General features: G+C 46.1%; 8 protein-coding genes and 3 long non-coding RNA genes across 21 annotated transcripts; 6 read left to right on the top strand and 5 right to left on the bottom strand.

Annotated features, from left to right (window-relative positions):
- Positions 1–992: 992 nt before the first annotated feature.
- On the top strand, positions 993–22,471 carry LOC307208645 (uncharacterized protein). The gene is made up of 6 exons (XM_079963470.1): positions 993–1,190; positions 1,444–2,918; positions 15,103–16,131; positions 16,371–21,089; positions 21,186–21,410; positions 21,638–22,471. Exons 2-4 carry the CDS (start codon positions 2,663–2,665, stop codon positions 16,394–16,396), a joined length of 1,311 nt encoding a protein of 436 aa, XP_079819596.1. The 5' UTR covers positions 993–1,190; positions 1,444–2,662; the 3' UTR covers positions 16,397–21,089; positions 21,186–21,410; positions 21,638–22,471.
- A 3,706-nt stretch (positions 22,472–26,177) lies between these two features.
- LOC307208526 (uncharacterized protein) lies at positions 26,178–41,857 on the top strand. 3 transcript variants are annotated; one of them, XM_079963186.1, is made up of 3 exons: positions 26,178–26,561; positions 31,228–31,378; positions 38,897–41,857. In XM_079963186.1, the coding sequence occupies exons 2-3, from the start codon at positions 31,279–31,281 to the stop codon at positions 40,579–40,581; spliced, it is 1,785 nt and encodes a 594-aa protein (XP_079819312.1). In that variant the 5' UTR covers positions 26,178–26,561; positions 31,228–31,278; the 3' UTR covers positions 40,582–41,857. The 3 variants fall into 3 exon arrangements, with proteins under 3 accessions (XP_079819312.1, XP_079819310.1, XP_079819311.1); XM_079963184.1 differs by having other exon boundaries at positions 31,192–31,378; XM_079963185.1 differs by lacking the exon at positions 26,178–26,561 and adding an exon at positions 27,775–28,090 and having other exon boundaries at positions 31,192–31,378.
- A 14,982-nt stretch (positions 41,858–56,839) lies between these two features.
- On the top strand, positions 56,840–93,624 carry LOC307209170. Of its 2 annotated transcripts, none has more exons than XR_013835374.1 (3): positions 56,840–57,261; positions 58,449–58,635; positions 93,360–93,624. It is a non-coding gene; the product is annotated as an uncharacterized lncRNA (long non-coding RNA). The 2 variants fall into 2 exon arrangements; XR_013835375.1 differs by lacking the exon at positions 93,360–93,624 and adding an exon at positions 75,674–75,939.
- Positions 84,487–92,968, top strand: LOC307209215. Its single transcript, XR_013835432.1, has 3 exons — positions 84,487–85,876; positions 86,168–90,385; positions 92,337–92,968. It is a non-coding gene; the product is annotated as an uncharacterized lncRNA (long non-coding RNA).
- A 1,588-nt stretch (positions 93,625–95,212) lies between the features above and the next one.
- LOC307208633 (uncharacterized protein) lies at positions 95,213–106,776 on the bottom strand. Its single transcript, XM_079963454.1, has 4 exons — positions 106,630–106,776; positions 104,549–105,260; positions 99,705–99,801; positions 95,213–98,202 (listed from the first exon to the last, which is right to left on the bottom strand). The coding sequence occupies exons 2-4, from the start codon at positions 105,236–105,238 to the stop codon at positions 96,974–96,976; spliced, it is 2,016 nt and encodes a 671-aa protein (XP_079819580.1). The 5' UTR covers positions 105,239–105,260; positions 106,630–106,776; the 3' UTR covers positions 95,213–96,973.
- A 5,866-nt stretch (positions 106,777–112,642) lies between these two features.
- On the top strand, positions 112,643–152,360 carry NOTCH4 (notch receptor 4). Its single transcript, XM_079957787.1, has 26 exons — positions 112,643–112,927; positions 114,816–114,891; positions 117,661–117,929; positions 119,493–119,831; positions 120,582–120,704; positions 123,611–123,766; positions 125,037–125,222; positions 126,602–126,709; positions 127,585–127,698; positions 128,870–129,071; positions 131,012–131,157; positions 131,294–131,446; positions 131,973–132,121; positions 133,069–133,153; positions 135,586–135,819; positions 138,212–138,324; positions 139,505–139,923; positions 141,704–142,033; positions 142,870–143,033; positions 144,507–144,729; positions 146,278–146,368; positions 147,013–147,142; positions 147,802–148,043; positions 149,057–149,204; positions 150,418–150,515; positions 150,734–152,360. The coding sequence occupies exons 1-26, from the start codon at positions 112,885–112,887 to the stop codon at positions 151,100–151,102; spliced, it is 4,710 nt and encodes a 1,569-aa protein (XP_079813913.1). The 5' UTR covers positions 112,643–112,884; the 3' UTR covers positions 151,103–152,360.
- A 169-nt stretch (positions 152,361–152,529) lies between these two features.
- On the bottom strand, positions 152,530–159,896 carry LOC307209024 (vesicle-trafficking protein SEC22b-B-like). Its single transcript, XM_079964110.1, has 5 exons — positions 159,737–159,896; positions 156,266–156,375; positions 155,188–155,348; positions 154,221–154,367; positions 152,530–153,932 (listed from the first exon to the last, which is right to left on the bottom strand). The coding sequence occupies exons 1-5, from the start codon at positions 159,809–159,811 to the stop codon at positions 153,775–153,777; spliced, it is 651 nt and encodes a 216-aa protein (XP_079820236.1). The 5' UTR covers positions 159,812–159,896; the 3' UTR covers positions 152,530–153,774.
- Positions 159,897–164,728: 4,832 nt separating this feature from the next.
- Positions 164,729–182,702, bottom strand: GPSM3 (G protein signaling modulator 3). Its single transcript, XM_079964122.1, has 5 exons — positions 182,506–182,702; positions 173,870–174,021; positions 172,275–172,428; positions 167,840–168,015; positions 164,729–166,373 (listed from the first exon to the last, which is right to left on the bottom strand). Exons 2-5 carry the CDS (start codon positions 173,939–173,941, stop codon positions 166,152–166,154), a joined length of 624 nt encoding a protein of 207 aa, XP_079820248.1. The 5' UTR covers positions 173,942–174,021; positions 182,506–182,702; the 3' UTR covers positions 164,729–166,151.
- On the top strand, positions 172,343–211,160 carry EGFL8 (EGF like domain multiple 8). 4 transcript variants are annotated; one of them, XM_079964002.1, is made up of 10 exons: positions 172,343–172,454; positions 188,298–188,393; positions 190,478–190,616; positions 198,182–198,301; positions 200,251–200,363; positions 200,638–200,733; positions 201,802–201,966; positions 204,893–204,969; positions 206,998–207,139; positions 208,550–211,160. In XM_079964002.1, exons 3-10 carry the CDS (start codon positions 190,516–190,518, stop codon positions 208,597–208,599), a joined length of 864 nt encoding a protein of 287 aa, XP_079820128.1. In that variant the 5' UTR covers positions 172,343–172,454; positions 188,298–188,393; positions 190,478–190,515; the 3' UTR covers positions 208,600–211,160. The 4 variants fall into 4 exon arrangements, with proteins under 4 accessions (XP_079820128.1, XP_079820126.1, XP_079820127.1 ...); XM_079964000.1 differs by lacking the exon at positions 208,550–211,160 and having other exon boundaries at positions 206,998–207,383; XM_079964001.1 differs by lacking the exons at positions 172,343–172,454; positions 208,550–211,160 and adding an exon at positions 187,450–187,952 and having other exon boundaries at positions 206,998–207,383.
- On the bottom strand, positions 209,149–266,944 carry LOC307209298. Its single transcript, XR_013835525.1, has 2 exons — positions 266,596–266,944; positions 209,149–210,385 (listed from the first exon to the last, which is right to left on the bottom strand). It is a non-coding gene; the product is annotated as an uncharacterized lncRNA (long non-coding RNA).
- Positions 213,277–284,729, bottom strand: AGPAT1 (1-acylglycerol-3-phosphate O-acyltransferase 1). 5 transcript variants are annotated; one of them, XM_079964032.1, is made up of 7 exons: positions 284,652–284,729; positions 227,263–227,452; positions 222,749–222,882; positions 220,611–220,786; positions 218,768–218,863; positions 215,289–215,361; positions 213,277–214,377 (listed from the first exon to the last, which is right to left on the bottom strand). In XM_079964032.1, the coding sequence occupies exons 2-7, from the start codon at positions 227,445–227,447 to the stop codon at positions 214,235–214,237; spliced, it is 807 nt and encodes a 268-aa protein (XP_079820158.1). In that variant the 5' UTR covers positions 227,448–227,452; positions 284,652–284,729; the 3' UTR covers positions 213,277–214,234. The 5 variants fall into 5 exon arrangements, with proteins under 5 accessions (XP_079820158.1, XP_079820156.1, XP_079820157.1 ...); XM_079964030.1 differs by lacking the exon at positions 284,652–284,729 and adding an exon at positions 279,119–279,136; XM_079964031.1 differs by lacking the exon at positions 284,652–284,729 and adding an exon at positions 279,011–279,034.
- Between the last annotated feature and the right edge of the window lie 363 nt (positions 284,730–285,092).

Genomic DNA, 285,092 nt, shown 5'->3' with positions numbered 1-285,092 from the left:
TGTACCAACCAAGCACGTACATAGATATGTGGACCAGATGTCTGGAGCAGCACAGGAAGACCGTCCTGAAACCATTTTGACTCCCAAACTGACCAAATGTTTTCCCTGCAAGGAGGGAGGGGGTGAAGGAACCTTCCCGTTCTCTCAGAAATTGGGTAATCACCGTCTCAAAAATGGCCAGACTACCAGGAAAGGCAGTCAGATAAGGCCATTATCTGATAACCTGGCACACAGGAAAAACAACAACATTCAAATTTCTGTTGTAGATCGCCTTTCCTGTGATGTACGTATGATGTTTGTGGGGGGTGGTCTTGGGGTACACCTCTTCTGTGATGTATGTATGATGTATGGAGGGGTGGTCTTGAGCTCCAGGGCAGGAAATTTAAATGATCTGTATAAGGGCAGGCACACCTTTGTTCTGGGTCCTCCTCCTTTCTCCTGCCTGTGAGGGGAGCACCCTGTTGCAACAGTTCAATAAAGATCGGTCTTACTAGCTGCTTTGCTTCTCAATATTCTCTGGTTGGCCTCTGTTATTTTCTCCCACTGATGGAGAACCTGCAAAGGACTCTATAAAGGCTCTTGCGTCCCCCATAAGGGAATAAGGGCAGATTTTGTTTACAACAGGTATCTCCTTATCTTCTTGCACTTTGTGCTTTCGAATTGCTAGGTTGGCAGGAGCAGAGACAGAGCAACGGGAGCTCACCCCATTGCAGGGATTCAAACTGCCATCCTTCTGATTGGCAAGCGCTAGGCTCTGAGGTTTAACCCACAGCGCCACCAGCCTCCCTTATTGAGGACAATACGTTCTTGCAAAAGCGGGGGTCCAAAGCCGGCACAGTCCAGCTGGAGCGAAGAATGAGCTTATATTCCCCATGCACACGTTCCCTCCCTCGTCTCCCCTTTGCTTGGGTGCTACAAGGATTTGCTTCCCCCAATTATCAAATAACAGACAAGAGGCTGAGCGTGGGGAGAAACTTCTTCCTCCCCAGAGTTGCCTCCACTTCCGGCTTCACCAGCAGAGATAATATTGGAGCTTGGAAAGGAGGGAGGTGAGGAGGCGGGAAGGGGGGCTGCATCCTGCGGAGGCGGAGGAGGGGCTTCTTCCTAATTAAGGCTCCTAATTAAGCGCCCTCACTCCCTGCCTCCCGCGCGGGGGCTCCCATTCCCGCCCCCGCTGCCCGGGATTTCGGGTGAGTGCAAAGCCAATGGCGGGGAAGGAGGGAAGGGGCTTTGCGAGGGGGTCCAGGATGAGAAGCCCCCGGATGGGGGGGAGGGAAGGGAGCTCTTTTCTTAAAGGGGTCCTGGAGGGGGGGGGAGAAGCTTCCTCCTGCAGGGATCTGGTGCAAAGGGAGTTGCAGGGAAGGAGAGGGGAGAGGGGTGGGCATTGCTGGCCGGGATCGCCTTAATAGTATTAATTTAAATTTAATATCTATACTCCAGCAGAAGACCCCTCGGAGGGGGACCTTATCTTTAGGCAACAGGCGAAAGCCTTTCTCTTCTCCCAGGCGTTTGGCTCATTAAACAATCTATGGACTTCACAACTAAATTGGGGGGGTGTTGTTTTTATTTTTTACTCTGCTATGCATCTCTGTGTTTTTTCTCTTGTAAGCTGCCCTGCGATCTTTGGAGGAAGGGCAGTATAGAAATGTGAAGAATAGCTGTAAAAATAGGAAGCCCTGTTGTGTTCAAGGGGGGGGGGTTGGGACAAAGTCATTGATCAGCATGCATAACAGGATGGGCTTAGGAGGGAATAATACTAATAAGAATAAGAGTAAAATAAAAATAAATAATTCATTGCTTGCCCCCTGCCCATCTGACTGTTGCCTCAGCCACTGGGCGATTTCCATCAAAAACACCAAAAAATGTAAAACATCGAAAACTTTCCTGTACAGGGCTGCCATCATAAGACTACTGTTTTGTAGAAATGGCCCGCAAATATAAAGAAATGCCCTCTTTAAGGAATTGTGTGGTGTAAACGTATATATTGTCCTCTAGGTCCAAACACATAGTAAGAGCAAGCAGTGCTCCAAAGTGCTTCTCTTGTGAACTTGCCATCTAAGTTGTTTACTCCTGACCAAAGCTCCTGTTTCCCAAAAGGACGGGGGGGGGGTGGTCTCCTCACCACTTTTACCCCCCCCCCCACTCCCACCGCATGGAAGGCAGAGGACGTGTTCATTCACAATCCCAGTAAACCATGTGTGTATCTGAAGTGAACCAGCTACAACTCCTTCCCCTCTCACTGGGCTGCTGCAAGAAAAGGCAGCTGAGGAGGAAAGGGTTGGGTTTGAAGGCTCTTCCTGCCTCTCTCCCCTGAAGAACTCTTGTTTGCAAAGGGTGTTTGCAGGCCAGGAGGGCAGAGGAGGAGGCAGCGAGGGCAGAGGGAGCAGTGGGCGGATCCACTGCCTCTCCTAGGGGGTCCAGATGCAAGCAAGGGGCTTCCTTCTTCTCCATGCAAGGGCCACCCATGTATTCAGAGCAGTCCTTTGCAGATTAACTCTTAAGTTCCAAGGAATCTACTATCAGGCCACTAATGTGCATACCATGCCAGCCTTAGGAAGGGAGGTGGGACAGGCAGGTGAAAAGAATTGCCAAAGGTGTTTGAAAATGGGTGGGGGCTCTTGGGAAGGGGGTGCCCAATTGGGGCTTCTCCAGGGGCAGCAGAATGTCTTGGGCAGGAGAATCCCTGCAGGGGCTCTCAGACTCCCTTGGCTTCTTCTTCCCTCCCTCCCAGGAAGCTGCAACTTACTCTGGATTCTGCGCTCCTCAGGAAGCTGAACCTGCAAACCTAGCTGAGACTGAACCTGCAACCCTGGCCAGGATGGAAGGAGGAAGATGGACGGTTGACCTGGTCAGGCTGTCTCCCGCATCCCTCCACAGAACCTCTGAGCATTCCCTCCCAGGACCCTTGGAGAAATCTGGTGAGTTCCAGGGGAGAGGAGATGGGGACAGGGCTAGATGGATGGTGGAGGGAGAAAGAGGAAAAGATGGAGAGGAGACAAATGGAAGGAAGTTCCTGACAGGAAGAAGGAAGGGGTGAGGCCTTCTCCAAAGCAGCTCTTTGTTTCTTGAATCCCTTTCATAAAGTAGTGGGGGCAGATTTTCTCCCTCCAGGATTTTAAATCTTAGGAGTTACAGTGGTACCTCGGTTCTCAAATTTAATCGGTTCTGGAAGTCTTCCAAAACCAAAGCGTTCCAAAACCAAGGCGTGCTGTCCTGTAGAAAGTAATGCAAAATGGATTAATCCATTCCAGACTTTTAAAAACAACCCCTAAAACAGCAATTCAACATGAATTGTACTATCTAACAAGACCATTGATCTATAAAAAGAAAGCAATAATAAATGTTCTGTACCATAAAATAAATAAGACTGTAAATGATAAAAATTAAAATTATATATTTTTTCATACCTGCATTGTTGATAGTCATTGTTTGAATGGGGAGCTTTTATCCCTTTCCACAGTCAATCAATCAATCAATCATAAAACAAAAAACTAAGCCTCAGTAAAAAATGAAAAAGCCACACAAACAAAAATGCAAAAAATAGGAAAAAACTAAAGCAGCAAATGTCACCTCAGAACACTGCAATCAGAAACAGCTTGAATATTGATGGGGGGGGGCTTAAATTAGCTGTCCAAGGGAACGAATGGGATGAAAAAAACCTTGATTACGATGGAGACGACTTAAATTAGCTGCTCAAGGGTAAAACGGAATGAAAAAAAGCCTCAATTAGGATGGGGGACACTTAAATTTGCTGCGCAACAGTAAAAATGGAGCTCAGGAGCACGTTCGGTTTCGGCAGCAAACTTCAAAAACAGGAACACCTATTTCTGGGTTTGCAAATGATGAATCAACAGAAGCATAGTCAATCTATGGACTTCCCCTTTTTTTGAAATATTTTTATTGTTTTTTACAAATACAAGTTTACATCAAAAACATTTGATATAATGTTTTTATAGCATTTTAAATAACAGGTCCCGAGGTTTTTGCAAACCAGAGGATCGCTTCTGCGCACGCAAACGGCGCAATAGAGTGCTTCTACGCGTGCGAGTGGCGAAACCCGGAAAAATACCAGAGGGTTACGTAACATGAGGTACCACTGTATAGATACATTCTCCACAGTTCTCATTTATCTAAAGTGTCCATAAACTTATTTACAAGTGATTGCTAAAGTCCAGCTAACATTTTGATTTGCGTGCAGTAATCTCATAGGTAAATTATAAAATTTCCCCATTCTTTTTTAAAGTCCTTGTTTTCTTGATTCCTGAGTTTCATGGCTAACTTTGCCATTTTGGCAGAGTCCAGCAGTTTAGCTCGCCATTCTTCCCTAGTTGGGATTATTGCATCTTCCCATCTTTGAGATAATAACATCTGTGCAGCTGTTGTCGCATACATAGTCTTTCCTGGTCTTTTGGGATCTCAGTACCTGTAATTCCAAATAAATAAACTTCTAGTTTCTTAACAAAATTTATTTTAAACATTTTTTTCCAATTCATTATATACCATTTCCCAAAATGATACTGTTATTTTACATAACCACCACATATAGCAAAAGGTACCCACTTCTTCTTTGAAGTGACCTGTTCATCCTTTGTATGCCAATCTAGGAGCAAGTTATACATTTTAGACAGATTTTTTTTATGTTACTTCCTAAGAGTTCTTTTTGAAATTGTGATGTCTCATAACTAAAACCATTTTTATTTTAATTTTTTTTTTAAAAAAATTATTGTTAAAATAGGTCATCATTAATCCACATATATTACAGATATACAAGCATACAAACATACATTTCATACAATCCTTAAAAGTGTTCAAACATACGGTACTTACACTCAATCCCACAAATAATTCCTTTTCCCATCACCATCCACCACCCCTCACCCCACCTTTGTGTTAGACTTCCAATCTACTCAATTGCAATTTCTTTCCACTTCTATTACTTTCTTTCACACATCTTTAGCCTAATTTCATAGAATCATAGAATAGAATCATACAGTTGGAAGAGACCACAAGGGCCATCGAGTCCAACCCCCTGCCAAGCAGGAAACACCATCAGAGCACTCCTGACATATGGTTGTCAAGCCTCTGCTTAAAGACCTCCAAAGAAGGAGACTCCACCACACTCCTTGGCAGCAAATTCCACTGTCGGACAGCTCTTACTGTCAGGAAGTTCTTCCTAATGTTTAGGTGGAATCTTCTTTCTTGTAGTTTGGATCCATTGCTCCGTGTCCGCTTCTCTGGAGCAGCAGAAAACAACCTTTCTCCCTCCTCTATATGACATCCTTTTATATATTTGAACATGGCTATCATATCACCCCTTAACCTCCTCTTCTCCAGGCTAAACATGCCCAGCTCCCTTAGCCGTTCCTCATAAGGCATCGTTTCCAGGCCTTTGACCATTTTGTCCTTCTTGAATTGTGGTGCCCAGAACTGGACACAGTACTCCAGGTGAGGTCTGACCAGAGCAGAATACAGTGGCACTATTACTTCCCCTGATCTAGATGCTATAATCCTATTGATGCAGCCCAGAACTGCATTGGCTTTTTTAGCTGCCATGTCACACTGTTGGCTCACTCTTCTCCAGGATGAAGAGGAACCATTGATGAGCACCCTTTGGGTTCGGTCAGTCAGCCAGTTACAAATCCACTGAGTGGTAGCATAGTCAAGACCGCATTTTACCAGCTTCTTTACAAGAATATCATGGGGCACCTTGTCGAATGCCTTGCTGAAATCAAAATAGGCTACATCCACTGCGTTCCCTTCATCTACCAGGCTTGTAATTCTGTCAAAAAACGAGATCAGGTTAGTCTGACATGACTTATTTTTCAGAAATCCATGCTGACTATTGGTGATCACAGCATTCCTTTCTAGGTGCTCACAGACTGTTTGCTTAATGATCTGCTCCAGAATCTTCCCTGGTATTGATGTCAGACTGACTGGGCGATAATTATTTGGGTCCTCTCTTTTCCCCTTTTTGAAAATAGGGACAACATTTGCCCTCCTCCAGTCTGCTGGGACTTCGCCTGTTCTCCAGGAATTCTGGAAGATGACTGCCAGTGGTTCTGAGATCACATCTGCCAGTTCTTTTAATACTCTTGGATGCAGTTCATCTGGCCCTGGAGACTTGAATACATCTAAACTAGCCAAGTATTCTTGTACTATCTCCTTAGTTATTCTGGGCTGTGTTTCCTCTGCTGAATCATTTGCTCCAAATTCTTCAGGTCGGGCATTGTTTTCTTTATCGGAGAAGACTGAGGCAAAGAAGGCATTGAGGAGTTCAGCCCTTTCTGTGTCCCCTGTTTGCATTTCACCATCTTCTCCTCTGAGTGACCCCACTGTTTCTTTGTTCTCCCTTTTGCTACGGACATACCCATAAAAGCCTTTTTTGTTGCTTTTAACCTCTCTAGCAAGCCTGAGTTCATTGTGTGCTTTAGCTTTTCTGACTTTGTGTCTACACGTGCTGGCTATTCGTTTGAATTCCTCTTTGGTGGTTTCCCCCCTTTTCCATTTTTTGTACACATCCTTTTTTAATCTTAACTCAGTTAAAAGTTCTTTAGATAGCCACCCTGGCTTCTTTAGGCACCTTCCATGTTTCCGTCTCATTGGTATTGCCTGAAGTTGTGCTTTTACTATCTCCCTCTTAACAAACTCCCAGCCATCATGAACTCCCTTTCCTTTTAGTATTACTGTCCATGGGATCTCACCCAGCACTTCCCTAAGTTTTATGAAGTCGGCTTTCTTAAAGTCAAGAAATTGAGTCCTAGGCTGCTCCTTTCCGCTGTATAGTAAACTTCAGAAGAGCATGATCACTCGCGCCTAATGATCCTTCCACTTCTACCCCACTAACCAGGTCATCAACATTGGTTAGGACCAGATCTAAAATGGCTGTTCCTCTTGTTGCTTCTCCCACTTTCTGGACAATGAAGTTGTCTGCAAGGCCAGTGAGGAATCTGTTTGACCTTATGCTCTTGGCTGAGTTTGACATCCAACAAATATCCGGGTAATTGAAGTTCCCCATTACTACTATCTCCCTTCCTTTTGCATGCTTGGCCATCTGTTCCAGGAAGGCATCGTCTATGTCCTCCGTTTGGCTTGGGGATCTATAGTAAACTCCCACAATGAGGTCTCTGTTATTCTTCTCTCCCTTAATTTTGACCCAAATGCTCTCACTTTGGCTTTGAGGTTCTAAATCTTGGATTTCTTCACAGGTATACACATCCCTGACATATAACGCCACTCCTCCTCCTTTCTTGTCTGGTCTGTTTCTCTGAAATAGATTGTATCCCTCCATTATTACATTCCAATCGTAGGACTTCTCCCACCAGGTTTCAGTGATGCCTATTATGTCAATATTTAGCTTGCTGTACCAAGAGCTCAAGCTCATCTTGTTTATTTCCCATGCTTTGCGCATTAGTGTACAGACATTGAAGTCCATTAATCATTCCCCCGTGTCTCTTATTTAAGGATTTTTTTCCTCCCACCACTAGGTCTGCGTGCTGTTTGGTATATGACATTTGGATGATCATCTACATCAATTGATAGACTCCCACCTTCAGGAGCACTGTCTCCCTCCCCCACATTAGTCAGTTTAAAGCCCTCCTGATGAGGTTTCTGAGATTTTTGGCAAAAACATTCCTCCCAACCGTTGTGAGGTGCAGCCCATCGCTTGCCAGAAGTCCATCTTCGAGAAACTGCAGTCCGTGATCTAAGAATCCAAACCGTTCCTGTTTACACCATTTGCGAAGCCAGCTGTTCACTTCCACAATTTTTCCCTCTCTCCCTGGGCCACGTCGTTCAACTGGGAGGACAGATGAGATGACAATTTGTGCATTTAATTGCTTCAATTTCCTGCCCAGAGCCTCGTAGTCTCTTTTGATCTTCTGGAGGCTATTGCTTGCAGTGTCATTGGTTCCCACATGAACCAAGAGGAAGGGGTATTTGTCAGTGGGTTTTATGATTCCTTGCAGTCGTTCAGTTACATCTTGGATCTTAGCCCCACAGATCACTGCTTCTGTTCCCCTCAGTAGGGAATCCCCTATCACCACTACACGCCTCCTCTTAGGTTTGCTCGGGGTTCTTCCGTGAGCTGTCCATTCCAAGGTCGCCTGCACATTCCCTGAGGACTGACTTTGCTGCTCGTCTTCATATACCTGATCGACTGTAATGAGGGAGAGATCCTCAAATGGAGTCTGTTCTTCGTCTTCCATGCTAGGGGAGAGGACTTCAAAGCGATTGTGTATTTCTAAACAATCAGAGCGAACCCTGGGCCTCCTCCTTCTTTGAGTCACGTTTCTCCATATATCTGGCACCTGTGTTGGTGAACTAGCCTCCTTCTCAGGGGTGTTCCCTGTCTCCTCCTTGGTGGAGACGGTGTTCTCTGTTGCTTCCAAGAAGAGCTCCAGCTCTCTAATTCTTTGGAGCGTAGCTACACGTTCCTCCAGTTGCTGGACTTTGTCTTCTAAGAGGGCAATCAACATACAATTGCTGCAGGTAAAGCTGCCTGCAACCTTTGGCAAGATGGCAAACATTGCGCAGGAACTTCTTTTTCTATTACACATTGTTATCCATCTTATTTAGTATTTCAGTGTTTGAAACTGAACTTGTTTATTCCAATAGGAGTTCTGATTTTTCGATATGGTTTTGCAAGTATCTTTTAAACACCTTCCAGTCCCTATCTATCTACTCTTTTGAGATCCTTCCAATTTCTCCCATTGTTTTGGATATATTGTAGGACTCCAATAATTTGGCAAGCCACTCTATTTTTGTCAGTACAATACCACTTTTCCAGTTTTTCGCACTCAATAGCCTTGCGGCTACTGTTGCGTATAAATATAAGGTCTTGTCTTCTTCCTTTAGGCTTCCTGGTACTATTCCCAATAGAAAATCTTCTGGTGTTTTCCTAAATGAATATCTAAACATTTTTTTTCATTTCATTATATATTATTTCCCAAAATTGTTTGATGTTTAAACAATTCCACTATATATGTATCATAGTACCTTTTCCAGTGTTGCATCGCCAACAGACATCGCTACAATTTTTATTCGTTTTTGTTATTCTTTCAGGTGTTAAATACCATCTATGTTGTACTTTGAGGTAATTTTCTTTCAGTATATAACACATCGGGAATTTCATATCTTCTTTCCACAATTTTTCCCATTGTTCAAACATAATATTTTCCCCAATATCTTGCGCCCATTTAATCATTGATGCTTTAACCAATTCATCCTTTGTTTCCCACTCTAAGATCAGATTATACAATTTAGATATATTATTTGATTTTTCTTGTATTAAATATTTATCGAATTTTGATATTTCTTTTTCAAATCCTATGTCTTTCGCTAATCTATACTTAATTTGAATATATTGGAACCAATCACTAATATGAGCTTTAATTTCTGTATAATCCTTTAATTCCAATTCTCCGTTTTCTTCCTTTAATACAGTTTTATAGGTAACCCAATTTTATTTCATATTTAATTTTTTCACTGCGACAATTTCTGCTGGCGATGCCCACCAGGGAGTTTTCGGTTCTAGGAGTCTTTTATATTTCTCCCATATCTTATATATAGATTTTCTGACTATATGCCCTAGGAAGCCTTTATGTACTTTGACTTTTTTATCTATTAGGCCATCCAAATCTCGTCTCTACTCTGTCTAAATCCAATACATCCGAGTCATCTAATTTGATCCATTCTTTTAGCCAGGTCTGACCCACCGCATCATGATATAACTCCATGTCTGGGGACCAAATCCTCCTCTCTCCTTCTTATCTATCATTATTTTGTGTTTTATTCTTGGCTTTTTCCCTGACCATACGAATTTAGCCAAATCTCTTTTCCAGTTATTAAAACATTTATCTCCTCCTAGTGTTGAGATACTTTGAAATAAAAACATCATCCTTGGTAATATGTTCATCTTTATTAGCGATATTTTCCCTAGTAAGGAAAGATTTAATTTCCCCCATACTTGCAAGTCATTTTTTATTTCATTCCATGTTTTCCTATAGTTCTCATTACTTAAGTCTATAGTGTTTGTTGTTAAATTTATTCCAAGATACCTTATTTTCTTTTTAATTTCCAATCCTGTAATTTATTGTAATTTCACTTTATCTTTTTCTTCCATATTTTTCACTAGTATTTTGCTTTTCCCATAGTTTAATTTGTATCCTGCTAATCTGCCATATTCGTTTATGCATTCCAATATTCTAGGTGTACATTGTAGGGGATTTTCTGTTGTGATCATAACATCATCTGCAAAGGATCTTAACTTGTATCTTTTTTCACCAACTGCTATTCCGCTTATTTGGTTGTCCTGCCTTATTTTCTTTAATAGAACCTCTAATACTATTGTAAATAACATTGGGGATACGGGGCATCCTCGTCTTGTACCTTTAAAGATGTTGATTTCTTCTCCAAACTCTCCATTAATAATAATTTTTGCTTTCTGTTGGTCATATATTGCATTTATACCTTTTTGGAATTTTTCACCTAGACACAATTCTTTTAATAGTTTTTTCATGTCTATCTTAAAGATATTGTTTAGTTGATGGTACTGTAACCAGTCAGTTACAGCTTCCCTTATCTCTTCAAAATCTTTTTATTTCAGTTGGTTTTCAACTTCAGTTAAGAGTTCTCTATAAGTCGGCCGGGACGCAGGTGGCGCTGTGGGTTAAAGCCTCAGCGCCTAGGGCTTGCCGATCGAAAGGTCGGCGGTTCGAATCCCTGCGGCGGGGTGCGCTCCCGCTGCTCGGTCCCAGCGCCTGCCAAGCTAGCAGTTCGAAAGCACCTCCGGGTGCATGTAGATAAATAGGGACCGCTTACCAGCGGGAAGGTAAACGGCGTTTCCGTGTGCGGCTCTGGCTCGCCAGAGCAGCGATGTCACGCTGGCCACGTGACCCGGAAGTGTCTCCGGACAGCGCTGGCCCCTGGCCTCTTAAGTGAGATGGGCGCACAACCCCAGAGTCTGTCAAGACTGGCCCGTACGGGCAGGGGTACCTTTACCTTTACCTTTATAAGTCGGCCAATTACTTCTCTTTTTTTTTTTATAAATATTTATTGAGATTTTTTTTTTAAATACAAAATGCAAAAATGATAAACAATGTAACATGTATCATAACACATTTTTCAAAACTTCTTTGGACTCCCTCACGTCTCCCACTCCCACTTACATATTTGTGACCTTTTTCCAGCAATTTATCATCTTGTTTACATTCTTAAATCTCGTTCAATTAATTTAATCTAATAATTCTCCAAAAATTTTATATTTTCCTCAATCTCACTTATTGTCAAATTCAAATCTAATTCAATGGTAGGCAGTTATTTATGATCTAGCATCCTTCTTAGCCTTCTACCAAATTACAATACTTTTGTAAATAAATCTTGAATTTCTTCCAGTCTTCTTCAACCCTCTCTTCTCCCAGGTCTCGAATTCTACCAGTCATCTCGGCCAGTTGCATATAGTCCATCAGCTGCATCTGCCACTCTTCCAGTGTGGGTAGATCTTGAGTTTTCCAGCTCTTAGCGATAAGTATCCTAGCTGCCGTTGTTGCATACATAAAAAATGTTCGGTCCTTCTTTAACACCTTCTGGCCGACAATGCCCAGAAGGAAGGCCTCTGGTTTCTTAGTGAAGGTATACTTAAATACCTTTTTCAACTCATTATATATCATTTCCCAGAAGGCCTTCACTCTAGGGCAAGTCCACCAGAGGTGAAAGAATGTTCCTTCATGTTCTTTACATTTCCAACATTTATTATCAGACAAATGGTATATTTTGGCAAGTTTGACTGGGGTCATGTACCATCTATATATCATTTTCATTACATTTTCCTTCAAAGCATTACATGCAGTGAAGTTCAGCCCTGTGGTCCACAACCTTTCCCAGTCCTCAAACAAAATATTATGCCCAATATCCTGAGCCCACTTTATCATAACCGATTTAACCATTTCGTCTTGTGTATTCCATTTCAACAGCAAGTTATACATTCTTGATAGTACCTTATTTTTTGGTTCTAACAATTCTGTTTCCAACTTCGATTTCTCCACCTGGAACCCTACCTTTTTGTCATTTTTAAAAACTTCTTTAATCTGAGCGTAATGTAACCAGTCTCGCACTTTATCCTTCATTTTCTCCAAACTCTGCAATTTCCAATTGTCTCCATCTTTTTCTAATATTTCCCAATATTTTGGCCATTTGGCCTCCATATTGGGTCTTTTTCGGGCCTTAGCTTCCAGAGGTGAAAGCCACCTCGGAGTTTTGTTTTCCAATAAGTCTTTGTATTTTGTCCAGACATTAAAAACTGCTTTCCTGACAATATGGTTCTTAAAGACCTTATTGATCTTAACCTTATCGTACCATAGGTATGCATGCCAACCAAAAGCATTGTTAAAACCTTCCAAATCCAATACGTCAGTGTCTTCGAGAAGTAGCCAGTCTTTTAGCCAGCAAAAAGCTGCGGCTTCATAGTACAACTTTAAGTCCGGCAGGGCAAAGCCCCCTCTTTCTTTCGCATCAGTTAGTATCTTAAACTTAATTCTGGGCTTTTTGCCCTGCCAGACAAATTTAGATATATCTCTCTGCCACTTCCAGAAGCACTCTGTCTTGTCCACAATCTGCAATGTTTGAAACAAAAACAACATCTTTGGCAATACATTCATCTTAACAGCAGCAATTCGGCCTAACAAAGAAAGCTTCAATTTTGTCCAACTATCCAAGTCTCTCTTAATTTCAGACCAACATTTTTCATAGTTATCCTTAAATAGACTCAGATTCTTTGCTGTTATGTTTACCCCTAGGTACTTTACTTTTTTAACCACAGTTAGTTCTGTTTCTCTCTGAAACCGTTCCAACTCTGTATCTGTCAGATTTTTCCCCAACACCTTAGTTTTCTGTTTATTTAGTTTAAATCCCGCCACCCGACCAAAATCTTGAATCAGTTGTAGTACTCTTTTTGTACTAGATTCTGGCTCCTGCAGGGTCAGAACTAGGTCATCTGCAAAAGCTTTAAGTTTATATTGTTTCGCTCCGACCTGAATCCCTTGCACCAACCGGTCCCCAATTACTTCTCATATTCAATTTTTTTCAGAGATATTGCTTCCAAGGGGGAAAGCCACCAGTGTGTTTTTTACTCAAACAAATTTTTATACTTCTCCCATACCCTAAAAATTGATTTTCTTACTGTATGATTCTAAGAAGCTCTATGCACCTAGGTCTTTGCCTACCATAAATATCCATGCTATCCATAATTCATGTCCTTCCAGGTCTAAAATACAGTATTTGTGTTTTCCAATGTAATCCATTCCTGGTTGTAGCAGATACAGGATGCTTAATAATAAAGTTTCAAATCCAGCAGGGCAAAACCTCCTCTCTCTCTTACATCTGTTAATAATTTATTTTTTATCCTTGGTTTCTTCCCTTTCCAGATAAACCTAGATATATCTCCTTGCCATTTTTCAAAGCATCCTGTGTTGCCTATTGCCGGGACTGATTGGAATAAAAATAACATTTTTGGCAATACATTCATTTTTATTACTGATATTCTTCCCCAAAATGATAAATCCATTCTTCCCCATATCTCTAAAGCTCTTTTTATTTCTTTCCACTCATTCTTGTAATTGTCTTTAAAAATATTAATATTCTTAGCTGTCAAACAAATCTGTCAGAATTTGACTTTGTTATGTATAACTAACTCTGTTTTCTGTTGTAATTCCTTTTGCCCTTGCTCCATTGTGCTTTTTACCAAAAACGTAGTCTTATTCTTGTTTAGTTTAAAGCTTCCGGCCTGCCCGAAGTCCTGTATCTTTTTTTACTACCTTTGGTGGAGTATTTATGGGATCCTTTACTGTAATTACAAGGTGAACTGTAGAAGCTTTTAATTTATATGCTTTATTTTCTATTGTTATTCCTGTAATTAATTTCTCCACTTTTTCTCTCTCACCAGGGCCTCTAATACCAAAATAAATAATAATGGTGATAGGGGATATCCTTGTCTTGTCCCCTTCGTTATTTTACACTTTTCTGTTATAACCTTATTAACAATCAGCATAGACTGTTGGTAAAAGTAAATTCCTCTCCCAAATGCTTCCCCAAAATTCCCCAAATGCATCAATTCCTCTCCCAAATGCTTCCCCAAAATTCATTTTTTCTTTTATCTTTTTCATAAAAGCCCATGAAACATTATCAAAAGCCTTTTCAGCATCAATAAACATTAAGACCTGCTTTTTTCTCATTTCTTACTTCCAAATATTCAATAATATCAATTATATTCCTTCATCTGACGTCCTGGTAGAAAGCAGGCCTGCTTGTCATGAATTTTTTCTGCTAAAACACCTTTCATTCTATTGCCCAAGATATGAGCAATACTCTAAATGGACTTCTATGGACTTCCATCCTACAGGAGTGATGGCCAACAACTTGGATAGCTTGAAAAAGAGGATTAGACTGAAAGCAGAGGAAGGCAGGGGGTTCTTGTACTCAAATCCTGCTTGCTAGTTTCCGGCAGGCATTTAGTTGACAACTGTGAGAACAGGATGCTGGACTACGTGGGCCTTTGCCCAAATGAGCAGGCTCCTCTTATATTCTAATACAGGCATCCCCAAACTTGGCCTTCAAGATGTTTTTGGGACTACAACTCCCATCATCCGTAGCTAACAGGATCAGTGGTCAGGGATGATGGGAATTGTAGTCCCAAAACATCTGGAGGGCCAAGTTTGGGGGTGCCTGTTCTAATATATTGCAATATTTTAACAGTTACATGTGGCATAGTAACAAAAAGTTTTACTTCTTAGTCATAGGAGAGAGTGCTACTTGAGCCTGTGATCATTTCCTCCCTGGAAAAAGAGAAATACAGGGATGTGTCTAAGAAGCCAATTCCACCTTCGATTATAAAACAATGCAGTTTATTAAGTGTGAATAAAGTTATTAAGTGTGAATCATGTGTTTTTCTTGCCATTATCTCATCTGCATTCCTAAAAGTTTGGAACATAGAGAGGACAGTGGAGAAAGGAGGCGGTGTTAAAATAAGAGATTGAAATGTGTTCAGTTCCTTTCTTGTCTTTCCTGAAAGTCTTAACAGGATTCTCTTCCTCCTCCCCCACTCCCAAACAGGTGAGGAAGACGATGGCCAGAATTCTATGGAGCCATCTGTGAATTCATTGGGAAGAACAAAGAAACAGTTTAAATGCATGGAATGTGGGGTGTTCTTTAGTCACAGTGGAAGACTGAGGACACATCAACGAATTCACACAGGGGAGAAACCATTTGAATGTATTGAATGTGGAAAGTGCTTCAGTCAAAATGGAAAACTTAGAAGACATCAACGAACTCACACAGGGGAGAAACCATTTGAATGTATTGAATGTGGAAAGAGCTTCAATGATAGTGGAAACCTTAGACAACATCAACAAACTCACACGGGGGAGAAACCATTTAAATGTATTGAATGTGGAAAGTGCTTCAGTCAAAATGGAAAACTTAGAAGACATCAACGAACTCACACGGGGGAGAAACCATTTAAATGTATTGAATGTGGAAAGAGCTTCAGTCGAAATGGAACACTTAGAATACACCAACAAACTCACATAGGGGAGAAACCATTTGAATGTATTGAATGTGGAAAGAGCTTCAGTCGAAATGGAACACTTAGAAGACATCAACTAACTCACACAGGGGAGAAACCATTTGAATGTATTGAATGTGGAAAGAGCTTCAATGATAGTGGAAACCTTAGACAACATCAACAAACTCACACGGGGGAGAAAGCATTTAAATGTATTGAATGTGGAAAGTGCTTCAGTCGATACGGACACCTTAGAAGACACCAACGAACTCACATGGGGGAGAAACCATTTGAATGTATTGAATGTGGAAAGAGCTTCAGTGAAAATGGAACACTTAGAATACACCAACAAACTCACATAGGAGAAACACCATTTGAATGTATTGAATGTGGAAAGAGCTTCAGTCGAAATGGAACACTTAGAATACACCAACGAACTCACACGGGGGAGAAACCATTTAAATGTATGGAATGTGGAAAGAGCTTCAGTCACAATGGAACACTTAGAAGACACCAACGAACTCACACGGGGGAGAAACCATTTAAATGTACTGAATGTGGAAAGAGCTTCAGTGGAAGTGGAGACCTTAGAAAACATCAACCAACTCACACGGGGGAGAAACCATTTAAATGTATTGAATGTGGAAAGAGCTTCAGTCGAAATGGAACACTTAGAATACACCAACAAACTCACATGGGGGAGAAACCATTTTAATGTATTGAATGTGGAAAAAGCTTCAGTCAAAATGGACACCTTAGGAAACATCAACGAACTCACACGGGAGAAACCATTTAAATGTACTGAATATGGAAAGAGCTTCCATCCATATAAACACCTTATAAGACACCAACTAACACATGGGGAAGAAACCATTTTAATGTATGGCATGTGGAAGGAGCTGCAGCAAAAGTAGAGCACTTAGAATACACCAACTAACTCATACAGGGGAGAAACCATTGGAACGTATTGAATGTGGGAAGAGCTTCAACAGGAAGGATAAACTTACATTACATTGGTGAACTCCCACAGGGGAGAAGCTTAAGTCAATATGGAACCTTAGGAAACATCCGCTGACTCACATGGGGAAAACCAGATTTATGAAACGTGGAAATTGCTTCAGAGGGAGTGAAGACCTTACTATCCATAAGAAAATTCACACAGGCAGGAAACCATATAAATGTATGGAGTTTTCCACTCAGGTTTTACCAGATTTCCTGGGAAGTGAAGATTACTGTCAAGTCTTTGGATGTACAGAAAGGAATTTGGCAGTGTTTGTTTTCAATAATTATAATAATAATAGCAACAGCAACAATAATAACAATAATATAATTTATGCCACACCGATCTGGCTGGCTTTCCCCTGCGGCACAGCCACTCTGGGTGGCTTCCAACAAAATATTGAAATACAATAGTCCAGATATTAAAAGCTTCCCTAAACAGGGCAGCCTTCAGATGTCTTTTAAAGTCTGGTGGCTGTTTTTTCCTTTGACATCTGGTGGGAGGGTATTCCACAGGGAGGACACCACTACCGAGAAGGCCTTCTGCCTGGTTCCCTGTAACTTCACTTCTCACAGTGAGGCAACCGCCAGAAGGCTCTTGGTGCTGGACCTCCATGTCCAGGCAGAACGATGGGGGTGGAGACTCTACTTCAGGTATACTGGATCGAGGCCGTTTAGCACTTTAAAGGTCAGCACCAACGCTTTGATTTGTGCTCAGAAATGCAATGGGAGCCTATGTTGGTTTTTCAATACCAGTGTTATGTGGTCTTGGCGGCTGCACCCCGTCACTAGTCTAGCTGCTGCATTCTGGATTAGTTGCAGTTTCCGGACCACTTACAAAGGTAGCCCCATGTAGAGCGCATTGCAGTAGTCCAAACAGGAGATATATGGAGCATACACTACTCTGGCAAGACAGTCTGAGGGCAGATAGGGTCTTAGCCTGCGTACCAGATTGAGCTGGTAAACAGCTGCCCTGGACACAGAATTGACCTGTGCTTCCATTGACAGCTGCAAATCCAACATGACCGCCAGGCTGTGCACCTGGTCCTTTGGGGGCACAGTTACCCCATTCAGGACCAGGGAGTTCTCCACACCTGCCTGCCTCCTGTCTCCCAAAAACAGGACATCTACCTTGTCAGCATTCAACTTTAATATGTTAGCTGCCATCCATCCTCCAACCGCCTCCAGACACTCACACAGGACCTTCATCATCTTCACTGGTTCTGATTTGAAAGAGAAGTAGAGCTGGGTATCCGCATACCGATGAACATCCAGCCCAAACCCCCTGATCTCTCCCAGCGGCTTCATGTAGAAATCTGAAAAGCATGGGGAGAGGACGGAACCCTGAGGCACCCCACAAGTGAGAGCTCATGGGTCTGAACACTCAACCCCCAACACCACTTTCTGAACACGGCCCAGTGTATTACAGTTCCTCCAGTTCCCAGCCCCTCTAGTTGGTCCAGAAGGATGTTATGGCCAATGGTGTCAAAAGCCTCTGAAAGATCCAGCAGATCTAGGAAACAGCTCTCACTTTTGTCCCTAGCCCGCCGGAAATTATCGTGTCCAGGTCAGTTTCAGTCCCATGATGAGGCCTGAATCCCAACTGGAAGGGATCCAAATGGTCCACATCTTCCAGGCGTCCCTGGAGTTGTTCAACAACCACCCACTCATTCACCTTGCCAAAGAATGGAAGATTTGAGACTGGGCGATAGTTGGCCGTATTGGCTGGGTCTAAAGATATTTTTTTAAGAAGCAGTTTAATACAGTGGTGCCTCGGGTTACGCTTCAGGTTACAGACTTCGCTAACCCAGAAATATTACCTTGGGTTAAGAACTTTGCTTCAGGATGAGAACAGAAATCGTACAGCGGCAGCAGGAGGCCCGATTAGCTAAAGTGGTGCTTCAGGTGAAGAACAGTTTCAAGTTAAGAACAGATCTCCAGAATAAATTAAGTTCTTAACCTGAGGTACCACTGTAACTGCCTCTTTCAGTGTGTCTGGGAAGGCTCCCTCACAGAGAGAAGCATTTACCACCGCATGGAGCCCATCGCCCAGCCCTTCCCGGCTAGATTTTATGAGTCAGGATGGGCAAGGATCAAGGAGACAGGTGGTTGGTTTCACTCATCCAAGCAGCCTGTCCACATCCTCGGACATAACAACTTTACTAGATGGGACTCTAGCACTCACCAGCCCCCGCCCTGCTCCCATGGGGGAGTCTTACCTCTGTGAATCTGAGCGACTTTATCTGCAAAAAACTGCAAAATCATTTCAGGAGATCATGTGGCCTGTACCGGGTGCCATTGGAGAGATGGTTCCATTAAATTGCAAACCACCTGAAAGAGTCTCCTGCTGCTGTTTTCTGCAGATGCAATAGAGGGGGTGAAGAAGGTTTTCTTCACCTTCGCTATCGCCATTTGGTAGGCTCAACGTTGAGCTCTAACCCGTGTCCGGTCAGATTCAGAATGAGGTTTCTGCCACTGGCGCTCTAGCCGTCTCGTTGCCCTCAGATCCTTGGAAAACCATGGGGCTGTCCGGTCTCCATGCAATCGGAGTGGCCTTTTTGGAGCCAGATACTCAATAGCCCTGGTTAACTCCACATTCCAGCGGGCCACCAGGGAATCAGCTGAAAGGCCATCAACATGGGATAAAACATCACCTGCCACTCTCTGGAAACCATTTGGATCCATTAAATGGCGGTGGCGGAGCATCCAAATTGAACCCACCTCCCTGCAGAGGGGAAGGGTTGTGGAGAAGTCCAGTTGCACCAGGAAGTGATCTGAACATGGCACTTATTTAGTTTCGCTTTTACTTAGTGTCAGATCACCAGCATCCATAGAGCAGAAAAAACAGGTCTAAGGCATTTCTGCGACTATAAGTTGGGCCAAACTTATTTAGGGACAGCCCATGGAGGCCATGCTTTCCACAAAGTCCCAATCAGCCCCTTGTAAGGTTGTGTCGGCGTGAATGTTAAAATCTCCCAGGGCAACCAAATTAGGTCTCTCCAGGAGAACATCTGCCACGACCTGAAGTAGCTTGGGCAGGGAATCCTTGGTGCAGCGGGGAGGTCGGTACACCAAAAGGAATCCTGTACTGCCCCTATTGTCCAACTTCAAGAACATGCACTCAGAGAACTGGGTCTTCCCAATAGGACGCCTGGTGCAAATTAATGACTTCCTACAAATCACTGCAAATCACACCCCCTCCCTGCCCACATGACTTGTGTTGCTGTGCATAAGAGAAACCAGGTGGACAAGCAGCGGCAAGGACTGGTCCACCTGCTTCATCCCACCAAGTCTCTGTTACACATGCCAGGTCAAGTTCTCCATCCACGATCAAGTCTTATGAATCATTGACCTGGCATTGCACAGCAGCATCTTCGGGTCATGTGGGTCTCCCTTGCTGATTTCAGTATCCTTCCAAGTGACACCAGACCCGGAGGCAGGGATAGTCCTCAAACTGAAATGGGGGGCCATGCTATTTGGTGACCCTTTTTTTTCTTTTTTTCTTCATTTATACTTCTACATCACACAAACAAGCATTGAATAAAACGAACAAACAATAGAAAAGAGAAGAAAATGCCAAAACAAAATTACAAGGATCTAAACATAATATGCAATCAAAAATACAAAACATTATATTCTCCCCCAATAAGGAAAAAGAACGAAAAACACCAAAAAAGAAGAAAAAGAAAGGGGGGAAATGACTTCCAACTACTGTAACTCCATGTGGCTCTTTATTCTTCATATCACTGGTTGTCTGTAATGATTGATTTTTTGGAGAATGATTCTAATTAACTGTGAGATTTTTATTCTAAACTAATCAAGTAAGAATCTGGAAATCTGACAATTTAAGAACTCTTTCCTCTTTTGTTTGTGTTATGTTACTTTTCCAATTTTTAGCAATTACTATCCTGGCCGCCATTACTGCATACAAAAATATTCTTTTGGTTTCTTTTGGGATGTCTGTTGTTAATAGCCCCAAAAAAAATTTCTGTTTTTTTGGGAAAAGTATGTCTTAACATTTTATTTAATTCTTCATTAAGGGTATCCCAAAATTATTTAATTTTAGGGCACGTCCACCACATATGGAATAAATTCTCTTCTTTAAGTTTGCACCTCCAACACTTTCCACTGGTGTTTTGGTACATTTTAGCCAATTTTGAGGGTTTAAGATACCATCTGTACATCTTTTTTAAAAAAAAAAAAATTATTGTATAACATGCTGTAAATCTTATGCCTCTTTTGCATGTTTTCCCATTTTTCTAAATCAATTGTATGACCAAAATCTTGTGCCCATTTGACCATGACAGCTTTAACCCCTTTGTCTTTTCAGTGCCAATTTAATAATAGTTTATACATTTTGGATAAATACAATTTGGATAAATTTTTATCATCATTTATAATCAATTATTTGTCTATTTCAAATAATTTTGTATCAAATCCATTTACTTTCTTGTCTTCCTCAAAAATTGCATTTAATTGATGGTATTGAAACCAGCCTATTCCTGTATGTCTTATTGTTTCATTTTTTCCCCCATTTGTAATCTATTATTTACTTCCTCTAAAGCATTCGCTCCATAAGACACACAGAAATTTCCCCTTACTTTTTAGGAGAAAAAAAGTGTGTCCTATGGAGCAAATAATACGGTACTTCCTCTAAAAGATCTTTATACGTCAACCAATTTGAATCCATATTTTTTCTTTTTACAGCATCTGCCTCCATTGGTGACAATTACCATGGGGTTCTTGGTTCTAATAATTTTTTGTTCCTTTCCCAAACTTCATATATTATTCATTATTAGGCTTTCCTAATAATGTGATTTAGGAATCCCTTGTGGATTTTTGCTTTATTATAACCCAGGTAGCCGTACCACCCCACTATATTATCCCAGCCCTCAATATCCAATATTTATATATATTTATTTATATTTATTATAATTTATTTATTTATAATATATTTATTTATGACAACCACCATGGGGTTTTTGGTTCTAATAATTTTTTGTTCCTTTCCCAGACTTCATATAAGGCTTTCCTAATAATGGGATTTAGGAATCCCTTGTTGATTTTTGTTTTATTATAACCCAGGTAGCCATGCCACCCCACTATATTATCCCAGCCCTCAATATCCAATAAATTAGTATTCTTCAAGATCATCCATTCCTTGAGCCAGACCAGGCAGGCAGCTTCGTAGTAGATCCTAAAATCTGGCATTCCAAACCCTCCTCTGTTTTTGGTTTCTGTTAATAATTTAAATTTAATTCTTGGTTTTTTGCCCTGCCAAATGTATTTTCCCAAATACCTGTGCCATTCCTTAAAACAATTTAAGCCATTAAGAACCGGAATTGATTGAAAAAGGAACAGCATTTTTGGTAAAACTACCATCTTGATTGTAGAAATTCTTCCCCACAACGTGAGTTTTATTTTACTCCAGATTTCTAAGTCTTTCCTAATTTTGGTCCATACCTTAATATAATTGTCTTTCTATAAATTAATGTTTTTCATGGTTATCCAAATTCCTAAATACTTTGCCCTGTTAGTAATTTTAAGTCCTGTTTCTATTTCTAACTTTACTTTTTCTTGTATATCTAATGTTTTTCCCAGGAGTTTTGTTTTTTCTTTATTAATTTTGTATCGTGATAATTGTCCCAACACCTTTCTTTTTTTTTTTAATAATAATTTTTATTGATTCTTACAACAAATATCCATCACCATCACTAAAAATTCCTTTATCTCATCCTAGTCTTTCAATTTTAACTTTCCTTCTTGTTTTGTTAGTAATTCTCTGTATGTTGGCCCTATTCCTTTCATTGTTGACATGTTAAGTGATAGTGCTTCAATGGGTGATAGCCACCATGGAGTTTGGGGTTCCAATAATTCTTTGTATTTTCTCCATACCTTTATTAAAAACTTATTATAATATTGTCGAGTCCTTTGTGTACTTTCCCCCCCCCATACCACAAATATGCATGCCAACCAAATATGCTGTCATGTCCTTCCAGTTCTATTGCCTCTTCTTTCTCCAATTTAATCCAATCCCGAATCCGATTAAGACATGCTGCTTCATAGTAAATTTTGAGATCTGGAAGGGGAAAGCCTCCCCTTTCTTTTAAGTCTGTAAGTATTTTGTTTTTTATACTTGGTCTTGTTTTTTCCAAGATTACTACAGTGGTACCTCGGGTTAAGTATTTAATTTGTTACAGAGGTCTGATCTTAACCTGAAGCAACCCCTTTAGCTAATGGGGGCTCTTCTTGCTGCCGTGCCGCCGGAGCACGATTTCTGTTCTCATCCCGAAGCAAAGTTCTTAACCCGAGGTACTATTTCTGGGTTAGAGGAGTCTGTAACCTGAAGCATATGTAACCTGAAGCGTATGTAACCCGAGGTACCACTATATAGTACTCTCTAGAGCTGCTGTTCTCAACCTGTGGGTCCCCAGATGTTGCTGAACTACAACTCCCATCACCCCTAGGTGATCAGGGAGTTGTAGTCCAACAACCTCTGGGGACCCACAGGTTGAGAACCGCTGCTCTAGAGGGTTTTCTGTTGGAATTATTAGATTGTCTGCGAAGGCTCTGACCTTATAGGCCCTTTGTCCAACTTTAATTCCTTCTATTCTAGGGTCTTCTCTTACTGCTTTCAAATACACTTCCGGAAGTGTGGTAAAGAGGAGAGGAGAAAGAGGGCAGCCTTGTTCCCTTAGAGATATTAAAAGCTTCTGATATTTCACCATTTATAATTAGTCTGATCTTTTGGGAATTATAAATCACTTTTATACCACTACATATTTTCTCACCGAAACTCATCATTTCCAAAGTTTTTTGCATGAATGTCCCTGAAACATGATCCAATGCTTTCTCCGCATCCACCAAGATCAGGGCTGCCCTTTTATCTGGTCTAATTTCTAGGTATTCTGTTGTATCTACTACCAATCTTATGGTGCTGTAAATTTGTCTTCCGCGTAGGAAACATAACTGATCTTGCCAGGATCTTTTTCAATTTATTGGATAATTTTTTTGCAAATAATTTATAATCTGAATTTAGAAGTGAGATTGGTCTATAATTTTTAATTTACTCTAAATTGGATCCATATTTCAGTATCGTTGTAATTAGAGCCTCTTGCCATTATTCTGGCACTTGTCCTTCTTCTAAAATTTTGTTCATTATTTTTTCTAACACCAGTAATATTGTCTTTTCCAATATTTTGTAATTCATTATAGAAATACCATCTGTACCAGGAACTTTTATTCCAGTTCAGTCTTTGGTTACTGACATTTCTATCCCACAACCCTATCCACCTAGCAGACTGCCTCTCTCCCCTGGCCCTACAAGCCCATTAGTAACATTTTCTGCAGAGACACTGGGGATTGTTCCATGACAGTTGTCACTTGCTGACAATGCAGAAGGAGGCCACCTTGGTGCACCCAGAAGATACCAGATGTTGGTTGTAGTTACGTCTATACAAAGTGCATAGCCTTTGCCCCTCCATAAAGAAAGAAATGGGGGGGGGGGAGACAAGAGCTGGAATAGCTGACCAGAAGGAAAGGTAACCTGGGAACTTCATGTTGATCGACCACCCCAGCTCCCTGAGCCCAAGAAAAGACCAGTCCAGGGAGGCAGGTGAGCATTACAGCTACACCCCACATTATGCTCTCCAGCAGCTATTCCTTCAGACAGGCCTATTTTCATTCAGTTCTTAGTGTGTCCATGGTTGTGTGCGTTTTACGTTTCCTTTCCCCCCTTCCTTGCAGTTCTGACAAAATCCAAACCTCCACGCCAATGCTTTCAGCTCCAGAAGAGGTGCTCCCCTTGGTGTCAAGGGAGGGGTGGTCCAAGTTAGCATCTGGAGCCCTGCCATTCCTTCTGGCGCTGGGCCCTTCCCCTCCTCTCTCTGCCATCCCAGGGCCACTCTTGACTCCCCAGCAGGAGACTGGATCTGTATGTGATGGTGAGATGTCCTGGCTGGTTGAAGGACCTCTTCCTGTTTCCTGGAGCTCTATCCTGCCTTCTCATGCAAGGTGGAGTCATGGAGCAGGTGAAGACTGAGCACACCTAAGGGTGACAGGGGGGGGGTGTATTCTGCTTAACCTTTCTCCCTCTGCTCCTTCTCTGGATCAAAATCCCCAGCTAATCTGTCTAGCTGCTCCTCCTGCTGCCTGTCACTGTTCCTGTGTCTCTGGAGTGTTTCTTTGAGGAGAATACAGGACACTGCAAAAGACATTGTGTGTAATGAGTGTGCAATAAGGTAGACAGAGGCTGAGCCCTCCCTGTAATGTAAACAGGGAGACTTCTGTCCAGGAGATTTCTGTATAAAAAATTCTTTGCTGAGGTGAAAGTAGGGACTAAGTGTTATGTATTGACGTTCTCACCCTGGCCACCAGGGGTATTGTGTATATAGTTTTCACTCAGGTCCACGTCAGTTAATTTAGGCAGGAAACCCTGGGTTGTTGTTGTTACAGTGTTGACAGCCAGCTGCCTATAAAAGCAGGCCGGCTGAGCTGTTTGCTGTTCAGTTCAGTTCCAGCTTGTCCACCCACAATTTAATACTAAGTGAGGTTGGATGGAACCATGTTTGCATGAACATGAAAAGGCAAAATATGCTCTCCATTTAAATATTTATTAAAATAATTTATTCAGTTACCCAGAAGAGTTATTAGGCTTTTTGCCATAAGCTACTTCATACATTGTAAGAAGTGGGTCCTGAGACCCTTGATCCCCTTTCTTAAAACACCATCTGAACAAAATTGTTGAAGCAGTAAAGAGTTTATTGAGGACAATAGGTAAAGGTAAAGGGACCCCTGACTATTAGGTCCAGTTGTGCACGACTGTGGGGTTGCGGCACTCATCTCGCTTTACTGGCCAAGGGAGCCGGCGTACAGCTTCTGGGCCATGTGGCCAGCATGACTAAGCCGCTTCTGGGGAACCAGAGCAGCACACGGAAACGCCATTTACCTTCCCGCTGGAGCGGTATGTAATAAAAAATGTTAAGGTCTTATATATATAATAAATCTTCATAAATGTACCAACCAAGCACATACATAGATATGTGGACCACGTGTTTGGAGCAGCACAGGAAAAGCAACAACATTCAAATTTCTGTTGTAGACCGCCTTTTCTGTGATGTAGGTATGATGATTGTGGGGATGGGCTTGGGTGACCCCCATTCTGTGATGTATGTATGATGTATGGAGGGGTGGTCTTGAGCTCCAGGGAAAAGAATTTAAAAGGTCTATATAAGGGCAGGCACACCTTTGTTCTGGGTCCTCCTCCTTTCTCCTGCATGTGAGGGGAGCACCCTGTTGCAACAGTTCAATAAAGATCAGGCTTACTAGCTGCTTTGCTTCTCAATATTCTCTGGTTGGCCTGTTATTTTCTCCTACTGATGGAGAACCTGCAAAGGCTCTTGTGTCCCCCATAAGGGAATAAGAGCAGATTTTGTTTACAACAGGTACCTATTTATCTACTTGCAGTTTGATGTGCTTTCGAACTGCTAGGTTGGCAGGAGCAGAGACAGAGCAACGGGAGCGCACCCCGCCGCAGGGATTCAAACTGCCAACCTTCTGATCGGCAAGCCCAAGAGGCTCTGTGGTTTAACCCACAGCATCAGCCGTGTCCCTTATCTTGCAAAAGCGGGAGTCCAAAGCAGGCACAGTCCATCTGGGGCAAAGTATGATCTTATATTCCCCATGCACACGTTCCCTCCCTCGCCTTCCCATTGGTTGGGTGCTACGAGGTTTTCCTTCCCCCATTATCAAATAACAGACAAGAGGCTGAGCGTGGAAACAAACTTCTCCTTCCTCCTCAGAGTTGCCTCCACTTCCGGCTTCACCAGCAGAGATAATATTGGAGCTTGCAAAGGAGGGAGGGAGGGAGGGGAGGAGGCGGGAAGGGGGGCTGCATCCTGCGGGGGCGGAGGAGGGGCTTCTTCCTAATCAAGCCTCCTAATTAAGCGCCCTCACTCCCTGCCTCCCGCGCGGGGGCTCCCATTCCCGCCCCCGCTGCCCGGGATTTCGGGTGAGTGCAAAGCCAATGGCGGGGAAGGAGGGAAGGGGCTTTGCGAGGGGGTCCAGGATGAGAAGCCCCCGGATGGGGAGGAGGGAAGGGAGCTCTTTTCTTAAAGGGGGCCTTGAAGTGGGGGGGGGGGAGAAGCTTCTTCCTGCAGGGATTTGGTGCAAAGGGAGTTGCAGGGAAGGAGAGGGGTGGGCATTGCTGGCCAGGATCGCCTTAATAGTATAAATTAAATTTAATATTTATACCCCAGCAGAAGAACCCTCGGAGGAGGGGCAACAGGCGAAAGCCTTTCTCTTCTCCCAGGCGTTTGGCTCATTAAGCAATCTATGGACTGCACACCTGCATGGGGGGCGGGAGGGTTGTCGTTTTTATTTGTTGCTCTGCTATGCATCTCTGTGTTTTTCTCTTGTAAGCTACCCTGTGATCTATAAATAAAATTTATTATTATTATTATTATTATTATTATTATTATTTGGAGGAAGGGCAGTATAGAAATGTGAAGAATAGCTGTAAAAATAGGAAGCCCTCTTGCGGTCAAGGGAGAGGTTGGGACAGAGTCTCTGATCAGCATGCATAACAGGATGGGCTTAGGAGGGAATAATACTACTAATAATAAGAATAAATAATTCATTACTTGCACCCTGCCCATCTGACTGTTGCCTCAGCTCAGCCACTCTGGGCGGCTTCCAACAAAAAAAACCAAAAAATTTAAAACATTAAAAACTTTCCTATATAGGGCTTCCAGCAGAATACTTCCATTTTGTAGAAATGGCCTTTAAAGAAATGCCCTCTTTAAGGATCCACGTGGTGTAAACGTGTATATTGTCCTCTAGGTCCAAACACATAGTAAGACCAAGCAGTGCTCCAAAGTGCTTCTCTTGTGAACTTGCCATCTAAGTTGTTCACTCCTGACCAAAACTCCTGTTTCCCAAAAGGACTGGAGGGGGGGTCTCTCTTCTTTTTTTAAAAAAACAATATTTATTAAAGTTTTAAAGGTTACAGAAAGAAAAAGTAAAAACACCATATTAAACAAAAACAATACAACACATCACAATAAGGCGGGGGGGGAAGGATATGAAAAAGAAAAAAAAGAACAGAAAAATAAAATCCATTGAAAAAAACAAAAAAAGATACAGCGAATCTTCCCATAACTTATCTTTCATTAGCTTATTTCCTTGACCTCCTCACACCTCCCTTTTTTGTATTCTAGTTCGATTATCTGTTTCAGCAAATCCTTTCCATCTTTTCAAATTTTTGTCCTGTAATTTATCTTAATATAATGTAACTTTACTTTCCCTCCTTTCACCAATTAACAGTCAGTTTTTTCCTAATCCTTTATAACATTTCTGCTAAAATCACATATCATCATTCCAACATCCTTCTAACATTCATTAATTTTACAATGTTTCTGTAAATAGTCTTTAAATTTTTTCCAATCTTCTTCCACCGACTCTTCTCCCTGGTCTCTGATTCTGCCAGTCATTTCCGCCATTTCCATGTAGTCCATCACCTTCATCTGCCATTCTTCCCGGGTGGGTAGATCTTGTGTCTTCCAGTACTTTGCAATAAGTATTCTTGCTGCTGTTGTAGCATACATAAAGAAAGTTCTATCCTTCTTTGGCACCAATTGGCCGACCATGCCCAGGAGAAAGTCCTCTGGTTTCTTCAGAAAGGTATATTTAAATACCTTTTTCATTTCATTATAGATCATCTCCCAGAAAGTCTTAATCCTTGGGCATGTCCACCAAAGGTGAAAGAATGTACCTTCAATCTCTTTGCATTTCCAACATTTATTATCGGGCAAATGGTAGATTTTTGCAAGCTTGACTGGGGTTAGGTACCACCTGTAAATCATTTTCATTATATTCTCTCTTAAGGCATTGCATGCCGTGAACTTCATACCTGTGGTCCATAACTGTTCCCAGTCAGCCATCATAATATTATGTCCAACATCTTGTGCCCATTTAATCATAGCAGATTTCACCGTTTCATCCTGAGTATTCCATTTCAACAGCAAGTTATACATTCTTGACAAGTTCTTAATGTTAGGATCTAGCAGCTCTGTTTCCAATTTTGATTTTTCCACCTGGAAGCCAATTTTTTTGTCCAAGTTATATTCCTCCATCATCTGGTAATAATGAAGCCAATCTCGCACTCTATTTTTTAATTTTTCAAAACTGCAGTTTTAATCTGTCTCCCTCTTGTTCCAAAATTTCCCAATATTTCGGCCATTTGGCCTCCATATTGAACTTTTTCTGAGCCTTCGCTTCCATTGGTGACAACCACCTTGGGGTTTTATTTTCAAGCAAGTCCTTATATCTTATCCAAACATTGAACAGTGCTTTTCTGACAATATGGTTTTTTAACGCTTTATGTGCTTTGACCTTGTCGTACCACAGATATGCATGCCACCCAAATACATTGTTAAAACCTTCTAAATCCAGCACGTCAGTGTTTTCAAGAAGCATCCATTCTCTCAGCCAGCAAAAAGCGGCTGATTCATAATAAAGTTTTAAGTCTGGCAGGGCAAATCCACCTCTTTCTTTAGCATCAGTTAGTATCTTAAATTTTATTCGAGGCTTCTTGCCCTGCCAGACAAATCTAGAGATATCTCTCTGCCACTTCTTGAAACACTCCATTTTATCCAAAATTTGCAATGTTTGAAACAAAAACAGCATCCTTGGCAATACATTCATTTTTATTACAGCAATTCGGCCTAACAATGATAGCTTCAGGTTTGACCATATTTCTAAATCCTTTTTCACTTCCATCCAACATTTTTCATAGTTATCCTTAAATAAATTCACATTCTTAGCGGTCATGTTAACCCCTAGGTATTTCACTTTCTTAGCCAGTGTTAATCCTGTCTCCTTCTGAAACCTCTCTGTCTCAGTCACTGTTAGATTTTTCTCTAAAACCTTAGTTTTCATCTTATTCAACTTAAATCCCACTACTTGTCCAAATTCTTGGATCAGTTCCAGTACTCTTTTAGTACTAGATTCTGGCTCCTGTAATGTCAATACCAAATCATCGGCAAATGCTTTCAATTTGTACTGTTTAGCTCCGACTTGTATACCTTTAACCATTTGGTCCCTTCTAATCATGTTTAAAAGAACCTCCAGGACCGATATAAAAAGCAATTGAGAGATTGGGCAACCTTGTCGTGTTCCTTTCTCTATCTTAAATTCTTCTGTCACTACATTATTCACAATTAATTTAGCCTTTTGTTCTGAGTAAATTGCACCTATACCATTGCCAAAACCTTGACCAACCCCCATCCCCTGTAAATTCTTCTTCATAAAACTCCAAGAAATATTGTCAAAGGCTTTCTCTGCGTCCACAAATATCAAGACTGCTTTAGTATTAATATTCACTTGTAATTTTTCTAGAATATTAATTATGTTCCTCGTATTGTCAGACAAGTGTATGCCCGGGAGAAAGCCAGCTTGATCTTTATGAATTTCTTCTACTAGTACCTTTTTTAATCTTTTAGCCAAAATGTCTGCAAAAATTTTATAATCCACATTAAGCAAAGATATGGGGCGGTAGTTCTTAAGCTGTGTCTTCTCAGACTCTGTTTTCGGTAAAAGTGTAATATAAGCTTCCTTCCACGACTCTGGTGCCCTTTTCCCTTCCAATATTTTATTACAAACTTCCTTTAATGGCTGTACTAACCATTCTTTCAGGGATCTATAATATCTTGAAGTCAAACCATCCGGTCCTGGAGATTTGCCTAATTGCATATTCTGGATGGCCCCTTCTACCTCCTGCTCCATTATTTTGCACTTCAACATTGGCTTATTTTCTTGAGAGATTTTTTGTAGTCCATTTGTTTTCAAAAATCGGTCAATGTCCATTTCTTTCTGCGTCTCCTGTGTATATAGTTGTTTAAAGTACCTCTGGAAACACTTTCTGATCTCCACTGGATTCTGTATATTTTTTCCTTCCACTTCCAAGTTTGTAATGGTATTAAGTTTTTGTCTTTTTTTCATTTGCCAAGCCAGCAATTTTCCGCATTTATTTGCCGATGCGGAAATGTGGAGGGGGGGGGTCTCTCAACCACTTTTAAACCCCCCCCACTCCCACCGCATGGAAGGCAGAGGACGTGTTCATTCACATCCCAGTAAACCATGAAGTGAACCAGGCACTGCAGCTCCTTCCCCTCTCACTGGGCTGCAGAGGAGGAAAGGGATGGGTTTGAAGGCTCTTCCTGCCTCTCTCCCCTGAGCAACAAGAGCAAAGGGTGTTTGCAGGGCAGGAGGGCAGAGGAGGAGGAAGCCAGGGCAGAGGGAGCAGATCCCCCGCCTCTCCCAGGGGGTCCAGATGCAAGCAAGGGGCTTCCTCCTTCTCCATGCAAGGGCCACCCATGTATTCAGAGCAGTCCTTTAAAGATTAACTCTTAAGTTCCAAGGGATCTACTCTTAGGCCACAAATGTGCGTACCATGCCAGCCTTAGGAAGGGAGGTGGCACAGGCAGGTGAAAGAAATTGCCAAAGGTGTTTGAAAATGGGTTGGGGCTCTTGCGAAGGGGGTGCCCAGTTGGGGCTTCTCCAGGGGCAGCAGAATGTCTTGGGCAGGAGAATCCCTGCAGGGGCTCTCAGACAGCCTTGGCTTCTTCTTCCCTCCCTCCCAGGAAGCTGCAACTTGCTCTGGCTTCTGCGCTCCTCAGGAAGCTGAACCTGCAAACCTAGCTGAGACTGAACCTGCAACCCTGGACAGGATGGAAGGAGGAAGATGGACTGTTGACCTGGTCAGGCTGTCTCCCGCATCCCTCCCCACAACCTCTGAGCATTCCCTCCCAGGACCCTTGGAGAAATCTGGTGAGTTCCAGGAGAGAGGAGATGGGGACAGGGATAGATGGATGGTGGAGGGAGAAAGAGGAAAGGATGGCGAGCAAACAAATGGAAGGAAGTTCCTGACAGGAAGAAGGAAGGGGTGACGCCTTCTCCGAAGCATCTCTTTGTTTCTTGAATCCCTTTCATAAAGTACAGTGGTACCTTGGGTGTTATGTAGTGAAGTTTTACCCTGGGCCAGCAGGGGGGATACTGTAGATAGTTTTCACTCAGGTCCACATCAGTTATTTTAGGCGGGAAACTCTGGGTTGTTTTTGCTACAATGTTGACAGCCGGCTGCCTATAAAAGCAGGCCGGCTGAGCTGTTTGCTATTCAGTTCTGTCCAGCTTGCAAGTAAAGAGCTGCTCTGGAGAAATCGCTGTGTCGTCTGCTATGTTCGCCCACAACTTAACATTGGGTTACATACGCTTCAGGTTACAGACTCCGCTAACCCAAAAATAGTACCTCTGGTTAAGAACTTTGCTTCAGGATGAGAACACAAAACACGTGGCAACAGCGGGAGGCCCCATTAGCTAAAGTGGTGCTTCAGGTTAAGAACAGTTTCAGGTTAAGAACGGACCTCCGGAACGAATTGAGTATGTAACCAGAGGTACCACTGTAGTGGGGGCAGATTTTCTTCCTCCAGGATTTTAAATCTTAGGAGTTACAGTGGTACCTTGGTTCTCAAACATAATCGGTTCCAGAAGTCTTCCAAAACTAAAGCGTTCCAGAACCAAGGAGCATAAAATGAAAGCAATAAACAATGTTCTGTACCATAAAATAAATAAGACAGTATTTTAGATGATAGAAATTAAAATTAAAACAAAAAAACAAGCCACAGTCAAGAATGAAAAAGGCACACAAACAAAAACGCAAAAAATAGGAAAAAACTAAAGCACCAAATGTCACCTCAGAACAATGCAACCAGAAACAGCTTTAATATTGATGGGGGGGGAGGAGCATAAATTAGCTGTGCAAGGGAACAAATGGGATGAAAAAGCCTTGATTACGATGGAGACGACTTAAATTAGCTGCTCAAGGGTAAAACAGAGTGAAAAAAAGCCTCAATTAGGATGGGGGGCACTTAAATTTGCTGCGCAACAGTAAAAATGGAAGCTCAGGAGCACATTCGATTTCCGGGGCAAACTTCAAAAACAGGAACACCTATTTTGGGGTTTGCAAATGATGAATCAACAGAAGCATAAGTCAATCTATGGACTTCCCTTTTTTTGAAATATTTTTATTGGTTTATACAAATTCAAGTTTATATTAAAGACATTTATATAAAGCCAGTGTGGTGTAGTGGTTAAGAGCGGTAGATTCATAATCTAGGGAACCGGGTTCGCTTCCCTGCTCCTCCACATGCAGCTGCTGGGTGACCTTGGGCCAGTCACACTTCTTTGAAGTCTCTCTGCCCCACTCACCTCACAGAGTGTTTGTTGTGGGGGAGGAAGGGAAAGGAGAATGTTAGCCGCTTTGAGACTCCTGAAGGGGAGTGATAAAGCGGGATATCAAATCCAAACTGTTGTTGTTGTTGTTGTTGTTGTTGTTGTTGTTGTTGTTGTTCTTCTTCTTCTTCTTCTTCTTCTTCTTCTTCTTCTTCTTCTTGAGATTCTCTGAATCACATGACTTCACTCCATTCCTTTCATTTACCGTATTTTTCGCTCCATAAGGCACACCGGACCTTAAGACGCACCTAGTTTTCAGAGGGGGAAAACAGGGGGAAAATATTCTGAATCAAATGTACTAAACTATTTAATAAACTACTGGTATATCAGAGTGAGACTACGAGGTACAGGAGCTGTGTGTTTGTTTAGTGTGCAGGCTCAAGGAGCCAGTGGATCAGCTGAGATGCGGCGGATTTGCGTAATTTTCCCCTCTCCCTCAGCCTCTGCCCTCCAGTCCCCAGCAGCCTATCCTTTTTTACCTCCAGATTTTCACTGTGCTTGTGGCTCAGAGCTCGAGTTTGGGGTGTTTTTTGATGCTGGTTGCTTAAATTTTATCCTTCCTGATCCAACCCCTCCTGTGTCCTGCCGTCCCTCTGCAGCCTCATTGCTCCGTTTAGGGAGCGGGCGAACCTTCTGCTGGCTACGCACCACTTTTAAAAGTGCCTTCTGGCTTTGAAGCACCTGCCTCCCTTTGCCATTTTACTTAAGGTATTTGCCCTGTGCCTGGGTTTTTTTTCCATTTAACAGTTTGCAGCCTCATCCTTTCGTTGCTTGTTTTGAGGCAGGATAGATTTGAGCAATTGGATTGGATTGATCTTTATTACGGCCATTGGCCCGTTACACGACAGTTTTCCATACCAACATATTATACTTAAACCTCCAAATTTAAAATCGCCTAAACTTACAAAAGACAAACAGGAACCGAAGCAAAACAAAAACAAGGACGACCATCATACATTACAATAAATTTGTAACCTATACATCGCCCTCTGCTCATAAATTAATCAAGGATATCAATGGTGATATCGCCTAAAACATAGATCATGGTTTAAAACAATGGTGATATCACCTAAAACATAGATCATGGTTTAAAGGGGTTAACCGAGCCACACAGGAGACCGTTTCTCTTCTTTAGGGATAGGACGCTGATCAAGAATCTGGCAACCATGAGTGATCTTAGGGGGTCATCGTCAATTAGTAGATATCTCAGTTTGGCTTCAATCGTATCATCGGCAATTCCCTTAAGATATTGAGCAAGAAACTTGCTCCTGGCAGGCAAGTGAAAAGCACAGTCAAAAATTATGTGATGTAATGATTCCGGTGCCCCACAATTACAATCACATAAGAGCGATATCTGTCCATTGGAGAATCTATTTCTCAGCACGTTTGATGGGAAGGTGTTGAATCTTGCCTTTACAAAGGCATATCTATGAGCAGAGGAAGTTAAGGAATTCAAATAGTTTGGGAGCCTTAAGAGGGGTAATAAACCAAGATTTAGAGGTGAGCAGGTACCATTGCCCAAGACCATTTTCTGCTGCAAGTCCATCTCCTCTAGTTTACAGGTTACTGTTCTTTTAGCTGGGACTATGTCCTGCTCTAGGGACGCAGGTGGCGCTGTGGGTTAAAGCCTCAGCGCCTAGGACTTGCCGATCGAAAGGTCGGCGGTTCGAATCCCTGCGGCGGAGTGCGCTCCCGCTGCTCGGTCCCAGCGCCTGCCAACCTAGCAGTTCGAAAGCACCTCCGGGTGCAAGTAGATAAATAGGGACCGCTTACCAGCGGGAAGGTAAACGGCGTTTCCGTGTGCGGCTCTGGCTCGCCAGAGCAGCGATGTCACGCTGGCCACGTGACCCGGAAGTGTCTCCGGACAGCGCTGGCCCCTGGCCTCTTAAGTGAGATGGGCGCACAACCCCAGAGTCTGTCAAGACTGGCCCGTACGGGCAGGGGTACCTTTACCTTTACCTTTACCTATGTCCTGCTCTAGTAATTTGGATGGGGAGATTCCCATTGCCATGATTTTCAGCTGTAAATTTTTTACCCATGGGCTCTGGAAATCATCTCTCCACATACATTGTATCAAGTACAAGTTTGGGAGATTGTGCCATAGAGATAACCAGTGACAAAGTATGTGCTTCCACAGAGCATTTTCCAGGGATACAATATTAAGTTCCATGCGTAACGCTGTATTACTTACACAGTTGGGCAGTTTCAATATCCCTCTTAAAAACTGATTTTGAATGACCTCCAGGTGAGATAGGTTGACAAAAGTCCCCCAAATAGAGATGGCATAAGCAATTGTCGGGATCACCTTGGCCTTGAAGACTTTCAGCGCCAATGGGATATGAAGGGCCCCATCGGTGAAGAAGAATCGCAAGATCGCCAAGGAGATAGCTTTGGCTCTATTTGTAACATAGGCTACATGGGCCTTCCATCTGAGGTTATGTTGTAACCAAACTCCCAAATATTGGAATCTGTAGACTTGTTCAATGACTCTCCCATCAATTCTCCAATTATGGAGTTTCCGGCTCTTTGAGAAAATCAGGATCTTAGATTTTCCATAATTAATTGTAAGGGAATTTGCGTTACAGTATGATCCAAAAAATTTTAAGGCCCTCCTGAGACCTACTCTAGAAAAAGAAAGAATGACTGCGTCATCCGCATATAGTAACAAGGGGCAGCGATAAAGTGCTAGGCGGGGTGCATGAATCCTTTCTTGGGCCTCTATTTAGGGGAGTCCTCATGTCGCTTATGAACAAATTGAACAGGAGTGGAGCCAATATACAACCCTGTCGGACACCTCTGTTAATGGGAATTGAATTGAGCAAGTGATCAAGACTTGGATTGCAGGGCATTTGCCATTAGCTGTGTAAAAGCGCTCCTCCTTGCAGCCTTCTACGTTGTTTGTACACGTGGCTACTGGTATCAGGTTCAGTTTGAGTAATAAGCAGCCCCTGGCAGCAGTAGAATGGAGCATAAAAAAGGAGTAGGGGCACTGGGACCCAGACAATGCTCAAATCTCTCCTGCCTCAAAACAAGCTGCAGAAGGAAAAAACCCGCTCCCGCTCCCCTGCCCCTCATCCCATGCCCTCCCCAGCCTTTTTTAAAACTTCCTGGTTTTCACTGCGCTCATTGGCAAGGTGGTGTCTCTACTTTTTCATTATATACCATTTCCCAAAATGATACTGTTATCTTACATGACCACCACATATAGCAAAAGGTATCCACTTCTTCTTTACACTTCCAGCAGATATTTGAACTTTCTCTATACGTTTTAGATAACTTACTAGGAGTCAAATACCACCAGTACATCATTTTCATGTAGTTTTCTTTCAATGTACAGCAAGCTGTGAATTTCAGATCTGTTTTCCAAAGCCTCTCCCAATCTGCCATTTGTATGTTATGTCCTAAGTCCCTTTCCCATTTCGTCATAACTGATTTGACCTGTTCATTCTTTGTTACCATTCTAGGAGCAAGTTACACATTTTAGACAGAACTTTTTATGTTACTTCCTAAGAGTTCTTTTTGAAATATTGATGTCTCATAACTAAAACCATTCTTTTTGTCTATCTTAAAGATATCGTTTAGCTGATGGTACTGTAAGCAGTCAGTTACAGCTTCCTTTTATCTCTTCAAAATCTTTTAATTTCAGTTGGTTTTCAAGTTCAGTTAACAGCTCTGTATAAGTTGGCCAATTACTTCTCATATTCAATTTTTTTTCAGAGATATTGCTTCCAAGGGAGAAAGCCACCAGGGTGTTTTTTTACTCAAACAAATTTTTATACTTCTCCCATACCCTACAAATTGGTTTTCTTACTATATGATTCTGAAAAGCTCTAAACACCTTGGCCTTTCCCTACCATAAATATGCATGCTATCCATTATTTGTGTCCTTCCAGATCTAAAATACAGTATCTGTGTTTTCCAGTGTAATCCATTCCCGATTCTAGCAGATACAGGACGCTTCATAATAAAGTTTCAAACCCAGCAGGGAAAAACCTTCTCTCTCTCTTAATAATTTATTTTTTATACTTGGTTTCGCCCCTTGTCAGATAAACCTAGATGTATCTTCTTGCCATTTTTCAAAGCATCCTGCGTTGCCTATTGCCTGGACTGATTGGAATAAAAATAACATTTTTGGCAATACATTCATTCTTCCCCATATCTCTAAACCTCTTTTTATTTCTTTCCACTAATTCTTGTAATTGTCTTTTAAAATATTAATATTCTTAGCTGTCAAACAAATCTCTCAGTATTTGACTTTGTTATGTATAACTAACTCTGTTTCTGTTGAAATTCCTTTTGGTCTTGCTCCATTGTGTTTTTTACCAAAAACCTAGTATTATTCTTGTTTAGTTTAAAGCCTCCGGCCGGACCGAAGTCCTGTACCTTTTCTACCACCTTCAGTGGAGTATTTATGGGATCCTTCACTGTAATTGCAAGGTGAACTGTAAAAGCTTTTAATTTATATACTTTATTTTCTACTATTATTCCTGTAGTTAATTTCTCCACTTTTTCTCTCTCGCCAGGGCCTCTAATACCAAAATAAATAATAATGGTGATAGGGGATATCCTTGTCTTGTCCCCTTCATTATTTTACACTTTTCTGTTATAACCTTATTAACAATCAGCATAGACTGTTGGTAAAAATAAATTGCATCAATTCCTCTCCCAAATGCCTCCCCAAAATTCATTTTTTCTTTTATCTTTTTCATAAAAGTCCATGAAACATTATCAAAAGCCTTTTCAGCATCTATAAACATTAAGGCCGCTTTTTTCTCATTTCTTACTTTCAAATATTCAATAATATCAGTTATATTCCTTATATTCTCCTTCATCTGACGTCCTGGTAGAAAGCAGGCCTGATAGTGATGATTTTTTTCTGCTAAAACACCTTTCATTCTATTGTCCAAAATATGATCAATACTCTAAATGGAGTATTTTTCTCGCCTTTTAGTTCAAGAATTATTGAGTTGTGGTCCGAAAGTGTTTTTGGTTGTATTTCTGCTTTTTTAATCTATGGACTTCCATCCTACAGGAGACGGTGATGGCCAACAACTTGGATAGTTTGAAAAAGAGGATTAGACTGATGTCTGTGCGCTGCCCTTGTGGTCCTAGGCAATAATGCTTCTTAATACTAGTTCCTGGAAAGCACAGGAAGGCAGAGGGCTCTTGTACTCAAATCCTGCTTGCTGGTTTCCCATAGGCATCTAGCTGGCCACTGTGAGAACAGGATGCTGGACTAGGTGGGCCTTTGCCCAATCGAGCAGACTCTTCTTATGTTCTAATACAGGCATCCCCAAACTTGGCCCTCCAGATGTTTTGGGACTACAACTCCCAGTGTCCCTAGCTAACAGGACCAGTGGTCAGGGATGATGGGAATTGTAGTCCCAAAACATCTGGAGGGCCAAGTTTGGGGATTCAAATATATTGCAATATTTTTATAGTTACATGTGGCATAGTAACACTAAAGTTTTACTTCTTAGATGTGATGGGATGATGAACTGCTTGTGCGTAAATGATTAGTCCCTCAGAGTTTGCTCAACTTAGCAACGCTCTGTCTTTAGCGGAGCCCCTTAAGCATGGCTCCCTCAGGCGCTGGCAGATTCCCTGAGCCATTCTTTCGTCTCTCTCTCTTTCTGTTCTCCCACACTCCCCCTGCTGGTGCCTTCTTTCGCTGCTGAGTCTCTCCTGACTTCTGAGAGCCCCTCCACCTCCTGCTTCTCCGATGGCAGTTCCCTGACATTAGACATAGGAGAGACTGCTACTCGATTCAGTGATCATTTCCTCTCTGGGAAAAGAGAAATACAGAGATGTGTCGTAAGAAACCAATTCCACCATCGATTATAAAATAATGCAGTTTATTAAGTGTGAATGGAGTGATCATGTGTTGCTGCCATTATCTCATCTGCATTCCTAAAACTTTGGAACATAGAGAGGACAATAGAGAAATGGGACAGTGTTAAAATAGGAGACGGTGCATATTTGGATTGACGTGTGTTCAGTTTCTTTATTGTAAGTCTTAACAGGATTCTCTTCCCCTTCCTCCCCACTCCCAAACAGGTGAGGAAGATGATGGCCAGAATTCTATGGAGCCATCTGTGAATTCATTGGGAAGAACAAAGAAACAGTTTAAATGCATGGAATGTGGGATGTGCTTTAGTCATAGTGGAAGACTGAGGACACATCAAAGAATTCACATAGAGGAGAAACCATTTAAATGTACTGACTATCGAAAGAGCTTCAAGGAAAATGGAACTCTTAGAAAACATCAAGGAACTCACACAGGGGGAAAACCATTTGAATGTACTGAATGTGGAAAGTGCTTCAGTCGAAATGGAACACTTAGAACACATCAACAAACTCACACAAGGGATAAACCATTTGAATGTGTAGAATGTGGAAAGAGCTTCAGTAGAAGTGGACACCTTAGAATACATCAACAAACTCACACAGAGGAGAAACCATTTAAATGTATTGAATGTGGAAAGTGCTTCAGTCAAAATGGAAATCTTAGAATACACCAACAAACTCACACAGGGGAAAAACCATTTGAATGTACTGAATGTGGAAAGTGCTTTGGTCGATATGGAACACTTAGAATACACCAACGAACTCATACGGGGGAGAAACCATTTGCATGTATTGAATGTGGAAAGAGCTTCAGTCAATATGGAACACTTAGAATACACCAACGAACTCACACAGGGGAGAAACCATTTAAATGTATTGAATGTGGAAAGGGCTTCAGTGAAAGTGGAGCACTTAGAAGACATCTACAATCTCACATAGAGGAGAAACCATTTAAATGTATTGCATGTGGAAAGGGCTTCAGTAAAAGTGAAGACCTTAGAATACACCAAGGAACTCACATGGGGGAGAAACCATTTAAATGTATTGAATGTGGAAAGAGCTTCTGTAGAAGTGGAACACTTAGAAGACATCAACGAACTCACACAGAGGAGAAACAATTTAAATGTATTGAATGTGGAAAGAGCTTCAGTAGAAGTGAACACCTTAGAAGACATCAACTAACTCACACGGGGGAGAAACCATTTAAATGTATTGAATGTGGAAACAGCTTCAGTCAAAGTGGAGCACTTACAATACATCAACGAACTCACACACAGGAGAAACCATTTAAATGTATTGAATGTGGAAAGAGCTTCAGTAGAAGTGGACACCTTAGAATACACCAACGAACTCACACGGGGGAGAAACCATTTGCATGTATTGAATGTGGAAACAGCTTCAGTCAAAATAGATACCTTAGAACGCATCAACGAACTCACACAGGGGAGAAACCATTTGCATGTATTGAATGTGGAAAAAGCTTCAGTTTTAGTGGACACCTTAGAAGACACCAACGAACTCACACGGGGGAGAAACCATTTGCATGTATTGAATGTGGAAACAGCTTCAGTCAATATGGATACCTTAGAATACATCAGCGAACTCACACAGGGGAGAAACCATTTAAATGTATTGAATGTGGAAAGAGCTTCAGTAGAAGTGGACACCTTAGAATACACCAACGAACTCACACGGGGGAGAAACCATTTGAATGTATTAAATGTGGAAAGAGCTTCAGTCAAAATGTAATACTTAGAAGACATCTACAAACTCACATGGGGGAGAAACCATTTAAATGTATTGAATGTGGAAAGAGCTTCAGTAAAAGTGGACACCTTAGAATACACCAGCGAACTCACACGGGGGAGAAACCAATTAAATGTATTGAAAGGTGAAAAAGCTTCAACAGGAATTATAAACTTACATTACATTGGCGAACTCCCACAGGGGAGAAGCTTTAGTCAATATGGAACCTTAGGAAACATCCACTATTTACATGGGGAGGTCTTAATACAGTGGAACCTCGGGTTAAGTACTTAATTCATTCTGGAGGTCTATTCTTAACCTGAAACTGTTCTTAACCTGAAGCACCACTTTAGCTATTCGGGCCTCCTGCTGCTTTCACGCTGCCACCACACGATTTCCATTCTCATCTTGAAGCAAAGTTCTTAACCCGAGGTACTATTTCTGGGTTAGTTAGCACAGTCTGTAAACTGAAGCTTATGTAACCTGAAGCGTATGTAACCTGAGGTACCACTGTATAGTACTTTCTACAGCAGCCTTTCTCAACCTGCGGGCCCCCAGATGTTGCTGAACTACAACTCCCATCGCCCCTAGCTAGCAAGGCCAGAGCTCAGGGATGATGGGAGTTGTAGTGCAACAACATCTGAGGACCCACAGGTTGAGAATCGCTCCTCTAGAGGGTTTTCTGTTGGAATTATTAGATTGTCTGCGAAGGCTCTGACCTTACAGGCCTTTTGTCCAACTTTAATTCCTTCTATTCTAGGGTCTTCTCTTACTGCTTTCAAAAACACTTCCAGAAGTGTGATAAAGAGGAGAGGAGAAAGAGGGCAGCCCTGTCTTGTTCCCTTAAGAGATATTAAAAGCTTCTGATGTTTCACCATTTATAATTAGTCTGACCTTTTGGGAAATATAAATCGCTTTTATACCACTACATATTTTCTCACCCAAACTCATCATTTCCAAAGTTTTTTGCATGAAAGCCTCTGAAGCATTATCCAATGCTTTCTCCGCATCCACCAAGATCAGGGCTGCCTTTTTATCTGGTCTCATTTCTAGGTATTCTATTGTATCTACTACCTACCTTACGTTGCTGTAAATTTGTCTTCTCCATAGTAAGCCAGACTTTATTAATCTTTATTAATCTTTCTTTATGAATCTTGCTAGGATCTTTTTCAATTTACTGGCTAAAATGTTTGCAAATAATTTATAATCTGAATTTAGAAGTGAGATTGGTCTATAATTTTTAATTTACCCTAAATTGGAACCACATTTCAGTATCAATGTAATTAGGGCCTCTTGCCATTATTCTGGCACATGTCCTCCTTATAAAATTTTGTTCATTATTTTTTCTAATACCGGTAATATTGTCTCTTCCAAATTTTTGTAATTCATTATAGAAATACCATGTGTACCAGGGACTTTACCATTCTTAGAAGTCACAATTCCTTCTTTTATTTCATTAATATCAATAGGGGCATTTAAGTATTTCTATTCTTTCTCTTATTTTTGGCAATCTATTGTTTATAAAAAAAATTCCTATTTTTTCGTCAAGTTCTTCCAGCTCATTTCCATTTCTGTTGTTGTTTTGCAGCAGATTTAGTTAATGTGAAAGCACAAAACAACCACAAAGAATCTTGAGGCAGGTTACACATTTATTCCAGTTCAGTCTTTGGTTACTGACATTTCTATCCCACAACCCTATCCTCCTAGCAGACTGCCTCTGTCCCCTGGCCCTACAAGCCCATCAGTAACATTTTCTGCAGAACAAAAAAAATCCTTCCAGTAGCACCTTAAAGACCAACTAAGTGGTCTTAGTTGGTCTTTAAGGTGCTACTGGAAGGATTTTGTTTTGTTTTGACTATGGCAGACCAACACGGCTACCTATCTGTAACATTTTCTGCAGAGACACTGGGGATTGTTCCATGACAGTTGTCACTTGCTGACAATGCAGAAGGAGGCCACCTTGGTGCACCCAGAAGATACCAGGTGTTGGTTGTAGTTACATCTATACAAAGTGCATAGCCTTTGCCCCTCCATAAAGAAAGAAATGGCGGGGAGACAAGAGCTGGAATAGCTGACCAGAAGGAAAGGTAACCTGGGAACTTCATGTTTATAGACCACCCCAGCTCCCTGACTCCAAGAAAAGACCAGTCCAGGGAGGCAGGTGAGCATTACAGCTACACCCCACATTATGCTCTCCAGCAGCTATTCCTTCAGACAGGCCTATTTTCATTCAGTCTCCAGTGTGTCCATGGGTGGGTGTGTTTTACGTTTCCTTTCCCCCCTTCCTTGCAGTCCTGACAAAAATCAAACCTCCATGCCAGTGCTTTCAGCCCCAGAAGAGGAGGTCCTCTTGGTGTCAAGGTAGGGGGGGTCCAAGGGAGCATCTGGAGCCCTGCCATTCCTTCTGTCCCTGGCCCCTTCCCTTCTCTCTCTGCCATCCCAGGGCCACTCTTGACTCCCCAGCAGGAGACTGGATCTGTCTGTGATGGTGAGATGTCCTGGCCGGTTGAAGGACCTCTTCCTGTTTCCTGGAGCTCTATCTTGCCTTCTCATGCAAGGTGGAGTCATGAAGCAGGTGAAGACTGAGCACACCTAAGGGCAACATGGGGGGGGGGGTTCTGCTTAACCTTTCCCCGTCTGCTCCTTTTCTGGATCAAAATCCCCAGCTAATCTGTCTAGCTGCTCCTCCTGCTGCCTGTCACTGTTCCTGTGTCTCTGGAGTGTTTCTTTGAGGAGAATACAGGACACTGGAAAAGACATTGTGTGTATTGAGTGTGCAATAAGGTAGACAGAGGCTGAGCCCTCCCTGTAATGCAAACAGGGAGACTTCTGTCCAGGAGATTTCTGTATAAAAAATTCTTTGCTGAGGAATTTCCGGTGAAGCGCGAGCCCCTCACAAGCGAGGGATTTCTCTGGGAGAGGAACCCTGGCTATTTCGGACAGAAAATGGGGGTTTTAGGGCAAAAAAATCCCCTCTTAAACCTCTGGGGGGTGTCCAGAGGGTCAGGTTCCCGGCAGTGCCTAAAAGCTGCCTGTCCGGCTGCCAGGTAACCTCGGAAAGGGGTGAAGAGCGTGGCAGAACAGGATAGCAGGCTATCGGGAAGCCATTGCTATGGCCGAATAGCGAAGCCCCGGGCTTGCAAGGAAGTGCACTTCGCTCTTAAATTTAAGAAATTCGGACTTAAAATAATTACAATTGGATTGAAGAGACATTAAGGGAAGTTCCGAAATAAAAAGGAGAAGATTTCAAGTTCAGCTGTCATCTGGAATCAGCGCAGACGCAGCATTGCAAGCAAAGCCAGAGAGCGAAAGTGAGTTGCCGCTAGCGGCTATTGTTTCCGTTTCTCCCTAACTTTCAGAAACTTTTAGAAACTAAGTTTAGAGTTTAAAAGTAACCTTTATTGAGAATTTAAAGAGGTGGAAAAGCAAAGGGGGAACAAAAGGTTACTATTGTGGCAAGCAGAAGTCTTAGATGCAACGGAGGATATATGAGGATTGAATTGTTTTCCCACTTCTACTTTCACAATAAACTTGTTACGCCGGGAGAAGAGCTTCCGACTGCATTTTAACTTAGCAGAAAGGCTACAGCGGCAGAGAAGAAAGAAATAATATATTTTTCCACTTTCCTTTTTTGGGTGATTTTGGTCCCCCCCCCCCTTAATTTTTTTAAAAAATTGAAAATTAAATCTGGCAAAATTGAATTGGAAAATTTAACTTAAGTTAATTGACAATTATTTAAATTACTTAACTGTGGATTGGAGCCCCCTAGTGGATGGAATGAGATACTACAACTTGTTTTTCAGGATTTTTCTTTGTTAATGGAGTATTACTGAGGTGGAAGGAATACTTGGTTTCCTGTTTGGTTTCCTGTTCCCCATATTTTTGTGGAATGCCCTTCTTGGAATTTTAAAAAACCTACCCTCTCAAATATTTATATTTCCTTTGAAATACTGTCTGGACTATTAAACAGAAAATTTGGACCTGGCTTTGGAACTTTAAACAGATAATATAGAACCAGTTTTTTGATTTGAAATCAGAAGATATAAAAGAAATTAAAACTATTCAGATTATAGTTATATTTTTGTTTTTATTTCAGAAGAAATTCCCCTCCCCTCTTTTTTGGGAAACAACCATAATTGGATATCTTATTTGAATACAATTTAAATTATTCGGATTACAATCTGGACTACAATTTTATTATCTCAACTCAATTTATTTTTGGATTATAGTTTTATTCAGTTCATGAAATATCCAAGAGGACATCCAAAGAATTTAACTGAGGATTAGCCCGAGTGGGGGCAAGAAGACTGGCCTACTTTTTAATTCTGGTTCAGGTTTTGACTGCCTCTTCATGTTTAGAAGTGGTTAAAGGGGGAAGCATTCCCTCTTATAAAAGTTATGATCCGCTCCTTCCCTTCCTATATTATTTTTTAAAATTACAGAGTAAAACTAAGTAATTGTATACTGTATTTTTATGTTTTGGAAAGGATATTAAAATTGTAATGGTGAAAACAATTTGAACAATTGGGAAACTTTAAGTTTCATTGACTAAATTTAAGGTAAATAATTAATTTGAGAAACTTGTTTTTGTATTGGTTATATTTTGGTATTTTTGTGAAGGGAAATGTCACATCAACCAAAAAAAGGGGTAGAGGGAGGGGCGCCGACTGACAGGAGAGCATCAAAGCAAGAAACAGAGTTTAGAACAGAAATATTGAGAATGTTTGCAGAGATAAAACAAAGTGAAAAAAATCTGGAAACAAAATTGGAACAAGTGGATAATAAAATTGGGAAAATGGATAAAAAATTTGATGAGACAGTCAATGAACTGAAAGGGCAAATAAAAGAGGTATCCAAAAGAACTCAATCATTGGAGGAGGGGATGAAGAGGACAAAATTAGAAATGAGAGAGGTAAAACGAGAGGAAGAGAGGATGAAGACTGAGATGATGGAAATAAACAAATCACAGGAAGAAATTAAAGATGCGATTGCTATGAATGAGCTGAGACAGGGAAGTGAATTTGAGGCTGAGATCAGTGCCGGAGATACAGAACGAAAATATAAAAAAGAGATTGATAACGGAAATTGCGCAGTGGCTGGAGATGCCAGCAGAAGAAGTTGCAAAAACAGTTCAAAATGCATTTAGAATGAAAGTAAGGACAAGTAAAGCAAGGAAATTCCCTGGTGACTGCTTAATTACATTCAAGGATAGAGAGATGAGAAATTTATTTTACAGAAGAACAGAAATAGAATACTATACATAAACGGGAATTACATAATTATCTTTAAAGATATACCAATAAAGCTGTTGAAATGAAGACCCATATAAGCCACTGGTGCAGATCCTTAAGAAAAACAAGATTGACTTCAAGGCCCGAAAAAGACTCAATATGGAGGCCAAATGGCCAAAATATTGGGAAATACTAGAAAAAGATGGAGACAATTGGAAATTGCAGAGTCTGGAGAAAATGAAGGACAAAGTGAGAGACTGGTTACACTACGCTCAGATTAAAGAAGTGTTTAAAAATGATAAAAAGTTAGGATTTCAGGTGGAGAAATCGAAATTGGAAACAGAACTGTTAGAACCTAGGACTAAGGTACTCTCAAGAATGTACAACTTGCTGTTAAAATGGAATACACAAGATGAAACGGTCAAATCGGTCATGATTAAATGGGCACAGGATATTGGACATAATATGTTTGAGGACTGGGAAAGGTTGTGGACTTCTGGGTTGAATTTCACTGCATGTAATGCTTTGAAAGAAAATGTTATGAAAATGATATATAGATGGTACATGACCCTAGTCAAACTCGCAAAAATATACCATTTGTCTGATAATAAATGTTGGAAATGTAAAGAGAATGAAGGAACATTCTTTCACCTCTGGTGGACATGTCCGAAAGTGAAGGCCTTTTGGGAAATGATATATAATGAGTTGAAAAAGGTATTTAGGTATACCTTTCTTAAGAAACCAGAGGCCTTCCTTTTGGGCATTGTCGGCCAGAGGGTGGCAAAGAAGGACCGGACACTTTTTCTGTATGCAACAGCGGCAGCAAGGATACTTATCGCTAAATATTGGAAAACCCAAGATCTACCCACGCTGGAAGAATGGCAGACGCAACTGATAGGCTACATGGAACTGGCAGAGATGACTGGCAGAATCCGAGACCTGGGAGAGGAGAGGATGGAAGAAGACTGGAAGAAATTCAAGATTTATTTGCAAAAACATTGTAATTTGGTTGAATGTTAAGAAAGATGCTGGATCATAAATAATTTGGCACCACTAAACTAGATGGAGTAATTAAGATAAGATATGTAGTAATTTAAAACAACTTAAATTTTTTTTGAATAATAACTAAACTATAGTCAAATTTTTAAGATTTGATTAAAGGGGATTGGAGACCAGAAAATTAGATATAAGAGTAGAATTAAGATGATAAATTGCTGGCAAATTTTATTGGAATGAAGGTAGGAGCGGGAGATGAGAGGAAGTCCAAAGAAGTGGTGAAAATATGATGAAATATATGTTATATTGCTTATTTTTAAGTGTTGTATTAAAAAACCTCAATAAATTTTTTTATAAAAAAACAAGAAAAACAAGATTGACTTCAGATGGGAATTTCCTGAGGGAGTCTCGTTCTTTTACAAAGGTAAGAAACACAGATTGATAAGCCCAGAAGAAATAGGGAAATTTACGAGAAGGTATAAGGAATTACAAGTGGAAGAAGATGAGGTCAAAGGTGCAGAAGGAGGAGCAGGAACCAGGGAAGAGTGAATCAGGAGAAGAAGAAGAACAGAACAGAAAGAAATCGGAAGAAGAAAAGGAAGAAGAAGAGGTCGATAGGTTATAAGGAAACTAAACCAAATTTATTTAACTGGAAGACATTATGGCGTTAAAATTATGGAATTGGAACATTAATGGGATGAATGGTAAGAAGAAACAAAACAAAATTGAACAATTTTTTTAAAAAGAAAAATTTGGACATCATATGTTTACAAGAAACACGTGGCAAAGAGACACAGGAAAATTCTGAATAACAAAAGACTTGGGAATGAATTTATTCGGACAAAGAGAAAAAAAGGGGAGTTGTGTTATACATTAAAAACAAAATTGAATCTCACCAAATATTTAAAGATGAAGAAGGAAGAATTATAGCAGTTCAGATCAAATGGCCAGGCGAAAAATTGATAATTGTCAGGATCTACGCACCAAATGGAAATAAGACTGATTTTTACAAAGCTCTGGAGGAAAAATTATTTGAATACATGGATCAGAAAATTATAATAATGGGAGACATGGAGTGGTTTCATTGGAAATGGATAGACTCAGAGAAGGAATGAATAAAGAAGGGAAATTGCCTAAGACCTTCTTTATGATGACTAAGAACTGTAACTTGATTGACATCTGGAGACTTAGACACCCATTGGAGAAGCAATTAGCTATTACTGAGAACCGAACCAGTCAATGTCAAGAATAGATCAAATATGGGTATCGAATGAATTGACTCCAAGAATTCAACAAATTGAAATACAACCCAAAGTAATTTCAGATCACAACCCAATAAAAATGGAACTAAAAGGTTTTGAAGAAAGAACTTTCAGATGGAGAATTAATGTCTACTTGCTGGATGACCAGAAGATTGTAGAAAAAGCACAAAAGAAATTATCTGAATATTTTATGGACAATATCAATAAAGGTACAAAGATGAATATAGTTTGGGACACAAGCAAAGCAGTTATGAGAGGATTTTTCATTCAGCAGAACTCATTGAAGAATAAAAACAGAGGAAAAGGAAAAAAAGAAATTTTAAAGCAGATTATGGATAATGAGCAAAAATTAATAAAAAAAAACAACTTAAAAATTAAGCAAGAAATTAAGACCCTTCAAACACAATTTGCAATGATAATAAACAAGGAAGTGGAATGGAATATTAAAAGGTTAAGACAGAAAAACTTTGAGTTCACTAATAAATCAGGAAAATGGCTTGCGTGGCAACTTAAAAAGAGAAAGGAGCAGAGCACAATCAATAAAATTATGGTAAATGGCGAGGAGACAGTTAATCTGAAAGAAATCAGAAAAGGATTCTTGGACTTCTACAGGCAACTGTACAGAAATAAAGAAAGGAATAATATGAAGAAAATAGAAAGATATTTAAGAGATGAAAAGGTGCAGAAGATCCCAACAAAACAAAAAGACCAGCTGAACGCCCCAATAGAAACAGAGGAAGTAAAATAATAATAATAATAATAATAATAATAATAATAATAATTTATTATTTATACCCCGCCCATCTGGCTGGGCCTCCCCAGAGGTCGTAAAAGAGTTGAAGAGAGGGAAAGCCCCGGGACCAGACGGATTTTTTTTAAAAAAATAATATTTATTGAAAGTTTCCAAATATAACAAAAAAAAGAAAAAGAAAAAATAAAACATTTACTTTTAAACCTTATTTTCATTAACATCTTTCCAGGACTTCCCCACCCCACCCCCTCTTGTATTCCAATTCCTTCAAATAGATTCAGCAAGTTCTTACCCCAAATTTTAGACTTATTATCATTGACCCAATATTAAAAATATTTTTCCACCCCTAAAATCGACCCCTGTTCCCTTCCACGAGTTCCCCTCTTTAATATGCAGAACAGAATAGAATAAAAATTAAATAAAAAATAAAGTATAATTTTACACCCTTTGGATTCCAAATTTCCCTCCCCTCTTTCCCGGTTGCGTTCCCCAATGTCCATCAATGTCTGCTGTCGTCTTGGAGATCCCACATCTAGGCCGAAATCCTTCACAACTCCACTTTGCCGTCTTTTTAATAGTCTTTGCCATCTTTTTGGTCGTCTTTAATTTCGAACATCCAATCTTGGAAGGACTCTATCTCAAGAAGGTCCATTTTTTCCATCCAGATCTCTATATTTAAGAGTAAAACTCCAATTTTATTTCTTTAGACCTTTCAAATCTGGATGTCCCAAATGTTCCCACTTCCAGCTTTGTCCAATTCTTGTTGTTCTTGTTGTTCTCTCTCCTCACTTTCCTCTGGATTCTTTTCCTGCTCCACTGCAAAAATGTTCTAATTCCAAAAGCTTCTAGTTCCTCTACAGAGGCTTTGTTATTCAGGAACAAAACCTTACGTCAAGTCCCTTCCATTCTTCAATAGATAAATCTATTGTCTCCTTTAGTGTAGAGACCTCTGTAGACAAAATAGTGTTCCTTTTCTGCAGTTTTCCCAGGAGATAAAAAGTCCTATTCAAATTCCATGCGTACAGCAATACTTGTAGTGTCCCACAGCCCCTCTAGAGGGATTATGGTAACTCAGTTTCCTTCCAGATCACACCGAACAGTCAAAGTAACTTGTTATCCCTTATTTTCAACAATTTATATCCACATTGTAACAAATGTAACCGGCAAAGTCCTCGTAACAAAGTTCTCTTTTTATTCTTCAACTTTGACAGCTCCTTTGATAGCTGTCAAAGCTTCTATTTCTCCTCACCAGGTGCTCTCACGGATCGCTCCCGGTTCCCGGGGGGGTTGTGTTTTAGCTCACACGTTCCACTTTTCTCCTCCAGCACAGTCTTATAATTTTCCATCGTGAAATTAATAACTTTATCAATATAAAATAGCTCTCGATCTTAGTTGTCAAATCCTTGCTTTAAATCCTCTACAACAGGGGGGAGACGGACTTCCTTTTTGCACCTCCCCCGCTCATTCCAAATTTAAAAAAAAAAAATCCTTTTAAATCCGATTTCCCAATTACTCACGGGTTGTTCTTTTTAGTCCAAATTTTCAATGGAAGAAGTCAGCGCTCTCCATCAAATGGCATGCGGCTTCGCTTGGCAGGGGAAGCGGAGGACTCATAGCACCACACCACCCCCCGTCCCCCGCTCCGTAGCCTTTAAAAAGGCTCCTTCGTGGGTCGGGGGGGCGCAAACGGTGCCCGCTGAGTCACCATGTCCATGGCTTTCAGCACCCATGGTTTTTGAGGGTCCCTGCGTCGCCGGCGCGGTAGGACCCAGCCCCTGCCGAGCAGGCTCCCTCCGGAGCTCGGAGGGAGTCCGCCATTCGGCGATGGCGCCAACCCGGGAGTCCGGGACCAGACGGATTTACATCAAGTTATTATAAAGAAATGAAAGATGTGTTGATGACCCCATTGAAAGAGGTTATGAACAATATCTTAAAAGAAAGAGACATCCCAGAAACGTGGAAAGAAGCATATATTACTTTGATTCCAAAACAAGAATCGGACTTAACCACGTTAAAAATTATAGGCCTATTTCATTATTGAACACGGACTACAAGATATTTGCAGGGATTTTAGCGAAGAGAATGAAAAAGATACTGATAAGAATTATCCATAAAGATCAAGCAGGTTTCCTACCAGGCAGACAAATGAAAGATAATATAAGGAATATAATTAATGTTCTAGAATATCTGACTGCTAGGAACGAGAAACAAGCAATTTTAATGTTTGTGGATGCAGAAAAGGCCTTTGATAATATTGTATGGGAGTTTATGTTGAAAAATTTAGAGCATATGGATGTAGGGAAAGAGTTCCTAAATGGTATTAAAGCAATCTATACAGAACAGAGAGCAAAATTGATAGTTAATAGCGTAATTACAGAAGATATAAAAATATCTAAAGGAACAGGACAAGGTTGCCCGCTCTCACCATTGTTATTTATAAAGGTTCTGGAGGTCTTTTTAAATGTGATTAGACAAAATAAACAAATAAAAGGGGTGACAGTAGGTCAGAATGAGTATAAAGTTAAAACCTTTACCGATGATTTGGTAATAACAATCAAAGAACCAATAGAAAGTAAATGAGGTATTGGATGAGATTGAACAATTTGGGAGGGTAGCCGGATTTAGACTGAGTAAGAAAAAGACTAAAATGGTTGCAAAAAATATGGAACAAAGTAAGATTGAAACAATGCAGCAACAGACGGAGATAGAGGTGGTGAAAAAGGCAAAATATCTGGGAATTTGGTTATCTCCCAAAAATATTGATTTGTATCAAAATAATATTCTGGTTTGGAAGGGAATAAGGAATGATCTGGAGGTGTGGGGTAGAATGAAACAATCTTTTTGGGGTAGAATTTCTACGATAAAGATGAGTGTACTGCCAAATATGTTATTCTTATTTCAGAGTATCCCCATTATAAAGGGGATAGGAATTTTTAAAGAATGGCAAAGAGTGATTTCAAGGTATATCTGGCAGGGGAAGAAGCCAAGAATAAAATATAAGTTATTGACAGATGTAAAAGAAAGAGGGGACTTCCGGGTTAGCGCCATCGCCGAATGGTGGATTCCCTCCGAGCTCCGGAGGGAATCGGCTCAGCAGGGGTCGGGTCCTGCCGCTGCGGCGACGCGAGGACCCTAAAAAACCACAGGTGCGGAAGCCTGTGGACCTGGTGACTCGGCGGGCACCGTTTGCGCCCCCGACCTGCGAAGGAGCCTTTTTAAAGGCTGCGGGACGGGGAGCGGCGTGGTGCTGAGAGTCCTCTGCTTCCCCTGCTGAGTGAAGCCGCATGCCATGGACAGAGAGCGCTGACTTTTTCCTATGAACATTCGGATTAAAAGCAACAACCCGTGAGTAATACGGAAATTGGATTTATAAAAGAAAGAATTTTTCTGAATTTGGCACGATCGGGGAAGACGCAAAGAGGAAGTCCGTCTCCCCTGCCTTGTAAACAATCTGAAGCAAGGACTAAATATTTAAGGTCGAGAGAATATCTTCTTTTTATTGGATTAAACTATTAATTACATGGATTGACAGTATAAGTAATTGTGCTGGAGGATAAGAGCTAACTTTGAGAGCTAAAGTGCCCCCCCCCCCCGAGACCTGGGAGCGATCCACGAGAGGAGCCTGCTGAGGAGACATAGAAGACTTTGACAGCTGTCAAATTAGCTGTCAAAGTGGGGAAAAATAGAGAACTTTGTTTCTGATGCTTTTGCTGGTTACATTAGCTACAATATAGTGATAAATTGTTGAAAATAAAGAATTGAAACAAGTTAACTGGACTTTTGGGCTGGAAGTGTAAGGAATACTTAATAACCAGAATCCCTCTAGAGGGGATTCAGGGACACTACAAGAATGGAAATAGGTCGAAAAATACTAGCTGATCTGGAAGAGGTTCCTTTTCTCGTGAGAAAATTGGTAGAGCAGAGTCATGTTTTGTCTACAGCCCAGGCAGCTGAACAAGAAAAGAAACCTGAGAAATTTGAGGAAGTGGAGAAAGAGATATTTGTTGAACAGGAGCACCAGGAAGGAGGGGCTGAAATGTTGCAGAAGGCAAAAGAGAGCCGGAGGCCTGTCAAGATGGATATAAAAGAAAAAAAGGACTGGATGATGAAAATTTGGTTTGAATTGAAGAAGGAGGAATGGAAAGATCTCCCTTTGTGGAGATCTGAAGATTTTGGGACATTTGGACCTAAAAGGATTAAGAAACAAGTTTTGAGCTCCACCTTTAAAGTTGGAGGCCCGGCCGGATGGAACATGGACATTTTTGGGACAGAGTCCTTCCGAGATTTGGTGGTTAATACAAAGGACTATCAAAAAAACCGGCAGAAAGGAACTGAGAGAGAATCAAGAGCCTCTGATGTGAGGAATCCAGGCTGATAGTATATGGACTAATGGACAATGGTTTGAGGATTGAAACCGGGAAAGGGAGGGTGGGGTTTGGGAATCCGAAGGGTGTACAAATATATTTTGATCCTTTCTATTGTTTCTTTCTTTGTATTGCTATTAGTACAAAAATGGGGAATTCGTGGAAGGGAAACAGGGCTGACCTTAGAAAAAGTCTTTAAGTATAATGATCAATGTATATAAGTTAAAACTTGATACATAAATTGAATTAAATATAATAACAAATTAGGGTTAAAATTTTAAGGATAAGAACTTGTTGAACAAATATTTGGACACGGAATACAAGAAGGGGAGGTGAGGGGAAGCCGCAGAAAAAAGTTATCGAAAAAAAGGATTGTTAATGTTGAATGTTTTTCTTATTTCTTTTCTTTCTCAACTCTGTTTTCTCTCTTTTGTTCTGTTTTTTTCTCTTTTGTATTATTTGAAACTCCAATAAATATCATTTAAAAAAAAAAAGAAAGAGGAGGCTTCGCCCTACCAGATATGAAATTATATTATGAAGCAGCATGCCTGTGTTGGCTAAAGGAATGGATAAAATTAGAAAATAAGGAGTTACTAGATCTTGAAGGTTTTGATAACAGATTTGGTTGGCACGCGTATCTATGGTGTGATAAGAAGAAAGTCCATAAAGGTTTTGGAAACCACATTTTCAGGAGTTCGCTAATAGAAATATGGGAAAGATATAAAAATTTACTGGAACCAAAAGTTCCACATTGGCTATCTCTGTTGGAGGTTATGAGTGTAAAAAAAATTAATATGAGAGGTAAATGGATCACATATGGAGAATTGGTAATTAAAGAAGAAGGAAAATGGAAATTAAAACCATATGAACAAGTTAAAGATCATGTATATGATTAGTTGCATTATTTCCAGGTAAATGAAATGTTTAAAAAAGATCTAAAAGAAAGTGGTTATATAGAAAAAGATTCTAAATTCCAAACAGATATAATAAACAATGAATGTAAAACTTTGTCAAAAATGTATAAGCTATTGTTGGAATGGCATACGAAAGATGAAGAGGTTAAATCGGTAATGATACAATGGGCCAAAGATTTTGGATATAACATACAATTTGATGATTGGGAAAAACTGTGGAAAGAGAATGTAAAATTTACTGCATGTATGGCGTTGAAAGAAAATGTTATGGAAATGTTTTATAGATGGTACATTACACCAGTAAAACTAGCAAAGATGTATAAGACGTGTAACAAATGTTGGAAATGTAAAGGAAAAGAAGAAACATTCTTCCATATGTGGTGGGAATGTAAGAAAGTGAAAAGTTTTTGGGAAATGATTTAAAATGAAATGAAAAAGATGTCAAGATATACTTTTGTAAAAAAAACCAGAGACTTTTCTTTTAGGGATCACAGGAAAGGAAATAAGAAGAAAAGACTGTAAACTCTTTCAATATGCAGTTCCGGCAGCTAGAATCTTGTTGGCCCAGAAATGGAAACAAGAGGAAATACCGACGATAGAAGAATGGAGAATGAAACTGACAGACTATGCGGAATTGGACAAACTGGGAAAATTAGAGACCAAAAGTTCATCGAAGACTGGGGAAAGTTTGTAGATTATCTGAAAAATGTGTGTGATGTGAAAACAACGCTAGCGGGATTTCAGGAGGCACTGTAAAAACAAAGAAGTATTGTTAATATGAAATAAAAGGAGAAGGGAAGTTTAATGGCAATACGAATGAAGGGAATGCATATTGATATAAATATGGATGATTGTCAGAGACGCTGAAGGAAGTTCAAAAAGAGATGATTTGTTAAAATTTGGTTAAAAATGTATAATTGTATGGAAAACTAATAAAAATTTATTGGCAAAAATAAAAATTCTTTGCTGAGGTGGAAGGGGTGGGGCGGCTTAGTGTTATGTATTGAAGTTCTCACCGTGGCCACCAGGGGTATTGTGTATATAGTTTTCACTCAGGTCCACGTCAGTTAATTTAGGCGGGAAACCCTGGGTTGTTGTTGTTGTTGTTACAATGTTGACAGCCGGCTGCCTATAAAAGCAGGCCGGCTGAGCTGTTTGAGCTCAGTTAAGTTCCAGCTTACTATAAAGAACCACTTGGAGAAATATCTGTGTTGTCTGCTATGTCCACCCACAATTTAATACTAAGTGAGGTTGGAATAGAACCATGTTTGCATGAACATGAGAAGGCAAAATATGTTCTCCATTTAAATATTTATTAAAATAATTTATTCAGTAACCCAGAAGAGTTATTAGGCTTTTTTGCCGTAAGCTACTTCATACATTGTAAGAAGTGGGTCCCGGGACCCTTGATCCTCTTCCTTAAAACACCATCTGAACAAAATTGGTGAAGCAGTAAAGAGTCTATTGAGGACAATAGGTAAAGGTAAAGGGACCCCTGACCATTAGGTCCAGTCGTGGGCAACTCTGGAGTTGCAGCACTCATCTCGCTTTACCAGCCAAGGGAGCCGGCGTACAGCTTCCAGGTCATGTGGCCAGCATGACTAAGCCGCTTCTGGCAAACCAGAGCAGTGCACGGAAACGCCGTTTACTTTCCTGCTGTAGCGGTAAGTATTAAAAAAAAATAAAGTCTTATATATAAATATAATGAATGTTCATAAATGTACCAACCAAGCACGTACATAGATACGTGGACCACATGTCTGGAGCAGCACAGGAAGACCATCCAGAAACCATTTTGACTCCCAAACTGACCAAATGTTTTCTCTGCAAGGAGGGAGCGGTGAAGGAACCTTCCCATTGTCTCAGGAATTGGGTAATCACCGTCTCAAAAATGGCCAGACTACCAGGAAAGGCAATCAGATAAGGCATTATCACATAACCTGGCAGCATGAAAAACAACAAAATTCAAATTTCTGTTGTAGAGCGCCTTTTCTGTGATGTACTGTACGTATGATGTTTGTAGGGGGTGGTCTTGGGTTACACCCCTTCTGTGATGTAGGTATGATGTATGGAGGGGTGGTCTTGAGCTCCAGGGCAGGGAATTTAAATGATCTATATAAGGGCAGGCACACCTTTGTTCTGGATCCTCCTCCTTTCTCCTGCATGTGAGGGGAGCACTCTGTTGCAACACTTCAATAAAGATCAGGCTTACTAGCTGCTTTGCTTCTCAATATTCTCTGGTTGGCCTCTGTTATTTTCTCCTACTGATGGAGAACTTGCAAAGGACTCTATAAAGGCTCTTGTGTCCCCCATAAGGGAATAAGGGCAGATTTTGTTTACAACAGGTATCTCCTTATCTTCTTGCACTTTGTGCTTTCGAATTGCTAGGTTGGCAGGAGCAGAGACAGAGCAACGGGAGCTCACCCCATTGCAGGGATTCAAACTGCCATCCTTCTGATTGGCAAGCCCTAGGCTCTGAGGTTTAACCCACAGCGCCACCAGCGTCCCTTATTGAGGACAATAAGGTAAAGGTAAAGGTACCCCTGCCCGTACGGGCCAGTCTTGACAGACTCTGGGGTTGTGCGCCCATCTCACTTAAGAGGCCAGGGGCCAGCGCTGTCCGGAGACACTTCCGGGTCACGTGGCCAGCGTGACATCGCTGCTCTGGTGAGCCAGAGCCGCACACGGAAACGCCGTTTACCTTCCCGCTGGTAAGCGGTCCCTATTTATCTACTTGCACCCGGAGGTGCTTGCAGTTTGATGTGCTTTCGAACTGCCAGGTTGGCAGGCGCTGGGACCGAGCAGCGGGAGCGCACCCCGCCGCAGGGATTCGAACCGCCGACCTTTCGATCGGCAAGCCCTAGGCGCTGAGGCTTTAACCCACAGCGCCACCTGCGTCCCTTATCGAGGACAATACGTTCTTGCAAAAGCGGGGCTCCAAAGCAGGCACAGTCCAGCTGGAGTGAAGAATGAGCTTATATTCCCCATGCACACGTTCCCTCCCTCGTCTCCCCTTTGCTTGGGTGCTACAAGGATTTGCTTCCCCCAATTATCAAATAACAGACAAGAGGCTGAGCGTGGAAACAAGCTTCTCCTTCCTCCCCAGAGTTGCCTCCACTTCCGGCTTCACCAGCCGAGATAATATTGGAGCTTGGAAAGGAGGGAGGGAGGGGAGGAGGCGGGAAGCGAGGCTGCGTCCTTCGGAGGCGGAGGAGGGGCTTCTTCCTAATCAAGCCTCCTAATTAAGCGCCCTCACTCCCTGCCTCCCACGCGGGGGCTCCCATTCCCGCCCCCGCTGCCCGGGATTTCGGGTGAGTGCAAAGCCAATGGCGGGGAAGGAGGGAAGGGGCTTTGCGAGGGGGTCCAGGATGAGAAGCCCCCGGATGGGGAGGAGGGAAGGGAGGGAAGGGAGCTCTTTTCTTAAAGGGGGGGGCCTTGAAGGTGGGGGGGGGAGAAGCTTCCTCCTGCAGGGATCTGGTGCAAAGGGAGTTGCAGGCGAGGAGGCGGGCAAGGGGAGAGGGGTGGGCATTGCTGGCCTGGATCGCCTTAATAGTATTAATTTAAATTTAGTATCTATACCCCAGAAGAAGACCCCTCGGAGGAGGACCTTATCTTATTGGGGAGGGGGGTTGTTGTTTTTATTTCTTACTCTGCTATGCATCTCTGTGTTTTTCTCTCGTAAGCTGCCCTGTGATCCTTGCAGGAAGGGCAGTATAGAAATGTAAAGAGTTGCAGTAAAAATAGGAAGCCCTCTTGCGGTCAAGGGAGAGGTTGGGACAAAGTCTTTGATCAGCATGCATAACAGGATGGGCTTAGGAGGGAATAATACTACTAATAATAAAAACAAATAATTCATTACTTGCCCCCTGCCCATCTGACTGTGTTGCTTCCAACAAAAACACCCCAAAATTTAAAACATCGAAAACTTTCCTGTACAGGGCTGCCAGCAGAAGACTTCCATTTTGTAGAAATGGCCTTTGAATTTAAAGAAGTGCCCTCTTTAAGGAATCCCGTGGTGTGAACGTGTATGCTGTCCTCTAGGTTCAAACGCATAGTATTAGAAAGCAGTGCTCCAAAGTGCTTCTCTTGTGAACTTGCCATCTAAGTTGTTTACTCCTGACCAAAGCTCCTGTTTCCCAAAAGGACTGGAGGGGGGGTCTCCTCACCACTTTTAACCCCCCCACTCCCACCGCATGGAAGGCAGAGGACGTGTTCATTCACAATCCCAGTAAACCATGAAGTGAACCAGGCGCTGCAGATGTATTGTGCTTTTTTGTTTTGTTTCTTTTCCTTTTTATAAGCCAATAAAGATTGAATAAAGAAAAGAAAATAAATAAAAAAGAAAAGGAGGTGATGAAAGGAATTGAAAGGTGATGAAAGGTGTTTGAAAATGGGTGGAGATCTTGGGAAGGGGGTGCCTAGCAGCAGAATGTCTTGGGCAGGAGAATCCCTGCAGGGGCTCTCAGACTCCCTTGGCTTCTTCTTCCCTCCCTCCCAGGAAGCTGCAACTTACTCTGGCTTCTGCGCTCCTCAGGAAGCTGAACCTGCAAGCCTAGCTGAGACTGAACCTGCAACCCTGGCCAGGATGGAAGGAGGAAGATGGACGGTTGACCTGGTCAGGCTGTCTCCCGCATCCCTCCCCACAACATCTGAGCATTCCCTCCCAGGACCCTTGGAAAAATCTGGTGAGTTCCAGGGGAGAGGAGATGGGGACAGGGATAGATGGATGGTGGAGGGAGAAAGAGGAAAGGATGGAGAGGAGACAAATGGAAGGAAGTTCCTGACATTAAGGAGGAGGAGGGTGAGGCCTTCTCCAAAGCAGCTCTTTGTTTCTTGAATCCCTTTCATAAAGTAGTGGGGGCAGATTTTCTTCCTCCAGGATTTTAAATCTTAGGAGTTACAGTGGTACCTTGGTACTCAAACATAATTGGTTCCAGAAGTCTTCCAAAACTAAAGCGTTCCAAAACCAAGGCGTGATAGAAAGTAATGCAAAATGGATTAATCCGTTCCAGTCTTTTAAGAACAACCCCTAAAACAGCAATTTAACATGAATTTTACTCTCTAATAAGACAATTGATCCATAAAACGAAAGTAATAATCAGTGTTCTGTACCATAAAATAAGACAGCATTGTAGCTGATAAAAATTAAAATTAAAACAAAAAACAAGCCACAGTCAAAAATGAAAAAGCCACACAAAAAAAACGCAAAAAATAGGAAAAAAATTAAGCACCAAATGATAGGGGGGGAGCTTAAATTAACTGCAAGGGAACAAATGGGGTGAAAAAAGCCTTAATTACAATGGGGGGTGTTAAATTTGCTGCTCAACAGTAAAAATGGAAGCTTAGGAGCACGTTCAGTTTCCGAGGAAAAGTTCAAAAACAGGAACACCTGCTTCTGGGTTTGCAAATGATGAATTAACAGAAGCATAGTCAATCTATGGACTTCCGTTTTTGTTTTTTAAAAAAATATTTTTATTGGTTTTTACAAATACAAGTTTATATCAAAGACATTTATATAATCATTTCATGAGATTCTCTGAATCACATGACTTCGCTCCGTCCCTTTCATGGGTCCTTATATTAATTTTTCCAAAACTACATACAGTGGTACCTCCGGTTGCAAACGGGATCCGTTCCGAAGCTCCTGATGGTTCCCAATATTTTTGCAAACCGGAGGACCGCTTCTGCACACATACACGGCGCAATAGAGTGTTTCTACGCGTGCAAGCGGCAAAACCCGGGAAAATACCAGAGCGTTACGTAACACGAGGTACCACGGTATAGTTACATTCTCCAAAGTTTTCATCTATCTAAATTGTCCATAAACGTATTTACAAGTGATTCCAAAAGTCCAGCTAACATTTTGATTTGCTTGCAGTAATCTCATAGGTAAATTATAAATTTTCCACATTCTTTTTAAAATCCTTGTTTTCTTGATTCCTGAGTCTCACGGCTAATTTTGCCGTTTCGGCACAGTCCAGCAGTTTGGCTTGCCATTCTTCCCTAGTTGGGATTATTGCATCTTTCCATCTTTGGGATAATAACATCTGTGCTGCTGTTGTCGCATACATAGTCTTTCCTGGTCTTTTGGGATCTCAGTACCTGTAATTCCAAATAAATAAGCTTCTGGTTTCTTAACAAAATTTATTTTAAACATTTTTTTCCAATTCATTATGTACCATTTCCCAAAATGATACTGTTATCTTACATGACCACCACATAAAGCAAAAGGTACCCACTTCTTCTTTACATTTCCAGCAGATATTTGAACTTACTCTATACATTTTAGATAACTTGTTGTTGTTGTTTAGTCGTTTAGTCGTGTCCGACTCTTCATGACCCCATGGACCAGGGCACGCCAGGCACTCCTGTCTTCCACTGCCTCCTGCAGTTGGGTCAAACTCATGCTGGTAGCTTCGAGAACACTGTCCAACCATCTCGTCCTCTCTTGTCCCCTTCTCCTTGTGCCCTCCATCTTTCCCAACATCAGGGTCTTTTCCAGGGAGTCTTCTCTTCTCATGAGGTGGCCAAAGTATTGGAGCCTCAGCTTCACGATCTGTCCTTCCAGTGAGCACTCAGGGCCGATTTCCTTCAGAATCGAGAGGTTTGATCTTCTTGCAGTCCATGGGAGTCTCAAGAGTCTCCTCCAGCACCATAATTCAAAAGCATCAATTCTTCGGCGATCAGCCTTCTTTATGGTCCAGCTCTCACTTCCATACATCACTACTGGGAAAACCATAACTTTTACTATTCGGACCTTTGTTGGCAAGGTGATGTCTCTACTTCTCAAGATGCTGTCTAGGTTTGTCATTGCTTTTCTCCCAAGAAGCAGGCGTCTTTTAATTTCGTGGCTGCTGTCACCATCTGCAGTGATCATGGATCCCAAGAAATTAAAATCTCTCACTGCCTCCATTTCTTCCCCTTCTATTTGCCAGGAGGTGATGGGACCAGTGGCCATGATCTTCGTTTTTTTGATGTTGAGCTTCAGACCATATTTTGCCCTCTCCTCTTTCACCCTCAATAAAAGGTTCTTTAATTCCTCCTCACTTTCTGCCATCAAGGTTGTGTCATCTGCATATCTGAGGTTGTTGATATTTCTTCCAGCAATCTTAATTCTGTCTAGGGATTCATCCAGCCCAGCCTTTCGCATGATGAATTCTGCATTTAAGCAGAGAGAAAATATACAGCCTTGCCGTACTCCTTTCCCAATTTTGAACCAATCAGTTGTTCCATATCCAGTTCTAACTGTAGCTTCTTGTCCCACGTAGAGATTTATCAGGAGACAGATGAGGTGATCAGGCACTCCCATTTCTTTAAGAACTTGCCATAGTTTGCTGTGGTCGACACAGTCAAAGGCTTTTCCATAGTCAATGAAGCAGAAGTAGATGTTTTTCTGGAACTCTCTAGCTTTCTCCATAATCCAGCGCATGTTTGCAATTTGGTCTCTGGTTCCTCTGCCTCTTCTAAATCCAGCTTGCACTTCTGGGAGTTCTCGTTCCACATACTGCTTAAGCCTTTGTAGTAAAGTTAGGAGTCTCAGTATCTTAAAAACTTTGGTCAAGAGAGAGAGCAAAGTCTTGTGAGTAGGTAAATGCCACAAGAATTATGGGAAAGAGGTCCTGTTTCTTTAACCTTGCAGACCAGCAGGCTCCGAGGGTGTGAAAGGTTTACTGCAGGAAGGAACTCTCTAGTTGATTAGAGGGCTTGCCACCTGGGGGATAAGTTACTCACATTCACCCAGTGTTGTTATCTATCTTTTAATTGCCCAAGAATGTACATCTGCATAAGCTCCACGAAAGGGAGGAACCGCTTTGATCCTAGTTTTGAGAACTTAATGGGCCCAGCTGTCACAAGTTGAAATTATTAGTGTATGCGTTGGTCATTGGTGAATTTGAATGTAATCAAGGGTTTTGATTGGGCTCTGGGTTCTGGTTCCAAGTCAGATTTGTGAATAAAGATCCTAAGAATGGCTGAGAAAAGCAAGCTCTGCATCCTGCAACTTCGCACGACTGTTAGCAGCCCACCTGGCTAACAGTCGTCGTCCTTTCGTGATGGAGTTTCTCTTTTGTCTTTGGATGCGGATCAACTAAAGGACTTTTAATTACCTTTCTCTATCTGGGGGTTTGAAGTGAGTGTGTAGTCAGTTACCGTATTTTTCGCTCTATAAGACGCACCAGACCACAAGACGCATCTAGTTTTTGGAGGAGGAAAATAAGAAAAAAAATATTCTGAATCCCAGAAGCCAGAACAGCAAGAGGGATCGCTGCGCAGCGAAAGCAGCAATCCCTTTTGCTGTTTTGTCTTCTGGGATAGCTGCGCAGCCTGCATTCGCTCCATAAGGCGCACACACATTTCCCCTTACTTTTTAGGAGGGGAAAAGTGAGTCTTATAGAGCAAAAAATACGGTATATTCTACAATGTTGTTCTTTTCCTTACTTGTAATCCACAAAAGAACTGCCTGCTTTTAAGCATGTTTGCTTTATATTTTTTAAAATAAATTTTAAGAAAGAAACTTTCTCTTGCATTGTGTGCCTATTCGAGGGAAAAGCTAAGTCTAGCGCCTGACTTCTTGGTTGCGCTCTACCTGAGAATTTCTGCCTGCAAGTTGTGGAAGCAACTTGTAGCGTGGGGTAACCAGCAATAAAAGGGGCACACCCTGCTCCCTGGGCTTGTGGCTCCGGGTTCCCCGGGATAAAGGGAGTGGTGGCAGCAATACCAGTTCTGTTATATCCTGAGTCTGAAAAAAGTAAAGTGTCTGCCAGCCCTGCTCCAGAAACCTGGCCAGGCCGGAGAGCAAAGGCAGGTGAGGGAGGGGCGACCAGCTGGGGACCTTTACCACAGCCTTCCTTGTAGAATTTTAAGCATAACCTTGCAATAATAATAATAATAATAATAATAATAATAATAATAATAATAATTTATTATTTGCTAGCGTGTGAAATGAGTGCAATTGTGCGGTACTTGGAGCATTCTTTGGCACTGCCCTTCTTTGGGATGAGATGTAGACTGATCTTCTCCAATCCTCTGGCCACTGCTGAGTTTTCCAAACTTGCTGGCATATTGAGTGTAGCACCTTAACAGCATCATCTTTTAAAATTTTAAATAGTTCAGCTGGAATACCATCACTTCCACTGGCCTTGTTATTTGCAGTGATTTCTAATACCCATTTGACTTCACTCTCCAGGATGTCTGGCTCAAGGTCAGCAACCACACTACCTGGGGTATACGAGACATCCATATCTTTCTGGAATAATTCCTCTGTGTATTCTTGCCACCTCTTCTCGATGTCTTCTGCTTCTGTTAGGTCCTTACCACTTTTGTCCTTTATTATGGTAATCTTTGTACGAAATGTTCCTGTAATGGGATAAGGGGTTGCTTGTGCGTAAGCGCCAAACCTCTCTAAGTAGAGGAGTTGGTTCAAACTCTCCCTAGCCGGACAGCCCTCACTGCGTGACTGTCTTAATCACTGGCAGAATCCGTCAGTGGGCGCTTCCGGAACTTCTTCCAACATAAAAGTTCTTTGACAGAAAGTCTCCTCCTTGATTCCCTGCGCGACAGCCTTCTGCGCAGAGTGGGCGTTGCAAGGGGAGGTCCTGAGCTCTCACCGCTGGTCTCGCTTGAAGCGTCTTTGAGCCTTACCTCCGACGCTGTCTCCTCCTCCCCTCCTTCTTCAGCGGAAGCCCTCCCTCTTCCCCGGCTGGTTCCCTCCTCAGCATCCGAGAGCCTCTCCACCACCTTGTGCTCCGATGGCAGTTCTCTGACATCCACCTCCCCTCCAGGCCCCCCCTCACCCCCTGTCCTTTCCCTTTCTTTGGGCGGTGAGGCTGGGAACCCCCGGAAAGAATCTCCCCCATCTTCCGATGACTCAAAAACTGCTCTCCACCTACTCCTATTCCTTCCTCCTGAAAAATCTTCCCAATCTGATTCCACCTCTTCAGATCCTTCTTCTCCTTCCTGCCCCGAGTCCTGAAATCCCTCAAAATCCTCTTCATCGTCGGTGGTGCCAAATTGCTCCTCCCAGAACCTAGCTAAGGGTTTGGACCTCCTTGGGAACCTGCGGTGAAACTCTCCCAAGAGAAACTCGTCCTTGATTGTTTCCGCTGGTACCCATGCATTTTCTGACTCAGGTTCCCCCTCCCAAGCCACTAGGTACTCCACCTGTCTACCCTTCCACCTTGAATCTAGTATTTCTGCTACATGACTGCTGCGCTCCCTCTCTTCTACCTGTGGTGTCGCGGGAACCTCTCCCTCTCGTCCCTGAAATTCCCTTCCTTCCCTGTATGGTGATAGTAATGATCTATGAAATACCGGATGTAGTTTCATTTTGTCCGGCAGTTTGAGCCTGAATGCCACCGGATTCACCTGTTGTGTAACCTCGAAGGGTCCCAGTCGTCTTGGTCTCAATTTCTTACAACCTCCCTTGAACGGTAACCCTTGTGTTGACAGCCACACCCGGTCCCCAACCCTTATGGTCTCTCCTTCCCTCCTGTTCCTATCTGCCTGCCTTTTGTACGCTTCCTTGGCCCTCTCCAAATTCAACTTAAGCTGCTGGTGTAGAGCTTCCATTTCTTCTACGAACTGTTCCGCCGCCGGTACACTCCATCTTTCCTCCCCTCCCCCTGGAAAGGCCCTGGGGTGACAACCATAATTGGCCATAAACGAGTTCATGCCCGTGGACACATGCTCGGCGTTATTGTAGGCAAATTCGGCCAGGGCTAATTTCTCCACCCAGTCACTCTCCCTCTCATTGACGTAGCACCTCAAGTATTGCTGCAATATACTGTTAGCCTTTTCCGCTTGCCCGTTGGTTTCTGGGTGCCTGGCCGTCGAGAAATTGACCTCCACGTGCAGTAGGCTCATGAGCTTCCTCCAGAACCTGGACGTGAATTGTTTTCCTCTGTGAGAGACCAACCTCAAGGGGACGCCATGCAACCTAAAAATGTGTTCTACAAACAGCTTGGCGGTTTCCTCCGCCGTCACCGCGTGTGAGCAAGCTATAAAATGACACATCTTAGTTAATAAGTCGACTACCACCATGACCGCCGTTTCCCCCCTAGATTTGGGCAAATTTGTCATAAAATCTATGGACACTGCCTCCCATGGCCTTTCTGGTTGTGGGTAATGGTTCCAGCAACCCCGCTGGTGCTGCCCTCTCCCTCTTGGCTCACTGGCAGCGATCGCACCCCCTGACATATTCTCGTACATCTTCCCTCACCTTTGGCCACCAGAACTGTCTGGTGACCAGCAACATGGTCTTGTGTTGACCAAAATGTCCCGCCGTGGGGCTGTCGTGTAACTGTTTGAGTACTCTGCTCCTCAATTCCCCTTCTGGTATATACAACACCCCCCTGTAATACAGCGCCCCATTTCTTTCCTCAAAACCCCCCGGGCTTCCCCCTGCTCCCCTGAGCTCTCTGAGCTTGTTTTGGGCGTACTCGTCGCCTTCTGTCCCCTCAGCCAGTTCCCGTTGCCCAACCAGTAATGCCCCACACACCCAGCGGTCCTCAGGTATCACGTGTCGTTCTTCCGGCGCTTCCTCTCCCTCCATATATTCTGGCTTCCGGGAGAGAGCGTCCGCCCTTACGTTTTCTTCCCCCGGTACGTAGCGAATTTCAAAATGGAACTTGGAAAACTCCTGCGCCCACCGCACTTGTCTCTGGTTGAGTACTCTTGCTGTCCTCCAGTATTCCAGGTTCTTATGGTCCGTGCACACCTGGATCTTGTGCTGTGCACCTATTAGCAGGTGTCTCCAGCGTCGAAACGCTTCATAAATCGCCAGCAGCTCCCGGTCATACACGGTGTAGTTCCGTTCCGACTTGTTCAACTTCCTGGAGAAGAAGGCACACGGTCTCCAGTCGGACGGATCCTCCCCTGGCTGGAGCAGTACTGCCCCAACCGCTCTGTCCGATGCGTCGGTCTCCACCCTCATTGGTTTCTGCAGATTGACGTGCAAGAGCTGCTCCTCCGAAGCGAACACCTTCTTTAGCATGTCGAACGATTGCTGCGCCTCTTCCGTCCATGCAAACTTCTTCTTACTACTGAGGCAATCGGTGATGGGTGCAGTTAAGTGGGCAAAGTTTTTGATGAACTTCCGATAGAAATTTCCAAACCCCAGGAACCTCTGCACGTCCTTCCGTGTTTTGGGTGTCTTCCATTCCAGTACCGCTTGTACTTTGCCCGGATCCATGGATAATCCCTTGTCGGACAGCCGGTACCCCAGGAATTCCGCCTCTCGAGTATGGAACTGGCACTTCTCCAGTTTGACCCACAGCTGGTGCTCCTGTAACCTGCTTAGCACTTCGCGGACATCTCTGACATGCTGCTCCTCGTCCTATGAGTAAATCAACACGTCTTCTAAGAAGGCTACGCAGTTCTTGTACAGCAAGGGTCCTAGGACGTGATGCCTGAATGATTGAAAGCAGGCTGAACCCCCTTGTAATCCAAAAGGCATAACGAGGTACTCGAAGGCCCCCAGAGGGGTGAACATGGTGGTTTTCCATTCATCCCCCTCCCTCATTCTGATCAGATTGTACGCCCCCCTTAGGTCCAGCTTGGTGAAAATCTTTCCCTTCCTAACCCTGGTCAAAATGCTGTCAATCCTGGGCATGGGGAAGGCTACTGGTTCTGATACTGAGTTGACAGCCCGGAGGTCCACTACCAGCCTGGGCTTATTAGTGTCTTTTTTGTCTACGAAGAACACCGGACTGCCTCCCACCACCCTTGACTCCCTTATGAAACCTCTTTTTAGGTTCTTGTTTATAAACTCCCTCAACTCCTGCATTTCCCTGTCCGACATGGCGTACAGTTTGCCCACTGGCAGCTGAGCTCCCGGGAGTAGGTTAATTTGACAGTCAAAGGGCCTATGTGGGGGCAGCCTATCCGCTTCTTTCTCACTGAAGATGTCTTGCAGGTCAGCGTATTGCGATGGTAACTCCCCTTTCCCCCCCACCGCCAGCCCTGCCACTCTGGCCATTGCCATCCTCGGGTTTTCCCCCCCATGGCAGTGTTCCAAGCAGTGAGCTGACCCGAAAGAGACCGTCCGCTGGTGCCATCCCACTAACGGATAGTGTAGCGCCAGCCAGCTCATTCCCAGTATGATGGGTTGCCCCACCAGGGTGGCGACGTGAAAGGCAATGACTTCCGTGTGCCTGGCCACCCTCATTTTCATGGGAACCGTCTGTTGGGTCACTTCTCCTCCCAGGAGTTCCCTCCCATCAATGGTGGTGACTTGCAAGGGACTACCTAGGGGTAGAGTCTGCAGCTGGTGCTCTGATGCAAATTCCTTGCTCATGAAGTTGCAAGAACTGCCTGAGTCCAACAGCGCCTTTATCTTGAGTGGGTGTCCGTTGGGTAGCTCTAGCACCACTTCTATTGCGATGGCTGCTGGGGGGGGCTCTGGCTTGGGCACATTCACTGGTCGTTGGCCTGGTTGCTGTGCCCTGTCGTCGGCAGCCAGGCGTTGGCTTTTACCTGCTCCTTGAGCCCCTCCTCTTCACTCCCAACAGCCCCCACCATTCCTTGCCATGCCTTCCTTTGAGGGCAGACCCTGGCAAAATGTCCGGGCTGTTGGCAGAGGAAACACTTCTTGGCGGCTTTCCCCTCCCTCTTTCGCCCTTCGTTGGAATTTGAAACTCCATGCGCGCGCCTCCGATCTCCATTGGCTCCACTGGCTGGGAAGGCTGTTCAGGTATCTCAGGAATGCGGAAGTCACTCCAACGCTCTCCTCTGCCTTCCCGCTTCTCTAGAGCCCTAGCTTCCTGCCTCGCTCCAATCGCAAGCGCAGCTTTGGTCAGCTGATCCATCGACTGCGGACGGGGCGTGCGGGAAAGTTCGTCTTTCACTGCGGGGGCTAGGCCCTCCTCAAATAACATCTGAATCGGGTCCGAAGTCAGATCCCACCCCAGTCAGTGAATGATCATGGCAAATCGCGACCAGTACTCTCTGACTGATTGATTCCCTTGTTTGCATGCCATCAACTGCCTGCGTACAACGCTCTGCTCAATTTGGCTGGAAAACATCAAGTCCATGGCCGAAAAAAATTTCCTCAAGTCTTTCAAGGCAGCATTATCCGATGCCATCAGGGGTCTAACCCATTCTCTGGCCCCCCCTTCCAGGTGTCTGATAACAAAGGCTACTCTCGCCCCCTCGTCCACAAAGTCATCATACTGCAGGTCCAGTGCATACTGCACCTCTGTCTTAAAGGCCTGGTAGTCCCTTGGATCGCCCCCAAACTTCTGCACTAGTCCTGGTACCTTCCTTGCTATGGGGGTGGGTTTCCCCTGTGCATCCTAAGCTCGCCTTTCATCGAGTCGCGCCGCTAGCAGTGCCAGCTGGTGTTCCAAATCTCTGTTTCTCTCCTCCAGAGTTGGTCCTCCCCTGGCTCCGTCTGCTCTGCCGACTCCCTCTGGTTTGCTCATGATGCCCTCCTCCGCACAAACAACGTCAAAGACTGACAGATTGCTGTAATGGGATAAGGGGTTGCTTGTGCGTAAGCGCCAAACCTCTCTAAGTAGAGGAGTTGGTTCAAACTCTCCCTAGCCGGACAGCCCTCACTGCGTGACTGTCTTAATCACTGGCAGAATCCGTCAGTGGGCGCTTCCGGAACTTCTTCCAACATAAAAGTTCTTTGACAGAAAGTCTCCTCCTTGATTCCCTGCGCGACAGCCTTCTGCGCAGAGTGGGCGTTGCAAGGGGAGGTCCTGAGCTCTCACCGCTGGTCTCGCTTGAAGCGTCTTTGAGCCTTATCTCCGACGCTGTCTCCTCCTCCCCTCCTTCTTCAGCGGAAGCCCTCCCTCTTCCCCGGCTGGTTCCCTCCTCAGCATCCGAGAGCCTCTCCACCACCCTGCGCTCCGATGGCAGTTCCCTGACAGTTCCTTCCATATCTCCAATTTTCTTGAACAGATCTCTGGTTCTTCCCATCTGTTGTTTTCCTCTATTTCTTTGCATTGCTCATTTAAGAAGGCCTTCTTGTCTCTCCTTGCTATTTTTTGGAAATCTGCATTCAATTTCCTATATCTTTCACTATCTCCCTCTCATTTTGCTTGCCTTCTCTCCTCCGCTATTTGTAAGGCCTCGTTGGACAGCCACTTTGCTTTCTTGCATTTCCTTTTCTTTTTTTTCTTTTTTTTTCCTTTTTAAAAAAATATTTATTTATACAACAAGAAAAAACAAGAAAACACACACAAAAAAACACAAATACCAAATTACACACAAATTACAAAAATAACCATAGACGCATAATTTTATTGGCAAACAATAAAACATCTATTGGTCTTAACACTAAAGACCCAACTTCCCGTCTATTCCATATTTCAAGTTCATATTACTTATTACCAATGCACATTTTTTTCATAATTAAACTTATTCTCAATAAATCTAATTTCTTCTCTCTACCTAGCAACTATTACTGAAGTTCCTCGAATGCTGCAACCGAATTTAAACTCCTATATTTATTTTTCAGATATTCCTTGAAAACCTCCCATTTAGAAACAAATTCCTGTTTGGATTTATTCTTTATTTTTTCTGATAAACCATCTAATTCGGCATATTCTGTCAGCTTTTGGATCCAGTCTTGTATAGAGGGGATTTCATTACTCTTCCATTTTGCTGCGATCAAATTTCTTGCTGCCGCCGTCGCATATAAAAAGATTTGTTGTTGTTGTTTAGTCGTTTAGTCGTGTCCGACTCTTCGTGACCCCATGGACCAGAGAACGCCAGGCACTCCTGTCCTCCACTGCACCCCGCAGCTTGGTCAGACTCATGCTGGTAACCGCGAAAACACTATCCAACCATCTCATCCTCTGTCGCCCCCTTCTCCTTGTGCCCTCCATCTTTCCCAACATCAGGGTCTTCTCCAGGGAGTCTTCTCTTCTCATGAGGTGGCCAAAGTACTGGAGCCTCAGCTTCACAATCTGTCCTTCCAGTGAGCACTCAGGGCTGATTTCCTTCAGAATGGAGAGGTTTGATCTTCTTGCAGTCCATGGGACTCTCAAGAGTCTCCTCCAGCACCATAATTCAAAAGCATCAATTCTTCGGCGATCAGCCTTCTTTATGGTCCAGCTCTCACTTCCATACATCACTACTGGGAAAACCATAGCTTTAACTATACGGACCTTTGTTGGCAAGGTGATGTCTCTACTTCTCAAGATGCTGTCTAGGCCTGTCATTGCCCTTCTCCCAAGAAGCAGGCGTCGAATATCCAAATCTGTTATTCCCAGGAGGTAGGCCTCTGGTTTTTTATTGAAAGAGATATTTAGCATTTTTTGCAGTTCTGCATGTATACTCTCCCAGAATACCTGTATTTTCCTACATGTCCACCACATATGGTAGAATGTTCCTCAGTCTCCGCATCTCCGACAATTACTTGACACATTTTTATACATTTTTGAAAGTTTCCATGGTGTTAGATACCATCAATGTTGCATTTTTTGAAAGTTCTCTCTAATCGTGTAGCAGTTTGTGAATTTCCAATTGATCTTCCATAAATTTTCCCATTGGGCCATGGTTATTGAATGTCCAAAATCCTGGGACCACTTCACCATTGCCACTGTTACCTCCTCCTCCTTGACTGTCCAGCCAAGGAGGAGTCGGTAAGTTTTGGAAAGAGTTTTTCTTGTAGAATTTACAAGATCAGATTTGAATCGGGAAGTTTCTACTGAGAACCCCTTTTGTTTGTCAGATTTAATTTTTTCAAATAACTGATGGTATTGGAACCAGTCTGAAATGTGTTCTCTTATTTCCTCAATTTTTTTTTTAATTCTATTTGGTTATCTTCATTTTTTAGAAGTATTTTATATGTTGGCCAGCTTTCCTGAGTATTTTTCTGTTTTACTGCTATGGCTTCTACTGGAGAAGTCCACCACGGGACTTTAGGCTCCATCAGGTTTTTATATTTTTCCCATACAGCAAAGAGTGACTTTATTATATGGTTGGTAAAATTTTTATGAATTTTCGCTTTTCCATATATTAGGTAGGCGTGCCATCCCCAACGGTTGTCAAAACCTTCCAGGTCCAGGGGGTCCGGATCCTGCAACGTGCACCAATCTTTTAACCAGGTGAAACAGGCTGCCTCATAATAAACTTTTATGTCGGGTAGGGAAAAGCCTCCTCTCTCTTTTATGTCTATTAAGATCAGGTGTTTAATCCTAGGTTTCTTCCCTTCCCACAAAAATTTGGAAATTTCTCTTTGCCATATCTTGAGACAACCTGCTTCACTGAGTATCGGAATCATTTGAAATAAAAAGATTAATTTTGGAAGCACATTCATATTTATAATGGAAATCCTACCGAGAAATGTTAATTTTAGTTTACTCCAGGTTACCAAGTTTTTTCTAATCTCTAGCCAAGTTTTGGTGTAATTATCCTGAAATAAGTTTATGTTCTTGGGGGTGATCCAAATACCCAAGTATTTCGCTTTTGAAGAGATTTTCAAGCCCAATATTTTTTCTAAGTCGTCCTTTTCCTCTGTGGTTACATTTTTAACAAGCATTTTTGTTTTTGTAATATTCAGCTTAAAGCCTGCCACTTCTCCAAATTCTTTAATCAGTTCCAGCATTCTTTTCAGACTTTCTTTAGGGTTTTCAGTCATAACGAGTAGATCGTCCACGAAAGCTTTAACTTGCATTTCCTTTTCATTGGGATGGTTTTCGTTGCTGCCTCCTGTATAATGTTGCGAGCCTCCACCCATAGTTCTTCAGGCACTCTGTCCACCAAATCTAAATCCTTAAACCCGTTCCTCACTTCCACTGTGTATTCATAAGGGATTGGATTAAGATTGTATCTTACCGGCCCAGTGGTTTTTCCTACTTTCTTCAGTTTAAACTTGAATTTTGCTATAAGAAGCTGGTGATCTGAGCCTTCTTTGGTCTCACTTCTATAAGGTGTTGTAAGTCTTCATAGAATTGGTCAATTTCAGTTTTTTCAGCACCAGTAGTTGGTGCATAAACTTGGATTAGGTAAAGGTAAAGGTACCCCTGCCCGTACGGGCCAGTCTTGACAGACTCTGGGGTTGTGCGCCCATCTCACTTAAGAGGCCAGGGGCCAGCGCTGTCCGGAGACACTTCCGGGTCATGTGGCCAGCGTGACATCGCTGCTCTGGCGAGCCAGAGCCGCACACGGAAACGCCGTTTACCTTCCCACTGGTAAGCGGTCCCTATTTATCTACTTGCACCCAGAGGTGCTTTCGAACTGCTAGGTTGGCAGGCGCTGGGACCGAGCAGCGGGAGCGCACCCCGCCGCAGGGATTCGAACCGCCTGTGATGTTAAAAGGTCTGCCTTGGATTTGTATCGAGATCATTCTATCATTTTTGAGATTGCATCCCAGTACAGCTTTCGCCACTCTTTTGTTGACTATGAGGGCCACTCCATTTCTTTTACGGGTTTCTTGCCCACAGTAGTAGATACGATGGTCATCCGAACTGAATTCGCCCATTCCCATCCATTTTAGTTCACTGATGCCCAGGATGTCAATATTTATTCTTGCCATCTCATTTTTGACCACATCCAACTTACCCATGTTCATGGTTCTTACATTCCAGGTTCCTATGCAATATTTTTCTTTACAGCATTGGACTTTCCTTTCACTTCCAGGCATATCCGCAACTGAGCGTCCTTTCGGCTTTGGCCAAGCTGCTTCATCAGCTCTGAATCTATTTGTACTTGTCCTCCGCTCTTCCCCAGTAGCATGTTGGACGCCTTCCAACCTGAAGGGCTCATCTTCCAGCGTCATAACTTTTATATGCCTGTTGTCTTTGTCCATGGAGTTTTCTTGGCAGGGATACTGGAGTGGCTTGCCAGTTCCTCCTCCAGGTAGATCACATTTGGTCAAAACGCTCCACTATGACCTGTTCATCTTGGGTGCCCTGCTTGGCATACTTCATAGCTTCTCTGAGTTATTCAAGACCCTTTGCCACGGCAAGGGGCCAGAACCACTACACCACCACATTTAGCAAAAGGTACCCACTTCTTCTTTACATTTCCAGCAGAAAGTTGAACTTTCTCTATACATTTTAGATAACTTACTAGGAGTCAAATACCACCAGTACATCCTTTTCATGTAGTTTTCTTTCAATGTACAGCAAGCTGTGAATTTCAGATCTGTTTTACAAAGCCTCTCCCAATCTGCCATTTGCATGTTATGTCCTAAGTCCCTTTCCCATTTAGTCATAACTGATTTGACCTGTTCATCCTTTGTATACTGTTCTAGGAGCAAGTTATACATTTTAGACAGAACTTTTTATGTTACTTCCTAAGAGTTCATTTTGAAATTGTGATTTCTCATAACTAAAACCTTTATTTTTGTCTATCTTGAAGATATCATTTAGTTGATGGTACTGTAACCAGTCGGTTACAGCTTCCCTTATCTTTTCAGAATCTTTTAATTTCAGTTGGTTTTCAACTTCAGTTAACAGCTCTCTATAAGTCGGCCAATTACTTCTCATATTCATTTTTTTCAGAGATATTGCTTTAAAGGGGGGAAAGCCACCAGGGTGTTTTTTACTCAAGCAAATTTTTATACTTCTCCTATACCCTGAAAATTGATTTTCTTACTATATGATTCTGAAAAGCTCTATGCACCTTTTCCTTTTCCTACCATAAATATGCATGCTATCCATTATTTGTGTCCTTCCAAATCTAAAATACATTATCTATGTTTTCCAATGTAATCCATTCCTGTTTCTAGCAGATACAGGATGCTTCATAATAAAGTTTCAAATCCAGCAGGGCAAAACCTCCTCTCTCTCTCTTACATCTGTTACTAATTTATTTTCTATCCTTGGCTTCTTCCCTTTCCAGGTAAACCTAGATATATCTTCTTGCCATTTTTCAAAGCATCCTGCGTTGCCTATTGTCGGGACTGATTGGAATAAAAATAACATTTTTGGCAATACATTAATTTTTATTACTGATATTCTTCCCCAAAATGATAAATTCATTCTTCCCCATATCTCTAAAGTTCTTTTTATTTCTTTCCACACATTCTCGTAATTGTCTTTAAAAATATTAATATTCTTAGCTGTCAGACAAATATCTCAGTATTTGACTTTTTATGTATAACTAACTTTTTTTTCTGTTGTAATTCCTTTTTGTCTTGCTTCATTGTGTTTTTTGCCAAAAACCTAGTCTTAATCCTGTTTAGTTTAAAGCCTCCAGCCTGCCCGAAGTCCTGTATCTTTTCTACTACCTTTGATGGAGTACTTTTGGGATCCTTCACTGTAATTACAAGGTCAACTGCAAAAGCTTTTAATTATATGTTTATTACCTACCGTTATACCTCTAATTAATTTCTCCACTTTTTCTCTCTCGCCAGAGCCTCTAATACCAAAATAAATAATAATGGTGATGGGGATATCCTTGTCTTGTCCCCTTTGTTATTTTACACTTTTCTGTTATAACCTTATTAACAATCAGCATAGCCTGTTGGTAAGAATAAATTGCATCAATTCCTCTCCCAAATGCTTCCCCAAAATTCATTTTTTCTTTTATCGTTTTCATAAAAGCCTATGAAACATTATCAAAAGCCTTTTCAGCATCTATAAACATTAAGGCCGCTTTTTTCTCATTTCTTACTTCCAAATATTCAATAATATCAATTATATTCCTTCTATTCTCCTGGTAGAAAGCAGGCCAGTTTGTGATGAATTTTTTCTGCTAAAACACCTTTCATAATATTGCCCAAAATATGATCAATACTCTAAATGGAATATTTTTCTTGCTTTTTAGATGAAGAGTTATTGAGTTAAATCTCTGGGCTTCCATCCTACAGGTGTGTTGGCCAACAACTTGTATAGCTTGAAAAAGAGGATTAGACTGAAAACACAGGAAGGGCTCCTATACACAAATCCTGCTTGCTGGTTTCCCACAGGCATCTAGCTGGCCACTGTGAGAACAGGATGCTGGACTAGGTGGGCCTTTGCCCAATCGAGCAAGCTCTTATCTTCTAATACAGGCATCCCCAAGCTTGGCCCTCCAGATATTTTGGGACTGCAACTCCCAACGTCCGTAGCTAACAGGATCAGTGGTCAGGGATGATGGGAATTGTAGACCCAAAACATCTGGAGGGCCAAGTTTGAGGATGCCTGTTCTAATATATTGCAATATTTTTTCAGTTTCATGTGGCATAGTAACATGAAAGTTTTACTTCTTAGTCATAGGAGAGACTGCTATTCAAGCCTGTGATCATTTCCTTCATGGAAAAAGAGAAATACAGTGGTACCTCAGGTTACATACGCTTCAAGTTACATACACTTCAGGTTACAGACTCTGCTCACCCAGAAATAGTGCTTCAGGTTAAGAACTTTGCTTCAGGATGAGAATAGAAATAGTGCTCTGGTGTTGCAGCAGCAGCAGCAGCAGGCCCCATTAGCTAAAGTGCTGTTTCAGGTTAAGAACAGTTTCAGGTTAAGAACGGACCTCCGGAACTTAACCCGAGGTACCACTGTACAGGGATGTGTCTAAGAAGCCAGTTCCACCATAAATTATAAAATAATGCAGTTTATTAAGTGTGAGTGATCATGTGTTTTTCTTGCCATTATCTTATCTGCATTCCTAAAAGTTTGGAACATAAGAAAGGACAGTGGAGAAAGGAGACAGTGTTAAAATAAGAGAAGGTGCATATTGGGATTGACATGTGTTTAGTTCCTTTCTTGAAAGTCTTAACAGGATTCCTTTTAGTTCCTTTCTTGAAAGTCTTAACAGGATTCTCCCCCCCCCACTCCTAAACAGGTGAGGAAGATGATGGCAAGAATTCATCTGTGAATTCATTGGAAAGAACAAAGAAACAGTTTAAATGCATGGAAGGTGGGATGTGCTTTAGGCACAGTGGAAGACTGAGAAGACACCAACGAACTCACATGGGGGAGGAACCATTTGAATGTAATGAATGTGGAAAGAGCTTCAGTGGAAGTGGAGCTCTTAGAATACATGAACGAACTCACACAGGGGAGAAACCATTTAAATGTATTGAATGTGGAAAGAGCTTCAGTGAAAGTGGAAACCTTAGAAGACACCAACGAACTCACATGGGGGAGACACCATTTAAATGTATTGAATGTGGAAAGAGCTTCAGCCAATATGGACAGCTTAGAAGACACCAACAAACTCACACGGGGGAAAAACCATTTAAATGTATTGAATGTGGAAAGAGCTTCAGTGGAAGTGGAAACCTTAGAATACACCAACGAACTCACACAGGGGAGAAACCATTTCAATGTATTGAATGTGGAAAGAGCTTCAGTCGATATGGAAACCTTAGAAGCCATGAACTAACTCACATGGGGGAGAAACCATTTGAATGTATTGAATGTGGAAAGAGCTTCAGTGAATGTGGAGCACTTAGAAGACACCAAAAAACTCACACGGGGGAGAAACCATTTGAATGTATTGAATGTGGAAAGAGCTTCAGTGAATGTGGAGCACTTAGAAGACACCAACGAACTCACACGGGGGAGAAACCATTTGAATGTATTGAATGTGGAAAGAACTTCAGTGAAAGTGGAAACCTTAGAAGACACGAACGAACTCACATGGGGGAGACACCATTTAAATGTATTGAATGTGGAAAGAGCTTCAGTGGAAGTGGAGCTCTTAGAATACACGAACGAACTCACACGGGGGAAAAACCATTTAAATGTATTGAATGTGGAAAGAGCTTCAGTGGAAGTGGAAACCTTAGAATACACCAACGAACTCACACAGGGGAGAAACCATTTAAATGTATTGAATGTGGAAAGAGCTTCCTTCAAAGTGGAGCACTAAGAAAACATCAACAAACTCACACGGGGGAGAAACCATTTCAATGTATTGAATGTGGAAAGAGCTTCAGTCGATATGGAAACCTTAGAAGCCATGAACTAACTCACACGGGGGGAAAACCATTTGAATGTATTGAATGTGGAAAGAGCTTCAGTGAATGTGGAGCACTTAGAAGACACCAAAAAACTCACACGGGGGAGAAACCATTTGAATGTATTGAATGTGGAAAGAGCTTCAGTGAATGTGGAACACTTAGAAGACACCAACGAACTCACACGGGGGAGAAACCATTTGAATGTATTGAATGTGGAAAGAACTTCAGTGAAAGAGGAAACCTTAGAAGACACCAACGAACTCACATGGGGGAGACACCATTTAAATGTATTGAATGTGGAAAGAGCTTCAGTGGAAGTGGAGCTCTTAGAATACACGAACGAACTCACACAGGGGAAAAACCATTTAAATGTATTGAATGTGGAAAGAGCTTCAGTGGAAGTGGAAACCTTAGAATACACCAACGAACTCACACAGGGGAGAAACCATTTAAATGTATTGAATGTGGAAAGAGCTTCCTTCAAAGTGGAGCACTAAGAAAACATCAACAAACTCACACGGGGGAGAAACCATTTCAATGTATTGAATGTGGAAAGAGCTTCAGTGAAAGTGGAAACCTTAGAATACACCAACGAACTCACACAGGGGAGAAACCATTTAAATGTATTGAATGTGGAAAGAGCTTCAGCCAATATGGACAGCTTAGAAGACACCAAAAAACTCACACGGGGGAAAAACCATTTAAATGTATTGAATGTGGAAAGAGCTTCAGTGAAAGTGGAAACCTTAGAATACACCAACGAACTCACACAGGTTTGTCTTTCAACTTCAAAGGAAAGAAAGTCAAAATAAGAACAGTGCAAGATAAAGAACAATTCCTGGACAGAAACGAGGAGGACCTTTTGAAAGGAGTGTTAGAATCAACGTCTGAAACAGATCTTGGAAACTTGACTTTTGGACTCAAGTCACCAATGGAAGAAGATCAGCCGCAGGGAGCGGCTGGAGGTAACTAAACAATAATGTCTCTGCAATTTCTAACTTGGAACTGTAATGGACTGAACCTTCCCAGAAAAAGGCGTGAGGTATTTCATATCTTGAAAAGAGAACAATTGGATTTGATATGTTTACAAGAAACCCACGTGACAAGGGTACACAGAAGATTGCTTATAAACAAAAGATTAGGACAGGAATTTATTTCGTCGGATAAAGTTAAGAAAAGAGGAGTGGTGATTTATGCAAAGGAGAAATTGGCCCCAAAATTGATCTTCAAAGATGAACATGGAAGAATTTTGGCAATTGAGATACAAATCCAAGGAGAAAAATTTTTGACAGTTGGCATTTATGCTCCAAACGAAGGGAAGGCAGAATTCTACAAGAAACTGCATGAGACATAAATGGACTATCTGGATTACAAGGTGATCTTGTTAGGAGATATGAACGGCGTTGTCTCTACCAACATGGATAAAGCACAAAGACAGGTGGTTTCTAAAGATGGGAGACTACCTAAGACCTTCTTTGAAATGACTGAAAATATGGACTTGATTGATATCTGGAGAACAAGAAACCCTCTTGAGAGAGAGGGAACATTCTTTTCAGAGGCACAGATGACATGGACAAGAATAGATCAAATATGGACTACTAGTGGAATGGCTCCAAGGATAAAAAAAGTGGAAATCTGCCCAAAAACATGCTCCGACCATAACGCAGTGAAGATGGAAATGAAATTGACAACAGCTGGTTCCTTCAGATGGAGAATGAATGACACCCTATTTAAAGATGTTGAGATTTACAAAAAGGCCCAAAAAACTTTGAAGGACTATTTTGAGATAAATCTGAGGACAGAGGTTGAGAAAAGAGTAATTTGGGATGCAAGCAAGGCCGTGATGCGAGGTTTCCTTATACAACAGAACTCTTTAAAGAGAAAGAAACAAAATGAGAAGAAAGATAAGATTTTGGAAAAAATAAAAGGAGAAAAGAAATTGAGGTCTAAACCAAAGTCTCATGAGATTTTGAGAGAAATCATGTTTTATCAGATGCAATATATGGAACTGATGAATCAGGAGATAGAATGGAAAATTAAGCAAATGAGACAGAAGTCATTTGAATCAGCGGATAAATGTGGGAAACTTCTAGCATGGCAATTGAAGAAGAGACAGAAATTAAATACAGTCACAAGTTTGGAGGTGGATGGAAAGAACATTTTTAAACCAAATGAGATCAGCAATTGTTTTCAGAGTTATTTCAGAAGATTATATGCACAAGGGCCAGAAAATGAAGGAGATATAGAAGATTTTCTTAAGAAATATGGATTACAAAAAATTTCGCAACAAAGTATGTTGATCTTAAACGAGAAAATAACAGATAAAGAAATAGAGGGTGTCATTCAAAATATGCAACTAGGGAAATCTCCAGGGCCAGATGGACTAACCTCCAGATACTATAAAACATTGAAGGAATGGCTAATATAGCCGCTTAAGGAGGTTTGTAACGAAATATTAGAGGGGAAAAAGGCACCTGAATCGTGGAAAGAAGCTTTTATTACACTTATACCAAAGATCGAAACTGAAAAAAATCAGATTAAAAACTACCGCCCTATATCATTACTCAATGTGGATTACAAAATATTTGCTGATATTTTGGCAAAAAGATTGAAGAGGGTTTTAGTGGAGGAGATTCATAAAGACCAGGCAGGCTTTCTCCCAGGAAGACATTTATCAGAGAATGTAAGGAATATAATTGACATTATGGAGCTGTTAACTGTAAATATTAATACAAAAGCAGTGTTGATTTTTGTGGATGCGGAGAAAGCTTTTGACAATATTTCTTGGAACTTTATGAAAAAGAATCTCCATGGGATGGGGGTAGGCCAAAGGTTTGAAAATGGTATAGGTGCAATATATTCTGAACAAAAGGCAAAGTTAATTGTAAACAATGTGGTTACTGATGAGCTTTCTATAGAAAAAGGGACACGGCAAGGGTGCCCAATATCCCCATTACTTTTTATATCAGTCCTGGAGGTTCTGTTGAATATGATTAGGGGGGACCAGCTGGTAAAAGGAGTTCAGGTCGGAGCCAGACAGTACAAATTGAAGGCATTTGCAGATGACTTAGTATTGACTTTACAAGAGCCGGACACTAGTACAAAAAGAGTTTTAGAGTTGATCCAAATCTTTGGTCAGGTGGCAGGATTTAAGCTGAATAAACAAAAAACTAAAGTGTTGGAAAAGAATTTAACAAATGTTGAAAGAGAGAAATTTCAAAATGAAACTGGGCTAATGGTGGCAAAGAAAGTAAAATATTTGGGGATTAACATGACATCTAAAAATGTGAATTTATTTAAAGATAATTATGATAAATGTTGGACAGAGGTTAAGAAAGATCTAGAGATATGGTCGAATTTGAAGCTTTCCTTGTTAGGCCGAATTGCAGTGATCAAAATGAATGTATTGCCTAGAATGTTATTTTTGTTTCAGACATTACAAATTGTGGATAAACTAGATTGCTTCAAGAAGTGGCAGAAAGATATATCTAAATTTAAGATACTTACTGATGCAAAAGAAAGAGGGGGGTTTGCCCTGCCGGACCTAAGATTGTATTATGAATCAGCAGCTTTTTGCTGGTTGAAAGATTGGCTACTTCTTGAGAACGCAGACATTCTGGATTTGGAAGGATTTGATAATAGGTTTGGTTGGCATGCATATTTATGGTATGACAAGGTTAAAATTCACAAGGGATTCAAAAACCATATTGTTAGGAAAGCATTATACAATGTTTGGATTCGATATAAGGATTTGTTGGAAAATAAAACCCCTAGGTGGTTATCACCTATGGAAGCCAAGGAGGTGAAGAAACTCAACATGGAATCTAAATGGCCAAAATATTTTGAAATTTTAGAACAAGAAAGTGGTAAATTTAAATTACAGAGCTATGAGAAAATAAAGTCTAAAGTACGAGACTGGCTCCATTATTATCAAATAATGGAGACTTTTAAACAAGACAGGAAAATTGGATTCCAGGTGGAGAAATCGAAATTAGAATTATTAGAACCCAATACTAAGAATTTATCAAGAATGTATAACCTGTTGCTGAAGTGGAATACAGTAGATGAAACTGTTAAGCCAGCTATGATTAAATGGGCACAGGACATAGGTCATGACATTATGTTTGCTGACTGGGAACAGTTATGGACCACCGGTATTAAATTTACAGCATGTAATGCCTTAAAAGAAAATATTATGAAAATGATTTATAGGTGGTACATGACCCCAGTCAAGCTTGCGAAGATTTATCACCTGCCCAATAATAAATGTTGGAAATGTAATGAAGCTGAAGGTACCTTCTTTCACCTTTGGTGGACCTGCCCAAGGATTAAGGCCTTCTGGGAAATGATTTATAATGAAATTAAGAAGGTACTTAAGTGTACTTTTCACAAGAAACCGGAGGCATTTCTCCTGGGCATGGTCGGCCAATTGGTGTTAAGGAGGGATAAGACTTTTTTTATGTACGCCACTACAGCAGCAAGAATCCTGTTAGCAAAGTATTGGAAGACACAAGAACTACCCACACTGGAAGAATGGCAGACGAAAGTGATTGACTTTATGGGACTGGCAGGAATGACCGGCAGAATCCGCGACCAAGAGAAAGAGACAGTGGAGGAAGATTGGAAGAAGTTTAAAGTATACCTTAAGAACTGTTGTAAAATAGAGGAGTGATAAAATGTCAAGGGGAAGGAAGATGCAGAATTGCAGCTAAAACTGTTTGATGATTTAAGGTAAAATTGAGAATGACAATGAGCTTAAACTTAATTGGCAAAAAGAGTTGTTGAAAAACTGTAAAATAAGGATGCAAAAAGGGTGAGGTATGGGGAAGTCCGAGAAAAGAGGCTTATGAAAATGAAATGAAATGATATCTTTGTATGTGTTTGTATTTGTTGATGTTTGTGTGTTGCTGTTGTTTTGTGTTAAAAATTGGAAAATTAATAAAAATTATTATAAAAAAAAAAAAAAGCTTAGAAGACACCAACGAACTCACACGGGGGAAAAACCATTTAAATGTATTGAATGTGGAAAGAGCTTCAGTCAATATGGACACCTTAGAAGCCAAGAACTAACTCACACGGGGGAGAAACCATTTGAATGTATTGAATGTGGAAAGAGCTTCAGTGAATGTGGAGCACTTAGAAGACACCAACGAACTCACACGGGGGAGAAACCATTTGAATGTATTGAATGTGGAAAGAACTTCAGTGAAAGTGGAAACCTTAGAAGACACCAACGAACTCACACACGATGAAAACTACAGATGTATTGAATTTTTAAAGGACTTCAGAGGGAGTGGACACCTTAATATTCATTAGCAAATTCACACCCAGGCAAACCATATAAGTGTATGGAGTTTTCCACTCAGGTTTCCCAGATTTCCTGGGAAGTGAAGATGACTGTCAAGACTCTGGGTGTGTTGAAAATAATTTGGCAGTGTTTGTTTACATTCTTGGGGGCCATGCTATTTAGCGATCCTCTCTTTTTCAAGAGGTATCTGAAGACTTTTGATCTGGATATCTTGGAATCTGGATTCTGGACTGCAAATGCTGCAAATTGCTCAGAAAAGACAGCAGGATCTGGATTTCCCATGTGTGTATATACACACATACACACACACATATATGTAAATAATAATAATAATAATAATAATAATAATAATAATAATTAATAATAATATCTTTATTGTCATTGCCCCCTCTCGGGAACAACGAAAATTACTTGGCTGCTCCATCCACCCAGGTAGGGCACTCCACACAAAATCAGAACAACTATAAAAACACTAATTAAAACAATATCGTATAATACAGCAAGGAAGATTAGATGACTTTCAAAGTCCAGGTTTCCCATTCAGGGCCGAGATCGCTCTGGAGAAGAAGCTGTTCTTGAGACGGCTCGTTCTTGTCTTCATCGTCCTGTATCTCCGTCCCGACGGCAGGAGCTCGAAGAGACAGTGACCAGGATGTGATGGATCTTTTACTATGTCCAGTGCCTTCCTATGGCACCTTGTGGCATAAATCTGCTCTAAGGTGGAGAGTGAGCAGCCAACAATGCTCTCTGCTGCCTTAACAACTCTGCACAACCCCATCCTGTCCTGGGTAGTACAGCTTCCGTACCACACACATAAGCCATAAGTGAGCACGCTCTCAATGGCACAGTGATAGAAGGCAAGCAGCAGTTTCTGCGGAAGATGGTTTTTCCTTAGGATTCTCAAAAAGTACAGTCTCTGCTGCGCCTTCTTCACAAGCCCCCCTGTGTTGACACTCCAGGACAGATCCTCTTGTAATTCAATACCCAAAAATCTGAACGTTGTTACCCTCTCCACACAGACCCCATCAATCAAAAGTGGCTGGACATTGCTTTTCTGTCTCCTGAAGTCCACCACAAGCTCCTTTGTCTTCCTTGTATTTATAAGCAAGTTATTAGCTCTGCACCACTCTGTCAGCCGCTCCACCTCATCTCTATAGTCCGTTTTACCTTCCCTTTCAGAGATAAGCCCAATCACGGTTGTGTCATCTGCAAATTTGACAACCCTATTACTAGGGTGAGCAGCGACACAATCGTACATGTAGAGAATATAAAGGAGTGGACTAAGTACGCATCCCTGTGGTGTTCCTGTGTTAGTCTTAAGCGTATTAAAGGTATAAGGGCCCAACCGAACCCTCTGGGGGCGATCTGACAGAAAGTCCAATATCCACCCACACAGTGATAACAGAAGCCCCAGATCTTCCAGTTTAGACATCAGACGTTGTGGTAGAATGGTATTAAATGCCGAGCTGAAATCTAAAAAAAGCAGTCTGGCATAACCCCCCCGCTGCTCCAAATGTGCAAGAACGGCGTGGAGGGCAATCGCAACAGCGTCCTCTGTCGATCTTTTCGTTTTATAAGCAAATTGGAATGTGTCCAGTCCCTCTGGTAAGCAGGCAATGACATAATTTTGTACCAGCTTTTCAAAGCACTTCATGATTAAGGGGGTGAGTGCTACTGGGCGAAAGTCATTCAGATCTTCCGGGTTAGATTTTTTTGCTATTGGAACGATAGTAGAGGACTTTAGGCAGGATGGAACAATAGCCTGGGCTAGGGATCGATTTAGAATCCCAGTGAAAACTCCTGCTAGTTGATCTGCACAGTCTCTCAATACCCTTCCAGCTACCCCCTCTGGCCCTGTGGCCTTCCTTGGGTTGATTCCCTTCAGCACCTTCCACATCTCTTCTTTTTCCACAGAGACTACCACATTCCTTTGTACTGATGATGACGATGGTGGTGATGGTGGCAAAGCCTTCACAGGGAGTGGTGGTGGTGGTGGTAAAGCCTCAGCAGGTGTTGCTGCGGATGTTACTTCAAAACGGGCAAAAAAGGCATTCAGATCCTCTGCGAGGGATGCCCCTCCCTCGTCTGCCAGGGAATCCTTGGATTTATACCCTGTTAATTCTTGTACACCTTGCCACACCTGCCTGGTGCTGTTACTAAAACTAATATATATATTAGTTTTTAACATATTAATTCCTACATTTATACAACAAAACTTCTCATCTTATACAATATTTTTGGACTTCCGTCTACGCCTCTGCCTCTGATGATTTTCCGTTCTTTATCACTAATAATGCATTTCTTAATTTCGTATTACCCTTAATTATCCTTAACTAATAGTTCTCCTGGGACGCAGGTGGCGCTGTGGGTTAAAGCCTCAGCGCCTAGGGCTTGCCGATTGAAAGGTCGGTGGTTCGAATCCCTGCGGCGGGGTGCGCTCCCGCTGCTCGGTCCCAGCGCCTGCCAACCTAGCAGTTCGAAAGCACCTCCGGGTGCAAGTAGATAAATAGGGACCGCTTACCAGCGGGAAGGTAAACGGCGTTTCCGTGTGCGGCTCTGGCTCACCAGAGCAGCGATGTCACGCTGGCCACGTGACCCGGAAGTGTCTCCGGACAGCGCTGGCCCCTGGCCTCTTAAGTGAGATGGGCGCACAACCCCAGAGTCTGTCAAGACTGGCCCGTACGGGCAGGGGTACCTTTACCTTTACCTTTAATAGTTCTCATTGTCTTTTTTGCAATATTTCAAAAAATTCACATAACTTCTTGCAAACCTACTAACGTGATCTGTTCATCACAATTACTTTTCAAATAGTCCGTAAATTTACTCCAGTCTTCTGAGAATCTCTGGTCCCACAGGTTTCGAATCCTTCCGGTTAGTTTATCTAATTCTGCATAGTCCATCAATTTCATCCTCCATTCTTCTTTCATCAGTAGTTCTTCTTGCTTCCATTTTTGTGCCAATAATATTCTTGCTGCCATCATTGCATATAAAAACAATTTACAATCCCTTCTGTTTATATCATCTCCTACAATGCCAAGTAAAAATGCTTCTAGTTTCTTAATAAAATGTATATTTCAACATCTTTTTCATCTCATTATATATCATTTCCCAGAATATTTTCACTTTTTTACATTCCCACCACATATGATAAAATGTTCCTTCTTTTTCTTTACATTTCCAACATTTATTACTAATTTTATACATTTTAGCTAATTTCACAGGCGTAATATACCACCTATGCATCATTTTCATCACATTTTCTTTTAAGGCATTGCATGCAGTAGATTTTAATCCTTTTCACAGTTTTTCCCAATCTTTTAACTGTATGTTATACCCAAAATCTTTGGCCCAATGTATCATAACCGACTTTACCTCCTCATCTTTCAAATTCTATTCAAGCAGAAATTTATACATTTTAGACAATATTTTACAGTTAATAATACCTCTATTTCAAATTTTGATTTATTTTCATCAAATCCTTTTCCCTTAAAATCCTGTTTAAACATTTCATTGACTTGGCGATAGTGCAGCCAATCATTCACATATTCTTTAACTTCTTCATATGGCTTCATTTTCCATTTACTCCCTTCTTTTTTGTATTAATTTTCTATAAGTAACCCAGTTCTCACTCATATTTATCTTTTTCACACTCATTACTTCTAATGGAGATAACCACTGCAGTGTTTTACGTTCTTATAGGTTTTTATACCTATCCCATATTTCAAATAGAGATCTTTGGAATGTATGGTTTCCAAATCCTTTATGGACTTTTGTTTTATTATACAGTGGTGCCCCGCAAGACGAATGCCTCGCAAGACGAAAAACTTGCTAGACGAAAGAGTTTTCCGTCTTTTGAGTCATTCCGCAAGACAAATTTCCTTATGGCCTTGCTTCGCAAAACGAAACGTCTTGCGAGTTCTTGCGAGTTTTTTTCCTTTTTCTTAAAGCCGCTAATAGCTGCTAAGCCGCTAATAGCCGCTAAGCCGCTAATAGCCGTGCTTCGCAAGACGAAAAAACCGCTAGACGAAGAGACTCGCGGAACGGATTAATTTCGTCTTGCGAGGCACCACTGTACCATAAATATGCGTGCCAACCAAATCTATTATCATAACCTTCCAAATCTAACAAATCTGTATTTTCTAACAACATCCATTCCTTTAACCAACAGAGGCCAAATGCTTCATAATACAGTTTCAAGTCTGGCAGGGCGAAGCCTTCTTTTTCTTTAACATCTGTTAATAACTTTTATTGAATTCTCGGTTTCTTCCCCTGCCAGATATATCTTGAAACTACTTTTTGCCACTCTTTAAAATTTGCTGCCCACTTGATTATTGGAACTGATTGAAACAAAAATAGCATTTTTGGTAGCACATTCATTTTAATAGTCGAAATCCTTCCCCAAAATGATAATTTCATCATTCCCCATACGTCTAGATCTTTTTTAATTCCATTCCACACCATATAATTGTTCTGAAAAAGGTCTATTTTTTTACGTTAACCAAATTCCTAAGTATTTAACTTTTTTAACTGCTTCTATACCAATCTGTTGCTGCAGCCTTTCCACCAATTCCTGTTTCATATTTTTTACTATCATTTTAGTTTTCTTTTTGTTCAGTTTAAAGCCTGCTACGTGCCCAAATTGTTCTATCTCTTCTAGCACTTCTTTAGCACTGGTTGTTGGTTCTTCTATTGTTAGTACTAAGTCATCTGCAAAGGCTTTCACTTTATACTCCTTCCGACCTACTGAAATTCCTTTTATTTTTTCATTTCTCCTTATTGTCCTTAGGAAGATATGAATAACAATGGTGATAATGGCCACCCTTGTCTTGTACCTTTCATAATCTCAATATTTTCTGTTATTATGTCATTTACTATGAGTTTTGCTCTTTATTCAGAGTATATCGCTTTTATTCCTTTTAGAAATGATTGTCCAGTGTCCATTAATTCCAAATTCTTTAACATAAATTCCCAGGATATATTATCAAAGGTCTTTTCTGCGTCTACAAAAATTAACGTTGCCTGTTTTTCATTTCTGGCAGTCAGATATTCAGTTATATTAACGAGATTCCTTATATTATCTTTCATCTGTCTGCCAGGTAAAAAACCTGCTTGGTCCTTCTGAATTATTTAATTCAACATTTTTTTCAGTCTGTTTGCCAATATACTCACAAACAATTTATAATCATTATTTAGCAGCGAAATTGGCCTATAGTTCTTTACTTGGATTCCTGTGTCAGTGCATCATTCCCACCTACAATTCCATGTTTGTGAACATGGCTGGTTTGGGTTTCTTTCGACCAGTTGCTAATAATCTACTTTTGTTGTTGTTCAAAATGGGTTTTTGCTGGTAGTGGGTTCATAAAACTTTAATAAAGCACAGATCCCTTTCAAAAAATTCATTCTCATGTATTCCACTATATAGTTTGGTGGGGTCCCCCACCCGGTTGTTTTGTTCCTTGCAGTCTTGAGGAAGTGTGTTGTGCAAGAACTCCAATGCAGCTTTAATTATGCAACCTGAATTTTCCTGTGTGTGACTGAATCCCACCCCAAAACAGAGATTGTTTGGAAATGTCCTTTGTCAGATGCATCAAGCATGAATTTCAGCTTACAGTTATAGTGGATCCTCCAGATATGAACTTAATTTGTTCCAGGGGTCCGTGCGCAACCCGAAAAGTCCGCAAGCAGAGGCACTGCTTCTGCGGCACGCTAGAGCTTTTCTGTGCACACGTGAGAGGCAAAAACCCAGAAGTATACTTCCGGGTTTGCCAGCTCCCCGACCCCAAGAAAAGACCAGTCTAGAGAGGCAGGTGAGCATTACAGCTAAACCCCATGTTATGCTCTCCAGTAGGTATTCAGTCAGACAGGGCTATTTTCATTCAGCTCCTACAGTGTCCAGGGTGGGGGGAATGTTTTTTACCTTTCTTTTTCCCCTTCCTTGCAGTCTTTCCTAGTAAATAATTGCTGGAAACAGAAGCTACAGAGCTCTCACAGAAGGAAGCTTAGACTTGAGAAGTCAGTGGGTGCTTGCTGGAGATGGCTAGGAGAAGCAGCAGCAGTTGCAAATAAGTTATGCAATGAAGAAGAAGCTTAGGATGTCCATCTGGGGCCAGAGAGAGGAAAGCTGACTGAATTACATAAATGACTGAACATTATTTGCAATGTGCTACTTTATCGTGTTTATCTTTTTGTAAGACTGTTTAAGATTGGTCTGCAGTAAAGCTTCGAAAATTATTCTTGTGATGGAGAGAACTCATTTCCACACAAGGTCCAGATCAGGAATTCCATGGAACAACTTTAACGACAAGTACTTGAAGAACCAAACCACGATGTAGCCGTGCTCTTTTCCATCCCTTTCCAAGAATTGCAACAATCTGTTCCTCCAAATGGTTCAGCTTCCACCACCTTTACTGCAGTCAACTGAAGGCAACCAACTGTGCCCTGGGGGTCCCGATCTTTCCCACTGCCAATAAATACTAATAAATGAATAGAAAGAGAACCTACCCATCTCACATTAATACAAAAACCTTGCATGTACTCTGTAAATTAATTAAAGTTTACTACCCCTCCCCCCACTCTCTCCCCCTACCTCTCAACTCCCCAACCTTTATACAATAAAGTCTCTCTGTGTGAATTTTGATGATATCCAAAGTAAGAGAGTTGCTTACAGCTAGGAAGCTATATAGCTCTTCTAGGTGTTAGTTTCTTTTTGCAGACTCTACAATGTCCAGAGTCTTTCTACTCAAAAGTACTTTACTTTCATAAGCATGTAACGGAGAAGAATATATTTATAATCTCCTGCTTATTCAAACACGGGTACCTTCTCACTTGAATTGTCTTACTGGTTCTTACGAAAGGTTTTTACTTTCACCTCAGCAGTATTCTCTCTGTTCCTGCACAGGTTTCCCCTATAAACATTTAGTGATCTTTCTCTGTTTCACTTCAGACAGATCACTCTGACACCATGGATATAGGAAGGGGGGGGGCTGTGTGGGTGGTCCGCCCTGGATGTTATCCCTGACCGGCGTGTGTGTGACAAAATCCCCCCAGGGCGGATGACTGCACTTCCCCCTGGGCGCCAATCTCTGTGCCATAACTAATTGGTAGTTGTTGCAAGAATGACCTCACATATGCATATGCAGTTGCTAATTGGCTGGCTTTGATGCTGTGCTTATCTCTGGGTCCAGGGATGTTGGGCTCTGGGGCCAGACCTTGGAGCTACCTGTAAGCCTTGGATAGTTGCCACCTGTGCCCTTGTGGGCCAGGTAGATTGATGGGACGTTCTGGCCAAGCTGATGAAGGCTGATTTTTGAATAGGTAATATGTATACATTTGCCTGGGTGTGGACAAGTCGTGACAATTGCTTGCTACTGTGGTGTTTATTCTCAGCAGGGCTCTGCACACTGAGTTGTCTGTTACCTCCGAGGATGTGGACAGGCTGCTTGGACGAGTGAAACTTCCACAGGGCAGGCACTAGAAGGCCCCCTGCCTGGTTCCCTGTAACCTCGCTTCTCGCAGTGAGGGAACCGCCAGAAGGCCCTCAGAGCTAGATCTCAGTGTCCGGGCTGAACGATGGGGGTGGAGACGCTCCTTCAGGTATACAGGACCGAGGCCGTTTAGGGCTTTAAAGGTCAGCACCAACACTTTGAATTGTGCTTGGAAAAGGTAGCACAAGAAGGAAAACTCTGGTTCCAAACCTCTGTTGCCTTGTGGGATACGTTTGGTAGAAGAAAAGGCTAAGGAGTAAACCCTAAACAAATCTGGAGTGGGGTCCCACTCATACGACTCCTGGCAATTCCTGCAGCCAAGCTGGTGCCAAGCAGCTGGTGCCAAGCAGAAGGGCTGTGTGGCTTATCCTCTGGACAGCCCAGGACCTCCAAACACGCTGCCCAGCCTTGTGCCCCACGGAGGTCACTTGGGCGCTGCTAACGCAGCTGTTTGACTCTACCCCCGGAAGCTCACTCCATTGTCTCTTGAGACAGACAAACAACATGCGCTCTGAATTTCAAATTGTTGTAACCCGCTCTGGGACCTGCTAGTAAAAGGCAGGTAATAAATAAAATAATGACGATGATCTTCTCTTGCACTGAGGCCATGATCTAGGGGCCTAATCATCCGAATAAAGGCAAGTGAAAAATGCGGGGAGGAACTTTCATGGCGAATAAGGCCAACAGTGGCTATGAACTATGATGGCCATGTTCCCTCTCCACTGCGGGAGACAGCAGTGCTTCCGAAAACCAGGAATTACTGGGAACCACAGGAGAGGAGAGTGATCCTGTGCTGTGTGGATCCTGACCATTAGGTCCAGTCGTGACCGACTCTGGGGTTGTGGCGCTCATCTCGCTTTATTGGCCGAGGGAGACGGCGTACAGCTTCCGGGTCATGTGGCCAGCATGACCAAGCCACTTCTGGCGAACCAGAGCAGCGCATGGAAACGCCGTTTACCTTCCCGCCGGAGCGCTACCTATTTATCTACTTGCACTTTGACGTGCTTTCGACCTGCTAGGTTGGCAGGAGCAGGGACCGAGCAACAGGAGCTCACCCCGTCCCATGGGGATTCAAACTGCCGACCTTCAGATCGGCAAGTCCTAGACTCTGTGGTTTATTTTTTATTTTTTTTTATAAAGATTTTTATTAATTTCCAATTTTTTAACAGAAACAAAAAACAACAAAAAAACAGACAAACAAAAAACTCATATTTTCATAACCTTATTTTCATAACCCTCTTTTCCCGGACTTCCCCATACCTTTCCCTTTTTGCATCCTTAGTTTAGTACCATTATTCAGCAACCTATCTTGCCCAATTAAATATAAATTTGTCCTCTTTCTCTATTCCACCCTAAATTTTAAACCCAATTATCGCTGCAATTCTACGTCTTCTTTTCCCTCAGCATTTTAACACTCCTCAGTTTTATAATAATTCTTAAGATACATCTTAAATTTCTTCCAATCTTCTTCCACAGTCTCTTTCTCTTGGTTGCGGATTCTGCCGGTCATTTCTGCCAGTCCCATAAAGTCAATCACTTTCGCCTGCCATTCCTCCAGCGTGGGTAGCTCTTGTGTCTTCCAATACTTTGCTAGAAGAATCCTTGCTGCCGTAGTAGCGTACAAAAAGAAATTCTTATCCTTCTTCGGCACCAACTGGCCGACCATACCCAAGAGAAATGCCTCTGGTTTCTTGTTAAAGGTGCACTTAAGCACTTTCTTAATTTCATTATAAATCATTTCCCAGAAGGCCTTAATCTTTGGGCAGGTCCACCAAAGGTGGAAAAAGGTACCCTCAGTCTCTTTACATTTCCAGCATTTGTTATTGGGCAAATGATAAATCTTCGCAAGCTTGACTGGGGTCATGTACCACCTATAAATCATTTTCATAATGTTTTCTCGTAAGGCATTGCATGCCGTAAATTTAATACCTGTGGTCCATAACTGCTCCCAGTCAGCAAACATAATGTCATGACCTATGTCCTGTGCCCATTTAACCATAGCAGACTTCACTGTCTCATCTATTGTATTCCACTTCAACAGCAAGTTGTACATTCTTGATAAATTCTTAGTATTGGGTTCTAACAATTCTGTTTCCAATTTCGATTTCTCCACCTGGAAACCAATTTTCCTGTCTTGTTTGAAAGCCTCCATTATTTGAAAATAATGGAGCCAATCTCGTACCTTGGACTTTATTTTCTCATAACTTTGTAATTTAAATTCACCACCTTCTTGTTCTAAGATCTCAGAGTATTTCGACCAATTGGTTGTCATATTAAGTTTCTTTACTTCCTTAGCCTCCATAGGTGAAAGCCACCTGGGAGTTCTGTTTTCCAATAAATCTTTATACCGTATCCATACATTATATAGTGCTTTCCTGACAATATGATTTTTGAAACCCTTATACACTTTAACCTTGTCATACCAGATATATGCATGCCAACCAAAATTATTGTCAAATCCTTCCAAATCTAGAATGTCTGCATTTTCAAGAAGTAGCCAATCTTTTAACCAGCAGAAAGCTGCCGATTCATAGTAAAGTCTTAAGTCCGGCAGGGCAAACCCCCCTCTTTCTTTAGAGTCGGTAAGTATCTTAAACTTAATTCTGGGCTTTTTGCCCTGCCAGACAAATTTAGATATGTCTTTCTGCCACTTCTTGAAACAGTCCAGTTTATCAACAATTTGTAATGTCTGAAACAAAAATAACATTCTAGGCTCTGTGGTTTAACCCACAGCACCACCCGTCACAGCGTCCTGCTTGTGAGCTTCCCACTAAAGATGTCGTATACTTAATTCGGTGTCCCTGTAACTTCTTGTACGTTGGTTCCACCACTTGTGCGGTTGGAGTAAGGATAGGGGAACATGGTTCCCGCATCCGAAATGCTGTCTTGGAAGCTCCTCTGGTTGAGCATTTTATATCGCAGAATCATTCTGATAGGGATTTATCGTTCACAGTACTGTGGGTGAATCGGAAAACCATCAACAAAAGACAAGATCATGAAAAACGGCTACGACAGAAAGAATCTCAATTCATTTTTAGGTTTAAGACCATTCACCCTGAAGGACTCAATTCTGAACTGGATTTAAATTGTTTTATTTGATGTTTTTCTATTGTTGTTATATCGCTTTGTACCTTTAAATTGACTTGCTGCAATTCATTCTCCCTGTATTGAGCGCCACCTGGGAATGGTTACTTATGCTTCAGGTATCACGCAACTGGTAGCAGTGGTTACATATCCATATGACCACTGCTCCCTGTGCATTTTTCTAATCTATGGGGTATGTACCTTTGTTCTTATTGTAGTTGTAGCATATGGATTGTAATGTGTGAAGTTTATATAGTTTTCACGTACACAGGTCATTGTTTCATATTTGAATTCTTTTGTAGTTGTGCTGAAGAAGATTCCAGCGAAACAGTCAGATTATCCGGGATCACTGTCTGTTGTTATTCACCTACGACTTTGGCACCATCAACGCCTAAAAAAGTTTTACCGCTTAGCCCACAGGATAGCATCTATTACTTTGTTTCAACCATAGACTTATTATACTTCTGCGGACTTTCAAAGATTGACAGACGTGTGTTCAATTGATTTCAAATATATTAGAGAATTGACAAGTGCACACATTTTGTTTTTGTTATTAAATCATTTTGTTTTTCTTATTAAGCAAACAGTCTGTGAGCACCTAGAAAGGAATGCTGTGATCACCAATAGTCAGCATGGATTTCTGAAAAATAACTCATGTCAGACTAACCTGATCTCATTTTTTGACAGAATTACAACCCTGGTAGATGAAGGGAACGCAGTGGATGTAGCCTACCTTGATTTCAGCAAGGCATTTGACAAGGTGCCCCATGATATTCTTGTAAAGAAGCTGGTAAAATGTGGACCTGACTATGCTACCACTCAGTGGATTTGTAACTGGCTGACTGACCGAACCCAAAGGGTGCTCATCAATGGTTCCTCTTCATCCTGGAGAAGAGTGACTAGTGGGGTGCCACAGGGTTCTGTCTTGGGCCCGGTCTTATTCAACATCTTTATCAATGACTTGGATGATGGACTCAATGGCATCCTGATCAAATTTGCAGATGACACCAAACTGGGAGGGGTGGCTAACACCTCAGAGGACAGGATCACACTTCAAAACGACCTTGACAGATTAGAGAACTGGGCCAAAACAAACAAGATGAATTTTAACGGAGAAATGTAAAGTATTGCACTTGGGCAAAAAAAAAATGAGAGGCACAAATACAAGATGGGTGACACCTGGTTTGAGAGCAGTACATGTGAAAAGGATCTAGGAGTCTTGGTTGACCACAAACTTGACATGAGCCAACAGTGTGACGCGGCAGCTAAAAAAGCCAATGCAATTCTGGGCTGCATCAATAGGAGTATAGCATCTAGATCAAGGGAAGTAATAGTGCCACTGTATTCTGCTCTGGTCAGACCTCACCTGGAGTACTGTGTCCAGTTCTGGACACCACAGTTCAAGAAGGACGCTGACAAACTGGAACGTGTCCAGAGGAGGGCAACCAAAATGGTCAAAGGCCTGGAAACGATGCCTTATGAAGAACGGCTAAGGGAGCTGGGCATGTTTAGCCTGGAGAAGAGGAGGTTAAGGGGTGATATGATAGCCATGTTCAAATATATAAAAGGATGTCACATAGAGGAGGGAGAAAGGTTGTTTTCTGCTGCTCCAGAGAAGCGGACACGGAGCAATGGCTCCAAACTACAAGAAAGAAGATTCCACCTAAACATTAGGAAGAACTTCCTGACAGTAAGAGCTGTTCGACAGTGGAATTTGCTGCCAAGGAGTGTGGTGGAGTCTCCTTCTTTGGAGGTCTTTAAGCAGAGGCTTGACAACCATATGTCAGGAGTGCTCTGATGGTGTTTCCTGCTTGGCAGGGGGTTGGACTCGATGGCCCTTGTGGTCTCTTCCAACTCTATGATTCTATGATTCTATGTATATTATGCAATAAGAATTACAGTGCTATCTAGTATACTGGTCTGCGTGTTGCTTGTATTGTTTGTAGTGTTATGTTTTGCAACACGGGTTTGTTGTTCTGTATATGTGAGCTTCCCACAGGCATCTAGTTTGTCTCTGTGAAAGCAGGAAGCTGGGCTGGATAGGCCCTTGATGTGGTCTAGGTGGGCTCTTCCTGTGTTTTTGTGTTATGCTCTGTATGCTATGGCTCTGTGGTGTGTACACCACAACCCCATAGTCTCCTTTGACTGGACTTAACCGCCCAGGGGTCCTTTACCTTTACCTTACATAGCCTTACCACTTCACCTGTTTATTTTGGTGGGTTTCTGTCTGAGAAAAGCCGACTTATCTGGCATGCAGAATTCTGGCAAATAGCACCCCAGGAGAACAGAGCATGGTGGTGTTCCATTACACAACTGGATCAAGGAATCTCAGCTAGAAATCCCTTTGAGTGCCTCCAAATACCAGTTTCTGGGAGCCATAAGTGGGGAGTCAGCTGTTCTCATCCTGCTCGCGACCGTCCCAGAGGCAACCGGCTGGCCACTGTTGGAACAACAGCTTTTGGCCTGACTCTTTCAATTTAATTCACCTTACCAGGTTGTTACAGGATGTTGGGGTTGGGGAGGAAACGGTGGAGACCTCCTTGAGCTCCTCGGACGGGAAGGGCAAGATACTTATTTTTTAATGCAATGCACGTTCCACTACACATGAGATACAGCAGCTAGAATTTAATGAGGATCTGGAGTTAGTTTTAACACAATACCTACAGTCAGTACAGTTGCTACAATCTAAACTGCTGTGACTTTGCACATATTGCCTTCTGCTTTGGGTGGATCACCACGGCCGAGAAACAAATGTGCCCATAACATAGGTACGCACCAATGGCAAATTGATAAACATCCCTCTATAATACAATGGAATAGAATATTCTCTCTTCCCCAGTGCTTAAAAGCAGTTGTGTACATCCATCAAGAGAGCTGTTAAAAACCAACAAACCCATCACGTTCCTTGCCAACAAGGTTTACTTTTTGAAATCCAGCACCAACCTTTTTAAGACACCAGCCCTGCAGAAGCAGCGATCCTAACTCAACACACCTGGGAGTAAGCCCCACTGAATTCAGTGGGCAGGGCTGAGATGGCAGCCTAAATATTTCAATTCCCTTTCCATCTGAATTTTATTCCAATCTGCTCAGGCTACAGTGCCAGTGTGGTGTGGTGGTTAAGAGCGGTAGTCTCGTAATCTGGGGAACCGGGTTTGCATCTCCGCTCCTCCACATGCAGCTGCTGGGTGACCTTGGGCCAGTCACACTTCTCTGAAGTCTCTCAGCCCCACTCACCTCACAGAGTGCTTGTTGTGGGGGAGGAAGGGAAAGGAGAATGTGAGCCGCTTTGAGACTCCTTCGGGTTGTGATAAAGCAGGATATCAAATCCAAACTCCTCTTCTTCTATAGTGTTGCGTCTGAACTCATTTTCTGGCTCTTTCAATTAAGCAAACTCTCAAAGCTGGCCTATGACACACTTGAACCATGAAACCTCATCCTTGCATATTCAGAGTCTACTTCAGGCTTACTTCCAGGTCACCCTAAAGCAAGAATGGCAGAACCCAAAGCTCTCCAGGTGTTGCTGGACCGCAGCAACCTTCATTCCTGGCCATTGCCCGCATCGGCTGGGGATGATGGGAACTGGAGTCTTGCATCCAGAGGGCCACAAGTTCCCCAAACCTGGCATAAAGCAATACCAAAAAACCTCAGCCAGCAGCCCTTGTTCCACTTGCTGGTTCTGTGAGCCAGAGTGCCCCTCCCTTGCAGTTCCCGGGCAGCTGGCAGCTGGAGGAGAGTGTGCCTTTTGGCAGGGAGAAGAGAAACAAGTCCCTCAAAGCGGGTTTTCGCTGCAGCAGCCCCAGAGGCTTTGTCAGAGAGGTGAGAGCACTGCTTGTCAGTGTGCTGAACCAAAGGCGGCATGTTCTGGAAGGCCTGCAGACGCCATCTTGGTAGTCAAGATAAGCCCACAATTAGTTGTTGTAGCAAGGAGCTCAGATAATGTTTACTGTGGTACCTCAGGTTAAGAACTTAATTCGTTCTGGAGGTCCGTTCTTAACCTGAAAATGTTCTTAACCTGAGGTTAGCTAAACGGGGCCTCCCGCTGCCGCCGCGCGATTTCTGTTCTCATCCTGAGGTAAAGTTCTTAACCCGAGGTACTATTTCTGGGTTAGCGCAGTCTGTAACCTGAAGCGTCTGTAACCCGAGGTACCACTGTATATTCACTTGCTTTGCTGGAAGTCTGCACCTTTCTTTGAATAAAGCATTAGGACTGAACCCCTGGGTGATTTGGACGTCCTTCTTCGGTATCCCTGCACCCGACCGCACCCACGATCCCACCACTGGATCCGGACACGAAGCCGCCGCTACGGCTTCTCCCTGGCGTGGATCTTCTGGTGCCGGGAGAGGTTGGAGGAGCTGGAGAAGGTTTTCTCGCACCTGGGGCACTGGTAGGGCTTCTCTCCCGTGTGTGTCCGCATGTGTTTCTTGAGGCCTTGGCTCCAGCGGAAGTTCTGCCCGCACTCGGAGCAGGCGTAGGGCTTCTCGCCCGTGTGGGACCTCTCGTGCTTGGCCAGCTGCGACCTCTGGATGTAGCCGTTCCCGCAGTGCGCGCAGCGGAAGGGCTTCTCCCCCGTGTGGGTGCGCTTGTGGGCGGTGAAGTGCGAGCTGGAGATGAAGCACTTGCCGCAGTCGGCGCACTGGTAGGGCTTCTCGCCCGTGTGGGTGCGCTTGTGCGTCGTCAGGTGCGAGCTGTAGGTGAAGCGCTTCCCGCACTCGGAGCACTGGTAGGGCTTCTCGCCCGTGTGGATCCGCTCGTGCTTCCTCAGCTGGCAGCTGGAGATGAAGCTCTTCCCACACTCAGAGCAGGCGTACGGCTTCTCGCCCGTGTGGGTCCGGGTGTGCGTGACCAGGTCTGATTTCTGGTTGAAGCTCTTGCCGCAGACGGCGCACTTGTGGGGCCTCTCCCCCGTGTGGGTCCACTTGTGGATGACCAGGTGCCGCGTCTGGCTGAAGCTCTCCCCACACTCGGGGCACTTGTAGGGCTTCTCCCCCTTGTGGCTGCCCTCGTGGATCACCAGCTGCGGCCGGTAGCGGAAGCTCTGGCCGCACTCGGCGCACCGGTACGGCTTCTCCCCCGTGTGCACCCTCCGGTGGCGCAGGAGGTTGCAGCGCGTGCCGAAGCTCTTCCCGCACTCGGGGCACTTGTAGGGCCGCTCGCCCGTGTGGGTCCGCTCGTGGATCAGCCGCCCGATCTTGTCGCTGAAGGTCTTGCCGCAGGCCGAGCACTTGTACGGCTTCTCGCCCGTGTGGAAGCGCTCGTGGATGATGAGGGACTCCTTCCGCGTGAAGCACTTGCCACAGGCCGAGCACTTGTGCGGCTTCTCGCCCGTGTGCGTCCGCTCGTGGATGATCAGGTGGGCGCGGCAGTCGGAGATCTTCCCGCAGTACTGGCACTTGTGGGGCTTCTCCTTGGGCGGCGCCTTCGGGGTCTTCGGACCGGGGCCCAAGACCACCTTCTTCCTCACATGGCTGTACATCCCCTCCTCCAAGCCGGCCGCTCCCCCAAGGATATATTGCTGCTGGTCACTCACTCCTGGAATAAGGCAAATAAGGGGTTAAGATGAGCCTGCTGGATCAGGCCAATGTCCCATCTAGCTTAGGGTCCCATTCTCACAGTGGCCAACCAGAGACCAGTGGGAAACCAGAAAGCAGGATTGGAGCACAAGTAGAGCTGAGCGCTATCTGCTTTTCAACTACAGTGGTATCTCGGGTTAAGAATTTAACTCGTTCTGGAGGTCCGTTCTTAACCTGAAACTGTTCTTAATCTGAGGTACCACTTTAACTAATGGGGCCTCCCACTGCTGCTGCACGATTTCTGTTCTCACCCTGAAGCAAAGTTCTTAACCCGAGGTACTATTTCTGGGTTAGCGGAGTCTGTAACCTGAAGCGTATGTAACCCGAGGTACCACTGTATGTGCTATATCAGCAGCTAAACATCGCAATACAGTGGTACCTCAGGTTACATATGCTTCAGGTTACAGACAATTCAGGTTACAGACTCCGCTAACCCAGAAATAGTACCTCGGGTTAAGAACTTTGCTTCAGGGTGAGAACAGAAATCGTGCGGCAGCAGCAGGAGGCCCCATTAGCTAAAGTGGTGCTTCAGGTTAAGAACAGTTTCAGGTTAAGAACGGACCTCCAGAACGAATTAAGTAGTTAACCCGAGGTACCACTGTATACCGAGCTAAGTAGAGGCACTGTCTGGCTTCACGTTTTTTCCTGCATCGTGATTTCTGCCGGCGTCTGCTCTTGTGATCCGCTGCCCCCCTGCATGAGTCGGGGGAGAGCTGAGCAGGCAGAGCTAACAGGGGCTGCAGATGTATGCCCAGAGATGGAAAGAAGATAAAGTCCCTACTAGAGAAGAATGACGGGTAAAGTTGATGGATTATGCTGAAATGGCTAAAATGACCGGAAGAATCAGAAATCAGGAAGACCAAGATTTTAATAAGGAATGGGGGAAATTTATAACTTATCTTAAAGACCATTGTAAGCCGTTAAAATTATTAGTAGGGTTGGAATATCACTTGCAGTCTTAAGAGTGAATCCTGGACACAATGGAGATGTAAAAGATTTGGATCATCACAAAAGATGCGGGAGGAAATGACCAGGAGATTTCTTGGAATCTTGTTTTTATGATTTATGTTTGATATATACACCCCTGTAAAAAAATTAATTTGAAAAACCAAATAAATAAATTTTTAAAAAATAAAATAACGGGCTGCAGGAATTGAGAGAAGCATGGGCTGGCTTCATGCTTTTTTTTCCCCCCCATATTGTCATTTTTGCAGAACACACACCACCAACATTATGATTTGCGATATATTGCAGGGTCAAAAATTATGAAACCAATATCACGATATGGACTTCAAACAGGTTTTGAATTACATATCCAAACCGTGTCCCTTCCTGTGGTTTCCAGCAACTGATGTTCAGAGGCATCCCTGCCTCTGACCAGCAGCTTCAATCTTTTGTCAAAGGGCTCTGTCCTCACCTGTACCCCACCTCCCCCCAAAACCCCACTTTGAGTCTCCTCACCGTCACCATCCATGGGCAGCTCAATCTTCACAATGTCTGACGGATCCAGCTCCGACTTGGGAGAACCGGCAGCAGAACTGTCCAAATCCTCCACTGTCTGGGGGGGGGGGGGAAATAAGGACAATATGCAATATGTTTTTTTAAATGAGTTTGGAAATCCATGTGAATATGCACATGTATGTTGGTGTGTATCAGGGTGGACAAAAATCAATGATTTTTTTTAAAAGATAAAAAAATCAGATTTTTAAAATTTATATCATTTTTTTTTTAAAAAAAAGTCAGATTCTTTAAAAATTTAAATCGGATTTTTAAAATAAAATGCTTTCCGAGGAAAAATCTTTCTAAAGATAGTTTTCAATTTAAGTTACGTTATAGTCCAAAGGCTACTCATCAGGAAATAAGGATTTGTTTAAGATTTTCATGTGTGCCAAAACTCAGTCTAAGTATTTTTTAAAAAATTGTTTAACCACATCAGTTAACAAACATGGATACATATGCTATGTTATTGTTCCAGTTAAATAAATTGTCTAAACTGTTATTGAGGAAATTATTATTTTCCACCTTCCAATAAAGTACAGCAGAAGGGCCCTGCTCCTGCCACTCGCCACCTGGCCCAGGGCGGGGCCTGACAGGCCTCACAGGGACGGTTGCTGTCGCTGCTGCTGCTGCCCATGAGGACCCGGAGGGGAGCAGAGTTCTTTTAAAAATGTTTTAAAATTTTCCTTTCCCTTTTGACTTTTTTGTGTGGGGGGGGTGTGGGGGGGGATGGATGTTTGGTTGGGTTTGGGAATTTGTTTGATTTTGATTGATTTGTAATTTTTACAGTTTTTTGTTTGTATTGTTTTATTGTTTCCTGGTTTTTTTATTGTTTTAAAGTTTTATTTTGTTCTTAAGGGGAGGCATCAGGGCTACCGGGGAGTGGGTCCCAGCCAACAGAATGACTGGGGCATGTTCCACAGAGGGGGATGCGCTGGGACAACCGATCTCAGTGATCACAGGAAGGAGGAGGAGTTACGCTAAGACCAGACCATGACATTACAGAGGAGGCATGTTTAGTCGTTGTCTAAGGGCTATCCCTGGCTCCGGGTCTGGTCCTGACCGAACGGATACTAGAATCAGCAAGGGATACCCACATGACCTGAAGGTGCTGCTGTGCAATGCCAGGTCAATGATTCATAAGACCACTGCCATCCATGACTTGATCATGGATGGAGGACTTGACCTGGCATGTGTAACTGAGACTTGGTTGGATAAAGCAGATGGGCGTGTCCTTGCCGCTTCTTGTCCACCAGGTTTCTCTTATGCACAGCAACCCAAGTCATGTGTGCAGGGAGGCGGGGTTGCAGTGATTTTTAGGAAGTCATTAGTTTGCACCAGGCGTCCTGTTGGGAAGACCCAGTTCTCTGAGTGCATGTTCTGGAAGTTGGGTAATAGGGGCAGTACAGGATTCCTTTGGTGTACCGACCTCCCCGCTGCACCAAGGATTCCCTGCCCGAACTGCTTCAGCTTGTGGCAGATGTTCTCCTGGAGACACCTGGTTTGTTTGTCTCAGGGGATTTTAACATCCATGCCGACACGACCTTACAAGGGGCCGCTCGGGACTTCATGGAAAGCATGGCCTCCATGGGGCTGTCCCTGAATAAGTCTGGCCCAACCCATAGCTGCGGATATGCCTTGGACCTGGTGTTCACCTCTCTGGATGTTGGTGATCTGACACTAAGTAGAAGCGAAACGAAAGAAGTGCCATGGTCAGATCACTTCCTGGTGCAACTGGACTTCTCAGTGACCCTTCCCCTCTGCTGGGAGGCGGGACCAATTCGGATGGTCCGCCCCCGCCACTTAATGGATTCAAATGGTTTCCAGAGAGTGGTAGAGGATGTTTTGTTCCATGCTGATGGCCTTTCAGCTGATTCCCTGGTGGCCCGCTGGAATGTGGAGTTAACAGGGCTATTGACTGGCTCCGAAGCGCCCTCTCCGATTGCATGGAGCCCGGACAGCCCCATGGTTTTTCACGGATCTGAGGGCAATGAAACAATTGTTGAGACGGCTAGAGCGCCGGTGGCAGATGACCTATTCTGAAGCTGACCGGACACGGGTTAGAGCTCAATGTCGAGCCTAGCAAGTGGCGGTAGCGACGGCGAAGACTTTCTTCACCACCTCTATTGCATCTGCAGAAAACAGCAGCAGGAGACTTTTCCAGGTGGTTCACAATTTAGCGGAACCACCTGCTACATCGGGGCCCAGTATGGGCCACATGATCTCCTGCAATGATTTTGCAAAGTTTTGCAGATAAAGTCGTTCAGATTCGGGAAGAGGTAGATGCCACCGTGGGAGTAGGGCCGGAGCGGGAGAGTCTAGTCAAATTGCGTGGAATCAATTCCAATCTGTTACCTCCAAGGATGTGGACAGGCTGTTTGGACGAGTGAAACCAACCACCTGTCTCCTTGATCCTTGCCCATCTTGGCTTATAAAAGCTAGCCGGGAAGGGCTGGGCGATGGGCTTCATGGGGTGGTGAATGCTTCCTTCCGTGAGGGAGCCTTCCCAGACCTGCTGAAAGAGGCGGTTATTAAACCGCTTCTTTAAAAACTATATTTAGATGTGGCCACGATGGCCAACTATCGCCCAGTCTCAAATCTTCCATTCTTGGGCAAGGTGATTGAGTAAGTGGTTGCTGAACAACTCCAGGCACGCCTGGAAGAAAGGGACCATTTGGATCCCTTCCAGTCGGGATTCAGGCCTCATCATGGGACTGAAACTGCCTTGGTCACACTGGTTGATGATCTCCGGCGGGCTAGGGACAAAGGTGAGAGCTGTTTCCTAGTTCTGCTGGATCTCTCAGTGGCGTTTGATACCATCGACCATAACATCCTTCTGGACCGTCTTGAGGGGCTGGGAGCTGGGGGCACTGTCATACAGTGGTTCTGCTCCTTCCTCCTGGGCTGTGTTCAGAAAGTGGGGGGGGGGGAATGAGTGTTCAGACCCCTGGGCTCTCACTTGTGGGGTGCCTCAGGGTTCCGTCCTCTCCCCCATGCTTTTCAACATCTACATGCAGCTGCTGGGAGAGATCATCAGGGGGTTTGGGCTGGGTGTTCATCAGTATGCGGATACCCAGCTCTACCTCTCTTTCAAATCAGAACCAGTGAAGGCGGTGAAGGTCCTGTGTGAGTGCCTGGAGGCGGTTGGAGGATGGATGGCGGCTAACCGATTGAGATTGAATCCTGACAAGACAGAAGTACAGTGGTGCCCCGCAAGACGAATGCATCGCAAGACGGAGAACCCGCTAGACGAAAGGGTTTTCCGTTTTGGAGGCGCTTCGCAAAATGAATTTCCCTATGGGGTTGCTTCGCAAGACGAAAATGTCTTGCGAGTTTTCGCGGGTTTCTTTCGCTTTTTTCGCCCTTTTCCTAAGCCGCTAAGCCGCTTAACAGCTGATCCGCTGATAAGCCGCTTCTCAACTGATCGCTAAAAGCCGCTAGACCGCTAATAGCGCTAATCCGCTAAGCTGTCAATGGGCTTGCTTCGCAAGACGGAAAAACCGCTAGACGAAGAGAATCGCGGAACGGATTCTTTTCGTCTTGCGAGGCACCACTGTACTGTTTTGGGGGGACAGGAGGCGGGCAGGTGTGGAGGATTCCCTGGTCCTAAATGGGGTAACTGTGCCCCTGAAGGACCAGGTGCACAGCCTGGGAGTCATTTTGGACTCACAGCTGTCCATGGACGCACAGGTCAAATCCGTGTCTAGGGCAGCTGTTTACCAGCTCTGTCTGGTATGCAGGCTGAGACCCTATCTGCCTGCAGACTGCCTCACCAGAGTGGCGCATGCTCTGATTATCTCCCGCTTAGACTACTGCAATGCGCTCTACGTGGGGCTACCTTTGAAGGTGACCCGGAAACTACAACTAATCCAGGATGTGGCAGCCAGACTGGTGACTGGGAGCGGCCACCGAGACCATATAACACCGGTATTGAAAGACCTACATTGGCTCCCAGTACATTTCCGAGCACAATTCAAAGTGTTGGTGCTGACCTTTAAAGCCCTAAATGGCCTTGGTCCAGTATATCTGAAGGAGCATCTCCACCCCCATCATTCTACCTGGACACTGAGGTCCAGCACCGAGGGCCTTCTGGCAGTTCCCTCATGGGGAGAAGTGAAGTTACAGGGAACCAGGCAGAGGGCCTTCTCAGTAGTTGTGCCCTCCCTGTGGAACGCCCTCCCACCAGATGTCAAAGAGAACAACAACTGCCAGACTTTTAGAAGACATCTGAAGGCAGCCCTGTTTAGGGAAGCTTTTAATGTTTGATGTATCACAGTATTTTAATAATTTTTTGGAGGCCGCCCAGAGTGGCTGGGGAAGCCCAGCCAGATGGGCGGGGTATAAATAATAAATTATTATCATCATCATCATCATCATCATCATCATACCTCACAATAATTTCATACTTATTGGTCTATGTATTTCTAATAGTATAACCAAATCAGTAATTTTTGATATAACTGTAAAAACTACTCTGAAAATTTATTATTCCAAAAAGGAAACCTTCATCTGATTGGTTGTAAATATTAAGATTATACCAGCAAGAATGAGTCTTTCTGTAAAAAAAAATTTTTAAACCAAGCCTTACTGACTAATGATTTAAATTGTGATTTAAATTGATTTGATTTAAATCAAATCCACCCTGGTGTGTATTCAGTAGCGAATTCAGATCTGCAGTGTCCCTTGAGCTCCTTGGGTAAGAGGTGGGATACAAACAATAAATAAACTTTTAAGCCCGCATTGAGCAGCGGGTTGGGCTGGATGACCTCCTGGGGTACCTTCCTGCTCTACAAGCAATCTGCCCTCACCTTCTGCTCCGTCCTTTGCGGCCTCCACAGGAAATCCTCCGCCAGGGCCACAGCCTGGTTGCCGGTCTCCGGCCCCCTCTCTCGAACCCAGCACTGCATCTCCAGGGGCAGGATCATCAGGAACTGCTCCAGGATCACCAGCTCCAGGATCTGCTCCTTGGTGTGTCTCTCTGGCTTCAGCCACTGGCGGCAGAGCTCCCAGAGCTGGCAGAAGACCTTGCGGGGACCCTCAGCCTCCCGGTAACCGAAATGCCGGAAGCGCTGGCAGCGCATCTCCATGTTGAGGGCGTCTGGGATCTCCTCCTTCACTCCCACAGAGGCGTCTGCGTTTTCCTGAGCCTCGTGGACCTCCTTGCCGCTCAGGCCTAGCAGGGCCAGATCTGCACTCTCTTCTCTGGACCACTGCTTAGTGTCTGACGCCCCTTCGAAGGAGGGCTTCGTCCCTGCAGAACTCTCCTCCGTCGGGGGCCGAGGCAATTGTGCGTCTCCCCACCCGGGATACGAGGACGGTGCCGCCGTCTTCAGGAATTCCTGCTTCCTGGCTTCCCAGAACTCCTGCACCCGATCCTCTGGTTCTTGCTTAACCCGAGGCGGAATCGATTCCGCGCTCGTCCCAACTTGGACAATGCGAAGTTCTTTCCCTGGCATGCCCTCCGCCGACGTGAGTCCTGGCGAGGCCAACTCCTCCATTTTGACTCCTGGCACACGGCACCTAGACAGGAAAGGAAATTCCATCAGTTTAAGTGGGAAAAAGGAAACCGGTGCAAGATTGGACCAAATAAGTATCTCCCTTGAACGCACCACACACCTGTCGCTTCCCAATTTGAGGAATGTGGACACGCACTTAAGGCCGCATTGTGAAGACAAATTGACTTTCGGCAATTAATGTTATTCATCCGTCATCAATTTGGCAATTAATGTTATTCATCCGTCATCAAAAAGGCTTTTTAAGTGGTTTGCAAATATGAAATCAAGTTATAAAATCCACACATAGTTAAAATGAAGAAATAAAACAATTCCAAAGCAATTAAAACAGTTTTTTAAAAAAACAAAGCAATTGAATCTTCCAGGACAAAGTCCCTTCACTGAGTGAAAGAGGTCCCTGCCCCAAGGAGCTTACAATCTTAAACTCAACACAGGGAACAACAGAAAAAATAGGGAAAGAGTAAAAAGAGAAACAATGTGATTTCTGCTACATGCAGATCTCCGTACATGGCCCTCAGGTGTCTCCTAAGAAGGCCACATCCCTCACTTGTCCTGCTTCATGCCCTCTGGGCTGGAAAACATCCTTGAACTCTGATCAGCCTTCTTTATGGTCTAACTCTCACTTTCATACATCACTACTGGGAAAATCATAGCTTTTACTATACAGACCTTTGCTGGCAAGGTGATGTCTCTGCTTTTTAAGATGCTGTCTAGGTTTGCCATCGCCTTTCTCCCAAGGAGCAGGCGTCTTTTAATTTCGTGACTGCTGTCACCATCTGCAGTGATCATGGAGCCCAAGAAAGTAAAATCTCTCACTGCCTCCATTTCTCCCCCTTCTGGCATCTCAGCTTAGTGCTGTCAAAACACTGACCGGCAGCGCTTCTCGGGGCTTTCAGGCTGAACCTGTAGATACCGCTGGGGACTGAATCGAGGCCTTCTACATGCAAGGCAGGTGCACCAACCGCAGGTGCTGCTCATTCCTGGAAGGGCTTGTGTGTGCTTGGCTGTGATGCTGATCCCAGATTCCTGGGACATGAGCGTGTCCTGGATCTGGGAGGGCGCGGGCACTTTGTGCCTTCACTCCGCGCCTGAACCGGGGGAACCTTCTGCATGCAAGGCAGCTGCTCCTGCCGCCGAGCTTGCAGCTCTTCTGCAGAAGGAGGCTGCTATTAGCATACACGTGTGTGTGTGTATTAGCCAACACGTTTCATCTTAGGTACTCCTGCCTGCCTGCGTCCACCTGGGAGACTGGGAAAACGCCCGCCACATCTCCGACTCTCCCGATTCCCACCTCCCACCCCTCTTCTCCCTCCCAGGAATCCTGACTCCTATTATTATTATTATTATTATTATTATTATTATTATTATTCACTCACTCGCCTGTTGCTTCCACTGCCTTTGCAAACCGTCCAAGTTCCGGGCTCCTGCCGTCCCCAGCAGAAGGAAATGATGGGGAGGGGGAGGGAGGAGGGCTGGCGGAGCAAAAGGGAAGCTTCGCACCAGGAAGGGGAGAAGGTGGGGCAGGAAAGTGACCTCACTGCTTTTCTATCTCTTTGCGCACTCTTTCCCTTCCCTTCCTCGCCATGTGGCTCTGGTTTCCCTCCTCTCTAGGCGCGCGAAGCTCGCTGCACTTAACCCCTTGAGGGAGAGAGAGAAAGAAAAGAAGAGAGGGAGAAGGGAAGTTCTCATATAACTGTCGCGTCGTAAGGGGTCCCGAGGGTCATCCAGTCCAACCCTTGCAATGCAAGGGATCTCAGCTACAGCAACCATGACAGATGGCCTTTCAACAACAGAGACATTGCGTTTTGTCTATGTGAAACCAGTGTCATTCTTAGGGGAATCTAAACAAAAGAAAAGAAAAAAATTCCTTCCAGTAGCACCTTAAAGACCAACTAAGTTAGTTCTAGGTATGAGCTTTCGTGTGCATGCACACTTCTTCAGATACGTGCACACTTCTTCAGATACGTGCATGCACACGAAAGCTCATACCTAGAACTAACTTAGTTGATCTTTAAGGTGCTACTGGAAGGAATTTTTTTCTTTTATTTTGTTTTGACTATGGCAGACCAACACGGCTACCTATCTGTAACTGGAATTAGGGGAATCTGTCTGCCTGTCTGGGGAGACAATGCAGACGACCGCAGTGCCTGGAGACGATGTTGCTTCCAGGTGTTTTGTGGGAAGTGGCTGGAAGAAGTGGGGTGGTGGACTAGGACCCGGGTGGAGCAAGATGAAAATGCCTTGCTCAGCCCAACCTACATCGCAGGGTTGTTGTGAGATTGAAATGGAGGGCGGGGCAGATGGGGAAACAACCATGTAAACTACCTGGATTCCTTTGGAGGAAATGCCGGCTGTAAATGCAACGGGAGTAATAGCAATAAACAGAAGAATAAATAATGTACAGGGCAACTCTTGTTCAGGGCTGCTCAGAGCTAAGTTCAGTGGGAGGTACTCTCAAGTAAAGGTATACAGTGGTACCTCGGGTTACATACACTTCAGGTTACAGACTCCGCTAACCCAGAAATAGTACCTCGGGTTAAGAACTTTGCTTCAGGATGAGAACAGAAATCGTGCAGCGGCAGTGTGGCGGCAGTGGAAGGCCCCATTAGCTAAAGTGGTGCTTCAGGTTAAGAACAGTTTCAGGTTAAGAACGGACCTCCGGAACGAATTAAATACTTAACCTGAGGTACCACTGTACAGGCAGCAGCTCCCTGCTATACCTAGAGAGGCTCAGAAGCAAAAATTTGAGGAGAGTTGGGTTCTGAAGGAGTGGTACCTCGGGTTACAGACGCTTCAGGTTACATACGCTTCAGGTTACAGACTCCGCTAATCCAGAAATAGTACCACGGGTTAAGGACTTTGCTTCAGGATGAGAACAGAAATTGTGCTCTGGCAGCAGCGGGAGGCCCCATTAGCTAAAGTGGTGCTTCAGGTTAAGAACAGTTTCAGGTTAAGAAGGGACCTCCGGAACGAATTAAGTACTTAACCCGAGGTATCACTGTAAAGCAATTTTGCTTGACTGGCTGGCTCCTTATTGCGCTCCAGGATGTAACTATTTCCAGCCTGAGGGCCACAATTCCTTTATGGTCAGCTTTCCAAGGGCCACATGGCAGTAGTGACCAGTGGGTGGAGCAACGGATGCAATTTTTAGAAATTTCGAAGCCTGGCACTCAGTTAAGAATTCATTGAACAATTAACTTACAGTACAGTGGTTTACATAGCTAGTCAGAAGTTTATTGGTGTTTAATGGGGCTTACTCCGTTCGTGTGCCGCCGCCGCCGCCGCCGCTGCTGCTGCTGTTGCTGTAACCCACCTGAGACCAGTTGAAGTTCAATGCCCTAGGCCATCAGAGTATTTCGATGTCTCAGACCAAAGATAGGCAACCTGTGGCCCTCCAGATATTGCCTGCCCCTCAATGCCTCAACTCCCATCATCCATGCTGGTGGATGGGAGTTGGAGTCTAGGACTGTCTGGAGTTGCATTCAGGGAGTGGATCATACTCAAAGATACAGATTTGCTAGACCTAGAGGGTTTCAATAACCAGTTCTGCTGGCATGCATATTTAGCTTACAATAAGGTAAAGGTGCACAAGTTTTTTTTGAAATCATATAATCAGGAAATCTCTTTATAAGATCTGGGAGAAATACAAGGTGTTGTTGGAACCTAAAGCCCCCTGGTGGGCCTCTCCGATAGAAGTCACGGCTGTAAAAAGGAAAGATGCAAAAGGTGACTGAGCAACGTATAGAATGGTATTAGAAGAAAAAAACAATAAGCTAAATTTGAAGAAATTTGAAGAAATTAGAGGGTATGTGACAGATTGGCTGCAATGAGAGATTGAGTATCGACAAACGAAAGGATTCAAAAAAGAAACTTCAAGATTAGAAAAATGGAAAGTAGAGGCATGGAATAGTTATTTGTTTGAACTTATTCAGTCAGACATTGTTGCAGTCATGTCACAGGAGACAACGTGGAAGGTCAAGTCCACCACAATAAGGAACAGATGGAACCCCTATCTTCAATGGATAAAAACTACTGGAACAAATGACATTCAGTGGAAATTAAAGACACTATGCCCATGGCTGAGGATAATTGTTTGAACCCTTCCAATGGATATTGGGGGGGGGGGGAATTGTACGGAAAATTTAAGAATTGGAAGGAGATAATATAATGTATGTAAAAATCCCAAACTCGAATAAAACTGTTCCAAAAAAGGGGGGGGAATAAAAATAGATGCTTTGTGATACATCCCTCTGCTCAACTGCTTCATGAAGTTCAATAACAAAGGCACTTGTCTGCAATGCTATCTTCACAGCTTTTGATGTATTAACATCATCTTCTTGCCCCTGCAACAGTTCCAGCTTTTCCTCAAAGCACAATGATATAGCGGGTCTCTTCCGAAGCTCATCCTGTTTATCTAAGTCTTTCGTTTATCTTAGACTAAACTGCACTGGAAGAAACCCAACAGCATCCCAAGCTGAAGCTGAGATGGCAGGATATACTTTAGCTAGAGAACCCCTCGCAAAGTCTCCAATAAAGGACTGGAGATTCTATCCACAAGCTCAGATAAAAGAAAATAAATACTTCTTCATGCAGGGCATAGTTAAATTGTGGAACTCACTCCTGCAGGAGGCAATGATAAACTTGGATGTCTTTAAAAGAGGACTGGGCAAATTAATGAAGAGTAAGGCTATCAATAAAAGGGACGGGGTGGCGCTGTGGGTTAAACCACAGAGCCTAGGACTTGCCAATCAGAAGGTCGGCGGTTCAAATCCCTGCAACGGGGTGAGCTCCCGTTGCTCGGTCCCAGTTCCTGCCAACCTAGCAGTTCAAAAGCACGTCTAAGTGCAAGTAGATAAATAGGTACCGCTCTGGCGGGAAGGTAAACGGTGTTTCCGTGTGCTGCTCTGGTTCACCAGAAGTAGCTTAGTCATGCTGGCCACATGACCCGGAAGCTGTACGCCGGCTCCCTCGGCCAGCAATGCGAGATGAGTGCCACAACCCCAGAGTTGGCCACGACTGGACCTAATGGGCAGGGGTCCCTTTACCTTCACCTTAAGGCTATCAATGGTTATCAGCCATGATGGCTGCCTCCATTGTTGGAGGCAGGGATGCTTCTGAATCCTGTGGACCACGGGGCGGGGTGGGGGGGAGAATACTCTTGTGCTTAGATCTTGCTGGAGAGTTTTCCAGAGCCACCTGTTTGCCCATTGTGAGAACAGGATGCTGGACTAGATGGGACATTGAACTGTTAACGGAGAAATCTGAGGGCTCCCTTGGACAAAAAACAAGGACACCAGCCAGGAATACCAGAGCAAAACAGCAGCCAGTAGGCTTGGTCTTTATTGAAGACTGTCGCGACAGTACTTCCACCTGCCACAAGGTGGAACAAGATGGAAGCCCTGAACAAAAGAGCACCCAAACTTTTATTAGCTGCCAATCCCCATGTTACACCCCCCCCCCCAAACTACATCACGGTTACATCATGAAAGGGGAGGTCTGGTGGCAGTAATCTGAGCATCCTGGACCCTGCCCCAAGGTTCCCCTTGCCCTCCACCAAACACCCATCAAGTGCAACAAAAGAGATACAGTCATACCTCGGGTTACAGTAGCTTCAAGTTAAGTATTTTCGGGTTGCGCTCCGCGGTGACCCGAAAGTAAGGAGCATGTTACTTCCGGGTTTCGCCGCTCGCGCATGCGCAGACGGTCAAAATGACGTCACGTGCATACACGGAAGTGGCGAAACTCAACACGTGCAGACATTCAGTCACGTGTTACGTTTACTTCAGGATGCGAACGGGGCTCCAGAACGGATCCCGTTCGTATCCAGAGGTACCACTGTATTTACATTTCCCTGTTTCCCATCCAAGTTTATCACACCCTTTTGTCTTCATCTGGGTTTGTTATTTCTGAAATGGCTCAGAAATATACTCAGAGTCGAGAGTGGATTTCATGCTCTTTATTCAGCTCATAGTGGTGAGGAGGAATGGAAGTTCCCCCAGAATGTCTGCCTTATATACATTATTTACATAATGGGCAATGCGTGATTGGCTAATTTCTGGGATTCACCTGTAGGCCAATCAGGTTGCGGATTCACTTCTACCTGGAGCTGGATTGGGTGGCTCCTGTGGACCAATCAGACTGCTGCATACTGGAGCCTATTGTTCTAGGACCAGTCAGGCTGCTGCATTTTGGATTCTATTCAACTTAGTACATAACAACCCATAATACACTTCCTAGGATTTGGGCGGGGGGGCGGGGAAGCTGTGACTGTGATGCGATACTGCTTTAAATGTACTGTGCAGATGGGGCCTAACCCAGCATTCGCAAGCTACGAACTTGGCTTCTGAATACCAAGACAAGCCCTTCTTAGAATTGTAGCTCTGGGAGAGGAATAGTGGCACCCTTAAAAAACAACAGTTCCCAGAATTCTTAGGGCTGCTTAAAGTGACACTGCTTTACAAGTGGTACCTCTAGTTGTGGACTCGATCCGTTCCAGGGTGCCATTTGCACCCTGAAAAGTCCTCAACTAGAGTGCTGCTTCTGCGCACGTGCGCGGCACAATAGAGCGCTTCTGCGCATGCATAAAGTGTGCAGATCGCTTCTGCGCATGCGTAAAGCGTGCAGATTCCTTCTGCGCATGCGCGTGCAGCGAACCCGGTGCTGCGTTCATAACCCAAAAAGATGCAACATGAAGCGGACGCATCACGAGGCATGACTGATGGGTGTAGTGCATTTCCATCCAAGGCCCATCCTAGACCTCACTCTATTCTCTCTCTAGACAAGTTCAGGGAAAAAGCGTAGGCTGGCAAAAGCCACATACAGAGGATGTGCGGCACGGGGAGAGGTGTGGTCTGGGGAGACTGAATGGCGTGGACCAGACAGAGAGGATTGGAGGGCTACATTTGAGCCCTAATATTCTCCCTCACTTATCTAGCTCAGTACTGTCTCCCACAAACTCTCTGGGGTTTCCAGGCATATTAGGAGAAATTTGCCCCCCCCCCCACTGCACTAGAGGGCTGAAATTCAAACTCGGTCCTCTTGCATCGAAACCAAATTGCTTCAGCTTTTGTGCAACGTTTGCCCATAACGGGAAGGGTTTTCTTGCCTGGCAGTGAGGTGCAGTCGTGTTGGCCTCCCTTTCTTCTCAGCACAGGGTCGCAGTGAATCCTCTAATGCCTTAGTCCACAGTGCCATGTTCATTTGGGTGCAGTGCCCCCTCCAGGGTTGTCCTCTCCCCCCCCCCGTCCCATATTCTCCCCACCCTGTTTGCATGTTGACGAGAGTTCCCTGGGTAACAGGAAACCTTTCTCCTCCCATGCATTGTGTGGGGCAGGAAACCTTTGACAATGGAGTACAGAGACGGCAGGATGTCCCTCGTTCTTTAAGCAGGGCGGGGGTGGGGGTGACAGGGAGAAATCCGTTGCACAGCCGTACAGCCCATCTGCAGATATGGGGGGCTCCGTGGGTGGGGGGCACCCAAGGGACACCTCTTGATCCGGTTCTGTCCAACAATCTTGGCTTCACTTTTTGACACCCTTCCCCGGACGCCTGGGTTCTGCCTTCTGAACTCACTTCTGGACAGATAGGAAGGGGAGTTGCGGGGGGGATCTGTAGGGTGGTCTTCAAACAGGATGGATCGCTTGCTGCTGCTGGCCTTGATTCCACTCGCTCGAGGTGAGTATTAAGTAAGCCAACCTGTGGCAGGTGGAAGGGGTTCAATCCTTCATCCTCGCTGGATTTCAGCCGAGGAAAGTTCCCAACTTCTCAGCCCATCTATGCAACTGTGCCTTTGCCAGCAATTTGATCTGACCACAGCAATGCTCAGTGCTTGTCTTGGTACAGAGAGTGATGCTATCAGCTGCTGAATTGCTCCAGATTCAGGTGCTGTGAGAGGTGCACAGCTGCAGAGAAGGGCTGAAACGTTGGCAACCGGAGGCACCATTTATCTATACATTTTTGTATGCAGTTGATGTGGCTCTTTGGGGCAGTGTGTGGCTTATTTGTGTATGTGCAACTGTTTCCGTTTGCGTGTTTGTACATGTGGACACACTGCACACATATATGTGCAAAACCACACTTAGGTTTGCTCATTGGATGTTGTTGTTTAGGTGTTTAGTCGTGTCCGACTCTTTGTGACCCCATGGACCAGAGCACGCCAGGCCCTACTGTCTTCCACTGCCTCCCGCAGCTTGGTCAAACTCATGCTGGTAGCTTCAAGAACACTGTCCAACCATCTCGTCCTCTGTTGTCCCCTTCTCCTTGTGCCCTCCATCTTTCCCAGCATCAGGGTCTTTTCCAGGGAGTCTTCTCATGAGGTGGCCAAAGTATTGGGGCCTCAGCTTCAGGATCTGTCCTTCCAGTGAGCACTCAGGCCTGATTTCCTTCAGAATGGATCGGTTTGATCTTCTTGCAGTCCATGGGACTCTCAAGAGTCTTCTCCAGCACCAGAATTCAAAAGCATCAATTCTTCGGCCATCAGCCTTCTTTAAGGTCCAGCTCTCACTTCCATACATAACTACTGTAATATGTAAAGGTATATGTAAAGCAAACTGGGAGGGGGACCTGTAGCCCCTTGGATATTATGGACTGCAATTCGCCATCATCTCTGACCACTGGCCATGCTGGCTGAAGCTGATGAGAGCTGGAGTCCAGCAACATGTTCTGGAATACAACAGGATCTTCCTCCCTGACGTAAAAAGCATGAATTGAAGAACTGGAATTGTGGCAAAGGAGGTGTGAATCAGGTTACTGTGTGTAACCAGTGACAGCTCCTGCTGTTTCATATCCTTTGAGCTACTAACAGCTGAACCCAGGGCCATCTACCCTCAAGCCATGTGCTCTATCCCACAGCCGTGCTCTCTCCCCTTGTGTGAGTTTTCACGCAAAGCAGCAAAAGAAGCGGTTAGCCCATGGGTAGGCAAACTAAGGCCCAGGGGCCGGATTCGGCCCATTCGCCTTCTAAATCCAGCCCATGGACGGTCCGGGAATCGGCATGTTTTTACATGAGTAGAATGTGTGCTTTTATTTAAAATGCATCTCTGGGTTATTTGTGGGGCCTGCCTGGTGTTTTTACATGAGTAGAATGTGTGCTTTTATTTAAAATGCATCTCTGGGTTATTTGTGGGGCATAGGAATTCGTTCATTATTATTATTTTTCAAAATATAGTCCGGCCCCCCACAAGGTCTGAGGGACAGTGGACCGGCCCGCTGCTGAAAAAGTTTGCTGACACCTGGGTTAGCCTGTTCCCAGGCTGCACTGATTTAAACTACAGGTAGAGGCAACTGATGTAACTGTATGTTGCTCCATACCAACAAAACTAAATAAAAATCCCCAGATGTAGAAATCTAGCATCTCAGGGAGAGAGACAGTGCTTGAAACTGTCCCCCTGGCATGCTAGTTTTCTAAGTGCAGGAATATTTTTAAAAATCCTGGAAGAGTATTTGATCATGCTGAGCTTAAAATGGCACAGCCCAGAAACAGATTCACAACAACTCTGTTGTTTATATGAATTAATCCCATGGACTTGAACCATCTCGTTGTTCTGTTTTCTCTCCTGGCCAGGTCTGTCTTGCAACCAGGTTCCCTGCAAGAATGGAGGCATCTGTGTGACTCACACCAATGGGACTTTCTCCTGCCTGTAAGTTTTCAGGATTCACAATAAGGAAATAAATAATGTGTCTGGGATAAAGGGGCAAGGAGTTGAAACTATCCCAAGAGAGAGTACATTTTCTGGGACGATGTTCCCTTTCTTAGAATCGAACTATGCAAAGGATGACTCAGCCTTCGTTACTCTTTTATCTCCCTCCCACCTGCCCTTCCTCTAATTAGCCCAGGGTGATGTAACACAGCATTTCCCACGCCACCTCCTTTTGCCATCACGACAGCCCTGCGATGCAGACTAGGCTGAGAAGCATCTGGCGGCGTTTTGCTAGGTACTCAAAAGACTCCGAGCCGAGAACACCGCCTAGAGTTTACATAGGGCGGTTTATAGACACTGAATGCAAATTTAGGCTGGGTTTTGGAGCGGGCAGGAAGGAGTAAATGAAAGCTGGCTCTTACTGCCAAGCTCTGAGCTGTGCGGGTGCCAACGAGGTATTCTGGGCTCAGAAGCCTGGACTGTACCCCTGGCTTCGTTCGATTTCATTTGATGCCACTGCGACATCAGGTGATTGACAGGCAGGCGGAGGGCAGGGCTGCACTGGTTTTTGGGCTTCCCCAGTGGTGGAGTTCCTGTCGGTTACCAGGAAGGAGAGGGGCAAGGCAGTACTGAGGTCAGCGCAGTATAAACCGGCGGAGCTAATGTGGCATTCTTGATAATGCATTTGCACCGCACCGACTTTTCCTTTTCTCCCCTAATAATTTACAACAACTCCACTGCCAGGAGCTCAATTCCTGCCCTGCCCGGTCGACTGATTCTAGTGGGAGTCCCTACCAGTCTGTCAAACTTGCCCCATAGGGAGTGGGGGAGATATGCTGCCCAACAGACAGATCCAGTTCTCCAGTCCCCCACCCCCAACACACATCTAGTGCAAACGACCCAGGGCTGAGCCCCCACCACAGAGACCACCCTCTAACAATGCCCCCCACGCAGAGATAGTAATTGGATTCAGTGTCATCCAGTGAGCAGGTAATCTGCACAGGCTCAGAGTCACTCAAGGTTTCATGTTCCTTCCTGCCCCTCTGCCAGGGACTGAGCCCTGATATTGAAAGCAAGTCCTGAACCAACATTGAGCATATTATGACCTCCAAGGTCCCTTTTTTGAACACAGTGGTAGCTCGGGTTACAGATGCTTCAGGTTAAAGACGCAGCTAACCCAGAAATAGTACCTCAGGTTAAGAACTTTGCTTCAGGATGAGAACAGAAATCGTGCGGTGGCGGTAGCGGGAGGCCCCATTAGCTAAAGTGGTACCTCAGGTTAAGAACAGTTTCAGGTTAGGAACGGACCTCCAGAACGAATTTAGTTCTTAACCTGAGGTACCACTGTATGTGGCTAAATCCACACCATACATTTAAAGCAGTTGTGGGTTCCCTCAAGGAATGCTGGGAACTGTAGTTTGTTAAATACGCCGAAACGTTGGGAAAATATATTCCTGCATCGCCGGGGCTTGGACTCAATGATCCTCGTGGTCCCTTCCAGCTCTACAGTTCTGTGATTTTTATCAAGAGGCCACCTTTCCCCCTAAGAGAATAATAGGAACACGGAATTGTCGAGCTTGCAGGGACCCTGAGAGTCATCTAGTTCAACTTCCTGCAACGCAGAAATCTCAACTGAAGCATCCATGACAGGTGGCCACCCAAACTCAGCTTTGAAACCTCCAGTGAAGCAGAGTCCAGCAATTCTCCACCAGTTTTTCCAGATGTTTAGACGGAATCTCCTTTCTTGGAGCTTGAATCCATTGGTTCAGCTCCTACCATCCTGAGCAGGAAAAATCAAGCTTCCTTGTCACAGGCCTTTAGATATTTAAAGATGGCTATCCTATTTCTTCGGGACGCAGGTGGCGCTGTGGGTTAAAGCCTCAGCGCCTAGGGCTTGCCGATCGAAAGGTCGGCGGTTCGAATCCCTGCGGCGGGGTGCGCTCCCGCTGCTCGGTCCCAGCGCCTGCCAACCTAGCAGTTCGAAAGCACCTCCGGGTGCAAGTAGATAAATAGGGACCGCTTACCAGCGGGAAGGTAAACGGCGTTTCCGTGTGCGGCTCTGGCTCGCCAGAGCAGCGATGTCACGCTGGCCACGTGACCCGGAAGTGTCTCCGGACAGCGCTGGCCCCTGGCCTCTTAAGTGAGATGGGCGCACAACCCCAGAGTCTGTCAAGACTGGCCCGTACGGGCAGGGGTACCTTTACCTTTACCTATCCTATTTCTTCTCAGGGCTCAGCTTTTGCTGTGCCTAGAAAACTCAGCTCCAAGCAGTTTTCCTTTTGCTTTCTCTTCCCAGAGCTACAGTTCCCAGAGTGGGTGGTTACTGATTGATTGATTGATTGATTGATTGGTTTTCACATATTACATTACAAATGTACCAAAGCCAACACCATTTCCTCCCCATCCCCCCATACGTTTACATCTATATTTCCTCAATCCATCATATTATTCTTTTCTCTTTCCTCCCACTTCCCTCTGCCCCCACTCGATTTCCTCCACATTTACAATAATCTTTGCATTCTGCAGTCTTCTCAAATCATCTATATATTCTTATTATCTCCCCTTACTAATTTTTCTTCCATCCAGAGTGGTTTAACGGTCATCTCCTCTGGGGATTGAAGGGAATAGTCGTCTCCTAACAACTCTCAGCACCCAAAACAAATGACTGGCAACTATATAGCTCGGACTCAGGCTGCATTAGAGCTTTTTGTGCTTTAGGGAAGTTTATCCTTTCTTTAACTTTTCTTCTTCTTCTTCTTGCCTTGTCAGGTGCCTCGCCGGCTACGTGGGAGAGACATGCCAATTTGTGGACCCCTGCATACCTGGGCGCTGCCAGAACAGGGGCACCTGCTCCCTCACGACCCTTCTTCCCCCAAATGCCCCTGCCTACACGTGCCTGTGCCCTCCAGGTTTCACTGGGGAGGAATGCCAGGGCGTGGTTGGAGACCCCTGCTTCCCTTCCCCCTGCCAACATGGGGGGACGTGCCACTGGCTCTCCGGGAAAGAGTATCGATGCCAGTGCTTGCCAGGGTGGACAGGTATGGCAAAGGAAGACACCCACACTTGTGGCTTCTGTTTGGGAAATCAACTCAGGGTAGGACCACTGCAATCAACAGGCACAGTTAGCTAAGGTCCATTAATTCCAATGCTCTTGAGTAGAATTTAACTTGGTGCAACTCACAGTCCAGGATGCGCTATGAGGGCGAACGTATCCATTTCGGTTTCTCTCATTTCATCATTTCTCCAGTCTTAAATTCAGCTACCCACAATTCCACATCAGCTTGCGATTCTTTCTTTCTTTTTAAGTTCCTCCTAAAAGTTCATTAGTATTTTAAGCGCTGATTTCTCTTAGCTTGTGCATTTTTGTACGCAATTTCCCCCCCCCAAATACCGTCAAACCTCTGCTCCTGAACACGGGAAACCCAGAAGTAACTGCTCCAGTTTTCAAATGATTTTTGGAAGCCAAACAGCTTCCAGGGAGTTTTTTTTTTCTTTTTTCTCCATTGACTTTGCCGATCATCCTCTGATTCTCGGTTGTCAAACAGATTCGACAACCGAGGTTTGACTGTACGTAATTTTGCAAGGTGGTTCTGCCTTTTCGCAGGTTGTTTTCACTAATAGATGCATGTTGAAGTACATGCATTCTTGTACTTTGACCCAACTGTATATGCATCCTTGTACACGCTACTAGGATGGAGAATGGCATTGTAAAATGTAGGCAAGTGGGAATTTCAAAGGATGGCCATATCTCAGTGTTGGGAACGTATTGTCACAGTGTTTAAAGGGATTTTTCCCAGCCCTCCCTGGAGATTAAACCTGAGACAAAGCATTAAGCTGTGGCTCTTCTCCCAGAAGAAAAGCACAGTAGGAAGGACGGACATAATTATGTAGCACAGGACTATCATAATAACATGGTTAATGATAGCATGAAGAGAGACTCCATATTCAGAGTTAGTCTATCATGGAACGCCAGTTACTGCATGGGCCAGGGAGGACTATTGCCCTGCTTCTGAGAGTTAGCAAAGTCACTTAAATAAGAGAGACGGAGTCCAGAGAGAAAAGAAATCATAAAAGAAACAGTGTATAATCTGAGGAGAAAGGAACCAAGAGGTTTTGTTATCTTTAATTCAGGCCTTGCACATCACAGGGAGACATTCAACCAAACATACAGAGGAAAACTCCTATAGAACTACACAGCCAATCAAAGCACATCTTACTTCAGGGAAGGTCATGCCACTTTGCCTGGCAGCTAAGCAGCACCTTCACCCTATGCCTACATGGGCACTGGCTGGGGGTGGGAGTGGGGCGTGCCAACCTTCTCCACTCAGCGCAGCAGCTTGGGGGTTGCCACTTCCTTCGCACCTTCCACTCTTAGCCTGTTGAATGTAACAAAGGACAGAGTTAACCCTTTAGCTGCTCAAGGCATGATCTCTGCTGCGGCACTTCTGACGCCGTGCTTCCTTTGAAAGCCATCTGGGCGACTACTGTCGGAAACAGGATGCTGAATTGCATTGACCTTTAACCTTACATTCTTGTGAGAGCCAGAGGGGAGGAAAAAGCTGGGAAACAAGGTTGGCTTACGCGTTTGGCTTTGCTTCCAGGGAAGAACTGCCAGCTGATGGACTTCTGCCCGGCGAATCCCTGCGCCAACGGCGGGACTTGCGTCATCACCTACCCGGTCATCGTTTGCCAGTGCCGGCCAGGCTTCGAAGGGCACACCTGCCAGCACGATGTCAACGAGTGCTTCGGGGACCCTCACCCCTGCCTCAACGGAGGCAGCTGTATTAATAACATTGGCTCGTTCCGCTGCGTTTGCCCACCCAGTTCTACGGGTCCGCTCTGCCAGTACCGTCTGGGACCCTGTTCCCCAGAGATCTGCCTCCATGGTAGCACCTGTCACCCTGTTGATGAAAGATACCATGGTTGCCTGTGTCCCCCAGGTAAGAAACAGGCGAGGTTGATAAACCCAATCCATGGATTCTGCCTGGATTTGGAGTAGAAGGATCTGTACATTTCAGTGCTCATTTGTCCAAGCTTTGATTCAATTCTCCATGTTTTTGCAGCAATTTGGGAATGGTTGTTGTTTTTTTTTTTTTAAAGAAATGCACGTGGAAATTCATTATTGTGAATTGCACTCAACTCTGCAAGCGGTTTTACCCTAAAGTAATATGTTTTGTGTGTGCTGTTTTCACCATTATGTTCATTTTTACTCACGCTCTCCCCTAATGTTGGGGGACAGAATGTGAAGTATGAAGCAACAATAAGAATAATTTATTATTTGTACCCCGCCCATCTGACTGGGTTGCTCCAGCCACTCTGGGCAGCTACCAGCATACATACTATTGGCTTTAAAGTCTACCCTCTACCCAGGGGGGGAGGAAAAGGGGTGCAGTGGATGCAGGACACCCCGGGTGTTGTTGTTGTTGTTATTATTATTATTATTATTATTATTATTATTATTATTATTACTATTAAATGGAAAACTCCCTAAGTATGGGCTTATTTCGCTTAATGGTCTGTGTGGCCCTGCAGGTAACCATGGTTACCATCTAAGATGGCCGCCAAGAGCAAATGGTGGCTGTAGGCCTGCTTCCGCACAAGTACCTGAGGAGGGCCCTGTTGCATCAGAACCAAGGCCTGTCCACCTTCCCAACGAATCCTCCATGAATTTGTTTTCTCCCCCCCTCTAGGCTACACAGGTCAATACTGCGAGGTGAACCCAGACGACTGCATTGGGCATCAGTGCCGCAACGGGGGAACCTGCCAGGATGGGGTGGCATCATATACTTGCCACTGCCTGCCGGGTTGGACAGGTGAGGTACCAGCATGTTCCCACCACCATCTTTGGCAGCTTTTTGAGGTTTCAAGGCAGGGGACATTCCCAGCCCTCCCTGGAGATGTCGGGAATTGAGCCTGGGACTGTCTGCATGCAACGCAAATGCTTTACCCGAGCTGTGGTCCTCCCCACATTAAAAACCAACCAACCATAGGTTGCCTTATACCAAGGCAGTCTTCCAGCCCCATACTGTCTACACTGACTGGCAGTAGCTCTCCAGGATTTCAGAAAAGGAACATTCCACCCCACCCCACCCTGAGATAATAGCAATTGAACCTTCTGTGTTCAAAGATTGGCCCTTTCCCTCACCCTGAGGAAAAGTCGCAGTGCTCAAACGGTTTTGTAAAATGCTTTGAGGGGTTTTCTTTCTTGCACTGTTATCAGATTTATGAAATGTTTATGAAGTAAGGGGAGGGAGCAGTGGTATTGTGTGATGGGTTCTGAACTGACCAAGGATAGATCTCAGGTGAGCAGCTGAATGCTCAAGGGACACACCGTCTTGGTGAGTTGGCAGCGACAGCAAAGGGGGGGGGGCAAATGCAATGTTAGGAAAGGGATCAGAAATAAAACAGATAGCATCATAATCTCATTAAAGAGCTACCGATCCTGCCCCACCAGCCTCTTAACGGGTAAACAAGGAAACCAGGAAGCTCCCGGCTTCCTGAATGAGCTGTAAAAGGAGCTGTCTGGCTATTGTAGGAAAGTGACTTGCCTAGTGGTCGCCTGAGAAGCAGAATCCGCAGAGACACCCTGTGATGGGTTGGCGAGAGCCTTCTGAGCTGAGAAACAGCAAGCACACGTGGTTTAGTGTTAAGTAGGGATGTTCCCCAGCCACATTGACCTCTCACTTCCCTGACAGCGGTTGCACTGTTTGTCAACATCCTGTTGCTGACACGGTTGAGAATGTTGTTTGCAAATACTGCAGGACACTAGGGCAGCCCAGACATCCACAGAAGCAGCTGTGTGCTGACTGCATCAGACCACTGGTGTGTCTGTTATCTGACCAGGTGAAGCACCACAGGCTAGCGATGCAAGAACTGAGCCTGGGGTCTTGTACATTTGCTGCACCACTGAGCTATGAGCCCTACTGTAGGCGGTTGGAGAGAGGGGCTGCTCATAGGAAGGAAGGTGACAAACAGATGACCGACTCCTTATCTGATGGGTGGTATTCAGTTAAACTTTAATCAGAGTAAAGGTAAAGGTTAAGGGACCCCTGACCATTAGGTCCAGTCGTGGCCGACTCTGGGGTTGCGGCGCTCATCTTGCTTTATTGGCCGAGGGAGCCGGCGTACAGCTTCTGGGTCATGTGGCCAGCATGACTAAGCCGATTCTGGTGAACCAGAACAGCACACAGAAACGCCGTTTACCTTCCCGCCGGAGCGGTACCTATTTATCTACTTGCATTTTTGACGTGCTTTTGAACTGCTAGGTTGGCAGGAGCTGGGACCGAACAACGGGAGCTCACCCATCGTGGGGATTCGAACCGCTGAGCTTCTGATCGGCAAGTCCTAGGCTCTGTGGTTTAACCCACAGCGCCACCCACGTCCCTTTAATCAGAGTAGACCCCCTGAAATAAATGTGCACGGCAAAGTTAGTTCTGTTAAGTTCAGCGGGTCCACGATGAGTAAGACTTAATTGACTCTGACCTCTTGTATGCAATTTGAGCTCCCTCCACCCCTTTCAGAATCTGGACTGTTTATTAACATTCTGTGAAATCACCACAGTGCTGTCAACACCAACAGATGGGACCAATATGACCTGGAAACTAAGGCTTATGAGGAACAGTTGAGGGAATTGGATATGTTTAGCCAGGGAAAGAGGAGACGGAGAGGAAATATGATCGCAGTCTTCAAATATGTCACATCGAAGATGGAGCTGTTTTTTCCTGCTCCGAAGGGTAGGATAAAAACAAAGGCTTTGAGCTCCAAGAAAGGAGATTCTGACTAAACATCAGGAAGAACTTTCTGACACTAAGAGCTGTTCCACAATGGAACCATCTCCCTCAGAAGAGGGTGGACTTCCCTTTCTTGGAGGTTCTTAAGCAGAGGTTGGATGGCCATTTGTCATGAATGCATTAGCTGACATTCCTGTATTGCAGGGGTTGGACGAGAGGCAGTGAGAGATTTTACTTTCTTGGGCTCCATGATCACTGCAGATGGTGACAGCAGTCACGAAATTAAAGGACGCCTGCTCCTTGGGAGAAAAGCAATGACAAACCTAGACAGCATCTTAAAAAACAGAGACATCACCTTGCCAGGAAAGGTCCTTATAGTAAAAGCTATGATTTTCCCAGTAGTGATGTATGGAAGTGAGAGCTGGACCATAAAGAAGGCTGATCGCCGAAGAATTGATGCTTTTGAATTATGGTGCTGGAGGAGACTCTTGAGAGTCCCATGGACTGCAAGAAGATCAAACGTATCCATTCTGAAGGAAATCAGCCCTGAGTGCTCACTGGAAGGACAGATCGTGAAGCTGAGGCTTCAATACTTTGGCCACCTCATGAGAAGAGAAGACTCCCTGGAAAAGACCCTGATGTTGGGAAAGATGGAGGGCACAAGGAGAAGGGGACGACAGAGGACAAGATGGTTGGACTGTGTTCTCGAAGCTACAAACATGTGTTTGACCAAACTGCGGGAGGCAGTGGAAGACAGGAGTGCCTGGCGTGCTCTGGTCCATGGGGTCACAAAGAGTCGGACACGACTAAACGACTAAACGACAACAACAGGACTAGAGGACCCTCGAGGTCCCTTCCAACACTTTGATTCTATGAAATGCTGTAGGCTGGGCTTACCATAGGGAGGCATGCAGGGCTGGTGTTAGTTTGAGGGCGTGCCAGCTTCCATCAAGGGCTGTTCTGATAACCGCCTATATCTCCTCCCACAGGGCTCCTTTGCCACCTGCATGATGCCTGTCTGAGCAACCCATGCCACCCCGATGCGTTCTGTGACACTGACCTCCGGACCGGCAATGCCGTCTGCACCTGCCAGCCAGGCTACGCTGGTCCCACGTGCTACGAAGACATCAACGAGTGCCTGATGGGTAAAGTGGATGGCGTGGGTTGGGGTGAAGGAAAATATGCCTGCCATCATAAGTAGAACCTGATTGGGAACGAATGCTGAATAAGAAGACCGTCCGGAAGCACTCTGTGTGAGCAGATGGCCACGTCCCCTTCCCTGCGTCTGTATCGGGGTCGGAGTCAGGTGCAGGTCGGCAATGAAACAATAAATCACCCGAGGCCAGTGAAACAAAGGAAACAAACCGCAAGCTTTGGCCTGGTGATCTCAGCAACTATCCTGGAGGTCTTGCCTCAAGGAGACAGACAGTTGTGAGCACCTCCGTTCTCTAAGACTCCTTCCCTAGCAGCCTAAGGCAGAAGTTCTCAACTTGTGGGTCCCCAGATGTTGTTGGACTACAGCTCCCATCATCCCTGAGCTCTGGCCTTGCTAGCTAGGGGTGATGGGAGTTGTAGTTCAATAACATATGGGGACCCACAGGTTGAGAAAGGCTGGCCTAAGGTTTCTCCTTCTTGCCTCTTGTCGCTCTGCCCTCTTCATTTCTCTGCATGTTCTGGGAGACCAGGAAGAGGGGAGTTGGTTGCAGCAGGAGGGAGATTCCCCATCTTCTTCTACAACCGGTGTTGGGTTGGAATAAACGACAGACGAGTAGTGGTGTCATCTGGGAGGCATCCCCCGAGCACGTCTCGGGGAGTCTCTTTTATTGAATATTACAGCATTGCCACATATGTGCTTGTTGCTGATTGGTCAACACAAGTACAAAGCAAAGGTTGCATATAGGCATTAATCATCAATAGACCAAAGGCTGGGAAAGGGAACACAGAATTGGACAGCCGTGAAAACCTCCTTGTTAAACTATTACTAGTGATTAATATGGCAAGACTTAAACAATTACTCGGTGATTAATATACAGCATTCATTTGTAAATGTGGTCAACCAAGCACTAAGAACAGGTCAGACTAAGAACAAGTCAGAATGCAATGTTTTCTGATGTGCAGAAACAAAACTTTCCTTCAAACCGGCCTTCACTCAGCCTCTTGACTCCACCCCCATCCCTTTCAGCCTCGGAGTCTGAACTGCTGTCTGCCACAGCCTCTTCCTGCTCACTAAACCCTGTTGCCCCTCCTGCTCCCGATACCTCCTCCTCCCAGTCTACTCCTTCTCCCTCTCACCACTCATCGTCATCCCACCATCAACTCCCTGGCTCTGAACCTTCTTCCCTGGGGGGTTGCCTCCCACCAGCGTCCTGTACATCCAGCCAGTCCATGACAGTCTGTTCCTCTCGGCCTGTCCAGGTGCAGAGCCCTGTGAACACGGAGGAAGCTGCCACAACACACCCGGATCTTTTACCTGCCGCTGCCCCGAGGGCTACACGGGCTCTCGCTGTGAAGCGAACCTCAACGAGTGCCTCAGCCAGCCCTGCCACAACGGAGCCTCTTGCCTGGATTTGCTAGGACGCTTCCAATGCCTCTGCCCCTCGGGTAAGGGGCAGGGCTGGGAAGAGAAAAGGTGGTATAGCAGTCGGGCTGTCGAGAGTCGAGTCAGGGAGTCCTGGGTTCAAATCCTGGAACCCAGCCCTCCAGTTTCTTTGGCTTTCACCTTGGGCCAGTCACGTAAGAGCATAAGCAGAGCCTGTGGCCCTTCTAGCCAAGCATCCTGTCCCCACAGTGGCTGAACCAGTGGGAAACCAGCAAGCAGGATTTGAGCACAGGAGTCCTCTCCCCTCTTGTGGTTTTGCCCATCCCTGCCTCCAGTGAGAACAAGTTCCATACAGTGGTACCTCTGGATGCGAACAGGATCCGTTCCGGAGCCCCGTTCACATCCTGAAGCGAATGCAACCCGTGTCTGCGCATGCGCGGATTGCGATTCGCCGCTTCAGCGAATGCACAAGACACCATTTTGAACATCTGCGCATACGCGAGCGTTCCATTACTTCTGGGTTGCCACAGAGCGCAACCCAATAATGCTCAACCCGAAGCTACTTCAACCTGAGTATGACTGTAGTTTAATTAGGCACCTTCTTTTATCCATCGTCACCATCTCCTTCAGCCAAGTGTCCTTCAATATATTGCCCCCAGATGTTGCTGGACTACAACTCCCATCATCCCCAGCCAGCATGGCCTACGGTCAAGGATAAAGGGAGTCACTGACCAAAACAGTGTTTTTCGTCCTTGGGTCCTCATGTGTTGTTGGACTACAACATCCATCATCCCCAGCCAATTTAGCTTTTGGGGCTCCACAGGTCAGACTGTCCTGATCAGATCAGCCTGGCAGGCCAAGTTTGGCAAGTGGGTCATGCTGCCCACCTCTCAGTCACCTGATGTCACAATGAGCTCAGGCGCAAGGTGCTTTGAAGTCCCGTAGTCAGGACTTCAAAGCACCTTCCTTACAAGGCATTGCTTTTTTAAAAATAGGTTTGGTTCCCCACCCTGGTTTTAGCAGGGGTTTGTGTGGAATCCCCTACTAAAATGGAGTAAAAAACCCCAAAACACATTTGTTTTAGCATGCACACCCCTGCCTGATTCAGGATGTGGTTTGCATGAATTCCTGCTGAACTGGATTTAACAGCCCCACCAGCCCCCACTCTTCAGTTAGCAAGTGCGGGAAGTGCCTTAAACCTTCCTGCTTTGACTTTCCCTACTGGGAAGAGACATGCATAGCTAATGGGTTTTTCAACTCCTTACTACTTCCTGTCAGCTGGTGTCACAGGGAAAACAGCCTCCTGGGCCAACTTGAACCCTTTTGATAAGCCAAGTCTGGATGGGGGCTGGAGATTGCCCACCCCTGCTCTGACCAGTGTACTACACTGCCTTCTTACCCCTAATAATATCTTTCTTCTGTTGATTCCTCTCCAATGTAGGCTTCAGTGGGCCATTGTGTGAAGTGGGACAATGCTCCCGAGATAGCTGCTTCAACGGAGGAACCTGCCTGCAACAGAGCCATGGAGTTGCCTGCCAGTGTCCTCTTGGTAAGTGAGGAACGCAAAAAGAGGAGTCAGAGATCTCAAGCCAGGAGGGGATTTCTGAAGTGGCTGGTTCTTCCTCCTTCCCATTCAACTGCTTGCTCCTAGTACAGTGGTACCTCGGGTTAAGTACTTAATTCGTTCCGGAGGTCCGTTCTTAACCTGAAACTGTTCTTAACCTGAAGCACCACTTTAGCTAATGGGGCCTCCTGCTGCCACTGCGCCGCCAGAGCACGATATCTGTTCTCATCCTGAGGTAAAGTTCTTAACCCGAGATAATATTTCTGGGTTAGTGGAGTCTGTAACCTGAAGCGTATGTAACCTGAAGCACATGTAACCTGAAGCGTATGTAACCCGAGGTATCACTGTAATGTATTCATCCCCATCTAGCAATGAGTCAATCTTTCTGTTTCTCTCCATTTCTTCTTTTTTCATTTTTCTCTTTCAGCCTCCACGTTTTTGCATTAGTTTGTCAATTTGTTTATTTTCTGCTTTACGTATTTCTGTGCTGCAGTGCCCCTAATATGACATATTTGGTTCAAAAATCTCTCACCTGCGCCTGAAAGGAGTTCCCACAATCGCTATGTGAAGTCGACATCAATTAAATTAAATTGTGGGTAAAGGTTTGAACAGCTTCTAGTTCATCTTCAAGATCATTCTCCTAAATGTGTGCGCGTGTTTAAACTCTTTAGACTCTTTGGACCTTTAAGCTTAAATATTGTCATTGGTGGAGGGAATGTATTTTAAAAATGCACATTCCCACGTGTATGTGTTTTGATGCTCTCTCGGCATTCTTAAGTGTATTTTGTACATGGAACAGCATTTCCTGGTTATTGCTTTTCTGGTTGGTATGCACTGACCTTTGGCCCTGCTCTTATTAGGTTTTGAGGGACCCCGGTGTAAAACGGAGGTGGACAGCTGTGCCAGCTCCCCCTGCAAGAATGGGGGCCAGTGCCAGAACTCTGCAGGGATTTTCCATTGCTCCTGCCCTCAAGGTAACTTTGTGTGTGTGTGTGTGAGAGAGAGAGAGAGAGAGAGAGAGAGAGAGGGCTCATCCACACTTGTTCTGTGCCTAAAAAGCACAAGTGAGCAGTTTTCCGCTTGCCCCATGATCTAGATACAGGTCCGAGCAGTTTTACCCCACCACTTTCCCCCAGAGAACCCACTCTTTAGCGATAGATCAGAGCAAACATTAATCTGTGGAAAATCTGACTGCTGTTTGCTCCAATCTAGGGGTAAACTGTGGGTTTTCCCAGGGGTGTAGTGTACGGAAGTGCTATGAGCCCAGATTGAGAGAGAACGGTGGTGTTTAACTGGTACAATATGAAATCCGGAAGAATAAGTCCTTAAGATGGAAAAAATATATATAGAATATTTTATAGGATCATGGAATCACAGAATCGTACAGTTGGAAAAGACTCTGAGGGCCATCTAATGCAACCCTCTGCAATGCAGTAATTCAAAAAATTATTGTAAGCAAATCAAAACGTTAGCAGGATTAGCAGTTTAAAATAAACGGGGGGGAATGGAAAAGAAATAATAATGAACAATTAGAATATGCAGCAGCAAAGGAAAACTGAAACGAACCATGGGGGGGAGGGCATTGGTGTCTAACGGGCGGTTTGTATTTTGATAAATAAAAATGTGCGAATTTTGTAAAATTAGGAAGTGATAAATAAATCCTATTAAAAGAGAGTGAGAGAGAAAGAGAGATAAGGGCGGCGAGGAGGAAACAAGACCCCAAAGAAAGCGCTTTCTTCGAGGGGAAATCACGCCAAAATGGCCGCCGTTCTCTCACAATAAAAAAATGGGATTTCTCAGTTTGGCCAGGACACTTGCCGGGTATGCCAGTTGCCTACTTCAGCTCCAAGTGTTGGACATGGTTTTTGTGTTGTTGTTTTTTAATTGAGGTCTCAAGGCAGGACTTAGCACTGACTGCCGCTGAGACCGTTGGGGCCTGACAGCTGACCCGATTTGCCCGACGATGATGTCACGTGACCTGTAGCAAGCACACTATAAGCTTCTGTTTGTTCGGGGGGGGGGGGTTTGTACCTCTGACTTGCATGACATCACATGAGGGCAGAGTGGAATTGTGGGTGAGAGAGAGAGAGCAGGGAACGTGTGGCTCGAGGCCAATGACGGTGTTGAGGCTCCCCCTTCTTGCAGGTTTCGAGGGACACCAGTGCGAGAGAGATGCAGACCTCTGCCGCGCTGCCCACTGCGGTCATGGAACCTGCTTGAACACACCGGGCTCCTTTACCTGCGTTTGCTCTTTGGGTTTCACGGGACCCCAATGCACAGAGCTCAGCGACCCCTGCCAGAACTGGCAGTGCCTCAATGGGGGCAGCTGCCAAGGGGCAGAATTTGGGTATGGACGGGGAAGCAGGGGGGAAGGGTGTATGTCAGCCATGATTCCCAGATGTTGTCTACGCTAACTCAGCACTGGTTTTAAGCCCCATTCCCAAGGGCTTATTTTGAAACAGGGCTACACAGCAGGATGAATTTCATATTTATTTATTTATTTATTTATTTATTTATTTATTTATTTATTTAACTTTTACATATTAGTTAACATTCATACAACAGAACTTCACATCTTATACAATCTTTTTGGACTTCTATCAGCCCCTCTGATGGTCTTCCGTTCTTATCACTTATTCTGCATTTCTTAAATTCCTATTGCGTTTAGTTATCTTAACTAACAGTCCCCTTCGCGGCCTTTTTTTTGGTAATATTTCAAATAGTCCACCTTACAAAACTTCTCGCAAACCTACAACCTACAGATTTCTACACACATGCACGCACCCAAAAACATGCAAGCCTTCTCTCTTTTAGGGATCTTCTCTCTTAGATTTGAAATTGATTACACTTGAGATATGGGTCACTCAATTTCACGACTCTGTATGGCAACCTTCCCTAACTTGGTGCCCTCCCAGTGTTTTGGACTGGAACTCTTTATTACCCCCAAGAGAGGGTTTTGTCTTAGGAATGGAGTTGACTGGACCAGAAAGTGCTTGGGATCTGGCCTAATCAATTTCAGTGCTCTATTAACCTGTCGTGGGCTAGGGTATCCTTCTCCCAACCTTCTCTCCCAGTTATTTCGGCCTGTGGTTCTCGCCCCATTCTCCAGCCAGCGTGGGCTGCGCTGTCTGGACCTGATGGGAACGGCACAAGCCAAAACCTCTGACAGGCACCAGATTAGGGAAGGCCAGACCAGGGGAAGCTCTCGTTTTCTTCTTCCTCCCGCCCCACCCATTTATTATTATCATTTATTAAATAAGTATCCCGCCCTTCATCTCAGGGCAGTTCTCAAGATAAATTTACAGTATAGAAAACACAAAGTACAGAATAAAAATAAGAACAAAAGCAAACCAATAACCCCCCTCCCACAACACATTTAAAAGAGCATAGAATGTCAATCAGCCCACGGCCTGGTTGAAGAGGAATGTCTTCACCTGGCGCCTAAAGCAGTGTAATGAAGACACCGGGAGAAGCTCCCTGGGGGGGGAGAGAGAGCATTCCATGAACATGGAGCCACCACAGAAAAGGCCCTGTTCTCATGTTGCCGCCTTCCAGACCTCTCATGGAGGAGGCACACAACGAAGGGACTCTGAGGATGGTCGCAGGGTCCGAGTCGGTCTGTATGGAGAGAGGCAGTCCTTGAGGTATTGTGGTCCTGAGCCGTTTCAGTTCCCACTGCTCCTCCATGAGCATTAGCATTCCCAACCATTGCTATATTCTGCAAATTCTGATTGCAGAGATGAAGTTCAGTTGGAATTCTTGTGCGACAAACCCATTACCTCACAAGCACCACTACTAGACTTTTTTGTGATAAGGAAAGTGATTATATATAATTATTATTATTATTATTATTAGTAGTAGTAGTAGTATTTACACCCCACCCTTCTGGCTGGGTTTCCCCAGCCACTCTGGGCGGCTTCCAACAAAATATTAAAAATACATTGAAACGTCAGTCATTAAAAACTTCCCTAAACAGGGCTGCCTTCAGATGTCTTCTAAAAGTCAGATAGTTGTTTATTTCCTTCACATCTGAAGGGAGGGCGTACCACAGGGCGGGCGCCACTACCGTGAAGGCCCTCTGCCTGGTTCCCTGTAACCTCACTTCTGGCAGTGAGGGAACCGCCAGAAGGCCCTCGGCACTGGACCTCAGTGTCCTGGCTGAACAATGGGGGTGGAGACGCTCCTTCAGGTATACTGAGCCGAGGCCGTTTCGATGGAGAAGATGTGCCAGAAAGCCCTATATAAAGGTTGAAAAGTTTAACAACACATCTCTCTGTCTCCCGACAGGCCACGCTGTCTCTGCCTCCCAGGCTGGACAGGACGGGATTGTGGCATGGAGGTAGACACCTGTGCTTCCAGCCCCTGCCACCAGGGGGCCACGTGCCTGAGTCGCCAAGGGGTCTTCAGCTGCATCTGCCCCAGCGGTTACGTAGGTAACACGTCCCTCAACCCTAAATCCCAGCTGGGACGATTACAGATGATTCCCCATAACCCTGGCCCATCCTCACTCCTCGTCCCAGCCCTCCACGACTCCCGCCATCTCTCTGCTCCCTTCCCAAACCCTCCCAGGTTCAACGTGCGAAATAGATGTGGATGAATGCACCTCCAGCCCCTGCCTCAACTCTGGATCCTGCCTTAACAGCCCTGGGACTTTCCGCTGCCTTTGCCCTGAAGGTTACACAGGACTTAAGTGCCAGGAGACTTTGGACTTCTGCTCCCCTAGTGAGTATGTGGAGGTTCATCAGCAGTACAGTGGTACCTCGGGTTAAGAACTTCGTTCTGGAGGTCCGTTCTTAACCTGAAACTGTTCTTAACCTGAGGTACCACTTTAGCTAATGGGGCCTCCCGCTGCCGCCGCGCGATTTCTGTTCTCATCTTGAGGTAAAGTTCTTAACCCGAGGTACTAGTTCTGGGTTAGCGGAGTCTGTAACCTGAAGTGTCTGTAACCTGAAGTGTCTGAAACCACACCTGCAAATCGACAAAGCGAGACGTACTGTCTGCACTACTCAGCTGATTGGCACTGATACTGAGTGCCTTTGAGGGTATCAGCTAGGGTCATAGTGATTTAGAGCTGGGCAGCCCCAGCCATCTGTCAAAGTGGCCTACAGCAGAAATCAGCAGAAATTGCTGCATCGCGTGGCCAGAGAAGTTGAAATTCATCAAAGCGCTTGGCAACAGTGCCTGCTATCAAGTGGAAAATCCATCTACTTTGTCCTCCCTCTCTATTTCTCTCCACCCATCACAACAGATCCCTGCAGAAACGGAGGCCGGTGTGTAACAAAGGAGTCCGCCCCCTATTGCATCTGCCCCCCAGGCTGGGGGGGCTCGCAGTGCCAGCAGAGGGCAAGCCGGAATGGCGACAATTGTACTGATCAAGCTGGAGATCATGGTTGTCAGGTGAGCATTTGCCTCCTGGGTCTGAAGAACTCCCCAAAAGAGTGCCAGCAAAGGTCACTTCCAGACAACCTGCTTATTCTGCATCCATCCCAATCTGCTTCCACAAAATTTGCGGGGAGGCTCAGTGATGTCAGCTACTTCTTGAGCATTTGTTCTGATTTGTTTGTGGGGTGGTTAGATGAGCTTGCTTCCATCCAGTGTTTCCCCATCTTCTGCCATGCATTTGCCCATCACTTCTGTTAAGGACATAAGATGATGCCCATCACAGTCTAGCCTCCTGTTCTTGCAGGAACTGTAGCTTGCAACTCTGTGAGGGGTAAACTACAGTTTCCAATGTTCTTCAGTTGGTGGGGATGGGGAAGTGCTTTCAAACTAAGCCGTGTAAACAGCCCAAATGCAGGAAACCTGCTTCCCCACCCAAACCCTGAAATCAGACTGTTTGCAGTAAGTGATGGGAAGATGCACTGGGAAATGCTCGATAACATTTGCTTGACATGACGCCATCTAACTTCCCTTCAAACCAATCAGAACGAATGCTCCAAAACCAGCTGAGATAGTCTAACTTCCCTGTGAAGTTTGTGTCAACAAATCGGGGTGAGCGCTCAATAAGCAGTGAAATGGAGGTAGAAGAAGAGTTTGGATTTGATATCCCGCTTTATCACTACCCGAAGGAGTTTCAAAGCGGCTAACATTCTCCTTTCCCTTCCTCTCCCACAACAAACACCCTGTGAGGTGAGTGGGGCTGAGGGACTCCAGAGAAGTGTGACTGGCCCAAGGTCACCCAGCAGCTGCATGTGGAGGAGCAGGGAAGCGAACCCAGTTCACCAGATTACGAGTCTACCGCTCTTAACCACTACACCACACTGGAGGGGAGGAAATGTTCTTTGCGACTTTTCCTGCTTCAAATATAGTTGTCATGAATTGCCTCGGGATCTTTCCAATTGCAGTGCCTACCGAAGAAGTGTCTGAATGGGGGAACCTGTACCAGGACACAAGATGGGTTCCGCTGCTTGTGCCCTCCAGGGACCAAAGGTAAATGGGAGCAGAGTTTAACCTTGGGCAGAAAAAGTACACAAGACCAGTGGAAGCTGGTGCCCATTGGGACTTAGAGAATCATAGATCTGTAAAGTTGGACCCCAAAGGTCGTCTAGTCCAACTGCCTGCAATGCAAGAATCTTAGCTAAAGCACCCATGACAGGGCCATCCAGCCTCTGCTTAAAAGTCTCTAAGGAAAGAGAGTCCACCACCTCCCAAGGGAGAATGTCCCACTGTTGAGCAACTCTTACTGCCAGAAGGCTCTTCCTGATGTCTAGTCAGAATCTCCTTCCTTGTAAGTTCCGTCCATTGGTTCAGGTCTTCCCTTTTGGAGCAGGAGAAATCAAGCTTGCTCCTTATTGTTATTATTGTTATTATTATTATTATTATTAATAATAATAATAATAATAATACCCCGTCCATCTGGCTGAGTTTCCCCAGCCACTCTGGGCAGCTTCATGTGACACCCCTTTAGGTTTTTCAAAGGTGCCTATCCTATCTCCTCTCCATCTCCTCTTTCCCAGGCTAAACATACCCATTTCCCTCAACCGTTCCTCATCAGGCTTGGTTTCCAGACTCTTGATCACCTTGGTTGCCCTCCTCTGCACACCTTCCAGATTGACTGGATCCTTTTTAAATTGTGGCACACAGAGCTGGACACAGTATTTGTTGATATTTTCAGCCCCCTCCCATTGCAAGAATCTCCTGATCTGATGTTTTGAGAAAGGAGGGGGCAGAAACTGCTCTTCTACTCTTCCACTCCTGCCTGCCTGCCTGACTCTGTGTGTGGAGAGAGTCTTATCTACCGGATTTTTCGCTCTATAGGACGCACCCGACCATAGGACGCACCTTGTTTTAGAGGGGGAGAACAAGGAAAAAAAAATCTTCCCCTTCCATTTCTCCTCCCGCTTGGCTGAAGGGGCGCTGCGCAGCTCTCCCTCTGCTGAAGCCAGGAGAGTCTTGCTCTCCCAGCTTCAGCAAAAGGAACCCGGAGCCTCCAGAGCGCGGAGGGAGCGCTCCCTCTGCGCTTCGGAGGCTTCACTTTGCTATCACTGAAGCCAAGGAGCCTGCATTCGCTCGATAGGACGCACACACATTTCCCCTTAATTTTTGGAGGGGGAAAAGTGCATCCTATAGAGCGAAAAATACGGTATGTAGTGACTAGATGGCTGAGTGGGAGATGTAACATTCATGCAAGCCAGTAGTTTGTTAGTTTGTAGTAGCTATTAGAAATAAAAGAAGTTATGCTTCACAGCTAGCTTCCATGTTATTTCTACTCTGCTGAGTCTGGTGCTCACAATGCACAGTTGTGAGTCCAGGGCACTGAGACCTGCTTTCCAGGATTGGAAGGTCTCTGAAAGTGCTCCAGTCGCCTAGCCCAGTCAGGGCAGAACCAGTTATTGAGCCCAGTCACTGACAGTACTGGGTGTACTGACAGTATCCCAGGTGTGCATATGGTGGGGTGGAACGCAGGGAGCCCAGCCAGTAGGTGGAGCCAATGACAGACAGACAGAGCTACCTAATTTCTGTTCTGTCCCCACCCTCTCCTCTGCTGAGTCCTACAGGGACAACCTCGAGACTAAGCTGACATTCAGAACCACTCTCTAGAGCGGAAGTGAGGTTGGTGGGGCAGTGCCCCCACCTGCCCCAACAGAGCAGCCTCCACTGCCCACCGCAAGGAACCCATTAGATGCAGATGTTACAGTGACTGACAAAACAGAAACCTTGCATTCTGACAGGAAAACATTCATCAGTTGCTCTGATAAAAACTGGTGCTGTTTCCGATGAGCTCTGAGGAACGGAGGCTCAGAGAGGCTTCGTTCTCTGAATCAGAGCAATGCTGGGTTGAGCCCTTGCGATGTCCGCGTGTTCAGTGCGTACAACCAGAATTTCTCCATCTCTGCTAAATCTGACAGGCTGTGGTTCTCAGAATTAAAGTGTTTGGCATCATGGCATCAGGCTGCTCCAATACTTATGTATGTATGTATGTGCAAACAACAACAACAACAACAACAACAACAACAACAACAACAACAACAACAACTTTTATTATTTATACCCCACCCATCTGGCTGGGTTTCCCCAGTCACTCTGGGAGGCTTCCAACAAAATATTAAAATTTCAATAAAACATCAGACATTAAAAAAATTCCTAAAGTCTTCAGATGTATTCTAAGTCAGATAGTTGTTTATTTCCTTGACATCTGATGGGAGGGCGTTCCACAGGGTGGGTGCCACTGCTGAGAAGGCCCTCTGCCTCGTTCCCAGTAACCTCGCTTCTCGCAGTGAGGGAACTGGCAGAAGGCCCTCAGAGGAGGACCTCGGTGTCCGGGCTGCATTTAATTATTAAATTTATGTATTTGCGTATCAGAGGGCGGTTTCCATCTGTCGCCCTGCAACCTGGGATGCCGTCTTTTCCATCTCCCACAGGTCCCAAATGCGATTTGGACCCCTGTTCCCTTACTGGCCCCCGTTGCTACCACGGGGGAACCTGCCAGGCTCAGCCCGAAGGATTTTCTTGCATCTGCCCACCCGGGTACGTTGGTGAGAGGTGCCAGGGGGTGGTGGACGCCTGCTTCTCTCAGCCGTGCCACCGGCCTGGTGCCCATCGCTGCCACTCCAGTGAAGATGGCTTCCGATGTTTGTGCCTATCAGGATATACAGGTAAGTGTTTGCTGTTATGAACACAGCTTAACCAGTTCATTTTTTCTTTTGTCTGTTTAATGTGTGTATGTGAGGAACTTTTTTAAACAATAATTTTTATTTGATTTTACAAGTGTAGAGTTATAACAATACAAAATACATATCCATATTTAGAGATTTCTCCGAATCTCTAGAGTTCCCACCTTCCCATCCACTGGTCCTATTATAAATCTTTTCAACTGCATATTATTTCCTCATCCAAATTTTATGTCTCTCCATTTTGTCCATAATATTTTCTACATTACAAGTGTTATTGCAATCCTGCTATTGTTTTCATCTGCTTACAGAGGTATCTCAAATAAATTATAAATGTTTCCCATTATTTATTGAAGTTTTGGTCTTCTTGGTTCCTGAGCTTTCATTTCGGCATAATCCAACAGCTTAGTTTGCCATTCCTCTCTGGTAGGGACTTTGTCTTCTTTCTATCTCTGGGCTAGTAACATCTGTGCGGCTGTCATTGCATACATGAAAAGTCTTTTCTGCTCTTTTGGGATCTCAGTACCTACAATTCCAAATAAAAAAAGCTTCTGGTTTTTTTAAATAAAAGTTATTTTAACCTTTTTCCCCCAATTCATTACATATCATTTCCCAGAATGCTTTTATTATCTTACACACCCCCCACATATGGTAAAATGTGCCTTCTTTTTCATTACATTTCCAACAGATATTTGCACTTGTCTTATACATTTTTGCTAACTTAAACTAAAGGTAAAGGTGCTCCTCACCATTAGATCCAGTCGCTGGCAACTCTGGGGTTGCACACTCATCTCGCTCTATAGGCCGAGGGAGCTGGCGTTTGTCCGCATACAGCTTCCGGGTCATGTGGCCAGCATGACTAAGCCGCTTCTGGTGAAACCAGAGCAGCACATGGAAACGCCGTTTACCTTCCTACCAGAGCAGTACCTATTTATCTACTTGCACTTGACATGCTTTCAAACTGCTATGTGCGCAGGAGCTGGGACCGAACAACGGGAGCTCACCCCCTCGCAGGGATTCCTTCCTATCGGCAAGCCCTAGGCTCTGTGGTTTAGACCGCATCCCTTTTGCTAACTTACAAGGAGTCAAATACCACTGGTACATCATTTCCATATAATTTTCTTTCAGCATACATGCTGAGAATTTCAAGTCAGTTTTCCATAACCTTTCCCAGCCTAAAAGTTGGATAAAGGTAAAGGTAAAGGGACCCCTGACCATTAGGTCCAGTCGCGGACAACTCTGGGGTTGTGGCGCTCATCTCGCTTTATTGGCCAAGGAAGCCAGTGTACAGCTTCTGGGTCATGTGGCCAGCAGGACTAAGCTGCTTCTGGAGAACGAGAGCAGCACACAGAAACACTGTTTACCTTCCCGCCAGAGTGGTACCTATTTATCTACTTTCACTTTGACGTGCTTTCAAACTGCTAGGTTGGCAGGAGCAGGGACCAAGCAACGGGAGCTCACCCCGTCGCGGGGATTCGAACCACCGACCTTCTGATTGGCAAGCCCTAGGTTCTGTGGTTTAACCCACAGATATTATGCCCCAAATCCCTTGCCCAGTATATCATTACAGATTTAACATACTCATCCTTTGTATATGAGGAATTTAACTACTCTAGCTTTACTGCTCCTCTTGTCACTGCTCCTAGTGGTGCTGCAATGAAACTGCTAGCACATCCCAGAAGCTAAGCAGGGTCCAGTGTGGTTTCAAATTGGATGGGGGGGCCACATGTTGAGATTCCTGCATTGGGGGGGATTGGACTTGATGACCCTCGGAGTTGTGTGTCTAACTCTACAATCCAGTGAGTCTATGAAGCATCAACATGGCTAACAATAAATGACAAAATAAATTGCTGAACTATGGCAAAATTTACAGGAAGAATCAGAAACCAGGAAGAGGAGGTCTTTAATAAAGAATGGGGGAAGTTATAATTTGCTTGAAAAACTACTGTAAACAATTACACACGTTGGTGGGATTGACAGAAAACTTGTAGTAAAAATTTGAACTATGGAATGATAAAGGATTTATATTAATAGAGTTATGAAAGCTATACAGAGGGGGAAATCATTATATTAAGTTCCACAATGGGGGAGGGAAGTCAAAGGGGGTTATATGTTTATGTTTTTAATTCATTTGTTTATGTAAAATAGAAAATGCAAATAAATAAAGGACAATACATTTATAACCCACCCCTCTAAAAACATTAGCTAAATCAAAAATGCAATTTAAAAAAAAATGTTTTCAGTTTTTTCCACGACTCAAGGGGAAGAGTAAGGATCTAAGGTGGATTACATACGGAAGGAAAATTTCAGTAATAACAAAATAAAACACCCATATATATATATATATATTCTTTTCCCCCTCCACCCCCGTCCACAGGTATTCTTTGTGAATCTTTGATTGATAATTGTCAGTCAAATCCCTGCCTCAACGGGGGAAGCTGCAGCGTGGTGCCGGGTAACCCTCTTGAATTCACCTGCCACTGTCCACAGGTATGAATGGGGCTGAGGATTCGCAGCCATTCTGTGGGGGGAGGAGGGTTGTTCAAATTCTAAAGTGGGTGTGCTCCATGTAGGGATGGAGGCAGGGATACAATTCTGTTTACTCCTATAAAGTGATTGTTAGTCAAAACTGCATACAAAATAATAATAATAATTAGGAAAAAATCAGGTCCAAATGCAGATGAATTTTCAGGAGAATTTAAAAAAAAATGTGGAGAACTGGCTTTCAGATTTGGAAAAATGAGAATCTTGGAAAAGCAAAATGGACAGATTTTTGACATCTCCAATACCAGGTCTTAAGCATGCACATAAATCCTAGCCTCTAACCTAAAAACAATTTCAAGTTATCGCAGCTGATAACTGTTGCTGGACCCTGCAGCCACAGTACCCTGCCTTATGGCCGATCAGGCAATCTGTTCAGTGCAAGAACACTTCCCAAAGAGGGCATGTTGTTGTTGTGTGACTGGCACCCATCATGTATGCCTAGTCTCCATTATGTCACTGCTATCAAAATGCAGGCTGCATTCCTTCCCCACCCACTCCGTCAAAAAAAGAAAATGTAAAAAATCTAGACTTACTCTTTTTCGATGCCCAATATGCCTATTGACCAGGAGTCAGCATCCTTTTTCAGCTGTGGGTCGGATCACTGTCTCTCAGACCATGTGGTGGGCTGGACTATTTTTTTTGGGGGGGGGTGAACGAATTCCCATGCCCCACAAATAACCCAGAGATGCATTTTAAATAAACGGACACATTCTACTCAAGTAAAAACACACTGATTCCTGAACCGTCCGCGGGCCAGATTGAGAAGGCAATTGGGTTTCCCCAGCAACCCTGGGCGGCTTCCAACAAAATATTAAAAATACATTGAAACATCAGTCATTAAAAACTTTCCTAAACATGCTTGCCTTCAGATGTCTTCTAAAAGTCAGATAGTTGTTTATTTCCTTGACATCTGATGGGAGGGCGTTCCACAGGGCGGGTGCCACTACCGAAAAGGCCCTCTGCTCTGAGAGGTGCCGGAACTGAGTTCCAGCTGAAAAAAAAGCCTTGGCAGTGCTAATTAATTCTAAATGTGCCATCTTGTTTCCAGACAGAAATAAAAGTAGACTGTGGAAGTTTTCTTTTTTTTTTTTTAATGACCTTTACTTCCCCACTCATCACTATCTAGGGTTATGATGGAACCACCTGTGAGCTGCGAGCCCCTCCTTGTGGATCGCTCCACTGCCACAACGGGGGAGTTTGCATCGCCCACCCGTCTGGACTCCGGTGCCTGTGTGTGGAAGGGTTCTCTGGACATGACTGCCACCTCCCCCCCTGCTCCTTGGGTTCCTGTCCCACCACCAAAGCCACCACAAGCTCCGAGTGCCGGCTGGTGGCAGGAGACCAGCGCTGTGACCGAGCCTGCAGCTCCCCCGAGACCAACTGGGATGGTGGCGACTGTTCCCTGGGGGTGCTTGATCCTTGGAGGTCCTGCCCAAAGCAGGAGATGTGCCAGGCGGCTTTCCGGGACGGGGATTGTGAGCGCCGCTGCCGTAGCGAGGACTGCCTGTATGACGGATTTGACTGTGCCCTGTGGAAGCCTTGCAAGTGGGTCATTGCCAGGGGGTGTGGCGAATGGGGGGGTCTGTGGGGTGGGGAGCAGGGTCTAGCATTGGCCGGGTAGGACAGAGGCGGCCGATGGACTTGTTTGCAGGCTGGAGAAACTGCTGTGGGCACCAGTGGAGGCTGGCATCTTACTTACTAGTGGTTCCATGGGGTGGCACTGGCTGGCGGATTTGCCTTCCACCTGAGTCTCAGCAGGGATGAGGATGGGGGCAAATGACAGGAGCGAGCCAGCAGTAAATCACACTGTGCAAGTTGAAGTTAACTCTTTATTAGCAAAAATGGGATCTGCACAGGGGTGTCAGGCCTAGTGAGCACAGCAACCCATCTTCAGCAGGTGTGAGCCAGTGTGGTGTAGTGGTTAAGAGCTGTAGTCTTGTAATCTGGGGAACCGGGTTCGCTTCCCCGCTCCTCCACATGCAGCTGCTGGGTGACCTTGGGCCAGTCACACTTCTCTGAAGTCTCTCAGCCCCACTCACCTCACAGAGTGTTTGTTGTGGGGGAGGAAGGGAAAGGAGAATGTTAGCCGCTTTGAGATTCCTTCGGGTAGTGATAAAGCGGGATATCAAATCCAAACTCCTCCTCCTAATCCTCCTCCTCTTCTTCTTCTTCTTCTTCTTCTTCTTCTTCTTCTTCTTCTTCTTCTTGCCCCCATGAAGCAGTTGCTGAGACCGAAGGTCCCCCGCTCCCTCACCACAGCTGCCCTCCTCTCCAGGGTTTCCCCCAAGCAATCTGAGACTTTGCCTGCATGAAGCTAACATCTCCTCTGCCCCTTTCATACCTCTCCGGGTTCTGCGGTTTCCAGCAACTTGGCTTTCAGAAGCATTGCTGCTTCTGTCAGTGGAAGGGAGAGCATTTCCAGCTAGTGCGGAAACCCTAGAGAGTCACTCCCTGTCAGTGTAGACAATACTGTGCTAGATGTAGCCATGGTTTGACTTGGTTTAAGGCAGCTTCCTGTGTCCCTGTGCACTTAGCATGTGGTGTGTGTGCCTCAAGGCACATATAGAAATGGATCTGAGGGTGGCAGAGTGCCAATTTATCTCTCCTGGCAAAACAGAGCCAGACACTTCCTAGAATCATAGAATCATAGAGTTGGAAGAGACCATAAGGGCCATCGAGTCCAACCCCCTGCCAAGCAGGAAACACCATCAGAGCACTCCTGACATATGGTTGTCAAGCCTCTGCTTAAAGACCTCCAAAGAAGGAGACTCCACCACACTCCTTGGCAGCAAATTCCACTGTTGAACAGCTCTTACTGTCAGGAAGTTCTTCCTAATGTTTAGGTGGAATCTTCTTTTCCTTGCCTGTTCTTAAAAATCTAAGAAGGACCCGGCTGGACGAAACCAAAGGCCCATCTTGTCCAGCGTCCTGTTTATCACAGTGGCGACCCAGGTGCCTCTTGGGAAGCCCACAAGCCGGACGTAGAGACAACATGGAGCTGGTTCCCCTGCCGTTTGTTTACAAAAGTGCCCTCCAAGATGCTTCCTTGCGAGCCAAAAACTGAGATAGACAAGTGTTCTTCTCTTGCTTGTCCTCAGCAGTTGATATTGAGAGGTAGACTTCCCTTGAACCTGGGGGTTCTATTTTGAACGTTCATGAGGTTCTGGTTTTTTAAAAATTCCAAAAATGGCTGCAAAATGTAGAAAAATGAGGGACTGGCAGATCTTCCCATCCCTATCAAGTTTTAGTGGTATAGGTGAAAAAATGTTTTATGGACCCACTTTCCCCCATGACATTCCTCACACAACAAACTTTTCCTCCTCAGCCCTTTCTATGAGCAATATTGTCGGGACCACTCCTCGGACGGGCACTGCGACAGAGGATGCAACGAGGCCTCATGTGGCTGGGATGGGGGAGATTGTCGGTCTCATCCTGGCCCACTCGGGAACTCCGCCTTGGGCCTGGCTGTCCTGCTTCCCCGCAAGGACCTTCCCCATTTCCTGTATTCTCTGGCGGTTGCTGTGCGGACGGCGCTGCAAGTTCAGCAAGATTCCCGGGGCAGGGAGAGGATATACCCCTACACGGGAAAGGAGCAGCTTGGAAGCAGGAGCAACTGGACGGAGGTTCGACCTGAGACTTTGGAGGAGACTGTTGGGTAAGAGAGAGCCTCCCTTTCTCTGTGTCTGCACCAATCATTCCACACCATGCCAGACCTCTTCTTCCTGATTTCTAATTACAGTGGTACCTCGGGTTACAGACGCTTCAGGTTACAGACTCCGCTAACCCAGAAATAGTACCTCGGGTTAAGAACAGTTTCAGGTTAAGAACAGACCTCCAGAACAAATTAAGTTCTTAACCCAAGGTACCACTGTGTTCCTGTAAGTTTTTGCCATCTCAGCATAGTTCATCAATTTTGTCTGCCACTCTTCTTTGGTCGGAGTTGTACCATCTTTCCATTTCTGGGCTAACAGAATCTGCACAGCCGTGGTCACGTACATAAATAGTTTCGGGATCTCTAGTCCTATGATACCTAAAAGAAAAGCTTCTGGTTTCTTAGGGAAAGTTATTTTCAATATTTTTTTTCCAGTTCATTATCTATCATTTTCCCCGTCTTTCAAGGCACAGGTCTGTCCTTTAATGCTTTGTGTTTCTAAGCATGTGCCTCCCCCCCCCCGAGTGTTCCCTACAAAAGCCCACTCTTTGAAGCTGAATCGGAGCAATCGTCAATTAGAGTTTTCTATGGATGGGCATTTGTTCTGATTCAGCTCTAAAGCACAGCTTTTTGTGGGGGGAACCCCATAGCAAAAAACAGGACGCTTGAACGCAAAGCTTTAAAATTGCGGGCCGTGCCTGGAAAGAGCAGAGGAAAAGCACGTGTGTACCTCACAGAGCTGCAGTTTCGCAGTCCCTGGGAAGAAGGGTTGCTCAACTATTTCGTATTTATTTTACTTTGCATTTATTTGTTTTGGGCTTTCTTGTCTTTTGTTGCAGATTTACCATCTTCTTGGCCGTGGATGGGAACCAGTGCTCAGGGCAGTGCTTCACATCCCCCCAAAGTGCCCTGAATTTCTTGGCGGCCTTATCAGCCAAAGGAAGCCTTGAGTCCCTGGTGCCATACCCAGTGGTAGCTGCCTGGGTCGAGTCTGCAGGAAATGGTAGGTAGCAGACACACTAGGCCCGAATTCCTGAGAGTTTCAAGCAGCGGTTCTCAACCTGTGGGTCCCCAGATGCTGTTGGACTACAACTCCCAACATCCCTGAGCTCTGGACTTGCTAGCTAGGGGTGATGGGAGTTGTAGTTCAACAACATCTGGGGACCCACAGGTTGAGAAAGGCTGGAAGGGAAAAGAGAGCCCTCCTGTCTGGTTAGAACAGAGTGGAGTTTCACTTCATACTTTTCCTTCATAAATATGGGATACACGGTTTTCCTCCTGCTTGTTTTCATCCTCACACGAACCCTGTGACGTAGGCCAGGCTGAGGGACAATGCCTGACCCCAGGTCACCCATTGTGTTTCTCTTTTTATTTTTCTCTTTTTGTTTGCATCTCACCATGTTTGGTGCGCATATACCGTATTTTTCGCCCCATAGGGTGCACCGGCCCATAGGGTGCACCCAGTTTTTTTGGGGGAAATAAAGAAAAAAAATATTTATTTCCCCCCCAGGCACGGGGCTGGGGCGGGGGAAGCCCGAGCTTCTCCCGACCCTAGCCCCCAGAATAGACTGCTATCCGCAAGCCTAGGGAGCCCGGCGGGAAGTCGCGCCGGTGTCCCAAGGGTTGCGCAGAGCTGCCCGAAGCCCAGGATGGGCTCTTCAGCGCGCCCCAGGCTTCGGGATGCAGGCAGCTCTGCGCAACCCTTGGGACAGCGGCGCGAAGTTGCACCAGTCTCCCAAGGGTTGCGGGGAGCTTCCTGAAGCCTGGAGAGCGAGAGGGGTCAGTGCACACCGACCCCTCTCGCTCTCCAGGCTTCAGCGAAAGCCTGCATTCGCCCCATAGGACGCACACACATTTCCCCTTCATTTTTGGAGGGGGAAAAGTGTGTCCTATAGGGCGAAAAATACGGTAGTTATGTATTTTTGAATTTTCAATAAAGATGTTACCCAAAAGGTAAAAAAGAAAAAGAAAATAAAATTCTTCCTATTGATTAGAGTGTATGATACTGTTTTAAGTCTGTTATGTGGATGGGGCTTTACTCTTTTTTCTTTTTAAAGGCAAAGCAAGCTGGGAATCTGGAAATTATGGCATATTGGGGGGGAGGGAAGAGGCCCCCCTTGCCCCCTACAGCCCAAAGAATAGCCACAAAAATGCCACTTCTGTTTTGCAGGAAAAGGTAGTCAAGGGGGGAGTTTGATTCGGAACGTGCTCCCAGTCCAGATCAGGGCCTTCACGCCATTTTTCTGCTGGAAACCCCACCTCTGGCCTGCTATTTCTCCCTCCCCCCCCCCAATATTCAGGGCAAATACCAATGGATCTTTACCAGATAATTCTTGCCAAATCACAATTCCTGCAATTATTTAGAAGGAAGCCGTGCTTAGGAAACTGGTATGGAACTGATATAAATCGGTAGCGCAGATGGGATTTGGTGAGGGGGGGGCTCCTGTTTCACATTCTCTCTCCTCCCCACCACCAGATCCGCAGGCCTCCGTTTCCCATTTCTCGGGGCCTCTCATATACGGCGTTGGTGCTGCCGTTGTGGTCATAGCGCTGGCCGTCTTCCTCGGAGTCTGGAGGATCCGCCGGCCCCAGAGGCGCGAACACGGCTCCCTCTGGTTCCCCCCTGGCTTTGCTCCACACCAGGCCAAGAAGCGACGGTGCCGCCGGGACCCGGTGGGAGAGGACGCCATTGGGCTCAAGTGAGTATGAAAGGCGTGGCTGGCGGCAGCCTTGGTTTGGCACCAAACAAGGAGGATGGCTTGGGTACTCAGTCCACTTACAGTGGTACCTCAGGTTAAGAACTTAATTTGTTCCAGAGGTCCGTTCTTAACCTGAAACTCTTCTTAACCTGAGACACCACTTTAGCTAATGGGGCCTCCTGCTGCTGCCGCACCACCGCTGCGCGATTTCTGTTCTCATCCTGAAGCAAAGTTCTTAACCCAAGGTACTATTTCTGGGTTAGTGGAGTCTGTAACTCGAAGTGTCTGTAACCTGAAGTGTCTGTAACCCGAGATACCACTGTATTTGCTTCAGTGGCGGCTGGTTGGCATTGGGCGGAAAGCAGGGAGGCTGAGAGGTGGTTGAGCCAAAGGCAAAGACCGACAGAGCATCCCGATTTGCTTAAGGGCCAATTATATTTGCTCAAGGGGCAATTAGACAACGCTGCAACAAGCCATTCCCCCCCCACACACACCTGATTTTCCAGTGCATTATCCTTTTTGGGCAGAGGCAGATTTAGGAAGCACAACTGCTTCTGTCACACTGGGCGCAGAGTCTCGAGGCACCATAACCATGATGTAGAATGAAAGGTGAGAGGCTGTGGGGAGGCCACTGCTGATATTTGAGACCCCCAAAGTCTGCCAATGTTTTGGGGAAAGAGGGCTTGTTGCATAAGACCTCTCAATCGACTCTCATTACGCTGCCTGAATTTGCCAGTATGTGACACTGAATGCTGCCTGCAAAATAGTGTTATACGTCCGCATGCTCTCCGATCTGTGAGCGGCGCACAATTCCAGGGGTTCCAGGCGCTTCCCCAGGGTATATGTTTCCTTTTGGAAAATGAGACACAGCAGAGACTGTGATGTCTTTATGATACATGGTTTGCTTCCAGAGACAGTCAAACGTTTTGGCTCCTGAACACCGCAAACCCAGAAGTGAGTGTTCCAATTTGTGAACATTCTTTGGAACCCAAACATCCTCCATGGCTTCTGATTCGCTGTAGGACCCTCTTGCAGCCAATCAGAAGCTGCGCCTTGGTTTCTGAACGTTTTGGAAGTCAAACGGACTTCTGGAACGGATTCCGTTCAACATCCGAGGTACGATTGTATATGAAACCTGAGCTTGCGATGGAGGGGTTCACTGCATTGACATCTCAAAAGGGTCCTGCTCCTGGAGTCAAACAAAAATCAAATATTGTTCTCAAACATTCTCTAACTCTCCAGTCTGCTGCTTTACCTCTAGGTCACATCACTGCTCTCCAATTCTTTTTTGCCTTTTTTCTCCTTCTCCCTATCTGTGAGTTGAGGGAGGGCATTTGCCATCTCTCACAGACCCCTTTCCTTTGTTCTCTTTACACCTCACCAGGGAGCTAGACAGGCTATTCCAAAAATTAGAAGCCTTCATTTGATTTTAGCACTTGCTGGATCCAGGGATTAATGCCACAATCTCATAACAACAGCAGCAGCAGCAGCAGCCTGGGATCTCTCCTTATTCCTATCCATTTCTTTCCCCCTCTCCCCACAATCCAGGCCAATGAAGCCGAGTGCTGAATTTGTAGATGACCCCGACATGTGCTCCAGCCCCCACTTTGATGGACCGCTGAACTATGCAGATATGGAGGTATTTGGTCCGGATGAGGAGGCAGTGCTGCTGCTGGGATTTGGACGGCAGAGTGCATGTCTAGAGCCCTACAGCCCTACAGGCAAGGCCAGGGCCATCATAACAACTTTTAAAAATAAATCAATATATCACAGAGAACCAGTGTGGTGTAGTGGTTAAGAGCGGTAGACTCGTAATCTGGTGAACCGGGTTCGCTTCCCCGCTCCTCCACATGCAGCTGCTGGGTGACCTTAGGCTAGTCACACTTCTCTGAAGTCTCTCAGCCCCACTCACTTCACAGAGTGTTTGTTGTGGGGGAGGAAGGGAAAGGAGAATGTTAGCCGCTTTGAGACTCCTTCGGGTAGTGATAAAGCGGGATATCAAATCCAAACTCTTCTTCTTCTTCAAGTGTGGCACCATAGTTGGGCCATAGAGAAAGTGGTGGGGACGAATATGTCCCCTTTTACTTTATTTCCCCCCACGAAGGAACAGAGAAGGGTCACATTTGTTCCCATCACAGTGCCAGGTAAGCAGGGAGAATGGGTGGCAGGCAGGGTGCAGAGGGTGGCAGAGGGGAGACGCCCACAGTCGCAGCAGTGCCCATGTTGTTGGTTGCGTTCCACTAGCAGGGACAGAGCAAACTTTTTATAGCCTCTTTGATACAGGGTGATGCAGATGCCGTCTCGATCCCAGACCGAGGCCAGTCTAGGCCAAAGAAGCAGGTGCAGTTCAGCACACCGACCTCAAGCCAGGAGAAGGACCCCAAGGCGAAGGCCATCAAGACTCAAAAGCCAGGTAAAGAGGGAAGCAGGCCATCAAGGGAAGCCGTCAACAACAAGCCCCTGGACTGGAAATAATAAGGAAAAATCCCGCCCACAGGGCTGGTCTGAACCGGGGGGGGGGGAGGGCAAGATAAATATAATATTATATCATAATGAATTATATAATAATAATACTAGGAGAGATTGCTTTGCAAACACGTGTATATTTGCCAAAATTGCACACATAAATGTGTATGAAGGGAGAAATTTGCACTAAAAGGCTGGCAAATTTTCATGAGGGGGCTTTTCTTCTTTTAAAAAATTGACTTAATAGAAATATTGTTTAACAGAAAATGGAGAAGACATGGATTGAATGTCTTAAATAATTTCTTTTTTAAATGTAACAGGCAGAAGCCTTCTTAATTTTTCTCTAATGCTTCTTTTCCTTTTCTCGTTCTTTTCTCTCTCTTTCCTTTCTTCTTTTTGTTTTGTTAGCTTATTGAGATTTTAAAAAATAGAAATCTCACCAATCAACCCAAAAATAGATAAATAATAATGCTGACAAACTGATGAGGAAATCTGGGGAACGGAACTCAAGATTGGGAAAATGAGAGGCAGAGGGAAACCGAAATGGATGTCCGTCCCTAGTTACAAGTCTGACCTTCATGAAATGCCCTTTTTTTATCCCTCCAGTTTGTGGCCTGACCCCCATGATGCCCTTGACCCATTCTCCTGGATTGGACCTGGAGGGATCCTGGGCAGAGGGGCAGAAGGGAAGCCCTGGAGAGACGCCCCTTCACTTGGCAGCTCGATTCTCCCGTGCTGATGCTGCCCGCAGGCTCCTGGCCTCCGGCGCCGACGTCAACGCCCGCGACCAGTGGGGACGGAGCCCGTTGCACAGCGCCATTGCTGCCGATGCGCTGGGTGTATTCCAGGTGACTAAAATAAAACGGAGGTGCAAGGGTGAAATGACATCACACTCCCAGAAGGCCTTCTCCATACAAACAAGACTCTTTGAACACAGAGGACAAGGCTATCATACTGGTCACAATGACCATGTTCTCTCCCAGTGTGGTGCAGTGGTTAAGAGCAGTAGACTTGTAATCTGGTGAACCGGATTCCCTGCTCCTCCACATGCAGCTGCTGGGTGACCTTGGGCTAGTCACACTTCTTTGAAGTATCTCAGCCCCACTTACCTCACAGAATGTTTGTTGTGGGGGAGGAAGGGAAAGGAGAATGTTAGCCGCCTTGAGACTCCTTCAGGTAGTGATAAAGCGGGATATCAAATCCAAATCCAAACTCTTCTTCTCTCTCCACTGTCAGAGGCAATATATGCCTCTGAAGAGCACTCGCTGGGAATCACAATTGGGGAGGTGGGTGTACTTGGGTCCTTGGGGCGTATATGGTTGGTCATTGGGAGAACAGAATACGAGACTAGGTGGGTGTCTTTGGACGCAGAGGAACGGTGGGGGAAACCAGCTGGGGAACCCCCAAAGGAAGAAGGCTGAGAGCCCTGGGAGTGGTGGTGGGACAACGATGAGTGGTCAGAAGGAGAAGACTGGAAGGAGGAGGTGTGGGAAGCTGAGGAGGTAACAGGGCTTGGTGAGCAGGGAGACTGTAGCAGAGAGAAGTCCAGAATCGGAAGCAGGAGACGAGGGAGGTCAAGAGGCAGAGAGGAGTCAGGCTGGTGAAGTGTCATAGGTTGTCTCCTCCATCCTGTTGCGGCAAGCTCCCCTTCCCTCTGGTCTCCCAGGACCAAGAGAGGCATGAAAAGAGCAGAGGAGAGGTTGGCTGCATGCAGGAGCAGTCTCTGATTGCTTGGGGGAAACCCTGGAGAGGAGAGACTGTGGCAAGAGCATAAGGAGAGCTCTGCTGGATGAGGCCAGCGGCCCACTGGCAGGAGTGAGCCAGCAGCAATTTTTTAAAAAAGGGAACATTTTCTCCACAGATCCTTCTGCGGCACCGGCATACAGACTTGGACGCATCAGCGCATGACGGCACCACCCCTCTCATGCTTGCCACACGGCTTGGGGTTGAAAACATGGTGGAGGAGCTGGTCGCCAATCACGCCGACATCAGGGCTGTGGATAAGAGAGGTGAGGGCATTGCTTGTCCGTGTGCTGAACTCAAAGTGGCATGTCCCAGAAGGCCTGCAAATGCCATCTTGGTAGTCAAGATAACACCAAAACTAATAGTTGTTGTAGGACTGAGCTTATATATGTCTGTGCATTCACTCGCTTTGATGTATGCTAATTGGGTCGCATTGATGCTGTGCTTATCTGTGGAGAGACTTTGGGCAGTTGCCACCTATGGCCTCACCAGCCAGGTACTATGGGAAGTTCTAGGTAAACAGATATACACTTTTGTTGTTGTTTAGTCATTTAGTCGTGTCCGACTCTTCATGACCCCATGGACCAGAGCACGCCAGGCACTCCGGTCTTCCACTGCCTCCCGCAGTTTGGTCAAACTCATTTTAGTGGCTTCGAGAACACTGTCCAACCATCTCGTCCTCTGTCGTCCCCTTCTCCTTGTGCCCTCCATCTTTCCCAACATCAGGGTCTTTTCCAGGGAGTCTTCTCTTCTCATGAGGTGGCCAAAGTATTGGAGCCCTCAGCTTCACGATCTGTCCTTCCAGTGAGCACTCAGGGCTGATTTCCTTAAGAATGGATACGTTTGATCTTCTTGCAGTCCATGGGACTCTCAAGAGTCTCCTCCAGCACCATAATTCAAAAGCATCAATTCTTCGGCGATCTGCCTTCTTTATGGTCCAGCTCTCACTTCCATACATCACTACTGGGAAAACCATAGCTTTGTGGATTTTGCTTTGTGCATAAAGGATGCAGAACTGTTTGCTTGGGTGCGGACAAGCCATCTCCTTGCTGCGGCGTCCGTGCCACATCTGGGGTCCTGGCAGGCTGATTTGCTGTAAGTTAGGGTTGCCATATTTCAAAAAGTGAAAATTAGGACATAAAAGTTTTTAGTTTTGCCCAGATTTAGTCTTGCTAAATCTCAAAATAATTTTTTTTTTAGTTTTTGAGTTTTAAGTTTTTGAGCTATTTTTAAGGAAATACACTTCTGAGATGGGTTGTCATACGACTGAATTTTCCCGCACATTTCAGTAGTTTCCGTCTGGGCACTGTTCTGGCTATGCCCAGGAAATTCTGGACGTATGGCAACCCTACGTAAGTCTACACCAGGGAGCTCCTCCAAGGAGGTTTGGTTTGGCTGATTGATTGCGACTTGTTCAAGATCACCCAGAGAACCTCATGGATTTCGATTCAGTCAATCCCTGTATTCTCTGTCCCACAGGAAAAACGGCCCTCCACTGGGCTGCGGCGGTCAATAACGTCCGTGCCACCCTTGTCCTGCTCAGAAATGGAGCTGATAAGGACAGCCAGGATAATCGGGTAGGTAATGTATTTCTGCTCACGCCGTCTGAAAACAGACACGTCAGAGGTGGAGGGGAAACTGTAGGGGTCTGCGCGGGGTCTGCTAACAAGCCTCAGCACCTTTAACAAACTGCATTTCCCAGCATTCCTTGAGGGAAGCCATGGCTGTTTTATAAGCGTGTTTTAAACAGATTTGTGGAGATGTGACTTTTATCTATTTTGCGCCCTCCCATCAGGCACAGACCCCGTTGTTTGTGGCTGCCCAAGAGGGGAGCTACAAAGTGGCCAGCCTTCTTCTCCAAAACGGAGCCAAGCAGAGCATCCGGGACCACGTGGGCTGCCTCCCGAAGGACGTGGCCCTCGAGCGCCTCCACCACGACATCCTGGCCCTCTTGGACTGCCCCCGCCCCTCCCAGCAGCTCTCGCCACACAGGCCACGCCCCCAGCCCCAACGGTCTGCCGGCAGCCCACGCAGGTTAAAGTGGCAACCTGGCAACCAGCGGCTAACTCCGGTCCCAGAGACCAAGGGCCCTTTTAAGGACCTCCCCGCTCCTACACTGCCGATTGGACAATCAGAAAACGCTGTGGGGCCACCCGACGAGTGACTCTGCACCCTCTGGGTCTGGGTTGGCCAGAGGCTACAGCTGCGAGTCAGCAACAGCGGACTGAGCCATGGTGTGGCGCTTCCTGATGAGGTCATGCAGGGCTGGGATGATGTCACAGGACGGCACCACGAAGGGAGGCAATTCAGAGCCGAGAAGTGCCCGAGGGCAGATTTAGACGTCCTGCATGGAGGAACGAGGAGGATCTTGTGTAAAACCGGAGAACTGTCTGAGGACACATCTGAGTCATACAAGGTGTTGTTCCACGAGTCCGTGGCAATATGTCACACAGCTTGGAGCATACAGAGAAATCCTTGATCATAACTCGCTGTTGGATAATGGTGGACGATCTCAGGCTACTGGGGTCAGAGTGGTCTTTCGCCCCGCTTCCCCAAGCTGCAATTCCCCAATATACTTGCTGTCATATTTGGCTTTGCTTTTCCACTGGTGCAGAATCAGATAGACGGGGGTTTATGAAGACCAGGCCTTGCAATGATTACACACCATCCCTGCCACGTAGCATAGCTCAGCTCTGCCTGCTTAGAACCTCGAGGGCTCCTTAGAAATCAGAACCGGGGATCTGCTCTCTTGCGGCTAATCTTCCCTGCTCCTCCTCCTAGCATCTAAACAAAAATTATCAGGGAGAAGGGAGGAGCTCTGTCCCCCAACCCTTAGAAAAATTGGGAGGGGGGGCATAAGAAGAGCCTGCCGGATCAGTCTAAATGCCCGTCTAGTCCAGTGTCCTGCTTTCACAAAGACCAACCAAATGCCTGTAGGAAGACTGAGCGCAAGAGAACTCTCTCCACCTGCATTTCCCAATAACTAATATTCGGAGGTGTGCTGCCTGTGACAGTGGAGGTTGAGCATAGATACTGCGGCTAACAACCCAAAAACAATTGAAGCAAGTGAAAAATCTCCTGGCAGGGGAAAGGATTGGCTGCCGTGCTTGAAAAGTTCATTTTTAGAAAGAGCTAGTTCAGGGTGTCCAAAAAGGAAAACTACTTCTAGTACCTGTGCGATATAAACTAGTTTGGTTCACACTTGGTTTAGATTTATCCAAATTATCCTTAGCAAATACACACACACACACATTCAGCATTCAGAATGTTGCAAGCAGCTGTGCTGAAGTATAAAATATACCGTATTTTTTGCTCTATAAGACTCAATTTTTCCCTCCTAAAAAGTAAGGGGAAATGTGTGTGCGTCTTATGGAGCGAATGCAGGCTGCACAGCTATCCAGGAAGCCAGAACAGCAAGAGGGATCACTGCTTTCACTGCGCAACAATCCCTCTTGCTGTTCTGGCTTCTGAGATTCAGAATATTTTTTTTCTTGTTTTCCTCCTCCAAAAACTAGGTGCGTCTTGTGGTCTGGTGCGTCTTATAGAGCGAAAAGAGGAAGGCTAAGCAAATATCAAAATCCACACACAAAGCAGTTTTTAAGATATATTTTCCCCAGCCATTATGATCTTTAAGCTTAAAAGCCCAAAGAGTCTAAAGAGTAAAAACAAAACAAAACATGTAAGCCAATGAACCTGAAAATGAGCTAGAAACCATTGAAAGTTCTACAAACACACCCCACACACAAAAAACCCCAAACTTATTTTGCATTCAGTTCACCCAGAAATCATTAGAATGACTTTTGGGCGTTGTTCAGAGATTTTTGAACGAATTCAGTCCGCTTCGCTAAACCAAACTGGTTCATTAGAAGCAAAATTTCGTGCCATTAAAAGCCAGTACAAAAAGGTAACCCTTGCCTACACTCTGCACATGCTCAAAAACACCCTCCCCTTGTGTCATCCAGTCACATATCCTTGGACTGAAAATTAGGTTCTGGACTGGCTCTTACTGGAACTCAGGCTGAGCCCTGAATATCTGAAAATGTACTGCTAAAATAAATGTACTAGCTTTGGAGGTTTTTTTACGAGCAGTTTTTTTTCCTTCCCCCACCCACTGTCGAGTCGCCTGCTCCCAGTTTCATGGGAAATAACATTTATTGAAAAAGCACCATGATCTTAACTAAAAAAAACACCAGCCTCACTTGGAATGATTCCTCAGCACCCTCCATCTTATTTCAAGCATGGTTTCTCTGTCTGCAACAGCTGCACTAACCTATCTAACATGGTAGCATTCAGAGCTTCTACAGCAAGGAGGGGAAGACCTGTAGCCACCTAGTTGTTCCTGAACTATAACTCCCAGTATCTCTGACCAATGGGACATAGTGGCTGAAGCAGATGGGAGCCCGTCAACATCTGTAGAGGAACAAGATCCCCACCTAGGTTGTTTTGAAGATGCCATGGGACTCTCTCTGTGCGTAGGCTGTTTTTGCGATTGCCAAAAACAGGTGTCCCTCTCTCTTTTCCTTGTCCATTGAAAAGACAAAGGAAGCTGCAGAACGCTTTGCAGATTAAAAGCAAAAAAAGCAACCACACTCATCGCAATTGCAAACAGTCCCCATGCTGAACTTCTCTCTACCGGTTGTCATTCCAGGTTTAGCCGCAGGGTGGCAAACGGTGCCATGCTTGAAAATAGTAACAAGTTCCACAAGTTCTCGTTTCTCCCAGAGGTGCTACAGCGGCCTCTTGGGGGAGGACGGAGCAGGGGGGTGCAGAAACACACCCCACTCTTTTCACAAAACCCCGTATGAGGCAGGACCAAAGAAGGAAGGCAGCGCAGGGTCACACCAGCCACCAGAAGCGTATGTAGATCATAAGTATCACAAAGACAAGACTGGTAGCGGCGGCTTTGGCGTACGCAGAACGGCTGTTGAGGAGTTTGGCGTCATGGCGGTATTTCTTAGAGAGAGTTGACAGGTTGCTGGCCTTGTAATCCAGAGCTGGAGGGCAAATAGAGGAAAAAAAGAAGACAGGGCTGGCTAACAGACCTTTTAAAACCCCATCTTCGCCATTTTTTCTCTTCCCGCTCGCCACGGCGAGCGGCTAACCTGTCGTAGGCGAATATGTCCAGGCCTGGATTTCCTCCCAAACCTGGGGATGTGATATCCTCGCATCCACCCCAGGCCCCAAATTAGACAGACGTGATATTTTGCTCTGTGACTTCCAATACGACACGCAGATCACAGATCTCCCTGCAGCACTGATCACAAACCCCCTTTTCCCCATACCTGATAAGGCCTCTCCACGTTGGAGCACCTCTTCAATGTTGGTCACCATGATCTTCTGAACATCCTGTAGCTCCATGTTGATGCTGCTCAGGTGGCGCTTGGACCAGGTGTCCAGGTAGGATTTCTTAAGCTTCTGGATATAGAGGTCTTTAAAAAAAATATAGGAGGGTTTCGTGGATTGGCAACATCAGAGGTGAACTACTACTAGGCCACAGGGACTCAGCTTTTGGGCGTGGATGGGGCTGAGGCCACTCACCCAGTGGTTTGTTGTTTTTTTGCACTGGTATCCTGATTTTTCTCTAAGGACTTCAAGGTAGTGCCCACAGTTCCCCCCCCCCCCCATCCATTTTATCTGTGTAACAACACAGGTCCAAGCTCACCCAGTGGTCTTCATGACTGAGTGGGGATTTAGAATCATAGAATCATAGAGTTGGAAGAGACCACAAGGGCCATCGAGTCCAACCCCCTGCCAAGCAGGAAACACCATCAGAGCACTCCTGACATATGGTTGTCAAGCCTCTGCTTAAAGACCTCCAAAGAAGGAGACTCCACCACACTCCTTGGCAGCAAATTCCACTGTCGAACCCTGCTCTCCCAGGTCCTAGGCCAGCATTCTGGCCACTACTCCATGCTGCTGTGGTGTGTACACGTGGTCCAAAGTGAATGTGGGTCTGCTTTTATTTTTATTCCAAGTTTTGCAGGGGGTCAGAAAAACTGGCTCGAGGGAGCAGGCAAATTAGCTCTCGCCCCCCCCACCCAAATAAAGAAAAGAACCTAGAGGTGTTCCACTTCTCTTCTAGACAAATAAATAAAAGTACACTCCAGATCCAATAGCCACCAGGACTGAACCTAAGGTCTTCTGCTTGCAAGGCAGGTAGGAGTTTTGTGTTGCCTAACACAGTTTAGACAATGAGGACTAGAAGGCTGGCTGGGCTGGGCTGGAGAGGCTCCCCCAGTTAGTACGCACCAAACTCGATGAAGGCGTACGGCCGTGACACGGAGGACACCTTCTTCCCGTACAGCTCCCAGAATTCGGCTTGCAGCTCCTCCAGGAAGGCGAAGGCCAGCTTTTTGGAGTAAGCTGCTTCACACAGCGTCAGGTAGCAAATGCCCTGGCTGATCAGGTAGCTGCAGAGGAGGAAGAGGGCACAGAAGCGAGGAGGAAGGGAAATCGTGATCCGGCTCTTTCAAGCAAGCACAAACAGCCTCACAAGCAAGTTTCTAGACCCTAGGAATTTGTAGTAGCGCAACCACACTAGTAAAATAATGCAAATAATTTACAACGTTGGGATACCTTGTATGAATAAATGAACCATCGTCTCCCAACTGGGAACACAGGCGACCATGCAAGTTGTTATTTTGGTGAAGGTGGTTTAGAAGCAGCAGCCGGGTGTCATGTGGAGCTGCCTTATACTGAGTCACACGATTGGTCCATCTAGTTCAGTGTTGTGAAATATGATTGGCAGCAGCTCTTCCACATCGAAGAAAGAGGCATTTTCCAGCCCTGCTGCCCAAGAACGCTTTTTTAATCTAGACAAGCAAAGGGATTGGACCTTCTGCATGCAAAGCACATGCTCTATCTCTAAGTTGGGGGCCCTCCAACTTCTCTCAATTGTAGCTTCCCCCAGTCCAGGCAGGTTTCACATCCAGGATTTGAACACAGGGCCCCCTGGCACTCTAAGCAAGAAAAATGCATCCGAAGCAGGGATGGGGAAACCTGCGACCTGCCAGCTGTTGTTGGACTCCAGCAGACATCAGCCCCAGCCGCATGGCCGATGTCCAGGGATGATGGGAGCTACCTTGGGCAAAAGATTCCTGCATTGCGGGGGTTGGACTAGATGACCCTCGGGGTCCCCTTTCAACTCTATAATTCTAAGATACTTCTGTGAATAACATCCGGAAGGAGCCAGATCCCCCACACCATCAGCCTACTGCCCTGTCAATCCCAGTGCTGTTATAGCATCTTTTAACAGTTCGCAGGTTCTCAAAAGAGATGCCCTTTTAATACCACGCTCCGTCATTTCTGAGAAACACCGGGCACTTACTGGAAAGTCATCGCTCCAGCCTGCAAGGAACAGCGGTTCGGCGAATGCTCCCCGAGCTTCCGAAAAAGTTGCTTTGCTTGGCTGTGATATTCTTGGAAATTCCGGTTCGACTGCAGAGGAAATAATAGGGACTAACACCAAGGGGATAAGGCTATCAGAGACTAAGTTTTCCCTCCACTGTCGGGGGTCTGAATATTCCTCTGAATATCAGTTTCTGAGAGCTACAGGTAGGAAGACTGGTGGTGTTGCTCTCTGACGGTCCTGCTGTTGAGCTTCCCAGAAAAAAAGGCATCTGTGAACAGGATGCTAGACCAGGGTAGGCCACAGGCCTGATTCAGCCATTCTGTTTTTACCCTGATCTTGGATACTCAAGAGGTACCGTATTTTTCGCCCTATAGGACGCACTGTCCCATAGGACGCACCTAGTTTTTTGGGGGGGGAAATCAAGGGAAAAAATTTTATTTCCCCCCCAGGTTTGCGCAGCCATCCCCAAGCTAGAAGAGGGAGACGGAGCGCTCCGTCTCCCTCTTCTGCCTTCAGGGACAGCCTCTCTAGCCTCCATGGGGCAGCGGCTTGCCCCGCTGTCCCCCGAGTTTGTGGGGCTGGCGGCGGGGGGGGGGGAGAAGCAAGCTTGCTTCTCTCCCCCCCCCCTCGCCAGCCTCCAGATCAGGTCGGGGAATAGGGGGGTGGCGGCTTGTGGAGCTGGTGGGGGGGAGAAGCAAGCTTGCTTCTCCCCCCCCCCCTCGCTGGCCTCCGGACCAGGTCGAGGAATAGCGGGGTGGCGGCGCTGCACCTCCCCGCTGTCCCCCGAGCTTCTGGGCTGCAGGCTGCTGCCCGCAAGCCTTGCAAGCCTGTGGGAACTCCCGCCGGGCTTGCAAGACTTGCGGATAGCTTCCTGAAGCCTGAAGAGCGAGAGGGGTCGGTGCGCACCGACCCCTCTCGCTCTCCAGGCTTCAGCGAAAGCCTGCATTCGCCCCATAGGACGCACACACATTTCCCTTTCATTTTTGGAGGGGGAAAAGTGCGTCCTATAGGACGAAAAATAAGGTATATTTTTACGACCCACCCTGTTCCTGCGGCTGCAATTTGTTTTATATGGTTTTTAATGTTGCGTTCGAAACTGTTGTGATGTGCCCTTGGGGCGTTAAGGTGAAGGGTGGGAAACAAATCAAATGATTATACTTATAACACCGCAATAATAATTCACGTCCGGCAGCAAAATCTCTTGCACCAGCCAAGGAGCTTAAATCAAAACTCTGGGAAGGGGACCGGTTACAGCTAGTTGTGGGGTGGGAAGAATCTCTATGATCCCAAGACTTCTGGGCTCCCTCAGGAAGAGAGGAAGGCAATTACATTATTAGGCATCGTTAGAGGATTGTTACAGCACACATAATCCTACAACAGCTTTGCATGGCAGGCTGGCATTATTGCCTGAATACTAAAGATGGGAGCCTGAGGGCACACATTGGATTGCCTAAGTCCGTTTAGTAATAATAATAATAATAATAATAATAATAATAATAATAATAATAATTTATTATTTATACCCCGCCCATCTGGCTGACCTTCCCCAGCCACACTGGGCGGCTTCCAAAAAAATATTAAAATACTGTAATACATCAAACATTAAAAGCTTCCCTGAAGGGCTGCCTTCAGATGTCTTCTAAAAGTCTGGTAGATGTTGTTCTCTTTGACATCTGGTGGGAGGGCGTTCCACAGGGAGGGTGCCACTACCGAGAAGGCAATCTGCCTGCTTCCCTGTAACTTGGCTTCTCGCAGTGAGGGAACCGCCAGAAGGCCCTCAGAACTGGACCTCAGTGTCCGGGTAGAACGATGGGGGTGGAGAGTGAAAAGTGAAAAGAATAACAGTCTTGCTGGATAATCTAGTCCAGCAACTTGTTTTCATCACTTGCTAGTTAAAGGTAAAGGGACCCCTGACCATTAGGTCCAGTTGTGGCCGACTCTGGGGTTGCGGCACTCATCTTGCTTTATTGGCCTAGGGAGCGGGCGTACAACTTCTGGGTCATGTGGCCAGCATGACTAAGCTGCTTCTGGCGAACCAGAGCAGCACACGCAAACGCCATTTAACTTACCGCCAGAGCGGTGCCTATTTATCTACTTGCACTTTGACGTGCTTTCGAACTGCTAGGTTGGCAGGAGCTGGAACCGAGCAATGGGAGCTCAGCCCGTCGTAAGGATTCGAACCACCAACCTTCTGATCAGCAAGCCCTAGCCTCTGTGGTTTAACCCACAGCGCCATCCGCGTCCCTAGTTAGCTGCCCATTTTTGTTAGCTTCTGAAGGACCCTTGTGATCTGCTCCCAAGTTCTGGTACTCAAAGATAAACTGCCTCTGAGCCAGAAAGCTCTCTTTAGCAGTTATGGTTCACCTGCCTAAAGCTGGTTCTGCATATGAGTGTGTGTAGTGCCAGGAAAATACAAAATTAGCTTACAATACAAAGTACACTTGAAGCGGTCTCCTATACGTTGGAGCAGCCCTTTTTGCATCAAGGGCCGCATTCGCCCTCAGCCAAACCTTTGGGGGCCACATGCCGGCAGAGGGCGGGGCCAAAAGTGGGCACACTCATCTGCCCCACACATCAGCTGGGAGGCAGGAGAGAGATTTATTCTTCCTTTTTCCACTGGCGGGAAGGGTAGATTTGTAACGCAGGAAGCTGCCTTATAGTCAGACCACTGGCCCACCTAGCTCAGTACTGTCAACACTGGCTGGAAGCAGCACTCAGGGGTTCCAGAGTGAGGCCTCCCCTAACTGTACCTGGAAATGTCAGGATTGAACCTGGGAATTTCTGCAAGCAAAGCAGATTCTCCACCACTGAGCATTCCAAATCAGGGGACCATCTTACTTTTAAATTTACTTATTTATTTTGCACCGCCTTCGAAACCCATGGGATCTGAAAGTGGGGTAGAAAAATTACCAAGAGGAGGAGTGGGTCCAGATTAGGTCCCCTAAACTGGCATTTATCCACCCCTGCTATACATATTATTATTATTATTATTATTATTATTATTATTATTATTATTTCTACTCAGAAAGGTGTCTCATTGTTTTTCAATTGAGTTTCCTTGCAGATGTGTGTACACGATTGCAGCCTTCAGACGCCCCGTGACGTTTGGTGAAATTAATTTATTTGTTTGATACCCCCACTCCACGTGCGCCAATGTCATAACCCCTACACAAATCATCTCTGAAACCAGTTTTGAAAGTTCACTCCCCCCCCCCACCAATAATAATAATAATTTATTATTTATACCCCGCCCATCTGGCTGAGTTTCCCAGTAGAACAAAACCAGGTGCAAGTAAGAAGTAGCGAAAAGGGTCCTAAAAAGCGGAAACGTGACCCTTGAGAGGAAAGGATTTCCTAGTGGTTAGAGCTGGAGAGGGTCGGCTGAGCGGGGTGGGGGGCGGAGATGCCCTGGAAGCCCCGGACTCCTGGGTTCCTCCTTCCTCTTACCTGCTCCGTTTCTTGCATAGAAGCCGCCAGGAGAAGCCCGTCTTGGACCCGGCTAATCATGGTAAGCAGGACCATCCTGGCTGGGGCGGGGGGGGGGGAAGGGGGGTCCTGGGGTGTTTTTTAAGGGGGGGTATCCCTCTCCCCCTCCCCTCCGGAGGCTGCAGCCGGACCCGGACTCCCGGCTGACGTGGCCGACGGGAGGGATGCAAATCGCGGGCGAAGCGGGGCGGAGCGACGCCGCCAAGAAGTTAGTTTGGCACCAGGCGAGGCGCGCACGCCCCGCCCGGCCTCCGGAGGGCTCCTCCTCTCTTGCGCCTTGGAGGTAATATCCCTGCTAGTAATATCGTTAGCAGCAGCAGCAACAACTCTTTAGCTTGTGTTGATTTTAGTCCATGTGGGAGTTTTGCAAAAAAAAAAAAAAAAAAAGTTGCAATTAGTATTGTATAGCTTGATGGGCTGAGCTGCTTTGGCCATCGTGGCTGCATTGGGCATTTTTGCAACTTCGATTATTTGGCCTTGTGGGTTGCATTATCTTGGTGGTGGTTTTGTATTATAATAATAAAGGTAAAGGTAAAGGTACCCCTGCCCGTACGGGCCAGTCTTGACAGACTCTGGGGTTGTGCGCCCATCTCACTCAAGAGGCCGGGGGCCAGCGCTGTCCGGAGACACTTCCGGGTCACGTGGCCAGCGTGACATCGCTGCTCTGGCGAGCCAGAGCCGCACACGGAAACGCCGTTTACCTTCCCGCTGGTAAGCGGTCCCTATTTATCTACTTGCACCCGGGGGTGCTTTCGAACTGCTAGGTTGGCAGGCGATTATAATAATTGTATTATTATAATAATACCATTTTGCAAATAATAATAATTTGAAAGTTACTGAACAGGAATATGGCAGACTTCAAAAACAGCAGGCACCAGTAAATTACCAAAGTACAAAGTAATGATGCCAAAAAAATAAGCGGAAGTAACTTTTTAGGTTGTCTGGTTTTGGCTATTGTGGCATGCTGCACTTTTGCAATTTACTTCGCAAAACTTACAAACCACTCAAAAACCGAGTGGTTTCTTCGCTGCACCACTGAGGGTGCTTGCCAGCTTTACAGCGCAGTTCTGCATAGGTCTACTTGGTGGCGTAAAGTTTAAGTTCTGCTGTTATAAATTGCAGTCACGTTGAGCTGAGGGGGCTTCTGAGCCTGCGCAGAGTTCCTTAGCCCAGAGGTGCCTGGAGCTTTCCCGCAGCATCTGTTTTCTTTGGAATGGACACCATTCATTCAGTTAATCTTGAAAAGCCAGTTGTTGTTCCCTAGAGTCTCAACCTGTGGGTCCCCAGATGTTGTTGGACTACAACTCCCATCATCCCTGAGCTCTGGCCTTGCTAGCTAGGGATGATGGGAGTTGTAGTTCAGCAACATCTGGGGACCTACAGGGTGAGAAAGGCTGCGGCTTAGACTGATCTCGTTTCCCAGCTGCCCCCTCCCTCCAGCGTCTCATCCCCCTCAACTGCTCATTTGTAGCATTTCTTCCACTCCCCCAGCTTCAAATGCAATTGCACAGGAACACAGGAAGTTGGCTTACGCCAAGTCAAATCATTGGTCCACCTAGCTCAGTACTGGCAGCACAGACTGGCAGCAAAGTTTCAAACAGGGGGCACTCTTGCCCTTTTTTGGGAGGTGTCAGGAACTGAACCTGGGACCTTTTGCAGATGCTCTGCCCCATGGGTAAGCAAACTAAGGCCCGTGGGCCGAATCCAGCCCAATCGCCTTCTAAATCTGGCCCGCAGACGGTCTGGGAATCAGCGTGTTTTGACATGAGTAGATTTAAAATGCATCTCTGGGTTATTTGCAGGGCCTGCCTGGCGTTTTTACGTGAGTAGAATGTGTGCTTTTATTTAAAATGCGTCTCTGGGTTATTTGTGGGGCATAGGAATTCATTCATTTCCCCCCAAAAAATACAGTCCGACCCCCCCACAAGGTCTGAGGGACAGTGGACCGGCCCCCTTCTGAAAAAGTTTGCTGACCCCTGCTCTGACCCCTGAGTGACAGCTCTTGGTGCTTACAGAGACTGACACCACTGTCTTCTCCTGCCTTCTGTGAAGTGTCCCTTGACACAGGCTGTGTCTTAGATGTGGAAGGTGGGCGCTTCCAGGCAAGGGCTACATCTCACAAACGGGTCACTCAGATCCAGTTTTTCCATGCGCATCACTGGTGCATGGCCACCCACTCACTCATTTTTGAATGCATGTGTTCTTCACAGACATTGTATTGTTTCCTGGCCCGTGGCGAAAGTAGGCTTTATTTCACCCGGATCAAAGACCCAGTTTGGCACACGCACCCCATGTGCATTTGCGTACCCACACACATAGGCTAGGAGCTTCCACTGGGGCAAAAAAAAAACTCCGGCTAGACCGGAATGAAATTATATGGCTTTAGTAGAAATGTTATAAGGAGTTAAGCATAAATAAGTATTATAGTATTAATGGAAAATAAGGTTAAAATAAGTTAAGATAATTATAAGACAGAAAATAGAGAAAGATGGAAAGGAATTGCTGAAACAATTAATAGAATTGGAATACAAAAAGGGAGGTGAGAGGGGGTCGAGGAAACAAGGGAATGAAGGATAAGACATTGAAATGGTATGATGTATGTTTTTAAACTGTTTTTGTTCTGTTTTGTTTAGTTTAATGTGTTAATGTTGCGTTGTGTATATTGTAATGTATTGTTTTTTCTTTCTTTTTCTTTTTCTTTCTTTTCTTTTTCTTCTTTTTTGTAAGGTTTAAAAGTAATAAATATTATTTAAAAAAAAAAAGGAAGTGTGAAACTGCAGTTATTACAAGCTCCTAGTTTTCATGTTCCACAATGGCCTAGAGGGATGCTTGTACTTTCTGGAGAGTGAGCAAGACTGATGTGCTTTGGGCCTTGCCTCCCTCGTTTTTGTTCTTGTTTTACATTTTTAAGACACAGGTCTTGTGCAAGGCTGACATTTGGCCATGCCAAAATTCTGATAAAGGGGTCTTGGGCGAGACCTCTGCATTAGTACCTTTTAAAAGTCCTTATTCAGTCACACATTTTAAGCAAAAAGCTCTCCTGAACTAGGGTTGCCATATTTCAAAAAGTGAAAATCTGGACACAAAAGTTGGGGGGCGGCAAAGCTTTTTTTGGGGGGGGTGTGAAATGTTGTTGAGCTTCTTTTGCAAAATCTCAAGCAACCCGGGTTTTTGAAAATTCAACAGATGAATCCTGGCTGTGTCCGGTCATATGGCAGCCATATCTGAACAGAGTTGCCAATATTCCAGTGTGCTTTTGGCATGTTTCTGTCCATATTGTTTGGAAACAAAACGGTTTTGCTCCTATAACAAATTGTGCATAAAGAGCAGAGGACAGGAAAGTGTGTGGATAGGCCCTAAATGTTAAAGGGATAAAGTACAGGTTGGCATTTTGATGAGGATGCTGATATCGTATGATCAGTTCAAAAAACGTGCATGCGCCTACAACCCTGGTATACAAAGTATACCTTTACCTGCAAGCGCCTGACAGTCTTTTTCAGAGACTAATGGCCACAAAACAGCGATAGCTTGCCTCAGACTGGCAGTGGCTGGGATTCACAGGTGGGAAGAACAGGGCTGTTGCACTCAGGTGGGCTCTGCATGTTCTGAAGAGGGATGTGAGAGGCAGATGGGGCTCGTCAACCTGGGAAGGGAGCCCATCTAGGAGAAGGAAAACTCTGGTCCTCTGCTGCCTTGCAGGATATCTGTACAGCTGACTGTGCCCCCAAATACCCCAATAATAAGATCATTAAGTTCGCAGATGTTACAACGGTGGTTGGTTTAATCACGGCTGGAGAGGGGGAGGCAGCCTAGAGGAAGGAAGTTGAGCAGTTGGGGGAGTGGTGCAGGAAAAACAACTTAACTTAAAGAAAACAAAAGAGATCATTGTGGACTTTAGGAAATGTAAATTGAATATTCAGCCACTTATTATTGAGGGGAAGTGCGTGGAACAGGTCTCGGTGTTTCGATTTCTGGGAATAGAGTTGAGAAATGACCTAACCTGGGGAGAAAACAGCAAAGACCTGATGAAGAGAGCACAGCAGAGGTTATATTTTCTGAGAATCCTCCAGAAAAATCACCTCTCAAAGGACCTGTTGATGGCATTTTACCACTGTATTGTTGAGAGTGTATTAACTTATGGTCTGTGTGTGTGGTTTGGGAGCTGCATGGTCAGCGAAAAAACAATGCTGTCCAAGGTTGCAAAGACTGCAGAGAAAATAACTGGGTGCACTCTTCCCACCTTGGATCAAATCTATGCTTCCAGGTGCCATAGGAAAGCTGCAGAGATAGCGCAGGATAGTGCGCACCCCGGAAATTATCTCTTTCAGCTTCTGCCCTCTGGAAGAAGGTACAGGGTTATAGAGACTAGGACTAGCCTCCTGAGAAACAGTTTCTCTCCAAATGCGATTTTGGTTTTAAACGCAGGGTAAGGAGTCTCTATGGGAGTATACTGTATTTAAAAATGGGGTATCAGAGTTTTTAGGGGGCTAACCAGGTTGGGATGGCTGGGATAGCAGGCTTGTTGGTTTTTGAATGTCTTGTGTAGATTTTTCTTGTGTTGTTCTGTATGGGACAATGACAATAAAGATTATCGTTTTGTATCGTAAGAAAAGGCTCAGGAGTAACCCGACCCAAATCCAGAGTCGGGTCCCTAAGACGGTTGGATGGTGCCTTGTTCGCCTCCTTCCAGCAAGTCCTGCAGCCCAGCTGCTGCCAAATGCCTTGCTCTGCTTTCCTGTGGACCACACCAGTGGGGACAAGAGGGGAGTCTTGTGGTCTGAGCAGCCCAGGACTTCCAGACACGTGGCCCAGGCTTGCACCCCCGGGGAAGTCATGGAGGAGATGCATTTCCTGTTTGCACCTTTGCTCTTGGTTTTCCTGCCATGTGGCCTTCGCATCTATCATTTCTTTCCCCCTCTTTAAATTGTGTGTGCATGCAGAAGCACAAACAGCTCAAGAACACGCAAGGAAGTTTTATTATGATGACCGCACTAAAGCGCAACCGTGCATAAAAACGACAAACTTTTCTTGCAAGGGCGGCCAACCGCTGCCGTTTTATCTTAGCTTTGCAACGCAGCAGCCGGCAACTGCGGCCGTGGGAAGCGAGGGTTTGCAGGTGGGCTGCTGTACATAAGCCGGGCAAAAACCCCTTTTGCAATCGAGTTCTCGGGTTGTGATTCTAAAAATTAAAAAACAGGTAACTATCACACAGATAATATTTGGTGCATTTGCACTTGCCTAGAACAAAAAGGGGGTTCTGCTCTGGTGGGATTCTTTGCATAGGCCCACCAGAGCTGCACCCTGAATTTGTAGTGCAGACAGGGATGGCAGGATGGAGGAAAACAGCTCCATTTGTAGAGCCACAATTTTAATTACTACATTTCCATATGATTGCATTATGGGACACAGCGTGGAAGCAGCTAAATAAGACAGTACCCATCACCATTGCTTTATAAAAGATTGGAAGCATGTAAAACCGATCTCTTTCAAAGCAAGCGTCAATCAGCTGAATTTACATTTCAATTGTACACACACACAAACACAAACACTCCAATACATTCTGACCCTAATTTTAGAACAGGAAAGGCTATGGAAAATGTTGAAAGACTACAGCTCCAGTGATCATTGGCCACGCTGACCAGGGCGAAGTCTGGCAACATCAGGAGGGCCATAAAAGATTGCTGTGAGGCTACAGTGTAAGATGGTGGATTATTCTAGCAAAAAGTGGTGGTTCTAACAGCTTGATGCCTCCTAAAGACAGTTCTAGATCTCTGATCTAGAACATCAGGTTATCCACTTGTAATACCTCCTTTGGGGCGGGAATTATTAGTATCACACATACCTAACATCTGCTATTTGTTTATCTGTGTGGTCTTCCCCCCCCTTTCTCTGCCCACCTGAGGAAGAGGTAGGACCATAGAGTTTTGGAAGGGACCCCGAGGATCATCTAGTCCAATCCCCTGGAATGCAGGAACTTTTTGCCCAATGTGGGGCTCGAACCCACAGCCCTGAGATTAAGAGCCTCAAGCTGTATCCCAGCAGGCTCAGAAACAAACTGACTTTCCATGACTCCCAAAAAACATATCACACTTCTTCTGCCCCCAGTTCAGGCCATTTTGCTCGTAGACGGGTTAGAAGGAAACGCCATAGATTGTCGAGGACAGAAAGCTTAGCCGGGAATCAGATATGGTGCTGCATTTGGAGAGAGGCTGCCTCAGTTTTGCACCCACCCTCCTTTTTTTTTTCTACAACACAGGATACCTTCACAGTATGAAACTTTTTCAAAGTGGCCCATCTCAGTTTCTCAGTCCATGCTGCCTTGCTCAGTTTAGGCCTTGCAAGGGTTCCATCTTTCGGCGCAATGTGTCTCGAGTCACTAGAACCACATCTGTTGGAGGGAGGAGTCTGCCGGGGGACTCAGGCACTGCATGGGGAAGGAAGTGTGTGCCCCCAGCAAGGACGGCCCACCGAGACCAGGAGGGAGAGCCGAGCGCTGGTCTTCCATCCGGGTGCCTTGGGCTTTGAGCAGCAAATCCAGTAGGCCCTGAATTCCTACTGGGATGGGAGGCTCGGTGCGCTGGTCTTCAAGACGCTGGCTCTGTAAGGAAAAGAGGAGATGCTGAGCTCTGCTAGCCGACTGAGAGGCAGTGTGGCGTAATGGTTAGTGTCGGACTAGGACTTAGGAGAGCAGGGTTCAAATCCCCGCTCAGCCATGAAGCTCGCTGAGTGACGTCGGAGTCAGCTGCCGTCTCCTAGCCTTAACCACCTCACAAGGTTATTGTGAGGATAAAATGGGAAGGAGGATTGCCCTAAGGCAGCTACATCAAGTCCTCCATTTCCAGTGTTTAGGGTTCGAGTGCATTAGTTTCTAGAGCCAAAACAGCACCACATGAACAAACGGGAATTACAGTGGTACCTCGGGTTAAGAACTTAATTCATTCTGGAGGTCCATTCTTAACTTGAAACTGTTCTTAACCTGATGTACCACTTTAGCTAATGGGGCCTCCTGCTGCCGCTGCCGCCCAATTTCTGTTCTCATCCTGAAGCAACGTTCTTAACCTGAGGTACTATTTCTGGGTTAGCGGAGTCTGTAACCTGAAGCGGCTGTAACCCGAGGTACCACTGTATTAGCAAACTCGAGGAAATACCAAGAGTTGAAGATGCAAAGGGGGGAAAGTATTTAGGGGGGAAACACCCTAACATTTGGGGGAACCTTGGAAACAGTCCATGAGGACTAGGGATATAGGAAGTTAGCAAGGTCCTTTCCAAGCCATGTTTCTTGCAATCAGCGCTGCAGCAGTTCAGCTGCAGTTCAGCTTCTGTTAAAAACTATGTCAGTTACCTTGCTGTGGCTGAATGTAATGTAATTAATCACATTGTCATTGTGTGATTCCATCCCATTCGCTTCAATGCAAAGGAAATGTCAGAATGGGGGGGGGGGGGGCGGACGGACATACAACGACCCTATAACAAATACCAGCCTGAGGCCTTGGTTCCTGACTACAAACAAGCAGGGAAACTGAGGCAGTTTCCGCTTCTGTGTCTGCTTGGAGGAGAATTTGCTGCCATCCTTAAGGAGGACTGAGCATGCTCAGTAGCCACAAGAGGCTGACTTACTGCTGGGGGGGGGGTTGCAATCCTGAGTAGAAGCACTCCATGCTGCAACATTTTGTTGCAGATCCCGCTGTAGTTGGATTTCAGGATAGGTAATGTTAACCACCCTGGGAACGTCAGAAGGAAGGGAAGTACAGTGGTACCTCGGTTACATACGCTTCAGGTTACAGACTCTGCTCACCCAGAAATAGTGCTTCAGGTTAAGAACTTTGTTTCAGGATGAGAACAGAAATTGTGTTCCAGCGGCGTGGCAGCAGCGGGAGGCCCCATTAGCTAAAGTGGTGCTTCAGGTTAAAACAGTTTCAGGTTAAGAACGGACCTCCGGAACGAATTAAGTTCTTAACCCGAGGTACCACTGTATCAACATTTCGCCGTCGTCGTCATCAACATCAAGAGGGTCCACTAGCACCAACATCCACTCAGACCTTCTGTGGAGACCTCATTGCTCACCTGATGAGCCAAGATAGTGTCGTAGAGCTTCTCTTCAGAGACCCTCGAGTTGCCCGCACACATTTCCGCAGCCTCCTCAAAATCAGCCCGCTGCTCATCAAGCCTCCGGGCCTGGAGTTTGGCCACCATGTCAAAAAACTCCTCCGCTTGGAGAGAGGTCAGCGAAGAGAAGAAGACTGGGAGAAGAGGGGAAAGAGAACAGATTGTGTAGCAGAACAGCCATACGCAGAGGGCAGAAGGATAACAGGGAATCTTGGGTGTCAAAGCTTCAGATCCTCCAGCGTCACCCAATCAAAACATTAACTGGTTTGAAGTTTCTAGCCCTCATGACTGTCAACCAAAGTTTGGAAATACTGAGGTCTGTTGAAACCTCCAGGCATATTGTCAGTAGTGGAATTTCGTGGCCCTCCAGAGGTTGTTTGGCCAGGTGTTGAAGCCCCAGGGCTCACAATCTGAGGTCTCCCACCTGTGCTCCAGAACGGTTCTCCCTACCCAAATTTGTGTCGTGGGCACAAGTTAGCATGTACAAGTCTGTGCCACATGAGCCTGTGCTCTGAGACTTCAAAGTACCTACCCACCCCCCCGGAAAACTGTTGATGGAAGCCAAAAGGCCTCCCTCACCAGGGGACCATTTGGAGTAAGAGGATCCTAGGGAGTTGGGCTTTCGGCAACCACCCCTTCAATTTCCCTGCATCACTTCTTTAAACAACAACATCATCATATTATTATTTATACCCCGCCCATCTGGCTGAGTTTCCCCAGCCACTCTGGGCGGCTCCCAACAGAATGAGAAGCACAATAAAATATCAAACATTAAAAACTTTCCTAAACAGGGTTGCCTTCAGATGTCTTCTAAAAGTCAGATAGTTGTTTATTTCCTTGACATCTGAAGGGAGGGCGTTCCACAAGGCGGGCGCCACTACCGAGAAGGCCCTCTGTCTGGTTCTCTGTAACCTCACTTCTCGCAGTTTAAGGAACCGCCAGAAGGCCCTCGGAGCTAGACCTCAATGTCCGGGCTGAACGATGGGGGTATACTGGGGCTATGCTGGCCCGTGGCCGTTTAGGGCTTTAAAGGTCAGCACCAACACTTTGAATTATGCTCGGAAACGTACTGGGGGGCAATGTAGGTCTTTCAAAGGAAAGATACGCCCGGAAATCTTTGGAGAAGACTGCAACATTCTAGTCCAATAAATATTGTTATAAGTTTTCTTTTGGCGGGGCATGTTGAACCCCCAAAATTAATAAATGGTAGTATTTTGGTTATTTGAGATGTGAAGAGAGAAATACAAGCTGCAGAGGAATTCCTGGGCTAGCCTGAGGTGTGAACAGAGACTGGGGATTTGGAGGGTTGCCAGTTTTGAGAGGAAAGAGTATCTTTAACAAGGTGTGTTGGGAAGAGGGGAGAACAAAGACAAGAGATCCATTTTGGGCAGATGCCCTTGACTCCAGGGCTGTGGGGAAGACACCCCTCTTGAAAGGACCATGCTGTAAGACCTGGCCTCCCTCCCTCCAAACTCAGGTGTAAATATGGGAATAAGCCATGTTTCTGAAAGCTATGACAGTCTCCGCCATGTCTTCAATTCTCCAAAGGCACAGAGGCCCTGTTTGAGGGCCAAGACCCCGGGAATCCCGAAGGTATAGACGACTACAAATACACCAAATGCCTATTAGCACTGTTAAAAGAATTCTAAGGTCTCAAATATAAATTAAATGTTCATAAATGTACAAGGCAAACACATACATAACTATATAAACCATGTGTCTGAAATAGTACAGGAGAGCAATCCTGAAGCCATTTTGACTCTCCCAAATTGACCTCAAATGTTTCTCTGCAAGGAGGAAGGAAATGGGAAAGCTCCCCCCTCCCCCCCAAAAATTGTCTTCTGCTTACAAATCCTTTCTTAAAGGGCGTATTTGTGCATGAATAGGGTGAGCCTGTGACCTGGAGTCAGGAACTAAAGTATTAACCATCACAAAAGCCAGACTGCCCAGGTAATGCAGTCAGTGACTATTATCAGGTACCCTGGCAGACAGGATTTCTGCTGTAGACTGCCTCCTCCTGTGATGGGTGTATGATGTTTCAGGGGGTGGTGCTCTTGGGCTACAGGGTGGGCAATTTCAAGAGTCTATATAAGGGCTTGCGCACCATTGTTCTGGGTTCCTCCTCCCTCCTGCCTGTGTTGAGTGGGGACCCTGTTGCAGCAGTTTAATAAAGATCATGCTTACTAGCTGCTTTGCTTTTCAATATACTCTGGTTGGCCTCTGTTAATTTCTCCTACCAAAAGGGAACCCACTTAAGGACTCCAGAATGGGCTCCTGAATGGGCTCCAGAATACGCCATAAGGGAAAAGGAGCAGGTTTTTTCTTATACAGTGGTACCTCGCAAGACGAATGCCTCGCAAGACGAATGCCTCGCAAGACGAAAGAGTTTTCCGATTTTTTGAGTCGTTCCGCAAGACGAATTTCCCTATGGGCTTGCTTCGCAAGACGAAACTGTCTTGCGAGTTCTTGCGAGTTTGTTTCCTTTTTTTTAAAGCCGCTAAGCCGTTAATAGCCGCTAAGCCGCTAATAGCCGTGTTTCGCAAGACGAAAAAACCGCAAGACGAAGAGACTCGCGGAACGGATTAATTTCGTCTTGCGAGGCACCACTGTACAGTAACAGCACGGATATAAAACATGGATGAATATACTGTCTGTTGTTGTTTTTAAAAGCATTCAAATTAAAACAAAACCTGAGAACTTGCAGGGTTTAGCTTGCTCAAGGTGAGTTGCAGCAGCCCTGAGCCAAGCAAATGTCTCCGGCGTCTGACTTCCTCATAATCAACAGAAACTTCTGCAAACTGCTGTCAAGCGCAGTGTACTTTAGCACCTACACACTGGGAGCATCCGGGACAAGAACAAATAGCGTCTCTTTCTTTCTTTTTGAAGTTCAGAAACTTTTTGCCTATTTCTAAATAAACACCTTCCTTAAAGAAATGAGCAGTTCATGCAAAAAGGCTAGATTCTGCAGACGGGTTTCTGCAGCCTGTCTGAAAAAGTTGAGCCTAATGGAAAAAGTAATCCCAGCCCCCTTCAACTTAATGATTGATGCAGGGTTTGGTTTTTTTTTTGTTTGCTTGTTTCATGAGAAGTACAGGAAGTATAATCTCGACGGAGCGAATAAGGGTTAGCAAAAGGTTTACAGGATTTTGCTTGCAATAATTAGGAAGTCAGAAAATAGACGTAGCTCATTTTGTCAAACATTTGGTTTCAATCTTGCGCTATACACAGACACTAAAAATAGCCTAAGGGCAGGATTGGGCCAAAATTGTTTTGTTTTGTTTTATAATCCTTCGAGGGTTTTAGGGCCATGTACAAGGGCATCTCCCCCGCTCTTCCTCCTTCCCCCACTTTATCCGCACAAAAAGCCCTGCAAAGCAGGCCAGTCTGAAAGATGGTGACTGGCCCAGGGTCACCTGCTGAGTTTTGGGGGGGAATGTGAACATAGGTCTCATTGGTGCTACGGTGACGCCATTCCACACACCGTACACTTAAAACACGCGCAAACCACATTACTTCCCCCAAAGAATCCTAGGAACTGTAATGTGTTAAGGGTGCTAGGAACCGTAACTGTGTGAGGATTCTTTGGGAGAAATAATGTGCTTTAAATAAAAGTTAAAGCAACTTTTAAGTTAAAGCACTTGTGGTAATGCAGGCATCTCTGACTTAAACGCACAGGAACTGGTCTGCTAAAATAAAGTTGTTAACCCTGCGGGATTTGACATCTTTCCGCAGGGCCTGCAAGACGGAGCTGTTCCGCCAGGCCTTTGGTCGGGGTTCAGTCTGATTCTTTTCTTTCTGTATAAGAACAGGCATTAAAGAGGCCTCCTAGCCTGTTCACAGGTCCTTTATAAGACCAGTAATAACAGTTGGCCCTAGAGAATATTAACCACTCTCAGTTTTACCCGTGGACTGCCATCTGTCCAGATTTTAATTTGCTCTGAACTAATTTTAAGATTTTGACCAAACTGCGGGAGGCAGTGGAAAACAGAAGTGCCTGGCGTGCTCTGGTCCACGGGGTCATGAAGAGTCGGACACGACTAAACGACTAAACAACAACAAATTTAAAGATGTAATTTAAGTAATCGATTGCCTGTTTTTCTGTTCTTATGTTCTTTGTATACTGTCTTAGTTTCATGATGTTAGCCGCCCTGAGGGCGGGGTACAAATAAAAAGTTATTTATTTATTATTTATTTATTTGGGAAAGGAGGTCTCATACACACCATAGATGTGCAGAAGCACATGCCTTCTGCCGAAGAATCCTGGGAGCTGTAATCTGTCAAGCATACTAAGGATTGTAGCTCCGCAAAGGGAAAGTTCCTTTGTGATCTGAATGTGTTTGCCATGCATGGTGTGGATTTGACCAGTGATAGCAGGCTGGTGTTCTTATCTTACCCGCCTGGTCTTTCTCCATCTCCCCCGTAGGGGTGGCTGGCAGGGACCTCCAGGGCCGTGCAGGATCCGTCTGCCGTGTTCTCTGCTTTGGACGCAAAAGAGGACCCGGGTTTGGCAGGAGACTGAGGTCGTCTTGAGAGGAGGCCGGGATCTGCTGTGGAGCAGGAAGCAAGGTTGAAAGTAAGTCTCTAACCTTCCTGGAAAGAAGGTTATGGGGTGCAATGAGCGAGGGCCTTCCAAACAATTTCTCTGAAATGAGAGTGAGGGTGGATCTACACACAGGACAAAAACGCTATAAATTTCAGTAATCGTTATGACAGAAGAAAAGAAAACACTATGGAAAATCACAAAGATTTTTTTTTGCTCTCCAGCGCCATCTGGTGTTGTATGTTTATAACACATTCGAAATGCTGTTTTTTGACTAAGGTAGCTGAGTCCTGAGTGTAGTGTGACCATAGCTGTCAACTTACAGATTTGAAAATAAGGGACCAGCAGCCTCGAAAATAAGGGATCAGCAGCCAAAATAAGGGATTTTCAAAGCACAGGTATGTTCAACTTCTGAGCCCCTCCAAGCCAAAGGCAGAAAGCCCAGCCAGCAGCCAAACGAAGCCTCAAGCGGTGGTTCCCACAGCGCAGCAACCCGGCAAAGGGGATGCAGCAAGGAAAACCACCGTCACCTCTCCGCTGGGAAGCGCTGAGCAAAGGCGAGTCCCCAGGCAACGTGGCTGATTTGATTGGCACAAGGCATGCAAGCTCCACCCCCCAGTCGTTCTTAGACTCCTTATTGGATGAGCAACGCAGCCAAGCAACACAGTTGGGGCCTCCCTCCTCCCTGGCCGGCAGGGAGGGAGGGAGAGGAGCTGCTTCCTTTGAAACCTGGGAAATTTAAGGAACATCATCAATAAGGGACAACAGCGGGACTTTGCCGCCAAATAAGGGACGGTTGACAGCTATGGGTGTGGCCTCCTTGACCAATCATAGACAGGAACGGAGGAGCTAGCTGGAATCACAGATCTGTAAAAAAGTGTAGACTTGCACACACTGGCCAGTTTCTCTTTTGACTTGAAATGTTCTTTGGGGCTTCTCAGAAGTACGTAAAGGCACGAAGTGGGCAGGGAGAGTGCCGGCTCGCAATGTGCCCACCTGATAGGTGCCAGAACTGTGCTCCGGCTGAAAAAAAGCACTGGATGTAGACATCCTGTTTTGCTCAACCAGCAGACCCTCTGGCTGCCAGCCCTCACTGGATGCGAGTTCCCCTTTTTCTTTTGTGCTCCTGCATACCTCTTGGGGCTCGGCCTAGCATGCTAATACGGCCCTCTTGTTTCCTAGCGGTCCCATTTTGCCTTCGATTCTGTTGGCACTCAGCCTCCCAGATTTCTTTTTAGAGGTAACGATAGCGGCTGCTGCCATTTTCAGTGGCGCACGTGCAGTTTAAGAAGAGCCCGGCTAGATCAGGCCAATGACTTATCTGGTTCTCACATTTAAGTTCAAGCATGGGGTACCTCTGGCTGGTGGGAACTGTAGTTCAGCAGCACCCGGAAGGCCAAAAGTGCTGCTTGGCCCTTACTCCTCTGAGAGGTACATCAGCCCCTTACCTGTTCTTCTGTGGCTGTTGCGCTGACATCCAGTCGCATCTCTTCTTCCACTGTCACATCCATTTCCTCCATCCTTCTTTTGGTTTACTCTCTGCCTGCTGGCCGAGGACTCCTGTGGCCGAATACGCAGAGAAATCGCTTTCCCCCTTGTCCTGGGCAATGGAGAAGAAAGGAGATAAGCAGATTCCTTGCCCCCCAAAAGTCTCATCCCAGAATGTAGCAGTTCCTGCTTTCGAAAGAATGGCAGGGTGTTTGGAGAAGAAAATAGTATGCTCCAGCTAAATCTCTAGTCTCTGAGCCCTGTCAATTCATAAGATCCGAAGAAAATAGCTCATAAGAAGGAATAAAAAACAAACATCAGGAAAGGAGGGGTGAGAAGTCAAGAAGAAACTCTGTATGTTTTTTAAAAATTATAGGATGATAAATGCTTTGAAATATTGTTGGAAACAGTCTCTCATATATATATATATATATATATATATATATATATATATATATATCAGCCCTGAGTGCTCACTGGAAGGACAGATTGTGAAGCTGAGGCTCCAATACTTTGGCCACCTCATGAGAAGAGAAGACTCCCTGGAAAAGACCCTGATCTTGGGAAAGATGGAGGGCACAAGGAGAAGGGGAGACAGAGGATGAGATGGTTGGACAGTGTTCTCGAAGCTACCAGCATGAGTCTGACCAAACTGCGGGAGGCAGTGGAAGACAGGAGTGCCTGGCGTGCTCTGGTCCATGGGGTCACGAAGAGTCAGACACGACTAAACGACTAAACAACAACAACAACATATATATGAGAATGAAGATAGCTCAGTTGGTATCAGCATGGTGCTGATAATATAAAGATGGCAAGTTCAATTTGTGTATGGGACAGTGGCATATTTCTACATTGCAGGGGGCTGGACCAGGGTTCCTCCCAACTCTACAAAGCATTGCTCAATCAGGCCAGCGGCCCTCCTCGTCCAGTATCCTGTTCTCACAGTGGCCGGCCAGGAACCTTTGGGGGGGAATTATTGAATGTTAAAATGATGTTAGAATGAAAGGAAGTGGTTTTAGCAATAAGGTAAAAGGAATATGTAAAAATGGATTGATATTAGATGAAAACTTGAAGCTATAATATGTGAAGATAAGAAATTAAGGGTAAACAAAGAGGGTATGGATTTGCTGAACCAATTTTTAAATGGAATACAAAAAAGGGAGGTGTGAGGAAGTCATGAAAATAAGTAAATGAGTGGTAAGAAAAGAGAAAGAGGGATTTATTTTTAACGGCTTTTATTTTTCTTTACTATTTTTTCTTTTTTGGTTTTGCATTTTCTGTACTCTTTTTTATTATTTCTGTAATTATTTTTTCTTGTTGAAAATTTGAATAAATATTTTTTTTTTTAAAAAAAGGAACCTTTGGGGGGGAACCCCCAAGCCAGGACCCGAGCACAAGAGCCCTCACACAATTTCCAGCAACTCGTATTCAGAAACATTGCTGAGTGCCACCAAGTGCATTAACTGAACCCAGTTAATTCATCTTCTGCGGCCATCAATGTGCACAACATTTTTATATGTTAGCATAAACACCCTCTCTTTTTTTCCCTTTCCCCCCAAACAATAGCTCCTTGATCTGAAGAGTTTAAAGCTAAATTTGGACAGCTGAGAGACAATAGAAGGAAGGGGAGGGTCGCAGCGGAAGCTGGGCCGTGAGGGCAAGCAGGGCAGTGCCCACCAAGGGCTGCTTGCCCTTGGCCAGCCTGCCTCTGCCTGCCTTCTGACCACCAGACTGAGGTGTGGCTCAGCCTGCCAGATTCCTCTTCCTCCTCCTCCTCAGATTCCTTAGTGTTTTCCCTTGTAGAACTCAGCAGGCAAGAGGACAGTGATAGCTCAGTGGGCCAGGCACAAGACTCTCCCAACTCTGCAATTCTGTGATTCTTTGAAACCAGAGTAAGTTGGTGCCACCTATTTCTTGCTCGGCCCACCATTGGCTAGGCTTATTGTCTGTCTCTACGTCTTCCACGCCGTCAGTCCCATGCGCACCAGGTTCCTCTGGGAAAGGGTGCAAAAGAATTAACGTTGGGGGGCCAACTGACCTGGGAAATGTGGCCTTGCCTGCTCCTGCGCCTGATAGCGGTAGTTCGCTGTGATGGTCAACAGCTGCAGAGGTTGGATTTTATTTCAAAAAGTGTTGGCTTTTGGTGAATTTCCTTAGCTCAGAAACTTTCCCTTTTTTGGGGAGGGGGGGAGAATGTGTAAAGAAAGCTCAGCAACGTTGCCAAATTAAAAGCTCAAAAAGCGTTTGTGTCTGGATTTTCACTTTTTGAAATATGGCAACCCTCAGTTAAATCACTTCCATGCATGCCCAATAAAAATAAAGAAGCTCTCACAAAACATCAAAGAGAGCAAAATATTGTTATGAGTTCGGGAGGAGGGGGGCGCTAGATGTCCCTCAATGTGTTATGATGTAGTAAAAGTTACAATTAATCAAGGCTTGATTAAACTTTGCCGAACATAGAAATCCACAGGATTTAGTTACACTCATGAGCCAAGCCATCTGGGCAGAGCTAGCTGCATGGGCCATTAGCAGGGGACAAAGGCCGTTTACCTTCCCGCCGGAGCGGTACCTATTTATCTACTTGCACTTTGACGTGCTTTCAAACTGCTAGGTTGGCAGGAGCAGGGACTGAGCAACGGGAGCTCACCCCCGTCACAGGGATTCAAACCGCCGACCTTCTGATCGGCAAGCCCTAGGCTCTGTGGTTTAACCCACAGCGCCATCCGCATCCCTCAGGTTGTTTATATGTGTCAATAAAACTATATATCATAATGAAGACACCACAGTCTCTGCTGTGCCTCATGCCCAAAAGGAACAACAAACCCTGGAGCCGCAGGAATATCACCCTGCTCGTGGAGACTGGGGTGACGTGTCACAATATCAAAACAAAGCATGATAGATTAAGATCCAATAGAAAAGACAACAAAGATCAGCACCGAAAGCTGCAAAAATGAAGTCCAATGTAGGGTTGCCAACTCCCCCCCCCTTGCTGTGCTCCTGTGCCATTTAAGAACTGCATGACGAGCAGAACCTGGTATGTAAATGCATAGGCAGGAATAAGCTTCCCCTTTTGAATTTCTGCCTGCCATGCAGCTCTTTGGGGCACAGGAGCCTTGGCTGGGAAAGCCAGGTGGCGCCACCCCTCTCTCCCTCCTCATTCTGCTATGGCACCTCTCCTTTCCAGCTACGTCTCCCCTCCACGGGGCAAGGGGTGGGGTGTCACTGCCCTCGGCCTGCCCCTACCTTGCCTCCTTTTGTCACTTGCATCGGGCCCAGAGGGTGGCTCTGGCTGTCAGCTGCCTGCTCCTCTGTGGCCTCAATGCTGCTCTCTGTACAACTTGGCAGGGACAAGGATAGGGACCAAAGGAGCAGGAGATGCTTCTGGTCCTGGCTCTCCCTATTGCCCCATAAGTCGCCACCCCCCCACACACCAGACTAGACTTCTCCCCTCCCTGTGGTCAGGCAAAACATGTCAAGTCATGGGCCCGCAGTGAGGAAGGGAGGTTGTTGTTTTCAGTGTCTTCTCCAAATTCTGGGCTGAGTCACAGAGCTTGGGTCTGTGTCACAGGACTAATCGCACACAGGCTCAGCTCCCTAACCTAGGTGGCCGGCTGAAAAAGAGAAGAGGGCCCCACAGTCGTTTTGAAAGGGGAATTTCAAACCCGGCATGGCAAGTTACTACACCTGCGGAGAAATTCCGCTTTCCACCCAAGAATGAAAGTTGCCACGAGCACCGTTTTCTTTATCGAACCCTCCCCAAAGTTTCCTTTTTTTAAATACCAAGGACATAGCTGTGGAAACACAAGGCACAATGGTGAAGAAAAGAGGGTTTCTGGGAATGTGCAAAGTTCACGTCCCCATTGGTGCCTTTCAGACGCTCCCACCTGCTCCTCCACCCACCCCTGCAATCTGTTTCTCTAAAGAAGTGGCTGTGTGTGGCTGAGGGGTATAAAGTACAATTGGGTCCTGCAACAAAATGTTGCAGTATGGAGAGCTCATATTCAGAGTTCCAACAACATATGAAAAACACCTAAAACATCGGACATTAAAAACTTCCCAATACAGAGTTGCCTTCAGATGTCTGCTAAAAGTCATATAGTTGTTTATTTCCTTGACATCTGAAGGGAGGGCATTCCACAGGGCGGGTGCCACCACCGAGAAGGCCCTCTGCCTGGTTCCTGTAACCTCACTTCTCGCAGTGAGGGAACCACCAGAAGGCCCTTGGAGGAGAACCTCAGTGTCCAGGCTAAACGTTGGGGTTTGAGATGCACCTTAAGGTACTGTCTTCTGTCTTCCCACCCCACATCATTGGTTTTTTGTCCCTGTCCCCCATACATGTACACGCATACAAAGGCCACTTTTACACCACTTGAACATTTCTGGGAATTGTAGCTTGTTAAAAGTGCCAAGAAGGTTGTTACGAGACCATTTTCCCCTTCACGGAGCTACAATTCCCAGAGCGCTTTAGCAATCAATCCCTCTTCCCAGAGAATTTCTGAGTATTTTGTAGCTCTGTGAGGGGAATGGGGGCGTTCCAACAACTCTCTCAGTACCTTTAACAAACTACAGTTCCCAGGCTCCTTTGGGGGACTGCTTAAAGTGGTGTAATACTGATTGAATGGTAAGCCGCAGGTGTGGCCTTAATCTGCATTGCATGCCCACTAAATCACCAGACTGTTGGTGGGGGTCTCCCCTTAGAGTTTTTTCCTCTAAATATCTGGGCCACTTCTTTCTGCAAACCTCGGGTTTTTCCCCAAACCTGCTAATACTTTCCTTCAGTGTGTGAACTGTGCCGTTTTAAAGATACATGCCTTGCATTCAAAAGGCCTCAGGTTTAATCCGTGGCATGCCCAAGTAGGACTCGCAAAAGACTCCTGCCATAAATCCAGCTGCTAGCCGCTGTATACTGAGCTCAATGAGCGAATGATCTGACTTAGTATAATAGTATAATGTATAATAGTATAATAGTATAATAGTATAATGAAAGGCACTTTTCTATGGCTTGCAGCAAAATGTTGCAGCGCACTTCCACAGCCTAAAATGATTGTGGCAGTCCAACAACATCCTGAGGGCCACAGGTTCCCCTTCCCTAGTGTAAACACAACCAGGCTAGAGGGACTAATAATAATAATAATAATAATAATAATAATAATAATAAATTTTATTTATATCCTGCCCTCCCCAGCCAAAGCGGCTAACAACAATAAAACAAAGAAGTCTAACTCAGTATACGGCAGTTTCCGAGGTTCCTATGTCCGCGCATCAAATTCTTTCAGAAGTGGCGCTGGCCAGAGAGAAAAGTCCGTCGGCAACATGCTCCCATACCCTCCAACATTTCTCTGATGAAAATAGGGATGTCCCATTCCATAATGATCATTCTACTATAAATACTCCACACATCTTATTGGGTTGCCCCAGCGACTCTGGGCGGCTTCCAACACAAATAAAAACATAATAAAGCATGAAACATTAAAAGAAAACTTCCCTATACAGGATTGCCTTCAGACGGCTTGGGGCTTGGATAACGCCATACCCTCCAACATTTCTCCAATGGAAATAGGGACGTCCTAAGGAAAAGTGGGGACATGGGTGGCACTGTGGGCTAAACCACAGAGCCTAGGACTTGCCAATCAGAAGGTCAGCGGTTCGAATCCCTGTGACTGGGTGAGCTCCCGTTGCTCAGTCCCTGCTCCTGCCAACCTAGCAGTTTGAAAGCACATCAAAGTGCAAGTAGATAAGTAGGTACCGCTCCAGCGGGAAGGTAAACGGCGTTCCCATGCACTGCTCTGGTTCGCCAGAAGCGGCTTAGTCATGCTGGCCACATGACCCAGAAGCTGTATGCCGGCTCCCTTGGCCAATAAAGCGAGATGAGCGCTGCAACCCCAGAGTCAGCCATGACTGGACCTAATGGTCAGGGGACAGAGGAGGAGGCAGCGAGGGCAGAGGGAGCAGTGGGCGGATCCCCCGCCTCTCCCAGGGGGTCCAGATGCAAGCAAGGGGCTTCCTTCTTCTCCATGCAAGGGCCACCCATGTATTCAGAGCAGTCCTTTGCAGATTAACTCTTAAATTCCAAGGGATCTACTCTCAGGCCAATGGTCAGGGGTCCCTTTACCTTTACCTTTAAGGAAAAGTGGGACATTCTAGGATCAAATCAGAAACTGGGTCAGCTTCTCTAAATCAGGGACGTCCCTGGAAAATAGGGTCTGTGCTCAAGAGTTGTTTGGCCCTGAGCAACAACGCCAAGAAGCGTCCTTTGGGAGAAGGAGGGAGAAATATTTTGCAGCCTCAAGGGGGCATTCAGCTCAAGCTGCCAGGATTTCTAAATTCTAAACATGGCCAATCCTCATTCTCCAAAGGGCTTCCTCACACATGACACATTTCCTACCCAGAGAGGACACTCCCTGCAGGCCAAACTAGACCGAGTTGGTATTGACGTGGTTTGCCCCTTGCTGCTGCTGTTGTTGTTTTTTAACAAACGACCAATGGGCAGGCAATAGCGGGGGAGCTGATTGCATTTCTTTATTTACTGCACTGCCAAGCCAAACATTAGAATGAACAGATGCTGCAGAACATTCACAGGGCAACTTAAGTGCAGGGCTGGTTTCAATTAGCAGAAGCCAATGCAAGGATTTCTGCTGGTGCAATGGGGCTTCCTGCCCCCTCTCTGACCCTGTGCACCCCCTGCCCCCCAAATTGGCTCAGGGTAGACAGGTCCTTAAGAAGCCCCTAGGAAGATGGGGGGGGGGTTACAGGAGAGAGAGAGGCTGCCCCACATCTCTTTCAGGCCCTTGGCAGTCCCCTCAGAGGCTGGTGAACAGAGCTTCCAGGCTTCCCTCGGGGCTTCTCCTCCCATGGCAAATCAGCAGATGTAAGGAGGAGGCCCGATTCATAGAATCATAAAATTGTTGAGTTGGAAGGAACCTCAAGGGTCCTCTAGTCCAACCCCCTACAATACAGGAATCTCAACGAAAACATCCATGACAGATGGCCATCTGACCTCTGCTTAAAAACCTCCAAAGAAGGAGAGTCCACCACCTTCTGAGGGGCGTCCTGTTCACTGTCAAACAGACCTTGCTGTCAGAAAGTTTTTCCTGATGTTTAGTCAGAATCTCCTTCCTCGTAACTTGAAGCCATTGGTTCCAGTCCTACCCTCCGGATTCGGATCAGGACCGGGTGTTGTAAATAAAAATATGCCCTTTTCCCTTATGGGGTATCCAAGAGCCCATATAGAGTCCTTACATAGGTTCCCTATTGGTAGGAGAAAATAACAGAGGCCAACCAGAGAATATTGAGAAGCAAAGCAGCTAGTAAGCTTGATCTTTATTGATCTGTTGCAACAGGGTGCTCCCCTCACCTGCAGGAGAGGAGGAGGAACCCAGAAAAATAAGGCCTTATAAAGACTTTTGAAATTGCCACCCTGTAGATCAAGACCACCCCCAGAAACATTATGCATGCATCACAGAAGGGGTGTAACCTAAGACCACCCCTCAGATACATCCCACCTACATCACAGAAATTTAAATGTTGTTTTTCTCCTGTCACAGTTTATCTCCTGTCTGGCAAGTTACTTGATTGGATTGCCTGGGGAGCCTGGCCATTCTTTTGTAGTGGTAAAATACTTATTTCCTGGGCCAGGTCACAGGCTCACACCTTATTCAAACAGACATATCCTTGAGACAGGATTTGTGAGGAAAGAGACAATGGGGAGGCTTTTCCAGTTTAACCTTGCAGAGAAAGGATTTGGTCAGTTTAGGAATCAAAATGGTTCCAGGTTGGTCTTCCTGTGTTGATCTATGTATGTGCGGTTATGAACATTGCCATATATCTTAAGACCATAAAATTCCTATCACACAGGTCACGGGCAACAACGTCACATGGTCAAGTTTAGTTTTGGGCCCTGGCGAAAAGCCGGCATGTGCAACCGTTTACACACGACCTACAAGAGGGTATTATGCTTATTTATTTAGGTGGTTTATACACCCCTTATTTGCCCAGCAGATAAGAATCCGTGAAAACCCATCAAATAGCAGTCCATAAAACCATGCGCGCTGTGTTCCCAAGCCAGCGTCTCCTATCCCACCCCATGCTGCCTAGCTGTGTAAGTAACGCGTAAAACTGCACAAGGCCCATCTGTGCGAACCGTGCCAGATGCGGCCCTGAGGAAACGCAACCGGACCCACACCTGCAGCAGACTGCCGCACATGTGGGAATTTACACCTGGCGAAGCTGCTTTCCGCTCAGATGGGCCGTTGCCAGGTCTCCAACCGGCCAAAGTCGTCTCCTCTGACCAGCAGCAGCTCTCAAGGGGCAGCAAATATGTCAGCCCTCCAGATGTTGCTGGCACCCAGCTCGCATCCTCCCTGCTCATCGGCCATGCTGGCTGGGGCTGATGGAAGTTGGAGAACCCAACAACGTATGGAAGGCGGCTCCACACTGGCTATCCTCAGAGGCAAACACAGCTGTCCTCTCTGTGGTCCTCTTCTCAGGAGATGCCACTTCCCAGCACGGAAGTGACTTGCGCGTCGGAAACCTGTAACTTACGAAGCAACTTTCTAGGGCTCTTTTTGTGCTGGCAATTGTACTCTGCAGCGCTCACCTTTTTTTGGGGGGGGGGTGTCGGTGTGGTCCCCCCCTCAGATTTATTCCCGCTGTTGCTGACAGTGCCACGTCCCCATCTTCCTTCCTTCCTTCCTTTTCCCCTTGCTTTTGCCCCAGTTGTTTAGTTCTGGCTGTTGTCTTCTCTCCTTCCTCCTTGCGCCTGGACTGTCGCTCGGCTCAGCTGTGGCTACGCCCCTATTTCTACACGGGAAGCCACTACTTCCTGCCTCCGCTGCTCATGCATTTGCTGCACACTCGCTTTCGCCTCAGCTCCCTTCCTCACAACCCCCCTTCCTTTTATCTCCCCACCCACTCCTTGTGGCTGAGGAAGGAGGCAGGTGCACAGAGGCCTTGCCCTTTACTCAATCAGCCTTCGCTTCCTTCTCAAGAGACGGCAAGACCTGCTGGGAAAGCCCCTTTGCCCAGGAGCCTAGCTCTTTGCTCAGAGTCCCTCTGCAAAGCGACGCTCAGTCTCAGAATCCTGGAGACATTGAATTGTAGAGTTGGGGCCTGAGGAACATTTAGTCCAACCTACTTGCAACACAGAGATATGCAGCTGTCCTGTACGGGGATCGAACCTGCGGCCTTGGTATTATTAGTACCATGCTCTGTTTTCCAGCAATAGTCCCGGATTTAGAGAAGCCGTCCTGGTTTCTAATTTGATCCCTTCATGTCCCACTTTACCTTAGGACGTCCCTATTTTCATCAGGGGAAATGTTGGAGGGTATGGAGTTATGCAGCCCTTGAGCCAGCCTTTAGAAGACACCTGAAGGCAGCCCTGTATTGGGAAGATTCTTAATGTTTAATGTTTTATTATGTTTTTATTTATGTTGGAAGCTACCCAGAGTGGCTCGTCAACCCAGTCAGATGGGCAGGGTAATAGTAGTAGTAGTAAGGTAAAGGTAAAGGGACCCCTGACCATTAGGTCCAGTCGTGGCCGACTCTGGGGTTACAGTGCTCATCTTGCTTTATTGGCCGGGGGAGCCGGCGTACAGCTTCCGGGTCATGTGGCCAGCATAACTAAACCACTTCTGGCGAACCAGAGCAGCGCACAGAAACGCCGTTTACCTTCCCGCCAGAGCGGTACCTATTTATCTACTTTCACTTTGAGGTGCTTTTGAACTGCTAAGTTGGCAGGAGCAGGGACCGAGCAACGGAAGCTCACCCCATTGCGGGGATTCAAACCGCCAACCTTCTGATCGGCAAGCCCTAGGCTCTGTGGTTTAACCCACAGCGCCACCCATGTCCCAGTAGTAGCAGTAGCAGCAGCAGCAGTAGTAGTAGTAGTAGTAATAATAATAATAATAATAATAATAATAATAATTGGATAGAATATCGCTGTTTTCATCGGAGAAATGTTGGAGGGCTTGCCATCAGCTTGCTTTGTTTTATTTTGCACATTGGGAGGTGAAAAATGAATGCCACCTTCCCTCTCATGGAAAGTCCCAGGTTCAGTCCCTGACATCTCCACATATGGCTGGAACAGAGGCCCTGCCCAAATCGCTGAAGAGCTGCTGCTGCCAGTCAGTGCAGGCAGTCCTGAGCTCAATGGACCAAGTGGCCTTGAAGCAAGCATCAGAGCCTGTATGGATTCCCACAGACCGACTCATTATAAGGCAGCTTCTGACACCCGTGTCGCATCGCGCTGCCATGTTGTTCTGCCACCTTGTGAGAGGAGCAGGTGGGTGGAAGGATGGCTGTGGACCAGCAGCACATATGCGCCCTGCAGAAATCTCACACTGCGTGTGAAACCGGGCTGGAGCTCAACAGCCTGGCACTTCAGGGTGGCTGTGTGGGCTTCATCGTTTAATCCTGGCTTTCACACAAAATATTCTGGCGGCTATCCCAGAGGTCAAAAAGCGGCCAAGCTGATTTTGTTCTGGTTGGGGTTAGCCAGGACCCTTCTGTGTCCTCTGGGGGGGGGGGGGAGAGAGAGAGAGAGAGAGAGAGAGAGAGAGAGAAAGAAAGAAAGAAAGAAAGAAAGAAAGAAAGAAAGAAGGAAGACAGGGCTCAAAAGGAGCCAGACCAAACTAGGCCTTATCCCTAGAAAACAACCCTGGGCTAAATTTTCAAAGCTCGCAATATATACCAGTACTAAAGCTAGCAGGGAAATGTGTTGCAGCATGGCTTTCAGGGTGTTGACCCCCGCTATGTACATGACATTTGAGCCATACAAATCAACATTTGCACTCTCTTTCAAGCAGCAAACACTTGCCTGGGTGTCAGCATAACGTGTGAACGTGGCCGCTGTTCACACACCCAAGTTTCTGAGCAAGTGAGAAATCTTTCCCATCCTGTTCAAGCATGACACTTGCTGGGTGAGCTTGGGCCAGTCACTGTCTCTCAACCACACCTGCCTCACATGGTTGTTGTGAGAGTAAAAGGCCTGTGCACCACTTTGAGGTCCTTGGGGAGAAAGTGGGATGTAAACATAATCCTAATTATAACAATGAACACAGCAGCCTCCGTGAATACCTTGGGACTGGATTTTCTAAAAATGAAGCTCACTGGGGCGTTTGTGATACCTGTGATATATGGTTTTATTTGCACATAGAATTGTAGAGTTGAAGGGAACCTGTGGGTCATCTAGTCCAACCCCCTGCAGTGCAGGAATTTTTTGCCCAGCGTGGGGCTCGAACCCGCAACCCTGAGATTAAGAGTCTCATGCTCTACCGACTGAGCTACCAAGGTGGATGTGCACCAACTGAGCTTACGTTGGATGGTCTCACAGGGCTAACAGTCCACCAAAGGCTGGTCCCCCTTTAGTTTTAGGGTTCCTCAAAGAGAGCAAAACCTCTGGGTGTTCCCAGCTCTAGTCTCAATATGAAGTTGACTAGTCTTCTTGCCGATTGGAAGGTCGGCAGTTCAAATCCCCGCAACAGGAGTGAGCTCCCATTGTTCAGTCCCAGCTCCTGCCCACCTAGCAGTTCAAAAGCACGTCAAGTGCAAGTAGATAAATAGGTACCGCTCCAGCGGGAAGGTAAACAGTGTTTCCATGTGCTGCTCTGGTTCGCCAGATGCAGCTTAGTCATGCTGGCCACATGACCCGGAAGCTGTCTGTGGACAAACGCCGGCTCCCTTGGCCTATAGAGCGAGATGACCATGCAACCCCAAAGTCGTCCGCGACTGGACCTAATGGTCAGGGGTACCTTTACCTTACCTTTAGTCTTCTTTTATGCTCTCCTAGTCAAGGGATGGTGGGCTGGCAGCTGAGTCCTGATTCCCCAAAGGGCTCCCTCTCGTCCCAGAATCATCCTTCCACCAAGAGGCATTGCCTTAATTCATTGTATATGTTATTCCAAAATTCTTTAATGGCTGTGCATTCCCACCACATGTGCATATATGACCCTATTCCATCCTTACACCTCCAGCAAGGTGGTGATGTGTTTTTATACATCTTTGCTGGAGTGTGGTGCCATCTGTATAGCATTTTCATAATATTTTCTCTCAGATTATAGCATCACCTTAACCCTCTCCTGCCTCACTCTCACAGTCAAGAATCGCATACCCATCAACCGCCCCAGTTCTTCTGTAAAAGGTAAAGGTAAAGGGACCCCTGACCATTAGGTCCAGTCGTGGCCAACTCTGGGGTTCTGGCGCTCATCTCGCTTTACTGGCCGAGGGAGCTGGCGTACAGCTTCCAGGTCATGTAGCCAGCATGACTAAGCCGCTTCTGGCGAACCAGAGCAGTGCCCTTTCATTTCTTCTGTGGCAGCCGCCAAATCAATCACAATTTCTGTCGGTGTCCTGCCAAATCCCGATTTTTCCAAGCGGGACAGAAGCAGCTGTAGTGAAGTGCTCTCAGCACGGTGGTTAGCTCGCACCCGAGTAAAAGGCGCTTGGTTTTGGGTCAGCTGCTCTGGCTCATACCAGCATGACTGACCCAAAAAAGAGCACCCAAATTTGGATCCTCCAAATATTGAAGTGTATGGAATCACATGACTGTGTGGTACCGCTCAAGGAACATATATTCTAGACTAAGACTCTGTTCACACTCCCGTTTACTGTTCCCTTCCCTGTGTTTCTGGTGCTGGGTTTTTAATCCATGTTCAAATGGATTAACATCCTATAGGTAAAGGTAAAGGGACCCCTGACCATTAGGTCCAGTTGTGGCCGACTCTGAGTTGTGGCGCTCATCTCGCTTTATTGGCTGAGGGAGCCGGCATACAGCTTCCAGGTTATGTGGCCACCATGACTAAGCCGCTTCTGGCGAACCAGAGCAGCGCACGGAGACGCCGTTTACCTTCCCGCCAGAGCGGTACCTATTTATCTACAAGCACTTGATGTGCTTTCGAATTGCTATGTTGGCAGGAGCAGGGACCGAGCAACAGGAGCTCACCCCGTTGTGGGGATTTGAACCGCTGACCTGATCAGCAAGTCCTAGGCTCTGTGGTTTAACCCACAGCGCCACCCGCGTCCTATACCTTGTTATAAAATGCTACCGTCTGGTGCATTATTTCTGAAACCAGCTTTATACTGATTAGAGTCCTTCATCTAGCCAAGGTGTGAACACCTTTGCAGAGGGTAAAAGCCTCCCCTCCCACCAGCGTCCCCTGCATAGTGTGCACACAAATAGAAATGAATCTGACACTAATGAAGCCATGCTGATGTGAACAGCTTGTGGGGGGGGGGGAGAGCCGTGAAATGCATGGGGGGAGGCAGGGGGGCAACTTCACTGTGCTTTAATGTGAACACACCTGAACACACCCACAAATCCTTTAACAAAGCCTGGCACGGTGGCAGACTCAGGTCTCAAATTTCAGTCTCAAAATTTGGCGCCCCCGCCTTTAAATAACAGTTGTGGCATCCCCTGTGGCTCCGCGCTCTCAATCTCTGTTTCCCAAAATCCACCTCTGCCTGGCACAACCCAGTCCAAGGTCAGGTGGAATAAGTTAACGGGAAATTATTTCCAAGTGTTGCTTCTCTCCAATAGGAAAGGCTTTGCCCGTTGAATTTCAGTCAACAGGGGAAAATATTCCCTGCCCCTCTTTCTCCCTGGTGACCAACAGCTTCACCTCTTGAATTTCAGCCTGCCGCATTGAAGGGGAGAAGGTGCAGATGCTCAGCCATGCAGCGGACTTGCCTCTTGCCAATGAAAAGGCTTTCGAAGCGGGAGGCGGGTGCGCTGCCTGAAGACTTATCGTCTCCTTGCCTCCCGGCCCACCCAGACACCGGGCTCCTTCATCATGAAGGCGTTGCAGCGGGAGACAATGTGTGTGGCTGTAGCCAGCCGGTTTGTTTTAAAGGCCGACATCTGTGGGCGACATTTTCCGTCACAGCCTGGAACCAGTTCCTGCCTTTGTCCTATTGTGGCAGCCCAGACAGTGGCCCCTCTCAAGTTCCCGAACTTCACCGCAAACTCCTGCCAGCAGTGGCCCCCGACAATTCTGGCACACAACTCCACACACACACACACATAGAGCTCCCCGATACCCTGGCCTTGTGGTGTGTATGTGCTGGGTTGGGGAGGGGGGCTCTGCCCATAATGCTCTCCCATTCCAGCGCAAAGGACCCTGAGAGTGACAATGAACTGGTTTGTTCGGTGGGGGGTGAGGAATCCCAAGAGGGCGGAGGGGACAATGAGGCCCTGTCTGGGCCACTCGCCTCGTCGGCGGGGTTGGGGTCGAGGGGGGGGAGGGCGTGACTCATGCCAGGGGCCGAAATGCCAGGGGGCATCGGCCAGAGGTGGGTGGAAGGGGGGATTTGCTGCGGCTGCTGCTGCAAGGGTACGTGGCGGCTGTCCAAGGAAGGTGGGGACTTGGCTGTTTCAGACTCTGCTTCCACCCACAGCCGAGCTGGGAACGGACGGCTGGATGCAGGAGCTCTCAGGTTGGGACCTCGAGGGCAGCTAGAGAGAAGCGCCAAGGCTGAGAGGAGACAGAACAGGTAGTGTGCAAGGGTATTTGTGTGAGGTTGGTGGCGGGGACATTTTGCAGCACTCGCTGAGAGAACGTGTGTGTGGCCGTCCTGAGGGACAGCTCAGTTGGTAGAGCATGAGACTCAAGGTTGTGGGTTCGAGTCTCACGCTGGGTGAAAGATTCCTGCCTTGCAGAGATTGGACTCGATCACACACACACACACACACACACACACACACACACACACACACCATAGATCTGTGATTCTGCATGTAAAGTTTGCTGAATTCTCCGCAGCGCCAGATATTGAGGATGGTGCAGGGCCGTCTTTGCCAACCTGGTACCCCCCAGATGTGTTTCAGACTACATATCCCATCAGCCCTGGCTGCCACCTCTGGAGGTCATCAGGTCCGTTCAGCAAAGGCTGATGAAGAGGAACGTTGCTATACTCGCTCCTTTGCTGTTTTGGCACAGAGCGGGTTGAAGGTTTGTTTTATCGTTTTATAATGTATAGAAAACAGGGAGAAGAATTACGACGACTGGCGGAAGTTAAAAGATGAAAAGCAGAACTATAAAACGGGCATGCAGAATGCACCCAGTTGCACAGGGGTTAAAATAACAAGTCTAAAGTAAAGACTATAAACGTTATCAGAGCGCCCAGGATAGTTGCAGATTTGCCAGCCTTGTGATGATGATTGCACTCTGCTGCGTATGTCACAGAAGAATGCCAAACCGTGTAAAAATGATCTGGAGGTTCCAGTCCTTGTCGAAATCTTGAATTATCCATTATAGCTATATTCCAGAATGAGCAGTACCAAGCAGCCAGGGGGAGATTTGGGACTGTTTTCCATTGAGTTGCAGTTATCATTCATGCCGCCAAGATAATATATAATACCAATTCATAGACTCATAGGATTGTAGCGTCAGAAGGGACCCTGAGGGTCATCTAGCCCAACCCTCTGCAATGCAGGAATCTTTTGCCCAACGTGGGGCTCGAACCCACAACCTTGAGCTTCAGGGTTTCATGCTCTATTGATTGAACTAATATATATCTGTTTTAACAGTAGCTCGACACATGGAAATATAGGGTGAAAACCTGTCCTTGGCCTGAGTGGGGCAGGGGGAGCTTTTGCTGCTGCAATTTCTGCATGTTAAGGTGTTCAGCAAAGGAAACAGGACCAAAGGAAGGGAGTAAAAAGAGGAGAAGCCTCGTTGCAATGGACAAGACGAAATTCTGTACAAATTTGCACTACAGTAATACTTTGGAAATCACACAAAGCCCTACCAGGAAAGATAAATTTTGTGACAAAAGGTCCATCTCCAAAAGATTTTTTTTTAAAAAAAAAATTACATCCCTTTCTCTCTTTTATTGAAGAACAGGATATTTTAATGCCATCATCATCATTACAGAGGTGTCTGTGGAGGGGATATATTGATTGAAAATGCCTAGCCACCCAGATTGGAAGCTGGGTTCCTATTGAGTATATTTGGCGAGCCGTCATGACAGTGATGTGGGATTGATCATTCTGTGATATTATGGCAGGGGACAAAGCTGCATTGTAACTTTTGAATACATGTATGATAATAATAATAAAATTACCTCAGATAATAAAGCAAGGAGAACTGCTCCTTCTCATTCGTTTCCCCCTCGCCCTACCACATATAAGGAACTTGAGAGGAGCTGTTCTGGATCAAGGCAAGGGCCCTTTAGAGATGCCAATTTTCAGCTGGGATTCCATCACCTACTGGCAAATTGAGGATGCAGGATTCAGGCCAGTTTGGGAGCTCTTGCAGGACAGACCCACTTCCCCCCCCAAAACCAGGCTTTTTGTGATAAGGAAAGTGTGGACGTTTGCTTTGATCTAACCTTGCCCAGCCTCCCCTGCAAACCAACCGGACTGATGGCTCAGTTGGTTGGAGCGAGGTGCTGATCATGCCAAAGTCGCAGGTTCAATCCCCGTATGGGACAGCTGCATCTTCCTGCACTGCAGGGGGTTGGACTGAATGACCCCCCAGGTTCCCTTCCAACTCTATAATTCTGTGTCAAGCTGCAGACAAAGGTGCTGCTTTGTCGCTGAGCCTTTCCTTAAATCCTTCCCTTCTCTTCCACAGGTCCTGGGATTTGAACCCGCTCCCTGCCCGCTGTGCTAATGGGGAGGCTGGGTGTTTCTGCCACAGTCTTCCTCTGCGGGGGGCTGCTCGCTGCCTTCCTTGTGAGGGAAGCGCTTGGACAGAGCAAGAAGCCTGAGACGTAAGGAGAGAGCAGTGGGGTGGGGAACGCAGGCAAGGAATGTGAGGCTGCCCCCTGGATCTGGGCCAGAAAGCTGCAGCACGAATGGGGATGGGGGGACGGACTTCTACAACCGCTTCCCACCCTCAGGGAGGGAGCCAGTGTGGTCTAGTGGTTAAGAGTGGTGGACTCGTAATCTGGTGAACCAGGTTCGCTTCCCCGCTCCTCCACATGCAGCTGCTGGGTGACCTTGGGCCAGTCACACTTCTCTGGAGTCTCTCAGCCCCACTCACCTCACAGAGTGTTTGTTGTGGGGGAGGAAGGGAAAGGAGAATGTGAGCTGCTTTGAGACTCCTTCAGGTAGTGATAAAGCGGGATATCAAATCCAAACTCTTCTTCCTCCATAGAGCAAGATTCAAAGTTCTTGCCCTAGTGTACAAAGAACTTTTGGCCCAGGGACACCTTTCCTAGTACAGTGGTACCTCAGGTTAAGTACTTAATTCGTTCCGGAGGTCCATACTTAGCCTGAAACTGTTCTTAACCTGAAGCACCACTTTAGCTAATGGGGCCTTCAGCTGCCGCCACGCCACCAGAGCACGATTTCTGTTCTCATCCTGAAGCAAAGTTCTTAACCTGAAGCACTATTTCTGGGTTAGCGGAGTCTGTAACCTGAAGCGTATGTAATCTGAAGCGTATGTAACCTGAGGTACCACTGTATAGTCATACCTCGTGTTGCGTTTGCCTCATGAAACGTTTTTTCAGGTTGCGTCCTGCGGCGACCCGGAAGTGCTGGAAAGGGTTCCGGATTTCGCCACTCATGCATGCGCAGATGTGCAAAATGACATCATGCGCATGTGCAAAAGCGCCGAATCGTGACACGTGTGTGCGCAGATGCACAGATACGGGTTGCGTTCTTTTCAGGTTGTGAACGGGCCTCCGGAACGGATCCCGTTCGCAACCAGGGGTATCACTTTGTATGCTAAACTGGGATAGCTCAGTCGGTAGAGCATGAGATTCAATAATAATAATAATAATAATAATAATAATAATAATTTATTATTTGTACCCCGCCCATCTGGCTGGGCTTCCCCAGCCACTCTGGGCGGCTTCCATAAAAACCAAAAATACACTAAAATATCACAGATTAAAAACTTCCCTGAACAGGGCTGCCTTAAGATGTCTTCTGAATGTCAGGTAGTTATTTATCGCTTTGACATCTGATGGGAGGGCGTTCCACAGGGCGGGTGCCACTACCGAGAAGGCCCTCTGCCTGGTTCCCTGTAGCTTTGCTTCTCGTAATGAGGGAACCACCAGAAGGCCCTCGGCGCTGGACCTCAGCATCCGGGCAGAACAATGGGGGTGGAGACGCTCCTTCAGGTATACTGGGCCGAGGCCGTTTAGGGCTTTAAAGGTCAACACCAGCACTTTGAATTGTGCTCGGAAACGTACTGGGAGCCAACGTAGGTCTTTCAAGACCGGTGTTATGTGGTCTCGGCGGCCGCCCCCAGTCACCAGTCTAGCTGCTGCATTCTGGATTAGTTGTAGTTTCCGAGTCACCTTCAAAGTTAGCCCCATGTAGAGCGCATTGCAGTAGTCCAAGCGGGAGATAACTAGAGCATGCACCACTCTGGCGAGACAGTCCACAGGCAGGTAGGGTCTCAGCCTGCGTACCAGGTGGAGTTGGTAAACAGCTGCCCTGGATACAGAATTGACCTGTGCCTCCATGGACAGCTGTGAGTCCAAAATGACTCCCAGGCTGCGCACCTGGTCCTTCAGGGGCACAGTTACCCTATTCAGGACCAGGGAGTCCTCCACACCAGCCCGCCCCCTGTCCCCCAAAAACAGTACTTCTGTCTTGTCAGGATTCAACCTCAATCCATTAGCCGCCATCCATCCTCCAACCGCCTCCAGGCATTCACACAGGACCTTCACCGCCTTCACTGGTTCTGATTTGAAAGAGAGGTAGAGCTGGGTATCATCTGTATATTGATGGACACCCAGTCCAAACCCCCTGATGATCTCTCCCAGCGGCTTCGTATAGATGTTAAAAAGCATGGGGGAGAGGACGGAACCCTGAGGTACCCCACAAGTGAGGGCCCAGGGGTCTGAACACTCATCCCCCACCACCACTTTCTGAACACGGCCCAGGAGGAAGGAGCGAAACCACTGTATAACAGTGCCCCCAGCTCCCAGCCCCCCTAGACGGTCCAGAAGGATGTTATGGTCGATTGTATCAAAGGCCGCTGAGAGATCCAGCAGAACTAGGAAACAACTCTCACCTTTGTCCCTAGCTCGCCGGAGATCATCAACCAGCGCGACCAAGGCAGTTTCAGTCCCATGATGAGGCCTGAATCCCAATTGGAAGGGATCCAAATGGTCCGCATCCTCCAGGCGTGCCTGGAGTTGTTCAGCAACCACGCGCTCAATCACCTTGCCCAAGAATGGAAGATTTGAGACTGGGCGATAGTTGGCCATACTGGCCGGGTCTAAAGATGGTTTTTTAAGAAGCGGTTTAATGACCGCCTCTTTCAGCGGATCTGGGAATGTTCCCTCACAGAGGGAAGCATTCACCACCCCGCAGAGCCCATCGCCCAGCCCTTCCCGGCTTGCTTTTATTAGCCAGGATGGGCAAGGATCCAGGAGACAGGTGGTTGGTTTTACGCGTCCAAGCAGCCTGTCCACATCCTCAGGGGTAATGGATTGAAATTGATTCCATGCAACTTGACCAGACAGAGCTCTAGCACTCTCCCGCCCCAGCCCTGCTCCCACGGTGGTGTCTAGCTCCTTCCGAATATGAGTGATTTTATCTGCAAAAAACTTTGCAAAATCGTTGCAGGAGATCTTGGGGTCTTTACAAAGCCCCGGTGGTAAAGGTGGTTCCGTTAAATTACGAACCACCTGAAAAAGTCTCCTGCTACTATTTTCTGCAGATGCAATAGAGGCGGTGAAGAAAGTCTTCTTCGCCATCGCTATCGCCACTTGGTAGGCTCGACGTTGAGCTCTAACCTGTGTCCGGTCAGATTCGGAGTGAGTTTTTTGCCACCGACGCTCTAGCCGTCTCAGCGATTGTTTCATCGCCCTCAGCTCCGAAGAAAACCACGGGGCTGTCCGGGCTCCATGCAATCGGAGAGGGCGCTTCGGAGCCAGACAGTCGATAGCCCTGGTTAACTCCGCATTCCAGCGGGCCACCAGGGAATCAGCTGAAAGGCCATCAACATGGGATAAAGCATCCCCTACCACTCTCTGGAAACCATTTGGATCCATTAAGTGGCGGGGGCGGGCCATCCGAATTGGTCCCACCTCCCTGCAGAGGGGAAGGGTCGTGGAGAAGTCCAGTTGCACCAGGAAGTGATCTGACCATGGCACTTCTTTTGTTTCACTTTTACTTAATGTCAGATCACCCACGTCACTAGAGGTGAACACCAGGTCTAAGGCATGTCCATGACTATGAGTTGGGCCAAACTTATTCAGGGACAGCCCCATGGAGGCCATGCTTTCCACGAAGTCCCGAGCAGCCCCTTGTAAGGCCGTGTTGGCATGGATGTTAAAATCCCCTAGGACAACCAAACTAGGTGTCTCCTGAATCTCAGGGTCGTGGGTTCAAGCACCCCATTGGGCAAAATATTGCTGCATTTGAGGGGGTTGAACTAGTTGTCCCTCGTGTTCCCTCCCAACTCTACGATTCTATGAGTCCAATCACTGAGATCATTGGGGGGGACACTGTGAGAAGCTCCCGATGAACCAGAAACATGAGTCTTTGGACATAGTGGGCCCAAATCTGTGGAACACCTTGCCACAAGAAATCAGGCAGGTGCCATCAAGATGAAAATGGTTTTCTGCTCAGGACACCTTCGCAGTTTAAAGCTGTTCTGATGTGACACACACATACACGATGCTTTCATTTGTGTCTTAAATTTTCCATATGATATTCTTTACCTATGTTGTAAGTCGCTTTGACAAATAACTTGGGAACTGGATATAAGTTCCTTAAATAAAGAGAAACAAGTAACTGTGAAAGAAATAAGAATGGAAGAGCAGAGGCAGGCTGAACACAGCAGAATTTGGCAGCCAAGCTGCTCGCCAGAGGAAGACGGCTTGAGCATATTATGCTGATCCTGGTCCAACTGCACTGGCTACCAATTAGTTTCTAGACCCAATTCAAAGGGATAGTTTTGCCCTATAAAGCCTTAAATGGCTCAGGACCGCGATACCTCAAGGACTGCCTCTTTCCATATGAACCTACCCGGACCCAGAGATCATCTTCCGAGGCCCTCCTTCGTGTGCCTCCTCCTTGAGAGGTCCGAAGGGTGGCAACACGAGAACGGGGCCTTCTCTGCAGTGGCTCCCCATCTGTGGAATGCTCTTCCCAGGGAAGTTTGCCTGGTGCCTTTAGGTGCCAGGCAGAAATGTTCCTTTTTAACCAGGCCTTTGGTTGATTTGATTGACATCCCATGCCCTTTTAAAATGTGTGGGGTTTTTTTTTTGGGGGGGGGTGTTATTGGGTTGTTGTTTTCATTTTGATTATGTATTTTGTGGTTTTATATTTTGATTTTATTCTGTGAACTGCCCTGAGACCCCCGGGTATAGGGCGGTACATAAATTCAATTAATAATAATAATAATAATAGGCTAAGTGATTGGTGCGTGAGAGTGCAGCCCCCAACACACATATGATCACACTTCCTTCTTTTCGAGAACCTGAAACATTGGGATCAAGCAGCTAGGCAGGAAATAGAAGAGCTCCTTCACATCAAATAGTCCTGAGCTCTGCTGATATTCACAAGGCATCACAATCTGGAACCACTGACAACAGTCCCAGAATCATGGAATTGTAGAGTCAGAAGGGACCATGGGGTCATCTAGTCCTACCCCCTGGAATGCAGGAATATTTTTGCCTGACGTGGGGCTAGGGCAGGCATAAGCAACCTTCAGCCCTCCAGGTGTTTTGGAACTACAATTCCCATCATCCCTGACCACTGGTCCTGTTAGCTAGGGATCATGGGAGTTGTAGGCCAAAACATCTGGAGGGCCGAAGGTTGCCTATACCTGCGCTAGGGGGTGAGAGAATCCACCGCCACGTTTTCTTGGAGATCCCACTGATTAAGTAAATAAATCTCTTCTTCTTCTTCTTTGGCGATTACTCATAGCCGAGTAAGATTATCTTCCATAAACATGGTTTTAACAATGAGTCCGTAAGTGACTGTGGAGGCCAATTCTGGACCCAAATGTCTTTCCATAGTGTGGACATTGGTTCCTGGGCGGGAGTTGATCACGGTGTGGATTTGCCAAGTGTGCCTTCCTCTTAGTATGGTTCTCCCTTGCGTCCTGAGTTCGAGTGTCTTCAAAGCCCATGACACCTTTAGATGACTCCTTGGGGTCCCTTCCACAATTGCAGGATTCTAGGGTTTATTAATTTCAATAGGTCTACTCTGAGCAGGACTTGGTTGAATGCAACCCAATGTTTAAAATGCTTTTCTGGTCCTCATCTTTGGCACGCAGAAAGTCCCGATTCAGTCTTGGGCTTTTCAAAGAATCTCGGGTCTGACGAAAGCCCTTGGCACAGGGCACCAGAGTTTGGCACTGAGACAGAACTATATAGACGGATCCCCGTACAAAAGGCTCTTTTGTCTGAATCCAGCAAAAGACAACATCTCATCTCTTTAAAACAAAGCAAATAATTGAGAAGTGAAGACTGTCCTGGGACCTTCGCTCCACCCCCCCCCCGCCCCTTTCCTCTTGGAAAGATAAAATAAAAATGTGCTGCAAATTGTTTTTTTAAGAGCTGTGGGCTATACAAAGAGAATAAATTATGTTAATCAAAGCAAACGCATGCACACAATTTGTCCGGAGACGGATTCTGGTTCCCACCCCTGACTCTCCCAGGCAGCTTGAAAAAGATGAAAAATTGGGACGAATCCAAAAGCAATCGTACTTCTCCATGCGGCAAATAACTTATGCAGGTTCCTGTATTGTTTTAACAACCTGCTTGGCCAGAGGAGACAACAGAATGACAGGTATATATGTATATGCTACAGAAAGCAAACTCTTTCGCAGATGACATGCAACTCTCTTAAAAACATTGTCTCTGCTCAGCTAAGCGGCCAACCACGGCACCTTACACAGAGATCAATTTAACTTTCAATTCAACTCGGTCCCTCTAAAATAGAAGGGTACTGGGAGATATTTTTAGCAGAGCAGCAGCACTGGGAGATAGTGGCTCCTTAATCCTTCCCCCACCTGCCATTTCTCCACTCCAAATCATCTGCCCTTTTTCTCCATGGGTTTCAGAAAGCACAATTTCACCCAGCTCCCAGATATAGCTGGCAGAGAGGCAGGGAGCAGAAGAAGAATATCTCATGGTCATGCCCAATGATGTTTTCAAAAAGCGGAATCGGGGGCAACTTTTGGACATAATCATAGAAATATAGAGTTGGAAGGGACCCTGAGGGTCATCTAGTCCAACCCCCTACAATACAGGAAAATGCAGCTGTCCTTAAACGGCCTCAGACCAGTATACCTGAAGGAGCGTCTCCACCCCCATCACTCAGCCTGGACACTGAGGTCCAGCGCTGAGGGCCTTCTGGTGGCTCCCTCGCTGCGAGAAGCAAAGTTATAAGGAACCAGGCAGAGGGCCTTCTCGGTGGTGGCGCCCTCCCTGTGGAACACCCTCCCACCAGATGTCAAGGAAATAAACAACAGTATCTGACTCTTAGAAGACATCTGAAGGCAGCCCTATTTAGGGAAGTTTTTAAAGTTTGATGTTTCATTGTGCTTTTAATATTCTATTGGGAGCCGCTCAGAGTGGCTGGGGAAACCCAGCCAGATGGATGGGGTATATTATAATTACAATTACAATTATAATTATAAGAATCAAACCTGCAACCTTTGCATTATCAGGACCACGTGCTAACCAACTGATGCCCATGAGTAGTTTTAATTGGACGGCTGGGGGAATATGGATGGGTTTGGGCAGAGAATTTAGCAATCTATGCGGCACCCTGGTTTTAAACCAGAAGCCACATTATGCAGTCAGGCACTTAGTCCATCTATCTCAGTATTGTAGACACTGACTGGCAGCGCCACTCCACTGATTCAGGCCGGGGATTGTAGGGGATTGAACCTGGAACTTCGTGCAAGGAAAGCTGATATTTTAACCACTGTGCTAAGACCTTTATTTTCGATGTGTTAGCAATCTCATGTGGTTTAAGCCACCACAGGTGTTAGGTTGTGGGTGAACATATCAGACGACACAGCGATTCTTCAAACAGCTCTTGTTTATTCAAAGGCCAGAACAGAACTGAACTGAGGAGCTCAGTCAGCCTGCTTATATAGAGCTCCAGAACAACGTAACTGTTGCAACTTTCTAAAACTATCCAATCACTGAACATCACTTTCGATCCTTCATTTGCATACAAACTATCCAATCATTGAACGTCACTTTCGATCCTTCATTTGCATAACTATCTACAGTATCCCCCTGCTGGCCCAGGGTGAGAACTTCAGTACATAACAACAGGGCTCTGATATTCTAGAGGCTGGAAGGAATCACCAAAACCCTCTCAGTTGTGTACCCTCTCTGACCCACAGCCGAGTGTGCGCACGGCGCACGTTGAGGATCCCCTTGTTCTACAATGAGACCTACGCCAAGCCTGCACACCAGCCGTATTTGACGCTGTGCACTGGACCCCGAGTCTGCAGCACCTACAGGTATGTGAAGTCCATGGAGATTCCAGGGTTGAGGAGGGTGGAGAGAACATGTTACTGAACCCTGCATTTTTAGGGTTGTGTATTTCATACCCCTCGACTGTCCCATTTTTAAGTGGGACATCCCAGAATCACAGAAGCCAATCCCAGCTTCTGTTTGGTGCTCTGGGGCGACCCTGCTGATTTGCACCAGAGCGCCAGAATGAAAGATGCTTGGTTTTTTTTGGTCTCATGAGAGCGTCTTTCGGTCTTGTACTCCCACAGGACCAAAAAAGGAGTGTCCCGATTTTGATGCCACAAATGTTGGAGAGTATGGTTTCTGCTGGTGTTTGTTTGTTTGTTTAAAAAACTGCTATCTGTTTTAACTTGCTGAGGGAGAGGGTCTTTTCTGTGGTGGCTCCCTGCTTATGGAATGCTATCCCCGGTGAGGTCTGCCTGGAGCCACCTTTAGCATTCTCTCGACACCAGATAAAAACTCCACCTAGGCATTGGACAGATTGTCACGATTTTCTGTTCATTGATTACGTCAGGGATAGCCAACATGGCTCCCTCCTGAAGTTGCAGACACCACCTCCCATCACCCTTGGTCATGCTGGCTGAGGCTCATGGGAGTTGTAGTCCAAAACATTGGCTGCCCCTAGATTGTACGCCTTTGCTGCTGCTTCGTTAGATCTGTTTCATGAGTCACCGTGTTGCCTTTTAAAGTAATTTCATCATGCTTAGTTTAAGAAAGAAATGTCGTGCTTTATGTTCTTAAAATTCCGTAAGTCACGTGGAGACTTCTTATACGGCAAGTCGCTAGTGATTTGAACTCATGACTGTTGTAATTCATGTAGTGATTTTGATCTTTTCTTTTTCAAAAAAAAATATTCATTTTATAACACAAATAAACAACACAACACAAACAGAAAAAACAAACAATACAAACTAATTCTTGTCTTATCCTTATTTTTTCTAAACATTGTTAGGATTAGTCTCCCCTATCTGATTTTCATTTTACCTCATCTTCAGCAGTTTACATATAATTTTTAACCATTTTTTTTATCACACTTACTTTTACCATAAAAATCTTCACATTTTATCCCTTAAATATAATACTATTTTAAAATACACTATCTTCTACTTCTAACCCAACAGCCTAGATTTTGATCTTTTAGGCTGCATTGTATGGTTATCTGCTTTGTATAAAAGGTAAAGGTAAAGGTACCCCTGCCCGTACGGGCCAGTCTTGACAGACTCTGGGGTTGTGCGCCCATCTCACTTAAGAGGCCAGGGGCCAGCGCTGTCCGGAGACACTTCCGGGTCACGTGGCCAGCGTGACATCGCTGCTCTGGCAAGCCAGAGCCGCACACGGAAACGCCGTTTACCTTCCCGCTGGTAAGCGGTCCCTATTTATCTACTTGCACCCGGAGGTGCTTTCGAACTGCTAGGTTGGCAGGCGCTGGGACCGAGCAGCGGGAGCGCACCCCGCCGCAGGGATTCGAACCGCCGACCTTTCGATCGGCAAGCCCTAGGCGCTGAGGCTTTAACCCACAGCGCCACCTGCGTCCCTATCTGCTTTGTATACAGTCGTTAGAAAGGTGAGATATAAATAAACTCTTTTCCTCACCAGTGGTCCTCACCAGCTATTTGCCACAATAGCTAGGAAGGGAGGTTCATAATTTCCAGTTGCTGAAGACAAACAACAAAGGATGCTGATTCCCCTTTCCCCCTGGTGTGCAGTGATCATAGAGTTCTGGTCCTTTGCTGTGTGTAGCATGTCTGTCGCTGTGAGACCCTAATAAGAGGAGAGACTTTCTGGTCAGACGTCTCTCTACGGTTCCTGCTTCAGATAATGCTGGCATTGTCTCATCTTAAAACACTGTATGGTGTCAGAAATAGAAATCATCATTTACCCAGTTTGGTGAGAAGGAGAAGTAGCCAAGGACACTTGGGTTTTTCCTCTTCCCTAGGACTACCTATCGCGTAGCCACACGGCAGGTGCGGAAAGACATTCTGCAGACCCACATCGTCTGCTGCCAAGGCTGGAAGAAACGCCACGTTGGGGACACCAAGTGCGAGGAAGGTGAGTCCTCGAACTGTGGTTTGTGCCGCAGAAATGTGATGGAAGCCACAGAGTCTGGCACCACTCAGTTATCCGCACATCCCTAAGATAGTTGTTTATCTCTTTGACATCTGATGGGAGGGCGTTCCACAGGGCGGGAGCCACCACCGAGAAGGCCCTCTGCCTGCTTCCCTGTAACCTCACTTCTCGCAGGGAGGGAACTGCTAGAAGGCCCTCAGCGCTGGACCTCAGTGTCCGGGCTCCTTCAGCCTTGCTCTCTCCTTTCTCCCGCCAGCCATCTGCCACAAGCCCTGTCAGAACGGAGGCACCTGTGCCCAGCCAAACCAGTGTCAGTGCCAACCAGGCTGGGGTGGGCGCTACTGCCACGTCGGTGAGTAGAGAAGCTGGGAGTGACGAGAGGCGAGGGTTAGCACTGGGTGGCTGGTGGGGGACATTGGTCACGGCTAGCCTGGCATTAAAGGCACCATTGCATCCTTTCGGCCCGAACCATTAGGAAGGCGCCTCAGGTGGCAATTCCTGGGAGGTCCGGGGTGGTGCCCTCTGTCTTAGCCTGGTGCCCTTTATTGCAACAGAAGGCACCACCAGGGCTCATTTAAGGGGTAGCTCAGTCGGCAGAGCGTGAGACTTTTAAATCTCAGCGTGATGGGTTCGAGTCTCACACTCGGCCGGGCATAAATTTCCTGCATTGCAGGGGGCTGGACTAATTGAGTCCCTTCCAACTCTACAGCTCTAAGGTTCAGATTTCCTGTGGGTTGGCAGATACTTGGCTTAAAGGCCTTACTCACCAGGACTAAAAACTTGAGGTTTCCGGGGTTTCTGCAGGTTGGCAGATTCTTTATTCGAGGTCCCGAGAGAAAGATACATCAAGGGCTCTCCCTCCCGTCAGACTATAGCTGTCAACCGTCCCTTATTTGGCGGGAAACTCCCTTATCCCAGCGCTGCTGTCCCTTATTGATTATGCCCCTTAAATTTCCCGGGTTTCATGCTCCCCCGGCTCGGGAGGGAAGCAGCGGCTCGGTGTCTGCTGCGAGAGAGAGCGTGCGCTGGTGCTGTCGTCCTGGCACAAGGAGTTCCATTGGCCCTTCCCTGCCCGGGGGGGGGAAGGAGAGAGACTCTCACCCACACCACCCGCAAGCCCGGAGGCGGCAGCGGTGATGGCAGCTGAGGAGGCAGCCTGAGGGAGGAGGAAGAGGAGGGGATGGGGAGGGACGCAGAAGGGCGGCGCTTCAGCGGCTGCCACGGCGCTGCAATCGCCTCATGCCAGATTGACAGCATCTGTCAATCCTACCAATGTATGTAACTTTACAAGAGCAAAATCCCTTATTTGGGCTGCTGATCCCTTATTTTAGAGGCTGCTGGTCCCTTATTTTCAAATCTGTAAGTTGACAGCTATGCGTCATACACATAGACTCCTAACCCCGCTGCCGTCTTTCCTTAGACGTGGACGAGTGCCACGCACCCGTCTCTCTCTGCGACCAACGCTGCCTCAACACCGCAGGGAGCTACGAGTGCCAGTGCCACCCTGGCTATGCCCTGGAACCAGATGGCAAGAGCTGCCGCTTGCTGCCCACTGCCCAGGCCGCCCCTCTGCACACCAGCAAAGGTGGGTCCTCACAAGGGCTGGGAGAAAGCTCTATGGAAGGGAGAGGACGACGCTTTGCAGGCCGAGGGCCGCATTGCCTTCTGGGTAACATTCCAGAGGCCACATGTCGGCAGGGGCTCTGAATTTTGCCTATGCACCCTAAACCAGTTTCTATTTGTATTTATGGTTTGCTTGTGTGTTGCATCTTTTCCCTACCTTTATCTCTGAGGAGCTCAAGATGGCGTACGTGGCTCTCCCCTGTTTCGTTCTCTCCCTACAACAACCCTGTGAGGTGGGTCAGGCTGAGGGGCAGTGACTGGACCAGTGAGCATCATGGCTGAGTGAGGATTCGAACTCTGATCTCCCAGGTCCTAGTCTGACACTCTAACTGCTATGCCACGCTGGCTGTGTGTCTCTCTCACACACAAAGCCCTCTGCCCTTTATCCGGGCAAGCAAGATACCTCAGCAGAATTTGAGGACACGTCCCAGCTGTGCCAAAACACTCCTGGAAGGTGCGAAGCTGGGCTGGCGAGGGGCGTGGCCTGTGGAATGGGGTGGGGCCTGTTGAAAGGGGGTGTGGCCTGCAGAAATTCTCAAGGGCCAGATAGACCTGGCAGGCAGGCAGGCAGGTGGGGGCCGGCAGAGGGCAGAGTGAAGAGTGAAGTTGATGGGGCAGGGCCCCATATGCTTTATGTCCCTGGCCACATCCTTACCATCCAGTTAAAGTAACTCTTATCTCACTTTCGCAGTCATGGCTTCCCTGCAAGGAATTCTGGGAACTATAGCTGGTGGAGAGCACTGGGAATTGTAGCTCCATATGGAGCAGGGATTTTAACAGCTCTCTGGTTCTCAGAAATCTTTGGGAGAGGAAGCTACAGCTGTTTAACAAAGCGATACAGTGGAACCTTGGTTGTCAAACGTAATCCGTTCCAGAAGAACTTCCGAAACGTTTGACAACTGGGGTGCAAAGGGCTGTCTGCAAATTCAGCTGAGAAAATTGAAAAACACACAGTGGGAGCCGTTCAACTTATGAGGTGCGTTCATAAACAGAAGCATTTACTTCTGGGTTTTCGGCATTTGGGTTCCAAAACGTTCATCAATGGAGACATTCGAGAACCAAGGTTCCACCCACATGTCAGTGTGGGTGAAGGCCAGTGTGCCCCACAACCGCCACCTCCTCCTGCCTCACGCAAGCACCTTGTTTCATCCCCTCATAGAAGGAAGCAGCCGGCTCTACCATTGGGCGGAGTGAGGTGGCTGCTTCAGGCAGCAGTTGATGCTGACAGGTGGCTTTGAAGGGCAGGTGTGCGCTTGTGTCGTCAACTTGTGTCCACAGTGCCTTGAGGCCATTTTTAAGGGGGTTTTGGGTTCAATCCCCGCCATCTCCCTGGAGAGCTGGTAGAATTTCCTGTCTGAACTCCTGGGGAGAAGCTGCCAGTCCGTGTAGGCTGCACTGAACCGGGATGGACCAATGATCCAATTCAGTGCAAGGCAGCTTCATAAGTTCGTTAGGGCTGCTCAACAGGATTTTTGGGGGGTTGCAGGGCATCTTCTCCCTCACTCCCTTTCCGTTTACTGGTTACTGAGGTGGAGGAGAGAATGACACCTTCAATTGCGCCACTTCCTGGCTTCTTCTTACAAACAGATCTATTCTTCACGGGTCACAGAGGCAGCTGCCTCAGTCTGTGACCCCACACTGCTGAGTGTATTTCACAACTTCCCTGTAAAAAGCAGCTTTGAATCTGGCCACTGAGTTCAGTTCCAAGAACCTCTTTCTGCTTTGGTTTGCATGAAAAAGGAAACAAAACAAAAAGTGTATAGGCCCTGAGAGTCGCGGAACGCAGTCTTCAGTTCCTTTGTAAAGTACCCTAAACCAACAGATATGTACACAGATTGGCTTAAGGTTGTATCCAATACTAGTCCTACTCAGAGTAGACTTATCAGAGTGAAGGGACCTGACTAAATTATGAGTGGGACCAGCATTGGCTGAGGGGCGGAGTCTGGACACTCAAGGGCGGTGCCTGGTAGAAAAGGAGGCGGAGCCTGCCAGGGACCTATTAGTCGACGCCCCTAATTAAGTGTACAAAGAGCAGAATGCTGATTTGTTGTGTTCTGTACATGTGTTCAAATCTTGCCCTCCTTGGCCCTTCTGCCAGCGTGGCATAGTGGTTAGAGTGTAGCACTTCGGAGACCAGGGTTTGAATCCAGTCACTTAGAGACCTTGGGCCTGTCACTGCCATTCAGCCCATAGCTGTCAACTTTCCCCTTTTCTTGTGAGGAATCCTATTCGGAATAAGGGAATTTCCCTTTAAAAAAGGGAAACGTTGACAGCTATGGCTCAGCCTAACCTATGGTTGCCATACTTCCAGAATATCCCGGACATTACCCGGAATACTGCAGTTGGCCGATTTTCCTGAAAAATAGCTATTTTTAAAAATCAACTTCTTTTTTTTTTTTTGCAATTATGCCAAAAAAGCTCAAAAACATTGGGCAAAACAAAAAAACTTTTAAGAAGAGAAACCATGTACAGTCATACCTTGGGTTAAATACGCTTCGAGTTGAGTGCATTCGAGTTGCGCTCCTTGGCAACCCGGAAGTAACGGAGCGCATTACTTCTGGGTTTTGCTGCTTGCGCATGCGCAGATGCGCAAAATGACGTCACGCGCATGCGCAGAAGTGGCGAAAAGCGGTGTGCGCAGACGTGCCGTCGCTAGTTAAGTTTACCTCTAGATGCGAACGGGGCTCCGGAACGGATCCCGTTCGTATCTAGAGGTACCACTGTATTCCACCTTGAGCTCCTTGGAGAAAATGGTGGGAGATAAATACCAAAAAAAAATATGAAATCAATTTTGGACCCTCTCTGGGGCTCCACCACACACCAGTATTTCCAGTCCTGCTCCTTCTCACGCTCTCTTCTCCCTCGTCGTCCTCTTCTCTTCCCCCCAGTGCAAATTTTAGGGGCTCAGGAGACGATTCCCAATGAGATCCAGGAGCTTCAAGCCAAAGTGGAGCAGCTGGAAGAGGTGAGAGTCTTTGTAGGTCTCTGTCCCAAGAGGGTGACTGGCCACTGTGAGAACAGGAAGGTGGGCTCTATGGGCCATTGGCCTCATCCAGCTGGGCTCTTTATTATGTTTCTGTTTTGGCCCCTTACTTTGAGTTTCAACCAACGGCTGACCCATAAGAGATAATGACCTTCGAAAGAAAAAACAGTTTCCTCACCCCAATTTTAGGGGTCATTGGACCACCCCTCCCTGTTTTTTGGCCACTGCACTCCTTACATGCCAGGGAGGGAGAGGCCCTCGAGTTTCCAACAGCTGGGTCTGTTTCAGATAGTTGCTGGATGAGGGGATGGCGTACAGATTGATAACTTTTAAAGACCCAGGTGGGGGGAGCTAAAGGCCAAAGATTAGCAAATCAAAGAACTTAGCAGTAACAAGATTTCAGTGCGGCATTTCTCAGAGGTAGAAACAGAGACAGGGGTTTAGCTGGGGATACGTGCCATTTTTTCCCCTTGCAACACGTGTGGGCATAAAGAATTTGGCAAAGCCAGCTCTGGATAAACAGCAGATGAAGAATCCATAGTGAGTGCCCTTGAAAATGGTTATATCCTGGCTATACCCTTAGGCGGCCAAGGTGCTATTTTGGAGGAGGAGAGCCGAATGATGCAGGGCATTCCTGCAATCGCTCCCCCTCCCATGATGGGATATAATAATAATAATAATAATAATAATAATAATAATAATAATATGCCCCACCCTGCACTGTAAGGTTGAAAGGTGGGCTGCAACAATTTAAAATACAGTATTAGCACTGTTGTTGTTGTTGTTTAGTCATGTCTGACTCTTCGTGACCCCATGAACCAGAGCACGCCAGCATTAGTATTATTAATTAATTTGTATGCCACCCTTGATCTGAAGCAGGGGTAGGCAAACTACAGTCCGGGGGCCGGATGCGGCCCAATCACCTTCTAAATCCGGCCCGCAGACGGTCCGGGAATCAGCGTGTTTTTATATGAGTAGAATGTGTCCTTTTATTTAAAATGTATCTCTGGGTTATTTGTGGGGCATAGGAATTCGTTCATTCCCCCCCCCAAAAAAAAATATATATATAGTCCGGCCCCCTACATGGTCTGAGGGACAGTGGATGGGCCCATGGCTGAAAAAGGTTGCTGACCCCTGATCTGAAGACCCCAGGGTGTTTCACCACAGAAAAATACAAAATAAGAACATACAGGAAGTTCTTAATAAAAGCAAAAACAAGCCCAAAAAAACCCTCTCCCACAAACACATTTGAGGGGATTTAGAATGTTAAGCAGCCAAAGGCCTGGTTAAAGAGAACAGTTTTTGCCTGGCGCCTAAAGATATGTACTGGGACGCGGGTGGCGCTGTGGGTTAAACCACTGAGCCTAGGGCTTGCCGATCAGAAGGTCGGCAGTTCGAATCCCCACAACGGGGTGAGCTCCTGTTGCTCAGTCCCTGCTCCTGCCAACCTAGCAATTCGAAAGCACGTCAAAGTGCAAGTAGATAAATAGGTACTGCTCCTGTGGGAACGGCGTTTCCGTGCGCCGCTCTGGTTCGCCAGAAGCGGCTTAGTCATGCTGGCCACATGACCCGGAAGATGTAAGCCGGCTCCCTCGGCCAATAAAGCGAGATGAGCCCCGCAACCCCAGAGTCGGTCACGACTGGACCTAATGGTCAGGGGTCCCTTTACCTTTAATAAAGATATGTAATGAAAGCACCAGGCAAGCCTCTCTGCCGCCTTATTACGTGCAATATAAATTAGTTACGAGGAATGGGCTGCTGCCCCACCAACTTGGGTCTGCCGTCAGTCAGGCCCACCTTTGCGGCTTGGAGAGTCCATTGAGTGGCCCTGCCTGACAGCTGCCTCCTCCTCCTTGCTCTCAGTGTTGCCCCATGTATAACAAAGCCAGAACACGTTAGCTGTCTCTGGCGCCACCTACTGGCTGGCTCCCCACCTTCTGCCCTATCAGTCCCAGTGTGCCCCTGCCACAACTGCCCTTCAGCCCTCCTCTCTCCATCCCACCCCTGCAGCGCCTGGAACGTGCCATCGCCATCTTGCCACCTTCCCTGGAGCCCGCCCAGCTGAAGGAGCTCTGGAGTCGCCTGCTCTACCTGGACCAGGTGGAGTCGCTCAGCGATCAGCTGCTTTTCCTCGAAGAGAAACTGGGGGACTGTGAGTATCAGAAAGGCCAAGCGGCCCCTACAACCTCGGCTGCGAGAACACGCCATGCGACTTATGGGTACCTGAAGTGAAACAAGAAGGTGCCACCTAGCACGTGTGCCCTGCACCACCCAAACCTTCCTTGCGCTCTCCGCTGAACCCTCACATATGGGGTCGCACAGCTGGGGCTTCCAGGTTCTTGCGAGAGTTTGCCGGAAGCTGCCGCAGCCGCTTCCACTCACTTATCCAGCGGTGGCAGAGATGTCCCCAGAATTTCGCCGCCTGAGGCACCTGCCAGTCTGCCTCATGGATGGGCTGGTGCCATCCACAGGAGGCAAATGATTTCATGCAGGTGAGGGTGTGACCTGGGGCGAGGGCATGGCTAAGGAGAGTCCCAAGGGCCAAGTGGACTGGTCTGGAGGGCTGTAGGTGGCCCCCCCACCAGACCTGAGGCAATAACAGGCTGGCTCAGGGGTGTGGAACGCTTTGCATTCTCCTCTGAGCAACTTTCCAAGGGCCGCATGCAACTCTCCAGAGTTTCAAGCAGCGTATTTCTCCCAGCCCAACCTGTAGATGCCTTGGGGACTGGAACTGGAACCTTCTGTAAGGAAACCAGATTTTTTGTATGCATCCCCCTGCTTCTTATTGGGCTAGGAAACACTGCTTTCAGGTACTTTGGCTGCTAAGGGACGCAGGTGGCGCTGTGGGTTAAACCACAGAGCCTAGGACTTGCCGATCAGGTCGGTGGTTCGAATCCCCATGACGGGGTGAGCTCCTGTTGCTCAGTCCCTGCTTCTGCCAACCTAGCAGTTCGAAAGCACGAAGTGCAAGTAGATAAATAGGTACCGCTCCGGCGGGAAGGTAAACGCCGTTTCCGTGCGCTGCTCTGGTTCGCCAGAAGCGGCTTAGTCATGCTGGCCACAACCCAGAAGCTGTACGCCGGCTCCCTCGGCCAATAAAGCGAGATGAGCGCCACAACCCCAGAGTCGGCCACGACTGGACCTAATGGTCAGGGGTCCCTTTACCTTTACCTTGGCTGCTACAGCTCAAGTCACACCTCCATCCCACTTCACCCCTGCAGATAATCAATTTTGCCTTGCTGGTGGGATGTGCAAGCCTCTCCGCTTAATATTGGGAGCTGCCTTATAGCAGTTCAGACCAATCATCCACCTAGCTCAATACTGTCTACACTGGCTGGCAACAGCTCTCCAGGGTTTCAGAATGAGCTCTCTCCCAGATGCCATGGAAATTGGGACCTTCTATGTGCAGATAATGCTGAATGCCCATCCCCATAACTCTTAATTAAATAGCTGCCAACTATTTCTACGAACTGCCTTCCCTCCCTCTAGTATCAGGTGGTTGGAGGTCTCTTGCACTTTTCAAACCTCATTTTTTTTCTCCTTCTCGGTTCCTTGCTCCCAGGTGCCTGTCAAAACGGTAAAAATGGCTTTGGCTACGACATTGCCCGGTGATGGCTGCGCCCTGGACTCGATTGATGGGAAACCAGCCCCCCCCCCCCCACCTCCTGCTCCTGACTCTGGGCTGGTGGCTACTGCTCTAGGAAACTTCATTTTAACATCTCCCTGGGCACACTCCACTCATTACTTAAAAGCAAAATACACACAGCCTCTAACGGATTAACTAATGGAAGCAAGCTTCTGAGTCGCACAGCATTCTTCTGGAAGAATTCGAAGCACGGCCACACAGAATTCTTGAGGCAGTCACAGCCAATGCAAAAAAGAGAGAGGAAAATTCAGCACTTTTGATTTCAATGGGAGATTTACAATGCATTTCTATGCGTGTTGACTCACTTGTAAATCCTGCTGCAACTAGTAGATTATTCCCAACTATGCAAAGGACAGCAATCTTAAGCCCGTGCTTAATGCCCCCACAGAAGTGAATGGAATTTAAAAGTGTTAGCGTCCGACTCATGCCAACTTTTAAGTAGCAATGTGGCCTGCCTAGGGTGTTCTTGATTTTGTTGCCTGAATTTTTCTGTGGTGAAGAGCACTCCTTTTGGATTCTTGGATTACCTCCCTTCCACGCCAATTTTCCAGGTTCTCCATCACCTTGTTTATCCTGGGCTGGTCTCTCCACCACCGTCAGTCCAGAATTCGACAGGTAGAGCTCTTAACTCCTCTCAAACTCCCTTTCTTCTGAAACGCACCAAACTCTTAACAAGCTAATGATTGTGGTCTGCACCACATTCCCTGCAACCCTGTACAGTGGTGCCTCGCAAGACGAAATTTATCCGTTCCGTGAGGCTCTTTGTATAGCGGTTTTTTCGTCTTGCGAAGCAAGCCCATTGACAGCTTAGCAGATTAGAGCTATTAGCGGTTTAGCGGCTTATCAGCGGATCAGCTGATAAACGGCGTAGCGGCTTAGGAAAAGGGGGGGGGAGGGGAAAAAACTTGCAGGAACTCGCAAGACATTTCGTCTTGCGAAGCAAGCCCATAGGGAAATTCGTTTTGCGAAGCGCCTCCAAAACAGAAAACCCTTTCGTCTAGCGGGTTTTCCGTCTTGTGAGGCGTTCGTCTTGCGGGGCACCACTGTACTTCTTCCAACCACACGTGAACAATGGAAGGCATTTATTTGCTTTAGAGATCTCGCTGTCCCTGCTAAGTTGGCTGCAATGTTGTTGGACAACGCAACTCCCATCTTCCCTTACCTCCCCCCCCCCGCCGGTGGGGGTGTGGTGGGCACTGATAGTAGATGGAAATCCAACATCTAGAAGGCCACAGGTTATCCAGCTCTGGAACTAGGGAAAGATCTGCATTCAATTCCTCTGCCTGGATGCTCACCCTAAAGCTATGAATGCTACTGTAATGGATGTATGGGGGTTGCTCGTGCGTAAGTTGCCACCACTCCTGGCTAGGTAGCCTGGTTAAACCTTTCCTGACTGGACAGCCCTTCACTTCGTGGCTGTTCAGTCGCTAGCAGAATCCGTCAGTGGGCGTTTCTTAAACTTCTTCCAGCACAAAAGCTCTTTGACGCCAAGTCTACGCCTACTTTCCCTGCGCGGAAGTCTTCTGCGCAGGGTGGGTGTGGGCAGAGGAGGACCTGTGCTCTCCCCGCTGGTCTCCAGCGAAGAGTCCTGGAGACCCCTCTCTGATTCCCCCAACCGCCCCCCTTTATCCCTGGTGTTACGCTGATTTCCTTCCCCAGCCGATGAGTTCCCTCTCTCCCTGCTTGGCCCTTCTCCGGCATCGCTTGGGAGCCCTGCCTCCACTTCTGGCTCCGATGTCAGTTCCCTGACAGCTACCTTTGAGCTCAGTATCCAATAGGGCTAGCTATGATTGCATGTTGCAGCATCTGAAAGATAAAATGGCCTTATTATGACATAATCCTTTGTGGCGAAGAATAATAATTTTTTAAAAAATCATCTTCTTTCTTCTTCGGTGATCACTCGTAGCCGAGTAAGATTGTCTTCCATGAACACGGTCTTAACAGTGAGTCCATGACTGTGGAGGCCAATTCTTGATCCACACGTCCTTCCACAGTGGGGACATAGGTTTCCGGATGCGAGTTGATTACGGTGAGGGTTTGCCAAGTGTGCCTTCCTCTTAGCACGTTTCTCCCTTTTGTCCTGAGTTTGTGCTTTTTCAAAGTACATGACACCTTTGGTAAAGGCTGTTCGCCAACTGGAGCGCTCGCAGGGCAGTGTTTCCCAGTGATCAGTGCTTATACTGCATTTTTAAAAGATTTGCCTTGAGAGTGTCTTTATTGTCCACCGGTATTTTGCTTTCCATTCTTTGGAAGATGACAATCAGGCATCCGAACAACATGACCAGGTCAACGAAACTGTTGTTGAAGAATCATTGCTTCAACATGGGTGATCTTTGCTTCTTCCAGTACTCTGGCATTAGTTTGCTTGTCTTCCCAAGTGAATTTGGGGGCCGTGGGAACCTGACGCCGAGTTTCCCAGGGACAGCTCTGTGGGCAAGAGAATATTGTTCAAGCTGCACTTTTGACATAGTTAATTTCCTTTTATTAAAAAACAAATAAATAAAAGGTCACTTATTAACTTCTTGAATGGTAGCAGTCCTGTTTGGAGAAAGATGCCATTTTAATTCCACAGACTCTCTTGTAAGATCCAGTTAATAACTGTTCATTGGTATGAACTGCTGCAGCTGGATTTATTTGGGAATAAAATAATAGTAGTAGTTTTATTATTTATATGCCGCTCATCTGACTGAGTTGCTCCAGCCACTCTGGGCGGCTTCCAACAAAAAGACATTTAATAATAAAAATCACACATTAAAAACTTCGCTAGACAGGGCTGCCTTTGGATGTCTCCTAAAAGTTTAGTTATTTATCTCCTTGACATCTAAGAAGAGGTTCCAGAGGTGGGCACTACCACTGAGAAGGCCCTCTGTCTGTTCCCTGTAACCTCACTTCTTGAAATAAGGGAACCACCGAAAGGCCCTCAGAGCTGGACCTCAGCATCCAGGCAGAACAATGGGGGTGGAGACGCTCCTTCAGGTATAAAGGGTTGAAGCCCTGTATGTAAATATTAATGATAATATTATCCATGCATCTATCTAATCCCATTTTTAAAGCCATCCCAGTGTGTGACCATCACTACCTCCTGTGAGGGCAAACCCCCCCAAGCTCTTTCCATAGTTTATCTGCAGGTAAATAGCTGCAATTCTGGTAACGCCTGCAGCAAATGCACAGAAATTCTTCGCCTGCAGCTCAACCCCAACATCTTTGAAAAGGTGCCAAAGGCAAAGGTTACAGGACCCCACTATCACACAAAAAACCCACCTTTACCTGCTAGAGACACAGAGTGAGACGCGTTGCAATGGTGGGGGCTTGTTTGAGGGTCTTTATTAAAAGCAGGAAGGTCTTAGGAACATGGACTTGGTGATGCCCCTTTTGCCCGTCGCCCCCTCCCCACATCGACGCTCCCCCGACATCAACAGCCCCCCCCCCCCGGAAGGGCATCTGGCAGGAGGGATAGGCAACTGGGTCTCCAACTGGGGAGAGGACAGAAATATATCAAGGGGGGGGGGGAGAATTCCCCAAAGGCAGGAGAGGAGCAGAGGCAGCCGCCCCTCTTCCCCCCAAAGCAGGGAATATTTGGCAAAATCCCACCCACCCCACGAACAAGCGCACGTTCCCTGAAACAGCTCCCCAAGCACGCCTGCCCCCCACAATAGAGGGGTCTCTCATCCCAAAATTATAGCCTCTCCCCAATCCTAATGGCTCACCCTCATAAAAAATATAGCTGCACACAGAAATCCACTCCAGTCCCAGGAAGTGTGCACAGGAAGTGCATGCATCTGACTGCCCCCAATTCGTCTCTCCTCCATCCCAGGCCTTATGGGGCACCAACATGGCACCCTCCCGATCACCTGGACTACAACTCCCATCAGCCCCAGGGCTAGGGAGAACAGGTCCGGGAAAGGCTTTTTCCTCCGCCTGAGGCCTTGGAGTAGGCCAGGCAAAGAGGTGCCCTCCAGCGGCTGCCGTAAACCCAGCTCCCATCAGCCTCAGCCAGTATGGCCAGTGGTGAAGGATGATGGGAATTGTAGTCCAGTAATAGCTGAAGGGTGCCGCATCAACTACCACCACCACGCTTTAATTCCTGCTTGGCCCAATTGGCTAAAGGGCACCAGCCTCATGCCACTAGCCCCCTCCTCCATGTTGTGCACCCCTTCCCCCCCAAAAAAAATCGGCCTACAGACCTCGCACCCAAACACTGGTTGCCCTTCCCCAATGCCCTGTCACAAGACCTCAGCCTTCCTGCCATGTTTTGCCACAGAGGGAGCACACACACGTACCTCCCCTCTGACCATCTCCGAGACCAAAAAATGAGAGTTTGCAGCGCCCGATGCCTGCAGCTGGAGCCAGGAAAGCAGGCTGCCACGTTGACGGAGCTCGGATAAGGGCAGGCTTGCTTCCCCTTTCGCAGGGCAGTTAAAATATTTTACCCAACACAAAAGTAACAGGCCCAGAGAGGCAGTCAGGAAACGGGCATATTCTCACGTTCCTGCACTCGCTTTCCCCCAAAGTAGCATCCCTAATTTCCGCCCCACATCAATTGGGTCAAGGGCTGGTCCCATAAACTGGGTTCCACAGGGTCAGCCCATATTATTTTAGCCCGCCCACCCCCGCGAGACACACCGCAACCCCCCTCCCCGCAAAGCTGCTCTTTCGTTCCCTCGTTTCACCCACCGGGTGACTGAAAAGAGCCAATACAGAGTCACATTCTTTCTGTGTCCCCAGCCCCCCACCCCGCCACAGTTTCCCCATTCGCCGTGCCCCTTTCACAGAGGGAGGTAGTCTTGTCCACCGTTTTATTAGAGCTGCTGGTCAGTCCGAGGCCCGGGTGGGTCATAGTCTGCAAAGTCCTCTGGAGTGGTTCGTCGCCACCTCGCTCCCACCGCAGGCAAGATGTAGCGGATCGATCGATCGTGCCCATTCCGTCTCCCTTATCTCACACGCAAACACACACACCCCCTTCATGAAAGGCCAGCGGGGTGTTTGCAACCAGCCCGCAACCCGGCTTCACCTTTTGCAGTGTTCGCACTCAGAACCTGCCCTGCACCCATCTCGTCCCCCAGAGGTGCGCCGGGATGGATCTTCCCTCTGCAATGTTCGAGGAGTGGTTCTGTTTAGACGGTGCCTGTGGGTCAGCCCACAAAATGCTCCATGCCCCCAGAACAGGGGGCTGGAGTGGTCCAGTCCGAGAAGCTCAAGCGGAACAGTTCACATCGACAGAAACGGTTGAGGGGAAGAAGACCTGGCGGGGAGAGGGCTGCACCATCTACCTGGTTGTGGGAGGGGAGAATTCTGGTCCGAAAGGTGGAAGCGGGCGTGGCTGGGATCAACTCCGCCCCTGCGGCTCCTTGTGGGCGTGGCCAGGCGAAGCCCGCCCCAGCTTGCAAATCTCCGAGTTTGGTTGTAGCGTGGGCCGCTCCCATCACCGCCCCTGCCACTCCTGGTCACAGCTTGGCCGCTGGGGAGTTAACGACGCCCTCTTCTGCCGTGGCCCCCGTCCCAGTGGGCGCAAAGCTGTTCCCAGTCCCCACCCCATAAGCTCCTCTCTCTCTGTCTCTCTCTTGGGCCGGATGTTGGGAGGGAGGAAGTAGTAAAAGGGGGTCACTGCGGGGCACCCAGCTCCACCGAGAGCCCCTCAAAGGCAATGAGCATGGCCTGGCGCACGCGATCTGTCAGTGCCGGCACGTCTTCAGCCACCAGCTCCCGCGTAGGCATGGGAGGCAGGATCTGGACCGTGCAGCGCCCTGCGCCAGAGGAGGAGGAGACGGAGGCAGCGGAAAGGGGCAGTGGTGATGTACCCGGACCAGGTGGGGGGGGGGCAGAAAGGGAGAGAGAAGGAAAGAAAAAGAGAAGTGTTAAGTGTGCAGGCTGCAGAGGCAGGGCGGGGGTATTTAATTACAGTCATTCCTGGGGTTGAATGTGCTTCAAGACGAGCGCGTTCGAGGTGCGCTGCACAGCAACCCGGAAGTAATGGAGCCCGTTACTTCCGGGTTTTGCCGCTTGCGCATGCGCAGACGCTCAAAATGACATCACGCGCATGCACAGAAGTGCTGAAACATGATGGAGACGCGCGGACATGGGTTACGTTTGCTTCTAGATGCGAATGGGACTCCGGAACGGATCCCGTTCGCATCTAGAGGTACCACTGTATTTTCATTTATTTGCCTGCTAATTTCATATTCCCACTTTCCTCCCAGGTCAGCTCACAGCGTAAATTAAAACAGATTCAGTGGACGCTCGGGTTGCGAACGTGATCCGTGCGGGATGCACGTTCGCAACCCGCAGCGGTGCATATGTGCATGCACGTGTTGCGATTCTGCGCATGCATGATTGCTGAAACCCGGAAGTAACCTGTTCCAGTACTTCCAGGTTTCAGCGGTCCGTAACCTGAAAAAACACAACCTGAAGCGTCTGCAACCCGAGGTATGACTGTACAACTAAAAATGTATGATTGATTTACCTATTTTACCCCACCCCAACTAAGTAGCCCTATTGAAAGCAGCACTGAAAACACTCAAAGCCATTTAACCCCCAAAATTACATCACCCACCTTCAGAAGACCCTACCACAACAGCCAAATTTGTCAGAACCAGCCTGGTCCCTGGGGATAAGGGAAGGGGAAGAGAGGGAAAAGGAGCCAGACGGCTGGACTCACCCGTGGTGAAGCGCCTTTCCCTCTTACTGTAGAAATCCCGATAGGATGAGATCACAACTGGGATGATAGGAACCTGGAAAGGTGGGGAGGGAGGGACAGAGGGAAGAAGACAAAAAGGTCATAGAATCATAGAAGAGTTGGAAGAGACCACAAGGGCCATTGAGTCCAACCCCCTGCCAAGCAGGAAACACCATCAGAGCACTCCTGACATATGGTTGTCAAGCCTCTGCTTAAAGACCTCCAAAGAAGGAGACTCCACCACACTCCTTGACAGCAAATTCCACTGTCGAACAGCTCTTACTGTCAGGAGGTTCTTCCTAATGTTTAGGTGGAATCTTTCTTGTAGTTTGGACCCATTGCTCCGTGTCCGCTTCTCTGGAGCAGCAGAAAACAACCTTTCTTCCTCCTATATGTGACATCCTTTTATATATTTGAACATGGCTATCATATCACCCCTTAACCTCCTCTTCTCCAGGCTAAGCATACCCAGCTCCCTTAGCCATTCCTCATAAGGCATCGTTTCCAGGCCTTTGACCATTTTGGTTGCCCTCCTCTGGACACGTTCCAGTTTGTCAGTGTCCTTCTTGAACTGTGGTGCCCAGAACTGGACACAGTACTCCAGGTGAGGTCTGACCAGAGCAGAATACAGTGGCACTATTACTTCCCTTGATCTAGATGCTATACTCCTATTGATGCAGCCCAGAATTAGCAGGAATTCTAATGGAGGGCTGTTAAAAAAAAAAGGTGTCTGAACATCTTTTGAAAGTTGTTTTGATTTGGTGGCTGTCGTGACATCTTTTGGGAAACGAATCCCAGAGTTTAGTTGTGTGCTGCATGAAAAGAGTTCCAGCAGACTTCCGGGTTGGCGCCATCGCCGAATGGCGGACTCCCTCCGAGCTCCGGAGGGAGCCTGCTCGGCAGGGGCTGGGTCCTACCGCGCCGGCGACGCGGGGACCCTCAAAAACCATGGGCGCTGAAACCCATGGGCATGGTGACTCGGCTGGCACCGTTTGCACTCCCCCCCGACCACGCGAAGGAGCCTTTTTAAAGGCTTCGGAGCGGGTGACGGGGGGGGTGCTGTGAGTCCTCCGCTTCCCCTGCCGAGTGAAGCCACATGCCATTTGGCGGAGAGCGCTGACTTCTTCCATTGAAAATTTGGACTTAAAAGAACAACCCGTGAGTAATTGGAACTTGGATCAAAAAGGGGAGAAAAAAATTTTCTTTTTAAATTCGGAGCGAGCGGGGGAGGCGCAAAAAGGAAGTCAGCCTCCCCCCTGTTGTAGAGGAGATAAAGCAAAGGATTTGACAACTAAGATCGAGTGCAACTTTTTTTTTATTGATAAAGTTATAAATTTCGCGATGGAAAATTATAAGCTGGGCTGGAGGAGAAAAGTGGAATGTGAATTAAAATGCAACACCCCCCCCCCGGAAACCCCGGGAGCGATCCGTGAGAGCGCCGGGAGAGGAGAAACAGAGGTTTTGACAGCTGTCAAAGGAGCTGTCAAAATGGAAGAACAAAAAGAGAACTTTGTAGGACTTTGCTGGTTACATTTGTTATAAATTGGATACAAACTGTTTAAAACAAGGAATAATAAGTTATTTTGACTGTTGGGTGAGATCGGGAAGGAAACTGTGTTACTACAAATCCCTCTAGAGGAGCTGTGGGACACTACAAGTACTGCTGGTATGGAATTTGAATAGGACTTTTTATCTCCTGGGAAACTGCAGAAATGGAACACTATTTTGTCTACAGAGGTCTATACACTAAAGGAGACAATAGATTTATCTATTGAAGAATGGAAGGGACCTGACGTAATGTTTTGTTCCTGAATAACAAAACCTCTGTAGAGGAATTATAAGCTTTTTGGAATTAGAACATTTGTGCAGGAGAGCAGGAGAGCAAAAAAAGAAAAAAAGAGGAGGAGGAGAGAGAACAACAAGAACAACAAGAATAATAAGAACTGGACAAAGTTGGAAGATAGACTCCTTCCAAGATTGGACATTCGAAACTAAAAATGATTAAAAGACGGCAAAGACTATCAAAAAGACGGCAAAGTGGATTGGTGAAGGACTATGGCCTAGATGTGGGAGCTCCAGGACGACAGTAGACATTGACGGACATTGGGAACGCAACCGGGAAAGGGGGGAGGGAAATTTGGAATCCAAAGGGTGTTAAATTACATTTTATTCTCTTTTTTATCTTTTATGTTAATCTGCACTGTATACTTAAGAGGGGAATTCGTGGAAGGAACAGGTCGATTTTAGGGGATGGGAAAATATTTTTTTAAACTGGGTTAATGATAATAATTTTAAAATTTGGGGTAAGAATTTGCTGAACCTATTTGAAAAAATTGGAATACAAGAGGGGGAGGAGAGGGGAAGTCCTAGGAAGATGTCAATGAAAATAAGGTTTTAAATTTGGATGTTTTTCTTTCTTCGTTGTATTTGAAAATCTTTAATGAATATTATTAAAAAAAAAAGAAGAAAAGAGTTCCAGCAGTATGAGAAAACGAGAAAAACCAACCTTCCTTCCTTCCTTTCTCCCTCCCTCCCTCCTTCTTCAGCTCTTTCTTCCCTCCCTTCTTTCTCTCCTGTCATGGTGGTTTAACCTGTTAAGGACTTTGCAAGGACTGGGAAAAGGCAGTGCACCCGATTCTCTGAATAGTGCCATAAGAATGCTAAGTTTTTTGTTATGAAAACACACCTCTTTGCACTTTTTGACACCTCAGGTGCTTCACTGAATGGTGCCCACCTCTTTTCTGGCATCGACTCTGTTCCGTACAACTTGGAGCGGTTTTGTTTTAGAGCAGCACTGGTTTCATCTGCTTTTATAACCATGTGCTTCATGGCTGAGATTCCTGTGTTGCGGGGGATTGGACCCTGGGGTCCCTTCCAATTCTGCAATTCTATGCAATGAAAGGACTCTGCCTCTGAAACCCTGGATAGCCCAGTGTTTCCCAAACTTGGGTCTCCCGCTGTTTATGGACTACAATTCCCATCATCCCTGACCACTGGCCTTGCTAGCCAGCGATAATGGGAGTTGTAGTCCAAAAAACAGTTGTGAGACCCAAGCTTGGGACACCCTGGTTTAGGCAATACAGAGTCAGGCAGAGCAATATTCTTTCTTTGGCTTACAAAAATAAAAGCAGCGCTCCTGGTTCATGCTTTGCGTACATCTTCCTGCTAATGTTTACAAAACAGCCCTGCGAGGTACAATCATCCCCGTTTGGCCGATGGGAGAGGTCAAGGTCGAAAGAGAGAGGAAGTGGTGTGGCAGAAACCGCTTGGCAAGTCAGTGGCGGAGGAGAGACTTGGAGGTGGCTTCCTGGCTCTTAACCTGCTGCTCTGCAACCTTAACAAGACACACGCTATGTGCGCTGGGCTCAGAGACCCCTGCTGGATTTCAGAGGGCAAAACCGCACAGGGGTTTGCAGCTCAAGTCGCCCCCACGACTAAGTAAAGAGGAAGGGACTCCCTACCTGGGCTTGCACAGCCAAATGGAAGGCACCCCGCTTGAAGGGCAGCATGGAGCCGTTGTGGTTCCTGGTGCCTTCGGGGAACACCCAGACCCGAACCTGCAGGGGGGTCAGAGGAGAAAAGGAAGGAACATAAGTAGCTGCAGGCTGCACAAATACAGCTACAGTGGTACCTCGGGTTACATACGCTTCAGGTTACAGACTCTGCTAACCCAGAAGTAGTACCTTGGGTTAAGAACTTTACCTCAGGATGAGAACAGAAATTGCGCGGTGGCAGTGGGAGGCCCCATTAGCTAAAGTGGTACCTCAGGTTAAGAACAGTTTCAGGTTAAGAACGGACCTCTGGAACGAATTAAGTTCTTAACCCAAGGTACCACTGTAAAGGGGTTCCTTTCTGTGCCCTCCATTCCCCAAGGCTTTCCCCAGTGGCTGCTAGAGACCCAGCACAAGAACCCACCATAAGAAGAGCCCGGCCTGGATCCAGCCCAGGATATGTTTCCCAAGCAGAAGCACATGAGCAGAACATCCCTCCACTGCCGTTTGGGTCCCAGAAACTTGTATCTGGAGCAAGGTAAAGGTATAGGGACTCCTGACCATTAGGTCCAGTCGTGGCCAACTCTTGGGTTGCGGCGCTCATCTCACTTTACTGGCCGAGGGAGCCGGCGTTTGTCTGCACTCAGCTTCTGGGTCATGTGGCCAGCAGGACTAAGCTGCTTCTGGCGAACCAGAGCAGCACACGGAAACGCTGTTTACCTTCCCACCGGAGCGGTACCTATTTATCTACTTGCACTTTGATGTGCTTTCAAACTGCTAGGTAGGCAGGAGCAGGGACCGAGCAATGGGAGCTCACCCCATCGCAGGGATTCGAACCGCCGACCTTCTGATCGGCAAGTCCTAGGCTCTGTGGTTTAGCCCACAGCACCACCCGCGTCCCGTATCTGGAGCTACACTGCCTCTAAAAATGGACAATCCGTTCGGCCAAATAGATGTCGCAATCCACACACTCAACCCTGCAGCGTTGTCGATTTAGCACAGTGTTTCCCAACCTTGTGCCTCCAGCTGTTTTTGAACTACAACTCCCATCATCCCTGACTAGCAAGACCAGTGGCAAGGGATGATGGGAATTGTAGTCCAAAAAACAGCTGGAGGCACAAGGTTGGGAAACACTGATTTAGCAGATGGCTAAATTGGCGCAGTGCAAAGCCAAAAAGCCCTTCTCTGCGGAGAGAGCTTGAGGCCGGTTTGTTTTCCTACAAAAGCATCTCCCTCCACCTTGTGCACTCCAAGATGGTGTGTTCCACCCACCGAGGAGACTGTACCAGTACAGTGGTACCTTGGTTCTCAAACGTAATCCGTTCGACTCCCGAAACCATTCGAAAACCAAAGCGTGGCTTCCTATTGGCTGCAGGAGCTTCCTGCACTCAAGCGGAAGCCACAGCGGACATTCAGCTTCCGAAAAACTTTCGCAAACTGAAACACTTACCTCCAGGTTTGGGGCGTTCGGGAGCCGATTTGTTCAACAACTAAGCTGTTCGGGAACCAAGGAACCACTGTGATTAAGAGCCAAACGCTACAATGGCAAACGTCCCTCTCTCCCACTCTCTGCCCCAAAGGGCTGTACCAGTAAGTTAGCGTTTAAGTATGAAATTCCAAAAGGCTGGAACCCAGGCGCAAGCCCTTAAGAATTATGGGGGGAAATAATCGATATTAGCTCTCTTGCTCCATCCTGTACACCCAGCCGTGACACATACACAATCCCACTTCGCAATCCCTCCTACCCACCTCCAGATCCCCCACGATTCCCCAAAATGTAGAAGCCCCCCTCTACCGCTCCAGCAGCACTCACATCCTCACAGAGCATGGTTTGCGCCGTCTCTGCCATGACGCTAATGGCGTCGTCGGTTTTCTTGCGGTTGATGAAGATGATGCCCCCTAGCCAGCACGCCAGCCCCACCGTGCCCATGTACATCAGCTCCTTCTTGGCGATTGGCACACACCGGTCGGGCAAGACTTCCATCATCCCTGCAAGGCGGGACAAGGCAGTGGAGAGGGAGGAAAGTGGGAAGGTTAGCCCCGGCCACAGATCAAGGCCGCCCAGCCCACTATGTGGGGGGGCAACCACAGCCTGGTGGCACAGCAAAGTCCCAGCCAGAGTAAACCAGAGATGGGGAATCTGTGGCAATTTGTATCTTGTTGACTACAACTCCCCTCGTCCCTGACCATTGGGCCATGCTGCCTGCAGGCTGTTGGGAGCCTCAGAACCTTCTGTAGGGCCACAGCTTCTCCACTGGGGTGTAAAAGCAAAATTTTAAAAATGTTTTCACCCTTCCTGGACTCCCTTCCTGTGCAAAATTCAACTAAAAAGGTCAACCAAAATTTGAGGCAGCCAATGCAGTCCCCTCTGGATGTTGTTTGACTCTCAGCAGACAGCGGTCTAGGGGAGCAGGAGTTATGGTTCAGTCACATCTGGAGGGTTAGCTATTCCAGACCAGATTAGTTTTGATAATCAGGCCTGATTATCGTCTTCCAAAGCAACTCCTCTATTGTGAACTTAAAAATGGAAAGCGTAATGCTGGTGGTCAACAAAAGAGGTTTAAAGACTGTCTCAAGGCAAATCTAAAAAAAAGTAGTATAAACACCAACAATTGGGAAACACTTGCCTGCGAGCGCTCCAGTTGGAGAACAGCCTGTACCAAAGGTGTCATGGGCTTTGGAGACACTCGAACTCAGGACGCAAGGGAGAAACGTGCCAAGAGGAAGGCACGCTTGGCAAATCCACACTGTGTTCAGCTCCCACCCGGAAACCAATGTCCCCACTGTGGAAGGACGCGTGGATCCAGAGTTGGCCTCCACAGTCACTTATGGACTCACTGTTAAAACCGTGTTTATGGAAGACAATCTTACTCGGCTACGAGTGATCGCCAAAGAAGAAGACTTTTGAAGATGCCTTCCCAACTCTGCAGATCAGGTGTGGGGAACCTCTAGCTCCCCAGAGGTGTCTGGCTGCCAACTGCCACCATCCTTTGCTGCAGGCCACGCTTACTGGGGCTGATGGGAGTTGTTGTAGTTTAGCATGAGACTTTGAACTGCAGGTTCGCAGGTTCGAGCCCCACATTGGTCAAAAGATTCCTGCACTGCAGGGGGGGTTGGGCTAGGTCAGTGCTTTTTTCCTTTAAAAAATGTTTAGGGGTACAGTGGTACCTCGGGTTACAGACGCTTCAGGTTACAGACTCCGCTAACCCAGAAATAGTACCTCAGGTTAAGAACTTTGCTTCAGGATGAGAATAGAAATTGTGGCGCGGCGGCAGCAGGAGGCCCCATTAGCTAAAGTGGTACCTCAGGTTAAGAACAGTTTCAGGTTAAGAACGGACCTCCAGAACGAATTAAGTTCTTAACCCGAGGTACCGCTGTACTCTCATTTTCCTTCTCATACAGTGGTACTTCAGGTTACATACGCTTCAGGTTACATACGCTTCAGGTTACGGACTCCGCTAACCCAAAAATAGTGCTTCAGGTTAAGAACTTTGCTTCAGGTTGAGAACAGAAATCGTGCTCCGACAGCACGGCAGGAGCAGGAGGCCCCATTAGCTAAAGTAGTGCTTCACGTTAAGAACAGTTTCAGGTTAAGTATGGACCTCCGGAACGAATTAAGTACTTAACCCGAGGTACCACTGTACTGCCCCTCAATGAGGCCAAACTTAAGATTCACAAAATGTTTAGGGGTATGTGTCCCCCCAGGAAAAAAGCACTGGGCTAGGTAAAGCTCATGGTCGCTTCCAACCTTACAATTCTTGGAACATCTAGGGGTCCCAAAGTCTCCCCGCACCTGCTTAGAAACCAATGAAGATTGCTTTAAATTGGGCAGGAACTCTTAATAATTTGGTGGTATTGTAAAATGGACTGACGGGAGAGGCCATGAGGGGTTTTCTACTCACGTTCTGGCCACCTACCCAGACCCCCTTCCCCCCCACTGCCCAGGCGTACCGAGCAAGTCAAGCGAGCTCTGATGGTTGGACACAATCACGTAAGGCTGCTTGATGTTGAAGTTCTCTGTCCCCCGCACGTCAATCTTGATCCCGTACAGGTATTTCACATGTAACATCATGGACCGGATTATCCTGGAGATGGAAAAGAGAAGAGAGGAGAAAATTTGTTCACCTGCGACTTCCGCACCTCACTGCACCACAGTCGCTGATGATGACAACAACAACAGTTTGCCATCTTCCCTTCTGCAAGCTTTACCTAGTGGCTTCATTATACAGTGGCACCTTGGTTTTCAAACGTAATCTGTCCCAGAAGTCCATTCGACTACTGAAACGTTCAAAAACCAAGGCGCGGCTTCTGATTGGCGCAGGTGCCATGGAAACAATAGCCGACAGCAGCATCGGACCTTCGGCTTCCAATAAACGTTTGAAAACCGGAATACTTCTGGGTTTTCGGCATTCGGGAGCCAAAATGTTTGAGGACCAAGGCATTTGAGAACCAAGGTTCCACTGTATATTTTTAGGTGCCAGGCAAAAACATTCCTCTTCAACTGGGCCTTTGGCTGATTAATTTGCCACAACCTTTTAAATGCATTTGTGGGAGCGCGGGTTACTGTTTTGTTGCTGTCGTTTAGCTATTTATTTGTGTTTTTATCTTGTGAATTGCCCTGAGATCTTTTGATGAAGGGTGGTGTAAATATCTAATAAATACAAATAATAATAATAAAATAATAAGCTGTCAGTCAAAAATAATTTTTGAGGCACTGAGGTGTCTGGAGTGCTCATGCTCCCTCTAGAGGCCAGTGTTGTTCAATGCAGATTTCACTTTTCAAAATACCAAAGCAGCAAAAAGTTGTTTTTATTGCTTTTGTTGGCTCTCCTCTTTCTACCAATACAGTAAAGGTAAAGGTAAAGTCCACAGGAGGCCAACCTGCATATAACCATGTAAGAAGCAGCTGCCACAAGAAATTTTGCTGTCTCAGGTGAAGTCCAAGATGCCTCTCTGTGGCACTCCACTTACCTAAAAGATCTCCTCACCCGCTACGTCTCAGATATATAAGTTAATCATCAAATGGCACCTTAAACCCAGGTTACAGTGGCCACAACGGAATGTCTAGGTACCTCTTTGTTTACAACCAATTTTGGTGTGATGGTGGTTCATTTTATTTTTATACTGATATATATATATATATATATATAAATTCTCGAAGCCTCCTTGGAGGTTTTTAAGCAGAGGTTGGATGGCCCTCTGTCATGGATGATTTGGCTGAAATTCCTGCATTCAAGGGGGTTGGGCTAGATGACCCCTGGGTCCCTTCCAACTCGTGATTCTATGATATCTGCCAAATCTGCCCCAAAGACTCCCCTTCAGTCCTTAAGCCGCACTGCTAGCTAAAACCAAGCCACAGGTCCATGTAGCCCGCATTCCGTTCAGAGCAAAATTCCAGGAGGCCAAATGTCAGTGGTGGGCAGAGCCAGAGACAAAAGATGGCAAATAAAATTAATGCGAAATTTACCTTTGTGCAGTAGGCTAGTTTACCCTGTTCTATCCTTAATCTAAGGAAAGAAGAGGCATTGTCAGAGTCTGCGGGGACATTCCAGCTAGGCCCAAAGCTATCAAGGAAGGGTGCAGAGCAGAACCGCATTAAACTGATTTTATCTATAGATATTCCAGAAACAATGGAAATGTTTAAATGATTATTTATGTAGGCAAAGATTAAATGTAAGGTATTGGTTGTGTTTAGAATAGATTTATGAAAGATTTAGAAAACTTATTGATTAGAATATTTGTATGAGATTGTATGGGGGAAATACGGAATAACAGATATAATTTTGCTTAAAATGTATATAGGAAGTGCAGTGTAAGCGATTGAAGTCAATCAACGAAATTTTATTATTGAGATATTTGTAGAATAAATTTGGAAGAAATTCTTCCAACTTTTCCTCCTTATTTTTTCTTTTCTTCCTTTTTTCTTTTCTGTTCTTTTTTATATATGTGTGCTTATCTGAAATATATATGTATGTATGTATTTGCAGTATTTTGCTTGTATTTTGTAAGCATTATGTTAAATAAAATAAATAAAAAAATAAAAAACAAACAAACTGATTTTATCTATAGATACTCGTAATGGGAAAAGCTTAAACTGCAAATAAAACTCAGTTCTAGAGAGTAACACAAATAATCCAGGAATTATTCTTTACAAAGTGCAAAGAGATAACAAGTGTCAGTATTGTTCTTACTATTTCAGCCAGCACAAAGAACTATAATTTCTACATAGCAACATACTGAGATGGGGGCTATTCTGTCGTGAATTTCCTCATTCAAATACATTACAAAATCACACCATTCAGATCCAGATGTTTCACCCCTCCCATTGCAAGAATCTGCTGACAATGTTTCAGAAAGGATGGGGCGGATTTTGCTCATTGCTGCTTCCGCTCCAGCCTGACTTCAAAGGGAGTCTGAGTGTTATCTGTATATAGATAAGGTGACTGCTCAAGCAGCTGTAACACTCAATCAGTCCAGCATCTCCGATTAGTCATGAGTTTATGCAGTAGCTGTAGAGAATAAAAGAAGTTATACTTCAGAGCTGTCGTTCGTGTGGTTCATGCTCTGCTGTGCTCTACTGACTTTTGGAACTGAGTTTGGTGCTCACAGCTCTGAATTGTGAGTCCACAGCACTTAGACCTGCTCTTCCGCAGTGGAAGGTCTCTGAGCCTGCTTTTCCAGCTCGCCTGGCCCAGTCGGGGCTGAAGAGGTTGAGCCCAGTCGTTGGCACTGGCTCAAAGGCGAAGCTGGCACCCAACCCCCCAGTCCTCTTAAAATTTATTCCCAAGCTTTTCAACCAAAGCTACATCCCAAACCTTTTAATGCTTTTTAACGTGTGTTTTATTCTGTGTTTGTATTGGTTATAGGTTTGTATTTTGGCGACATGGTTTTTTTTCAGATTGCATGCCGCTTAAGAGGTTTTTAAAACATTAAGCAGTTCATAAATGCTTTCGGAATAAATCGCTCAGAGATGTACCAGTAGAACCCAATTTACCTTCTGCCCGTCCCTCCTCCAAAGTATCATTGTACAAATATGAAAAATGCTCTGTGTAACTTAAGTCACATTACACAGAGATACCAAAGTTATGGAAACTGAAACGAGTAGCCGCTTGGAGCTCTTTGACATGCAGAGTGTACATTGTACAACTTGTGAATCTGGTTAGAGAGTAGACGTCACTTGTTGCATTTGCACACAGAGCAGAGTAAGAAAAATAGCTTTATTCTGGGAAGCTGAGAACCTGGATAGAAAAGTGTTCTAGCTCTAACCTAACTAATCGAAGACAAAAGGAGCCATGCTTGCTTCTCTGTTTTCCAATGATAGATTCAAGGTGACCTCTCACCTTGAGGTCTGAGGAGGAAACGTGAGAAAGTTGTAAACAGGATGCAACCTACGACATAGCCGTCTGAATTTTTAAAAGTACAGGGAGGCCAGAAAAGAGGTCAGAGGCTACATGGAATCAAAGTGTTGGAAGGGACCCCACGAGTCATCTAATCAATTTCCTGCCCACAGCCATCCCTGGGCAGTCTCGAACCACCAACCTTCCGGTTAACAGGCACAGGGATAGTATCAGAGTCAGGAGGTCCATTGTTCTGCCTGCCTTAAAGGTAAAGGTAAAGGGACCCCTGACCATTAGGTCCAGTCGTGACCAACTCTGGGGTTGCGGTGCTCATCTCGCTTTATTGGTCGAGGGAGCCGGCGTACAGCTTCTGGGTCATGTGGCCAGCATGACTAAGCCGCTTCTGGCGAACCAGAGCAGTGCACGGAAATGCCGTTTACATTCCCGCAGGAGCAGTACCTATTTATCTACTTGCACTTTGACGTGCTTTCAAACTGCTAGGTTGGCAGGAGCTGGGACCAAGGAATGGGAGCTCACCCCGTTGCGGGGATTCGAACAACCGACCTTCTGATCGGCAAGTCCTAGGCTCTGTGGTTTAACCCACAGCGCCACCCACGTCCCATCTGCCTGCCTTAACCCCATGCAAAAAAACTCTCTCTTTTCTTCTTAAGTTTTAATTTATGCTTTTCAAGTCTATACATTTCATTAGCTTTGCAATCAATTTAACATTTCTAAGTTGGACTTCCTTCCCCCTCTTCCTCCTCTCTCAGCAAGCAGAGTCATGCCCAATCTTCCAACAAAAGATTTACGAGTCGTCCCGTCCCCCCCAGCCAAACACAACAAGAGCTGCACCCACCATTGCGCTGGCTATGTGAACCTCGCGCCAGCACAGGGACTTCCTTTGGCATGGAAGAACATTGTTCCCCAAGCCACCGTCCCCCATGGGCCCCCTAAATCTGTTCTAGGGGGTTTCCCCACTCCACCCCAACACTCTGGAGCAGATTTAGGGAAGGTGGAAGGGAACAGGGGGAGTCCCACTGCATGAACGAAAACCCTTGCACTAGTAGAATGAGATAACTGAATACCTCCCAAAGAGCCTAATACACACAAACAAACTCTTGTACTTACTTCATATTCTCCACGTTGCGCCCACGGACTGCACAAATTGGGATGACGATGACGGCCAGGAAGAGGATGTAGCTGTTGTAGAACGCCATCTTGCAGAAGTACTTGAAGGTGGTACTCCATTCGTAGAGAAGCGGGACCACCACCAGGAACAAAATGAGGAGCCCCTGGCCCAGCGAAACCTCCATTGTCCCTGCAGGGGGGAGGGAAAGAGTTAACTCCGTTTCTATTTCAGCAGCCATTTTAAAGCCCTTCTTCCAATTTATAGCTTGCTTTCCATTGGGTTTTGTTTCATCTCTGTTGTATTTGTTACACTTATCATACACTGCTGAGAGACGGCTGCAATTAAGCAGCATATAAATTTTCATAATATTTATGCACCGCTTGTTGTTGTTGTTTTTTTTAAAAAAAACCCTCAAGGAAGCTTTCGAAAAGACACGACAAATAAAATTAACAACAATTCAAAACTGTCAAAAAGTTAGCATAGCAATAGAATGAAATGGATTAAAACTCAGAGATTAAAATGGTCAAAACAATCATCATTAATAGATATTTTGGATTCTTGTAAGCGCTGCATGCCAAACACAATCCCCCTAAAAGCAGTTTCTGTAAAAATGTATATAAATAACAAAATCATGAAATTAAGTTATAGCATACATAATAATTCATAACACTGTGTTTTTTTCACTTCTCGGGTTGGCACGGCCGTCGGTTGGGATATGAAGATTGGCCAAAGACGTTCAAGCGAGCTCATAGCTGCACCGAGAGAAGTGTTGCACTGGGGACACCCAGCACCTCGTGTGCGGTCATGACTCCGATATACCCTTCTGCATCTTCACTGCTTAAGCTTGGTGCATGGCAAAGCGAACTACAGCTAGAAGGCTCCATTCCCCACTCAGAGAAGACCTGTAAGCCCCTCTTTAATAGGCAGACTTTTGCTGTGCTGTCAAACCATCAAATTTCTGCCTTGAGGCCACCCAAAGTCGGCACCCAGAGATCTTCTCTGATTAGCAAGTGTGGCAGGTTCCTTGCAAGTACAAACACACACACACACACACACACACACACACACACACACACACAAATGTGGCACCTGAGATTTCACCAGGAGTGGATCCACACACACCGGAAAAAACGCTATGGAAAATCGCATAGAATTTTTTTTTTTGCTCTCCGGCGCCATCTGGGTGTTGCATGTCTCTAACACATTCAAAATGCTGTTTTTTGACTAATGTAGTTGAGTCCCAGATTTATTCTGGACCAGTGTCTCGCCTTGGTAAAGGACTGGATGACAGCCAGCAAACAAGTTGTTGTTTTTATATTTATTATATATATTTGTGGTTTTATATTTTGATTTTCTTCTGCGAACCGCCCTGAGACCTCCGGGTATAGGGCAGTTTATAAATTCAATAATAAATAAATAATAATAATATTCTTTCCAAAGATTTTTAGCAAAATCTAGCTTTAAAATAAAGGGACACGGGTGGCGCTGTGGTCTAAACCACTGAGCCTAGGACTTGCCAATCGGAAGGCCGGTGGTTCGAATCCCCGCGACGGGGTGAGCTCCCGTTGCTCAGTCCCAGCTCCTGCCAACCTAGCAGTTTGAAAGCATATCAAAGTGCAAGTAGATAAATAAGTACCGCTGTGGTGGGAAGGTAAATGGTGTTTCTGTGCGCTGCTCTGGTTCGCCAGAAGCGGCTTAGTCATGCTGGCCACATGACCCAGAAAAATTGTCTGCGGACAAGCGTCGGCTCCCTCGGCCAGTAAAGCGAGATGAGTGCCGCAACCCCAGAGTCAACCGCGACTGGACTTAACTGTCAGAGGTCCTTTACCCTTTTTTTTTTTTTTTTTAGCTTTAAAACACACACACACACCCTCCACTTTCCCACAGCACTATTGCAACATACACTATGGTCTGGTCATTCAAACCATCCTGCTAATGTGCACTGAAAAACAAGAGAGGCAGTGCAGGGCACTGACGCCAAGGAGCAATGATGGAGGGAAAAGCTCAGGGCGGCTGGCAGGCAGGCTTGGCAGCCGCCCAGGAAATCAATAGTTTTGCAACCACACATCAAGGAATCCAGCAACCCAACCTTGCTAGGAGGCAAGCTGCCAAATTATGCCCTGTGTTCCTTTGTTTGTGCCCTATCTCTCTCCACCCACCCACATGCGTGCCTTTTCCCAGCTCCTGAGAGTTTGCCACTTAGGGGCACAGATACTTGGCCACTGTACTGCATGCTGCAGTAACTTCCAGACTAGATTGCTGCAGAGCACCCTACATGGGGCTGCCCTTGAAGACAGCTCATAAACTCCAAGGGGTCCAAAATGCAGCGCCCAGATTACTAGCTGCGGTTCCGTTTGCCTCTCGCACAACATCCATTTTAAAACAGTGGCACTGGTTGGGAGAGCAAGACATGGAAGAGGATTGGAAGAAATTTAAGGACTATCTGCAAAAACATTGTAAATTATATGAATGTTAAGAAGGATGAGAGATTTGAAAATAACAGGGCCCATAAAGTTAGTTGATAAGACTATGAGAATGAGTGAACCTTATGAGAAAAATAAATTTTGAATAAATATTGTGTTAAAATTAGGTTTTAAGACCTAGATAAAAATATTCAAAGTTAGGGACAAAACATTGGAAATGTGTATAATAAGAATTGAAATAAGGTGATAAGTTGCTGGCTAAAATTTTATAAATGTGGAACGCAAGCGCGGGAGATGTGAGGAAGTCCAAAGGATATAGAAAAGATGGGTACTACAAGATGTTAAACTTTATGTTTGTTTTTCTGTCTATTATCTGTTTATTCTGTCTTTTCTCTATTGTATTAACAAAACTTTTAATAAATTTTTTTTAAAAAAAAATAAAATAAAACAGTGGCACTGGTTGTTTCTGTTGGAAAAACGCCCAGGAAGGCCACCACCTTCCCAAGACACTGGGGCGTCTCTCCGGTGGTAACCCTTTGGCTGTAAATCTTCCTCAGTCCAGAGAGACCGGTGATAAGTGACCCTCCTGAGAGGAGCACACTCGTCTTCTGGCATCTCATTGCAGAAGAAAGAGACAATCGTAGCTTTAAAATTACTTTATTCAACGGTCTATATAGAGAGACTCCATCAGCATGTCTGCTCTCTCTCAGCAGCAGTAAAGAACAACATCTCACACAGAAGTGGAAGTACCGTATTTTTTGCTCTATAAGATTCACTTTTTCCCTCCTAAAAAGTAAGGGGAAATGTGTGTGCATCTTACGGAGCGAATGCAGGCTGCGCAGCTATCCCAGAAGCCAGAATAGCAAGAGGGATCGCTGCTTTCGCTGTGCAGCGATCCCTCTTGCTGTTCTGGCTTCTGAGATTCAGAATATTTTTTTCTTGTTTTCCTCCTCCAAAAACTAGGTGCATCTTATGGTCTTGTGCGTCTTATAGAGCGAAAAACACGGTAACTTCTCTCGCAGTACCCAACTTCCTGTCTCACGCTCTCAGACACTCACATGATATAAACAACCATAGTTCTACTTGCTGAGCAGCTGGTGAGATAAAAAATCCTAACAGTTTCCGGGCCCAATTCAAGGCGCTAACATGTTAAGCAAACCGTCTTGGTTGTTTCACTACCCTCAAAGGCTTGAAGGGTAGGGGTGGCCCAGGAGAGGCCCTGTTTTGTGGCAGCCCCTAAGTTGTGGAGCCACCTCCCCACAGAGGGGTACCTGGCAACTTCCAGATGCACCTTGGTAATACAGCTATCAGCGAATGTTATAGACACACTGCTAATCTTGGATTTCAACACAGATGTCTACTTTTAGGGGGGGGGGGTAATTTTTCAGTTTTAAATTGTTGCAGCCTATTTTTGCCATTGCTTAATAATTCGTTTCCATGAACAAGTTATGTCTGAAGGCAGAGAGCCTTCTCAGTAGTGGCACCCACCCTGTGAAATGCCCTCCCATCAGACGTCAAGGAAATAAACAACTATCTGACTTTTAGAAGACATCTGAAGGCAGCCCCTGTATCAGGAAGTTTTTTATGTTTGACGTTTTATTGTGCTTTTAATTTTCTGTTTGGAGATGCCCATAGTGGCTGAGGAAACCCAGACAGATAGGCGGGGTATAAATAATAAATAATGATGATGATGATGATGATGATGATGATGATGAAAAAGATCTCAAGGCTATTTAATATTGTCATGATCATTATTATTTATTAAATTTGTATACTGCCCTTCATCTCTCAATCTCAGGGCGGTTCACACCATAAAAATAGAAGATAAAAACATAAAATGCATAATAAAAACAAGAACAAACCAAACCAATAACCGCCCCCCTTGCCCCTCCACAGTTTTTCCCTTATTCATTGGGGGGGGGGGAGTATAGGGATCCAAAAGGAGCTAAACAATATCAAAACACAAACCAAACCAAAGTAATAATTGAACACAAACACAACTAAATAGATTTCAAATCAAATTGGTGATGGGGGGGGGGGGGAAAGAGTATAATACAATTCGATTCATGCAAAATGCGTACATATTAGGTCGGTTTCCTCAAAACCAAACATTTCCCTAAATAAGTGGCTAAACAAGAACACTGTCACAAGACCCTATAAGCGGACGCACTGAGCAATGGCACAGGGTATACAGTTAAACTTTTGTATTTTATTTCATAGAATCATATAGCTGGAGGGGACACCAAGGGTCATCTAGTCCAACCCCCTGTAATGCAGGAATCTTTTGGGGCCCAGATACATGATTAAGAGTCTCAGGTTCAAATAAATAAATAATCAAACAAACAAACAAACAAACAAACGATTTATTTATTTATTTATTTATTTATTTATTTATTTATACCCTGCCCACCCCGGCCAGAGCTCGGTTCAGGGTGGCTAACACCAGTAAAATTCCACTAAAAACATAATGGGGGGAACCCAATTTAAAATACAGTGGTACCTCGGGTTAAGAACTTAATTCGTTCCGGAGGTCCGTTCTTAACCTGAAACTGTTCTTAACCTCAAGCACCACTTTAGCTAATGGGGCCTCCCGCTGCCATCGCGCCGCCGGAGCAAGATTTCTGTTCGCATCCTGAAGCAAAGTTCTTAACCCGAGGTACTATTTCTGGGTTAGCGGAGTCTGCAACCTGAAGCGTTTGTAACCTGAAGCGTATGTGACCCGTGACACCATTGTACAGGTTAAAATGCAATTTAAAATGCAACCTCATTTTAAAAGTAGCCCATAGATCAAAACCATAAGGGGAGGGCAACATAAGGGTCAGACTGAGTCCAAACCAAAGGCCAGGCGGAACAGCTCTGTCTTGCAGGCCCTGCGGAAAGATGTCAAGTCCCCCAGGGCCCTGGTCTCTTGTGACAGAGCATTCCACCAAGTCGGGGCCAGTACTGAAAAGGCCCTTTCCTCCAAGGAGCTTAAGTTCATCCTCACATACCTGAATGGCACCACATGGCTTAAGAAAAACGCCTCTTCCCCACCTGAAGGAACTGCAACTCCCCACTCCGACTCAGGCAAGTGAGGAAATGAATACCTGTATATCTTGGACTGGGGATCCGGTCTGGTCAAAGAGAATGAAATTTCTGACCAACAGGAAGAAGAGGAGGAGGAGGAGGAGGAGCCGCCGCCTCTGGCTTTTAGATTCCAGGTGGGCAGGACCAGGCAATAATAATAATAATAATAATAATAATAATAATAATAATAATAGGCTTTGCTTCTGGCAAATAATAATAATAGGCTTTGCTTCTGGCAGAAGCTCAGGTCCCGGCATTATCCTGAGAGGAACATCAGAGGGGTCAGGAGGAGAACGCAGAGTTCAGTGTCATTTGTCTTGGGTAACCAAGCTGGAAACTTGCCCCAGCAAGATCCCAGCATGCCAAAGGCATGCCAAAGGCAAAGTGGGAATGGGGAGAGGAAGAGATAAGAAGGGGGGGGGGGAATACACACACTGGGGTGGAATGTAGGAAACAGATTCCTGCTTCATGCCAGAGATAGTGAGATTTCCAACTTATCCACTCCAGCCCAGAGGCGGCATTTGAAGCTGTAGCTTCCAGCACAGAGCTGCCGCTGAAAGAGTTGGCAGAACTTTATGGCAGAAATGTGGAAATATGTGGTTGGTTAACCAAGGGCTAAAAAAATAATAATAATAAAGCAGCGGCGAGAATGAGCATTAAGGACACCGTAATTTCTCTTTTAAAACGAAGATCTAGCACCGCACAAAACAATTTGAAATCATAATAATAAGTTTAATAATAATAATAATAATAATAATAATAAAGTTTTGAAAATGGCCAACGAAAACTTGTCAGAAACCGCTCTTCCATCACCAACATGAAGATGCCAGTGAGATTTGGCGAGCATAAACCTAGTCACCTGCCTACGAGAAAGGTCCTGCAAAGTTCTCAAGGGAACCCACCTGCACAAAGATCATAGAATAACAGACTTGGGAGGGACCTTCAAGGGTCATCTAGTCCAACCGCCTTCAACACAGGAATCCTGCCCACAGCTCTCCCTGTGCGGCCTTTCGGTCGAAGAAGAAAAAGAAGAAAAAGAAGAAGAAGAAGAAGAAGAAGAAGAAGAAGAAGAAGAAGAAGAAGAAGAGTTTGGATTTGATATCCCACCTTTCGCTCCCTTTAAGGAGTTTCAAAGCGGCTAACATTCTCCTTTCCCTTCGTGCCCCACAACAAACACTCTGTGAGGTGAGTGAGGTTGAGAGACTTCAGAGAAATGTGACTAGCCCAAAGTCACCTAGCAGCTGCATGTGGAGGAGCAGGGAATCGAACCCGGTTCACCACATTACGAGTCCACCGCTCTTAACCACTACACCCCACTGGCCCAGATACACTGACCCACCCAATACTTGTGGGCAATTGCAAAGCACACACTGGAGGCGTTATGCGGCAGGTAACATAGGATCACCTGTGCACAAGGTATCACAGCTCAGCGCAGCTTAAAAGTTTACAAAGCAGTACTGGAATGCTGCCAGGATTCCAAGTACGAGCACTGACGCAACAGAAGAACTGGGCAGAAAGGTTGATAGGGGTGGAAAGGGTCAGAAATCTGGGCACATACCACTGTGTAATCTTGTTGTTCGGAATCCCGACACACACACAAATCTATCCTGTCTGCAGTACGGCATCTGAACAACATGATACAGAGACGACCAAATGTTGCCTCGGAATGAGTTTCCAGAACAGTGCAGAGATGTAGTTGTGGACATGCCTCTAGATCATGGGTAGGCAAACTAAGGACCGGGGGCCGGATTCGGTCCAATCACCTTCTAAATCCGACCCGCGGATGATCCAGGAACCAGCATGTTTTTACATGAGTAGAATGGGTGCTTTTATTTAAAATGCATCTCTGGGTTATTTGTGGGGCATAGGAATTTGTTCATCCCCTCCCCCATATGTAGTCCGGCCCCCCCACGGCTGAAAAAGTTTGCTGACCCCTGCTCTAGATCTCCTGTCTGGTCATTCATACAGTTTTCATCCCTGTCAGACTACCCAAGTAAGTGTGCTAAGATTTTGATTGCAATACAGGGGTTGCCCAATCTGCCCTAGTCTTCGAGGCCAGCATCGCCTAAATCTCCACTTCTACTTAAGTTATATAAATTCAATAATAAATAAATAATAATAATATTATTTCCAAAGATTTTTAGCAAAATCTAGCTTTAAAATAAAGGGACACGGGTGGCGCTGTGGTCTAAACCACTGAGCCGAGGACTTGCCAATCAGAAGGTCGGTGGTTCGAATCCCCGTGACGGGGTGAGCTCCCGTTGCTCAGTCCCAGCTCCTGCCAACCTAGCAGTTTGAAAGCCCCAACCACTCTCAGCGGCTTCCAACACATATAGAAACATAATAAAACATCAAACTTTAATAAGAACAATCTGATCCAATATTAAAAAGTCACAATAACTTTAAAATAGACAACTCATATCAAATAATGCAATTTTCAGTAATCCATTAGAAATTATATTAATTTAACCAAAATATCTTTTGAACTCCCAGGTCATGTTGCAACTTTTTTAGCATCCCTCATTTTTGGAATTTGAAAGCTGAATTCTTCAAATACGTCTCAGTGTATCATCTTATTGGAAGGGGTTTGATGACTGTGACTGTCATGAGGGACCCTGCACTTTTGAATTTGCCACTACACTTACTGCCTGGAAATGGATTTATATGAAAACGGTATTGGCTACCTTAACTTTTGGGGACGCGGGTGGCGCTGTGGGTTAAACCACAGAGCCTAGGACTTGCCAATCAGGTTGGCAGTTCGAATCCCAGCGACAGGGTGAGTTCCCATCGTTCGGTCCCAGCTCCTGCCTACCTAGCAGTTTGAAAGCATGTCATAGTGCAAGTAGATAAATAGGTACCGCTGTGGTGGGAAGCTAAACGGTGTTTCTGTGCGCTGCTCTGGTCCGCCAGAAGCGGCTTAGTCATGCTGGCCACATGACCCAGAAAAACTGTCTGCGGACAAACGTCGGCTCCCTCGGCCAGTAAAGCGAGATGAGCGCCGCAACCCCAGAGTCATCCGCGACTGGAGTTAACTGTGAGAGGTCCTGTACCTTTTTTTTCCCTTTTTTTTTAGCTTTAAAACACACACACTCCCCCTCCACTTTCCCACAGCACTACTGCAACATACACTATGGTCTGGTCATTCAAACCATCCTGCTAATGTGCACTGAAAAACAAGAGAGGCAGTGCAGGGCACTGATGCCAAGGAGCAATGATGGAGGGAAAAGCTCAGGGCGGCTGGCAGGCAGGCTGGGAAGCCGCCCAGGAAATCAATAGTTTTGCAACCACACATCAAGGAATCCAGCAACCCAACCGTGCTAGCAGGCAAGCTGCCAAATTATGCCCTGTGTTCCTTTGTTTGTGCCCTATCTCTCTCCACCCACCCATATGCGTGCCTTTTCCCAGCACCTGAGAGTTTGCCACTTGGGGGCACAGATACTTGGCCACTGTACTGCATGCTGCAGTAACTTCCAGACTAGATTGCTGCAGAGCACCCTACATGGGGCTGCCCTTGAAGACGGCTCAAAAACTGCAAGGGGTCCAAAATGCAGCGCCCAGATTACCAGCTGCGGTTCCGTTTGCCTCTCGCACAACATCCATTTTAAAACAGTGGCACTGGTTGTTTCTGTTGGAAAAACGCCCGGGAAGGCCACCACCTTCCCAAGACACCGGGGCGTCTCTCCGGTGGTAACCCTCTGGCTGTAAATCTTCCTCAGACCAGAGAGGAGCACACTCGTCTTCTGACATCCCATTGCAGAAGAAAGAGACAACCGTAGCTTTAAAACTACTTTATTCAACAGTCTATATAGAGAGACTCCATCAGCATGTCTGCTCTCTCTCAGCAGCAGTAAAGAACAACATCTCACACAGAAGTGAAAGTACCGTATTTTTTGCTCTATAAGACTCACTTTTTCCCTCCTAAAAAGGAAGGGGAAATGTGTGTGCGTCTTATGGAGCAAATGCAGGCTGTGCAGCGATCCCCCTTGCTGTTCTGGCTTCTGGGATTCAGAATATTTTTTTTCTTGTTTTCCTCCTCCCAAAACTAGGTGCATCTTGTGGTCTGGTGCACCTTATAGAGCGAAAAATACGGTAACTTCTCTCGCAGTACCCAACAGTACTGAGACTTCCTGTCTCACGCTCTCAGACACTCACATGATATAAACCAGTGTTTCCCAACCTTGGGTCTCCAGCTGCTGTTGGACTACAATTCCCATCATCCCTGACCATTGGTCTTGCTAGCAAGGGATGATGGGAGTTGTAGTCCAAAAACAGCTGGAGACCCAAGGTTGGGAAACACTGATATAAACAACCATAGTTCTACTTGCTGAGCAGCTGGTGAGATAAAAAATCCTAACAGTTTCCGGGCCCAATTCAATGTGCTCACATGTTAAACAAACCCTCTTGGTTGTTTCACTACCGTCGGAGGCTTGGAGGGTAGGGGTGGCCCAGGAGAGGGCCTGTTTTGTGGCAGTCCCTAAGTTGTGGGGGCACCTCCCCACAGAGGGGTACCTGGCAACTTCCAGATGCACCTTGGTAATACAGCTACTAGTGAATGTTATACAAACACTGCTAATCCTGGCTTTCAACGCAGAAGATGTCTATTTTGGGGGGGGGGGCAATTTCTTCTGTTTTAAATTGTAGCCTATCTTTGCCATTGCTTAGTAATTTGTTTCCACGAACAAGCGTGCTTCTCGGTAGTGGCGCCCACCCAGTAGAACGCCCTCTGATCAGATGTCAAGAAAATAAACAACTATCCGGCTTTTAGAAGACATCTGAAAGCAGCCCTGTTTAGGGAAGTTTTTAATGTTTGACGTTTTATTGTGCTTTTAATTTTCTGTTTGGAGATGCCCAGAGTGGCTGAGGAAACCCAGACAGATAGGCGGGGTATAAATAATAAATGATGATGATGATGATGATGATGAAAAAGAGCTGAAGGCTATTTCATACTGTCATGAGCATTATTTTTGATTAAATTTGTATACTGCCCTTCATCTGTCAATCTCAGGGCAGTTCACACCATAAAAACAGAAGATAAAAACATAAAATGCATAATAAAAACAAGAACAAACCAAACCAATAACCGCCCCCCTTGCCCCTCCACAGTTTTTCCCTTATTCATTTGGGGGGGGGGGGAGTATAGGGATCCAAAAGGAGCTAAACGATCTCAAAACACAAACCAAACCAAAGTAATAATTGAACACAAACACAACTAAAAGATTTCAAATCAAATTGGTGATGGGGGGGGGAGAGTATAATACAATTTGATTCATGCAAAATGCATACATATTAGGTCAGTTTCCTCAAAACCAAACATTTCCCTAAATAAGTGGCTAAACAAGAAGACTGTCACAAGACCCTATAAGCGGACGCACTGAGCAATGGCACAGGGTATACAGTTAAACTTTTGTATTTTATTTCATAGAATCATATAGCTGGAGGGGACACCAAGGGTCATCTAGTCCAACCCCCTGTAATGCAGGAATATTTTGGGGCCCAGACACATGATTAAGAGTCTCGGGTTCTAATAAATAAAATTAATAATAATAATAATAATAATAATAATAATAATAATAATAATTTATACCCCACCCTACCCGGCCAGAGCAGGGCTCAAAGTGGCTAACACCAGTAAAATTACAGTAAAAACATAATGGGGGGGGGGACAAATTTAAAATACAGTGGTACCTCGAGTTACGTACTTAATTCGTTCTGGAGGTCCGTTCTTAACCTGAAACTGTTCTTAACCTCAAGCACCACTTTAGCTAATGGGGCCTCCCGCTGCCATCGCGCCGCCGGAGCAAGATTTCTGTTCGCATCCTGAAGCAAAGTTCTTAACCCGAGGTACTATTTCTGGGTTAGCGGAGTCTGCAACCTGAAGCGTTTGTAACCTGAAGCGTATGTGACCCGTGACACCATTGTACAGGTTAAAATGCAATTTAAAATGCAACCTCATTTTAAAAGTAGCCCATAGATCAAAACCATAAGGGGAGGGCAACATAAGGGTCAGACTGAGTCCAAACCAAAGGCCAGGCGGAAAAGCTCTGTCTTGCAGGCCCTGCAGAAAGATGTCAAGTCCCCCAGGGCCCTGGTCTCTTGTGACAGAGCATTCCACCAAGTCGGGGCCAGTACTGAAAAGGCCCTTTCCTCCAAGGAGCTTAAGTTCATCCTCACATACCTGAATGGCACCACATGGCTTAAGAAAAACGCCTCTTCCCCACCTGAAGGAACTGCAACTCCCCACTCCGACTCAGGCAAGTGAGGAAATGAATACCTGTATATCTTGGACTGGGGATCCGGTCTGGTCAAAGAGAATGAAATTTCTGACCAACAGGAAGAAGAAGAGGAGGAGGAGGAGGAGGAGCCGCCGCCTCTGGCTTTTAGATTCCAGGTGGGCAGGACCAGGCAATAATAATAATAATAATAATAATAATAATAATAATAATAATAGGCTTTGCTTCTGGCAGAAGCTCAGGTCCCGGCATTATCCTGAGAGGAACATCAGAGGGGTCAGGAGGAGAACGCAGAGTTCAGTGTCATTTGTCTTGGGTAACCAAGCTGGAAACTTGCCCCAGCAAGATCCCAGCATGCCAAAGGCATGCCAAAGGCAAAGTGGGAATGGGGAGAGGAAGAGATAAGAAGGGGGGGGGGAATACACACATTGGGGTGGAATGTAGGAAACAGATTCCTGCTTCATGCCAGAGATAGTGAGATTTCCAACTTATCCACTCCAGCCCAGAGGCAGCATTTGAAGCTGTAGCTTCCAGCACAGAGCTGCCGCTGAAAGAGTTGGCAGAACTTTATGGCAGAAATGTGGAAATATGTGGTTGGTTAACCAAGGGCTAAAAAAATAATAATAATAAAGCAGCGGCGAGAATGAGCATTAAGGACACCGTAATTTCTCTTTTAAAACGAAGATCTAGCACCGCACAAAACAATTTGAAATCATAATAATAAGTTTTATAATAATAATAATAATAATAATAATAATAATAATAATAAAGTTTTGAAAATGGCCAACGAAAACTTGTCAGAAACCGCTCTTCCATCACCAACATGAAGATGCCAGTGAGATTTGGCGAGCATAAACCTAGTCACCTGCCTACGAGAAAGGTCCTGCAAAGTTCTCAAGGGAACCCACCTGCACAAAGATCATAGAATAACAGACTTGGGAGGGACCTTCAAGGGTCATCTAGTCCAACCGCCTTCAACACAGGAATCCTGCCCACAGCTCTCCCTGTGCGGCCTTTCGGTCGAAGAAGAAAAAGAAGAAGAAGAAGAAGAAGAAGAAGAAGAAGAAGAAGAAGAAGAAGAAGTAGAAGAAGTTTGGATTTGATATCCCACCTTTCGCTCCCTTTAAGGAGTTTCAAAGCGGCTAACATTCTCCTTTCCCTTCGTGCCCCACAACAAACACTCTGTGAGGTGAGTGAGGTTGAGAGACTTCAGAGAAATGTGACTAGCCCAAAGTCACCTAGCAGCTGCATGTGGAGGAGCAGGGAATCGAACCCGGTTCACCACATTACGAGTCCACCGCTCTTAACCACTACACCCCACTGGCCCAGATACACTGACCCACCCAATACTTGTGGGCAATTGCAAAGCACACACTGGAGGCGTTATGCGGCAGGTAACATAGGATCACCTGTGCACAAGGTATCACAGCTCAGCGCAGCTTAAAAGTTTACAAAGCAGTACTGGAATGCTGCCAGGATTCCAAGTACGAGCACTGACGCAACAGAAGAACTGGGCAGAAAGGTTGATAGGGGTGGAAAGGGTCAGAAATCTGGGCACATACCACTGTGTAATGTTGTTGTTCGGAATCCCGACACACACACAAATCTATCCTGTCTGCAGTACGGCATCTGAACAACATGATACAGAGACGACCAAATGTTGCCTCGGAATGAGTTTCCAGAACAGTGCAGAGATGTAGTTGTGGACATGCCTCTAGATCATGGGTAGGCAAACTAAGGACCGGGGGCCGGATTCGGTCCAATCACCTTCTAAATCCGACCCGCGGATGATCCAGGAACCAGCATGTTTTTACATGAGTAGAATGGGTGCTTTTATTTAAAATGCATCTCTGGGTTATTTGTGGGGCATAGGAATTTGTTCATCCCCTCCCCCATATGTAGTCCGGCCCCCCCACGGCTGAAAAAGTTTGCTGACCCCTGCTCTAGATCTCCTGTCTGGTCATTCATACAGTTTTCATCCCTGTCAGACTACCCAAGTAAGTGTGCTAAGATTTTGATTGCAATACAGGGGTTGCCCAATCTGCCCTAGTCTTCGAGGCCAGCATCGCCTAAATCTCCACTTCTACTTAAGTTATATAAATTCAATAATAAATAAATAATAATAATATTATTTCCAAAGATTTTTAGCAAAATCTAGCTTTAAAATAAAGGGACACGGGTGGCGCTGTGGTCTAAACCACTGAGCCGAGGACTTGCCAATCAGAAGGTCGGTGGTTCGAATCCCCGTGACGGGGTGAGCTCCCGTTGCTCAGTCCCAGCTCCTGCCAACCTAGCAGTTTGAAAGCCCCAACCACTCTCAGCGGCTTCCAACACATATAGAAACATAATAAAACATCAAACTTTAATAAGAACAATCTGATCCAATATTAAAAAGTCACAATAACTTTAAAATAGACAACTCATATCAAATAATGCAATTTTCAGTAATCCATTAGAAATTATATTAATTTAACCAAAATATCTTTTGAACTCCCAGGTCATGTTGCAACTTTTTTAGCATCCCTCATTTTTGGAATTTGAAAGCTGAATTCTTCAAATACGTCTCAGTGTATCATCTTATTAGAAGGGGTTTGATGACTGTGACTGTCATGAGGGACCCTGCACTTTTGAATTTGCACTACACTTACTGCCTGGAAATGGATTTATATGAAAACGGTATTGGCTACCTTAACTTTTGGGGACGCGGGTGGCGCTGTGGGTTAAACCACAGAGCCTAGGACTTGCCAATCAGGTTGGCAGTTCGAATCCCAGCGACAGGGTGAGTTCCCATCGTTCGGTCCCAGCTCCTGCCTACCTAGCAGTTTGAAAGCATGTCATAGTGCAAGTAGATAAATAGGTACCGCTGTGGTGGGAAGCTAAACGGTGTTTCTGTGCGCTGCTCTGGTCCGCCAGAAGCGGCTTAGTCATGCTGGCCACATGACCCAGAAAAACTGTCTGCGGACAAACGTCGGCTCCCTCGGCCAGTAAAGCGAGATGAGCGCCGCAACCCCAGAGTCATCCGCGACTGGAGTTAACTGTCAGAGGTCCTTTACCCTTTTTTTTTTTTTTAGCTTTAAAACACACACACACACCCTCCACTTTCCCACAGCACTACTGCAACATACACTATGGTCTGGTCATTCAAACCATCCTGCTAATGTGCACTGAAAAACAAGAGAGGCAGTGCAGGGCACTGATGCCAAGGAGCAATGATGGAGGGAAAAGCTCAGGGCGGCTGGCAGGCAGGCTGGGAAGCCGCCCAGGAAATCAATAGTTTTGCAACCACACATCAAGGAATCCAGCAACCCAACCGTGCTAGCAGGCAAGCTGCCAAATTATGCCCTGCGCTCCTTTGTTTGTGCCCTATCTCTCTCCACCCACCCATATGCATGCCTTTTCCCAGCACCTGAGAGTTTGCCACTTGGGGGCACAGATACTTGGCCACTGTACTGCATGCTGCAGTAACTTCCAGACTAGATTGCTGCAGAGCACCCTACATGGGGCTGCCCTTGAAGACGGCTCAAAAACTGCAAGGGGTCCAAAATGCAGCGCCCAGATTACCAGCTGCGGTTCCGTTTGCCTCTCGCACAACATCCATTTTAAAACAGTGGCACTGGTTGTTTCTGTTGGAAAAACGCCCGGGAAGGCCACCACCTTCCCAAGACACCGGGGCGTCTCTCCGGTGGTAACCCTCTGGCTGTAAATCTTCCTCAGACCAGAGAGGAGCACACTCGTCTTCTGACATCCCATTGCAGAAGAAAGAGACAACCGTAGCTTTAAAACTACTTTATTCAACAGTCTATATAGAGAGACTCCATCAGCATGTCTGCTCTCTCTCAGCAGCAGTAAAGAACAACATCTCACACAGAAGTGAAAGTACCGTATTTTTTGCTCTATAAGACTCACTTTTTCCCTCCTAAAAAGGAAGGGGAAATGTGTGTGCGTCTTATGGAGCAAATGCAGGCTGCGCAGCGATCCCTCTTGCTGTTCTGGCTTCTGGGATTCAGAATATTTTTTTTCTTGTTTTCCTCCTCCCAAAACTAGGTGCATCTTGTGGTCTGGTGCACCTTATAGAGCGAAAAATACGGTAACTTCTCTCGCAGTACCCAACAGTACTGAGACTTCCTGTCTCACGCTCTCAGACACTCACATGATATAAACCAGTGTTTCCCAACCTTGGGTCTCCAGCTGCTGTTGGACTACAATTCCCATCATCCCTGACCATTGGTCTTGCTAGCAAGGGATGATGGGAGTTGTAGTCCAAAAACAGCTGGAGACCCAAGGTTGGGAAACACTGATATAAACAACCATAGTTCTACTTGCTGAGCAGCTGGTGAGATAAAAAATCCTAACAGTTTCCGGGCCCAATTCAATGTGCTCACATGTTAAACAAACCCTCTTGGTTGTTTCACTACCGTCGGAGGCTTGGAGGGTAGGGGTGGCCCAGGAGAGGGCCTGTTTTGTGGCAGCCCCTAAGTTGTGGAGCCACCTCCCCACAGAGGGGTACCTGGCAACTTCCAGATGCACCTTGGTAATACAGCTACTAGTGAATGTTATACAAACACTGCTAATCCTGGCTTTCAACACAGAAGATGTCTATTTTGGGGGGGGGCAATTTCTTCTGTTTTAAATTGTAGCCTATTTTTGCCATTGCTTCGTAATTTGTTTCCACGAACAAGCGTGCTTCTCGGTAGTGGCGCCCACCCTGTGGAACGCCCTCTGATCAGATGTCAAGAAAATAAACAACTATCCGGCTTTTAGAAGACATCTGAAAGCAGCCCTGTTTAGGGAAGTTTTTAATGTTTGACGTTTTATTGTGCTTTTAATTTTCTGTTTGGAGATGCCCAGAGTGGCTGAGGAAACCCAGACAGATAGGCGGGGTATAAATAATAAATGATGATGATGATGATGATGATGAAAAAGAGCTGAAGGCTATTTCATACTGTCATGAGCATTATTTTTGATTAAATTTGTATACTGCCCTTCATCTGTCAATCTCAGGGCAGTTCACACCATAAAAACAGAAGATAAAAACATAAAATGCATAATAAAAACAAGAACAAACCAAACCAATAACCGCCCCCCTTGCCCCTCCACAGTTTTTCCCTTATTCATTGGGGGGGGGAGTATAGGGATCCAAAAGGAGCTAAACAATATCAAAACACAAACCAAACCAAAGTAATAATTAAACACAAACACAACTAAAAAGATTTCAAATCAAATTGGTGATGGGGGGGGGAAGAGTATAATACAATTCGATTCATGCAAAATGCGTACATATTAGGTCGGTTTCCTCAAAACCAAACATTTCCCTAAATAAGTGGCTAAACAAGAAGACTGTCACAAGACCCTATAAGCGGACGCACTGAGCAATGGCACAGGGTATACAGTTAAACTTTTGTATTTTATTTCATAGAATCATATAGCTGGAGGGGACACCAAGGGTCATCTAGTCCAACCCCCTGTAATGCAGGAATCTTTTGGGGCCCAGACACATGATTAAGAGTCTCGGGTTCTAATAAATAAAATTAATAATAATAATAATAATAATAATAATAATAATAATAATAATAATAATTTATACCCCACCCTACCCGGCCAGAGCAGGGCTCAAAGTGGCTAACACCAGTAAAATTACAGTAAAAACATATTGGGGGGGGACAAATTTAAAATACAGTGGTACCTCGAGTTACGTACTTAATTCGTTCTGGAGGTCCGTTCTTAACCTGAAACTGTTCTTAACCCGAAGCACCACTTTAGCTAATGGGGCCTCCCGCTGCCACCGCGCCGCCGGAGCAAGATTTCTGTTCGCATCCTGAAGCAAAGTTCTTAACCCGAGGTACTATTTCTGGGTTAGCGGAGTCTGCAACCTGAAGCGTTTGTAACCTGAAGCGTATGTAACCCGTGACACCATTGTATAGGTTAAAATGCAATTTAAAATACAACCTCATTTTAAAAGTAGCCCATAGATCAAAACCATAAGGGGAGGGCAACATAAGGGTCAGACTGAGTCCAAACCAAAGGCCAGGCGGAAAAGCTCTGTCTTGCAGGCCCTGCGGAAAGATGTCAAGTCCCCCAGGGCCCTGGTCTCTTGTGACAGAGCATTCCACCAAGTCGGGGCCAGTACTGAAAAGGCCCTTTCCTCCAAGGAGCTTAAGTTCATCCTCACATACCTGAATGGCACCACATGGCTTAAGAAAAACGCCTCTTCCCCACCTGAAGGAACTGCAACTCCCCACTCCGACTCAGGCAAGTGAGGAAATGAATACCTGTATATCTTGGACTGGGGATCCGGTCTGGTCAAAGAGAATGAAATTTCTGACCAACAGGAAGAAGAGGAGGAGGAGGAGGAGGAGCCGCCGCCTCTGGCTTTTAGATTCCAGGTGGGCAGGACCAGGCAATAATAATAATAATAATAATAATAATAATAATAATAATAGGCTTTGCTTCTGGCAGAAGCTCAGGTCCCGGCATTATCCTGAGAGGAACATCAGAGAGGCCAGGAAGAGAACGCAGAGTTCAGTGTCATTTGTCTTGGGTAACCAAGCTGGAAACTTGCCCCAGCAAGATCCCAGCATGCCAAAGGCATGCCAAAGGCAAAGTGGAAATGGGGAGAGGAAGAGATAAGAAGGGGGGGGGGAATACACACATTGGGGTGGAATGTAGGAAACAGATTCCTGCTTCATGCCAGAGATAGTGAGATTTCCAACTTATCCACTCCAGCCCAGAGGCGGCATTTGAAGCTGTAGCTTCCAGCACAGAGCTGCCGCTGAAAGAGTTGGCAGAACTTTATGGCAGAAATGTGGAAATATGTGGTTGGTTAACCAAGGGCTAAAGGGACGCAGGTGGCGCTGTGGGTTAAAGCCTCAGCGCCTAGGGCTTGCCGATCGAAAGGTCGGCGGTTCGAATCCCTGCGGCGGGGTGCGCTCCCGCTGCTCGGTCCCAGCGCCTGCCAACCTAGCAGTTCGAAAGCACCTCCGGGTGCAAGTAGATAAATAGGGATCGCTTACCAGCGGGAAGGTAAACGGCGTTTCCGTGTGCGGCTCTGGCTTGCCAGAGCAGCGATGTCACGCTGGCCACGTGACCCGGAAGTGTCTCCGGACAGCGCTGGCCCCTGGCCTCTTAAGTGAGATGGGCGCACAACCCCAGAGTCTGTCAAGACTGGCCCGTACGGGCAGGGGTACCTTTACCTTTACCTTTAACCAAGGGCTAAAATAATAATAATAATAAAGCAGCGGCGAGAATGAGCATTAAGGACACCGTAATTTCTCTTTTAAAACGAAGATCTAAAGGTAAAGGTAAAGGTACCTGTGCCATTGCTCAGTGCGTCCGCTTATAGGGTCTTGTGACAGTCTTCTTGTTTAGCCACTTATTTAGGGAAATGTTTGGTTTTGAGGAAACCGACCTAATATGTACGCATTTTTGCATGAATCGAATTGTATTATACTCTTCCCCCCCCCCATCACCAATTTGATTTGAAATGGCACAGGGTATACAGTTAAACTTTTGTATTTTATTTCATAGAATCATATAGCTGGAGGGGACACCAAGGGTCATCTAGTCCAACCCCCTGTAATGCAGGAATCTTTTGGGGCCCAGACACATGATTAAGAGTCTCGGGTTCTAATAAATAAAATTAATAATAATAATAATAATAATAATAATAATAATAATAATAATAATTTATACCCCACCCTACCCGGCCAGAGCAGGGCTCAAAGTGGCTAACACCAGTAAAATTACAGTAAAAACATATTGGGGGGGGACAAATTTAAAATACAGTGGTACCTCGAGTTACGTACTTAATTCGTTCTGGAGGTCCGTTCTTAACCTGAAACTGTTCTTAACCCGAAGCACCACTTTAGCTAATGGGGCCTCCCGCTGCCACCGCGCCGCCGGAGCAAGATTTCTGTTCGCATCCTGAAGCAAAGTTCTTAACCCGAGGTACTATTTCTGGGTTAGCGGAGTCTGCAACCTGAAGCGTTTGTAACCTGAAGCGTATGTAACCCGTGACACCATTGTATAGGTTAAAATGCAATTTAAAATACAACCTCATTTTAAAAGTAGCCCATAGATCAAAACCATAAGGGGAGGGCAACATAAGGGTCAGACTGAGTCCAAACCAAAGGCCAGGCGGAAAAGCTCTGTCTTGCAGGCCCTGCGGAAAGATGTCAAGTCCCCCAGGGCCCTGGTCTCTTGTGACAGAGCATTCCACCAAGTCGGGGCCAGTACTGAAAAGGCCCTTTCCTCCAAGGAGCTTAAGTTCATCCTCACATACCTGAATGGCACCACATGGCTTAAGAAAAACGCCTCTTCCCCACCTGAAGGAACTGCAACTCCCCACTCCGACTCAGGCAAGTGAGGAAATGAATACCTGTATATCTTGGACTGGGGATCCGGTCTGGTCAAAGAGAATGAAATTTCTGACCAACAGGAAGAAGAGGAGGAGGAGGAGGAGGAGCCGCCGCCTCTGGCTTTTAGATTCCAGGTGGGCAGGACCAGGCAATAATAATAATAATAATAATAATAATAATAATAATAATAATAGGCTTTGCTTCTGGCAGAAGCTCAGGTCCCGGCATTATCCTGAGAGGAACATCAGAGAGGCCAGGAAGAGAACGCAGAGTTCAGTGTCATTTGTCTTGGGTAACCAAGCTGGAAACTTGCCCCAGCAAGATCCCAGCATGCCAAAGGCATGCCAAAGGCAAAGTGGAAATGGGGAGAGGAAGAGATAAGAAGGGGGGGGGGAATACACACATTGGGGTGGAATGTAGGAAACAGATTCCTGCTTCATGCCAGAGATAGTGAGATTTCCAACTTATCCACTCCAGCCCAGAGGCGGCATTTGAAGCTGTAGCTTCCAGCACAGAGCTGCCGCTGAAAGAGTTGGCAGAACTTTATGGCAGAAATGTGGAAATATGTGGTTGGTTAACCAAGGGCTAAAGGGACGCAGGTGGCGCTGTGGGTTAAAGCCTCAGCGCCTAGGGCTTGCCGATCGAAAGGTCGGCGGTTCGAATCCCTGCGGCGGGGTGCGCTCCCGCTGCTCGGTCCCAGCGCCTGCCAACCTAGCAGTTCGAAAGCACCTCCGGGTGCAAGTAGATAAATAGGGATCGCTTACCAGCGGGAAGGTAAACGGCGTTTCCGTGTGCGGCTCTGGCTTGCCAGAGCAGCGATGTCACGCTGGCCACGTGACCCGGAAGTGTCTCCGGACAGCGCTGGCCCCTGGCCTCTTAAGTGAGATGGGCGCACAACCCCAGAGTCTGTCAAGACTGGCCCGTACGGGCAGGGGTACCTTTACCTTTACCTTTAACCAAGGGCTAAAATAATAATAATAATAAAGCAGCGGCGAGAATGAGCATTAAGGACACCGTAATTTCTCTTTTAAAACGAAGATCTAAAGGTAAAGGTAAAGGTACCCCTGCCCGTACGGGCCAGTCTTGCCAGACTCTGGGGTTGTGCGCCCATCTCACTTAAGAGGCCAGGGGCCAGCGCTGTCCGGAGACACTTCCGGGTCACGTGGCCAGCGTGACATCGCTGCTCTGGCGAGCCAGAGCCGCACACGGAAACACCGTTTACCTTCCCGCTGGTAAGCGGTCCCTATTTATCTACTTGCCTCCGGAGGTGCTTTCGAACTGCTAGGTTGGCAGGCGCTGGGACCGAGCAGCGGGAGCGCACCCCGCCGCAGGGATTCGAACCGCCGACCTTTCGATCGGCAAGTCCTAGGCGCTGAGGCTTTAACCCACAGCGCCACCTGCGTCCCTAAACGAAGATCTAGCACCGCACAAAACAATTTGAAATCATAATAATAAGTTTTATAATAATAATAATAATAATAATAATAAAGTTTTGAAAATGGCCAACGAAAACTTGTCAGAAACCGCTCTTCCATCACCAACATGAAGATGCCAGTGAGATTTGGCGAGCATAAACCTAGCCACCTGCCTACGAGAAAGGTCCTGCAAAGTTCTCAAGGGAACCCACCTGCACAAAGATCATAGAATAACAGACTTGGGAGGGACCTTCAAGGGTCATCTAGTCCAACCGCCTTCAACACAGGAATCCGGCCCACAGCTCTCCCTGTGCGGCCTTTCGGTCGAAGAAGAAAAAGAAGAAGAAGAAGAAGAAGAAGAAGAAGAAGAAGAAGAAGAAGTTTGGATTTGATATCCCACCTTTCGCTCCCTTTAAGGAGTTTCAAAGCGGCTAACATTCTCCTTTCCCTTCGTGCCCCACAACAAACACTCTGTGAGGTGAGTGAGGTTGAGAGACTTCAGAGAAATGTGACTAGCCCAAAGTCACCTAGCAGCTGCATGTGGAGGAGCAGGGAATCGAACCCGGTTCACCACATTACGAGTCCACCGCTCTTAACCACTACACCCCACTGGCCCAGATACACTGACCCACCCAATACTTGTGGGCAATTGCAAAGCACACACTGGAGGCGTTATGCGGCAGGTAACATAGGATCACCTGTGCACAAGGTATCACAGCTCAGCGCAGCTTAAAAGTTTACAAAGCAGTACTGGAATGCTGCCAGGATTCCAAGTACGAGCACTGACGCAACAGAAGAACTGGGCAGAAAGGTTGATAGGGGTGGAAAGGGTCAGAAATCTGGGCACATACCACTGTGTAATGTTGTTGTTCGGAATCCCGACACACACACAAATCTATCCTGTCTGCAGTACGGCATCTGAACAACATGATACAGAGACGACCAAATGTTGCCTCGGAATGAGTTTCCAGAACAGTGCAGAGATGTAGTTGTGGACATGCCTCTAGATCATGGGTAGGCAAACTAAGGACCGGGGGCCGGATTCGGTCCAATCACCTTCTAAATCCGACCCGCGGATGATCCAGGAACCAGCATGTTTTTACATGAGTAGAATGGGTGCTTTTATTTAAAATGCATCTCTGGGTTATTTGTGGGGCATAGGAATTTGTTCATCCCCTCCCCCATATGTAGTCCGGCCCCCCCACGGCTGAAAAAGTTTGCTGACCCCTGCTCTAGATCTCCTGTCTGGTCATTCATACAGTTTTCATCCCTGTCAGACTACCCAAGTAAGTGTGCTAAGATTTTGATTGCAATACAGGGGTTGCCCAATCTGCCCTAGTCTTCGAGGCCAGCATCGCCTAAATCTCCACTTCTACTTAAGTTATATAAATTCAATAATAAATAAATAATAATAATATTATTTCCAAAGATTTTTAGCAAAATCTAGCTTTAAAATAAAGGGACACGGGTGGCGCTGTGGTCTAAACCACTGAGCCGAGGACTTGCCAATCAGAAGGTCGGTGGTTCGAATCCCCGTGACGGGGTGAGCTCCCGTTGCTCAGTCCCAGCTCCTGCCAACCTAGCAGTTTGAAAGCCCCAACCACTCTCGGCGTCTTCCAACACATATAGAAACATAATAAAACATCAAACTTTAATAAGAACAATCTGATCCAATATTAAAAAGTCACAATAACTTTAAAATAGACAACTCATATCAAATAATGCAATTTTCAGTAATCCATTAGAAATTATATTAATTTAACCAAAATATCTTTTGAACTCCCAGGTCATGTTGCAACTTTTTTAGCATCCCTCATTTTTGGAATTTGAAAGCTGAATTCTTCAAATACGTCTCAGTGTATCATCTTATTAGAAGGGGTTTGATGACTGTGACTGTCATGAGGGACCCTGCACTTTTGAATTTGCACTACACTTACTGCCTGGAAATGGATTTATATGAAAACGGTATTGGCTACCTTAACTTTTGGGGACGCGGGTGGCGCTGTGGGTTAAACCACAGAGCCTAGGACTTGCCAATCAGGTTGGCAGTTCGAATCCCAGCGACAGGGTGAGTTCCCATCGTTCGGTCCCAGCTCCTGCCTACCTAGCAGTTTGAAAGCATGTCATAGTGCAAGTAGATAAATAGGTACCGCTGTGGTGGGAAGCTAAACGGTGTTTCTGTGCGCTGCTCTGGTCCGCCAGAAGCGGCTTAGTCATGCTGGCCACATGACCCAGAAAAACTGTCTGCGGACAAACGTCGGCTCCCTCGGCCAGTAAAGCGAGATGAGCGCCGCAACCCCAGAGTCATCCGCGACTGGAGTTAACTGTCAGAGGTCCTGTACCTTTTTTCTTAGCTTTAAAACACACACACTCCCCCTCCACTTTCCCACAGCACTACTGCAACATACACTATGGTCTGGTCATTCAAACCATCCTGCTAATGTGCACTGAAAAACAAGAGAGGCAGTGCAGGGCACTGATGCCAAGGAGCAATGATGGAGGGAAAAGCTCTGGGCGGCTGGCAGGCAGGCTGGGAAGCCGCCCAGGAAATCAGTAGTTTTGCAACCACACATCAAGGAATCCAGCAACCCAACCGTGCTAGCAGGCAAGCTGCCAAATTATGCCCTGCGCTCCTTTGTTTGTGCCCTATCTCTCTCCACCCACCCATATGCATGCCTTTTCCCAGCACCTGAGAGTTTGCCACTTGGGGGCACAGATACTTGGCCACTGTACTGCATGCTGCAGTAACTTCCAGACTAGATTGCTGCAGAGCACCCTACATGGGGCTGCCCTTGAAGACGGCTCAAAAACTGCAAGGGGTCCAAAATGCAGCGCCCAGATTACCAGCTGCGGTTCCGTTTGCCTCTCGCACAACATCCATTTTAAAACAGTGGCACTGGTTGTTTCTGTTGGAAAAACGCCCGGGAAGGCCACCACCTTCCCAAGACACCGGGGCGTCTCTCCGGTGGTAACCCTCTGGCTGTAAATCTTCCTCAGACCAGAGAGGAGCACACTCGTCTTCTGACATCCCATTGCAGAAGAAAGAGACAACCGTAGCTTTAAAACTACTTTATTCAACAGTCTATATAGAGAGACTCCATCAGCATGTCTGCTCTCTCTCAGCAGCAGTAAAGAACAACATCTCACACAGAAGTGAAAGTACCGTATTTTTTGCTCTATAAGACTCACTTTTTCCCTCCTAAAAAGGAAGGGGAAATGTGTGTGCGTCTTATGGAGCAAATGCAGGCTGCGCAGCGATCCCTCTTGCTGTTCTGGCTTCTGGGATTCAGAATATTTTTTTTCTTGTTTTCCTCCTCCCAAAACTAGGTGCATCTTGTGGTCTGGTGCACCTTATAGAGCGAAAAATACGGTAACTTCTCTCGCAGTACCCAACAGTACTGAGACTTCCTGTCTCACGCTCTCAGACACTCACATGATATAAACCAATGTTTCCCAACCTTGGGTCTCCAGCTGCTGTTGGACTACAATTCCCATCATCCCTGACCATTGGTCTTGCTAGCAAGGGATGATGGGAGTTGTAGTCCAAAAACAGCTGGAGACCCAAGGTTGGGAAACACTGATATAAACAACCATAGTTCTACTTGCTGAGCAGCTGGTGAGATAAAAAATCCTAACAGTTTCCGGGCCCAATTCAATGTGCTCACATGTTAAACAAACCCTCTTGGTTGTTTCACTACCGTCGGAGGCTTGGAGGGTAGGGGTGGCCCAGGAGAGGGCCTGTTTTGTGGCAGCCCCTAAGTTGTGGAGCCACCTCCCCACAGAGGGGTACCTGGCAACTTCCAGATGCACCTTGGTAATACAGCTACTAGTGAATGTTATACAAACACTGCTAATCCTGGCTTTCAACACAGAAGATGTCTATTTTGGGGGGGGGGGGGCAATTTCTTCTGTTTTAAATTGTAGCCTATTTTTGCCATTGCTTAGTAATTTGTTTCCACGAACAAGCGTGCTTCTCGGTAGTGGCGCCCACCCTGTGGAACGCCCTCTGATCAGATGTCAAGAAAATAAACAACTATCCGGCTTTTAGAAGACATCTGAAAGCAGCCCTGTTTAGGGAAGTTTTTAATGTTTGACGTTTTATTGTGCTTTTAATTTTCTGTTTGGAGATGCCCAGAGTGGCTGAGGAAACCCAGACAGATAGGCGGGGTATAAATAATAAATGATGATGATGATGATGATGATGATGAAAAAGAGCTGAAGGCTATTTCATACTGTCATGAGCATTATTTTTGATTAAATTTGTATACTGCCCTTCATCTGTCAATCTCAGGGCAGTTCACACCATAAAAACAGAAGATAAAAACATAAAATGCATAATAAAAACAAGAACAAACCAAACCAATAACCGCCCCCCTTGCCCCTCCACAGTTTTTCCCTTATTCATTGGGGGGGGGGGGAGTATAGGGATCCAAAAGGAGCTAAACAATATCAAAACACAAACCAAACCAAAGTAATAATTAAACACAAACACAACTAAAAAGATTTCAAATCAAATTGGTGATGGGGGGGGGGAAGAGTATAATACAATTCGATTCATGCAAAATGCGTACATATTAGGTCGGTTTCCTCAAAACCAAACATTTCCCTAAATAAGTGGCTAAACAAGAAGACTGTCACAAGACCCTATAAGCGGAGGCACTGAGCAATGGCACAGGGTATACAGTTAAACTTTTGTATTTTATTTCATAGAATCATATAGCTGGAGGGGACACCAAGGGTCATCTAGTCCAACCCCCTGTAATGCAGGAATCTTTTGGGGCCCAGACACATGATTAAGAGTCTCGGGTTCTAATAAATAAAATTAATAATAATAATAATAATAATAATAATAATAATAATAATAATAATTTATACCCCACCCTACCCGGCCAGAGCAGGGCTCAAAGTGGCTAACACCAGTAAAATTACAGTAAAAACATATTGGGGGGGGACAAATTTAAAATACAGTGGTACCTCGAGTTACGTACTTAATTCGTTCTGGAGGTCCGTTCTTAACCTGAAACTGTTCTTAACCCGAAGCACCACTTTAGCTAATGGGGCCTCCCGCTGCCACCGCGCCGCCGGAGCAAGATTTCTGTTCGCATCCTGAAGCAAAGTTCTTAACCCGAGGTACTATTTCTGGGTTAGCGGAGTCTGCAACCTGAAGCGTTTGTAACCTGAAGCGTATGTAACCCGTGACACCATTGTATAGGTTAAAATGCAATTTAAAATACAACCTCATTTTAAAAGTAGCCCATAGATCAAAACCATAAGGGGAGGGCAACATAAGGGTCAGACTGAGTCCAAACCAAAGGCCAGGCGGAAAAGCTCTGTCTTGCAGGCCCTGCGGAAAGATGTCAAGTCCCCCAGGGCCCTGGTCTCTTGTGACAGAGCATTCCACCAAGTGGGGGCCAGTACTGAAAAGGCCCTTTCCTCCAAGGAGCTTAAGTTCATCCTCACATACCTGAATGGCACCACATGGCTTAAGAAAAACGCCTCTTCCCCACCTGAAGGAACTGCAACTCCCCACTCCGACTCAGGCAAGTGAGGAAATGAATACCTGTATATCTTGGACTGGGGATCCGGTCTGGTCAAAGAGAATGAAATTTCTGACCAACAGGAAGAAGAGGAGGAGGAGGAGGAGGAGGAGGAGGAGGAGACGCTGCCTCTGGCTTTTAGATTCCAGGCAGGCAGGACCAGGCAATAATAATAATAATAATAATAATAGGCTTTCCCTGGAGACTTCGCTTCTGGCAGAAGCTCAGGTCTCGGCATTATCCTGAGAGGAACAAAGGCTTCATCAGAGAGGCCGGGTAACCAAGCTGGAAACTTGCCCCAGCAAGATCCCAGCATGCCAAAGGCATGCCAAAGGCAAAGTGGGAATGGGGAGAGGAAGAGATAAGAAGGGGGGGGAATACACACATGGGGTGGAATGTAGGAAACAGATTCCTGCTTCATGCCAGAGATAGTGAGATTTCCAACTCATCCACTCCAGCCCAGAGGCGGCATTTGAAGCTGTAGCTTCCAGCACAGAGCTGCCGCTGAAAGAGTTGGCAGAACTTTATGGCAGAAATGTGGAAATATGTGGTTGGTTAACCAAGGGCTAAAAAAATAATAATAATAAAGCAGCGGCGAGAATGAGCATTAAGGACACCGTAATTTCTCTTTTAAAACGAAGATCTAGCACCGCACAAAACAATTTGAAATCATAATAATAAGTTTAATAATAATAATAATAATAATAATAATAAAGTTTTGAAAATGGCCAACGAAAACTTGTCAGAAACCGCTCTTCCATCACCAACATGAAGATGCCAGTGAGATTTGGCGAGCATAAACCTAGTCACCTGCCTACGAGAAAGGTCCTGCAAAGTTCTCAAGGGAACCCACCTGCACAAAGATCATAGAATAACAGACTTGGGAGGGACCTTCAAGGGTCATCTAGTCCAACCGCCTTCAACACAGGAATCCTGCCCACATCTCCCTGTGCGGCCTTTCGGTCGAAGAAGAAAAAGAAGAAAAAGAAGAAGAAGAAGAAGAAGAAGAAGAAGAAGAAGAAGAAGAAGTTTGGATTTGATATCCCACCTTTCGCTCCCTTTAAGGAGTTTCAAAGCGGCTAACATTCTCCTTTCCCTTCGTGCCCCACAACAAACACTCTGTGAGGTGAGTGAGGTTGAGAGACTTCAGAGAAATGTGACTAGCCCAAAGTCACCTAGCAGCTGCATGTGGAGGAGCAGGGAATCAAACCCGGTTCACCACATTACGAGTCCACCGCTCTTAACCACCACACCCCACTGGCCCAGATACACTGACCCACCCAATACTTGTGGGCAATTGCAAAGCACACACTGGAGGCATTATGCGGCAGGTAACATAGGATCACCTGTGCACAAGGTATCACAGCTCAGCGCAGCTTAAAAGTTTACAAAGCAGTACTGGAATGCTTCCAGGATTCCAAGTACGAGCACTGATGCAACAGAAGAACTGGGCAGAAAGGTTGATAGGGGTGGAAAGGGTCAGAAATCTGGGCACATACCGCTGTGTAATGTTGTTGTTCGGAATCCCGACACACACAAAAATCTATCCTGCCTGCAGTTCGGCATCTGAACAACATGATACAGAGACTACCAAATGTTGCCTTGGAATGAGTTTCCGGAACAGTGCAGAGATGTAGCTGTGGACATGCCTCTAGATCAGTGTTTCCCAACCTTGGGCCTCCAGCTGTTTTTGGACTACAACTCCCATCATCCCTAGCTAGCAAGACCAGTGGTCAGGGATGATGGGAATTGTAGTTCAAAAGCAGCTGGAGGCCCAAGGTTGGGAAACACTGCTCTAGATCATGGGTAGGCAAAACTAAGGACCGGGGGCCGGATCCGGTCCAATCGCCTTCTTAATCCGGCCCGCGGATGATCCAGGAACCAGCATGTTTTTACATGAGTAGAATGGGTGCTTTTATTTAAAATGCATCTCTGGGTTATTTGTGGGGCATAGGAATTTGTTCATCCCCTCCCCCAAATGTAGTCCGGCCCCCCACAAGGTCTGAGGGACAGTGGACCGGCCCACGGCTGAAAAAGTTTGCTGACCCCTGCTCTAGATCTCCTGTCTGGTCATTCATACAGTTTTCATCCCTGTCAGACTACCCAAGTAAGTGTGCTAAGATTTTGATTGCAATACAGGGGTTGCCCAATCTGCCCTAGTCTTCGAGGCCAGCATCGCCTAAATCTCCACTTCTACTTAAGTTATATGGCTCTGGTCAGGGTGTATTTGATTTAAAGCAAATTGATTTAAATCACAATTTAAATCGCTAGTCAGTAAGGCTGGATTTAAATCTTCTTCTTTTTTTTTTTACCGAAAGACTCATTCTTGCTGGTATAAATCTAAATATTTACAACCACATGAATGTTTTATTTTTGGAATAATAAATTTTCAGAGTCGTTTTTATAGTTATATAAAAAATTACTGATTTGGTTATACTATTAGAAATGCATAGTCCGAAAATGATGAAATTAGTGTGAGGTTTAATGTTAACTGTTTATATTTGGACAACTTTTCTGCTGTACTTTATTGGAAGGAGAAAAATAATCATTTCCTTAACAACAATTTAAACAATTTATTTAACTAAAACAATAACATTATAGCATATGTATCCATGTTTGTTAACTGATGTGATTAAACAATAACAAAAAACAAAAAACCTTAGACTGCTTTTTAGCACACATGAAAAACTTAAAACAAATCCTTATTTCCTGATGAACAGCCTTTGGACCATAACGTAACTTAAATAGAAGACTATCTTTAGAAAGATTTTTCCTCCAAAAGCATTTTATTTTAAAAATCTGATTTAAATTTTTAAAAATCTGATTTAAATTTTAAAAATTCGAATAATTTTTTTATTAAAGGGGCGCCTTGGAAGATGGCCAACAATACCATCTCTCTGGCTCACACGAGGTAATTAAGAGGGTAATGATGGGAGTAAATTAGCCTCCCGAATTTTCCCTGGGGATGGGAAGATGCTGCCTCATTCGCGGTTGCCAATAAATTACCCCAAGTTTGAAAGAAGGAGGGGGTGGGGGCACTGGACGGAAAGCCCTCAAGTGAGTTTCTGGATCTCCCGGACGCTACTTCTAAGTGCGATCCTAGTTGCATTGCTTAAGATAAAATAATTGGAGAAGAGTAAATGCACATGTTTCGAGCGAAGGAAAGGGTGTACTGATTGCTAATTAAATTGACCACTAAGAAGCTGAGTGACGGGTTGGACTGAACAGAAGACTACATCAAAGAATCACAGCTATGTCGGTATGTTGAAACGGATCGGAAAGGGGGGGGGACTTTTCTCTTTTTCAACATGATTTACCTAACAACCCCTCCCCTAGAAGAACCGCCACATGATTAATAGCAAGTGAGACGGGAAAATAAACTGTGTGGAAACAAAATTATTAACTAAAGGCTTTGTTTTGCGGAAGATCTGGAAAGGAAATGAAAGGCTTTTGGGTGACGCAGTTCTAACTGGGAACCACCATTATGAGACAGACTTTGTTGCGAGATTTACAGTCAAAGGGGGAGGGAGCCGCTGTTCTGTTATCATATTTGAATTCTACGTCTGATTTGGCAAGAACTCCCCTGGAAAGGCTGATTTATGGAGCAACTGGTCTGGGAAAGTTAATGAGCAGACGCTTAGACTGTATTTCATCGGAACTGTTGAAATGGCGCCTGCCGCTCGAATAGGACTTTTGGACTAGAGTGAAAATCCACACAGGACTATAATAATGTTTGCTTCAACTCGCTTGTGGAAGAAACTCAGAGGTTATTAAGAAGAAAAATGATAACAACAAGAAGACTGGAAGACGGGACTTGTGAACATCAAAGCAGCAGAAATATGAGAGGATTGGACCCTTCTGAGCTCAAAGCATGGGTACCCCCAACAAAAATCTAAAAAAATCGGCAAAATGTTTGGATTTTATGATATGTATTGGCATAATTCAGATTAATTAATGAGACATGATTGGATTGTTAAATGGAAATTTAATATAAATTATTTTTTTTAAAAAAATTGATTTTTGTCCACCCTGGCTCTGGAAGTGCAAAGCACACAATATAAAAGATGCGAAGTCACTGCTGAGGACCTTTGATGTACCGTGTGGCAGACAGGAAGGGGCAACAAAAAGGGGTGGGGGGGAGCCACTGAAGGAAACAAGAAGAGAATAAAATGTTTTACCTACAGAGTGGGGATGCACAAACCTCAGTCAGGCCAAACCTAACCTACACCCTCTTGGAAAATGGCAACAGAGACACACTGAGCCCATGTCTAGGGGACAGCGGCAAACGCATGTGCCTTTGATTCAGTCTCACATATCTTCTGAGGAACAAAGGGCAGGTGCTTTTGTCTCTGGCAAACATATTCCAGCGTGAACAACTGCCAGGCGCCATGGATAAATCAGTTGTGAAACTGCAGCGTGCAGCTCTGTGCCAATACTACTGGGGGCGGAATTGCAAAAGAGCAATTCAACAGTGGAACAGACTCTGTTGGGAGGTTTTAAAGCAGAAATTGGATCGCCATCTGCCATGAGTGCATTGCAAGAGGGGGTTGGACTAGATGACCCCGGGGTTCCCTTTCTCCATTGGACTGGTCATGTTGTGCGGATGCCTGGTTATCCTCTTCCGAAGCAACAACTCTATTCCAAACTTAAAAATGGAAAGCGTAATGCTGGTGGTCAACAAAAGAGGTTTAAAGACTGTCTCAAGGCAAATCTAAAAAAAAGTAGTATAAACACCAACAACTGGGAAACACTGGCCTGCAAGCGCTCCATTTGGAGAACAGCCTTTACCAAAGGTGTCATGGGCTTTGAAGACACTCGAACTCAGGACGCAAGGGAGAAACGTGCTAAGAGGAAGGCACGCTTGGCAAATCCACACCGTGATCAACTCCTGCCCGGATACCAATGTCCCCACTGTGGAAGGATGTGTGGGTCCAGAATTGGCCTCCACAGTCACTTACAGACTCATTGTTAAAACCGTGTTTATGGAAGACAATCTTACTCAGCTACGAGTGATCGCCAAAGAAGAAGAACTATGAAAACAGCAAATGCTCAGAAGCAGGATGTCCAGAGAAGCAAAGGGCAGAGAACAAGGCATCTACCAGGACCACAACGGGAAGAACACGAGATGTTACTGGTGGAGACCACACAGGAGAACCACAGCTGGTGGCCTGGGACCCAGGGCGGCTGGGACACGACCATCGCACCCGCTGCTTGCACATGGCCCTTGAAAGTTTGCCTAGGAAGGAATACGGCCCTCGGGTGAAAAAGGTTCTCCGCACTGGAAAATTTCCTCGCACACCAAGGGCAGAATCCAGTTCTGGAAGTGGAGTGGGAAAGAAGGAAATGATTGTAATAAGGAAACGTTTAAGGCTGCAGTCCTAGACAGCAGCCTGATGTCTTCACTGACCTGATGTCCTCCGCACAGAATGCAAAAAAAAAAGGTTTAGGGACAGACAAGGACCCTTGGAGTTCTTAGAGAGAAGAAGAAGGTGGAGGAGGAGGAGGAGGGGAGGAGTTTGGATTTGATATCCCGTTTTATCACTACCCGAAGGAGTCTCAAAGCGGCTAACATTCTCCTTTCCCTTCCTCCCCCACAACAAACACTCTGTGAGGTGAGTGAGACTTCAAAGAAGTGTGACTGGCCCAAGGTCACCCAGCAGCTGCATGTGGAGGAGCGGGGAAGCGAACCCGGTTCACCAGATTACGAGTCTACCGCTCTTAACCACTACAAGTGGCCCAAGAAGAAGAACAACTGGGATCCTGGGCTTCGCGTCTTCCATTTTCCAAACACATTTCTTTCCTTTTTTCCCCTTTCTTTTTTAAAGGATTAAGATTGGTAAAGAGGCAGAGACACTTGCCAGAAATGAGACTGGGCAGGTGTTAACTGATTTGTGCTCTTATGATCATGTTAATGAGGCAATTTGGAAGAGGAACACACACAAAGGCGGAGCAGCTCGTTCCTCCACCAAACTTGCCCAATCCCAGCTCAGGATTTATAGCCAGATGCCAAAGAGAGAAAGAAAGAAGAGAGTTGGGAACCAAATCTTCTGCACTTAAATTACGTTCACAACTGCCACTGAGGGCTCCAGAGAGGGTAGAGGCCTGAGATCTTGGGAACAGAGCAAACCATCGCAAAAAGCAGCCTTCCCCCAGCATGAAGTCACGGGCTGGGTGGATGCAGAGGAAATGATGGGAGGAACCAGCTGAGGAACCACCAGGGGCGGGAAAACACCAGAGCCCGGGGAGAGGTGGTGGGACAACGATGAGCGGTCAGAGGGAGAACACTGGGAGGTGGGGGTGTCTGAAGCTGAGGACGTAACAGGGCATAGTGAGGGGGGGGGGGTGACAGAAAGAAGTCCAGAATCAGAAGTAGGAGAGGAGGTCAAGAGGCAGAGGCGAGTCTCCCCATCCTGCTGCGACAAGCTCTCCTCCCATCTGGTTTCCCAGGACCTAGAGAGGTATGAAAAGAGCAGAGGAGATGTTGGCTGCATGTAGGCAAAGTCTCCGATTGCTGGGGGGAAACCCTGGAGAGGAGGCAACTTTTAGACGGCTGTGGGGAGACCTTCAGCCTCAGCAACTGATTCATGGGGCCAGACCTACTGAGAATGAGCTGCTATGCTCATTAGGCCTGACACTTCATTAGTCTGGAAAGACGGCCTTTTTTCTAATAAAGAGCTAACTCCAGTGTTGACGGTGCGTCTCGGCCTTAGACACCCGGTGACCTCCTGATGCTTTGAACCACATCTTCTGCCAACCCAGCTGTAGTTCAAAAACATCTGGAGGGTACCCAGCTGGGGGGAGCCAAGGTAGACAAATCTGACCACTATTTTTTTTATTTGTGGGCTGCTTCTTGATAAACAAACTAAGATTTCTCAAGGTGCTTTCCAATAAGCAGAGATTCAAAAGGGGCATCTGTAAGAAAGGCGGAAAGAGGGCAGTCTGTGAATCCTGAATTCCAGGGGGTGGACTCGATGACTCTTGCAGACCCTTCCACCGCCAAAATTCTATAATTCTTTCACTTACGGGAAGAGTAGAACACAGGACACATTAATGGGCAGACTCCAAGAAAGCCATTACATGAGTGGAAAGACTTCCTCTCGTGCAAAAGGAAAGATCCCTTCCTTTTCCTCACCTCACCAATCTGGAGAAGGCTGTGGCAGCCCCTAAATTTGCAGCCTTCTGGCATTCCCACTGCACAGCATTTGCCGTATGCTGAAGACACGTTCCCAACCCCAGCCTTTGGCCGGTAAGGCATTGCGGGTTGCATCAAAAGCTGTGCCAGCCCCGCCTGCGCAACATAACTTTTGTCTCCTCCTCTTTCCGTGCCCGACCAAGTGCAGATCTCGAGGGCACAGAAGGGAGGGAGGGCGTGTCTCGCTGCTTTACAGCAGATTGTCAACACGCGTCTGTCAGGGAACGGAAGGCAATGCCCATAGCTGTCAACCGTCCCTTATTTGGCAGGAAACTCCCTTATCCCAGTGCCGTGTCCCGCTGCTGTCCTTTATTGATGATGTCCCTTAAATTTCCCGAGTTTCATGCTCGGGAGGGAAGCAGCGGCTCGGGGTCCTCCACCGCGCGAGAGAGCGCGCGCACGAGCTGCCGCGTCTCCATCTCTCCCTTTTCCCCCTCAGGGGCGCGTCATGAGGAGACGGGTGGTGGTGGGCGGGCAGACAGCCCCTCTCTTGCGAGACGTCTGCCGCGTTGCCGGAGGCGGCTGAGGAGGCCGCCTGAGGAAGGAGGGGATGGGGAGGGATACAGAAGGGCGGCGCTTCAGCGGCGCCACAACTGCCTCATGCCGGGCTCGCGGGCGGCATGGGCAAGAGTCTCTCTCCCTCCCTCTTTCTTGGGCGGGGAATGGCTGATGGAACTCCTCGCTTCAGGACGATGGAAGCCCCGACGTTCTGCTTAGCACACCCTTCAACCAGTGCAGCATCTTAATGTAGTGATTTCCCCCTCTGCATCCCTTTCATAACTCTATTTTTATAAATCATTTGTCCATCCATAGTTCAAATTTTTACTACAAGTGTTCTGTCAATCCTACCAATGTATGTAACTCTTTACGATAGCTTTTCAACTAAATTATAAACTTTCCTCATTCTTTATTAAAGAGGTCCTCTTCCTGGTTTCTAATTCTGCCTGTAAGCTTTGCCATCTCGACGTTGTTCATCAGTTTTGTCTGCCAGTCTTCTTTGGTGGGAGTTGTAGACCCTTAGGATCATCTAGCCCAACCCCCTGCAAAACACAGTCAGTGGCAGCCAAAGCAGCATGGCTCCATGAGTGCCGGATTTCTGTATAAGTTAAGCAAAATCCCTTATTTTGGCTGCTGATCCCTTATTTTCAAGGCTGCTGGTCCCTTATTTTCAAATCTGTAAGTTGACAGCTATGACTCTGTCTAGTCACATAAGTTTAGAAGAAAGAAAGAAAAACACAAGAAAACACAAGGGCACAGAGAGGTTGCAGCTCGGTGGGAGAGCATGCACTTTGAGTGCCAAAGCCCCAGGTTTAGAGACCTTTGTCTGAAACCCCTGAATAACCTCTATCAGTCAGGACTGACAGTTCTGAACTAGGTCGGCACAGTACAAGGCAGCGTCCTTGTCTCCAAGCTTAACAAGGTCTTTGATGACAGTGGAAAAGCCCCAGCAGGCCAGATCCGAGGCTTGCCATACAAACACATGTACACCCTGGCCCCAAGAAACGCATGCACTGCACTCTAGAAATAAATATATTAATTTTCAATTACAATAATCCAATAATAGCCTCATTATAACAATGCCAAATTATAATACAATTACAGTGGTACCTCGGGTTAAGTACTTAATTTGTTCTGGAGGTCTGTTCTTAACCTGAAACTGTTCTTAACCTGAAGCACCACTTTAGCTGATGGGGCCTCCTGCTGCCGCTGTGCGATTTCTGTTCTTATCCTGAAGCAAAGTTCTTAACCCGAGGTACTATTTCTGGGTTAGCAGAGTCTGTAACCTGAAGCGTATGTAACCTGACGCATATGTAACCTGAAGTGTATGTAACCTGAAGTGTATGTAACCCGAAGTACCACTGTACTGATACAGCGGAACCTTGATTCTCAAACGCCTTGGTATTCGAACATTTTGGCTCCCGAACGCTGAAAACCTGGAAGTAAATGTTCCAGTTTCTGAACATTTTTTGGAAGCCGAACGTCGGGTGCCCGGTATTGATTCCGGGGCGCCTGTGCCAATCAGAAGCTGCCCCTTGGTTTTCGAACATTTCAGAAGTCAAACGGACTTCTAGAATGGATTATGTTCGAGAACCAAGGTCCCACTGTACCAATCATTCAGATGCCAAATTATATAATTTAGATGGCCCTCTGAGTGCTAGAATTGATGGTTTGATTTACTTTATTTCTGCGTTCCTAACTCTTATTAATTTCAATTGCAATCCAGTCAAAATAACAATCCCTTACACAACAACTGCACTATGAACGACTTCCATTCGTATTGACACATTAAATGATTTCTAAATCTACAGGTGCAGCATTCAAACTATATTCTTGCTTTACCTGTGTGTGGCAATTATTCGATCCATGGTGTTTCTTTCTGTCCTTGTAAATCCTTGTCTATCTTTTCCAATAATGCCTTGGGCAGAACTAATATTCCACTGTGATTTCAGAGGTTCTCCATTGCTCCATTCCCATGCTTCCTTGTTTTGCAACTTTAACAGCAGCTGCATAAATCACACCGTCCCAATAAATAACCTGTTTTCGCCCTTTACCTCGCTGCCTGGGAAGGATCTGTGAGCTTGCCAAGGAGTTGATAAGGTTCATTGCTGAGTTATTTGAAGTTTGACAGATCACTCTCCTGTACTCTAGAATTCAGATCTTTAGTTAAACTGCTCTGGTTTCGAGCGCCCCAATGTTCCAGCACGCTAACTAGTCCCCAATTAAACGAATGACAAGCAAGTTTACAAGCTGAATTCTTGAGGCCACCTGAATGAAAGAAACTTAGGGAACCTGCTCTGCATCCCAGGTCCAATCCTGCAATCCTCATCCAACCCAATGCAATGCAGGAAAAAAGCAACCCATTGCCAGTTTCTATGCAGGCAGCAAATGAGGATGCAACCAGGGCCAGGACTGAAACACAAGCTCCTACTCTCTAATAACAGGTGGATTTGACAAGGCTGAGTAAACAAACAAACAAACAAACAAACAGCCTCTGCCCCCGGGGGCTCCTGGCTCCCAGATCCCCTGGCACATTTGTCCGAGCAGGATTTTACACAAGGGGGGGGGAGCAGAGGGGGGGGGAGAGCGTGAAAGCACGCTTTGTGGACTTGCCAAAAAACACCAGGCCAGCGCTCGCCAGCTGGGGCATCGAGGGAGCAGTTCCGATTCACATGCACGTAAACACAGGATTCCTCAGAGCACAGACATGCACGGTGCAATAATGGTGCACGCACTCCCTTTCCCCAGACAGGGAGCTCAGGTGGCAGGTCTTACGTAAACCTCTCAAGGAGCCAATCCCGTTCCTTGCAAACCTCCGGCTCAAAAATAAAAATGCACAAGGACACCCCAACAGCATCCTGGTGTTCATGCAACCATATCCCAGGCAGCAGTTTGCCGGGAAAAAACCACAGGAAACAAACTGGTCAAAGCTCAGGCATTTAATGCAGTTTTTTAAGAACAGAGCAGCCCTGAGAGCTCCAGGTATAGGGCAGTATATAGATTCAATATACAACAACTACAACCACCTCCTTTCTGCTCTACCTGCCTCAGTGATACTGAAAAAAATATTATAAAGAAACCAGAGGCCTTTCTTCTTGGAATAACTGGTCTGAAATTGCCCAAAAAAGATGTTAAATTATTTTTGTATGCCACAACTGCTGCTCGAATTTTACTAACTAAGAAGTGGAAAATGCAAGAAGTACTAACTGTAGAAGAATGGCAGATGAAGATGATGGAGTTTTCGGAGCTAGCCGACCAGACCGGAAGAGTCCACGACCAGAAGGAGATCAGGAAGAATGGACGAAATTTAATGATTATTTAGTTAAATACATTAAGTTAAATTAATTGGGAAAAGCTTGCATGTATTAGATCGGCCTAGGATTTATATAAAAGCTAAGTGATGAATTAATATGCTTAATGCTGAATGGGTATGATAGAAGGGTGTTAAGAGATTAAGTTAAGTTTTCAAGAACTCTGTTTGGTAAACCGTTAAAAGGATATGCACCGAAATTCAACCCTGGGGAAGCGAGGAAGTTGCTTAACAATATCAATAAGATTAATTGTAATAAGGTTATGATTTATGTTTGTTTGTTTACTTATTTGTTTATAATTTTGTGAAAACCAATAAAAAAAATTGAAAAGAAAAAAAAAAGATACTGAAAAAAATAACAACCCAAAACCCTTAATAACTTTGCCTCCCAGGATGGTTGTGAGCGAGGAGGGTGCCCAGCACCGAGAGCATTGAAAAGGATTTTGGGTGCTAATGACAGTCATCTTAACCAGTGCTAGCTGCAAATAATTGCCAATAGCAGCAGCAATAATAATATGACCTAAATTGGAGGTTTCTCTGCTAGACAGTTTCCAGATCTGGGATTTCTGAACACACGCACAAACACACCCCAGCGACATGCCATTGTGTCAGATCTTTCAGGAACCAACAAGGGGTCTTCTTCAGGGGGAGCAGGCTCATGCCAGCGTTTGAAATTTACCAGGTGCATTTTGCGACCAAGCGAAGATGCCTGTGCGCCAGGATGGTGCCCGACATCTCCACCCCATCTGGAGCTGCATGCCCAGGGGACTGTTTTCTCACACTAATGCCACATCCTGTAGAGCAGTGTTTCCCAACCTTGGGCCTCCAGCTGTTTTTGAACTACAATTCCCAGCATCCCTGACCACTGGTCTTGCTAGCTAGGGATGATGGGAGTTGTAGGCCAAAAACATCTGGAGGCCCAAGGTTGGGAAACACTGCTGTAGAGTTCTATCCGTGGTATTTCAAGTGCACAATCAGTATTGGAGCCTCAGTTTCACGATCTTTCCTTCCAGTGAGCACTCAGGGCTAATTTCCTTAAGAATGGATGCTTTGGTTGCTAGGATACCCCTATTTCCTTCCCAGAGTAGTTTAACAACCAGTCTTCCCAGGGAACTCTGGGGATTATAGCTCTGGGAGGAGAATGAGGTCTCCCAACAACTCTCTGCACTCTTAAACTACAGTTCCCAGAATTCTTTGGGGGAAGCCATGAATGTTTTGAGTTGTACCACAGTGCTTCAAATAAATGGTGTGGATGTGGCCTCAAAGAATGCTACTTAGCACCATCTTACAACATGATACAGTGGTACCTCGTGTTACAAACGCTTCAGGTTACAGACGCTTCAGGTTACAGACTCCGCTAACCCAGAAATAGTACCTCAGGTTAAGAACTTTGCTTCAGGATGAGAACAGAAATTACAGCGCAGCAGCAGGCCCCATTAGCTAAAGTGGTACCTCAGGTTAAGAACAGTTTCAGGTTAAGAACGGACCTCCAGAACGAATCATGGCAAGAAAAATGGATGGACTATGCAGAACTGGCAAAACTGACATACAAGCTACGGGACAAGGATAACTGTGACTTTAAAGATGAATGGGAACCCTTTACAAAGTATTTGAAGACGCAACAAAGCAAACTGGACTCCTTGGCTGGTTTTGAATAAACATTCACAAACTTTATATTGATAATAATCAGCTAAATAGTTTGAGGATCTATACAACTGTGTGACATGCAGAAAACAGCATTTTTAGAGAAATCGAAGACTGGAACTGAGGGAAGTCAGGGGGTGGGGGTGGGTGGGCTCTGTGGGGGGAGGGAGGGGGGAGGAAAAATGGGGGGGGAATAAGGATGATATGTTTCTGGATAATATGTTTTGTTTTAATTTTGAATAAAAAAGTTATTAAAAAAACAAAAAAAACGGACCTCCGGAACAAATTAAGTTCTTAACCCGAGGTACCACTGTACTTTGCTGGATTAACATAAACCAGAAAGAGAGAGGTCCCTGCCCGGAGGAGATTACAATCTAGATTACACACACACACACACACACACACACTTGATAGTGGGAAGAAAACCAGAGACGGAGAAGGCAAATGCGGTAATACAGAGACAGAAGCCGGACGACACAAAAGAGGTCATGGGGTTAAATTCAAACATTATCCTTGTATTTCTTTGTCGCTTGCTACAAAAAAATTCTCACAGCGACAAACAAAACTTAAAACACACCCGAAAGATTAAAAAAGCGTTACTTAGAAACACAGAATTGTAAAGTTGGAAGGGACCCCAAAGGCCATCGACCAGAGGTTTATCGGCAACATTGCAGAACATATTTGACTTCTCAGCCTCTTGAAATGCCGGAATCAGAACAGAAACATCCCTGACAGATGGCTATCCAGCCTCCGCTTAAAAATCTCCAAGGAAGGAGAGTCCACTGCTTTCCGAGGGGGTTCTTTCCACTTGACTAAAAGTGCTCATCCTGCAATAACATATATATGGCGACCATGCCATAAGACCCTAATTAAGAGCCATATGCCTGAAGATGAATGTCACTGCCTAGCACCTAAAAGCAGATAATGGAGATAATTTAAGATTTATTTACTTAATCTGGGCAGTGGATTCTCTTACCCCCTAGTGCAGGCGTAGGCAAACTCGGCCCTCCAGATGTTTTTGAGACCACAATTCCCATCATCCCTGACCACTGGTCCTGTTAGCTAGGGATGATGGGAGTTGTAGTCCCAAAACATCTGGAGGCCCGAGTTTGCCTACGCCTGCCCTAGTGGAAGAACTCCTGGGATAACTCAATAGAGCACAAGAATTTTAATCTCAGGGTTGTGGGTTCAAGCCCCACGCTCGGCAAAAAGATTTCTGCATTGCAGGGGGTTGGACTAGATGACCCCATGGTCCATTCCAGCTCTACAATTCTATGGTTCTATGATTGCAATTCTATGATCCAGGCTGTGATGCCTTCTTCCAGGAAACTATAAGCTTGTCAGGGGCATTGCAAGTCACCCAAGCTTTCTATTTTATTTCCTCACAATAATTATGACAAAAAAACCACACTCATATAACAAGACAGTGCTTTAAACCAATAAATAAAACACAGCGACCAGCAGCAATATAACTTAAAACTGCAGAGCAAATAATACTTTAGGACACAAATGCCTACAGATGCGAAAACATCCTTAACCATTTCTTTAAAAAAATACTTTTGCAGTGGGGAGCATTTTAAAAGGGCAATACATTTTTTAAAACATGCAATGAAATCCACATTGCCACCCTACCACAATTCAAAATATGACTAGAAGTTCACAGAACAAGGAAGCTCAAGAAACCGTTTTCCACATAGTACAAGGCAAAAAAAAACAGTTTGTTTTTTTAGACTGCGCACCACTTTTCAAAAATCATTAAGTGTTTTACAACATATCTTAAATCACAACGCTCAAGTACAACAAAAAAACCCCAGAAAAAGTCTACATTAAAGACCGCAACGGACAGCTAAACAGGGCATCCTGTTAAATTATAAATAAAAAATCAACTCAAACAAAATTCAGTAAAAACCACACATTTTAAAATAGCATAACTAAGCAAAAAATAAAAATAAACTCGCTCTTCCTAACCCATCATATGCTCAATCATACCATTAAACAAGGCAATCTGATTAAATCCCCAGCCTTAAATGCAATGATAAACAAAACTTAAAACTGAAACTAAAACTGCTCTCTGATTCATATGTGACCCTTCCCTCCAAAAAACCAATAGGTATCTGACCACCTGTGTTCACTATTAAAAAGAAATTTCTATTTTTCACTTTTCTTCCAAAGAGTTCAGAGTTTTTCCCCTCTTCCCATTTCATCCTCACAACAACACTGCGAGGCTGCTCAGGTAGTGAGATAGGTCAGCCAGGAAGCTTTGCAGCCATTCCTAGTCCAACATCCTACCTAAACCATGTATAGGGAACTTGAGTGGCCCTACAGTCTGCTGCTGGACTACAACTCCCATCATCCCTGACCATTGGCCAAACGGGCTTGGGCTGATGGGAGCTGGGGTTTTACAACATCTGGAGGCCCAAAGGCTACCACACCATAGCAGCTCTCCTTAAGAAAACCTTCCCCAACTTGGTGCCCTCCCGATATATTGGACTACAACTCCCATCAGGCACAGCCAGGTATTGATAGAAGGTGCAGGACTAAAGAGTTTTAATGAAATTAATATATATAGACACACACACACACACACACACACACAGAGAGAGAGAGAGAGAGAGAGAGAGAGAGCGCAAGTGAAAATCACTCCCCAAGATTTTATGTACGATTGCAGTTTTCAAAAGGGGGAGGGAAAATAACTTTAGGCAAACAGAACAGCAAAAATCAATTTCCAGCTGACAATGAACGTAAGAACATTCCATCAATCCTACTTTAAACGTAGGCATTAATATAGGCAGCCCAAACAGGCGTCTAAGCGAAACTGGGGGTTGTTAAGTCGCATGTTCTAACGTAAGAAGGGACGAGTCAAAGTAGAACAATTAAAACCACAGAGACGTTCTTGGCATCCGTACAGGCCTAATCCTGTTCTGCTTAGGCTGCAAACTTCTCAGCCGCCCCCCACTTCTCGCCAAAGGAGAAAAGTAGCCTTGTTAGTCTGGCAACAAGGACTTGTGTGCAGGCAAGTAAGTGGGCTGGAGGAAGATGGTGGGGAAAGGAACCCAGTGGATCGTAAGGGTAGTCCAAAGGGGGTTTTGTTTTGTTTTGTTTTGCAGGATGAATACTTATGGGTGCATGGAGTGGATGAAGCATGCCTTAAGTCCATCTCCTGGTTCCCAAAAATCTTTTCAATATATATATGGTCCTCAAAGAGAGGATGTATCAGCTATTAATTATATTAACCCAATGCACTTCAGCTGCAGCGAGCTTTCTCCAGGGGCTTATCTCGCTTGTTTCTTTGAAAGCTGCTCAAGGACCATCCAATTTTAAGAGACCTTACAGGGCAAGATATAAGCCGCTGAAGGAGGCTCACTTGAGCCAAAACACACTGGGCTAATGTATGAAACAAATATTCATCCTTTCCAGCATCTCTGGGATCATAGAACTGTAGAGTTTGAAGGGACCAGAAGGATCATCTGGTCCAAGAGCCTCAAGCCATGTTTCTCCCTTTTTAAAAGAAAATAAATAAATAAAGCATTTTGATACCACTGTCCCTAGCTGAAGATAGTTCCAAAATAGGCTCAGGTTGCAGCTAACCTCCTGGGAAAGGCAGGTTCCGCTCTGAGGCCAAATTTTAAATCAGTGGTTTCTTAACTTTTTCCAACCACCACCTCCTTGGTTCTATAAACGTGCCCCCGGTGCCCCATACCCTAATAAAAAGCATTATTCGGAATTGTAGTTTGCACAGCCCCCTATGGAAGATAACAACACATCAAGTTCAAAACAGCAGCAATTATTTGCATTTATTCAAAATCCAACTGAAACTGTTTAATTAATTCAACAAAATGGATGAACTTGACCTGGCGAAGCCAGCTTTTTTTGAGTCCGATAGTCATTTGGTCTCCCTTTGCCTCCCGGGGGGGGGGGGGAGGCACCATCCACAACTGGTTCAAATGGGCTGCCTGCCAGTCGATACTGGAATAAAGGATGCTCAGATCTTAGGGACGAAGTATTCCTCGCTGCCACCTCCATAAGAGCACACCTGTGTGCACACTATGTCAATCATCCTGGAACAGCAGCTTATAAAAAAGCACACTGTTGCACTTACCACTACATACGTGGGTTGGCATCCAGTCCCTTGAATGATGATGCCATCTCAACCCCGCAATGGCCAGTCTTAGGAGCAAGGGATAAATGAGCAATCTGTGACAACAGCGCTTGGAAGGAAGCCACAGAGAGAGGCGTTCTCCACTTCTCTCTCCTCCCTCGCAAAACTGACCCTCAGAAATTAAGACTTGCTTGAGCAGAAGCTTAGTTACACCAACATAGATAAGAGGCTCCTCCACCTTCTTATGGAAATTCACAATGATATATCGGCCAGAGTAAAATTTGGCCCTCTGGAAGCCCTTTCTGATTCTTTTCCTCTGAATAAAGGGGTCAAACAGGGCTGCCTCTTGGCCCCTTTTCTATTTAATTTCTACATCAATGACATCGTTACAACCATGAAGGCCCTAAACCAATCTGCCCCCTCTTTACAACAGCTCAAGATCCCCATATTACTCTACGCGGACAACATGGTGATACTGTCTTTAACCAAGCAGGGCTTAAACAACATGCTCAGAGGGCTCATGACATATTGTGATACCAATTCCCTCAAAATCAATTTCGCCAAAACCAAAATTCTTACTTTTGGCACGAAAACTCGGAAGCCATTCTGGAATTTTGAGGGCCACTCTATTGAATATTGTTCAGCATTCAAGTATTTGGGTATCACTTTTCAGTATGGGCTTAGCTGGTCAGCTCACCTAAATATGTCCATCCTGGCTGCCCGTAGAACCATCAAAGCTTTGGAGAAATTCTTCTATGCAAAAGGCGGCCAGTTGGTTCCACCAATCAGAAAAGCATTTATCAGCAAAGTCCTCCCGATGCTACTGTATGGGGTTGAAATCTGGGGGTGGAATTTAAAAACACTACAACGGCTCGAGATTCTACAAAACTCCTTTGCACGAAAGGTACTGGGTCTCCCCAAGGGCTCGGTTGCTGCACAGTTAAGAACAGACTGGGCCTCCCCTCCATTGTTGCGAGAGCCCACATTAGAATTATTAGTTTTTATTGTAAATTAATCAAAGCCCCAGGTTCCCTTTTAGCCAGGCAAGCCTTTTTAACAAGTTCTCATAGCAATAAATGGTCCAAGGCCATGGAGACTATTACTGCACGCTACTCCCTCCCAGATCTGGACACGCTGTCAGCTTGGGATCAACATAAAATCTGGGCCTGGATTCTTACTAGAGACGAGGCCATGGACCGGGCACAGTCCACCACAGCTCGCCTCTCCATGTGGCTCCCTAAAGTGAAAGTGGTAAGATCACTTGCCAACTACTTGATAGACCTGACGGAGCCCAATTTGAGAAGAGCGTTTACCATGGCCCGTTTCCATTCTATACCCACGGCCTTCCTGCAGGGGATTTACTCTAAGACCCCTATTACTCAGCGTCTATGTCCATGCACAATGAATGAAGTAGAGGACTTCATACATTTCTTTTTCTACTGCCCTATTTATGAGCTAATAAGAACTAAGCTCCTCCTCTTGATCCCATCCACCATCACATCTAAGGAAGACTGTGTGAAATTGCTTCTTGTGGACGCAAATCCCCAAGTTACACGTGGGGTGGCAATCTTTATAGTGCAGGCCTTGAAACTCAGGGCTACTCTGACGGGGTAGTGTGTCCTAGACCTGGACCTGTCTTAATTCTTTTATTACCTTTTAACCTAATGTCCCGAGCCTATTTTGGGGCCATTATATGCTTTATATACATTCGCAGTAATATCGCTTTAAATTTTGTTTGGTTGTTTGTCTCTAGCATTTTTTTTTTATCCTGCTATGGCTGTATGCTAATGCAATAAAGGTTTGATTGATTGATCTATCGAAAGGATAAAGTCAGGGTGTGTCTAGTAGAACAATCTCCTTTCAGCCATCTTAACTGCATTACAGCCACTGACAACAGTTTTAAGAGCTAACTAATGCATAGGGAAACTGAACTTTTAATTATCTTCCACACACACCCTTACAGGACAGTATATTGCCAGTACAGTACAGTATATTGCCAAACTCTTTGGCAAAGCAAGATAGAGCTGTGACTAGCCCTGTGAAGGCGTGTGAAATATTCCAGTTATGCCCACCCGCAGGCTTCCTGGCCCTTATCTGAAGAAGGCTTCTGTGTGACTCAGAAGCTTGCTATCCCGTCCATGGCATCTGCCAAACTAAGAAGGTAATTTGAGCCCTTTGGAATGTTTGCCTCAACTACCCTAAATTTCTTGTCTGGAAGCCTGGATATTGTAAAACAGGAAGTTATTCACTGTGGCACAGAAGGACAGGTGCCAAAGGACACTGGTTCTCTTCAACCAATCCCAAAGGAGTAGAAAAAGCCACTCTGCTACAAAATCTACACTCCTGTCTTGGCTAAGACATGTCCACAAAATGGAAGATGGCAGGATCCCCCAGGGATCCGCTCTGTGGGGAGCTGGCCTCAGGCACCCGGTCCACTGGCAGACCAACTCTGCGATACTAAGATGTCTGCAAATGTGACCCAAAGGCTGGCGACATCAACCCCGCCATGTGGGAATCCCTTGCAGACGACAGACCATGCATCCATAGCAGCGACCAGAGGAATGACCCCTGGGAGGAGCGCAGAGAGAAGAAATGCCATGGTGCATTTGTAACAACAAAACCGGACGCCTTCATCTGCCCCGGCTGCAACAAAACATGTCTCTCCCGTATCAGTCTCTACAGCCACAGCAGGCGCTGTAACTCTCCAACAGTTTCGACTTCGCCCACGAAGGCGCATTCTTCCATTGTCTCCCGAGACAGATGGATGCCAAATAGTTATCATAAGTTGAAAGGCTTCTCTTTCCAGGTTAGGAGCTGATGCCATTTGCCTTATGGCAAGTCAGGCCATTGTTCCTATCTAGCTCTGCATTTTCTACCCTGGCTCTCTGGGCTTTCCGGGTGGGTCCTCTCCTGGACACTGAACCTGGGACCTTCTACATGCAAAGCAGATGTCCTGCTACTGGCCTACGGCCTTCCCCATTTCCTCTTCTGACCCAACGCTTTATAACCCCCAAAAGCCTTTCCCACCACCCCGTGCAAAGACACTCACTTCCCATTCAATGCACAAAGACTTCTATCAGGAACAGTGCTAGATATATAAGCTAGGCGCCAAACAGCCCCTTAAACCTGGGATGCGGTTGCCACAGCAGAGCGTCCATATGCCGGGGGTTGGACTAGATGACCCTCGGGTCCCTTCCAACGCTACGATTCTACGATCTCAACGACATTGCTTGGCTGTAGCTTGCTCTGACAACAATTCACTTGTCCCAGTGTGCAAGGAAGAGAAACACACACAGTGAAAATGGTATTAACCATGGACTAAGGCAGGGGTTCTAAACCAGTGTTTCCCAACCGTGGGCCTCCAGCTGTTTTTGAACTACAATTCCCATCATCCCTGACCACTGGTCTTGCTAGCTAGGGATGATGGGAGTTGTAGTCCAAAAACAGCTGGAGGCCCAAGGTTGGGAAACACTGTAAATCTAAACTGTGGCCTATAAGCTCCACTTGGTTGGCCTGATGTGACGGAGGACTAAGATGCCCAGCAAGGTGCCCATGATCTGTGCCACAGCGCAGGAGCAAAAGGCATGCATCTTTTGCTGTGCAAAAAATCAGGTTGCCCGATAGAGATGCCCCATGCCAACCTGGCGCCTAGAAATCTCCAAACCGTCACTACTGGGTTTGCTCAGCATCAAGATGGCATTAGGTACAGCCAAAGGGGTTCCCGGTCAATTATCCCACAGAACAATGGTGTCAGAAATCTCGATAAGATTAGATTCCTGCGGATTAGATTAGATTAGATTCCTGAGGTTGAATCCTGACAAGACAGATGTACTGTTTTTGGGGGACAGGAGGCGGGCAGGTGTGGAGGATTCCCTGGTCCTGAATGGGGTAACTGTGCCCTTGAAGGACCAGGTGCACAGCCTGGGAGTCATTCTGGACTCACAGCTGTCCATGGAGGCGCAGGTCAATTCTGTGTCCAGGGCAGCTGTCTACCAGCTCCATCTGGTATGCTGGCTGAGACCCTACCTGCCCCATGGACTGTCTCACCAGAGTGGTGCATGCTCTGGTTATCTCCCGCTTGGACTACTGCAATGCGCTCTACGTGGGGCTATCTTTGAAGGTGACCCGGAAACTACAACTAATCCAGAATGCGGCAGCCAGACTGGTGACTGGGAGCGGCTGCCGAGACCACATAACACTAGTCTTGAAAGACCTACACTGGCTCCCAGTACGTTTCCGAGCACAATTCAAAGTGTTGGTGCTGACCTTTAAAGCCCTAAATGGCCTCGGTCCAGTATACCTGAAGGAGCGTCTCCACCCCCATCGTTCTGCCCTGGCACTGAGGTCCAGCTCTGAGGGCCTTCTGGCGGTTCCCTCGCCGCGAGAAGCCAAGTTACAGGGAGCCAGGCAGAGAGCCTTCTTGGTAGTGGCACCCGCCCTGTGGAATACCCTCCCACCAGATGCCAAAGAGAAAACCAACTACCAGACTTTTAGAAGACATCTGAAGGCAGCTCTGTTTAGGGAAGCTTTTAATGTTTAATAGATTATTGTATTTAACATTCTGTTGAAAGCAAGCCGCCCAGAGTGGCTGGGGAAACCCAGCCAGTTGGGCGGGGTATAATTTATTATTATTATTATTATTATTATTATTATTATTATTATTGCAGGGGGGTTGGACTAGATGACCCTTGGGGTACCCTTCCAACTCTAGAGTTCCATGAACCATACTCTGGTTGTCAACAATCAAGCCTTCAGTGTTATGGGCCCCGTCTTGTGGACGACTCTTCCAACGGAGATGTTCAAACGTTTGCTGAAAACTTTGCCACCAGGCAGACCATAGAAGTATCCTACCACTTTAAGAAGTCACGGCTTCCCCCAGGGAATCCTGGGAAGTGTAGTTAATGAAGGGTGTCAGGCATTGTCAAGATACGTGCTGCTATTCCCCTCACAGAGCTACCATATCCCAAGCTTCCTCTGAAGATGAATTGTTCAACCTCTCTGGCAACCGTGGCTCTGGAACAGGGGTCTCCTAAACAAATCTCGGCACCCTCTACAAACTGCATCTCCCAGAATTCTTTGGGTAAAGTGGTATTGTAAGTGCTTTAATTCCATGCTGCGAATGTGCATTAAGTAGAACTCAGCGGGAACCCACCCCAAAATCGTGAACATTGGCCATACTGACTAGGGCTGGTAGAAGTTGAGTCCCACCACCTAAATTCCCGGGGAGTTATTGCAAGGGTTACTGAAATAATGGTACAAGAAGCACTCTGAAGAGTCAAAACAGCAGTATGTAGACAGCCGAGTACTGTGACCACTTTCTCCACACCTTTGCAGTACAGCCAATCTAAACTGACTCCTCCTTGCAACCCCCCCCCCCGAAATCTGCAGAAAGTACCCTAACAGAGACGGCACAAGGTTGTGCACATAGACCTTTCATTCCAGAATACCTCTGCCAAGATCCCAGCCTTCCTGGTCTTTTGCAAACATGGAAACTCCAGAAGGCCTCACCAATTCAGTTTTCAGTTTTCAAATACTCCTTGTGGGAGGCCCAGATCCCGGAAGCCCTGGATTCAAGTCCTTAGTCCAGCCATGGCAATTCAGCCCCTGTTTCACCACCATCTCAAATAAAGGCCTCTCACTCTGGGCTGCTGTAGGAATGTGATAAAGATTATCATCATCATCATCATTATATATTTATTTATACCCCACCTTTTCCCCCAACAGGGACTCAAGGCGGCTTACAGATAAAACAGAAACAGCTAAAAACATTGGGGGGGGGAACGACAATTATAAAACCAAATTAAACTTTAATAGAATTAAAACTCTCTGCAGATTAAAGGACCTACTAAAAACAGAGATAATTACAATAAAAACAGCGTGGCACCAGCCCTTTCCTTAAAATCAGTCGGTTCCCCAAAGCCTGTTGGAATAAGGTTTTCACCTGCCAGTGGAAGACCAAGAAGGAAGGAGCCAGTCTGGCTTCTCTAGGAAAGGAGTTCCAGAGTCTGGGAGCCACCACCGAGAAGGCCTTTCCCGCATCCCCACCAAGCAGGGCTGTGAGGGTGGTGGGACCCAGAGAAGGGCAACCCCCGAAGATGTCGGAACCCGGGCTGGGTCATATGAGGAAACACAGTCTTTCAAAAAGCTTGGACCCAGGCGGTGCTGGGCTTTCTAGGTCATAGCCAGCACTTCGCATTGAACCCGGAAATAATATTATTATTAGTGGTAGCTATTGGAGCTGTTGTCTGCTCCATGTAACCAGCCCTGGCCGACAATCTGGCTGCCGCTTTTTGAGGCAGCTGGGAGTTTCTGAGCGCTTTTCAAAGGCAGCACTACGTAGAGCAAGTTGCTGTAATCCAAACGGGAAGTAACTAAGGCGTGTGTCACCGTGGCCCAATCAGAGCAGTGATAAAAACCTTTTGAAGGCTGCTGCTCTTAATCCCCAGAATGGCACCATCATCAGAACAGGGGAGGGAAAACAAGACAGAAGCTGCTAAAGCAAAAAAAATTAGGCTGCATAAACACCATGCATTTAAAGAACATGGCTTGCCCCAAAGAATTCTGGGAACTGCAATTCACCCCTCACCAAACAATGGAACTACAAACGATGGAACTACCCCATTATTCCTTTTTTTGTGGGGGGAAGGAGTTTAAATGTGGATGCAGCCTCATCAGGGCTTTCCTCTTGGGTAAAGATGAGCCCCGAGCAAGTCTGCGTGTCCAGCTCTGCCTGGCCTCAAGCCCTTTTCACCCACAACCTGTTCACAAAAAGCTTTTATAAGGGGGTGGGGTGGGGAGATGGCAGCCACACTCCCACTCCCAGCAGCCCTGGCCAGCATGACCAATGGTCATGGCTGAGGAGAGCTGTGGCCCAGCAATGTTTGGAAGACCAGATCCTCCCTGCCCCTGCTTGAGCGTTCCCCTGGCCTGGTGCCTTGCAAACTACCACACCCCTCACCCCTAACCATTGGTCATGCTGGCTGGGTGGAGAAGGCCAACAGCATTTGGCTGGGGGCAGCCGGCCTGCATCGCATTGCGTTTCCCATGCCCCTTTCCCAGGCTATATATTCAGTATATTACGCCTCCTGTATCCCCATCGCTTGCGCCGTATCATAGCCATGTGCTCTTCCAAATTCCTTGAAACCCTTCCACTAGGCCCCTCGCCCTCCTCCCAAGACACATATCAAGTTATATCTTCCCGTTCCCTCTCAGCAAGTGCCCCCACTGCGCTGCCCCTCTCGCAACCAGCTGCCCCATCTCATTATACTTCCACCCTCCAAAAAAATAAAAATAAATAACAGCTCATTGGAAACCCCCTCCTGGTACCCATCCCAAACCTCTGTTTCTCCCCAGGACAAAATACCCTCCCCCAAAAAGTAGGCTCCCTCGGAAAGCCACCCCCATATTGTAGACCCCATTGCAGGCACCCCAAACCTACATGCACACACACACAGGCTCTTACTTTCCAGGCCAGGGCCCTGCCCCCCAAGTTATACCTCCCAGCTGCTCACCACCACAAGCACTCCCTATAACCCCACAGCAGCCCTTCAAATGCCCCCCCCCAAAAAAACCCCTACACACAGGCTCTTACTGTCCAGGCCAGGGCCCTGCCCCCCAAGTTATACCTCCCAGCTGCTCACCACCACAAGCACTCCCTATAACCCCACAGCAGCCCTTCAAATGCCCCCCCCCAAAAAAACCCCTACACACAGGCTCTTACTGTCCAGGCCAGGGCCCTGCCCCCCAAGTTATACCTCCCAGCTGCTCACCACCACAAGCACTCCCTATAACCCCACAGCAGTCCTTCAAATGCCCCCCCCAAAAAACCCCTACACACAGGCTCTTACTGTCCAGGCCAGGGCCCTGCCCCCCAAGTTATACCTCCCAGCTGCTCACCACCACAAGCACTCCCTATAACCCCACAGCAGCCCTTCAATTGCCCCCCCCCAAAAAAAAACCCCTGGGCACTTTGCAATTACTATTATTACCCCCAATTGCTACTCGCCCATCACCGGCGGCTCCCAGGGCGGGTTACAATAATCCCCCCCCCCCAACGAGGTTAAAAGGCTTCTGAGTTCCCAGCTTACCTCCACCGCTGCGAAACATCCTCCCCCAATTCTGCTTCCTTAGCCCCTCCCACCCCAACCCCTTAAAACTCTCTCTCCCCGCCCCCGCCCCACTGACCAAGACACCCAACGCGATTTATACCTCGCGTCGGAGAGGAGGACCCTTTCCCAGCCCCATAGCACACCCCCGCCCCAAAAGCACACCCCTCCTAGGGTGGCTTGTAGCGGGACGACTCCCCCCCCCTCTCCCACCCACCTACCCCGCTCTGCGGCTGCACCCCAGCCCCCCAGCCCATCACCCCCTTACCTGGCTGCGCGGGGCCTCCCCCTTCGTGGGGGAGGAGGGAGGCGGGGGGGGGCTCCTGAAGGCCCCTGCCCGGCTACCCCCCGCGCCCCCAGGGCCAGGCCATGGTGGTGGAAGAGGAGGAGATGGAGCTGCTGCAGCTACAGCTGCTGCTGCTGCTGGCTGCTGCTGCTGCTTCAGGGATGCGCTGTAAAAAGGAGGAAAAGTGGGATGGGGGGGGGGTCTTGTTGGAAGAAGAGGAAGGTGGGGGGGAGGAATCGGATACTCGAGCCCGGCTGCCTGCTGGTGGCTCTACCGGCGCGGGCCACTTCCTCAGGGCTGGAGTCAGTGTGGGGCGGGGGGGGGGGGCGCCAGAAAGGCAGGAAGTGGGGGGCAGCTGATGGGCAGCCCCGGCCGCCAATAGCAGCAGCTCCTTCCCTTCTTGTCCCCCCCCTCTCTCTCTCCCTCTCCCCCTCCCCACCCCGTGACCACTGTGCTCGCTCTCCGCGCCCCCCCCCTTGCTTCCTCTGCTGCTGGTGCTTCTCGCGCATTCTCGCGGCTCGCCACCCCTCCTCTTCCTCCCGCTGGCCTCCCACCCGGGGCTCCCATTCATTCATCCCGTCGCTCCATTCATTCCTGCCAACCATCGCGCCCCCCACCCGAGCGTTCTTTCTCCTCTTCCTTCTTCTCCGCGGGGGAAAAGGAATAGAGATAAGGGAGCGTTTGTCTCCTCTCCGTTAGCTTTCGGAGTGGTTCGTGTCTACTCGGAAGGAGGAAAGCCGGTTTGGGATGTGATGCCTAACAGGGCCCTATGCCTTTTTGTCGGGGGGGTGGGGGGTGCGTAGGGTTGGGGATGTACAAACGAACATGTTTGTTTCAACATACATGGCGTATAAATGAATAAGTTTATAATCCTCCCTTCACCAACAGCAGGTCCCAGGGCAGGTTAATATAATTACAAATTAAAAACAGATATATGTATGTATATAAATGTGTGTGCGCGCGCATATATGTATGTGTATATGTGTGTGTGTGTAAGTGTGCAGTGGTACCTCAGGTTAAGTACTTAATTCGTTCCGGAGGTCTGTACTTAACCTGAAACTGTTCTTAACCTGAAGCACCACTTTAGCTAATGGTGCCTCCTGCTGCTGCTGCGCCGCCTGAGCACGATTTCTGTTCTCATCCTGAAGCAAAGTTCTTAACCCGAGGTAATATTTCTGGGTTAGTGGAGTCTGTAACCTGAAGCGTATGTAACCCAAGGTTTGTTGTTGTTGTTTAGTCGTGTCCGACTCTTCGTGACCCCATGGACCAGAGAACGCCAGGCACTCCTGTCCTCCACTGCCCCCCGCAGCTTGGTCAGACTCATGCTGGTAACCTCGAAAACACTATCCAACCATCTCATCCTCTGTCGCCCCCTTCTCCTTGTGCCCTCCATCTTTCCCAACATCAGGGTCTTCTCCAGGGAGTCTTCTCATGAGGTGGCCAAAGTACTGGAGCCTCAGCTTCACAATCTGTCCTTCCAGTGAGCACTCAGGGCTGATTTCCTTCAGAATGGAGAGGTTTGATCTTCTTGCAGTCCATGGGACTCTCAAGAGTCTCCTCCAGCACCATAATTCAAAAAACCCAAGGTACCACTATATATATGTGTGTGTGTGTGTGTGTGTGTGTGTGTATTCTGTATTTTTACTCATTGAAGCAACCTTAGTGTCACATGAAAAGTGTTGTGAAAAAGCTTTAATAAAATCTTGTTTATTTTAAAAAGCCATGCAAAATAAAAGGTAACCCTTTGAGTTCACTAGGGCTTACTCTCAGGTGTCTTTTATGGGCATAGGTCCCATGCATGTTTACTCTGGAGTAAGCCTCATGGGGCGGTGGACTAGCAATGCGGTCCTGTGCATGTGCCCTGTATTTGTAGGATTGCTCCCAAACAGCATGATCCTATACTTGTGTACTCAAAAGCAACCCCAGGCTTTTTCTTCAACAGGGCTTACTCTGTAGTACAGCCTTCACCTGCCTGAGCCCTCTGAACTACCTATGCATCTTCCATTTAAAAGCACCTGGCCGGTGGGCTTCCTGTGGGTCTCACTGACCCACACTGAGAAATGCATGCTGGACTAAATAGGCCTTTGGCCTGAACCAGCAGAGTTCTTATGTTCTTATAGCATGTCCCCTGCTCCCCAAAGAATCCTGGGAATTGTAGTGTACCCCTCACAACTGCAATTCCCAGCACCCTTAACAAACTACGATTTCTGGGATTCTGCGGGGGGTGGGGTGGAAAATGTACTTTAAATGTATGCAGCCCAAGCTGGGCTTATCTTGGGCCCAGCAGCAATGGCTGGAGATGATGGGAGTTGCAGTCCAACAACATCTGGAGGGCACGGGGTTGGCTAATGCTGCGCTAGCAAAAGTGTGCTTAGGTCTGTGACGAAAGCTGCATTGAAAGGTTGCAGAGGAAATCCTCCAAGTGGCAGCTGCAGACAGGCTGGCAGTGCAAACTCCATTGCACGCTTACTCAAAGGTTCTGTGGAGCACACGCCCAAGTAAGTATGCATGCAACTGGAGCCTGAATAATTCTATATTTTTATGACTAACCGACATATGATAAATGTTGACATTTCACATTTATATGCTAACAATCCCAGATGGATTTTTTGAATGTTAACACACACATCATAATACCTTATTTAAATCCATGGAAGTGCAATCAGGGCATATTCTTCCTCAGTTTCTCTGTCTCCATTTCCCCTTCCTCTACTGCAGATGTGGAAAGCTATGCACTCCCCAAATAGTGAAAGACTTCCATATTTACTCACACTTTCCAAGCAAGCATTGCTGGATTCTGGCAGTCGCATCCACAACCTGGTTCCTATGCAGTGTTAGGTATGTCAAAATATATTCCAATCAATAAAAAGTATGCAGCCAAGGAGTTGGCTGGTTATTTCAAATCAATGTGTGAAATTCAGCTACACACACATACACACATCCTGCTTTATGACCTTCGTTGGCCCCTTGATGCTTCTAGCGCCCAACATCGCAGTAAAAAACGCCATGACTGGCAGAATTTCAGGGTGAGTGGAGGAGAAACTACACATCACACAGGAGACCATTGGATCACCTTGCGTTAAAACATGCATAAGCAGCCAGCCTCAGAGAGGGGACTATTTGGATGGCGATATTAGTGTCTGGAGAATAAGGGCTTGGTCCTTTCCCCTAGTGCTGTTTCCAGGTTGGGGTGTGGGTAAAGACAGGTATCTAGATTGTAGTTGTACTGTTTTTATCCACAGTCACCTGTCTCAAAGAAGGCCAAATGTCAGCTTCAGATGGTGATTGTGACTGGGCAAAATAACAGGGGAAAGAATTAAAAACCCTTCCCCAGTGAAGCCAGGAGATTCAAACTATGGATCTCCCATGCCATGTTTAATCTGGCCCTCACCAGACCAAGGATGGGGGACATGTGGCTCTCCAGATGTTTCGGGGCTCCAACTCTCATCAGCCCCAGCCAGCAGGGCTAGTAGCCAGGGATTATGGGAGCTGTAGTTCAGCAACACCTGGAGGGTCACAGGTCTCCCATCCCTGATGCAGACTCTGGTGCCCTCCAGATGTTTTGGAATACAAATCCCACCATCCCTGACTGTTGGCTATGTTGGCTGGAGCTGAGGAGAGTTGAGGTCCAATAGCATCAGGAGGGTCCCAGGCTGGGGGGTGTCTGCTGTAGACACAATGATATCCTCCCTTCAGTCATGTCCCTTGCATGCCTCCTTTTTCCTGATCTCATGCTCTGTAAAATTTCTCCAGAGTCCTATCTCAGATAACTTCCTAGCTTCAATTCCCTTCCTGCATTGAACTTTACTGACAGCTGCCTACCCTTCCTCAAGGTTCCTCTTTCTCACTCCATTTCCTTCTCTGCATCCTTCTTTTAGCCACCTTGTCCCTGAGTTTCCTGCATCTCGGGACTGTTTGACTGGGCTTTCCCCCCAATAATAACGCAAGAGGATCCCTGCTGGATCAAACCAAAGGCCCATCTAGTCCAGCATCCTGTTCTCAAAAATATATCATAGAATCATAGAATCATAGAGTTGGAAGAGACCACAAGGGCCATCGAGTCCAACCCCCTGCCAAGCAGGAAACACCATCAGACCACTCCTGACATATGGTTGTCAAGCCTCTGCTTAAAGACCTCCAAAGAAGGTCCTGGGAATATGCCCCTGGGAAGCCCGAAAGTTGGATATGAACACAACAGCCCTCTCCCCACCTGTGATTCTCAGCAACTGATGTTCAAAGGTGTACTACCTCCGATTCTGGAAGCAGAACAGACCTCTGCCGGACTCTGTGTGAAGCTCCTAGCCCAACTGACAATTGTCCATTCCCTTCCGGAAGTTGGATGGCAAATTGTTTAGTTCCCCGAGAAATCAGAACCATTCCTGGCCACCAAGCCAGCCAGCATCACAGGCTTCACTTTCACTGATATAGACAGGAGGAAGAAACTAACATTCTAGCCTAGTTCAATGTCCAGAATTGTAAGGTGTGTATACCACTTCTGATGTACATATCATAGCACATCTTGCATCTACCCTAAATTTGCTGGAGCCACTGTGGAAGAGGGGAAACAAAACCCCACTGTATTACTTTTCAGTCGGTACAGTGCAATCTTTTACATGTCTGTTCAGAAATAAGCCCAGCTGAACTCCCAGGTAAGTATGTAGAACTGCATAGCAAGTGCTCTCAATAAGTTGCTGAACTCCAGCTCCCACCTTTCCTGGCTGTTGTTCATGCTGACAGAGGCTGATGGGGGTTAGAGTCCAACAACACCAGGAAGGCACCAAATTGGCAAACCCTGATATATTGCATCGCAGCCACAATCTGCTTTAAAAATGAGTGTTGGCATTCCCAATCTGGTGCCCTTCAGACATTTTAAACCATAATTCCCATCAGTTCCAGCCAACATGGTCAATGGACAAGAATGATGGGAGTTGTAGTCCAAAATTGTCTGGCAGGGGAAAACCAGGTTGAGGAAGGCTGAGGCACTGTCTTGCTTGTGCTGCCCAGAATGAGAGACACACACCCCCCATGTGCCTAGAAAGAACAGCAGCAGAGTAAGCTGAGTTTCCTTTGCTCCCACGACCCTGAGATTAAGAGTCTCATGCTCTACCATCTGGGGCTGCTGTGACATTGGCAGCAATTGTGATGGCTGTGGGTTGCCATGGCACAGGCAGGGATGATTCTCAGTCTTAATAACCCAATCCTAAAACTGGCGGCAAAGCCAGAACTTACTTCCTAGTAAGTCTGTTCGCAGGTGGCTGTAAATAGTCGCATTAATCCCAGGAGTTCTGGCTGAGTGCAGATATGCATTTGTAGATGGTTAGATTTGTGGTGACTCTGGCTTAGCCTGTTGAGTTGGACGGGTAACATCAGTTGCTGGGGTAATGGGAAGTGTGTGTTGTCATGACAATGGTGGTAGCAGCAAGGGAAGTTTGTGATGAGTGTATGGCTTATTGTGGTAACAACAGAATCCTTGGAATGGTTTGGTTGATACCAAAAACCAAAACTGTGGTTTAAATGGGGCAGGTAGAATTACCAACATGGACCACAGTGGCACTGATGGATAGCAGGTTGCCATGCCAACAGCATCACTGGCAAGCAGGTGTCTGGTTGCTATGGTAACACCTCACTTTCTGCAGTTAAACCTGGTTGAGGATTAGTTGACTTATCCAG

The sequence above is a fragment of the Podarcis cretensis genome (assembly GCF_951804945.1).
Source record: "Podarcis cretensis genome assembly, chromosome: 2".
NCBI classification, from domain to species: Eukaryota; Metazoa; Chordata; class Lepidosauria; order Squamata; family Lacertidae; genus Podarcis; species Podarcis cretensis.
Note: the sequence above shows the minus strand (reverse complement) of the source record. Positions and strands in the feature narration are given on the sequence as shown.

Coding starts and splice junctions, on each gene's coding strand:
- LOC307208645 (XM_079963470.1), top strand. CDS start 2,663: ATGTCTTGGGCAGGAGAATCCCTGCAGGGGCTCTCAGACTCCCTTGGC. Junction 2,919..15,102: donor AGGACCCTTGGAGAAATCTG/GTGAGTTCCAGG, acceptor ACTCCCAAACAG/GTGAGGAAGACGATGGCCAG. Junction 16,132..16,370: donor TGGAAAGAGCTTCAGTGGAA/GTGGAGACCTTA, acceptor ATATGGAAAGAG/CTTCCATCCATATAAACACC.
- LOC307208526 (XM_079963186.1), top strand. CDS start 31,279: ATGGAAGGAGGAAGATGGACTGTTGACCTGGTCAGGCTGTCTCCCGCA. Junction 31,379..38,896: donor AGGACCCTTGGAGAAATCTG/GTGAGTTCCAGG, acceptor ACTCCCAAACAG/GTGAGGAAGATGATGGCCAG.
- LOC307208633 (XM_079963454.1), bottom strand. CDS start 105,238: ATGGAGGAGTTGGCCTCGCCAGGACTCACGTCGGCGGAGGGCATGCCA. Junction 99,802..104,548: donor CGCAAAGGACGGAGCAGAAG/GTGAGGGCAGAT, acceptor CCCCCCCCCCAG/ACAGTGGAGGATTTGGACAG. Junction 98,203..99,704: donor GCTGCCCATGGATGGTGACG/GTGAGGAGACTC, acceptor GCCTTATTCCAG/GAGTGAGTGACCAGCAGCAA.
- NOTCH4 (XM_079957787.1), top strand. CDS start 112,885: ATGGATCGCTTGCTGCTGCTGGCCTTGATTCCACTCGCTCGAG. Junction 132,122..133,068: donor CTGGAGATCATGGTTGTCAG/GTGAGCATTTGC, acceptor TTCCAATTGCAG/TGCCTACCGAAGAAGTGTCT. Junction 138,325..139,504: donor TCACCTGCCACTGTCCACAG/GTATGAATGGGG, acceptor ATCACTATCTAG/GGTTATGATGGAACCACCTG.
- LOC307209024 (XM_079964110.1), bottom strand. CDS start 159,811: ATGGTCCTGCTTACCATGATTAGCCGGGTCCAAGACGGGCTTCTCCTG. Junction 156,376..159,736: donor CTATGCAAGAAACGGAGCAG/GTAAGAGGAAGG, acceptor TTTCCTCTGCAG/TCGAACCGGAATTTCCAAGA. Junction 153,933..154,220: donor ACGTGGAGAGGCCTTATCAG/GTATGGGGAAAA, acceptor TTTGCCCTCCAG/CTCTGGATTACAAGGCCAGC.
- GPSM3 (XM_079964122.1), bottom strand. CDS start 173,941: ATGGAGGAAATGGATGTGACAGTGGAAGAAGAGATGCGACTGGATGTC. Junction 172,429..173,869: donor CAACAGCCACAGAAGAACAG/GTAAGGGGCTGA, acceptor CCTGCTCCACAG/CAGATCCCGGCCTCCTCTCA. Junction 168,016..172,274: donor GATGGAGAAAGACCAGGCGG/GTAAGATAAGAA, acceptor CTCTTCTCCCAG/TCTTCTTCTCTTCGCTGACC.
- EGFL8 (XM_079964000.1), top strand. CDS start 190,516: ATGGGGAGGCTGGGTGTTTCTGCCACAGTCTTCCTCTGCGGGGGGCTG. Junction 190,617..198,181: donor CAGAGCAAGAAGCCTGAGAC/GTAAGGAGAGAG, acceptor TCTGACCCACAG/CCGAGTGTGCGCACGGCGCA. Junction 200,734..201,801: donor TGGGCGCTACTGCCACGTCG/GTGAGTAGAGAA, acceptor GTCTTTCCTTAG/ACGTGGACGAGTGCCACGCA.
- AGPAT1 (XM_079964028.1), bottom strand. Junction 220,787..222,748: donor GAGCTCGCTTGACTTGCTCG/GTACGCCTGGGC, acceptor CCCGCCTTGCAG/GGATGATGGAAGTCTTGCCC. Junction 214,378..215,288: donor GGAAAGGCGCTTCACCACGG/GTGAGTCCAGCC, acceptor CCTCTGGCGCAG/GGCGCTGCACGGTCCAGATC.